The following is a 218,566-nucleotide window of genomic DNA, read 5'->3' on the forward strand; positions in this document are numbered from 1 at the left end:
AGAAAACCAAGGCAACTAAGGTCTCAGGTTACAAGTTCAGGAGAAAAGCAGAAGTTGGAAACGAGGTGGAAGATGCCTTCAGGGAAAGTATTTCAGGTAGAATACGAAAAGCTAGGACGACTATTGAGCGCGAGCTTAGAAGAGAGACGTCAAAAAGAAGATAGAAAAGGTTAAAGCCAAAAACAAAAAATTGGATTCAGTACAAGAACAGGAAAACTAAGGAGGAAACTAATATTTATTAGAATTTCTTATAAACGCCCATGAATTTACTTTCTGGTGATGCAGAAGCTAGATTTGAGAAGATGAGGGTGTTAAAACAACTCTAGACCGGCGCCAACTTAGAAGAATTATTCAGAAGCTAGAAGGGGAATCAGTTTAAAATTACAGCGTTTCATGGCCTTGGTACTAAAAAGACTTGAAATTACTTAAGAACCAAGGTAGCATATTTTTGGAGAGCTAAAAATGTCAAAGTCTTTAAATGCAGTAGCTTAGTGTCTTTTGGAAAATTTAAAGAACTTTCATAACTGAAGTAATTCAAGATCAAGAATAACTTCCAACTTAACATTTCTGCATTGGACTTTGGGCTAAGATGATTTTAAATCCTGAGGACTAGCGTAATTGGCAGCTGACCCAGGTGCTACGCAGAAGTGGATTCAGTGAACCTAGGAAGACAGGAGCAGCAGACAGGATTCCAGGAACCAGTGTTTGGTGAAGCTAGGACTGAGGAGCCAGCAGCAGTTCGTGGTGAAGATAGGAAGGAAGGAAGGAGAAGTCCAGGAGCCAGTGCGGTTTGGTGAAGGAAGCTAGGAAGAAAGAAGGAGCCCTAACGATTTGGAGGTGAAGCTAGGAGAGAGGCTTCCAGGAAGGAGGAGGAGCCAGTGCGATGTGGTGATGAAGCTAGCGAGCGGCTTGGCGGCTGTGGCTCGGTGACCACGAGGAGGCGGCGAGCAGGCGGTGTGGAGGATAGATAGAGGATCCTAGAGCAGCAAGCATCCCAGTGTGCAAGGCCGCAGGGAGAGCGAGCGAGCGAGCGAGTGGTGTGGTAAAAATCCGTGAGGTCGGCTAATGTGTTTTTTGTAACTGGAGTACGGTAACCTTTATTTGTTTTTCCAATGGTAACGGGGGAGTCGTGTATCTAAGCGCCAAGGGATTTGACGGGGTGTAGGCCGATTCCGGGTGTTGTAGGTTTCTCTTTTTCAGGCTTGTTTTCTCATGCATCTTGTCTGAAGCTTTTGAGGGCAGACTTCCAAGGCCCGGAGGAATGGTAGATGGCAAGTTTTTTTTGTTTATAACCAATTTGATTTGAACCAAATGAATTTGATAGAACAACTTTGAGACCAGATCTTGGCAAGTTTTGTAAGAAGTTTTTATTTTTAGCTTGGGGTAATGAAGCATTTCAGTTTGTGAATAGATGACCTATTTTTCTTCCCTCACCCTGTATTAAAGTTATGTAAATGTGGAGTTTGGGTGTGTAACTCTGGGGGGGGAAGTTTTCTTGTGGGGATGGGGGGGGCAAAATATGTTTTGAGTTCTTTTCCCCTTAGGTCTGTCTAGACTCCCAAAGGCAAATGACTCAAGGTAACAGAAAAAAAGAAAATCCAGTATCAGGATAATCAGAACACCACAGGTTTACAGTTTCTAGAAACTAGAGCACGAGCAGCTCTCAGTTTTGAGTTCTGTGGCGGAGCTGTCCATTGGAGAAATGGCTGGTAGTTACTCTTTTTTTCCACCCCTTTGTCAGCTTTTTAATACATAACCCTTTAAATTTGTCATATTTACTTATTTTGGGGTGGTCTTAACAGGGAAGAGGGTGGGGGAGAAAATTTTCTTTCTAAGATTTTCCACAGATGCTATAGTACTATTGACAAACTGGGTTAGAGAAGGATTGTACTGCTATGCTGTTGGCACGAACACCTTCAGGGATTGGAGCTGCTTTTTTCCTTGGAAGAGTATTCCCAGTTGAAGCTGGAGTGGTACAGCACAGTGCAGCTTTGGTTCATATTCAGTCCTCTCAGGAGCACTTCAGAAGAGCTTGACTAGGCCAAATGTTGAAGTTAAGTTTTCAAGTAACGTGACCTTTAAAATCACTTTTATTAAAGGGGAGGGCAAATTTTGGCAATTGGTAGTTGGCAGTGGCCTGTTAATGGTTGGGATTTGGGAGGGTTGGGGTTAGGTAATTGTTTAGTTTATGATTTCAGATAATTCATGCCAGAGAACTTAAATACTTAGGATGGAAAAACTAAAGAAATCTCAACTTCCAAGTTGGCAAGTAACTCCCGATCCTCTAGTTTTTGTTTTCCCCCAATGTTTGAATTGGGCAGCTGGGGAAGTTCATGAAGATCCATTGGATTCACAGTGTAGGGCTTGGGGAAGGCAAGTACAGGACTGGGGGTTGGTCTAGCCCACTGGCTGACTTAGAAACTTTGGGAACTTTGAAAAATGACTTAAAGTTTGTTTGGATATGGTAGTGTGTGGTTCTCTTTTGGAATTTTTTTCAGGTGATTTAATATAACTTAATACTACTGTAGGAGCTTCAGAGCAAAGGAAGTGGCTTAATGATCCTGAAGGGATTTCTTCTGATGGTAGCTTTTATATTCTCAAGTAAGATTCTATTTTCAGTTGTGTATAAGCAAGTTTTTTTCTTAGTGTAGGAAAAGTATTTTTCTTTTGTATGACTGCAAACAAGATGCTAAGGTATGCTTCAAAATTGCTGTAAATTGTGTATTTTAATCATAACTGATACAGAGGGTGGGTCTTTGTGGATGAGGGAGGGGAAACCTTTTTTTTTCTGTAGACTTTTTTCAGATAACTTCTTCTGAGTCATAACCAGCCTGGCAATATGATGGCCTAGATGGAGAGGGAACAGCTCCTTGGTGAATGATAAGTAAAGGCAGAAAAGATTCTATTTCATACCTCCATTGGGGAAAAAGCATAACCTTGAGATCCTTACTACTGATGAACGCATGGTCTGCATATGCAAAAAAAAAAAAAAAAAATTAACCAAATGAAACTACCAATTTAAAGTTAATGGAATCTACCATTTAAAAGTTCTGGCCTATCAAGCTATACCCACACACAAAAATGAATTGATGAGAAATAATATAATGAATTGATGAGAAATGCAACGAAGATCAAGTGTCCATCTCAAAATGCTGCTTTTACAAAAGCAGAATAAAGAAATGAAATGAAAATAATACTACATTAATCGTGGAATAAAAGAAGCTGAAATAATTCAGAGTGGGATCAAGTGGATTGAGAGGAGGAGGCTGTGCTGTTTGCCAATCTTTCGTTTGCCTCAGACAGGTTTCTCTTCATTATCAGAAGAGTTGCTTCATTTCATCTGGGAGCAGAAAACAGCAGGCAGCTGTTAACAGATAAGTTTAACTTGCACCTGCAGTATTGCATGTTAGGGATAAGTGCTTATTTTAAATAAGAGCTGTGGATGTCTTGAGTATTGAACATGGCCGTTTTTCCTGATCCCTTCCCTAGGGGATTCCAGGATTGTGAGGAATTTTCCCATCTAGCCTTTGTAAAGTTAGACAGGACTTGTACCTGTGGGCTTCCATGATGGGATCGCACACCTCACTCAGGCAAGTAATTCCTAAAAGCCTTGAGGGTGGTGCCTTTATATAATAAGGCGGCGTTTTATAAACCTAAGAAAACTTGTTTAGCATTGAATCGCTTAAATCCTACAAAAGGATAGCATAATGTGTTAAGAATCGGATGCTGTTAATCTTGCTAAAATGTGTTGTGATGTACGTTGTGCAGAAAACATAAAATCGTTCAAAATAAAACCATTTTAATATAGAGAATGTATGCTTTTAGAAAGCTGTCTCCTCATTTAAATAAAGTATTGTTTGTTTGTAGTTAGTGTTGGGCAATCTTGGGGGGATTCTTCTCTAATCTTTCAGAAACTTTGTCTTCGAAACACACTTTAATGGACAAGATCAGGAATTGAGCGGAAGAACGAATTTAACTTTAAGGCAGGAAAAACATTTTATCCTTCGTAAAGTGATGAGCATTTAATAATTCCAGGCACATGGCAATAGAGGCCCTCTAAATAAGGAATAAATACCTCTTAGACAGGTGGGAGAGTATGATCAGAATAACAGGTAACTACACCAACACCGTTTCTAGAAAGTCAGGGGTCTATAAATTGACAGTGGTAGAGTAATACAATACTGTCCACATTCCAGAGTTTGCATGTTAACTTTTAAATGCTTATAATCATCTCATCTGGTGTTAGCCAACGTTTATACAACTGGCCTTTCATATAGGTATGGGGGGGGCATGTGGGTTTTTAAAGAATTTTCCTTTGCAGAGGCTTCATTTCATCCTTCATGAAGCTGTTCAGGATTTTGACTTGCATATAAGCGCTTGGCTCTGCCTTCTGTTCTCCTAGTGAGTGTGTGAGACCTTGCAGTGTATCCGCATAATACTCAAGTAAATTTTTTTTCCCCTGTTTTGGAGGGAAGGGAGGAGGGGGTGGGGCTTACTTGTTTTAGCTTTTTTTTTACAGACCACACAGAGAATGCAGTTGTCTTGACCTCAGGTCTGTCTGTTCTGTTGGCAAGTAATGCAGTACTGTTCTGATCTGCTGCTATTAGAATGCATTGTGAAACGACTGGAGTATGATTAAAAGTTGTGTTCCCCCCCAATGCTTGGAGTAGTGATTGTTGAAGGAAAATCCAGCTGAGTGATAAAGGCTGAGTGTTGAGGAAATTTCTGCAGCTTTAAGCATTCGTGTTTGTGATTGAAGTCGAGTACCTTTTGCTGTGCTTCTTTAGGTAAAATGCTTTTTGTTCACTTCTGGTAGGGGGCGGTGGGGAGGGCACTGAAGCCTTTAGTCTTTTCCAGATGCAACCTTAAAATCAGTGACAAGACATAAATTCCAAACAAGCAACAGTCTTCAAGAAATGTAACTGGCAAGTGGAAATGTTTATCAGTTCAGTGGTCTTAGTGCATTGTCTTTGTGTGGGTTTCTCTCTCCCCTCCCTTGGTCTTAATTCTTATACGCAGGAACATTCAAAACAGCAGACGTATGCGAAGGGCCAGAGAAGCCAGACCAGTAAGGAAAAAAAAATAGCTTATTTACTTTAAATAAACATTCCATTTAAAATGTGGGGATTGGGAACCACTAGTTCTTTCAGATGGTATTCTTCAGACATGTAGAAGGAGCTTCCAGTTGAATTCACCAGTGGACAAAATGAGGACAACAGGTGAACAAGCTTTTTTCTATATTTACGTACCAAGTCGGATCCATGATGAGTAAATAATTTAGTGTTAAATAGTTTCAGCTTTATGCTGGAATGAATAGCATGTGAGCAAGCTGTTTGTTGGCCTGGGGGTGGAGGGGTGAGGTGGGCGCTAAGCCTTTTTTTAAGATTTTTCAGGTATCCTTCCCTAAAGGCACCGAAGGCTTAAAGTAGGACAACCATGGAGCCTTCCTGTGGCAAGAGAGACAACAATGCGCTCTTATACTAAGGTCAATAAAAACGGTGTCGGCCTCATAACCCCATCTTCTGTTAGAAACGAGGACTCGCCTCCACGCCCTTGGCAGACATGCACTGAGGCTCTTTTTGGAGAATGGAGCATCTAAAGGAATGCTTTGAGTACCTTGTATACTCTTGGGCCTGTCTGACCTTTGATTGTGCTGCTTTTACAGCAGCTCTTTAATAAAAAGCCCAAACGTCCAGTGACGGTTGAAGGGGAGGGAAAGGGGAAAGCGGGCAACCACTTTTCCCTAGCTTTTCCAGAAGCCTGTTAAAAAGCAAGGTCTCCCCACAAGTGACTTCTCTGCCACATCGCCACTCCCTGCCTTTGGCCTAGCGCAGACCCTTCACCCCTCACCTCGATGCCGCCAGTAGCTTGGATCCTTCAGGCCATGATCCATAATCGGTTTCAAGGTAACAGTGGTGCTGAGCTGTTCCTTCCGGTGGGTTGCACTACTAGAAGAGGCCATTAATTTGCCTGCAAATAGTTAACGTTATTAAAAGCACAACTAAAAGCTCAAAGATACTTTAAATCTATAACCCCATTATCCAGTGATTAAAACACTTAAACCAGTGAATGGAGAATAATGTTTTAAGACTGTCATGTTGGGTGGGAGAATCTACCTTGTAAACTGAAGAAACATCGGCGTTTTAGTCTCGAGGACTGTTGGGTGGGATTGCAAAAATTCTCTGCTAAGACTTTTTCAGGTGAACATAACAGACTTGGCCAAGCTAGCATCTTAGCTGAAGCAGATTCTCCAGTGTTCTTCAGTAGGGTTGTAAAGGTTTTTCTTTTCCTGAGAAAACAAGTTTTGTTTTCTCAGGTTTTGCTTTTTGGCCTTTTCCTAGCTTAAAAAAAAAAAAAGCAAAAGATGCTGGTGGTTGGCACTCCTGGTTTCCAGGACAGGGTTCAAATCCCTGCGGCGTCTTTGCTTGACTCTGACCTCTGTCTTCAGAACTCTTTCCGTTTTCCTTCTCTCTAGTTCTAGGCTTTTGGGGTTGGGGAAGGTGGGAGAGGACTTTGTTAGATTCGTCAGAAACCGAAATCAGTTCGTGTTTATGTGGGATCCTGATGATAACTAACTTGTCTCTAATTTTCAGGTAGTCCCCGTGCATCTAGTACATGAAGAAACCTCACTATTGAAAGCTGAAAATTTCTTACTAATAAAAATAAAAAGGAAAACTTTTCATACGTGTGATTCTTCTATGAACCAAACTTCTGTGCGTGAGCAGCTGAGAGAAGATGGGGCGTTTTGTGGGGGTTTGTCCACCTTGTTACTGGCTCGTGTGAAAGATCAGCATAATCTTCGAGTAGGGGAGTGACTTGGGGGAAGTGGTAGAGAGTCCACCACCTAAAAGGACCCAGTACCGTCCCCACAGAAGCAGCAGCAGCTTCGTCCTGCAGCAGTTGGGGAGCTGGGCCGGGGTGTAGAGAAACAGCTGGGAGCGAGGAAGGAGAGTTCTCCATTGCTTCAGTGAAATAACACTTGCAGGCATAGAGGCGCTTTGTGCGTTTAATAAGAAGTAGCTCTGTGGCCATCTGTTACTCCTGATAACACCCTTAATCAGTTGTTGGTGCCCCAGACAAGTTGGTCACAGAGTCCCCTTGTTTTGTGGAACGGCCTGGATAGGTGGTCTTCAGGTCTTCCCTTTTCAGTTAAAGTGAAAATACTGAAATACCACCTTCCCCAGCCCCCCAGTGAAATACCCTCATGGTGTTAACCTGGCTGCTAAGTCCCTTCCACTCCCAACTGACCTATTGCCTGAAGGGGTGGGAGAGGCTCATTCCACCCAGCCAGGCCTAGGAGAGTGGGGGACCCTGGTCTACAGAAGATGCTACACCCAGCAGAGGCCTCCCATCCTGGTTCACCTGATGGCCACAGATCAGTCCAGTGGAGGGGCCTCAGTGAACTGAATTTTTTTTTTTTTCTACGTTACAACTCTGGAAGATGTTACTCATGTGTTAAAAATGGAAAAGCAGGGGCGCCTGGGTGGCGCAGTCGGTTAAGCGTCCGACTTCAGGCAGGTCACGATCTCGCGGTGCGTGAGTTCGAGCCCCGCGTCAGGCTCTGGGCTGATGGCTCGGAGCCTGATGCCTGTTTCCAATTCTGTGTCTCCCTCTCTCTCTGCCCCTCCCCCGTTCATGCTCTGTCTCTCTCTGTCCCAAAAATAAAAAATAAAAAACGTTGAAAAAAAAAAAAAATGGAAAAGCAGGCTTTGGGTCGCTTTGCCAACCAATGTGGCAGGGCTGGGATTTGACCCCTGGTCAGTCTCCAGGCTGACTCTGTTGCTGTTATTTCAGTGCGTATGTCACTGTCCGCAGCAGACCAACCTCCAAGCCACCCAGCCCGTGCAGGCCCTGGGCACAGGGACTTCCTCTTCCCTTGAAGTGATCTCGTAAGAGGCAGATGGCAGGGAGAAGTGGAACCATGGTCCCCTGGACTTGATTGCCTATTCTGAATGGACGCCGTCTTAGGGTCTTTTGGAGAAAGGTCTTCGTTTTTTCCAGAGTTGGAAGTCTCCCCGGAAAGACTTCATTGCAAAGTAGTAAGAGAGAGAGAGGCCTGTATTCACTAGGGGCTACACGGTTCCTGGTGCCGAGCATGCTTAGGGTTGGCCAGGACTGGAAAGGTAAAGGCCAGACACAGAGTCAGGGACAGGAAGGTACAAAAGTAGGCCTGAAGCCACTGCTACCCTCTGAGTACGAAAGGGGAATGGAGAGCAGGCCAACATAAAGTTCCCCCAAAGATTATGTCCAACTTAAGAGGCTAGGTCTTGATATTATAGACAAACCCTAGGCATTTACACAACCCTCCAGCTGTTCAACGTGCTCTCCTACCATGTTTTTTTTGTTTTGCATTTCATCACCCTGATCCTCCCCGGTGTCTCTAAAACAAACCTGAATTCAAGCGGTAGCTCCACATTTCCTGGCCTCACCAAGCTTCCCCTCAGGCCTCCCAGGCCCAGCCCAGTTGCTACGGATCCAGGCCGCAGATTTCCGACTTCAGTATAGGGATGACGGCTAGGAGAGTGAGGGGACTTGGGGGGATGGGACAGGGCGTGGGGGAGAGCTGTGTGAGTGTCTCTCCGGGTTGTTGATTCGGAAACTCACAAAGTCCAGGAGATGTGGGTCAAGTCCTGGCTCCTGGCTCTGGCAGGTTGGCAAACATGGGGTGTCACTTGCCCTCTCCGGGCCTTTGTTTTCCCACCAGTTAAATGGGGTTAAAGAAAAATGCCCTGTCTGCCTGCCTGCTGTGGTAAGGACTACACAAATTTGACGGAACTGGAAATGAGTGGGCTTTTGCTTCCCTCTAGTGGGTGAATGCGGCATTGCACGCACTGTCCTTGGAATGCCTCATAACCCTATTGAATGTTCAATGAACGTTTTCATTGCTAAGTAGTATTCCATCGCGTGGCTATTTGAGTTATTACCACTTTGTTGAAGTTAGGAACAAAGCTTCTATAAACATTTGCGTACAAGTATTTGTGGATATATGCTTTCCTTTTTCTTGGTATGTTGCATAGGCGTATGCACGGTTTTCATGAAATTTCCAAACTGTTTTCCAAAGTGGTTGTACCATTTTGCATTCCCACCAACAGTGTGTGAGAGGTCTTATTATTCTTCATCCTCATAATCATTTGGTAAGGTCTCATCTTTAAATTTTAGCCATTTTAGTGAATATATAGTGGTTCTTCATTGCTTTTTTTGTTTGTTTTAGTTCCATTATAGTTCACATACAGTGTTATATTCATTTCAGGTGAACAATATAGTGATTCCACAATTCTATACATTACTCAGTGCTTGTCATGGTAAGCATACTCTTTTAACCCCTTTCACGTATTTCATCCATCCCCTACCCCCCTCCCTCTGATAACCATCAGTTTGTTCTCTGTAGTTAAGAATCGGGTTTGTCTCTTTTCTTTGTTTTGTTTCTTAAGTTTCACATATGAATGAAATTTGACTGGCTTATTTCACTTAGCAGTATACTCTTTAGATCTATCCATGTTGCTGCAAATGGCAGGATTTCATTTTATCTTTTTTTCTTCTTTAAGTTTATTTGAGAGAGAAAAGAGAGGGTGTGGGAGGGGCAGAGACAGAGAGGGAGAGAGAGAATCTCAGGCTCTGCACTGTCAGCAAGGAACCTGATGCGGGGCTCAAACTCACCAACCGTGACATCATGACCTGAGCCCAAATCAAGAGTCAGACGCTTAACCTATGGAGCCATCCACGTGTCCCAGGATTCATTTTTTCAATTGTTTTAAATTGGGTTTTATATGGGGCGCCTGGGTGGCTCAGTCGGTTAAGCGGCCGACTTCAGATCAGGTCATAACCTCACAGTCCGTGAGTTCGAGTCCCGCATCGGGCTCTGTGCTGACAGCTCAGAGCCTGGAGCCTGCTTCAGATTCTGTGTCTCCCTCTCTGCCCCTCCTCTGCTCACGCTCTGTCTCTGTCTGTCTCTCCAAAATAAATAAAAGTGTGACAAAAAATAAATTGGGTTTTATAATCGCTAATGATGTTAAGCATCTTTTCATTGTGCTTATTCACCATTTATGCACATTTTTTTGTTAAGTGTTTATTCATTTTTTTTTTTGCCAGTGTAGTTATTGGGATGTTTATCTTTTTATTGTTGCGTTGTAAGACCTTTTACAAGTATGAGATATGAGTCCTTTGTCCATGTATATTTTGAATATATTTCACCCAGTATGTGCCTGGCCTTTTCATTTTTTTGTAACTGTCTTTGAAGAGTGGAAGTTTTAAACCTGGCTGGTTTTTTTTATAATGCTTATTTATTTATTTTGAGAGAGAGATAGAGGGTTAGCAGTGGATGGGCAGAGAGAGGGGGACAGAGAATCCCAAGCAGGCTCCACACTGTTAGCACAGAGCCCGATGCAGGGCTCGAGCTCGGGTACAGTGAGATCGTGACTGAGCCGAGATCAAAAGTCAGACACTTGACCGAGTGAGCCACCCAGGCACCCCACTACATTTTTTTTTCTAACGTTTATTTATTTTTGAGAGAAAGAGCATGAGCCAGAGCCAGGGAGGGGCAGAGAGAGAGGGGGACAGAGGATCTGCGGTGGGTTCTGCACGCTGACAACAGCGAGACCCGTGACCCGAGCTGAAGTCAAACACTCAACTGACTGAGCCGCCCAGGCGCCCCAGAAGTTTTAAATCTTGAATGAACCATTGACGTGCGGAATAACATAAAGGAGTTTAAAAATAACTGTTGAGAGAGAGAAGCCAGTTTTTGAAAAGTACACACAGTCTGGCTCCATTTCTAAACAATTCTCAAAAGATAAAAACTAACCTGAAATAATAGCAGATTAGAAGTCACAAAGGGGCAGGCGCCTGGGTGGCCCAGTCGGTCGCGTGTCTGACTTCAGCTCTGGTCATGATCTTACAGTTCATGAGTCTGAGCCCTCCTGACTCAAGCCCCGCGTAGGGCTCTGCCCTGACAGCTCAGAGCCTGGAGTCTGTTTTGGATTCTCTGTCTCCCTCTCTCTCTCTCTCTCTCTCTGTCCCTCCCCTGCTTGCACTCAATCTCCCCCCCCCCCCATCTCAAAAATAAGCAAACATTAAAAAAAAGGAGTTACAAAGGGACACAAAGAAAGTTTGAAGATGATGAACGTGCTTGTTGCCTTGACCGTAGCGTTGGTTTCGTAGACGCGCACTGATGTCAAAATTCATCAAATTGTACGCCTCAAACGGTTTGATTATTGTCCATCAATAAAGCTGCGCTTCTTGGGGGGGGGGGGCAGGGCCGGCAGCGGAGAAGAGGAAGAAGCTGGAGCGGCCGCTTGGAAGCCGATGGTTAAGGTCCTACAACACCAGAGAGGCTAGGGCGCTGGCCCGGGAAGCAGATGGTGAAACCTGATTCTGGCCACAACGTCAGTGAGGAAAGACCCGAGGTCTGGGGACCAGGGGCGTTGAGGCAGCGAGATACTTAGGCTGGGACCGAGGGAGAGAATGGCTGTGAGGAAGGCCTTTGGTTTCCGGTTTCGGGGGTGGGGTGCAGGGGACAAGGTGCCTTCCGCGAGACAGCCGGAGGGGGGCAGGCAGAAGCGCTTGAGAGGTTCCCGGGCAGGTGACGACAGTGAGGTGAGCGTTGGATTCGCATCCGTAAGGCCCGTGGGATGGCCCAGAGGACGCGTTCGGGGTGATCAGAACGGATGCACTTGGGGTGCTCAGAAATAGGCCGTGGTGAGATCCGCCGGCTCCCAGGGACGACCCAGACGGTGGCCCGGAGGGAAAGGAAGAGGTTCGGCTGCGGACTCTGGAGGTGCGCGGGCGGGGAAGGCCTCCCTGGGGCACGATCGGACCTCACCTTCTGTCCCTCCTCCAGAAGCTTCGACGTGTGACGCCTCCCCCTCGGAGAGTCTCAAACCCCCATTTCAGCTCTGGGCTGGACACGCCCACGTGGGTGCCCCCCTCCCTGCACAAGGGCCTCCTTGCCTCCTCCCGTGTCTCCCTCTGGCGTCTCCAGCCAAGTCCCCGCAGGCCCAACCTGTCCCCTCCCTCTCTCTCTGCCCCTCCCCGGCTCATGCTCTCTCTCTCTCTCTCTCTCAGAATTAAATAAACATTAAAAAAAAACAAACAAACAAATAAATAAAGTTGCCCTGGTCTCCGAGCCTCCTGGAGCCCTGTGTTCTGGTCCCCTGCGCCCTCCCCGCCCCCGCGCCCTGCCTCCTCACTGGCTGTGTGACCTGATGCCAGGCTGTGGTTCACCCCGTTACCCTGTCACGTCCTGCTCATTCACTCCTAACAGAAACACACACACTACCGACAGTCAGTAGCTGGCATCTGAAGCCTGGCAGCCTGCACACACCCATGCACACTCTGCACACGCTCGCCAGCGAACTGTGGCCCCCGGCCGGCGACAGAGCAGGCACAGGCCCCGGGCTCAGGGAGCCCGCGCCGTCAGCTCTGACTCGAGCTCAGGTACAAGCTGAGGTGCCCGGGGGTCAGGAAAAGGGCCTCATGGGCCCGGTGGGAGGTAGGCCTCCTGGAGGAGAAAGCATCTGAGTTAAGCCTCGATGAAATGTTGGGGCTCACGCATGCGAGGACAGGAGGAAAATCACCCCCAGGCAGGAGGCTGGAGGCTGGCTGGCTGTGGGGTCATACCCTCGACTCCAGACGGTCCTCTGGGCTGACCTGCTCCACACCCCCCTCCACTGTGGGTCCTTCCAGCTCCCCACCCTCCCCCACCTCCACCTTCTCCTGATTCCTTTGTCTCTCTTTCCGCTGCTTCCAAACGTGTACTATTTCTAATCTTTTGTTATCCCCTTGCGTTTGGAAGCAGGGCACTTAACAGCTCCGCTAACTGCGAGCTTTGTACCCGCCCCCCCCCCCAGAAGAATTCCAGCCACCCCTGCCTCCTGGCCACCTTGTTTTTCCGTCTCCCCACGGGCATGCTAATCGGCTGTCCCTTATGGGTAGGGATTATTATTTCACCCGACCAACTCCTGTGCCAGTGTCTCTGGCTTTCTCGAATCCTGTTCCGCCCTTCTGGGCCCAAGGCCCTTCTTCCTAAGGCCCTTCTGGAAATTCTTCCAGCAAGGGTTTCTGAGGGGTCAATATTTGGCGTCTATGTGAGATAGATCTATTTGGCTCTCTCTTTTCATTCCTGACTCTCTACCCCCCAACACAGTCTCTGCACTGCCCACGGCCCCCAGTCAGGCCCGACCAGGCTGCCCTCACCAGACACGCCCCAGCCCCTTCTGACTGTACTCTAGATGATTCTTTTATTCCTTCTAGTCCTTTCCCGGAGGGCCTTGCCTGATCTGCCCGCTTCCTGACCCGATCTTGCTCGTCTCAAACCCAGGGGTCCTTCCAAGTCTCCCCACAGGAATCACCTATCGGGAAAGATTCTTGTCTACAGGCAAGCATCATCAGATAAGCCAAAAGCAGAGAAGAGAGCCCGTTGTCGCACACCCGGGTCTGCTCTGGGTACACGTGCGGGTCCTCTGGGTTGGGTGAGACGCCGCACGGTGGACGTGCTGGGCGAAGATTCCGCCGTACTTTGGCTTTACTCTTTGAGGCAGGTGGCATGTCTTATTTATTTTTTTTAAGGTTTATTTATTTATTTTGGGAGCGGGGGAGGGACAGAGAGAGAGGGAGACACAGAATCCGAAGCAGGCTCCAGGCTCCGAGCCGTCAGCACAGAGCCCGAAGTGGGGCTCGAACTCACAGACCGCGAGATCATGACCTGAGCGGAAGTGGGACACGTAACCGACTGAGCCAGCCAGGCGCCCCAGGAGTGTGTCGTTTTAAATTTCCACAAATTTGTTTCCCAAATTTCTTGTTATGATTGATTTCTAATTTTGTTCACCTGTGTTCAGAGAACACACTTTGTGTTATTTCTATGCTTTTAAATTTATGGAGGCTCATTTTTTGCCTTAGCATGTGGTTTATCTTGAACACCACTCCATGTGTATTTGAGAAGAATGTATATTCTGCTTAGATGGGTCTCTTTCATTTTCAAGGACTCTTGTAATTACATTGGGCCCACCTGGATAATCTAGGATACTCAAGGTTAGCTGATTTTTTTTTAATTTTTTTTTTAACGTTTATTTTTGAGACAGAGAGAGACAGAGCGTGAACAGGGGAGGGGCAGAGAGAGAGGGAGACACAGAATCTGAAACAGGCTCCAGGCTCTGAGCCGTCAGCACAGAGCCCGACGCGGGGCTCGAACTCACGGACCGCGAGATCATGACCTGAGCCGAAGTCAGACACTTAACCGGCCGAGCCACCCAGGCGCCCCTCAAGGTTAGCTGATCAATGAACTTAATTCTCTCTGCAGCATTAATTTCCCCTTTTTCATGTAATATTCACAGGGTTTGAGGACTAGGATATGGACATTAGGAGGGGGAGAGGGTGGGGTCATTATGCTGCTTAACACAACAGGTGAGAACCCCCAGCAGCTTCCTTTTTGGGTATCCTGTTTGCGAAACAAAAAACAAAAACCCACGTAACCATTTTGGGGAACGGCAATAGTAAGGACACAAAGTAACTTTTGCCTTGAAGTTAGTCTCTTGTTTTTGCAGACATTGGAGTGTCTTCTTTAATTCCCAGTATTCAGACTTAGGACAAAGTGCAAGTCAAATCCTTTCTAAAATTAAAATTTGATTACTGTCGCACAAGAGCCATTATGCAAAAGCCAGAAGAAGGACTTTCCGAAGCACACATATGTAATACCAACATTTATTATGTATATGTGTGTATGTATACGTGTATACGTATGTACATATATAATTTTCTGTTTATAAAAGCACCTCACGCCCATAAAAACTTCAAAGATCACATCACGGAAATATTATGTTGAGCTGTATAAAATTTCCAATATTTCACTATTTTTTGTTCTTTTTTTTTTTCTGTTCTTATTTATTTTTGAGAGAGAAAGAGAGAGCAGGGGAGGGGCAGAGAGAGGGAGACAGATGATCCGAAGCGGGCTCTGTGCTGAGAGCGGAGAGCCCCTTGTGGGGCTCAAACTCACCAACCGTGAGATCATGGCCTGAGCCAAAGTTGGACGCTTAACCAGCTGAGCTACCCAGACGCCCCACCCTCACTATTTTTTGGACCTACACGATCAGCGATTTCATACTGCTCAACCTAATAATACAGCAAGGAGAATTCCCTGTAATCTCCGTGCCCTGGAGGGAACCGCTGGCATTTGGTGTGTATCTTTCCAGGCTGGAGAGTATGTCTGTGCATGTTCACGGTTGGCGGGGTTATTACCACAATGCCGTAACATGAATAACATCGCAACCTGCTTTCTAAACACTTTGTAGAGCAAAGCAAATCCTAGGGCCGCTGCTGCTGCTTCCCTTCTCTGGTGCCTCCGTTTCCTTATCTGCGAAAATGGAACTAATGGTTCTGTGCCGGGTGTTTATTGCTTCTGGGCTCCAAATTCATCATGTTTGTCGGCTCTGTGGAAACGAGTCTGGGCCCTTTATTTTCCTTTGCCAGATGGAACAATGCTGAGTTTTGCCACTAGAGGGCGCCAGCAGCCGTTTCTTGAGGAAGAGGCTTTACTTCCTGGTGGTGATGCGGCAGGGCTAACTTCTCCAGCTCAGCTCCTGCCACGGGGACAGCTTTTCCAGCAGCCGGCTCCTTCAGCAGAGGCAGCCAGAACAGCTGCTTCCCCTAGCACCCCACTCCCACCCTGGGAGTAGTGGAGGGCCTCTTCCCCAGCACCCTAAAGGATGGCTTTCCAGTAAGTTCCATGGGGCCTGTGCTGTGCTTCAGCAACTTCACTTATCCCATGAGCCACGGGCCCGGCCATTCCCTCTCCAACGAGGTCTGGATCTCAGACCTGGGGCTGGATGGGAGCCCTTCTGGCTAGGGGAGGAAGCGCTCTGTCTCGGCCCTGGGGATGAGGGCTGCTCCTCACATCTGCTAGTCTGGTCGTGTTTAGAGTTCCTTTTGCTTTTTAGAAGAGTTTTTTTTAATGTTTATTTATTTTTGACACAGAGAGAGGCAGAGCACGAGCAGGGGAGGGGCAGAGAGAGAGAGGGAGACACAGAATCCGAAGCAGGCTCCAGGCTCTGAGCTGTCAGCACAGAGCCCGACGCGGGGCTCGAACTCACAGACTGAGAGATCATGACCTGAGCCGAAGTCGGATGCTCAACCGACTGAGCCACCCAGGCGCCCGAGTTCCCTTTACTTCTTACTAGCCGATCCCTTGTTACTCCAATCCCCTGTTCTAGTTAATAATTCTTTCTATTAAACTTTCCCTGTTCAAATTACTTTGTGGTTTCCCTCAGCCTGAACCCGATCGCACATATTGTTATGAGGATTGGAAGGAGGGAGGGGGCTGAGCTCAGTGTGTAACACGCAGGGAGGACTCAGAAAACAGCGGTTACGTCATCATCACCGTCGTCCCTGTCATTGGCATTATCGCGTCTCCACGTCAATACCTACAGAGTAGCCTCTGCCTTATTGGCCATGGCCGTGGTTCCGTAGTACGGATGGAGTGTGGAATCCCTCAACTCCTGATGGACACTGGGATTATTCCACTCTTCCGTTATTACGAACAGCCCTATGATCCACAGAAGAGCTGTCCGCCCCTGAACACTCAGCCTACATATGCTTTGCACTGAAGCAATTACATATAGTGACTCCAATTCTCACAACGCTCTATTCTATTCACTTCCAAAACTTGAGTGGCTTAAAACAACACAACGTTTATTACCTTACAGTTCTGGATGTCAGGAATCCGAAATGAAGGTGTTGGCAGGGCCGTGTCCCTTCTGAGGGCTGCCGGGGAGACTCTGTCTCTCCCAGCTTCTAGAGGCTGCCTGCATTCTGTGGCTCATGGCTACCCACTCCCCCCCCCTTGGCTCCACCCTCTTGTCCCCACCCCCACCCAGGCACACCTCCTACTACTCACTGTGATCCTCCTGCCTCCCACTTAGAAGGACCCCTGTGACAACATCAGGCCCACGCGGATGATCCAGGATAAACGCCCCATCTCAAGATCCTTGACTTGATCCCAACAGTGAAGTCCCTTTTCCCGCATAAGGTAACATAGTCACAGGGTCCAGGGGTTAAGAGGTGGACACCTGTGAGCGGGCTTCATCCAGCCTACCTCACCCATGGAGTAAATACTATTACTCTACCCATTTTACAGATGAAAAAACTGAGGCACAAAGAGAGTAGGTAACTTGCCCAAGGTCACCTAGCTCAGAAGCAGGAGAGCTGGGGTACAGGCAGTCTGGCTCCATAATCCAGGTTTTCTCAACCACACAACTTTGCATAAATCATTGCATACTAGAATGAGGGTTTGTGTCGCATACATTTCTAGAAGCAGAATTACTGGGGCACAGTGTAACGGGTGTTGCCATGTTGTCCTTCACCACAGCCGTGTCACTTAATTCCCCCCAGCAGCTCCTAAAAGCCAGAAGTTCTCCTCGACCCGACTCAAGAAGCTTTGAAGGCAGACTGTCGCTTGAATACACAAACCAAAGGATTTTTTTTTAATTTTTTTTTTCAACGTTTATTTATTTTTGGGACAGAGAGAGACAGAGCATGAACGGGGGAGGGGCAGAGAGAGAGGGAGACACAGAATCGGAAACAGGCTCCAGGCTCTGAGCCATCAGCCCAGAGCCTGACGCGGGGCTCGAACTCACGGACCGCGAGATCGTGACCTGGCTGAAGTCGGACGCTTAACCGACTGCGCCACCCAGGCGCCCCAAAACCAAAGGATTTTTACAACTTCGTATCAACTGAGTAACTGAAAAATGTTTCTCTTTAACGAAAGGAGAGGAATATTACTCTCCCAATAATAAACAAAAAATTACAGTGGGAACAAAGAACCCTCAGCTTCGTGGAGAAAATAAAAATAATTTGTTACCTTAACGTATCGCAGGACCAAAAATACTGTCCTAACATTGACTGTGATTCCAGCTTTATTTCCCTCTGCTCCGCCTTGTCAGAGGCATCGTGTCTCATTGAGGGTTTAATTTGCCTGCTTTGGTGGAGTTTTTGTGTTTCCTCTCCAGTGTCATCTTCCGAAGGTCTCTGGTTAATAAATCACTTCCATCCTTGCGCCTTTCCAATTTCTCCCTTCTTATGTTGTATTCAAGCCACAAGTCTTGTCGACAACTTCCTTTCCCAGGCCTTCCGTTTCCCTTGGTGGCGTGCTATTCATCTGGGGCCAAGTACGTCTCCTAACCACAGTGGCGAACGCTTAGTTACTTTTCTAGTCTCCATTCTCTAGACGAGGAAAAGGCACGGAGTGGTTTGTTCGAGACCCCATAAAATGGGATTTAACCCACGACATCCACCCCGAGGTTCTGCTTGCTTGACCTCTTACTGTAGCTCCTCTGGAGCAGCTGGCCTTCTGGTGGTCTGCAGAACCCATGCCTAGCTGCCCCAGGACGTCTACAGGTCGCCGGACGCCTTGCAGGGCTGCTCGGACTCGTCCTGGCTGGCGAGGGAGGCAGCCAGCAGCCCAGAGCGCAGGCTGTCATTTCCTACTGCGTCGGCTTTCAGAGTTTCAGGGTGCTCATCTGCACGTGAGAACACCAGTCCCCCCTCACAGGGCAGTGATGGGCAACTGGCGTTACCCCCATTTTATAGGTGATGACACGGAGGCTCACGACGTGAGGGCAGGGCGGGCACAAGGTGAGAACTTGGGAAAGGGACACCGTCTCCTTCCTAAGATGCCAGCGTCCCTGTGCTGAGTTGCACTGAAGAAGCAGGGTTCGTTAACAGAGAATTTGTAGGGACCTTCCCTTTTCTTTTCTTCATTTGTAACTAAGCTTTCTGGTGTAGCCCTGCCCAGCCTGTTCCAGACTTGGCCCCTACCTCCCTGCTGTCTTTCCGTGCACTAGGGACACCCAGATCTCCCCCAGCCCAGGGGTCTTCCCTTTCTGCACCTGTTACGTCTCCAGGCGAGGCCCCTTGCATTGCACAGACCAAACATTTGCCAAGAGAATGTGCCGCTGGCTACATGCCACCACGTGAACCCTGTGTTCTTAAAGGCCCTTCACCCACGCCTCCAAAGTGTCACCGCTCCATCATTTCACACCCCACACACACAGCTCAGGCTCTGGCTCACCTCTCCAGTACGATAAAGTTCTAGACTCTCCACTCTGGCATTCGAGACCTCTGCTGGCTCCCCTCCAGTGATAGTAAGCCCCCTACCTCCTAATACTGCAAATTCCATATTTACAATGTTGTCTTGTCTTCCTGTAGAAGGTACACAGGAAGATCTCTAGTTGTTATTTCTGTTCTGCTCTGAGCACCCAACACCCTGTCCAACCCTCCTTCTGCGTGACTGTCCCTCCAGGTACTTGGAGAAGAAAAGGGAGACAATGAGACTCTTCTGAGTGGCACTGGGGAGCTGGGAAAAGGCATTGGCTTTGTAGACCAGAGCGCCAGGTCTGATGGCAGCAGCCCCTCCTGGCCCTCTGGCCTCTTCTGGACTTGCTGGGCTGTTCCTTCTCCACTCTTCTCTCCTCCTGGGGTTACAGCTTCTTCCCTCCCTGCTACAGGGTTCCTGGGCCTCCCCTGGACCTTTGCTTCACTCCACACCCCCCTCCCCCCATCGATTCTCAGGAGCTCTGTCTCCTTGTGCTTCTCCCCTGGTCACTAGGCCATTCCACAAACACTGATGCCTCCCTGTATACTGGAGCCCCCCACTGGCTGGTGGGAGAGAGCCACCTGGCTTGGGGATATGAGAGATATCCTCCTCCATGCCTTTTCTCCATCCCCTGTTCCTTCCCAAGTTCTCATCCCCATAATAACGCTGGGAGGTGGACTCTACTACCACCCACATTTTAGATATAAGGACACAGAGGCTCAGATTTGCGTGATCTGCCAAGGCCGCGCACCTAGTAACCGGCGGCGCCCGGCCACCCAGCGTTTGGCCCCGGCTGCTCTAGAGCTGGTCTCCGCGCAGCTTAGACCCCGCCCGCCCCGCCCCATGCCACGCCCCATGCCACGCCCCCGTGCCCGCCCCACACCACGCCCCGTTTATATGCTCCGCCCACCGCTCAGGCCCCGCCCTCGCCCCGCCCCGCCCGGCTCGGCCGCCAGAGGACCCGGAGCTGAGGCGCCCCGGCCTGCGGCGGCGGCGGCGGCGGGGACGATGTGGTTCTTTGCCCGGGACCCGGTCCGGGACTTCCCGTTCGAGCTCAGCCCGGACCCCCCCGAGGGCGGCCCGCCTGGGCCCTGGGTCCTGCACCGCGGCCGCAAGAAGGTGAGCGCGGCCCCGCTCCGCAGGCCGCGGCCGACCTCGGCCTCGCCTAGTCAGCGCCGCCGGCCCCGCCGCGTCGCGCCCCGCCTGACGTGGCTGCGGAGCCTCCGGGGCAACCGGCCGGGGGAGGGGGACGGGCAGTGCCGACGTGGCGGGCGGAAGGACCGAGGGACGACCGGCGGACGGAACCGGGGTCACGTGGGCCCGGCTGAGTCCCTAAAGGCCGACCTGGGGAGATACCCGGCGGCGGCCCTTTTCTCCCGCCACTTGTCAGCTCGGGGGCCCATCTCCGAACTGGAGTGGTCGCCTGGGCCCGGCCCACATCCCTGAGGTCCCTCTGTCCTACCCCCAGGCCACAGGCAGCCCGGTGTCCATCTTCGTGTACGACGTGAAGCCCGGTGCCGAAGAGCAGACCCAGGTGGCCAAAGCTGCCTTCAAGCGCCTCAAAACTCTCCGGCACCCCAACATTCTGGCCTACATCGATGGGCTGGAGGTACCTGCTGCCCAGGCTGTCCCATCCGTGCCCCTCACTTTCTCCCAGGCTCCCAGCCTTGTCTTCTGCCTTCCTGCCCCTCAACTTCCACCCCTCCTGCCTCTGCACCCCTAGATTTGATTTCCCCTTCTCCACCTCTCTCCCTGTGCCTCTCATCTCCCCTTCCTCTCCGGCCATGTCCCCTTCTTCAGACAGACAAGTGCCTCCATGTAGTGACAGAGGCAGTGACCCCACTGGGAATGTACCTCAAGGAGCGAGCGGAGGCCGGTGGCCTGAAGGATCTGGAGCTCTCCTGGGGGCTACACCAGATCGTGGTGAGGTGGGGGACAGTGGTGATGAGGGCAGGGTGGGGGACTCCAGTTGCTGGAGTGCGATGGCTCCTTCTGCCCCCAGAAAGCCCTCAGCTTCCTGGTCAATGACTGCAGCCTCATTCACAACAACGTCTGCATGGCCGCTGTGTTCGTGGACCGGGCCGGCGAGTGGAAGCTGGGGGGCCTGGACTACATGTACTCTGCCCAGGGCAATGGCGGGGGACCCCCCCGGAAGGGGGTCCCTGAACTTGAGCAGTATGACCCCCCGGAGCTGGCTGATGGCAGTGGCAGAGCGGTCAGAGAGAAATGGTGGGTGACTGGGGGCGGCATGCCCCAACCTGCCCTATTCTGGAAGCTCCAGCAGCCTCGGGACCCCTCAACCAGCTGGCCCTTCCCTGTCCCCTGCTGCCCAGCTGGGGAGGGACCTAGGGTCCTCAGGGAGGTAGGGCAGGAGAAACAAAGACGTATGAGCTGGGGTGGATGTCCTCGCTTTTCTGAGCCTCAGTCTCTTTATCTGTCAAATGGGACTAATGAGCCCTGCTTCTCAGGGCTGATGGGATGATCAGCTTAGTGTCTGGTGCCCAAGGCGGGTTGGAGGTCTGTGCTAGCAGGTGGCAGGGCCTTGAGCGGCTCTGGTCACACTGCCTCAGGTCAGCCGACATGTGGCGCTTGGGCTGCCTCATCTGGGAAGTCTTCAACGGGCCCCTACCTCGGGCAGCCGCCCTGCGCAACCCCGGAAAGGTGAGTGTCCGACCCAATCCCAGCGCCTGTCTGCCAGCCAACCAGCCCTGCCCTGACACTGACCCTTCTCCTGCAGATCCCCAAATCGCTGGTGCCCCATTACTGCGAGCTAGTTGGAGCCAACCCCAAAGTGCGTCCCAACCCAGCCCGCTTCCTGCAGAACTGCCGGGCGCCCGGTGGCTTCATGAACAACCGCTTTGTGGAGACCAACCTCTTTTTGGAGGAGATTCAGGTGAGCCCCCCACCCCGCCCTGGGCTTTGGTCCTGTGTCCTTCATCCCAGTCCTCCCTCCCCACTTTGTGGGCTCCCTTGTAATTAGACCCTGGGGGACAAGCATGGACTAGGGAGCCAGGCTCTCTGGGTCTGAACCCTGGCTCCAGCTCTCATTTACTGTGACTTGTCAGACGCTCTTTCTACCCTAGTCCCTGCTTCAGAGGAACTCGGTGAGGATTCAGTGAGCGGGAAGCGCATAATATAATGTCTGCCACGTAGTAGGTACTTAGTGACTGCCCCTGGCACTCCAGTAACTGCCCCGTGCACACTGGCCTTGGCCCTGATGGATGCCATGCCTGGTGCTGCGCTGTGCTGTGGGCAGCGGGGCCAGGAGGAAGAGTCAGACCCACATCCCTGCCCTCAAGGATCTAGCAGGGAGTAAATGGACCAGGTCCCAACCCTTAGGGACTCTCACTGGGAGAGGGGGACAGAAAATCATAAATGAGGAAATGTGTGCTCCCAGGATAGGGACAAGTACCAGGAAGGAAAATAGTGGGTCAGGGTGCTCAGGGAGAGGTTCTCTCAGGGGTGACATTTGAAATGAGACCTGAAGAGTGGGAAGGTGGGAGCCATGGCGATGGGAATTGGGGAAGAGTGTTCCAGGCAGAGGGAACAGCGAATGGAAAGATGTGAGGAAGGACTCCTTGGCTTCATCTCCTTGAACTTGAGTTTCCATATCTGTGTAATGGGGATAATGATAGTTTCTGCTGGCCTGTAGGTTGTTGTAGGGAATGCGGGGGGGGGGGGGGGGGGGGGCGGGGCTCAGCCCTGGATACCTGCTCTGACCCAGCTGAGTGTGGGGCACACGGAAGGGTGACTGAGAATCTGGAGGGGGAGAGGAGTGAGACACTTGCCTGACCTTGATGGAGCTGGTCGGGCAGGGAGGGCCTTCAGAGCAGGGGAACCTGAGCTTCATCCTGAGGGAAAAGCGCTGGAGGTTCTGGGCTCTGTGCCTCCTGGGCAGGTGGGGGCAGCAGGGACTTTGTCACCTGGAGTCCTCACGTCTCTGACTCTGCCAGGCCACCCTTCTTATAATGTGCTCCATAGGAAATGGGCTGTTTCTGGCCAAGCCCAAGGAGAATGTGGGAGGGCAGGGCCTTGGGGCCCCTCTTCCTGTCATTGGGCTGGCCAGTGGAGAGCGCCCAGCTATGCGACCTTGAATGCGGTTCGGTCTTCTCTGGGCGTTGGCGCCCCATGAACCTGACTGTCAGAGCACCAGGTCTGCCTCCCACGCTCGACTGAGGTACCAAGTGCTAACCAGGTCCTCCTCATTCCCAGCCAGAGGTCAGCTCTTCTGGGCCAGGCATCTGCTTGGGGAATGAGGGCACAGTAGAAAACACAGGAACTTTGGAAGCATATAGAACTAGGGTATCATCCCTAGCCAGTCACTCTCAGCTGGTGACCTCGAGCCTCAACCTCCTTGCATATACATGAGGGAATGACAGCATCTCTTCACAGGGTGCAGCACAGGGTAGGTGACAGCCCACGGAGTCAAACTCTTCCCTGTCTGCTGCTTAGCTGTGTGACTTTTGACAGATTCCTTGACCTCTCTGTGCCTTAGCTTCCTTGTTGGATTAAATGTGGATTAAGTTGGCACCTATCCGGTAAAGTTGTGGGGGGATCATTTAACCTGTGTAAAGGTTTTAGCATGTAACTCTGCCTGGCATAGTCTGTCCTCAGGAGATGTGAGTTACGGGGATTGTGGCCTCAGAGGCAGATTAGGGGGACCATTGAGCTTGACGGCCTGGCCTGTCTGGCTCAGTGGGAGGACCAGGTCTCGGGGTTAACTATACCCGATCCCTGCCTTCCACACAGCTTGCCACGAATACCACCCTGGCCAGGGTCACGTGGATGGACTAAGCCCCCTCCCCTCTCTGAGCCTTAGTTTTCTCATTGGTGTGCTGGGGTTAATGGTACTCACACCTTGGGTTGTTGTTTGTGAGGAGTAGAGGTGATGCCGACAAAGGTCTGATGGCCCAAGTGGCTGCTTTCCCAGCAACGGGTCAGGGGTAGTGACGAGAATGACAGTCACTGACTAGGCGCCCACGGTGCGCCAGGCACTGTGCTGGCAGCTTTCACGTGCATTTTCCGGTTGAATCTGCAGAACAAGTCAGTATAGTTATTATCCCGCTTCACAGCTGGAGGAACTTGCCCAAGGTCACGTGGTTGCTAAATGAGGGAGTTGGGATTTGAACCCAGGCAGTGGGGCTCCAGAGCCCGTATAGTTCAATTCTCTTTCAGGCTGGGGGCGACCCTCTGTCCCGGCCCATAGCTGAGGCTGATCTAGGCTGATCTCCTCCCCGTATCCTGTCCTTGATACCCCCAGATCAAAGAGCCGGCTGAGAAGCAAAAGTTCTTCCAAGAGCTGAGCAAGAGCCTGGACTCTTTCCCCGAGGATTTCTGCCGGCACAAGGTGCTGCCCCAGCTGCTGACCGCCTTCGAGTTTGGCAATGCAGGAGCCGTTGTCCTCACACCCCTGTTCAAGGTGAGCAAGGCCCGTGGGGCCCAGGGACTGGCCGGGTGGGTCTGAATGGCAAAGGAGAGGGCTCTGGGGGAGGGGCAGTCCGGTCAGGGCAGATCCACACACATGAGGGACTTCTTGCTGATGTCCCCTTGGTCCAGCAATCCAGGACCACTTGATCAGCTGTCAGGGAGGCTGGGTGGACTCCTTGTCCTTGAGGAGGCGAAACCCTGGGCCTCTAAAATTCTTTTTCCAAAGAGCCTTTGCTTGAGAGCCCACAGACCTTCTTCCATTTCCCCAACACAGTGCCCTTGGTCTGACGTGTGCACTGTGTTTCCAAGGCCCAGGAGATCACCTGCTCACCACCCCACTTTCCCTCTTCCCTCCTGACCACTGGCACTCAGTTCTCTTGACTTCTAGGGGCTGGATCCTCCCCCCACTCCCTTAGACCCCAGCCCACCCTTACCTGGGCACCTGCTCTTCCCCACTCTGCCCACCCTGGGAGAACACTTTCTCCTGAAGGGGCTTGGCATGGGGCAAGAGGGAAGACAGCAAGCAAATCCTTATGGCTGGGAGCCTCCAGAAATCATAGGCAGAATTCTGTGTGCATGAGTGTGCATGTGGTACATTGGTGCATGATTATAGGGAGGGGCACAGAGCTTTCATTAGTCTCCTAAGAGGGGCCTGGACTCGAAAAGTTAAGGGCAGGGCTGCCTGAGATGGTGTATGGGCAGAGGGGCTGCTGAAGAAGTGCCTGACGCCCTCTACCATCACCCCATTCCCACCCTGGGAGATCAGCAGGGAGTCCAAGGAAGGTAAATGAGCCCAGTAAAGTCACCCTGCTTCTGTGCATGTAGCCGAGCCCCCTCTTCCTGCTCTTTCCCAAAGGTGGGCAAGTTCCTCAACGCTGAGGAGTATCAGCAGAAGATCATCCCTGTTGTGGTCAAGATGTTCTCATCCACTGACCGGGCCATGCGTATCCGCCTCCTACAGCAGGTAGGGGCTGTGGTCAGACCCTATACCCGTCCACCCCACCCAGACCCCACCTTGGCTGCTGGGGAGACCCTTGTCTCACTTCCAGTCCCAGGCTGGTGGCCCGAGCCCCTGCCCTATCACCCCAGAAACCTTTCCCCAAACACGCACAGATGAGGGACTGGTAAGACTAGGCTCTCAGGAAGTTGAGACCATCACAAGGTTCATCGGCACCTTTGGGAAGGCACAGCCTGCCCAGACTGCAGGGCCCCAACTGTCTGCCTCCCCCAGTCTCTTGACTTGATCACTTTAGCTGTTCATAGAGTGGGGATAGTGTCTCCCCTGCCAATCCCTGGGCAGCTGGGAGCATCAGACAGGATCCTTGGGATCAAGGGTGGGGGCCTCTTATGAGCCAGCAAGTACCTAGAGGCTCCCAGGTATCATTCCCTCCCCAGCTGCCAAACACATGAGCCTACCTCAGGCCACTTCCTGGCTGGGGTTTATAACCCCTTTTATAGAAGAGACAGTAGAGGCTCTGAGAAGGGATGTGATGCAGGACCGGAGGCCAGGCCCTCCAGCTGCCAGTCCTTGGTTCTTCCCAGCACCCTCCTGGCCTCTCTTCATCACTCTGCGTGGTCCGAAGGCCAGAGATAGGCCAGATGCGAGGTAGGGGGCTCAGGAGATGCACCTGGCTAGCCGGTGCCTGCCAGGTGGAAAAACAAAGCCACGAGATGAGCTGGTGGCTGTGATCAGGGTTGGGGGTGCTGACTGTGTTCTCCCCCTCACTGGGCCACAGATGGAACAGTTTATCCAATACCTCGATGAGCCAACAGTCAACACCCAGATCTTTCCCCACGTTGTGCACGGTTTCCTGGACACCAACCCTGCCATCCGGGAGCAGACAGTCAAGGTGGGCGTGCCCTGGTTTTTGAAGGCTCAGAGAGGGCTCACTTGAGAGCACAGCGGCCTTGGTTTTGGCCTATGGGTCTGAGCAGGTTAAGGGAGGAGCAGGCACGACCCTGCATGTAGCGGGCTCTGGGAGCAGCTCAGCAGCTGGTGAGGGAAGCAGGTTGGGATCGGCTTATAGTCCTCCGTTCAGCAGACACTGGCTGAGCACCTCTCGTGCCTGGCTGGCCCTGTGCCCCATGCTGGGATGCACTATGTCTCATGGAGCATCTTTTTGAGGTGACGGAGTGGGCTTGGCAGACAGTACACAGAATTAGGAAAGGTACGTTATGTTAGAAAGTGACAGTGTGAAGAGAAGGGTTTGCAGTTTTAAAAACAGCGATCAGGGAAGAATTTGCTAAGGAGGTATCATTTAAGGAAAGGAGGCTTGGGATCAAGGTAGGTGGAGATCTGGAGGAAACGGGTTCCCTGCAGAAGGAACATGTGCAGAGGTCCTGAGGCCAGTGTAGAAGTAGCAGTAAGAGGTTTAGCATGGCTGAAGGGGCGTGGTTGTGAGAGGTGGAGTCTGAGAGGTAATGGTGGCTCAGATCTGAGAGGTGGCAGTGGGGGACAGAAGGGGCCACATTCCGAAGGTGGGGCCGACAGTATGTGCCGATGGATGGCTGCAGAGCCAAGTGTGGCTCCGAGGTTTCTGGCCTGGGCACCTGGAAGGTTAAGTTGCCATTTACTGAGAAACTGGGAGCCTCAGGTTTGCGGGAGGAGGTTGGTCTAGTTAGGCAGGTACAGATGTCTGTTCAGCCGCTGGTTATATATGTGTGAAGTTCAGAGAAGAAGTCTGGGCCGGAGCTGCTCATCTGGGCTTTGTCAGCTAACAAGGGCATTCAAAGCCACGAAAGGGGTAAGGTCACCTAGGGTGAGGTGAAAAGAGAAGAGGCCTGGTGAGCACCTGTGGGGGTCTGAACCGTAAGATCTCGGCCACAGGAGACCGAGAAGGAGCAGCTGATGAGGTCGGAGGAGAGTGAGGAGAGGGCAGGGTCCTGGAGGACCAGAGATGGCAGTTTCAAGGAGGAAGGAGAACTCAGGAGTGTCAGAGCTACTGAGGGGTCACAGCTGGTTTGGACGGAGAATCGGCCACTGGATTTAGCAACACAAAGGTCCCTGGTCACCTCCTGGAGCCAGTTGGTAGAGAGTGGGTGGGGGGGCGGTGTTTCTGTAGAAGCGTGAGTAGAGTGCACGCAAGAGAGAACGGAGGGAGAAGGACGGGAGACAGGGGTGTGCACAAACTTCGGAGGTTTTGCTGTAAAGGGGACAGGGAAGCGTCCCCTTCCACGGCATTCTGGGTAGGGGCCAGGACCAGGCTGGGGGGTAGGTTTGGGAGGTTCCCTCAGCACCCAGTGCCACTATTGGCCCACCCACCCTCCCCGGAAGCCACTTCTGCACGTGGTCTTTTGGCCGGCCGTGGCCCACAGTTTCCACACTCCTGCACCCACAGTCCATGCTGCTCCTGGCCCCAAAGCTGAACGAGGCCAACCTCAATGTGGAGCTGATGAAGCACTTCGCGCGGCTGCAGGCCAAGGATGAGCAGGGCCCCATCCGCTGCAATACCACCGTCTGCCTGGGCAAAATCGGTTCCTACCTCAGTGCCAGTGTGAGTGCCCTACATGGATCCTGGGGGTTCTCTCACTGTCCCCGGGGCCACAGTGTCCTCCAGGGCCAGGCCTCCTTGTGCAGGGGCTGCCATCCTTCCAGAGACCTAGGCCCTGGGTGCTCCCAGCCCAGATGTGAGAGGGTAGATTGAGGCATGTATCAGGTCGCCCAGCCAGTAGGCGGTGGATCTGGGAACTGAACCCAGGCTTGCTTGGCCCCCTTGGCCTGTGTGCACTCCCTCAGCCAGGGTTTGTAAACGCAGATGTCTGCAGCGCCCAGACAGTTAACAGGAATGAATGAATGGTGACGGCGGCCCAGGCCTCGGCCCCAGGCCAGCGGCTCCAGCCCCTGTTGTCCTGAGGCAGCATGAACAGGGTGATCTGGGAGGAGAAGCCCAGATCGAGTTTTCAGGAAAAATTCTCCTCGTTTGTTAGTGATTAGCTCACATTTTTCAGACTCTGGGGGAGCCCGTGGATGGCCTCTGCTCCGGGAAGTAGATAGATCTGGGAGTTCTGGGTCCCAGTACTGATCCTGAACTCAGGAGCCCTCTCTCCTGCCCCACCCCAGACCCGACACAGGGTCCTCACCTCTGCCTTCAGCCGGGCCACCAAAGACCCATTTGCACCTTCGCGGGTGGCGGGTGTCCTGGGCTTTGCTGCCACCCACAACCTCTACTCGATGAATGACTGTGCCCACAAGATCCTGCCTGTGCTCTGTGGCCTCACCGTGGATCCTGAGAAATCCGTGCGAGACCAGGTGAGGCACAGCTGGGCCCGGGCCCTGGAGCGGAGGCTCCAGGGGGGCGTTTGGGCCCTAGCTGGCCCCGCGGACTCATGGGAACCCTGGAGTCCCCAGCTTTGCCCCTTCCTACCCCATAGGCCTTCAAGGCCATTCGAAGCTTCCTGTCCAAACTGGAGTCTGTGTCAGAGGACCCAACCCAGCTAGCGGAAGTAGGTGAGTGGCCCCAGTCGTGTGCCCTATTCTTCCATCACATCCTTGACTGTTACCTGTCAGAGCCCCCTTCCATGTCACTGGAGTCTCTGAAAGCTAGAACGACCTCGGAGAGCAGACCCGACACCACTGCTCCCCACCCCTCCCATCTTAGAGATGGGGGAGCACAGGCCTGGAGAAGAGGGGCCACTACAGGTTGCTCTGTGTCCGTTACTGCGCTCCTGTCACCTTCCCCATGAGAGCCTGAGGTGACTATACTTGTCTCTTTTGACACTGCCCAGAGAAGGATGTCCATGCCGCCTCCAGCCCTGGAATGGGAGGAGCCGCAGCCAGCTGGGCAGGCTGGGCTGTCACAGGGGTCTCCTCGCTCACGTCCAAGCTGATCCGTGCACACCCAGCAGCTGCCCCGGCTGAGACCAACGTCCCCCAGAGACCCACGCCCGAGGGTGAGTGTGCCCCAGAGTGGCCGCATCAGTGACTGAGAGGGCTTGGGGGTGCTGGCACCTAGGAGCTATGACTGTCTGGCTTCTCCGGGGGTGGCAGTGGGGACGTAGGGGACCGGCGGGGTCTAGTCCCTTCACGAGCTGCTCTGTGCACCTTCCCCCTGACCCCAGAAACCTCTGCCCTGTTTTGAGACCTTCCTGGGGCCCAGTATCCGGGACCTCAGTGAGCCTCTGCTCCTCAGGACTTCCTGCCCCGGCCCCCGCCGTCGTCCCTGCCACATCCACAACCTCAGGCCACTGGGAGACGCAAGAGGAGGGCACGGACACAGCGGAGGACAGCAGTGTTGCCGACAGATGGGATGATGAAGACTGGGGCAGCCTGGAGGTGAGTGGCGCTGAGGGGGCCTCCCCAGGCGACTCCCAGGTAACTCCAGGTCAAAGGTTAAGGCTGCCTTCAAGGAGCTCAGGTGGGCTTGGCTGGTCACGCCTGTCCTCACCTGCACAGCATCCCTGCTGAGTAGGTGTCACGAGTGGCCCTTGTGGGTAAGAGTTGGCAGCTGTCCCCACTAAGCCCCAGGGGCCCCTGGGAGCGGGGATGGAAATGGTGGTGGTTTTGGGGGCAGCCCATTTGTCTTCCTCACTCTCTTCTCCCTGTCCTCCAGTAGCTCCAGGGGTCAGTAAGGAGAGGCCACCCCCAGGCCTGTGGGGGATGGGCTGAGGATGGAGTGGGGCTACCCTGATGGGAATGGGGGCAGACCTTGGGGCCCAATTTCCCCATCTGCTGACAACAGTCTCGGGTCTGAGGCTGTGGGGAACGGTGTAGAACATCTAGATCTCATTCCCCAGCCTCAGAGGAGTGATGGCATGTCCACTCTATAGATGGGAAGCAAGGCTTGAGGAGCAAGTGAGATGGAATGCCAAAGAAGAAAGGGTGGAGCCCGTGGCTGGGAAGGGGCAGGCAGGCTTCCTTGCCCTTTGGGTGGGGCTGGAGCGCCTATGGTCGCGCTCTCCTTCCCACACTGCAGCAGGAGGCCGAATCGGTGTTGGCCCAGCAGGAGGACTGGAGTACTGGGGCCGAGCTAGCCGTGCCGGGCAGGTAAGCAGGGTGGGACAGTGGTGTTCCTATGGGGGAGGGGGAGGCCAGCCATTGGGCACCCCCCACCATTGGGCACTACCTCCCCCATCTTCTGCAGACCAGCAACCTGGACCCAAAATCCGAGTCAGACTGGAGCAGCTGGGAAGCCGAGGGCTCGTGGGAGCAGGGCTGGCAGGAGCCAAGTCCCCCGGAGCCACCGCCTGAGGGCACACGGCTGGCCAGCGAGTATAACTGGGGTGGCTCGGAGCCCAGTGACAAAGGTGATCCCTTTGCTGCTGTGTCGTCACGCCGGGAGACCAGCGCTCAGGTACTTGGCACCTTTTCCCATGAGGGTTCAGACCGGGGTGGACCTCAGCCGGGAGTCCATCTCCACTCCAACCACACTTCCCTTTCAGCCGAGACCTGATTCATGGGGCGATGACAACTGGGAGGGTCTGGAGACCGAGAGCCGTGAGTGCTTCCCCTTCTCGTCCGGCAGACAGACTGGGGGCAGGGGCAGGCTGGGAAGCTGAGGCCCCAGTGGTCCTGAAGCCCTCTGCCCACCTCCTCCTCCTCCTCCTCCTCCTCCTCCTGCTCCCAGGGCAAGGGAAGGCCGAGCTGGCCCGGAAGAAGCGCGAGGAGCGTCGGCGGGAGATGGAAGCCAAACGCGCTGAAAAGAAGGCAGCCAAGGGCCCCATGAAGCTGGGAACTCGGAAGCTGGACTGAACTTGCCATATGGGCGCTCGCAGCCGCGGAGAGCAGGCCCCGCGGATGTATTTATTGTACAAACCATGCCAGCCCGGCCAGCCCGGCCAGGCACATCTCACGTGTACATAATCAGAGCCACAATAAATTCTATTTCACACCCCTGTGCTGGGCTCAGTGTAGCCCCTCCCAGGAGGCTTGGGTATGGCGCTGCCCTGCGAAGTCCACGCCCACCACAGACGGGAACATCAATTCGCTTGGACAAGCCGAGAGTGCAGAGGCATGATTTGATTTATCAGTTTCCAGGAAACGCCCTCTGGGAGGAAGGACCTCAGTGCCTGAGAGTCCCAAACTCCGCCTGCGAACTGGGCGGCGCCTGTAAGGGCGCCCTCAGAACTCGGGGCGCAGGAAGGGGTCTAAGACCCCCGGAGAGTTCCTGGGTCCGAGCCCCGAGTGGGAACACAGGTGAGAGACTGAGTTCACCCCGAGGGTCAGGCGGGAACCCCTCGCTGATGGCCGAGGGCCTCGTTAGCGGCGGCGCTGGGGCACACAGGCCCCGTGTGGGCGGCTGCGTGCGAAGCCAGCTTTGCAGACGCAGCGGAAGGACCCGCTTGTGTTCACGCAGCGCTCACTCTTGCACAGCAGCCCACGCTGGTTCAGTTCTCGGCACTCATCGATGTCTGCAGGTGGGGGCGACAGGTGCGAGCTTCGCCAGGGCGCCAGAGCACGCAGCCCCCTTAGCGTGTGGCCCCGTGCCTCCCCCGGGCTGCCAGCCTTGGCCCCGGCCCCTCCACCAACTTCTGGTCTTGGCCTGGGGGCCGGTCCCACCCCCGCGGTCCGGCTCACCGACACAACGCGCACGAGAGGCGTCGAGCTGGAAGCCGCCCGGACACTCGCACACGGCGCCGCCGGGCCTCGGCACGCAGCGGCCACTCACGCAGCGGCACTCGTCCGAGTCCTCCTCCGAGCTGTCCTCTTCTGTGCCGGTGGGGAAAATGCAGACATCAACCTTCACCTCTGCCAGCAGATGGTTGGGGACCCCCCACCCCCACACCCTCTCTGTGCCCTCCCGTTATACTCACCTCGAGGGGGCTTTCCTAGCAGCAGGGGGCTCGCGTCCCAGAAGGAATTGCTCTCACTCTGTGACGTTGGGCACTGGGACCCTGGGAGGAGCGGGGGCGGTCAGCCACGCGAAAGCAGCACCCTGGCTCCTGCCCCAGCACTCCGCAAACCCCTCTGGGGAGGCTCACCAGCGCTGCGTGGCGGGCAAGGGCGGCACTGGGCTCCCCAACCGCGGCCCTGACGACAGCAGCAGTCGTCGAAGGTGAGGGCTGGCCCGGCCAGGGGTCCCGCGCACATGCCATCTTCTCCGCGCTGGGCCCAGCACACGTCCCGTCGCTCCGGGGCACGCTCTACCAGGGGAGACCTGGCTTCAGCTGGGGGGCCCGAAACGGGGACACTAGGTCCCTGCTCCAACCAAGCCTCGCGGGGAGCCGCGACCCCGGGCTCCACCCGGCAGCCCAGGCCCTGGAATTGGCCCAAGACAACTCTTGCCCTCACCGGCTGGGCTCTCGGGGAGCTGGCAATCGCGGCCGGAGGGCCCGGGCACCCAGGGCGGGCGGCACTCGCAGCGGTAGGAGCCCGGCAGGTTGACGCAGCGGCCAGGGCGGCACGCTGCCGGGTCCTGACACTCGTCTACGTCTAGGGGGTAGCGAGGGCGTGGATGGGAGTGGCGGTCACAGCTTGGCCCAGTCCCCGCTCCCCTCCTGTTTTCCCCAGCCGGCAGGCCCGGGCCTCACCCATCTCCTCCGGGCTCAGACACTGCCGCTGCGCCGGGCTGTACTCGGCGGGGGGCGTGCAGGCACAGCGGTAGCCGCCGCGCGTGTTCTCACACACTCCGTTCCGGCAGTTGGACTCGTCCAAGCACTCGTCCACGTCTGCGGGGAGGAAAAGCACGAGTGGAGGGGACCAGCCCGAAGTCGGGTGGTTGTGCGTGTCTCCCGGCTGCTGGCCCACGGCCACTGGGACCATCTGCGCTCACCCACGCACTCCAGTAGGTTCCCGTCGTAGTAGAAGCCTTGCTTGCAATAGCACTCGTAGCCGGCTGCGTATTCACGCACTTGCCCTCCTTGCAGATCTCGGCCCCGAACAGTATGCACTCGTCGATGTCTGCGGAGTGACAAGCCGTGGGCGCCCTGCGGCCTCTACCTCCCGGGCGGCTCAGGCCCGCAGCCAGGGAAGTGTGGGCGGGGCTTACCGCGGGGGCGGAGCAAACTCAGTGGGAGAGGCTTTTCCGGAGGCGGACGAGGGCGTGATAGGGGCGGGGCAGACGATGACGGTGTGGGCGGGGCCTACCCCAGTTAGCACCACCGCCCTCGGGGGCGGGGCGGGGCGGGGCGTGTCCGGTGGGCGGAGCCGTGTCGGGGCTTACCACGGTGGGCCGGGATGCCATAGTTGACAATGTTGTTGTCTTGGGTGTAGCCCTTCCCGTCTGGGCAGAGACTGTGGAACTCAGCTGCGGGGAGAGAGCGGCCGTGGGGAAGAAAGGAGGCGGGGTTGAGCGCGTGCGTGCTTCTGTCGGGGCTCTCCGCCTCATTTCCCACCTATCCAGGGTGGGGCCATTTCTCCCCGTCCGTTTCCAAATGAAGAAACTGAGACTCTGGGAAGGGAAAGGCCTGCCCGGCTCCTGACCTGAGCTGTACACTGGGCAGGGGTAGATCTCGCAGTGGTCTCCCCAGCCAGCCCCCAGCGAGCAGCAGCACTCCTGCTGGGTGACATTGGTGGCCAGTACACTGTCGCAGAACACGGTGTCATCGAAGTTAAGGTAGCACTCCTTCTTGTGGTGGGGCTGCTCCACCTCTGAGGGGAGGGGAGGGCAGCTCAGGGTCCTGCAGACGGTCTTGCTGTCCACGCTGCCCACGGACCTCATGCCCCGGCCGCCCCACACTCCCTCGCTCCCCTCAGCCGCCCGGTCAGAGCCAAGCTCCATCCTCAATGTGAGGTTCAGGGCTCTCCTGTGCGGTCCAGCTCCACTGGACTCTCAGGCAAAAGGGATTTCTTCCCGTTCCCCAGATTCCAGAGGGTGGGACCAGGAAAAGTCTCTGAACCGCAGCTGCAGCTCAGGGGAGTTGTCTAGTCTGAGGAGGAGCCTGGAGGACACTCACCCTCACAGCCGTGCTGGTCCTGGGTGGGCGTGAAGCCCTCGTCACAGACGCAAACATAGGAGCCCTGCAGGTTCTCGCAGGCCCCGTGGGGAAGGCACAGGCCGGGGTCCTGGCTGCATTCATCTATGTCTGTGGGGAGTGAGGGAAGCAGGAAGAGTAGCTCCAAGGAAACCAGCCGCTTCTTGCGGGGGGGGGGGGGGGGCGGGGGGAGATGTGCCTCCAGGGACTCACACAAGTTCAGAACCCGAACTTCCACTTTGATCTCAAAGTGCACACAATAGGGAGTGCGCCCTTGCCTGTCTGTGCATGTGGGTAGATGTGTGCCCATTCACTGTATTCTTCCCAAAACCTGCAGTGGCTGTTACCGGCAACAGAATGGAGCCCTCACTCTCAGCTTGGCATTCGAGGCCTTTGAGTTTGGTCTCCTGGTACCTTTCAATTTCATCATCCTGTATTCTAAACACCGGCACTCCCGAGTCTACGTTCAGGGCACTGTCCCCTAAAATCACAACTAGCTCCTTCCAGATCTCCGTGCTCTGACATACATTGTTCTTCGGGCCGGGAATGCCATCCCATGCTTCTCTCTACTTAGGGAACCTATTTATGCTTTAGGGGACCATATACATGTTCCAAGTTCCAATTCAACTGTCACATCTCCGTTGCAATTAATCACCCCTCCAGACCTCTTTTGGCTCCCAGCACTCTGAACAGTAATAATCAATATACACGTCAGCCTCCCCCAGTGGGAGTCCTGGATCACTGCTCTATTCCCAGTACGTAGTATAGAAGCTGGCAAATAGTAGGTTCTCTGGAAACTCCTGTCCACTAATGCATGGAAAAGTCACCATGCAACTACGTCATTATTACTGTTGCTATTGTGGGTGGAGTGGAAGGGTGAGTGAGCGGGTGGATGGACAGATGGATGGAAAGACAGGTCAACAGGGTGTCTAGGAGATTACTGTCATTCCCTGCCACTCCTCCTGAGGAACTCTCAGCCAATACCCCCATACCTTGGCACTTCCTGCCGCCTACCAGCCGGTGCCCCTGAGGACAAAGACATCGGTAGGAGCCATTGGTGTTGATGCAGTCACCCCCAATGCAGGCGGCAGGGAAGTCACACTCATCAATATCTGTAGGGGATCAAAGAGGTGGAGAATCTCATGAGCTGACCCTACTCAGCCTGAGGCTGCCGAGGCTCCCCCTCCACACTCAATCTGTGGGTCAGGTCTACACTCCACGCCCAATCTTGGATAGGGATGCGGGCTGGACATGGGAGTGCCTGACCTGTTTACAGGTAGCTCCGAACTTGGAGCCTGGGCTTAGAAGTCCCAGGATAGGGAGGAACAAGTTAATCCCCAGCTCTAGGCCCCACTCACCCTCGCATCGGCTCCGGTCTCTTGATAGATGGTAGCCGGAGAGGCACTGACATTGGAAGGAGCCTGGCGTGTTGGTGCAGATGCCATTGTCACACACATCCCCGGCCTCACACTCATCCACATCTGCAGGGCACAAGGCGGGTCAGAGGGCCAGCATGGGGATGGTCTCGGGCGTCTGCCACCCTTTTCCCGCTCGTGCCTATGGCGTGGAGCACCAGAGTGGAGGCCAGGAGCATGCTTCTCTGCAGTCATTTCTGCCAGAAGCTGGCTCTTGGCCACACCTCCAACCCCCCCCCCCCCCCCCCCCCCCCCCCCCCCCCCCCGTCCAAACCAAGCTCCGCCTCCGAGGTGCACCTGACCCCATGCCAGCCTTCACCTTCTCTACTGCCGTCTGCACTCACCTTCCTAGTCTCTCTCCTTCTATCTGGCTCCCCGTCCTAGAAGTACTCAGCATCCATGTGGCCAGCCGGCCCCAGCCTCTGACCTTACACCCTTGAGCAGTTTCCGTGACCTTCACCTCAGTGGCAGCCACTCACTCTCAGGACAGGGGCTGGGATCTGCCCCACCTTGGACCTCTCAGATGCTGCTTCCTTCCCACTGCCTCTGCTATTCTCAAGTCCCCTACCTCGCCTTCTTTCGCAGGGGCCCACGAACATCTCTCCTTCCTAGTCACCGGTCTGGCAGGCCATGCCTGCCTCTGGGTCTCCAGATCCTGGGTGCTGAGAGGGGTGCAGGCAGCTGCCAGACTGTGCACCCTGGGCCACAGCCACTCCCTCTGGCCTCTGGGCCCGCCCCATCCTCAGTGTGGCCTTGGCTACCCTCCCCCACCTCCCAAGCCTGGACCTCTGGAAAGCCCCTAGACAGCTCCCATGCCCTTGGGCAGTCCCAAACCTCTACTGGTCATTACAAGTCTCCCACTGGACTCAGGCTCTTCCCTGTACGTGAGAGAATTGAGAGGAATCTCTTTTAACCTCCTGCAAATCATGATATCCGTTCCCCTCTGGCTCCCATGAGGGCAAGAGATGTCCCTTTCCCTGTCCATGGCCCCTCCCCCAGCTGCCCTTGTCATCCCCTCGCCCATTTTCACGGCATCGCCTCCGCCTACAACCCTACACCCCATTCTGGCAGCCCCAGGTCTCGCTCTGCCTCACTTGCTAGCTGCCACCTCCTAACCCCCTCGTGCCACAGAAACCACCCTAACAAGGTCACCGGGAGCTTTCTCCATCTTACCTCTTAGTTCTTATTTCACAAGAACCCCTCTGTTGCATTTGCTTTATCCTCCTCTGCCCTGGGAGCCTCTCCTCCCCCAGTTTCTCAGCTGGTGCTCCTTGGGCCTCCTTCCAGCCCTCCTCCCCATCTCCCACTCCTAGACCCCTGCCTTCCACTGATGTGGTATTGCCCACAAGGCTCTGTGAGGCTCCCCTCACTGGACCCACCCCCCTTGGCTGAGCAGACGCACCCTAAGGCTCCACGGCCCCCCGACATCCACAGTTCTAGGAGTGTGTGTGTTGGGGGCGGGGGGTGTTTGGCCCAAGGCTTCCAACCTGTATGGCCCACCTTTTGCTGTCATCTCCAGCCCAGAGGCCCGCAGGAACCACCCACTCAACTTGTCCAGCATGAAACTTGGGTGTCTTCCTTCTCAAATAGGCACCACGTCTAGAGACCCTATCCCAGTGAACAGCACCACCCGCAGAGCCACCCAAACCAGACCCCTGGAGGGTTCCTTGTCCCCTCCCCCACCCCCACCCCCACCTGGGCATACAGTTAAGCCCCGGGGAATCTGCTTTAATATTTCTCTAATATCACATCATCTCATGACCATCCTGAGGCAACTTCTCTCATCACATCCACCACTATCTGTGTCCTGAGCCATCAGAAGACCTCCAGCTATTCTCCACACCCAGCATCAGGAAACTTTCTACAGCAAATGGTGAATCTTGTCCCCTTCCCCTTAAAATGCTTCAGGTGCCTTATAGCGCCCTCAGGATGAAGCTTAACCTCCCGGGCAGGGCTTAGAGGGGCCTTCCAGGGGCGGAGGCCCAGGGCCTCGGGTCCTGCCCCTCACCAGCCAGCCTCAGCCCCCACTCTCTGCTTCCACCTTACAGTTCCCTGCACATGCAGCGCTGTTTTTCACCTCTGCGGCCGCTGGTGCTGACTTCCTTTGCTTGGCTAATTTCTGTTGGCTCTTTAAGACAATTCAGGTCTCCCCTCCTCCCAGCCCTGCACCCACATTCCATCCAGGCCCGCGGCCTTGCACTCTCCAGACTTCTTGGTGCATAAGAAACACTAGTGCCAGGGCGCCTGGGTGGCTGTCGGTGAGGTTAAGTGACCGACTGACTCTTGGTTTCCGCTCAGGTCATGATCTTCCGGTCGTAGGATAGACTCCACACTGTGTGTGCAGTCTGCTTAAGATCCTCTCTCTCTTTCTCCCTCTGCCCCGCTCCCCTCTCTCTAAAAAAAGAAAAAGAAACAGTGCAGAGGGACTACTAACGCCCCTCCCCATTCTTTTATAGGTTTTTCTTTTCTTTAAATTTAAGGAACCTGCTTTGCAAAGGCAGCTAGAGCCTTGCCTGCTAAGACCCTTCCTACACAGAAATCCTGGTGGTCTCTCCATGGGTTAGGTTCGCTGAGAAAATGAGTGACTAGATCCGTGAACTGGAGGGTGCGTTATCTATCTCCTGCCCACCGTGGGACAGACTCGGTCCCCAGTTTGCGCGCGGCGTGGGTGCGGGGGGGCGTTGACTGGCAGGGCTGGGGCTCACCCAGGCAACTGCGGCCATCCGGCGCAGGCGCGTAGCCCTGGGCGCACGTGCAGCGGAAGGAGCCTGGGAGGTTCTCGCACCAGCCCGGGGAGCAGGGGCTGCCCTCGGCGCACTCGTTCACGTCTGCGGCAGAGAAGACTCACTTCGGTCGCCACCCCACTGGGCCTGGCACTGTGTCGGGGTGGGGGTCTCCCCCGCCCAGTATGGGGGGCGCCGCCTGCGAGGCGACTCTCACGAACATAAGCCCCGCCCCTGCCCTAACCGGACCCCGAAACTCCCCGGTCGCGGGGGACCCCTCCCGGATGGGCCCCGCCCATTTGCCTTCGAAGCCGCCCGCCCGGCATCTAGGCCCCGCCCTCACCGCGGCAGGCCCCGCCCCCCTGGCTGCGGTAGCCGGGCTGACAGGCAATGCACTTGAAGCTCCCGGGTTTGTTCTCGCATTTGCCATCCGGACAGGAGCTAGGGTCTCGGCACTCGTCGATGTCTGCGTGGGTGAGGCGAGAAGGAGGCAGACCCATTTGGGGACATCGTGACCGACCAGGCCCTCAGTATCCTTGGCAGGACCTCCCTCCGTCACGGATCAACGGGGCCCACTGGGACCTCAGGGCTCCCGCACCCCAACCTCTGAGGGGCCCAGAGCTGGAGTCCAGGCCCCCTGCCCCCACGCCAGGCCGAGGGACAGCGGAGGACCCCCTGTCCGCCCGGATGGGGTCTTCCCCCACCTTCGCACACGGGCGGTCGTGAGGCTTTGAGCCGGTAGCCGGGGTAACAGTTGCACTTGTAGTGACCGGGGAAGTTGAGGCAGAAGCCGCCGTCGCCGCACAGGTGGGGCTTGGCGCACTCGTTCAGGTCTGCGCGGGAGGAAGAGGGCGCGAGGGGGGCGCCAGGGGCGGCAGAGGCGGTTACGCGGCGGTCGGGACGAGGGCCCCCCATCCCCCCAGCCTCCGCGCCGCCCCGGCCCGGCCGCGCTCACCCACGCACGAGCGCCCCCCGGCGCCCACGTGCAGGCGGTAGCCGCGGTTGCAGTGGCAGTTGTAGGAGCCGCCCGTGTTCATGCAGATGCCCCTCCCGGCGCCGCACGGCTCCGCCTCGCACTCGTTCACGTCTGGGGAGGACGCGCGGGCGGCGAGACGTCAGAGGGATATGGGGACCCGAGGCCGCCCCCGGGGCCGCCCGCCCGGCCGCCCGCGCTCACCCACGCAGTAGCGGTGCTGCGGGTGCGACCGGTAGCCCGGATTGCAATGGCAGGAGTAGTCCGAGGGGCCCGGGACGCACTCGCCGTGGCCACAGATGTTCTGGTTCAGTCGGCACTCGTCTGTCTCTGGGGGGGGAGCATGGGGCTGAGCAGGGAGCACTCACTTTCTGCCACGTTCCCCGGGCGGACCTCCATACCCCATTCTTAATAACCCAGATACCTGAGCCTGGTCACACCATGACCTCAGGCCCCTGTGCACTCATACGCCAATCCTAGGATTTCCTATACCTCTATCCCAGATAACCCCAGCATCACGACCCCAGATAGCAACCCCGGGTCCCTGACATCCCTCTCCTCAACTCCAGGATCCCTGATATGTCTATTTCTACTCACTACATTCTGTCTCCCCGTCACCCCAAACCCGATCACGTCCCCTCAGGGCCTCAGTCATCCCAATGCCCCTACCCAAGGGGCTCGAAGACCCTCCCTTCCAGTCACCTCAATATTTAAAATCCCGCAGCATTTGTTACTCCCATATCCTCTAGCCCAGTGACCCCAACACCCTTGCCTTAGGGACCCGGGTCCCCCATTCCAGAATGGTTGATTTCCTTCCCTTCCCAAGGCAGGCAGGAGCTCCTTCCTGGGAATCTGGCTTGCCCCTTTGTGGATATGTAGGCAGTCAGATCCAGAAACCCCCTTCACTTTCTTTGTCAACAGTCTCACTGAACTCCCTCACTCCCCCTCTCCCTTCCCCCCCACCTGCAACCCAGGCCTTGACCCTGAACCCTGCCCCACCCAAACACACCTGGTGAGCTGCCCTTTTTGCCTAGAGTATCTCTCCCTACACCTAACACCCTCTCCTCTGAGAAGCCTCCCCAGATGCCTCTTTCCCCACATTCCCACAACCCCCAGGGCTGTCACTGCATTGTCCTAGCCTGTACAGGCCTCCTGGGCAGCCACCTTCTGCCTGAGCCATCACTCCCTCCTCCCCCAGCCCATCTAGCCTCCTAGATTTCGATGGGGCCGGTGGCTCCCTTGTAGCTTTGGAGTCCACACAGACTTGGGCTTGAACCTGGCTCAGATGTGTGATCTGCGGGCAAGGTACTGAACCTGAGCGTCTGTTTTCTCATCCGGAAGACGAAGCTACCAGTGTTCACTTTCAGAGTATGAGAAGGTTAAGTGGCGTTTAGTACGTAAAACTCTCCGGTCGGTGCCTGGCACGAGGCAATTGCTCAGCCATAGCTAGCAATTATCATGATGCCCCAAACCCTACAGACACTTCCCACAGCCTTTGGGATCAAACCCAAGCCTCTGAACAAGGCTCCACGCGTCGGCCCTCCCTTGGTTCAGAGACACGGGGCTGTGTGGTTTTCCCTCCTCCACCAGCGTTTCCATGTCTCCGTGCCTTTGCCTAAACTTCACTTGGAATGTCCCGTTTTCCCAACCTGCACACCCATTTCTTCCCCACTTCTTCTCATTAATTTCCAACACTCTTTAAAGCCCTGCTAGCCTTCTCTCACTGCCACCCTACATATTATCATAATCCCCAGACTTCTTTTCTTCTCTGGTTTACTGTTTCATGGCATTTATGAGACATCCTGGATTTTTAGTTACTGATCTGTTTTCTGTTTCCTGTGCAAGAACAGGCAATTTTTGTCTTTTGCTTACTACTGTATCCCCAGCACCTAAACCGTGTCTGGCACATAACAGGTACTCAATAAGTATTTGTTGAACGAATGAATGAATAAGCACCGTCAGACTGGGCTGACCACCACAATACCCGGATCCTTCAAGGTTGCACGCCAAGGCTTCCCCAGAGCCCAGCCCAGGGTCAGGCACACAGGAAGCCTGGGTGGAGGGTTAGTGCTCAGGAATGATGGGGGGAGGGGGCGGTAAGGGAGGACTGAAATTAAGCCAGGGACCTGGCCTCTCCAGGACATGGCCTACGTGGGCAGGTCTTACCTGTGACCTGGGTAGGAGCAATCTCCACTGCACTGCGGGAAGGGGGCAGGTCTGGCAGGAACCAACGCACGGTGGGAGGCGAGGGCCTGGAGATCAACTCTGCAGGTGACAGTGTTCGCCGTCAGGGGGTGTGGAGGATGGGAGAGCCGCCCCTCTCCAGGCAGGCCAGTGGCTGGGACTTCACACCCATCTTCACTATCCCCGGATGGCTAAGCTGTCAACCACCCCCCAGTGACAGTCCTTGAGGACTGGTTCCTCCAGCACCGCCCAGCTCACCAGGGTAGGGCCTGGCAGGAGATGTGGTGGCGGTCAGGTGGCTCTGCTGTGCTGACTGTTCCTCCATCACTGGCTGTGAGTGACAGCAGCATGAGCCCTCTGTCTCCTTGGCTTCCCCGCTCCTCCCACCTGGGCTCTCATACTCACTGAGTCCGTGCTCACCCCTAAAAGGGAGGAAGATGGGGCCATTAGCGCAGGGCTGGGAAAAGAGAGTTAAGACTGGGATTGGCAGTTGGTATTTGTGGTTAGGGTCTCTAAGAGTTCAGCAGTCATGTCTCTGGGTCAGGTGTCGAGAGTTAGATCCTGGAGCCAGGGGGCGTTTGCATCACGGGTCAGGGGAGCGGGTGTGGGGAGCGATGGTTGGTCAAGGTCCTTGGGTTATCGAGCAAGACTCAGGAGGTTACAGCTAGGGCCAAATCCTTGGGTCAGGAGACAGAAGGTCAGATCTAGGGACAGCATTCGGACTGGATCAGTGCCCTGGTTTGGAAATCAAAGGGGTTCCAGGGTCAGAGGAATAGATCCGGAGGGCAATGGATGGTCAGATCCTGTCCATCAGGGGGTCAAATCCTGGGGTGACAACCTTGGTTCGGGACGAGAGGGTCGATTCTGGGGGTCAGTGATGAGGTCAAGGATGAGGAGCTAGGGGTTAGACTCTGAGGTCACATCTGTGGGTGGGGAGCCAGGGGATCGAGTCTTAAGGCATTCATCATCTGTCAGGGAACAGAAAGGCTCAGGCCAGACCTCGTTCTTCCTCCGCGTCCTCAGGTGGCGGTGCCCGGCTGGGGCTCTCAGGATGCTGCTGGGGCTTGGGTGGCCCGTCAGGGTGCAGGAAAAGGGAAAAATCACTTTCGCCTTGAATGGTGAGGGTCTGGTGGGAGGTGAGGATGTGGTAGCCCTTCCCAGCTGGACAGATCTCCTTGAAGGCAGCTGCGGCCAGAGGGAGGGGCAGAGAAGTGAGTGTTTCCTAGACGGGCACAGAGACGGCCCCTTCGCCCCACATGCCCCAGGCTCACCAGTGCCATCAGCCGGGCAGCGCTGGCACCTCGCGCCCCAGGCCTTGCCCACGCTGCAGCAGCAGAGCTGGCGGGTGAGGCGCGTGGTCAGCGGGTGCTGGCACTGGTGCTCGGGGCTCACCAGGCGGAAGCACAGGCTCTTCTCCTCTGGCTTGTCCGCTGCGGGGGCCGGTGGCAGGCATGGTCACCTGGGCCTGATCGCCGCCCATGTCCCTCTTCCAAGCTGCTCCAGGCCTTGCCTCTCTGGCCCAGACAACCCTTGATCCTCTGACGTCAGGTGACCCCGAACTCACGTGATCCCCGAACCCGTGTTTCTCTGACCTCATGTGACCCCTGAAATCTCTGTGACCGCTGGCCCCACTGACCCCTGATTCTAGCTGCTGTATGTAGGGCTTTATCCCTCCTACCCACCAAGACCATGATCTCCTACAACCCTCACTCTACATAGTCCCTGACCCCATGTGACCTCTGACCAGATCTCAAGTGACTCCTGACCCCACTTATCGCTGATCCTATCGGCTCTGGGCCTCGATCCTCCTGCAATCAACCCTTGACCACACGGTGACCTCTGTGACCTCTCTGATCCTTGCCGCTTGCTGCTTGGAGGTCCATGCCTGCGACTTCCCATGGACCTGAGCCCCCCCATTCTCACCAATGCACTGCGTTCGGGAGGGGCCCAAGCTATGGCCGGGTGGGCAGACGCAGCGATAGGAGCCGGGGTTGTTGAAGCAGTCACCATGGCGACACATGCCGGGCATCGCGCACTCGTTGATGTCTGTGGTAAGCAGGAACGTGATTCCTCTAGTCTGGGGCCATAGGGTGACAGCAAGCTACTCCGAACACCTCAGGGTCCTGCCCCAGCCCCGCCTGCTCCCTCAGTCACCTCGGGGCCTCCCCCAGTGACAACTGGCTTGCCCCGCCAGCCCACAGAATCTCCTGGCTGGCCGTACCCTGGCAATGGGTGCTGTTGAGTCTCTTGTAGCCCTGAGGGCAGTCGGCGCCCACCTCCCCACGTACAGGTCCTGGTTTCTGCACCCCTGTGTCTGCAGAGAGAGGAGACGGTGGCAGGGGAGGACACTGGGGGTCCTGCAGGGGAGGGGGGAAAGGAGGGCCATGGGGAGGAGCAGAGTGGGATGGGTGAGAGGAATCTGGTGGGCAGGGAGAGGCTCGGGCGGCACCGGCTGGGTCCTCCCCTGCAGGGGAGGAAGAGGCATGCGGAGGTCCACCCTGCAGTGACGGGGATCCCGGAGCCCAGGCACTCACACTGCAGCTGGGGGCACTTATGGCACTTGCTCTGGCCCCAGGCGGTGCCGATGCTCCCACAGCAGTCTTCCTGCTTGGTGAGGCCGGGGAGGGGGTTGCTGCCGCACTAGGGGAAGTTGGGACTGGGGTCACAGGGCGCCCAGCCCCACCCAGCCTCCCTCCCCAGGCCCTTCTCCTCCCTCCTCAGCCCGTGGGCCCCCGTTTTGCGCAGTCCCCGTTTAGTTGGGACAGGACAACCCTGGGAGACCGAAGGTCCGGTCCAGCTGGACTGTGGATTCACTCACAGGCTGCTTGGGCAGTGTGTCCTGGAAGCAGCGGCCCAAGGGCTTCTGGGTGGGTGGCCGGGGGTGCTGGGGCTTGGGGTGCGGCAGCAGGTGCTGCGAGGGGGCTGGGCCCTCGGCGTTCGGCCCCTCGATGCGGTGAACTTGGACCGAGGCATCGGGAGGATGGTGCACGCGCACGTTCACCACGGGGGGCGGGGCCTGCACTGGGGGGGGGGCGGGGCACGGTGGCTTCAGGGCTGCCCCGCACCACCGGTTGCGGGTGCCGTCGCTCATTCCGTTCCCGCCACCCTAGTGTCCGCCCACTTCGGCCACCCCGGGTCTGCCCGTGGTCCGGTACCTTCCGCTGAGATCTGTCCCGGCCCGAGGGGCACCAGGAAGGCTGCATGCTGGGCAGGGGGCCCCTCCCCGGGCCCGGGCGGATCAGCGATCACCTGGACCGCGTAGATGGCATGCTTGCTGGCTACAGACTCGCTTTCTGGAGCCAGGGGCGGAAGCGCGCCTGTGGACAGGGCCCCGGCCCGGCCAAGCCCGGGGCCTGCGCCGCCGGTGACCCCGCCAGCTCCTCCAGCGGGCACCTGGCAGAAGCGACCGGTGAAGTCCGGGGGACACAGGCACTGGTTTCGGGAGGAACACTGGCCGCCGTTCATGCAGGGCAGAGGGCACACCACTGGGGAGGGGAGGTAGATCAGGAACCGGGCCCACCGGCCCTCCCAGCCCCCAGGCCTGCTCCCTCACCCACAGCCTGCCTCTTTCCCCTCCTCCCTACTTCCTTGCCACCCACTGGCCCCGTCCTTGAGAAGCTGGCTTTCGGAACATATAGAAACTGCCCTATAGGTCTTCCAACATCCTACCACCCACGTTGGCTTCTGGAGTCTTAAGTCCTGTACTTAAATCCTAGCTAGGAGGCCACGTGCCAGCTGTGTGGCCCTGAGCCCCGTGCCTCAGTGTCCTCGTCTGTAGGGATGTTTGTTGTGTCTATGAAATGAGGTCACGCCTGTACAAACACTCAGTGCCCTGCACGCTGAGTGTTTAATGAGTAGCAAACGATGAGGACGATCGTGGTGATGGAGCAGATTTTCTCTCCTCTGGATTTCCCTCCAAACGTCTCTGGGAATGTGATCTCCATGTGGCACTTCCTCCTTTTCTAAACTCTCCCCATTCAGACCTCAGCCCTCTCCGGGTTCGCCCTCTCCCTCCCTCCCTTTGCCTTGCCACGCCAGGGCCCACATCTCTAGCTGCTGCCTCTCTGGGACCTCTCTTGGGCACCTCCACCCAGGGGACACTGTCTGAAATCAGCATCCTGCCCCCACCCCTCCCTCTGGACCACCCGCTGGGGAATCCCTGCCGGCCAAGGTCGTTCTACTGAGCCTCAGAGGCCGCATCTCTCCTGCTCCACTCCACCCAGTTCCGGCCTCTCCACAGTCTCATGAGCCCATGTCCCTCCCCCCCATGCCCTCTGCCCCTCTGGTGCCTTGTGTCTTGCCACCCATCCTCCTCCCCGGCTTCCTGCCCCTCTCTCCCTCCTGCCTGTCCACAGCCCAGCACCCCCAGAGAAACGAGCCTCAGGCAAAGCCCTGGCGTATCACATCCCTGCTCACTCCTCGCTTCCTTGCACAAACATTTAAGGCTCTCCATGGCCCAGAACGAACCTTCTTTACGTCCACCCCCCTCTGCTCTTTCCACGTGCACCCCATGCCTCAGGACTCCTCTCTCTCCTCCTACAAATGGGTCACATCTCCTGCCTCCATGGCTTCATTTATGCCACCCTCCCTCAGGGCCCTGTCCCTCCACCTCTACATAGTCAAATAGTATCCTTCCAGCCTCAGTTTCTCCTCCTGGGAGCTTTTCCATGTATCCCCACCACACCTCTGTTCTCTCTCCTGAGTTAGCACCCTCTGTCCTGCTCTGCCTGGCACTTAACTTGGTTATATTTATGTCTGTCTCTCACAACACGAAGAGTGTTTTGGAGGGTAGGGCTGGGTCTGCCTCAGCTCTGGGTCCCAGAGGAGGTTCAGGGGGAATGACTGAAGGGCTGAGTGGCAGGCTGGGACCTATGTCTTTCTGTCACACACACACTCACATCTCACATCCAGCCTTGGGGTCCTGAGCTCACACACCAGACCGAGCCCCTCTCCTGCCTGCCCCATGGCTGCCCTCACTTCCCAGGATGGAAAGCTGGGGGTGATGCTCTTCTGGACACCTGCAGGGCCTCAGAGGGCCAACCCACATCCATGGCCGTCAGGGCCTGGCTGAGAGCATCCCGGCCCAGCCCATCCTGCCAGGACTCTCAGGGCAGAAGGGGTGTGTCCTGGGCTGGGGGAGGCAGGATCCTCTCCTTCCTGCCTCCCAGTGAGTCACCCATAGCGGTGAGGGTGACCTCTCAATGACACCCGCCCACTGTGGCCTGGGCTCTGAGCCTGGGGGATGTGGGCAGCACAGATGGAGACAGCAGCCTGGGCAGGATGGCCAGGGGGTCTGGGAGGCTGGGCCCATATACACTCACATGCACGGTCATCTCCTCTGTCTGTCTCTCTCTCTCTCTGTCACACACACACACACACACACACACACACACGCATTCATTTTGGCACCAACACAAGCTCACAGAAACACTCCCATAGTGACTGGAGACATACACCCAGGACAACACAAAGGAACATGTAATTAATCACAGAGTGTCACTGCAAAGCCCATGCATGCACACGCACACACGCACATCTCATGAGACTCTGAGCCACATCAGTGGAGTTCCTTGGGCCTGTGAGTCGGTATGCTGAGTATAGGAATGTGTAAGAGGGGCCGTTTCGCTGGTGCCATCCTGGGCCCGGCCTAATTACCCTGTCCAGGAGGGTAATTACTGCTGGGACACCTCCCCCAGCCTGGCCCACAGGGCCTTGGGGGAGGAGAGCCGAGCCCCAGGCCTTGCCCTTTGAAGAGAGATGCTGAGGAAGGGGTAGGCTCCAAGTGGAACTGGGGAGTCACGAGGGATTGTTGGGGAGGGGAGACTCTGAGGCAGAGCTCCTGAGATCTTATGGGGGAGGCATAGACGGGGTGCCAGGGAAAAGATGGACTGAGGGCCCCAAACAGCCCCCACCTCCAGGCCTGCACTCCGCCTGTTAGGCCTCAGCACCCCTCCCCTCCAAGACCTTGCCAACATCTAACTTCTTCACCCCCGGCCCTGACCTTGGCTCCTCCCCCCAGAGCATGCAGGTGTCTACCCCTGGCAGGCCCTACTTTAGACGTTTTGAAAAGATTTCTCCTGTTTCTTCCAGCAATTCTGTTTCTCAGGGGAGAATTTGTCCCTTCTCTGAGACCTCCTTGGCCCCGGCTCACATCCCTCAAAAGCCCCTGTGTAATGACCCTGACTCCCTCTCAGAACCCAGAACCTTCCGAGTGGCCTGTATCATGCAGGACCCCAGCATGACTGCACACCTTAGGCCTCAACCCTGCCCCAAAGCTGTGAAGTCCCGGTCCACGCGGCCCTCCAGCTGTGGCCGCAGGACTCCAGCCTCCCAAGCCCCTCGTGTCCCCCCCCCCCCGGCCCCAGGCCCCCAGAGCTCTGCACTCCGCACCCTGCGCCCCCAGTGTCACAGACCCTACCCCACCAGGTATCCCGCATTTGTCCTGCTGTCTGCCTTCCCGCGTCCCCCACCCGGGCCCCCGGGCCCTCACCCACGCGGAAGCCGGAGCCCGTGAGCGTATCGGTGCTGTGGCCGTTCTCTCCGATGAGCGTCATGTTGGAGCCCTGCTGACAACTGTCCCGACACTGGCCCTTGAGACAGGTCCGCTTGCAGATCACCGGCGCAAAGACCACCTTGAAGCGCTCCCGGGCCAGCGCCCCGCCCCCGCCGGCGCCCCGCTCGCCCGCCGGCCCCCCCTCGGCCCCGCCGCCCGGGCCCAGCAGCAGCAGCAGCAGCAGCAGCAGCGCCAGCAGCCCCGCCGCCCCCGCCCCGCGCATCTCAGGGGCCAGGCCGCCAGCAGCCCCGCGGGGCCCGGGCATCCGGGGCCGCAGGACCCGGGGGGCGCGCCCGGGCCGGGGCTATGGTCGCGGCGCCCCCCGGGGGGGGAGGTTGAGGGGGGTGGGGTAGCAAGCCGGGAGCCCCGGGAGACGGGGGGAGAGAGGGCAGCGAGGGAGAGGAACAGAGGAAGCGCGCGGGGAGGGGACGGCAGGCGCGGCCGGGGGCCCGGTGCGAGGCCAAGAGATGGAGGCTGGACCGGGGGGAGCCCAGAAACTTCCAGAGCCCCGGGAAGGAGCCCAGCCACGAGCCGGGGCCGGGGGCCTGCGAAGGCCCCGAAGTGAGGCGGCCGCGCGGAGGCCGAGCGGGTTGAGGCGGAGAGGAGGAGCGAGGGGAGAGGAAGGCCGGGCGGCCGGCCCGCTCCGCGCCTCCCCCGGCCGGGCTGGGCTCCCGCGGCCGCCGGGAAGCAGGGAGCGCGCGGGGCGGACGCAGGGAGAAGTGAGCAGTTGTTTTCCCTGGCTGCGGCGCGGCGGCGGCGGCGAAGGGGGCTGGGACGCTGGCCCCGGGCCAGGGAGACAGTTTTTTTTTTTTTTTTTTTTTTTTTTTTTTTCCAGTTTCTAGCGTCGCCGCTGCCGCCCGGAGGAGCGAGGGCGTGCGGGCGGGCGGAGGCCGGGGTGGGTGGGGGGCGGTCCCCACCCCAGATGCCCGCCCCGCCGGAACCCGCCGCCGCCGCCGCGCTGGGCGCCTGCCAGAGGGCCCTCACCTGGGCCGCCGGCCGGGCCGCCGGATTCCTCCGGGCGGGGCGGCGAGGCCGCGTCAGAGCGGGAAACCGAGGCTGGGGGAGGAATTCGGGGGCCCGGCCGGGTCACGCGGCCGCCGGGGCGGCCAGGTGGGGCTGGAACCCAGGCCTCTCAGCCCTTTCCCAGCCTCCCTTGCGCACGTGGGGGGCTCACCACCCCAGAGTCACTTCTCATTAGTGCCGCTCCACTCGCCTCCGAGGAGGGGGCTCCAGGAGAGGGCACCCTTGGGCCAGGGGCTCCGAGAGCCGGAAGAGGGGCCGAAAGAACGAAGCTGGAGGCCCGGCTTCCCTGCCAACACCCCCCCCCCCAATGGCTTCCTGGTGCCCACCCTGCCCCCACCCCCTTCGCCTTGTCTGGCCGGGCTGGCGGGGCTGGCTCTGGGCCTCAGACACTCTGGAATCGCCAAGGTCTGAGCTCAGGGCCTGGCCCCCTTCCCAGGCTAACAGCCGGGAGGAGGGGGGTGCTGCTTGAGGGCCCAGGGGGCTGGGGAGGGGCACAGCAGGGCCCCAGGGCAGGGGTTGGCAGGGGCTGGGGAGGGGCCTTGGGTTTGGTAAAAAGCTTCAGAGGAGCCAGGCCTGTCCACTGGTCTGGAAAGGAGAAGCCCTGGAGGCCTGCTGTGTCCTGGGGCCCCAACTGTGCGACAGGGCCCGGCCAGGAGACCCCAGGATTCAGTGCCTGACTCACAGAACTCAGCAGGGGGTGGGTGTGACCAGGGTATCCTGAGCAGCTCGCTGCCAAGTCAGAGCAGCACCAAACCCTCTCCTGTTGGGCCCTGGGGGTGGCAGTCTGACCGGGGGAGGGGGTTCAGGGACTTGCCTTTAGGAACACCTGTCCAAGGAACTCATGGTTTTTTACTGCGAGGGTGGATTTATTTGGATAGCTTTGGAGGGACTGAGGGAAACCCTTAAGTGGAGCCCCTGCCTGAAGTGCCCAGTGGGCTCTGACCTGTTCATACAGCCTGGTGTTGCAGGGACGGGATGAGGCCGTGTCCTCAAGGGATCCCTACTGCTGGAATCCCAAAGTGGATATGAGAGACAGCCCCACCCTCCCTCGGGGCTCAGATCACACACTGAGGCAGGGAATAATAGTGAGCGCTTACCACCTGCCAGGTTCAGGGCTGAGCCGTCCCTAGTCATTTTTTCCTCCTACTCATTTGAACCCGACCCTCCTCTGTTGAGAACAGGCTGTGGCTCCCCTTGGAACACAGCACAAACAGACCAGGGTTGGGGTCTTAATCTCTCCAAGCCCCAGTTCTCTCACCTGCGAAATGGGGCTCTGTTCATTCAACCAACCGAGAATCCACCAGGTACCAAGCTCTTGCTAAGGTATAGGACCCATCCCTGCCTCACCTGGAGCCTCTGTAGAGGAGGAGACTGACAGGCGACAAGTCAATTCACACGTGCCTGTGGCTACAATAGAGGCCTGCCGCTGCTGTGGTGGGACCTGGAGGTCCAGGAAGCCCCTCTGGCAAAGGGACTTCTAAGCCGAAAGCTGGAAGAGGAACAGGAGTTCATGGGGGTACATGTGAAGCCAGCCAAGCGGGAGGGAAGCCTGCAGGAGGCCTGAGGGATTGAGGGCGCAGGGATGGACAGAGGGCATGCGGGGCTGGGGGATGGGAGGGGGATAGACAGAGGGCATGGGGGGCTGGGGGATGGGAGGGGGATGGACAGAGGGCATGGGGGGCTGGGGGATGGGAGGGGGATGGACAGAGGGCATGCGGGGCTGGGGGATGGGAGGGGAGAGAGATTCAGTTCTTCTAGGAACTCAAAGAAGGCAAGCAAAACAACAGGGTGCAACGTGGGAGAGGATATGGATGTGGGAGGCCACCCAGAGGAATTTGGTTTTTTTCATTTCAGTGGGACTGTATCAGGGCAAGAGGGGGTGTTGCTGCCATCACCTCAGAAGAGATGCTACATCCTGGGCACAGTGGAGATGTATTTGGGAGGTGGAATCTAGACACTGGGTGAGTGGCCGGTACCCGACAGGCAGGTGGCGCGAATGGCTCAGGGAGCCTGGCCTGAGCCCGAGGGTGGGTGAGGAAGGTGGCGGAGAGGGAGATGCTGGGAAGATTCTGGGGTTCTGTTTGGGCCCTTGCTTGAGTTTGAGATGCTTGTGTCATCCAGATAGAGACATCTCAACCCGGCGGTCTAGAGCTCAGACAGAACGTCTGGCCCGAAGACACAGACTTGGGGTCCGCAGCATACAGGGGCATCGATGGCCATGGGAAAGGATGGGCTCAGCCTGGGAGAGAAGAGGGCCCTGGGTCAACCAGGGAGGTCCCCACTCCCAGGTCAGGGAGAGGAGGCAGAGTCGGAAGTGACTCACAAAGAGCAGCAGGAGGGAGCACGGAGGAAAGATTGAGAGCAGTGTTTGGGAGGAGTGTGTGGCCAGCAGTGTCCCCTGCTGCCGAAAGCAGGAGGGGGTGGTGACCGCCCTTCTTCAGGGGCTGCTGAGGGGACTCAGTGACTTAAGGCAGCGAAAGCAAGCACTCTATCCAGTACCGGGCACATTCTGAGTGCTTAGTAAATGTTATCTGTCATCATCACCAAACTCCTTAAGCTCAGTGGGGAGCCAGCAGGGAACAGAGGACACCTGCATGTGGGTGATTGAGGGGGCTGGATGGGAGGGACCGCTTACAGAGGGCAAGGAGACCACCAGGGGCAACAGAGGGAAGCCCTGGCCGCTGAAGGGACTTGGGGGTGGGGGGGGGACCCACTACCCCACTAACCTAAGCCTGGAGCCACAAGAGCTGGGGCTGGGGCCTGCAGCAGAGACCCTGGGCACCAGAGAGGGGGCTGGGCTGAGGCCATATTATTCTAGTCTCCTCTTGTCCTGCTGGGCCTCCCAGGGGCTGAGCCCCCAAAGCAGCCTGTGGGCAGGGGCCCCTGGGAGGTTTCAGCACATGAGGTTGGTCATGGAGCAAGGAGGACAAAGAGGCAGAGTGGACCAGCAGGGTAGACTTTGACAGTCCAGCTCTTGGGGCCTGCCCCTGTCTAGCCTCATCTCCTGCGTCGCTATTCCCAGCACCCCATCTCCCTAGAATCCACCAGCATGCTTCCCTGCCTCCTGGATAGAGTTCTCCTGTAAGTCCAAGGAGACCATGATCTTTTCGGTCATTCCAGATCGTTTCTGCTGCCCAGCGGGTCTCCCCACTGCCACTTCTGCCCTCGTCCCTCTTCTACCTGGTTCCAGAGCTGCCTTTTTTGTCGTTGTTGTAAGTTTGTTTATCTCGAGAGAGAGAGAGAGAGAGAGAGTGCGAGCCGAGTAGGGACAGAGAGAAAGGGCAGAGAGAGAATCCCAAGCAGGCTCCGCACCATCAGTGCAGAGCCCTACACGGGGCTCGAACCCGCAAACTGTGAGATCATGACCCCAGCTGAAATCAAGAGTCCGATGCCCTGCGTTGGGCTCTGTGCTCTCAGCACGGAGCGTGCTTGTGATTCTCTCTCCCTCCTGCTCACATGTGCGTGTGTGCTTTCTCTCTCTCTCTCTCTCTCTCTCAAAATAAATAAATAAATAAACTTAAAAAAAAAAAAAAACAACCAACAAACCTGATTCCAACCATGCTACTCCCCTGCTTAAAAAGCCTCCAGTGGCTTCCCTTTGCTTGCTGGCCCCCAAGGTCCTCTGTGCCTCAGAGGTGCTGAGTTCTTGAGTCTGCAGGGAATGAGGGTGGGGTCAATCCTTTTTGTCTAGGGTTCTTGCCTCTAGGAAGCATTTCTTTACATCTTTCTCTAAAACAGCCACCTCTGGCCCTCTGGGTCCCATCACCTATTTGTTTCCTGCTGGTATTCATCACAGCCTGAAACATTCTTCTCCTCCTCCTCCTCCTCCTCCTCCTCCTCCTCCTCCTCCTCTTCCTCCTCCCTCTCCTCCTCCTCCTCCTCTTCCTCCTTCTTCTTCTTTTCATGTTTATTTATTTTTGACAGAGAGAGAGAGAGAGAATGCGAGTGGGGGAGGGACAGAGAGAGAGGGAGACATAGAATCTGAAGCAAGCTCCAGGTTCATCAGCACGGAGCCCGACGTGGTGATGCCCGACCGTGAGATCATGACCTGAGCCGAAGTCGGACGCTTAACCGACTGAGCCATCAAGGCGCCCCTATAGCTGTGTTTACTTCTTTATTTTCTGTGTCCCAGCCATCCCAGGAAGGCACACCTTTGTCTCCAGATCCTAGCACAGGGCCTGGCACACAGAAGGTGCTGAAGTTTGTTGACTGGCTAGGTGGAGTGAGCCACAAGAACACCCATCATTTACCACCCACTTTATACCTTTACATTATTACATCCTCCTAGTGACCCCGGGAAGGGGGTACTGAGGCTTTGAAAGATGAAACAGTTAGACTCAGGTCATCAGGTGAGTCAAGTGTGGGAATGGAACTCAAGGCTGCCTGATCGGAAACCTACACAAGTACTCTTGGGAGGGAGGAGTGAGAAGGGTCCCACAAATGTCCTAAAGATAGGTGGGTGGGGCCCTGAGGACAATGACGAGTTCCACTGGGATGGGACAAACATGAGGCAGGGGACCCAGGCCCAGGAAATGTTCAGACCTGCTTAAATTTAGGGGCGGCTCTGTGTGGAGGGAGTTCTTGAGGCCCAGAGAAGGCAAGGGACTTGGCCAAGTTTACACCGCCGGTCAACAGCAGAGCCAGGACTCAAACCCAGGGCTCCCAATGCCTCACTGGGGGAATTGGCGGGACAGGAGAGAGGCAGCCTGCGTAAGGAAGTTATATTTCAGGAGGCAGCGGAGCACAGCGGTGGTTTTCTGGCCTTAGATTTTCCTGGCTGCCTCCTGTACCAACTATGGGAATTGGGAAAACTCTTCAACTTCTCTATGTCTCAATTGCCTCACTGTTAAACAGGGATGCAAATGAGCTGGCATTTAGGAGCCCCTTAGTGGGTGCTGGCCACGTGGTAAGTACTCAGTATATGTTAACTCCTGTCATTGTGACCTGGGTCTGGGAACCATGATGGGCTGCTTGTGGGGAGGTGGGGTACAACCACTAGAAGAGGGGCTCTGTGCCACCTTCAGAGTTCTGAATGTCTTTAGGAAGCTTCTAGGCTCTGAAGACATGACTCTGGGGGGTAGGGGAGTGGGGGGCTACGCATCAGTCCTGAAGGTGAGGGTGGAAAGTTTCAGAGGCCTGGAGAGGACGATTCTGCCCTGAAGCATCTCTCTCCCAAGACACTTTGGCGAGAGTGGCTTTCACTGAGTCCCTCCCATGTGCCACATACTGTGACAAAGGGATGGGATTGGAAAATGAAATGACGCTTTCTTCATGCTTGATCAATCAGACAGCATCTTCGGCCCTGCCACCCCTCTCCACCTTCCAAACACAGGAAAAGCCCACTGAGAATCAGGCTCTAGAGGTACACTGCCTGGATGGAGTCCCAGCCCTGTCACATCCGAGCAGAGTGCTCATGGAGAAATCTCTTAACCTGTCCAGGCCTCAGTTTCCTCATCTGTAAATTAGAGATGATGATAAGACCTAATTCACGCGTCGTCCCGAGCATTAAGCGAGATAGGTCGTGAAAAGCCGTTAGCACAGTGCCCACCCCAAAGAAAACATACACCGCAAGTTGAGTAGTAGTATTTTTGTCACTGTATCATCAAGCCCTTTCCTGTTCCACAGAAATGTCAGGTCAATTAACATTACAGTTAAAAACAAGAAGAAAAGCTGATACCTTTCGGGTGCCTGTTAGTGTGAAGATACAATAACATAAATTATATTTTTCAGAATCACAGCTGTGCATCATAGACCACACTTGGTACCATGTGAACCTGACCTCCAAATGAGGCAGTCAAGGGTGGCTGCTATTGAGTTGTGCGAGCATATCTGCCACCATGGTGTTTGCTGCCACTGAGGAATGGGCCTAACTACTGCCATGTCAGCAGTGCCACAGGTAGGGACAGATGTTGGGCTGGCTTACATGAGGGTGTGATAGATTCATTGGTGAGGGAATAGTCTGAAAGAGTCCAAGCCCACTGCTTCCCAGACAACTGGTCTGCTTTCCATGACTACTATGAATAAGTTTTACCACCAGCTTTTCTAGGATCTTCTTTGTACCCCTGTCAAAGACTGGCAAGGGGCTGAGACTGCCCCCTACTTGCAGAGTAAGAAGTGAGCCCACCATTTTCTTGTGCATGCCAGCAGAAGACATGAGATTCTTGGGCCAGAGACAAAGGACTTCATTACTCAGGGCACAGTAAACAGTGTGATCATGAGCCTATTGACATTAGTCCCCTTGTCCCTAAGTCCCATGGAGGTGGCATCAATGGGCCAGATAGATGTCTGCGCACAGTGGGTTGCACTAGGGAGAGGACTCTAAATTTAGAGAAACCAAATCTTTTCTTGTTTTTAATATATTTTTTTTGTCAAGTTAGCTAATTTACAGCACATACAGTGTACTCTTGGCTTCGGGAGTAGATTCCTGTGATCGATCACTTACATACAACACCCAGTGCTCATCCCGACAAGTGCCCCCCTCAATGCCCATCACCCATTTTCCCTGCCCCCACCCCCATCATCCCTCAGTTTGTTCTCTGTACCTAAGAGTCTCTCTTTTTTATTTATTTATTTATTTATTTATTTATTTATTTACATCCAAGTTAGTTAGCATATGGTGCAACAATGATTTCAGGAGTAGATTCCTTAGTGCCCCTGACCCATTTAGCCCATCCCCCCTCCCACAACCCCTCCAGCAACCTCTATCTGTTCTCTATATTTAAGAGTCTCTTATGGTTCGTCCCCCTCCCTGCTTTTATAGTATTTTTGCTTCCTTTCCCTTATGTTCATCTGCTTTGTATTTTAAATTCCTCATATGAGTGAAGTCATATGATATTTGTCTTTCTCTGACTGACTGATTTTTCCTAGCATAATACCCTCTAGTTCCATCCGCATAGTTGCAAATGGCAAGATTTCATTCTTTTTGATTGCCAAGTAATACTTTAGTGTGTGTGTGTGTGTGTGTGTGTGTGTGTGTGTGTGTGTGTGTGTATACCACGTCTTCTTTATCCATTCATCTGTTGATGGACATTTAGGCTCTTTCCAATGTTATAGCACTGCTATAAACATTGGGGTGCATGTGCCCCTTTGAAACAGCACACCTATATCCCTTGGATAAATACCTAGTGGTGTAATTGCTGGGTCGTAGAGTAGTTCTAGTTTTAATTTTTTGAGGAACCTCCATAACTTTTTTCCAGAGTGGCTGCACCAGCTTGTATTCCCACCAACAATGCAAAAGAGATCCTCTTTCTCCGCATCCTCGCCAACATCTGTTGTTGGCTGAGTTGTTAATGTTAGCCATTCTGATAGGTGCGAGGTGGTATCTCATTGTGGTTTTGATTTGTCTTTCCCTGATGAGTGATACTGATCATTTTTCATGTGTCAGTTGGCCATCTGGAGGTCTTCTTTAGAGAAGTGTCTATTCATGTCTTTTGCCCATTTCTTCACTGGATTCTTTGTTTTTTGGGTGTTGAGTTTGATAAGTTCTTTGTAGATTCTGGATACTAACCCTTTATCTGATATGTCATTTGCAAATACCTTCTCCCATTCCGTCGGTTGCCTTTTAGTTTTGCTGATTGTTTCCTTCTCTGGCAGAAGCTTTTTTTGTTTTGATGAGGTCCCCATAGTTCATTTTTTGCTTTTGTTTCCCTTGCCTCCAGAGACGTGTTGAGTAAGAAGTTGCTGCAGCTGAGGTCAAAGAGGTTTTTGCCTGCTTTCTCCTCGAGGATTTTGATGGCTTCCTGTCTTACATTTAGGTCTTTCATCCATTTTAGGTTTATTTTTGTGTCTGGTGTAAGAAAGTGGTCCAGATTCATTCTTCTGCATGTCGCTGTCCAGTTTTCCCAGCACCACTTGCTGAAGAGACTGTCTTTATTCTATTGAATATTCTTTCCTGCTTTATCAAAGATTAGTTGGTGTACTTAAGAGTCTCTTATAGTTTGCCTCCCTCTCTGTTTGTAACTTTTTTTCCCTTCCCTTCCCCCATGGTCTTCTGTTAAGTTTCTCAAATTCCACATATGAGTGAAAACATATGGTATCTTTCTCTGACTGACTTACCTCACTAGCACAATACCCTCCAGTTCCATCCACATTGCTGCAAATGCCAAGATTTCATTCTTTTTCATTGCTGAGTAGTATTCCAGTGTGTGTGTGTGTGTGTGTGTGTGTGTGTGTGTGTGTACATACACATCTTCTTTATGAACCCACATCTTTTCTTTTTAAAAAAATTTTTTAACGTTATTTATTACTGAGAGACAGACAGACACAGAGCATGAGCAGGGGAGGGGTAGAGAGAGGGGAGACACAGAATCCGAAGTAGGCTCCAGGCTCTGAGCTGTCAGCACAGAGCCCAATGCGGGGCTCAAACTCATGAACTGTGAGATCATAACCTGAGCCGAAGTTGGTCGCCCAACCAACTGAGCCACCCAGGCGCCCCTGAACCCACATCTTTTCTAATGGCCAGCAAGCATGTCTGCCCTTTGCTCTGGAGGAGACATTGTTTCCATCTTCTCTTCCATGGCTGCTCACTGTACCAACATCCTTGAGAGGAGTCCAGGACAAGGGAGATAGTCCCTCTCTTGCAAAATGTGCAGAAACTTAAGAGACTCCCGGAGAACTATTTTGCAATAATAACCAATCCTCATTTCTGAACTTTGATTTTGGCAGATTTTCCCATGAGGGTACCACATCATCAGTAAATCTGATCAACAGAGTCTGGGACCAAATCTGTTCAATTTGTCACACACAGCATTACATAAGGCTTCTCTCAACAGGAATTGAAGCGGCAGAATTGACCTCAACCTCAACCATGCCCCTCAGGCTCCTAGTTCAACAGATTCATTAAGCATCAGATCTCCCTTAAAGAGCGAGGTTGCAGGGTGACCAGTTAAGCACCCAACTCTTGATCTCAGTTCAGGTCTTTTTTTTTTTTTTAATGTTTATTTATTTTTGAAAGAGAGAGACAGAGCGTGAGTGGGGAGGGGCAGAGAGAGAGGGAGACACAGAATCAGAAGCAGGCTCCAGGCTCCGAGCCATCAGCACAGAGCCCGATGTGGGGCTCGAACTCATGAACCGTGAGATCATGATCTGAGCTGAAGTTGGATGCTTAACTGAATGAGCTACCCAAGCGTCCCCCAGTTCAGGTCTTGATCTCAGGGTCTTGAGTTCAAGCCCCACATTGGACTCCGTGCTGGGTGTGAAACCTACTTAAAAAAAAAAAAAGGCGGGGTGGGGGTGGTTGCTTGCTTCTAGGTATCAACCTTTCCACTTGACCAGAAGTGTTAACCTAGGTAGGTATAGCAGAATATATCACAATTGCACGGACTCTGCCCCGGCTGGCAAGGAAGAAGTCCAGGGAAATTCTATCTCCATAGCAACACGAGGTAGTGAATTAAAACTCTCCTAAAAGATTTCTAGGCCGAGGTGGTGCCACTGATCACTTCAACTAAAGTCGGATAAATTAAAAAAAACATTTTTTTCAACGTTTTTATTTTTGAGAAAGTGAGAGACAGAGCATGAGCGGGGGAGGAGAGAGAAAGAGGGAGACACAGAATCCGAAGCCGGCTCCAGGCCCTGAGCCGTCAGCACAGAGCCCAACGCGGGGCTCGAACTCACGGACCGCGAGATCATGCCCTGAGCCGAAGTCGGATGCTTAACCGATTGAGCCACCCAGGCGCCCCAGAAAGTCGGATAAATTTGAAGTCATCCTGTTTTCAAGAAAGAGGCAAGTTAACATTTAACTTCCACACAAGTCGAGCAGTCTCAAGGATGCACATGGTGCTTCTGGGAAGAAACCTACCCCCCCCCCCACCGCCAAGTGGGACCTGCATCAGTTGGGGGCACAACTGACAGCGCCTCCAATGTGGCTTCTCCACGCGCTAGTCGCCTTAGAGTGCCCAGTCCAAGTCAAATAATGGAGTCTAGTCTTTGTTTTCGGAGGGACTGATTGAGGGCCCAACCTCTCTGGGTTGTCCTTGCCACCAGCCAGATGGCATTCATCTACCCCAGGGAATGTCTGAGTGATGACGGCTACAGGCTTGGGGATGAGGAAGACACCTGGAGGTGCTGGTGTTGGCAGGTGTTTTATGTGGGAAGCAGAGGAGCCAGCCGAGGCCACCCTCTGCTGCTCCCGGCCTCTCAGCTTAAGCGGAATGACAATCAAAGCAAGGTCAGAGCTGTCGAGTGGACGATAACAGACCCAGCGGGCAGTTAAGTTTAAGGCACTCGTGACAGTTTGCGTGCATGGGACCAGGATGTTTTCCTTAGTAAGGGAGGCTCCAGGTGCTTTGGAAAGACAAAGATCACTAATGTCTCTCTCTCTCCCTCATGGCTCCTGTGTCTGAAGTGCTCCCTCCGAGCTGCCCAGGCAGTTGTTTCACTTCCATTGTTACAAGATCAATCTGTTCTGTTCCAGTAGCCAGAACGTCACCTTTTTCCAAGCATTCCCTACTGACATCTTTCATCTGGGAGGGTCTGGTGCAAGAAGGACAATGGCATTTAAAAAAAAAAATTTTTTTTTAATGCTTTTATTTTTGAGAAGTGAGAGAGCATGAGCTGGGGAGGAGAGAGAGAGGGAGGCACAGAATCTGAAGCAGGCTCCAACCTCTGAGCTGTCAGCACAGAGTCCGATGTGGGGCTCGAACTCACAGACCATGAGATCATGACCTGAGCCGAAGTCGGATGCTTAACTGACTGAGCCACCCAGGTGCCCCTGACAAGGACATTTTTATAAAACTTAACAGGGACTCATTAGGTCCCCCAGTCTACATTTGGGCCACTTCTGAGGACTCAAAGAGAGAACACTCCAGTTGTTTTCATGACCCAGGACCACATCTGTCCAACAAGAGAACCTAGGTGGTTGAACCACAATTCAGTGTAAATCTCGTAGGTCCCCTTTGAGCTGCCACCGAGGAAATGCAGCAACCAGGCTGGGGCTAGTGTTAGGGGAAACAAAGAATCATGTATTTTTTTGTTTTCTAGAGATTTTACACCAAACATGGGGCTCGAACTCACAACCCTGAGATCAAGAGTCGCCTGCTGTACCAACTGAGCCAGCCAGGTGCCCCAGTGACTTTTTAAAACTGGTCTACCTAAACCCCACCCCTCTCATCCTGATCATTACAAAGGACATAGCCAAGAGGAGATGGTCCCATCCTGGGGACAGCCACATTGAGTGACTGAACTGCTGTACTGAGTTGTGTGGACCGGGGGGGAGGGCCAGAAATGTTTTTGGGCTTATTATTTCTTTAAGTAAACTCTACCCCCAACGTGGGGCTTGAACTCCCCGCCCCAAGATCAGGAGTTGCATGCTTTTTGAGTTTAGTTTTGAGGAAACTACTTCAACACTCAACAGTGCCACCTGCCTGCGGATGATAGCATGAAAGGGCCACCAAATCCCTAGACCATCAGCCCCTTGTTGCGTGGCTTTTGGGATAACAGTTGCCCTGTTCCTACGCTACAGATCATCCAGAAAGTAAAATGCACAGATGAGTCTCAAGAACCACAATGATGTGGCCAAAGCTGCCTGGCTGGACTGGCACAGCACCACCGTACCCTGAAAAAGGCACCGCCGAGAGCCCCAAGAAGGAGTGAAAGGTTCTATGTAGTCAATTCCCCCGGAGAGAACAGGGGCGACACTACCTACGCTGTGGCCTCCCTCGTCGTAGGACACACAGATGAACGTTCGGCAGGAGTCACAAGTTTGGCAGGGAGTGGTGGCCTCTGTACCAGAAGCCTAGAATCTTCTACTTTGTGCCCCCTCTATGGTGGTGGACGTGTTGCGTATGATGAAAGACCCGGGAAGAAATGGAGACAACCTGGGTGATGCAGGACCGATCAACAGCTTGATTCTTGCCAGTCTCCTTAGAGAATGGCCCATAGCATGGGCAGCTACATGAGCGATCTGTATTGAGCAGCCGTGGTTTGTTTCCACAGTTAGCTGAAAGCATTGCCATGCGAAGCCCCCTATTGGGCGGCAGGGTTACTATCACTGGCATTGACCTCACGTGTGGGGACTCCCTGACATAGCAACCACAGCCACATTGCTTTCTGGCTGCAGCTGCCAAGTTCACACCCTTTGGCTAACCTGGGCCTGAGCTGGTCAGTCCAGCAAAAGGTTTGCCAATTTTGTTGATCTTTGCAATGAACTAATATGTAGGTTAGTTGATTTTCTCTAATCTTTACTGTAGCTTTTCTTTTGCTTGCTTTGGGTTTAGCTTATTCTTCTTTCTCTATTTTCTTAAAAAATTTTTTTTTAATGTTTATTTATATTTGAGAGAGAGAGAGAGAGGAAAACGCAAGTTGGGGAGGAACAGAAAGAGGGAGACACAGAATGTGAAGCAGGCTCCAGGCCCAGAGCTGTCAGCACAGAGCCTGACGCGGGGCTCGAACTCAGGAGCCGTGAGATCATGACCTGAGCTCAAGTCGGACGCTTAACCGACTGAGCCACCCTCTTTTTCTATTTTCTTAATGTGGAAGTTTAAGCTATTGATTTTAGATCTTTTTTTTTTCTTTTTAAATTGAAGGTTTTAGGGGTGCCTGGGTGGCTCAGTCGGTTAAGCGTCTGACTTTGGTTCAGGTCATGATCTCACGGCTCCTGAGTTCGAGCCCTGCATCAGGCTCTGTGCTGACAGCTCAGAGCCTGGAGCCTGCTTCGGATTCTGTGTCTCCCTCTCTCTCTGCCCCTCCCCTGCCTGCATCCTCTCTCTTTCTCTCTCTCTCTCTCTCAAAAATAAATAAACATTTAAAAATTAAAAAAAAATAAGATTTTAGAACTATAAATTTCCTTCCAAGCAGTGCTTTGACTATCTCGTAAGTTTTGGTATGTCGTGTTTTTGTTTTCATAAATCTTAAAGTAGTTTCTAATTTCTCATGTTATTTTTTCCATGTGATTTCTTCTATGACTCATTAGTCATTTTAGAGTCTGCTGTTTAATTTCTACGTATTTGTGAATTTCCTAAATTTCCTTCTGTTGTTGAAAACTTCATTACATTGTGGTCTGAGAACTTACTCTGTATGATTTCAACCCTTTTGAATTTACTGAGACTTGTTTTATGGTTTACCACATGGTCTCTTCTGGAGAATGTTCCATATATACTTGAGAAGAATATGCATTCTGCTATTGTTGGGTGGAATATTCTATAGATGTCTGTCAGTACTCGGGCTTGACTTGCACGTCTGTGACTTCTAAAGGAAACTACCTTGGTTGAGGCTCTTTCTGTCTCATTGTGATAATAATATCTTGGTTTTTTTTCCTGGTTTTAATGTAAGGGCTAGGAGCATTTTCTAGGGCAGTGGAGCTGATCACAAAAATTTATCCAGATTTTTTTTGGCCACCTTTAGCAGCACTGTGAACCCCTATTAAGACAACAAGAACCCAAAGAGCAATCCATGTCTCATCTATGGTTTTCTAAGGGAGCTTGTCTGTCTCAAGAGAATCTCCCTGAGTGGGATAAAGCTTCGATATAGCAGCTAGGACTCATTGGCAAAAAAAAAACAAAAACGAAAACAAAAAACTAAGCAAAGCTGAGACCTTTCATCATCTTGGCATGGGTATAAGATGCGCATGATAGGGGCGCCTGGGTGGCTCAGTCGGTTGAGCGTCCGACTTCGGCTCAGGTCATAATCTCACAGGTTGTGGGTTCGAGCCCCGCGTCGGGCTCTGTGCTGACAGCCCGGAGCCTGCTTCGGATTCTGTGTCTCCTTCTCTCTCTGCCCCTCCCCGACTTGTGCTCTGTCTCTCTCTGTCTCTCAAAAATAAATAAAACATTTAAAAACTGTAACAAAAAAAAAAAAGATTCGCATGATAGACTGTGGGAAGGACTGAGCTGTAAGATGGTCCAGCTCTTACTGTCCTTCCTTAACAAGCATCCCATGTCCTTCTCCTCATCTCCCAAGTGAGCCAACAAAATTCTCATGATTCATCTGACTTTGGTCCACAGGGGTAGTAAATTTCCCTCCCTTCATCGTTCAGTGTGTATGTGCCGTCCCAAAGGGGCTGGAAACTTCCGTATGCCCCAAATGGGTCTTAAGGCAGACCCGAGGCTGCCTGCCGGGCTATGGGCAATTATCCCTGCATCCCCCAGTCCCACCCAGAGGAGAGTTAGCAACAACCTGGGCAGCGTCTGGCAGCTGGCTTTGACCCCACTTCCGGGTACTCCACCTGCAACGGCCTCCCTCACTCGTTCTCATGAACAGGAAAGGAAGTCGCAGGCCGTTTATTGATTGGTTGATTGTACGATTTGGTCACCCTGTGGGCTGCTGCTTCCCTTGGCCTTCCCCTCAACATGTGTTCGTCAGCCCGTGAGGTCCTCGTACTTCCTCTTACAGAAAACTGTGCTTCCGTCAGCACCTCATCCTCAGTGCGAGAACAGTCCAGAACTGTGAAAGGGTCTCTTATTATTATTTTTTTTTTGCAATTTATGATATTTATTTTTTTTATTTTATATTTTTTAAAAATTTACATCCAAATTAGTTAGCATGTAGGGCAACAATGATTTCAGGAGTAGATTCCTTAGTGCCCCTGACCCATTTAGCCCATCCCCGCCTCCCACAACCCCTCCAGTAACCCTCAGTTTGTGCACCATATTTATGAGTCTCTTCTGTTTTGGCCCCCTCCCTGTTTTCATATTATTTTTGTTTCCCTTCCCTGATGTTCATCTGTTTTGTCTCTTAAAGTCCTCATATGAGTGAAGTCATATGATATTTGTCTTTGACTAATTTCCCTTAGCATAATACCCTCCAGTTCCATCCACGTAGTTGCAAATGGCAAGATTTCATTCTCTTTGATTGCCAAGTAATACTCCCTCGTATAGATATACCACATCTTTATCCATTCATCCATCGGTGGACATTGGGCTCTTCCCATACTTTGGCTGTTGTCGATCGTGCTGCTATAAACATGGGGGTGCGTGTGTCCCTTCGAAACAGCACACCTGTATGCCATAGGGTCTCTCATTTCACCCTACTTTCAAATAAACAAGGTGACACAATTTCAGGGATACTGGCAGAAGACGTGAGACTTCTGGGCCAGAGATATAAAGGACTTCATTACAGCACGGCACGCGTTATGAGCATGAGAATACTTGTCACTTCCCCTTACCCTCAGGTCTCACCAGTGCGATGCAGGTGGACTCATATGGATGCCCACACACAGGGCCAGTTGTGTCACAGTAGAGGAACCCTGAGCTTGGGCCACCCAGGGATTTCATAACGGGCAGTAAGTATGTCCGCCCTTTGCTCTAGAGGGAGCCGCTATCTCTGTTGTCCAAGGCTGTCGACTCTACAAACATCCTGGGAAAGACAGTTCAGAATAAAGGTAGTGTCTCTGCTCACGAAACCTGCATTCGTGTGAGAGGCTGGGCGACAACTGTCTCCTACCACCTCTCTCCTCACATCTCACTAAATCCCCACGGCCACCCTGCCAACTAGGTGTAACTGATCCAGTTTCACAGATGAGGAGCTGGAAGTCCAGACAAGCGAAGGAAATTACTGCTGGTGACAGAGGCAGTAAGCGGCGGATCCAGGACCAAAGCCAGGCCTAGCTGATGCCCGACCTGTGCCTTGTCTACCCTCCTGCACACCTGGAGGCAGGGACGGGCTCTGAGGAGAGAAAGGTGATGAGAATCCCCTTGGGTAATGGGAGAGCGGGCTCGCAGGGAGAGTGGGAAGAGAGGAAGTGGGCCGGGAGCCAAATTCATAGGACCTTGGAGACCATAGGAAAGACTTTGGATTTTTGTCTAGGTATGATGGGGAGATGCCAGAGGATTTTGAGCAAAAGAGCGATATGACTTGATTTGTGTCTTTTTGTTAATGTGTATTTACTTTTGAGAGGGAGAGGAAGACAAAGTGGGAGCAGGGGAGGGGCAGAGAGGGAGGGAGACACAGAATCCGAAGCAGGCTCCAAGCTCGGAGCTGTCAGCACAGAGCCCGACGTGGGGCTTGAACTCACCAAGTGTGAGATCATGACCTGAGCCAAAGTCGGACGCTTAACCGCCTGAGCCACCCAGGTGCACCCTGATATAGGTCTTAAAAGCATTATTGTTGGGGCACTTGGGTGGCTCAGTCAGTTGAGCATCCAACTTCGGTTCAGGTCACGATCTTACGGTTTGTGGGCTCAATTCCCACGTCAGGCTCTGTGCTGACAGCTCCGAGCCTGGAGCCTGCTTCAGATTCTGTGTCTCTCTCTTTCTCTGCCCCTCCCCCCGCTCATGCTCCCTCTGTGTCTCAAAAATGAATAAATGTTATAAAAAATTTTCAAAGCATTATTGTTTCCTGTTCTGTAGAATGGGGATAACAGTAGTACCTTCCGGATAAGGCTGTCATGAGGAGTAAACTAAAGGGAGGGAACAGGAGGATGAATGTCAGGATCTTAGTTGGCTCCAGGAAGAACAAGCTGTTGAGGGGATCCTGGCCATGCTGATGAGATGAGTTTAGGATGGGGCTGGGAGCTGAAGCGGTATGGACCTGGAGGGTCTGTGCATACAGGTTAGAGTTCAAGAGCTCCTCTAGTCAGCTTGGCTGAACTGACTTCGGGTCAGCCTGCGAGTCAAGAGCACTAATGCCCAGGAGCCTGCTGGTAAGTGGAGAGAGTGAAGAGGGGCACAGAGCTCTCCAAGTAAACAGGAGGCAGCAAGGGTCAGAAAATGGCAGTTTCGGGGAGTCTATGTAGAAAGGAGATGGGGCGATCTCCAGGTAAGATCGCAGAAGCATGTGCTGTGTAGCCAAAGAAGGAAGTTGCCGATTAGATGATGGGGGTCTAAATCCTAGCTCCTTCTCCTCTGCCCTGGGGTACAGCCTTAAGGCACTTCGGGCTGCACATCTGGGGACCGCTGCCTGCCCCGTCTGGCTTCTCTAAATCTAATAAAGGAGAGAATGTATAAAGAAAAAGAACACAGAAGAGAGGGAAAAATCAAGACCAATGTTCGGGGAGCACTAGTACTTTTAACAGAGACCTACCTAAAAAAGAATATTACAGTCATACCTATTAGGTCCCTCAGCCTCACCATCCAGCGGGAACCTCTCCGCAGCAGCTGGACCAGCTCTGGTGCCTGCCCAGCACAGCACTTCTCAGTCAGCCAGCGTTTTGAGGCCTTACACTTTTTTTTTTTAATGTTTATTTATTTTTGAGAGAGAGACTGAGGGGGAGAGGGGAAGGGGCAGAGAGGGAGACACAGAATTTCAAGCAGGCTCCAGACTCTGAGCTGTCAGCACAGAGCCCGACGTGGGGCGGGAACCCACGAACTGTGAGATCATGACCTGAGCTGAAGTCAGTCCCACGCTTAATCGACTGAGCCACCCAGGCGCCCTATTGAGGGCTTAAACTTTAAAAAGAAGAGAAGGAAAGAAAAAAAGGAAGGAAGGAGGGTAGGTTAGGCGCGGACTTTGCATTAGTCAAAAGAAAAAAAGAAAAGAAAAGAAAGAGAAAGAGAAAGAAAAAGAAAAGTTAGGGGCGGTCATTGCATGAGTCGAAAGAAAGAAAGAAAGAAAGAAAGAAAGAAAGAAAGAAAGAAAGAAAAAAGAAAGAAAGAAAGAAAGAAAGAAAGAAAGAAAGAAAGAAAGAAAGAAAGAAAGAAAGAAAAAGAAATAAAGAGTGAGTCAGGGGCGGACTTTGCATCAGTGAAAGAAAGAAAGAGAAAAGAAAGAAGAAAGGAGGAAGGAAGGACGAAAGAAAGAAAGAAAGAAAGAAAAAGAAAGAAAGAAAGAAAGAAAGAAAGAAAGAAAGAAAGAAAGAAAGAAAGAAAGAAAGAAAAGAAAGAAAGAAAGAAAAAGAGTCAGGGGCGGACGTTGCATCAGTCCCAGGCCTTGGGGCTAAGGGGTCGGCAGATCTGGACTCCGGAGCAGCCAGAAAGGGGTGGGAGTGTCTTGAAACAGGCTGAAAGGAATAGAAAGGGAGACCGATCCCCGCCTGGCCTGCCTTCTGAAGTGAGAAGTACTGAGGCCCGAGGAGGCTCGACGCGCGCGCAGGGGGCCGCTAGACGACACTGCCCGGCCTGCCGGTGCGACCGGTGCGGAAAGGGAAGCCCTAGGGCAGGTGGAGGCCAGCGGGGATTTCACCAGCCAAGTGGTCTTCTTCATCTGCCACGGGTAAGACAGGCGACGCCGCACACCCACCACTTTCCGGTCCTGCGACCCGAGCGGCGTTACCCCGGGGACTCCCCTCCTGCGGCCCCGGCAGCCCAAAGTTCGCAGACCCGGTTCCGGATGCGGGGCTCGCCGGCAGGCCAGCGTCGCCGGCAGCAGCCACGCCCCACTCCTGGCATGTTGACGTCCGAGGGGTGCCGTTTCCGCCCTCATCCTAGGAAGGCGTGAAGGGGGCGGAGCCGGGTGGAAAGCGCGCTGCTTGTACGTCACTTCCGGTGAGCCCGGTGGCGACAACGGCAACATGGCCCTGAACGGCGCTGGTGAGGACTTGGGCTGCGGGGGCCTGTGGTTGCGGGATATAGGAGGCAACCCGCTCGGGCAAGACCTCTCTGTCTCTTGTGACTCTCTTCCGCCAGAAGTCGACGATTTCTCCTGGGAGCCCCCAAGCGAAGCGGAGACGAAGGTTCTGCAAGCGCGACGGGAGCGACAGGATCGCATCTCCAGACTCATGGGCGACTACCTGCTGCGTGGTTACCGCATGCTGGGCGAGACGTGCGCGGACTGCGGGGTGAGGAGACTCGGGACGTGGGATCGGGGATGGGGCCGCGGACCAGGCCTCAACGGCCCTTCCTCAACTCTCCTCCCTGGATTCCATGGCCTCGCGTCTCACCCCTGCCCCCGTACTTTCTGCTTCTAGACGATCCTCCTCCAAGACAAACAGCGGAAAATCTACTGCGTGGCTTGTCAGGAGCTCGACTCAGACGTGGATAAAGATAATCCGGGTGAGGGGGTCGAGTGTGCTTGGTGGAGAAGATGCGTGCTAATAGAAGCCCCGGAACAGTAGGTTTGGGAGGTGACAGTGGAGTCTGCGGGTGGGGCGGAGGTAAGGTGCTTTCTCCTTTCGGCTCTAGAGAGGACCATTCGTTCGATGAGCGCACTAAACACCTACTTTGTGCCAGACACTGTGCACACGAGTCTGAGCTCCATCGGGCACGGTCCTGATGGGAGAGATGGATCAAGGGCACAAATAACTTCGACACAAAGAAGAAAATGGATGCGTTACCTAATAGAGGGGTTAGGAAAAACATCTCAGCCATAGAAAGAGCAGAGCAGTAAAGAGTAAGGAGGTGGCTCAGGGCCGAGAGGGGACAGGCGTCCTGACCATTTCACCCACTTTCTCCTTTTTTTAGCTCTGAACGCCCAGGCTGCCCTCTCCCAAGCTCGGGAACACCAGCTTGCCTCTGCCTCGGAGCTCCCCTTGGGCTCCCGGCCAGCCCCTCAGCCCCCAGTACCCCGTCCAGAGCACTGTGAGGGAGCTGCAGCAGGGCTCAAGGCAGCCCAGGGGCCACCCCCTCCTGCTGGGCCTCCAAATGCAGACGTCCTGGCCTGCACACAGGAGGCCCTCCTGCAGAAGCTGACCTGGGCCTCAGCTGAGCTGGGCTCTAGCACCTCCCTGGAGACTAGCATCCAGCTGTGTAGCCTAATCCGAGCTTGTGCTGAGGCTCTGCGCAGCCTGCGGCAGCTTCGACACTAAGAGGCCCCTCCTGAGAAAAACCCTCTAGAAAAACAGCTGTCCTCTCGTGTGGTTTGTTCTTTTCTTGGTTCTGAGTTGCATGCCAGCCCCGGCTCCGTGAGCCTTTTCCCTGCCTTTGGCCTCTTACCCTACTACTGTCTGCTCTTCCTGATGCCCTGAGAGATTCGTTGGGCTTGTCTCTGCTTGGTTTCCCCGCCCAGAATGAGGGAGGAGGGAGAGGACTATGTGATACTTTCTTTCTGAGGAGGAGGCCAAAGCCTCTTCAAAAGCCGAAGGAAGAGGGGTGGTCCTCTCCGCACCCCTGCAGCCTCCTCAGCCATCCAGTGCTCATTGCCCATCCTCCAGTGACATTTGGGGGTTCCAGGCCCCTTTGGCATCTTCTCCTTCCCCGGAGTCTTCTGGTACCATCATCCTGACCCACCTCATGCCCAGCCCTGGTACTCAGACACTTGACAGGACGTCAGGGACCAAGTATGGACTTACCCAAGTCTCCCGACCGCCCCAGCCCCCTCGTTTTGGATCCTTTCCCTTGGGAGTTATAATTGGGCAGAATGATTAAACACATTGTTGTGGGGGGAGCAAAAAAGAACCACGAAGGAACCGCGTGCGCCGCTTTTGGTCACCCCCACCCGTTTTCTGGCTCCTGTTCAGTGGATGCCCCGTTCCGTTTTCTCAGCTTTTCGAGATGTGGTCCCACCACCATAGCCCTTTTAAGGGAGGCCCCGCCCGTGCGAAGGGGGTGGGGCAGGGGCGGAGTCGGAGGAGTCGGGGAAGGAACAAAGCGCGGCCTGCGGGCGGCGGCTGGGCTCGGCCGGCTGGGCCGCGCGGTGCGGGGCCTGCGGGCGGCGGCCCGGGCGCAGCGTTGAAGGGAAGCAGGCCGCAGCGGGGTCCGCGTCGGCCGGGCCATGAATGGGCTGCCCTCGGCCGAGGCGCCGGGTGGCGCTGGCTGCGCCCTAGCCGGGCTCCCTCCGCTGCCGCGCGGCCTCAGCGGTCTCCTCAACGCAAGCGGGGGCTCGTGGCGGGAGCTGGAGCGCGTCTACAGCCAGCGCAGCCGCATCCACGACGAGCTGAGCCGCGCCGCCCGCGTCCCAGATGGGCCCCGCTACGCTTCGGGCGCCACCAGCGCGGGACCCGCCGCCGGTGCCCCCGGTCCGCGTCGTCCGGTCAATCTCGACTCAGCACTAGCAGCGCTGCGCAAGGAGATGGTGAGTAGCTGGGCCCCGGACTTACTGGGCGGGGGGCTGCCACTGAGCGTGAGGGGCCGGGGCGGGGCGGAGGGCAGAGGCACGGAACGGGGAACGCATAGCTTGCGTCTCAAGATCTACAGAAGCTAGTTGGGTCAGAGGGGATATGGTAACAATAATTATAGTTACTGTTTATGGCACTAGTTACCATGTATCTTTAAGAGCTTTACTCGTGTTATTTCATTCCATCCTGCTAGATAAATGTTATCCCTGCTAGATAAATGACAGATGAGGGTCAGTGACTTGCCTAAAGATTCATAGCTTGCAGGTGGCATCTGATGTCCACCAAACTTTGTGCTTAGAAAGGTGCAGGAAGATTGCCTAGGGCAGAGGGTGGCCTGGACCCCAACCCCAGCCCACCCTCAGTCTTTTGCAGGTGGGGCTGCGGCAGCTGGACATGTCCCTGCTGTGCCAGCTGTGGGGCTTGTACGAGTCAATCCAAGACTATAAGCACCTGTGCCAAGACTTGAGCCTGTGCCAGGACCTGTCATCCTCCCTGCATTCAGACAGCTCCTATCCACCTGATGCTGGCCTATCTGATGATGATGAACCTCCTGATGCCAGCCTGCCCCCGGACCCGCCACCCCTCACTGTGCCCCAGACACACAATGCCCGTGACCAGTGGCTGCAGGACGCCTTCCACATCAGCCTCTGAAGAGCTGGGGGTGGGGGGAATATGCACCCGTGCAAAAGGCTCAGAAACTCACCCGTAGTAAGTACTCAGACTTCTAGTGCCTGCTTTCCCCCATACCACCTCACTTGATAGGAAGGCAAGGCTTGGGCCCCTCAGAGGCAAAATTGCCAACCCTCTCTCTCCTGACTCTGGTTAGCTGGCGCTGGGGCAGGCACCTGGCCTACAGCCTTTGCCCGTGGCACTGGACCTCCACTTCTGGCACACGTGTGCACCCCAGCTTGGCCAACCTTCAGTCTGGTGGTGGGGCCCAAAGCATCTGGCACTCCCCTTAGCGTCTCTGGGATTGGGATGAGTGCCTGGTTCCCATCACCTTTTCACCTTTTGCTGCTACTGGCAGCTGCTGGCTCAGGGGCATCCCACCTCTGGTCCCTGGGTTCCACTGCTCTAGACCAGGGCATCCCCATTCCTGCACCCACCCACGGCCAGGAGGGCCAAGGCTCCATGCTGGATATTTAAGTTTAGGGGCCAGACTCCTGGGCACGGAGGTAAATAAATACTCTCTCAGCGTTCTTGTGTTCTGACTGCCTGGCTCTGCGGCTGGAAGATAGCGGTGTTTCTGGCAAGTGCGGCCCCGCGCTTCGCCGGCAGATGGCGCCCAAGACCCCCGAGTGGAAGAAGGGCTGGCCGGTGATGGAATGCGAAACCTCCTTCCACCGACGGGGTTGGGGAGCTGGCCAAGCTGGTCCCGCGGTTCTGCGACGGCTGGCGAGGAACTTCCCCTCTCTGGCCGGACATCTAGGAGTCCAGCCCCTCTCCCCCCCGCCTCGCTTTGGTCCTTCCTGGCCGGCTGGGAAGGAAGGAGAAGGAGCCGCCTATCTTGAGAGAAACTTTCCACCCCGAGTGGGGGCGGAGTTGGGGCGGCACAGGAAATGGGTGGGCCTGAGCCAGCGGGCCTAGGGGCCCCTCGGCAGAAGAGAGGGGAAGACGCCTCCAGGAAGGGCCTGGGAGTTAGTGAGTGCTCTTTGGGTGGAAGGAAACAGCTGCAGAAGCCGAATGGGGTGAAGTTGCGTTGGCCCAGGCCTCCGTAGAGGCCACACAAGCCCTGGAGGGGAGCTGGGGGCAGGGCCCCGGGCTTCCGTGCACAACACCCAGCTTTGATGAGGGGCTACTGGGTGCCACATATTCCCATCCCGCGCCTACAGGCTGCCTAGCCACCCCCCCCCCCCCCCCCCCCCCCCCCCCCCGTCGCACTTGGAACCTTTAGAGTTATATGTAAAGGGCTTTCTCTTACAGAAGAAACCGAGACTGCACTGCTGGGTCTGGGAGCCAAACCCAAACCCAGGTGTCAGGCTCGCTGGAGGAAGCCTGCACAATTGGGTACGGTGGGTGCTCAGACCTCCAGGCACACACATAACACCCCCATAACTTCCTGAGATGAAAAACAGGGGACCTCGAAATTGCACAGCTTAGGTTTGCAGGCTGCTCACCCCCACACCCTGCTGTGCGGTCCCTTGCCTCCTGGACACAAAGGCAGGCACTCCTGGCAGATCAGTTATCCTGTTCAAACCGAGTATTTACTGAGCACCAGCCTGCAGTCCATTCACAAGCCTTGCAGAGGGCAGGCAGGGAGGGAAGGAGACTGACAGTTCTCTAACTCGGCCTGATACCTGCAGGTGTTCATTACCATGCAGGTAGGCGAGAAGGGTTCTAACCTAGGTGCGAACAGGGCGGTTGATGCCTGGGGCAGGCTTCTTAGGGCCGGGAGAGTAAACTCATTTGTGCGTGCACACACACACTTTCCAGTCTGTGATAACGAGTTCCATTTATTTGTTTTAAGTTTATTTATTTTGGGAGAGCCAGCGGCAGTGTGAGCAGGGGAGGGGAGGAAGAGAGAGAGTGAGAGAGAATCCCAAGCAGGCTCCATGCTGCCAGTGCAGAGCCAGAACTCGAACTCACGAACCATGAGATCGGGACTGAGTTGAAACCAAGAGTCGGACTTTGAACCGACTGAGCCACGCAGGTGCCCCAGGTAGCGGATTCCATTTAATAAGACCTCAGAAAATCAGCCAGTCTCCGTACTAAACGCTTCCCAGGATTTCATATTCTCAGTGACTGTGTAAGAGGCAGAACTATAATTATCCCTACTTAACAGAGGTAGAAACTGAGGCTCAGAGTGTTGGTGCTTCGCCCAAGGTCACACACTTGTTGGAAGTCAGCTGCTTGTGTGATGTTGGGGCTATCTTCCCACTCGCCAGCTAAGGAGTCAGGTTCTGAGACTGGCAAGTGGGTGCTGCCCACAGGTAGGGCCACCCAGGTTGACCCCCTGACTCTGCTCCTTCCTACTTAGGCTAAGACTTAGGTGACAGCAGGAGTCCGCCACCCCTGTCGAGGGCAGTTGGCTCTGGCCCAGGTTCTCAGTGTGGACCTGAGCAGGTCTGTTCTTCCCGGGTCTCTGTTTCCACCACCTGTGAAATGGGGCCAACAGTACATACCTCCCAGGGCTGCGGGCAGGAAGGGTGGCGGCCAGGGCAATGCTCGAGAGGGCGGCACCAAGTTGTTGGTTGCTCTCTCCCCTGGCCCCCGCGTCCGCACCGCCTCGGCGCGCTGCGAGCCGGCGCTGCGGACCGGGCGTCCCCCTCGTACCCCTCCCCTCCCCGCCAACCGCGGTAGAGGCGCGAGGCCCCGGAAGCCGGGCCGCCCCGCCCCCCGCTCCCGCCCGGGCCCCGGCCCCCGCCCCCGCCCCCGCCGGAGCCCCGCCCGCCTTCCGACGGGGGTGCGGCTCCAGGAAACGGCGCGCTCGCCGCTCAGCGCTCCAGCGACCCGACGCGCCCCGGACAACCCGCCGACTCAGCCGGACCACCCGGCGGGCCCCAGCGGCCTCCCCGGGGAGATCGGCCCCGGGTCCGAGCCTCGGACATCTCCGACGGACGGGACGGGCGGCTCGGATAGCAGCCCCGGAGGCCATGGGGACCCAGGGCCGGCCAGCGGTCTCGGGCCAGCGGGAGCCCAGAGTCTGAGGATCCGGCGGCGGGGGCGGCGGGGGCCATGACCTCGGTGTGGAAGCGCCTGCAGCGCGTGGGCAAGCGGGCCGCCAAGTTCCAGTTTGTGGCCTGTTACCACGAGCTGGTGGTGGAGTGCACCAAGAAATGGTGAGTGACAGGGAGGCCTGGGGGACTCCGCGGGCTGGCCGGGACCCTGTGGCGGCGCCGTTAAAGCCTGAGAGAACCCTGCCCCCAACCCAGGGGCCCAACAGGCCCCTTGCCCCACCTTGGGCCCTGGCGTCCCAGACAGAGATTCAAAAGTGCCTCTGCAGTTTGTGGGGCCCCTAGACTTGGTGGTGTGGGTAGCTGTTGGGGAGTGGAGGTCAGAATTTGCAGGCCTGGGAATCTGTCTGTCTGTTGCCCACACCTTCCTCGGCTGCGCTCAGGGCTGGGGGAAGGGAGGCCTCCTGTTTTTTTGACCAGAGGGATGGTTCCGGGTGGCATCGGAAAAGGGAGCAAATTTTGAGGTCTGCGGGTGGCCAGGCCGCGGCAGAAACCTCCATCGACGGGTCCAGCTCAGAACAAGGATGTTGCCCCCTCCCCCTCTGCCCACTCGTTGAGCCAGAGGAACACGCACGCACACACGCAGGCCTCAGCCAGAGTGGATGCTGGGAGGCTGGATAAGTCTCCACAATGTCCTTAAAAGGGGAAACTGAGTACTGAGAGGGATGAGGAGGGAGGCAGGGATCGGCTTAAAGGGGCCTGAGGGCCTAGAAGGTTGTGAGTCTGGGAGGAGAGAGGGCCTAGGGAGGGCGAGGTGGCCCGGTCAGGGGGAGATGTGTGAGAGAGCACAGAACCTGGCTCAGACTGCCAAAGGAGCCGGGGGCATCTTGTTCACATGGCTCCCACCCGCAGCTGCCCGGACCCCTGCGTCACACCCTAAATATACGTGCTCACTGGTGTCGGCTTCCCTTGGCTGGATTAGGGCACAGCTGTGGGGGCCTCGCCCGCCAGGCGGGGCTAAATTTAGGCTCCCAAGAGAAAGCTGCTGGGGCAGGAAGGGATCATGGGGTCCAAAGGGAGGGGAGTGAGCAGGAGGCTAGGGTCCCTTGGGCAGCAGCCAGATCCGTGGTTTTGACTGGGCCAGCTGGAGGGCCCTTCACTCCATTTGGCGAGGCCCAGAGAAGACAGGGGCTGACTAGGGTAACACAGCACAGGGCTAGGACTTGAACTCTGGTCTCTGGCTTCTACCTTCTGCCCCAGCATCCAGGATGAGCCCAAGGGGACGCTGGGCATGGTCCCAGAGAGCAGGCCTAGGGTGCGGGCAGTGTCAATGCATCTGAGTCACGGGGGTGGGCAGGGCCTACTGGGCTTCTGAGCTAGGAGCCCAGGCTAGGAAGCTGCCCCTGCCCAGATCTCAGGCTCCCCAGGAGGGCGTGCCTGGCCTGAGTCAGGCTGCCCAGCCAGGCCCCGCCCTCTCTAGGCACCCCTGTCTGCTTCCCCTTTCTGGGAAGGCCCCGTGGTGGTTACTTTTGCTCAGCCATCACCTGCAGTTTGGGGTTGGGGAGAGGAGCTTGGCTGCAGGCTGGCGGGCTCTGCGCTTGGCTTTGTTACTTTGCCTGGCTCCCAACCTCTCCGGGCCTCAGGATTCTCAGGGGTTGACGGGAGAGCCATTTATCCTGGCCCCGCCTACAGAGGGGCAGTGAGGTGGGTGAACCTAAGTGCCCTGGCCTGGGGCCGGGTGCAGGCAAAGAGGGCTCTTGTACTGCCCTCGGCCTGATGGTCCCCTCAACCACCCCCACCCTCGTGGGCAGCACTTGGACCCTCTAACCCAAAAGGACCTTCTCCCCGCACCCACGTGTTATCGCTGTGGGGCTGGGCCCTGCACGGGCAACTCTTGGCCCTTGTTTTGTCTGTCTCTTCACGTCTCTGCCTCTTCTCTGAGTCGGCCCCGGTGTATGCAGTTGGTTTGGATGTCACCTTCTGGAAGTCTTTCTTGATGCCCCTTGTGGGAGTCAGGGGCCCTGCAGAGCTAGAGTCCAGGGCTCTGGGTTTGAGAGGTGGGGGCATGGCTGGCTCTCAGGGCCTCTGACCCCAGCGAAGGGCTGGACGTGGAAGGCCCTGGGTGGTTGTCTGATGACAAACTGACCCTGTGTGTCTCTGATCACCTCCCACCCTCTGCCCCTCGCTCTGATCCCGAGCCCCCACCCCCCCTGCTCCGTCCCCAACCTCGGACCGTTGCACTTGCCATCCCTTCTGGAACCCTCCTTCTCCAGAGCCTCACGAGCTTGTCCCTCCCCCACTCATGCCTTGCTCAGACACCCCAAGTTCAAGGAGACCCCAGTGGCTCTCTCCCATCTCCCTGAAGCCAGCTTGTTCACTTTTTTTCTTTCTTGATTGGCCCTCCACCCCTACCTCTGTTGTCCTCAGCCCCCGAAAGGGTCTCATTTCTTCTGTGCTCTGCTCTGCCCCTAAACCGGGCTGGGCTCACAGTGCGCACTCCCCACATATTTGTGAGTGATGGGGTTTGTTTTCCTCCAAGTCTGTCTCTCCCTGTGTCTCTAAGTCTGTGTGTCTCTTGCAGGGTCCTCGCTGTGTTTATGTGTATCTCCCTGTCTCTGTGTGTGCCTGTCTCTCTATATGTCTCTGTCTCTCTGGCTGCCTGTCTTCATAATCCCTGGCGGCCCACACACATCTGGGCCTTTGCCCTTCTGCCCTGGGCCTCACCCTGCCTCAAGCAGCTCCACCCTGCTCCTGGAGGCTCCAGATAATGGGCTGTCCAGTCCCTCTCCTGGGCGAGGAGGGTGTGGGCAGAAGGAAGACCCCGGAGGAGATGGAGAGGCTGGGCGAGTGGGCCCGACTGAGTAGCCCCCTCTCTCCCCACCCCTAGGCAACCGGATAAGCTGGTGGTGGTATGGACCCGGCGGAACAGACGCATCTGCTCCAAGGTGGGGGAGGTTGTCAGCTGGGGGGTCCAGGTTGGGGGTGAGGCCAACAGTGGGTGTGGGGTAAGTGGGTGAGGACTGATGGGAGAGTGGAGTCGGCTTCGGGTTTGGACCAGAATCCGCAGAAAGGGGGCTCCTGGGTGGCTCAGTTGGTTGAAACTCCGACTTGGGCTCAGGTCACCATCTCGTGCTTCACGAGTTGGGAGCCCGCGTTGGGCTTGCTGCTGTCATCTTGAGGCTGCTTCGGATCCTCTGTCCCCCTCTCTCTGTGCCCCTCCCCTGCTCGTGCTCTCTCTCTCTCTCTCTCTCTCTCTAAAAACTAAATCAATGCTAGGGCACCTGGGTGGCTCAGTCGGTTAAGCATCTAACTTCGGCTCGGGTCATGATCTCGTGGTTCGGGGGTTCGAGCCCAGCATCGGGCTCTGTGCTGACAGCTCAGAGGCTGGAGCCTCCTTCGGATTCTGTGTCCCCCTTCTCTCTCTGCCCTCCCTTGCTTGTGCTCTCTCTCTCAAAACTAAATAAACATTAAAAAAAAAAAAAAACAACAGAATCCACAGAATGGAGAGCAAGATGAGGTCAAGTTTGGGGATAAGGACAGGGGACAAGGGGAGACTCAAGAGTCAGGGGAGGCTTCAGACTGCTCATTGTAGGCCCACAGCTGGCAGCCAGGCATCCAGAACCCATACCGGGGCACCGTGGTGTGGATGGTTCCAGAGAATGTGGACATCTCTGTGACCCTATACAGGGTGAGTCTCTAACCTTCCTGAGTAGGTGGGAGTGGGAGGGGCCGATTACAACCCAGGCAGCCACGAGGGATCCCAGTGTGTTATCCATCCAACTCAGAACGGAGGGGTGAGGCCAAGAAGCCAGATGGGGGTGGGGGTAGCCTGCTCAGGGTGGGTGGCCCAGGAGGTCTCTCTGGAGCGGGTAGCATGCACACATAGCTGCTAGAAGCAGCGTGAGAGACGGCTGGCCCTTCTCCCCGTACCGCCCTCACCCCAGCAGCCCCTGTACTCACCAGTTCCCCCTTTTCCCAGGACCCTCACGTGGACCAGTACGAGGCCAAAGAGTGGACGTTTATTATTGAGAATGTGAGTGGCTGGGCAGGCCGGGGCTTGGGCTCTTGGGGCCTCGGGGGCGGCACTGATGCTCCTCCCCCCGGCCCTTCTCCCCGGCCCACAGGAATCCAAGGGGCAGCGGAAGGTGCTGGCCACCGCAGAGGTGGACCTGGCCCGCCATGCGGGGCCCGTGCCTGCCCCAGTCCCCCTGCGGCTGCGGCTGAAGCCCAAGTCGGTGAAGGTGGTGCACGCGGAGCTGAGCCTCACTCTCTCGGGGGTTCTGCTGCGCGAGGGCCGTGCCACGTGAGTGCCCATCCTCCTCCCTTGGCCTTAGTCTGTAATCTCTGTCCCCAGCCCCGACCCCTGACCTCTGACCCCCCCACCCCCAGGGACGATGATATGCAGAGTCTTGCGAGCCTCATGAGCGTGAAGCCTAGTGACGTGGGCAACCTGGACGACTTCGCTGAGAGTGACGAGGAGGAGGCCAATGGTCCAGGTGCCCCTGAGGCACGGGCTCGTGTCCCCCAGCCAGGTGGGCTCACAGCCTACCATGGACTGAGATCTCCAAGACCTAGGGAGGGTGGGGGATAAGCCCGCCCATAAGCCCCTCGCTGTGTCGGGCCAGGGCCTGCCTTGAGCACGCCCAGTGAGGGGGCTCACTACGGCCCGGGGAAGCCCCAACCTGCCCCGGCAGCCCTGACTGTCCAAACTTGGCTCCTGGTCCTGCGGCGGCCTGGGTTCTTGGCTGAGTCCTGCAGGATGGGTTCCCAGAGCCGCTGGCCCTCTCATCAGCCCTGAGCGGGTACCTGCCCGGAGACGGCAGGGCCAAACGCGCAGAGGGGAGTCTGATCTCCCCAGCCCTCGCCACCCACCCTGGCCCTCCTCACTGGCTTCCTCATCCCTCCCTTTTGCTTGTTAAGGCTTTGTTTCTGTCTGTCCTTGTGGTTCTCTCTCTCTCTTTCTCTGCATCCGAGGGCCTGTCTCTTCTCGCAGGCCGGGGCGGTGCCCTGAGGCTGGGGCGTTTCCCAGGTAGGCCCAGGACTCTGGTTGGGGGGAGGGGGTCAGACCTGCAGGGCCCTCCCCTGGGCTGACCTGCCCCCCCACCATCCCCACCCCAGATCCCCCTCGGGAGCTGAAGACACTTTGTGAGGAGGAGGAGGAGGGCCGGGCCCAGCACCAGCAGGCAGGTGAGGCCCAGGCTCAGGTTGGGACCGGGGAGGGAATGGACCTCCAGCCTCAGGGCCCAGGCCTCAGCACCCCTCCCTTCCTTCCTCCCCAGCTGCCAACCCCTCTAGTGTGGAGGATACCAGCCCGGCCCCTGTGAGTGCCCCTGCGCCCCCAGCCAGGACCTCCCAGGGCCAGGGGTCTGAAAGAGCTACTGTAGCAGGGGGCCAGGTGGGCCTCAAGGCCCCAAGGCCCCCGGGAACCCCACCAGAGAAGAGGTGAGCTTTGGCACGAGCCTGTCCCCCGCCCACTGTTAGAAAGCTGCACACCTACCAGCGTGCCTTTCCAGGGCCCTAAGAACCTGAAGGGCGGGGATGGGGCTAAAAATGCTCTCTCCTGCTCTCTCCTCAGGTCTTCAAGACAGCCAGGCCAGGAGGTGGCCCCCACCCCAGCCCCTCGGCTCCGGAAAGGCTCTGATGCCCCCTGGCCCCTAGTCCCCCAAGGGGAAGATGAGGCTCCCAAAGCCTCAGGGGATCCCCCAGCAGGAGTGCGTTCTTCTGGGCAGACCCAGGCCCAGGAAAGCCCGCAGGAAGGGACAGAGGCTCAGGGAGCCAGGCTGGCCCCAGGCATTGAGGGTGGAGGCTCCAGAGACTCTTTGGGAGGGCAGAAACCTAAGGTTAAGGGGAGGAGCGCTGGGGATAGGCAGGGGGCTGGGGGGACGGACACTGAGCAGGAGTCAGGAGTCAGAGAGGTGAACACTAAGAGGTCAGACGTCAGAGCCAGGGAGGCTGAAGAGAGTTTAGAAGGGAGTCAAGTGGATACTGAGCAGATGTCAAAGGTGAGACATGTGGACACTGAGGGACCAGAGGCTGTAGGGGTGATGTCTGAGGCAAGATTCAAGGGGACTCCCGAGGCTCCTCCAAGGGGCTCTCAGGGGAAGACAGGGGTCAGGACCAGGGATGAGGCTCCCACAGTCCTGAGCCCACCCCCAGCAGACCCTGCAGGGCACACCAGGCGTCTCAGTGACCTCAGTGGGGCCAGGGCTGCTGCAGGCCAGGAGAGAGAGGGTGCAGAGGTGAGAGGCAGAGCCCCTGGTGTTGGGGGGACAGGCCTGGAGCAGGGTCCCTCTGTTGGAGCAGCAAGCACCAGGCCCCAGGTGAGCGAGTACCAGGGAGCCCCACCAGCAACTGACCAGGGGGTGATGTCTAGGGATCTGGGGGTCTGGGAGGCAGAGACTCGGGATTCAAGGGTCCTGGGAACAGAGACGGGGGTGGCAGAGTCAGAGGTACTGGGGACCCAGGAGACCGAAGTGGAGGGATCAGGGTTCCCAGAGATAGAGATGGGGACAGCAGAAGCCACGGCGTTGGGGGCCCAGGAGACACAGATCGTGAGATCAGGGCTCCTAGAGTCAGAGACTGCTGGGATGGCAGAGTCTGAGGAACTGGGAGCCCAGAAAACAGAGGCTGAGGGTTCAGGGTTTCTGGGGACAAAGACTAGAATGGCAGAGACTGAGATATTGGGGACCCAGGAGATAGCTGGTGGTTCAGGGATACTGAGGATAGAAGCTGAGATAGCAGAATGTGAAATATTGGGGGCCCAGGAGACAGAGGTGGGAGGTTCCCGGATGCCAGAGATAGAAGCTGGGACGGCAGAGGCTGAGATACTGGAAACCCAAGAGGCTGAGGTGGGGGGTTCAGGGATAAAGTCTGAGACAGCAGGGACCCGGGAAACAGAGGTAGGGGGCTCAGGGATCCCAGGGTTTGAGACTGAGACAGCAGCAGCTGAGATACCGGGGACCCAGGAGATAGAAGCTGGGGGTTCAGGGGTTCCCAGGATAGAAAATCAGATAGCAGGAGCCCTGGAGACAGAGGTGGGGGGTTCAAGGGTTTCAGGGCCAGGAGTTGGAAGGGCAGAGGCTGAGGGACTGGGGACTCAACAGACAGAAACGACAGTTTTAGAGGCTGAGAAGGACAAGGCTAAGACTTTGGGGGTCCAGGAGGCAGAGACTGGGCTCTGGGAGACTCTCCAATATGAAGCTTTGCAGGATTCCATCACTAAGCGTGGAGTTTTAGGGCCCCAGGGAGCAGAGGCAGAGACCACAGTTTTGAGGGCCCAGGAGGCAGAAGCTGAGGTGCTGGGAGTTTCAGAGGCCAAGTCTGGGGCTTGGGGGGCCCAGGAAGCAGAGACGGAGATTTTAGGGCCTCCAGAGAACGAATCTGGTATTTTTGAGGCCCAGGAAGCAGAGGCCGGGTTCTCAGGGACTGAGCAGGGACAAGAAGCTGAGGGAAACCTCCCGGAGGCCAGCCTGATTGAGGTGCAGGTGGCCAGCGGGGCAGGGGCTGGGGTCCCCAAGCCCTCGGGGGCCTCTTCCCCAGAGGAGCCTGAAGAGGACGGGAGGCTGCCAGGCAGCCAGGTAGGGATGGGGGCCGCCGAGGGCCCAGTCCGCTGCTTTCCACTAACCTGGGGCTGAGCTAACGGCGGCTCTGCATGGACCCACCTGGTCGACTGGGGTGCGGTGGGATAGGGGCTCAGCTTCAAGGAGCCCCCCTCACCCTCTCCTCTCTCAGGATGCCCTGGCTCCCCCATCTGTCTTCCCTGGGCTGCATGGACCCGGACACCCCTAAGCTGATTTTCTGGGCTGACCTTGAGGTGTGGCTGCTGGTGACCTCTGATCTTGCCTGGGGGCCACTGACCTTTTAGGTGACCTTGGTAGATAACCACAGAGCTGGAAACCCTTTGCCTAGTCCCAAGGCTCTGGCCAGTGGTCTCTGGTGACCCCTGCAAACCCAGAGCCAGGGCTATTCTGTGCCCAGGGGTCAGAGGGTATACAGGTCCTCCGTTCACATTCCCTGAGCCCATCCCTGTGTCCCTAGGCACCACGTGCTCTGGTCAGCTCCAGTCAATCCCTGCTGGAGTGGTGCCAGGAAGTCACCGCTGGCTACCGTGGTGTCCGAGTCACCAACTTCACTACATCTTGGCGCAACGGCTTGGCCTTCTGTGCCATCCTGCACCGATTCTACCCAGACAAGATGTGAGCGGCCAGAGGGGGTGGGAATGAATGAGGGAGCCTGCTGGGAGGGCAGTGTGATTTCAGCCTCTGACGGGCCCTCTCTCTGCAGCGACTACGCCTCCCTGGACCCACTCAACATCAAGCAGAACAACAAGCAGGTGAGATGGAGAGGGAGCGATGCCTGGGGGGAAAGGGTCTGGAGCCAGGCCGTAGATCCAACACTTAGGGTCCGTCTGTCCTTAGGAGAGGGACCTACGGGCTGCAGGGCCCCAGCAAGTGGGTTTGGGAAGTTCTGTCACTTTTTTACCCTCTTGGTCTTTAAACTGTTCGTTTTTCTTAGTTTTGTTTTGTTTTAAAGCCTATTTCCCCCAGATGGTTTTTCCAAAACCGCCCTTTGGTGTGCAGTTGCTGGGTGACGCGGGGGCGGGCCCTGTTGCTAGATTTCCCCCAATAGAAGGGTGAAGGCGTTGCTAGGCAAAACCCCGGCGTGCCGGTCGCGGGGATTCCTCCGGCGGTCCTGGGCGGGGCCGCAGCGTCGCTGGGTAACACCCGCCGCCGCCGCCGCTGATCCCCAGCGCACCGTTCCTAGGCCTTCGATGGCTTCGCGGCTCTGGGCGTGTCGCGGCTGCTGGAGCCGGCGGACATGGTGCTGCTGTCGGTGCCCGACAAGCTCATCGTCATGACGTACCTGTGCCAGATCCGCGCCTTCTGCACCGGGCAGGAGTTGCAGCTGGTGCAGCTGGAGGGCGGCGGCGGCGCTGGCACGTACCGCGTGGCCAGCGCCCAGCCGAGCCCGCCCGACGGCCTGGACGCCGGGGGCCTGGCGCAGCGGCTGCGCGAACACCGGGCCGAGGCGCCGGAGGAGCCCAAGGGGCCCAAGGGGCTCAAGGAGCCCGAGAACCGCGCGGACGGGGCGGCTCCCGAGGCGGCCTCCAAGGACCGCGGTGCGGAGGCCGCCCCGGAGGCGCGCTCCGCGGAAGCCCCTGCCGACGGTCCCGGAGCCCGGGCGTCCGTGCCCCCGGCCGAGGGGCTGGTGAACGGGGCGGGGGCGCCGGGCGCCGGGGGCGGCGTGAGGCTGCGGCGGCCGTCGGTCAACGGGGAGGCCGGGCCGGTGCCCCCGCCCCGCGCGCACGGCTCCTTCTCCCACGTGCGCGACGCCGACCTGCTGAAGAAGAGGCGCTCGCGGCTGCGGAACAGCAACTCCTTCTCGGTGGAAGACCCGGACGCGGGGGCCGCCGGGGCCGCGGCTGCGGTGAGTGCCCTCCTGTGGCGCGGGGTCGAGGGTGGCCGGGCAGAGAGGGATGGGTCCTGAGGGTCCCCATGGGCAGAGACGGCGCAGGCGCGGCGGCTTCAGGGCAGCAGGACTCGGCTGGACGCGGCGAGGCGCTTTCTGAGTGCGGGGGCCGTGGTGTCCGGGAAGAGTCCCCCGGCGGCGGAGTGGGCTTCTGTTCAGGGGACACGTGCAGGCCGAGGCCCCCCAGGCCCAGAGCGGCCTCCTGGGCAGGGTCTCCACCTTTGCTGCCAGCTTGGAATCTATGCTAATGGTTCTTAATGCCTGACACCCAGGTAGTGGAATCAGGGTTGTAGCAGGAAGTTCCTAGGAGGCTCCGTGGTTGTCAGCACTCAGCACGCTGCTCTTTAGGGACTGTGAAGTGGGTGGGGGCGTTTCTTTCCCTGCGGTTGGCCCTGGGTCGCTCAGCAGCCACCATTGCCCTGTAGGCCGGGCAGGGCTTCTGTCCTGAGCGGGGCCAGCCAGGGCCTCCCTGTTCCAAGTATCTCTGATTCGGATCTTTAACTCCAGATCCTGGAGACCCATTCTTCTCTGATAATGGGAGGGTGAAGCTGGGAGACCCTGCCTGGTGCCCCCTCCACCCCACTCCCCCAGCCCCTGCATTTCTCAGGTTCGGGTCTCCCAGGGTATCATATGGTCATTGCACTGAAAGGGAGGTGGTCCCGGAGAAGGCAGGGATTTGCTCAAGGACAAGTGCCACTGAAGTGGCTTCCCAGCTGGGGTTCCTTCCACCCCCTGCACCCATCCTGCCCACAACAGCAGGGGCAGCCCTGTCAGGCCACTGCAAGCCTTCAGCTGCCCAGGGATGACGTTCCAAAGAAAGGAGGGAATAAACCGGGAAAGGCTTTCTGGAAGAAGCGGCCACGTGAGCTAGGCTGATAAGATGGGAAGAGATGGTTCTCAAATGGGGGGACCTGCTTAAGTAAAAGTGTGCTCTTAGCAGGAAAGCTCGGGTCTCCTTTAGGGATCTGCCAGTCATCTCCCACGAGGTCCGCAGGTTTGGAGAGCGGGAGCCTTGAGCGGGTCAGAGGCACAGCATTGTGAATGAGAGACAGAGAGGGCACCAGAGGCACCCCTAGGAGATGTGATACGCAAGGGCCAGAGGGACACAGTCACCCCTGGCCTGTCTGTTGTCCTCTGGCCACAGTCTCATTAACATATGTCACTGGCTCCTTAAATCTTAGAGGGGAGGCTCCGTCCTACACCCTTCTCTGCCCAAGTCCCAGCATTTGGTCCTTCTGAGCCAGGCCCTTCCCGAACCCTTGTCCCACAGGAGATCTGTGACCCACGGGGCTGGAGGGGACTCCTCCTTATTGGCTGTTCCCATCCCCCATGCCCTATGCATGCAGTAGGAGGAGGTCAGGCCTGTCCCTGCCCTTGGGAGCTCCCAAAGTCCTGGATGGGATGAAGTCAGGCACCTTGAAGCTGGGGTGGGGCCGAAGCAACGCCTAGAGGAGGGCAGGGTGCCTCTGGTGCGGCCCAGCAAGGCTTCCTGGAGGAGGGGCCATGCGTGAGGATATAGAAAGGGGAATTGGGGTCAGACGGGAGGAAGCATTGGAATTCCCATCGGGGCTGAGTGAGTAAGCTCAGTGGCTGCTGAGGTTGGGGTTTCTCCTCCACTCTTCTGCCTCTGCCTGCTCTGTGGGTGGAGTGCACGCTGCATGCTAGGCCCTGCCCCCATGACCCCTTATTAGGTCCCAACTGACTTCTCACAATGTCCCTTCCGGGGAGGAATGATTACCCCATTTGCAGGTGGGAACATTGAGGTTCAAGGAGAAAGTTGAGAACACCCGTGAAGCCAGAACTATGAAACGGTGCCCTCTGCTAGGCTCAGCACTACTGGCTGGCTGGCTGGCTGCGGGACTCTGGGCGAGCCACTTAACCTTTCTGTCCTCTTTCCCTGAGGAGAAGCAGCAAATGCCTAAGTCCTTCACGGAGTGGCCTTGAGATACTACTTCAGGGTGCCGTCAAGAAAGGGGAACTGTGTTCTTCCCCAGATGCCTTTCTGGAACCCTGCCACCCCCAGTTTCCACAGGGTCCGGATTTCTCTCACATAAAGACAAACAGAAGCCCAGGGAGTATGACTGGCCCAGAGGCAAACAGCCAGTGGGTGGCCCAGCTTGGGAACACATCTTTGGATTAGACGGCCCTGGGTCCTAGGCCAGACCTATATGAGCTTCATCTCTGACCTTTGGTGTCCTGTTCTGTGAAGTGGTGATGTTATGACCCCCGAATCACAGAGCTCTTGGGGGGACTGGTGGAGTCATTATATGTACCGTGTCCAACGCATCAATGTCTAGTCAACAGCCGCTAATTGGTGGGCCCTGAGTGCATTCTCTGGGCCCCATCCTGTCTGCCGGGGCTGCCTCTGGGCAGGGAGACACAGATAACCAGCAGCTATGATGGGGGTGCAAGCAGGGATGGGGGGTGCCTGGGAAGCCATGGAGGGGGGCACTCCCCGGGCCTCAGGAGGGGTGAAGTTCGGGAAGAGAGACAGAAAGCTGTGTGGGAGCCCGAAGGGGCCTCATGGAGGTGGAGCCGAGCCGGGTCATGAAGGTTGCTGATGTCAGGTTTCCCCAGATAGAGGCCAGTCCAGGCTGAGGAAGCTATTTGGGGAAGCGAAAGTCCATTGCTATGGCCAACGGCTGGTGTCTGGGTGGGGTCTGGGGTAGTAGGAGTTGAGGCTGGAGCTGCCAACAGGCCTCGGCAACAAGATTGGGCGCTGAGAGGGGTCTGGGGGCTGGGGGAGTGACACCATCCGGTGAAGGTTTTAGGAAGATCCCTCAGTTGTGACTTGAGGGTAGAGTCAGCAGGCAGGGAACGGGTAGTGGCCACTGACACGGGCCAGAGAGGATGGCATCTGACCGCCATCCGTCCAGGGACGCTTCTCAGAGAAGCACAGGATGGAGTGGACAGTGGGGTAGTTCAACCTTCTCCCCACCCTGTGACCTAGAAGGGTGGCCCGAGCAGGAGCCATCAAAGGGGCCAGGCTATCTGCTGACCTGAGCCCCCGGAGCTGACCCCCCACCCACCCAGCAAGTCGCCAGGGGCAGGGCACATTAAGGGCCAGCCCTGCCTTTGGAGACTGAAATTGGTAGGCCCAGCCCACCTGACCTGTTCTGAGTGTTCTACGAAGAGCACAGCAGTCTGGGCGTGGGAATTGATAAGGTGGGAGGGTGCCCCCTTTTGGCCAGGATATGGAGGTGCTGGCCCAAGATGGCCTGGGTCTGGAGATGAGGTGCATGCATCAAGGGAGCTCAGTGTCACCGTGCGGGCCCCTGGCCACGATGGAGACTCAAGCACCAGGTGATGGGAGTCGGAGGTGGCCTGAGGGAGCTCCAAGCAGGAAGGGGCGAGAGGGAGAAGGAGAGGCCCCAGCCAGGCCCCTCACAGCCTTTCACCCCTGACTCTCACAAAAGCCTTGTAAACCCAGCCCAGGGAACAAGGACTGTGAGGCTCCCAGAGTGGGCGTGGACTGGCCCAGGATCACAGGGCCAGGCAGGGTGAAGGCCATGGCCTTCCCTTGGGGAGGCACTTTCCCTGGAGGGGACGGAGGGTGGAGTTCTGTGCATGCAGGACTGGAGAAGCAGCTGGGGTGGGCAGGGCCTGGAACTGAGGGCCTCTCCTCCCCTGCGTGTGCATGAGGCTCTGGCTGGCCCTAGGGCAGGGCTGTTGGGGAGCCCTGCAAGCCCTCACCGGCCCCTTTCTCCACAGGAAGGCCTGGGCCCTGACCCCAGCCCTGCCCCTGGCCCATCTACAACCACAGCCCCACAGCAGCCCCCTGGTGAGTAGTTGTGAAGGAGTAGTGACCCAGCTCAGTTCAGGCTGTTCACAGATCCTGAGCTGGGGACGCCCTGGGGGCAGCTGTCAGATGGAGGTGCCTTAACCCGGTCTCTGTCTGCAGGTGGGAGTTCCCCACCGGAGGAGCCACCCCCAAGTCCAGGGGAAGAGGCTGGGCTGGTAAGGAGGGCTGAGGAGGGAGGAGCTGGTGGGTGGCGCTTCCCAGGCAGAGCCTGGACTGAGCCCCCCCTGCCCCCCCCTTTTCTGCAGCAACGGTTCCAGGACACAAGTCAGTACGTGTGCGCAGAGCTGCAGGCCCTGGAACAGGAGCAGAGACAGATAGATGGGCGGGCAGCGGAGGTGGAGACACAGCTGAGGAGCCTTATGGAGTCAGGTGGGGCAGACATCTGGAGTCCACTCCCCAACACACGCCACCAGATCTGCCCAGCCCTGCAGCCCTTCCGGATCTGGGGAGGAGTTGGGAGGAGGCAAGGCTGGGGTCTCTGTCCCCATTTACAGCGGGACAAGGGAAGCCTCCGGCTTCTGGGGTGCCGTAAGGAAGCGAGCCCCGATCCCCAGCCACCCTAGTCTTGCCACCTGGGTTGACGGCAGGCCTGGTGACTGTCCTGGCCGGGTTCAGGTGCCAACAGGTTGCAGGAGGAGGTGCTGATCCAGGAGTGGTTCACGTTGGTCAACAAGAAGAACGCTCTCATCCGCAGGCAGGACCAGCTGCAGCTGCTGTGAGTGAGCCCCTCCCACTCCAGGCCCCGCCCCCAGCCCGCCCCGGGCGTGCAGGACAGAGGGGAATCTCGGCCACTTTGGTTAGAACTATTCACTACTTTCTTCTTTCTGCAAAGGTCTTTTTGGAAAATTGCTCAGTCACCTTATTTTCTTCTTCTCAAAAGTCCTGTATGAATTGTACACCTCTTTTATTGGTACTGTTTTTATGAATCCGAAAACTAAGGCCCAGAGAAAAACGTGGTACAGGCAAGTCAGGGCTGAGTGCCTGTTCCTTTGACCCTGTTCCTTTCCAATAAGAAAAACTGAGGCCCACAGAGATCTGAGCTGGTTTCCAAGTGGGGTCAAAAGCAACTCTTGACCATGATTGCTTTGATAGTCCTGCAGGATGAAGGCAAGTTTGCCTCCCTTTTGGATTTTAGATCATTTTTCAGAATAATTTTAGTGTCTCATACTTGCTGCTGATGAATAATGTTCATCCAAATGATCCTGCAAGGTTGTTTCCTAATTAAAAAAAAAAAAAAAAAAAAAGGGAGGGGTGCCTGGGTGGCTCAGTCAGTTAAGTGTCCGACTTTGGCTCAGGTTATGATATCATGGCTCATGAGTTCGAGCCCTACGTTGGACTCTGTGCTAACAGCTCACAGCCTGGAGCCTGCTTCGGATTCTGTGTCTCCCCCTCTCTCTGCCCCTCTCCCACTCATGCTCTGTCTCTCTCAAAAATAAATACATATTTAAAAATTAAAAAATAAAAAGCAGTGGGGATGGGAGGAGAAACTATAAGCATCCAGCATTTGGAGAACAGTTGGAAGGAAGATGATCTGGGGCAGGGACGGGGGTATAGCGCTTTCCTCAGCCCAGCCCTCCACACGAACTGGTAATGAGGTGGGATGGGAGGCCAGGGAGTAGTCAGAGCCCCGGGACCCCTTCCTCTCCTGTTCCCCTTTTCCTGACCCACCCCGCACCCTCCACCCCAGTATCGAGGAGCAAGACCTGGAGCGGAGGTTCGAGCTGCTGAGCCGGGAGCTACGGGCGATGCTAGCTATCGAAGGTGGGAGATGGGGCCCGGAGAGGGTGAGAGCCGGTACAGAGCAGGGACGGGCGCCTCCTGACCCTCGGCCTCCTCCGCCCTCAGACTGGCTGAAAACGGCCGCGCAGCAACGCCGAGAGCAGCTTCTGCTGGAGGAGCTGGTGTCGCTGGTGAACCAGCGGGATGAGCTGGTCCGGGACCTGGACCACAAAGAGCGGATGTGAGTGGGGTGGGGACCGCGCTGGGGCGGGGGCGGGGGGCGTCTAGGGGCGGACTCCCGAGGAGGGCTCGCTCTGGCCAGGGGGGCAGACTAGGGTTGGGGCCCGACTCTGACTTCAAGCCGCTCCCTCCCAGCGCCCTGGAGGAGGACGAGCGCCTGGAACGCGGCCTGGAGCAGCGGCGCCGCAAGCTGAGCCGGCAGCTGAGCCGGCGCGAGCGCTGTTCGCTGAGCTGAGGCCTCAACCACTCGGACCGCAGGCTTTCTCGCTGCCGCGCCGGGTCGTCGCCCCGGACTAGCGCTGCGGAGGACCCGGGCCGCACGGACGCGGCGCGCCGCCCGTAGGGGCCGCCGTCGCCCCCGTGTGGGGGGAAGAAGGGCGGCCTCTGGGGGCCCGACAGACAGGAGCGGCTGGACGGCCGTGCCGTCCGGGCCGTATTTATTTGTCCGTGTGAGTGTGTGTGCGTGTGTTCGCGGGGCCTGGGGGTCCCAGGAGCACCCCTACGGAACCCCTCCCCGATGGCAGGGCCCGGGCCGGCCAGCGGGGGGACAGGGATGGCCGGTGAGCCGCTGCGCCCCCGCCCTCCCCCCTTTCCTGATCTTGGCGAGCAATAAAGTTGGACGAGGCCACACCAGGCCTGCCTTTCTCAGCCCTGGGGCTTTCAATAGACGGAAGGGGGCGGGGCTAGGCCGATAAGGCTGTCTGCGATCCGAAGTGGGGCTGGGCGGGCTTTGAGGTTCCCAGATGCGGCGGAGGACCCCTCCCCCCCTCAGCCTTCGCCTTCAAAGGATGATGGGGTTTAAGGATGGTGGGGTTTGGGTCGTTGATCGCTTTAGGGATCCCATTTTTTAATTTTTTTTTTAATTTTTTAACGTTTATTTATTTCTGAGAGACAGAGAGAGAAAGAGTGCAAGTAGTGGTGGGACAGAGAGAGGGAGACACAGAATCGAAAGCAGGTTCCAGGCTCTGGGCTGTCAGCACAGAGCCCGATAGGGGGCTGAAACTCACAAGCTGTGAGATCATGACCTGAGCCCAGTCGGTCGCCCAACCGACTGAGCCACCCAGGCGCCCCTAGGGGTCCCATTTTGAAAGAAGGGACCAGAACAGGGCTATTGCCTTTTTCCTTTAAAAAACAAAACAAAACAAACCACTATTGCCTGAGGTCCTTACAATCACACCCTCCCCTCCCTTCACTGGGGGCTTTCTCCTCAAACTCGTCCACCTGAACAGAGCTCAACTCCATCACCTCGCACCCATCAGCAAGTTGGGGTCTGTTCTGGGGCTGCGGCCGAGGGTGGCAGGGTGCTCAGGGCCAGTTCATCTTGGCCTAGGATGCCGCTTTGGTCTTCAGCCGTCCGCGGGCCACTGGACCCAAAGAACTTCACCACGGCGCGGACCTGTGGCAGCTCTGAGAAGGTCTCCACAGCCAGCAGCATGGCCAGGAGCCCGAGGAGCAAGTAACCTGGTGAGGAGAGGTTGCTGGCACAGCTCTGGCAGGGCCCGTATGCTCCCTGCCACCTCCCAGCCAGGTGACCCGCCACCCCGGCACCCGGCGCCACTCAGAGGTGCCGTCAGGGTTCTACGACTCCCACACCACAGCCCAGGGCAGGGTTCCTCCACCTGGGCGGCTCGGCCTCCCCAGTGGTTTACGGAGTCGTAGTCCGGGCTCCTCTTCCCTCCTCTCGCCCTCACGCTCCTTGGCAGCTGGACTCACCGAGAAGTGCGAGCTGGCCCAGGTGGTAAAGCACCGGATGCAGGCCACGGCCGTGACCCGGCAGCAGGTCCCCCAGGCCGATGGTGCTGAGGGAGCTGAAGCAGAAGTAGATGGCCTCCAGCAGGCTGCAGTCACCCTGGACGCCCCACAGCACCAGCGCTGGCAGCAGCACGAAGGCGCCAGCCACTAGCAGGCCCAGTCCGGCTGCCCGTAGCAACGCGGCCCTGGCCGGGGCCGGCCGCCAGTAGGCCGCTACCCAGGCCCCTGGGCGGCTGAGCAGAGGCAGCAGGCAGCGGCGCAGTGCGGCCAGGAGCGCTAACGAGGCTGGCAGCCCCAGGGCCGCGTAGAGCACGCAGAAGGCCTTTCCGCCCGCCGACAGCGGGGCCATGCAGCCATAACCTGGAAAGGAGAGAGGCCGTGGGCGATGAGCACTCGAGCGGGATGCCGGCTGTGGTCCCCCCCTTCCCCCAACGAGGCCTCTGGCAGAAGACCGCCCTCTAGTGGCTGAGATCGAGGGACCGGCTCCCGCCTGTGCTCTGGCTGGCTTTGCTCCTCATCCGCTGGGGGTCTTGGACAAGTCCCTTTACCTCTGTGCCCACTCTTTTCTGGGAAATGGAACATTAAAAGAGGCAGTCACCTTAGGCCTCTTGGGGCTGGGACAATTCTGAGAACCCCTATCCTGCCCCAGAGGAAGCTTGGTTTTCTCCGGTTCCTCAGCTCTGCCCTTGACCAATGCGATGCTTCCAAATCCACTGGGAAGAACGTTACGCACTCTTCCCCTGCCCAAAGGTGTCTTGAGACACCCTGCGTGCCAGGCCTTGCACTGGAATCTGAGTCTGCCCAGGCCCTGCCTTTTGGTGGAGACGACAATGCAGGAAAGTCAGTGGAGACACGACATGAACGGCGGCAAAAGAGGCAGCGTGTGTGAGAGAGGGCAGTCAGGACTGGAAAAGCATGTGCAAGGCAGGGAGAGGCGGGAGAGCAGGGTGTGCTGGGAGAACAGGACCAGCTAGTCCAGAGGTGTAAACGCAAATGCCTAGAGGGGCCAGATGTGAGACAAGAGCGTTGGCTTGGCCTGGAGAGGAAGCGTTCTGTCCAAAAGTACAGGCCTTGTTCCTCTCCAGACAATATGCCGCCTTGCAGGGATTCTGGCTCAGAGTGAATATGGCTCTCCTGATTGTCCAAGAGAAGTTGGGAATACAGATTTAGACGACATTTAGACACTCTGCAGATGTCTAATGTTTGTACGGACGACGTCCACTCACAGGACAAAAAAACCTCCAGGGCTGTGGGTCCCATTCCTTTATTTCCCTGCGCCTTCACACATGCTGTTCCCTCTGCCAGGAATTCCGTCCTCCCTCATCTCTGTGCCCTCTTGCCATGGCTAACGTTTCATCAGGACTTCCTCCCCCTGGCCACTCTCTCCGGAGTCGGTGGTCCTGACCTGCACTCCTGGGTTCACTCCATTCTCCTCCGTTAAAGAATCCACCCTACAATACCTGTTCCCCACCTTGCCTCGGGCCACGGGGTCTGGGCATCTCTCCCGGATGTCAGGGGGCGTCGGGGGGTGTGGCTGAGGAGGACACACCCTGCCTGGCCGCTGAACTTGAGGTACCAGTTGGGGTACTGGTGTGGGAAGCCCCAGCTCTGATGTCAGGCCGAGTCAGGCCTGGGATCTGTCTGGCCTTTTGGGGCTGAGGGAAGGGCTACATCGCCAGGGCCCCCCGGAACCCCCGCCTGCCCGGCCGCCTGGCAGCCTTACCCGTGGTGGTGAGGATGCTGGCAGTGAAGAGCAGGGCCGAGGGCAGATCCCAGTTCCCAGCCTCTGAGCCATCGCCCCAGCTGGAGACCCCGCGTACCTGGGCCGCCAGGGCGGTGCCCAGCAGCTCCTCCAGTGCCCCAGGTGGCAGGCAGGCCCCATATTCTGCCTGGAAAGTGGCCAACTCGGTCCTGAGCTTGGCCTGAAGCCGGAGGGCTGGCGGCCCCTCCAGGGCCTGAAACACAGCGGCCCCAATCCCCAGGGCCAGCAGGTGGCCCACAACCAGTAGTGGGAACCGGGCCCAGGGCCTTAGAGCCCCCATGTTGTGCCGCCTGGGGTCGGAGGTGCTGTGGGAGCTGGCGGCTCCACAGGCACCTGGGAGGGGCTGGCAGGGTGCGGCTGGGAGGAGGTGCCCGTGGGAGGCTGAAGACAGACGCCAGGGACTCACTGAGGGAGAGTGTGAATGAGCTGGAAGGGGGTTGGTCTGGGTCCCTCCTCCTAATTTCTGGGGACGAGACATTATTTGCCCAGTTCCCTGAAGCTGGGGAGATGGGGGCGAGGTGGAGTAGGTTGAGGCCCAGAGAGCAAGCGAGACTGGCTCAAAGTCACACAGGGTGGCTTATTCAGGGAGGAGCTCACTCGAGCCCGGCCCGCTCCCTGCATCCCCTCAGCAAGTACTTCTTTTTCCTGAGGACACTGGACAAGAAGACAGACACAGGTCCCTTCCCTCCTGCTGTTCCACAAGAAACCTGTTAGCAAGAGAATGTGACAAGTTTGAATTGTCACACATGCCCTGAAGTTCTGGGGGAAGGCCCTGGAAGAGTGAAGACTGACATTTCAGCTGGGGAACAGAAGCCAGTCAAGGTGGGAGAGAGCTTGGGGTGTGAGAGGAACGGCGTGGGGCGGGGGGGGGGGGGGGGCGGGTAAGGACACAGGGCCGAGAGGACAAGAGTGGCCCAGGTAGACCTATTGGGAGGGGGGTGCGAGGGGGGTACAGCAGGCAGCCTGCAAGGAAGAGGGGACAGGAGTGGGGATTTGGGAAGAGTCGGGGGGGGGGGGGCAGGGCAGTGAGGTGAGAGGAGCCAAGGCCGCCGCCCAGAGGACGCTCTCACACCTCCATTCTGAGTTCTCCCTGAGAACCCTGTGCTGGGCCCTCCTGAGTCCCGCCCCACTGAACACTGGGGACACAGTGAGCCTGGCTGCCAGGGTGTGTGCAGGGGCGGGGAGCCTAAACTACTACTCCGCTGAACCATGGAGGGGCTGAGCGCAAGGGCCCCGCCCCCCCCCCCCCCCCCCCAGAACCCACAGAAGTGTGGACGGAACCATGAGCCAGTAAGAGAAGTGTGGATGGAGCCATGAGCCAGGGTGGTCACTCCTCCTGGTCCAGACCCTGGAATAGAGACAAACCCAGGACAAACCCCAAGATTCTGCCCAGTGGGCTCTGGACGCCCGAGCTCCGCGAGCTGGCTGTGGTGGGCACAGCATGGCCAGGGAAGACGCCCCAGGGGAGGTGATGTTGCAGCTGGGTCCCGAGGCTAAGCAGCAGGAAGAACGAGGCGATTCTTGAAATGGCAGGAAAGGCCTGCCAAGGGTGGGGAGAAGGTGGGCGAGAGCAGCGCGTGTGGGTGCCGAGGAGGCTGAGGCGGACCTGGAATGCCTGACTGAGGCCAGTGCCCTTGGTCCCAGCCTAGCCTCAGGCCAACTGTCCCTTGTGCTGAGGGCACGAAGTCACCAGGTTTGCGTGATGGCTCGGATCCCCCGGTTACTTCCCAAAAAGGTGAGAGGCTGCACCCGGGGAGACAGCTCGGGGAGTTTATTTGGCTTCATAGGATCCTGAGGCCGAGGCCCCAACCCTGGCCGGGGCAGCAGGAGGGCACCCAGAGAGTCCTGGCCCCAGAGGACCCCCAGGGCAGGGGTGGGGGCACCCGGGCACTAAGCCCTGGGGCGGGGGCCACAGTAGCAGGGCTTGGTCAAGAGTGCTGGTGACAGCCGAGGCCAGCCCCTCTCCCCTGTACTTCCCCTCCTTCCTGCACCACCCCTGGGGGCGATTCCCTGAGACAGGCTCTGGTCCTCCCAACCAGCTGGGTACAGTGTTGGGCCCCAACGGGGCAGGTGAGTCGGGGGACCCACAGGTTGCAGGTGTGGGGGGGTGCAGGCTCCCCCCCTCCAGTGTGAAGGCTTCCTGTGCAGTGTAGTGTTCCTGACCCCCAAAGGGGGTGGGGTCCCTGGGGGAAACCAAGGCAGCTACAGAGGCTCGCCCGGCTCCCGTTCCAGTGTATACTGTGGCTCCTGTAGGGCAGCTGGAGCGTGGGGGAGCAGCCCAGCCCACTCAGGGCCCTGCCTCTGGCGCCCACGGGGCCTGGGCACCTATGTCTTTGGTCTGTGCCCTGCAGTCCTGAGGGCCCCCCCGGAAGGGGTTGGCAGGTGGAGAGTCCCAGAAGGGGTCCGAGTCCGGGAACAAGGTCCAGGGTGCCCGGCGGGGCGCAGGCTGTGGCGAGGACAAAGGCGAAGGCCGTGGCCCGGCTGACACGAAGCTCCACGGGTCGATGCGGCTGCGAAGGGGTGAGGGTCGAGGTCGGCTGATGAGGCCCAGGGGCGGTGAGCGTGGGGTGCCTGGCGTGCCAGGAGCAGAGCGTGATATCCCTGGCGGCGGTGAGACAGCACTTCCTAGGAAGGTTGAGGGAGGGGGCACGGGGTCAGGCAGCCACCAAATCCTGGGTATCCACAGGAGGCACCGCCCACCTCTGGAGCTTTCCTATCTGCACAGCGAGCTGCTTGACTCATAACTTCCACGGCCCTTTATACTCTGTGGTGCATCTGTTTAATTACCCAGCGGTTAAGAGCAAGGCCTCTGGCGTAGACGGGCCTGGGCTTGGATCCCAGCTCTGCCACTTAACTGGTGAGAGCCTTGGGTCCCTCATCTCTCTGTGCCTTAAACCTCATCTAAAAAATGGGTATAACAAGAGTATTTTGTTCACAGGCCCGTCATGTAATTAAGTGAGACAGTCTCTCCGTGGCTCAAGGAACAGCGCCTGCCACAAGTAAGCCACCAGTAGGCGTTTGCTGTCATGATCTCACCAGGATTATTTCTATTCTTTCGCAACCTGCCTGGCCATGCCCCCCCCACCCTAGCCCCCTCTCCCGCCACTGGGTGGCTGAACTCAGAACTCAGTTCCTTCCGGGCGTCCCCAGTGCCCTGAGGGCCTGGTCTGGGATCCAGCAGATGGCTGTGGCCCCAGCCTTACTGCCCCACACGTCCCCAGCGGCCTCTCCTCCCCGCTGTCACCCACAGTAGGCCTGCTTCGGGCCACTCACCGCGCCTCTCCTCCTCGCGCCGGGGGCTCTTGGCTGACAGCTGGCCCACGGGGACTCCCAGCTCCAGCAGCAGGGGCGCAGGGGTGGGCGGGCCGGGGGCGTCCGGGCTCAGCGGGGAGGGGGGGGCGTCGGGCCTCTTGGGGGAGAAGCGGATGAGCTGGGAGGGGGGTGGCTCGGCGGCTGACGGTGTAGGCAGCGGCGCGCGGGGCATTGGCGAGGGCTCCCCACGCTCGCGGCCCGGGCCGCCCGGCGACGGCGACGGCGACGGCGGCTGCAGGTCGCGGCCCAGGCCCAGGGAGGCGAGCAGGGCTGTGCCGCGCAGCAGCGCGCGCTGGATCAGCTTGGGCGTCCCGGAGCCGCTACCGCGCTCCGCGGGGCCTGGGCGCCGAGGCTCCTCGGGCTCCGGGCTCGGCCGCGGGGGGTTACCTGGCAGCGGGGGCGGGCACACGTTAGGCCGTCTTCCGGGCGGGGGCCACAGGGGGCCCTCAGCGGCCTAGAACAAGGACTGAGTTCTGCTCCCCACCAACGTCCTCCCTGACTCCTTTACTCCCCGACCCGGTTCCTCCCTGCCCACCGATCTCGCCCATCGCGCGTTCTCCCTCTCCCTCTCCCACTCACACACACACACACACACACACACACACACACACACACACTCTCTGGCCTTTCAGAAGTGGCAGGTGTGGGGAGGGCAGGCACACTCAGGAGCTTGCAGGAGCAAAGCCTGGGAGGCAGCCAGGTGCCTTGGAGCCCAGAGATGGGGGTTGGGGTGAGAAGGGGAGGCGGGGTCCACCAGGAAGCAAGCTGAGGTCGCATCACAGCTGACCTCGTTGGCCTCTGTGGCCAGCCAGGGGCATCTGCATGGCTCCAGGGACAAGGCTGGGATCGATGCCCTGTGCTCTGTGCCCCCCTCCTTCCTGACTGGTCAGCCCTGGCCCTTCTGCCCACCTGCCCCTACTCGATCAGCCACACAGGTCAATTCCAATGCAACGACAGCCCGGAGAGGGCACACATCACTGTCCCTATTCTAGAAATGAGGAAACTGAGGCTCAGAGAGGTCAGTTGTTTGTGCCAGGCCTGAGCTCAATGATTCAGGGGCATTATGTTGTCTGATCCTCGTGCCCCAGGGTCTCCAGGCTCAGAGAAGTTAGGCGCTTGTCTGAGACTGCACAGCCAGTGAGGGCCGGAGATGGCCTCACTCCAGGTGGAGGCTGGTCTCCACCATTTCCCAGCTGGACTCTGCTCTGGATTTCAGAACATCAGTGTCCTACTTGTGGGCCCAAGGTTGGCCTGACTCCATTCTAGACCACCAGGAATAGGCCTGGAGAAGCTGACATTGAGAAGGTGGTGGTGGTAGGGTCCTATGATGGCCTCCCACAAAGCCCAATTCTGTCAGTTCCTCTCTGGCTCTAGAATCTGCCATCGTTCTCCATTACCACTAAAATAAAGTCCAAGCTCCTTGGCTGAGCTTTCAAAGCCTTCCTCTACTCCACCCTCCTCGGGCCAGGCCTGGAGTGGGACATGGGGCTGGGGGCCCAGAGGAGGAAATGCAAGGCTGGGGAAACTGAACTTTTACTACCAGGGCTTGGCTCAGGGTCCCTTTTCTCAGCCACAACCCTTACCCAGTCTCTCTGACTTATCTGCCTCTGCCCAGACCCCTGCCTTCTAAAATGCAAATGGCTGAACTCCCCATCGTTTCCAGGCCCTTCCTAAACTGTCTCTTGCCTCCTTTTCCAGTGTCACCCACTCATTCATTCAACAAACATCTGCTGGGGCTGAGCCGGGCCCACAGACCCAGAGGATGAAGGCCTGGCCCCCACCTATGGCTTCAGGCCTGCAGCTCCATGGCTCTCAACTTTTCCTCCGAGGTTTCCTTTTCCTCAGGTGTGGCAAGCCCTGTGCCTGTGCACACACCGTTCCCTCTGCCCAGCACAACTTTCCCACCTCGGCTTTCTGTGATCCCTTAGTCACCATTCAAGCCCCTGTGAAGCTGTAATACTGTTAATTATAATAAGAAATACGTATTTGGTTTTCATCTCATCCCTGGCACGGAACTCCGGAAACTCTTAGATTTTCCTAAGTGATCACATTGATAGAAGTGAAAGGAGCATTTTTTGTTCTTCCCAACAAGCCCCTTTGAATCACATTTAAGTTCACATTAACGATGGGGCACCTGGCTGGCTCGGGTCGGTTAAGCATCCGACTTTGGCTCAGGTGGTGATCTCACAGTTCGTGGGTTCTAACCCCATGTCAGGCTCTGTCCTGACAGCTCAGTGCCTGGAGCCTGATTGAGACTCTGTGTCTCCCTCTCTCTCTGCCCCTCCCCCGACCTGTTCTTGTCATCTCTCTCTCTGTCTCAAAAATAAATGAACATTAAAAAAATAATTTTAAGTTCACATTCATGAGGTCACTTTTGGAAAGCCTGGTTGCCGGGGGAATGAACCACGTGACGAGAGCTGGAGACTGAGGTCTATCACCAACGGCCAATGATTCAATCAATTGATCGTGTCCACATAATGAAGGCTCTATAAAAAAAAAAAAACCCTAGCCAAAGGGTTCAGAGAGCTTCCATTGGTCAACACGTGGAGGTGCTAGGAGAGTGGTGCACCCAGAGAGGGTCCTAAAGCCCCACTTCCCCCCTTCCCACAGACCTTGCCCTAAGCACCTCTTCCATCTGGTTGTTCTCGATCTGTATCCTTTATGATAAATTGGTGATCTAGTAAGTAAACTGTTTTCCTGAGTTTGGCGAGCTGCTCTAGCAAATTACCAAACCTGAGGAGGAGGTCACGGGAACCTCTGACTTATCGGTGGTTGGTCAGAAGCACACAGGACACCCTGGACTTGTGACTGGCATGTGAAGTGGGGTGGGGGGCAGTCTTGTGGGACTGAGCCCTTCACCTGGAGGGTCCGACGCGAACTCCAGGTAGACTGTGTTAGAACTGAACGGGAACCCCACATTTGGTGCCAGAAGTGAAGTGAGTAGTACCTAGAGGAAAACAAGAGTTCTTTCCCTCTTTTAGAAGCCTTCCCAGAATCTCTCCTAACCTGTGGAGTTACTGCTCACGTTATGCCTTATACAGCCTTTGCCCCACCACTTGTTTGTTTCTGAGTCTGCCCCTCCCCCCCACTAGGCCCTCCCCCAGGGCAGGGCAGGGTTGATTTCTTTCTTTCTTCTTTCTTTCTTTCTTTCTTTCTTTCTTTCTTTCTTTCTTTCTTTCCATTAGAGAGAAGGAGAGAGCTTTCTTTTTTTTATTTGAGAGAGAGAGAGAGAGAGAGAGAGAATCTTAAGCAGGCTCCACACTCCACACTCAGGGCCTGAGGTGGGGCACGATCCCACAACCCTGGGGGATCATGACCTGAGCCGAAATCAAGAGGCAAGTACTCAACTGACTGAGCCACCCAGGAGCCCCAGGGTTGATTTCTAATATGTGTGATGCCTGTCTCACAAAATGCATCAATATATGTTTGATGGGGGCATCCATTCTTATGATCTTTGCAACAGCCCCATAAGGTGATCACTATTATATGACTTTACAGATGATGAAACTGAGAGTTATGATGATATTAAACTGAACAGGGGAAAAACATGTTTAAAACAAACAGGAAGGGGTGCCTGGGTGGCTCAGTCGGTGAAGCAGCCAACTTCGGCTCAGGTCACGATCTCACGGCTTGTGAGTTCGAGCCCCACATCGGGCTCTGCTGACAGCTCAGAGCCTGGAGCCTGCTTCGGATTCTGTGTCTCCCTCTCTCTCTGCCCCTCCCCCACACTCTCTCTCTCTCTCTCAAAAATAAACATTAAAAAAAAGAAAAACTAAAACGAGCAGGAAAAATGAGACAAAGGTAAGGGCGGGTGGAAGTCAGTACAGAATATGAGAGTGTGAAGAAGTTTCCTGTGATCCATGGCCTTGAGAAACTGAGGTTCTGAGAGGTAAGTGCCTTGCTCAAGGTAATTCAGCAGGGATTTGAATTTGCCTCCACCCTTCCTAGCACTAAGAGTTGGCAACTCTGTTGCTTTGAATTAAAGCAGCACAACCATCTTGACCCAGAGATGCAGGTGAAATCGCTTCCATGGGGCCTCACAGAGAGGACGTGCCGTGTGGTAGTTAGCGGCTCCAGAGAGTCACAGAGCAGTCCCGTCAGCATAGGCGGACTGTATCCACCAACAGGCACCTTACGGCAACCCGTTCCCCGGTAGTATGGCGTGTGCCTGGGACAACCTCACAGGGTCCTCTTTGACTCTCAGCCAGGCTTCGGACTGTGTGGGTGGCTGGGAGGTCAAGGTCACGTACTCTCATAGGCCCAAGATGGCCACTGGAGTGTGGGCTCCTGCTAGGGAACCAAGTGTTCAGCCGGCGGCTGGGCTGGGATAGGTGATATCCTTCCAGGTCAGGGGCAAGCTTGAGAAGGATGGGGTTCAGACCCTTGTGTCCCTGCTCCTGGTTGCTCAGAAAGAGCAAGGTCAGAGGGCTCTGCAGAACACGGTAGGGGCCGCTTCAACCTACACACCTGGGCTGACAGGACTTTAAGTTCTCCACTGGCCCTTCTAGCTTGGTACATTCTAGAGCAGGTGAACCAAGCTGCCCCTTGGGCCTTCTAATTCTCAGTTCCGTCTCTACAGTACAGCTGGCTTGGGGCAGCGTAATTTCTGGAGTAGAAAATGGAGCGGCAGATGAGGGTCCGTGGCCCTGTTGCTGGAGTCAGACCTGGGTTCAGATCCCTGTTCTGCTGTGTGCCCTACATCAAACCACATAACCTCTCTGTGCCTCTATGAGATGGTCCTAATCATAATACCCAGCATTGCCTGGCACATACGAAGGACCTAGTAAACGTTACCTGTTGTTACTACTATCAGATGTTACTCAAATAATGGTGGAGGTGATGTGCTGGGTGGGGCGAGAGGGGCTCTGACGGGACCCACAGGCAAAGAAGGATGCGGCTTTCTACCCCTTGCCAATCCCGAGCTGCTTGTCCCTCTGACACAGGAGCCCTGATCTCTGCCCAACCCACTAGCTTCCCAAGCAGTTTGTGGGCGAAAAACCCTTTCTTCAGGCGAAAGCATCTGAGGAAGCCAAAGTCTCTCTGCGTTCAAATCCTTAGCTGAAGGCCCCAGGTAGGTTACTTTACCGCTCGGGGCCACAGCTTTCTCATCTCTAAAACGCCGATAATGACAGCACCTCCCTCACAGGGTTGTTGCGTAAAGGGACTGCCTGACGCGCAGTAACTGCTCGTATCCTCACGGAGGACAGAAAAGCTCAGAACTGCCCCAGGTGCAGTGAGAATGGGCTCTGGATCCCCACCTTCTCAGCTTTCTCATCTTCTTCTCTACCTACAGGCTGCTCAGGAGGGACTCTGAGCACAGTGTGGCAGCCACCCGCCTGGTCCACTCCCCAGGCACAGTTTCCCTCCCCTCTCTGGACCCAGCTTCCCTTGGGTCCCAAATGGGGAGTACCATCACGGTCTTCCTTCCCTCCCTACAGCCTGCTGAGGCACAGCAGCTGCCACCGGGGCAGAAAAGAGGCCTTTTGCGGGCCAGGCCCGACCACGAGGACTGCACTATGGGCCCCCTGAAACCTGGGCTGTACCTGGCTCAGTTGTGGACCTATATAGGTCAGATGGGGGTTCTAGGAACGACCTGCCTTGCTGCTGATTTTTTGTAGCTTCCCCATAGTACCCATAGGAGCGCAGCAGGAGTCTGCTGTTTGCTGGGGAGGGGAGGGGGAGGGAGAAAAGGCCACTCACCATTGAGCATTGGGGGTGTAGAAGGAGATCCCAAGGAGGATGAGTCATCTGAATCCAGGTACCACGTGGCTTCGTCCAAGCGGGACCTTCTCCTGGGGAGCGGAGGGAGGTTGGGCTTCGTGTATCTCAGGACTATTGGGGAGGTAGATGATGCTGGGGCGGGGCCTCTCTGGCACTCACCTCCCATTCTGAGCTTCCCCAGGCTTGGGGGAACTGGGGCCCCAGGCCCAGCAGGCTCGCCGCTCTCCGTTGCTGGAGTCCTCCAGACGTCTAGGGGACTGGCGGCCCCATGCCTGGCCTGGTTCAGCAGGCTCCACTGTGGGTGGAAAACCAAGAGGGTCTGAGCTGAGGTCAAGAGCCCTGATCCTTGTCCTCCAATCATAAGAGTCTGGTTCCAGGGACAACTTCTTAGAAGATGGGGGATCAGGTGGGAACCCATACTATTCCGAGGGTGGGCTTTGGGCCACAGAGAAACTGAACAGAACTGGGATGGGGTAGGTAGGTTTGGGTTGTGGGGTTAGCAGTGGGGTGGGGTATCTCATCTAGTTCTCCAGTTGGCATTTGCTGCTTAGTAGTTTGCATGCTGTGGCAAACTTGCCTGGGTTTGCTGGCTCTGCCCCTGGTTAGCTATGTGACATTAGGCAAGTTACTTTTTCCATTTTTCTCATCTATAAAACTTAGATCAAATAAATGCCACCCAGGGCACGCAGAGATATCGGTCTAAACAGATAGGGGAGGAAGTCTGGGTGTGGGGAGTTAGGAGAAGACAGTGGGATCCAGCTCCCAGGGTAAGGTTTGACAGAAGGGTATGGTGCCGAGGGGAAAAGCATGGGGAGAGGTTTCTTACACTGGATGGCCCGGAACCGGGGGAAGGTGGGCGAGTCCCCAGCCCCAACCTCGAAGACGTTTCTTCTCCGGTCCAGGCCGGGTGAGGCCTGCACGGTGATGCGGTGTTTGAAGTCTGGGGTTGGGGGGAAAGCAGGGTGCAGGGTTGTGGTGAACGAGAGCCAGGATTCCAACCCTCAAGAGCCCTCAGCCAGCTCCCAGGCCACGAAGGCGGTTCAGACACGGTGGTTGCGTGACTGAAGCCGGGGTCACCGCTCTCCTGGGCCTCAGGCTCTCCATAAGGAAAGCGGACAGCCAGGACTCCACCAACCGAAGATTCCCCGGAGGCGACCCGCCGGGCGCCCACGGCCTTCCCAGAACTTTCATGAGCCCCGCCCCTCTCCGGGAGCAGCCACTCCCTGGCCGCCATGCAAATATTTCCGCCAGAGCCCGCCCACATGAGAAAACAACACTCCCGGCCCCACCCCTTCCAGCCTTCAGCTCACAGTCCCACCCACCAGCACCCCAGACCAATCCCAGTGAGGCCAGCACAAGCCCGACCCCACCTCTCCGCTCATAACCAATGACTGGGAGGCGCGCTAGACCCCGCCCCTTACCGAGGGGCATGCTGATGCGCTCGCCGCCGTCTCGCGCGCGGAGCTTGCTGCGCTTGAAGGTGCCGCGGCGGCGGCGCACGTGCGGCCGCTCCCGGTCCACCTGCTGCAGCAGCAGCGTCAGCTCGCGCTCGAACACCTCCAGCTCCCACTGAGCCAGCAGGTGCTCGCGCCGCCGTAGCTGCTCTGCCTGTGACCGCTGCTCACGCGCCGCGCGGGTCAGCTCCTCCTCGCGGCTCAGAAGTTCCTGCGCCCGGGACAAGGAAGGTGGTGGGATCAGCCCAGTAAGGACCCTAGCGTCCGCCCCCACTCTCTGCCCCACGGAGACCGTGGAGGCACTTCCCGGCCTCTCTTTCCAATCCCGTCACCCCGACCCCTCCCACCTTTTCCTTGGCCCGCAGTTCGTCGAAAAGGCCTTGGATCTCACGCTTCCAGCCTTCCTGCATGGAATGGAAGGAGTCCCGCGGCATTTCCCGCAGGACCTGCGCCTCTAGCGCCTCCAGCTGCTGCAGGATGGAGGCAAAGTCGGGCCTGCGGTGGGGGTCCTGCGCCCAGCAGTCTGGGGACACGAGTGGAGGGGGAACAGAATGAGAAAGGGTCTGTGGGTGGGCGTGTCCTGTGCCAAAGGGCTCTGCCCCACACCCTTCAGCCCCATATCCTTACCTGCCATGAGCTGTGCGAAGGGCTCAGGGCAGGTGGATGGGATGGGCAGTGTGAGCTTGTTGACAGCTACTCCGTAGGCTACAGCAAGGCAGTCGATACCACGGTAGGGCACCTCCCCAGTCAGCAACTCCCACAGCAGCACCCCAAAACTGTAAGCAAGACAAAGGGTCTGTGTCCCGTCCTCTACTTACTTATTACTATTTCACCCCAAAGCAACTAGGAACCAGATGATTTGGGTCCCTCCCCCCTGGGCTCTGCCTGTCTGCCCAGCCCTAGATTTTGGCAGCCACCTCTGCCCTCTTCAGCCCCACGGATGGCCTTGTCCTGTCTCTACCCAGACCTCACCTCCAGACATCGCTGCCCTTAGAGAAAGTGGAGGCCTTGATAACCTCAGGGGCCATCCAGGCATAGGTGCCCGCAGCACTCATTTGTGTGGTTTTGTGCCACTCTCGGGCCAGTCCGAAGTCAGTGATCTTCAGGGTCTTGTGGTCCATGTCATCACCTTCAATGGGCTGCAGCAGCAGAACTGGGGAAGAGGGTGGGGGGCAGGACTGTGGGTGCTCCATGCTCAGTTAGTGGGGACAAGGGAGGAGCTAGGAGCAAACCATCATCTCACAGACAGGCTGGCTAGGTACTGGAAGCACAGAGGTGATCTTGCTCTGGAGAACTCACAGCTGGAGGTTGGGGTAGAATCAGACAAAAATGATAATGCTGGGAAACATTAATGGAGGGGCTACTTGAGGCCAGGCATTAACACTCAGCTCTAGCATTCACAAAACCATCTCCGAGGTACCCATCATTATCTCCATTTTACAGAAAAGGAAACGGAGCAGAGAAACCACTTAGTCAAGACCATATGCAAATAAAGAACAGCGTCCAACCTAGTCTGTGCGGTTCTCAAACCAGCGTTCCGACTTTTCCCTAATGCTGCATTGGACAGAAACCCATGTCTTGCCATGGTGCTGAGACAGGAGTGTGAATTAGAACCCCCGTTCGTGTGAGGACCAGGAGGGAACCCCTTGGTGAGAAAGGAAACCCAGCAGGCACTGCAGGCCCCCGGTGCCCATGTCTCTCGTCTTGGCTAGTGCAGCCACTCTCCGTGAGGACAGAAAGACTCCCAACAAAAGATATCTACTGATGCGGCCGGACATGAAGAAAACGGGGAGTCTGAGAAGTGAAGGTCCTTGGCCAGAAAGGAGGAGCTTGGGACAAACACGGGAGTGGATGGTCAGATTTGGCAGGGGTTCCTGGTGTTGACCCCAATGGGGCCACCATAGTCTGTAGACAGAGGAGAAGCAGCAACTTGCAAATCTCTCATCGGGACAAACGTGGCTCAGATGAGAGGTTTTGAGGAACAGAAAGAGGATAAAGTCATAGAATCATCAAGGGTTTGAAGGGGGCCTCTCACTCTGCTAGTTATTGTAGAGAAGTGACATCCAAGCCAATTACCTTTCTGAACATACGTCATTTCAGGGCACACCAACCACTCAGCCCTGCTGTCCAGGGTGAAAGCACCATTACGGGGGCAGCTCAGGGTACTGAGGGCAGAGGGGATGGGCACCTAACCCAGCCTGGCAAAAGGGAGGACTTCTTGGAGGAGGTGGCAGAACCAGGGTATTCACTTTTCCAGGCTTGAAACCATAACCCCGGCTCCTGCTGCTGGCCAAGCTTTCTGGGCCTTGCGGCCGCATCTGGCACTGCCGTCCCCCCCCCCCCCCCCCCCAGCTGTCTTTGATTCTGGGGCCTCTGGCTGCTTGTGCTATTTCCTTAGGGCCTCCCCTCCCCTCAGCCTTTTCGGTGCCAGTGCTCCTCAGAGCCTGGCCTCTCCTCAACCTCTGCCCACTGCCCCCAGGCTGTCTTGGCCTCTCCCAAGTGCCAGCTGCCCCCTCCCTGTTGGACTCTCCCACATTTGAAGCTCTAGGCCAGAAGCCAATTCAGCTGCCCATCACCGCCCCGTCTGATGTCCAAATGCCCTCAACAACCACCTCCTGAATCCCACCGCACACAGCAAATCTCCCTGCAATTTCTCCTAATTCAGAGAACAGTCTTGCAGTCCGTCCTCTCCTCTGAGGCCAGACTGGGGCTGAGTCCCAAACAGTTAATAAAGCTAAGGAGGACAACGAAAGCCACCTCAGAGGGTTGTCATGAGTATTTAACAAGATCACACTTCTTAAATCCTTAGCACAGGGTGTGACATCTGGTACTGAGTGTCAGCTGTCCTCTAAAGATTAGGTCTCTACCATCTCGTGTTGACTCTCCTTGCGGTCCTCTGTCACAACATACTCCCTGCTTTGCAATGGACTCTGGGCTGGCTGCTGGAGGCTCAGAACTGGACCAGTTAGTAAACCGTACACGAGTTCATTCCAAAGCAGCAGAACTGCAAGGGGGGGGGGGCGGGGGGGGGGGGGGAGGGCGGCAGGTGGCTGGAGTGGCACCAAGCAAAGGGGTCTGTGTGCTAGGGCCCGAGGGTCTATGTGCTGGTCTCTCCTGGTGACAGGACCCACCCACCCTCTTGGAGACCAACTGGCCAGGTCTCTAGCTGCTTGTACCTCACAGACTAGTGAAGCACTTTCTCACTAGCATCTCTGGCTGGGAGGCCAGCTTCCCCTTTTCGGTCAGGTAATCTGAGGCCCAGAGAGAGGCAGCCTCTCATCCAAGTCTCAGGACTTCTTTGTCCCTGGTGGCCTTTCTGTCACCCTCCACCCCCAGCTTCACACCTTTGAAGCCTCATCCTCACCTCCGCATCCGCGGCCTTATGTCGAGTGCCTTGCATTTGTCCCAACCCAAGTTGCCCTTCTGGCATCTGATACAAACCTTGGGGATGGGGTGATCAGGGGCCACCTGGAGGAGAGGGAGCTGGAGATCCCAAGCTCTCAGCCCCCTCTTAGGGCTCCCTAGCCTCTGAAAGGGGCCTGGCCCCCAGCTCCCTCCACAGGCTGGCCTCTGGGGGCCTAGGCAGCTCACACCTCTTCCGCTTCCCTTCCCTGGTCCCTACTTCTCCTTTCTGGGAGGCCTGGTCCAGGTTTCCAACTGGGGGGGAGCCCTCTGGGGGAGAATTGGGGGAGGTCAGACCCAGGCCGGGCTGGCTGGTCAGTCCTGTGACTCGTGGGCCTGGAGAATTCCCCCTCCACTCCCCGCCAGGCTTCCTCACAAGGCCCCCATTGTCCAGGAAAATCACGCCATTGTTTCCTGCCTGCGCCCCCCCCCAGCCCAGGGACTCCCCCCACCATCCCGCAGACAGCACCCCAGGCCTAGGACCGGGGTCTTCGAGGTGGGAGGCCAGGCTCAGAGAGGCTGAGGGCACCTCGCCTGCCTTCATCACCACCCAGACTCTGGGAGAGAAACAGGGGAACTGGTGGGGGGGTGTGTGCAATCCCTGGCTCCTTCCTCTCCCATAACCCCCCCCCCTCCCCAACCCTTGGCTCTTTCCTCCCCTGCAGGCAGCTGGGCTGGGGAGGGAGCAGAGGCTGGAGCAGGGGCAGGAAGCCGGCTCAGGGGCAGCAGGAAACGCAGGAAGCAGTGGGGAGGGTGGGGAGCAGGGGCCTGGGCTATTGTTCCATTTTCTCTGGAAAGAAAACTGGAGGAAAAACAGAAGAAGGGAGTCCCCTCCCCCAAGGCCTTCGGGGAATCTCCCTCAGGCTGGGGCAGTGAGTGGGGGGTCCCTGGAAGGCTAGGGCCAAGGAGTGAGGGTGAGCAGAGGGAAGTGCCCCACTGGATGAGGGGAGTAGGTGGGGGTGGCTGGCAGGCCTCCCCAGCCCCTCCAGGCCTGTCAAGGACTTGGATGTTACTGGGTCAGGGCATTCTGCTCTCCATAAGCTACTTGTATATGGTTCAGCTCAGGCCAGGCCGCCCAAGATATCCATGCTTACCTCCCCCAAGAGTTGCCCATGCCTCTCCAATAACCCGTCAGCCCCTCCCGCACCTCCTGTTGCTCTACGGCCTGTACCCTGAGCCCCAGCAGACCCAGCCCCGTGTCCCCACTACTAGGAGGGGTGGTCCTGCCTCTTGGCCTGACAAGGCTGGAGACGGAGTAATCTTACTGCTTGAGGCTCCCTTAGCCCCACCACGCCCACCCCAATTGCTCATTCCAGGCAAGGCCCTCTCAGCGATCCAGCCCTCAAATGCTCACACCCACAGCTGCAGACCTACTGCGTGCCAGGCATCAGATGCCAGGCTTGCCCGGTCCCTTAAGCCATTTCACCTTCCTGGTCACTCCCTTTTTACAGAGTCTGAAATTGAGGATCTGAGTTGAAATAAGGAGCTAAAGGTCATGCAGTCAGGGGCATGGGCGGGACCAGAATTCCAGCCCTGTCCCCAGCCTTGACCCCCAGGGGTGGGAAGGGTGGGGGGCTTTCCTCTCCAAGATCTCTGTTCTGGAGAAGCTTCCCACCACAAGAACAGAGCAGCAACAGCACAAGTGTGAGCTTTAGGGGGAGAGGAAGATGAGCGCCAGTATCCAGCTTCCTTGAAGTGGTGCCCATGGTTAGACAGGATGCTTATGGCTCACCTGAGAGCTCCCAACTTTTTAACTTGGCAGCTGTGAGCTCGGGTTAAGGGCTCCATCTGAGGCTGGGGCGTGAAGGACGATCTGGTGCCTGGGACCCCTGCTTTGGGTTCCGTGTGGACTCATGGCGCCCCGAGTCAGCTGGGACTCCCCTAGGGCAGGAGCTCCTGCCTCTCCTAGATCCCCAGGTGGCTCGGCTGAGAGTTGGCAGGTGTGTGCTTGGCCCACGCCGCCCTCCAACCATGCTCCCCCAAACTCACTGTTGTTGGACTTGAGGTCTCGGTGGATGACGGGCACCAGGGCCTCACAGTGCAGGTAGTGCATCCCGCGGGCGATTTGCACAGCCCAGTTGACCAGAACATGCGGGGGCACACGTCGCCCAGCCAGGGCACGGCTGAGGGGCCCACCGGCCGCATACTCCATCACCAAGCACAGGTTGGGCTCCTCTAGGCACACGGCCTTGAGGGCAATGATGTTGGGGTGTGCCAGCATGGCAAAAAGCCGGGCCTCCTGGCGCACGCTCTCCGCTGTCACACTGATGTCCTCATCGGGGTCCTGGCGAGCTGCCTTCACAGCCACCAGTTCACCTCGCCAGCTGCCGCGGTAGACCTTGCCGAAGCCACCGATGCCGATCACCTCCTCCAGCCGCAGCTCTTGGAAACTGGCCACCTCGCAGGGGGGCGGGCCACCGCCCCGAGACACATAGTTGGATGGAAAGATGCCCACCTGGCCGCCCACCTGGCCCGCCCACCAGCCCTCATCGCCTGAGATGGCTGCATCCCGGGACAGCACCTCCACACGGTCGCCCTTCCTCAGGGCCAGTTCATCCTGCCCATTGGGTTCGTAGTCAAACAGGGCTGTCCAAACAGGGTTGGCATAAGCCGCTGTCTTCGGGGACCCCTCTGGCCAGCCTCCTCCGCCGCCACCCCCACCGCCCCCACTGCCGCTGCCGTTCCACGACCCCAGCGGGCTCTTGAGAAAGAGGTTCTTCAAGGGCTCCATGGCTGGGACCCGATACTGGGGCAAGTGGGGTACCTTCCCTGGGTGCCCCTGGTCCCCACCCCTGCTGGCTGCCAAGGCCCTAGTCCCGGAACCCGGGCATCCGGGCCCTGGCCCTCAGCCCCAGACCCAAACCTCTCTGGGGAGCCAGGAGTATTGCCTCCCGGCCCCCCGCATCTCGGGCTTCTAGAGGGCCACCCAGGGCAGTGTGGTCAGGCTCTGGGGGTGGGACCCCGGGGCCTCCGGCGTCTCACCATGGCCAGCTTGGAGGGGCCCGAAAGTCCCTCAGTCCTGGAGCAGTCCTGGGAGGCTGGCTCCGGCACTCGCCAAGTGTAAGGTGGGGCCAGCAAGGGGCAGCGCCTGGACTCCGGTTGGGTCTTTTTGCGCAGGGGGTGGCTGGAGTGTCCCTAGTTGGGCCGAGCTGCCGCTTCCCAGCCCGGCTCCCTCAGCCCGACGGCTCCAACCCCGTTCCCTTCTTCCTCCTCCCTTTGTACTTTGGCCCCGGGGGCGGGAGGCAGAGGTGGAGGGTGGAGTTTCACTTTTTTCCGCTCTTCTCCCTCCTGCAGGAAACAGCATCAGATGACGCGGGCGGGTAGCCCTGCTCCCCTCCCAGAGGCTGCCGGAGCAGGTCCCGGGAGTTCCCGGGTAGGCGGGCAATGAGGGGATGGGTAGTCCCGACCGCCCATCGCAGGAGGTTCAGGGTCAAGGTTGGTCTTTGCTAAGGACAGGCCATCATCCCCTCTGCATCCGCATCAGCAAAACGGGGTAAAGAACCTGGCTTGGGAGTGGGGCAAAGCCGAGTCTAGTCTTGGCTCCGAAGTTGAAGGACTGTGTGACTCATCTTCTCTTCGCCTCATTCCCTTCATAGCTGAAACAGAGACTAGAAGCTCTGCTTTGTAGAGCTAGTTTGGGATGAGAGTGGGCAAGATTGGAGGACGGGACTGGCTGCACCTCAAGCTCTTGGAACGGGTTGTCTAAGGCTGTCCTCTGCTCCTCACCTGGAAAACAATCCGGTTCTTCATGCCCCTTCCCCAGTGGGCTGAAACCTGAGACTGTCTTCCAGAATTTCGCCCCGCGATTGGATTCAGAATAGCTAAATCGCCCTCACAGCCGCTGGATGGACTCCAATTGCCTTGCGCCTGTCTCTTTAAGAAAAACGACGTTATCCTATTTCTATTACTCATGCCTGTTCTGTAAGGTTACTCTAACCGCTAAATCTGAGCTCTGACCCGGAAGTAGACACCGCTTAGGGCGAGAGTGCCGGTGTGAAGTCCAGCACTAAAAGGGGCGGGCCGAGAGGGGCGTGCTTTGGTGGTGCCGAGCTGTCCCTGTAGCCCTGGGGAGTCCACGCCTCCACCCCGCCCCCTGTAACTCACTGGGAGAGTTTTGTGCCAATTAATTCCGCCGTCACCCAGTGGCCACTCATCAACTAACCCTTCGGTTCCGCCCAGGGGTGTCTACTGTGTTGACAACGCCTAGGTGTGCGCATGCGCTCGAGCGCTACCACTTTTGAGCTCTTTTAGACCTGGACTCTGCGCACGCCCAAAGGGCTCCGCCGCTTCTTAGAGCTCCACTACCTTCCTGCGCGTGCGTCGGGTTTCCTGCCGTCAGGTTTTCCTTTTCCGGGTCTCAACTAGGCCCGTCGCACGCATGCGCCACTGTTGGCTGGCGGCTCGCGGTTCCTTCCGGCCTCCCCCTTGGGCCGGCTCCTGCAGTAGCCGGGCGAGCGCGGAGCCCGAAGAGAGTGACCTGTAACCCCGGAAGTGGACCTCAGGGTCCCGGGGCTCTCCCCGGGCCAGAGCCGAGGGAGCCGTCGTCTGCACCCCCGGAGCACCCACTCCACGCCCATCTCTGGATGCCGCCGACGGGTGCCCGGCCCGTGCCCCGCGCCCGCCTACCGGATCGGCCCCTCGGAACAGTTCTGGGCCGGGGGTGGGGGCCTGGACCCCGCCCCTGATGAGGCTCCACCCCCGCGCCCAGGCCTCGCTCCGCTGACTGCTCCGGCCGGCCCCGCCCCCTGCCCGCCCCCTTGCCCGGGCGACCCCTCTCCCCCGCTGGGGGAGGCCATGGCGTGAGCTCGAGGCCGGGCCCCGGGGCCCTCGGGCGCCAGGCGGGGCATGGGCCGGCGGCCGCCCCCATGAGGGTCCCGGGAGGGGGGCGCGCGCATCAGCGGCGGGGCCATGGGGTCGCAGGTATTGCAGATCCTGCGCCAGGGGGTGTGGGCCTCGCTCACCGGCGGTTGGTTCTTCGACCCGCACCAGAGCACCTTCTCCAACTGCTTCCACCTTTATGTCTGGATCTTCCTGCTCACCTTTCCCTTCTTGCTGTACATGGTGAGATGCTGCCGCCACCTGTGACTCTCGCGGGGAAAGGGAGGGTGGATGTCAGGGAGGGGTGCCAACCTGGTAGGGATTCCGGGCTGTGCCTTGGGCACTTGGGGTGTGGAGAGGATTCACTGCAGCGTTTGGAGTAGGTGGAAGAGTGGCCAAATTATTCTCTTGTGGTTGGGCTGGGTGACCTTGAGCCCCTCACTTAATCTGACTCCAGTTAGAGGACCGAGCTTCTCGACAAGGTCTTGGCACCAGTTATAGCAAGGGATGGGCGATGAAGTCTTGTGAATTTGTGAATTCTGGCTCTGAGTGTGGTGGTAGGCCTACCCCATGGGCCCAGGGCTGTATAAAGAGGAGCCTGACTTGCTGCCATCTCCAGGTCCTGCCCCCCAGCTTGATGGTGGCCGGTGTGTACTGCCTTGTGGTGGCTGTCATCTTCGCTACTATCAAGACTGTGAACTATCGGCTGCATGCTATGTTCGACCAGGGCGAGATCGTGGAGAAGCGCAACTCTACCATGGGGGAGCCGGAAGAAGAGCCTGCACAGGGGGACAGCAGTTTGCCCAGGTGGGTGGGGTAGGGGTTGTGTTGGGAATTGAGTGGTCCCGGTGCCTGGCCTTAAGGTTTGGGGGCTTAGGGGACATTGGCTCCGTGAGCAGTTGAGTGTTAGCTCTGCGGCCAGCCCCAGACTTTCGAGAGGACCCTGGAGAAGAGAGGAGTGTCGGGGATGGTGGAGGAAGTACAATGGGAAGAGGGGAGGTCAGCTGAAAGCTGACGTTTTTCTCCACTGCTAGGGACCCCGGAGTGGAGATGACAGTGTTTCGGAAAGTGAGTTCTACACCGCCGGTACGCTGTAGCTCCCAGCATTCCGTGTTTGGCTTCAATCAGGTCTCGGTGAGTGGTCCCTAGCGTCAGTCTGTCCCACTTCTCTCTTGGGAGCCCGACCCCACTGTGGGTACGTCCTGAACCTCCGTTTTACCCGGCGTGTTCCTTCATTTGTTTGTCTGTGTGCCTAGGAGCTGCTGCCCCGGATGGAGGACTCCGGGCCCCTCAGAGGTAGGTGGCTCCTGCTCAGGGCTGAGTTTGGTGGTGTGGAACGGGATGGCACACCGGTGCCTTGAAGTCCTGCTGACACCTGTGGGGCCATGGTCGCAGACATCAAGGAGCTGGTTCGGGAGCAGGGCAGCAACAACGTGATCGTGACCTCGGCTGATCGAGAGATGCTGAAGTTAAGCTCACAGGAGAAACTGAGTGAGTGGGCATGATAGGGCAGGGACTTGGCAGCGGGGGGAGGACTAGCTGACTTGTCTTTGAGTCACCCCAAGTTTTGTTTCTCCGGGGCTGTCTTTACCCTTCAGGTTGGGGCCTCCTCATTGTCCTGCCCCCGCTGGGCTCTGGGGAAGCAGCAGCCTTAGGACCCTCTTAGCGGCCGGTTCCTTTTACAGCATGCCCTTCCCTCACTTTCTGTCTTCCTTTTCTCTGATAGTTGGAGACCTTCCCCAGACACCCCCGGGGGCTGCCCCAGACCCCTCTCTCCCCAGCACAGACTCTTCAGAACGTTCTCCCCTGGCTGGGGATGGAGCCCCCTGGAGGGGGAGCAGTGTGGCCGATACTCCCATGAGCCCCCTTCTGAAGGGGAGCCTCAGCCAGGAGCTGAGCAAGAGCTTCCTGACCCTGACCCGGCCTGACCGGGCCCTGGTGAGGACCAGCAGTCGACGGGAACAACGCCGGGCAGCAGGCGGCTACCAGCCCCTGGACAGGCGGGGCTCTGGGGAGCCCACACCCCAGAAAGCCGGCTCCTCGGATTCCTGCTTCAGTGGCACTGACAGGGAGACGCTGAGCAGCTTCAAGAGTGAGAAAACCAACTCCACCCACCTGGACAGCCCCCCTGGGGGGCAAGCCCCGGAGGGCAGCGACACAGACCCACCCTCTGAGGCCGAGCTGCCTGCATCGCCAGATGCTGGAGTCCCCTCAGATGACACCCTGCGTTCCTTTGACACGGTCATAGGAGCAGGGACGCCACCGGGCCCAGCCGAGCCGCTCCTGGTCGTGCGGCCCAAGGACTTGGCCTTGTTGCGGCCCAGCAAACGGCGGCCACCCATGCGAAGACACTCCCCACCTGGCCGTGCCCCTCGGCGGCCCCTGCTTGAAGGCGGGGGCTTCTTTGAGGACGAAGACACCAGCGAGGGCAGCGAACTGAGCCCAGCCTCCAGCCTCCGATCTCAGCGCCGCTACAGTACCGACAGCTCTTCTTCTACTTCCTGCTATTCCCCCGAGAGCTCCCGTGGTGCAGCAGGGAGACCCCGGAAGCGACGGGCCCCCCATGGGGCTGAGGAGGGGACGGCTGTGCCCCCCAAGCGGCCCTATGGGACCCAGCGGACGCCTAGTACCGCCAGCGCCAAAACGCATGCCCGAGTGCTGAGCATGGATGGGGCAGGGGGCGATGTCCTCAGGGCCCCCCTGGCTGGCTCCAAGGCTGAGCTGGAGGCCCAGGCGGGGGTGGAGCTGGCTGCTGGGGAGCCCGCTCTGCTGCCTGCTGAGGCCCACAGGGGACCTGCCGCCAACCAGCCCGGCTGGCGGGGGGAGCTGCAAGAGGAAGGTGCTGTGGGGGGAGGTGAGTGCCCGCTCTGCTGGGGGTGGGGTGGGGAGACGAGCTAGCTATGGGCTTGGGTTTGGACAAGGGCCAGGCTGCAGAGGAGCTGGTCAGAGTCAGCTCAGCCTCTGTCTCAGGGAGCAGGTGGAGGTGGACTGAGTGAGTGAGAGGCGTCTGCTGAACCCCTCACCTGAGCAGGGCCGAGAGACCTCAGACACCTGGCTCCAGATCTTGGCAGTTAGTACAGAGCCTCCGCCCGTCGAGGATCCTCAGCATCTGCGTTCGTTGTCCTGGGCCGCCAGTGGGGCAGGGCAAGGTCCTATCTTCATTTCTAAGCGTGGAAACTGAGGCACAGTGTGGTTAGGTGACCTGGCTAGGCCCCAGAGGCAGGACAGAGTTGAATGAGGCCTGACACTTAGCTCCGTGCAGGAGCAGCTGCTGCCTGCTCCCCCGCCCTCCCCGCCCCGTGCTCCCCCCGACGTGTCCAAGCCCGTGTCGCTTATGCTTGGGGCCTCTCTCTGGGCAGCGGCCGAGGAGACCGGCAAGCGGGACCGCACAAGCAGTGTGAGGCGCACTCAGGCGATCCGCAGGCGCCACAATGCGGGAAGCAACCCCACCCCTCCAGCCTCCGTTATGGGCTCGCCGCCCAGGTGAGCCCCTGCTGGCTGGTTGGAGGGGCGGTGGGGGCCCGTGGCTCTAAGTGGCGCTGACCCGTGGGCCGACCCCCCTCTTCAGCAGCCTGCAGGAAGCTCAGCGGGGCCGGGCCGCCTCTCACTCCCGGGCGCTGACGCTGCCCTCCGCCCTGCACTTTGCTTCCTCGCTGCTGCTCACCCGGGCCGGCGCCACCGTTCACGAGGCCTGCACCTTTGATGACACCTCCGAGGGCGCCGTGCACTACTTCTACGACGAGAGCGGTGAGCCCCTCCCCCCGAGTCCAGCGGCCGAGCCCCCGAGCCCGGCTGACCCCACACCCCCTGGCCCTCACGCGGGGGTTTTCGTAGTCCTCGCAGCAGCGCTTGCTCTGTCGGGCACGTACCACGCTCTCAGCCCCGTGGTGACCGACCGCTTTACCTGTGCTGCCTGACCTCAAACTTGCAGCCGCCCTGAGGCACGGGGTAGCCTCGTAATCCTTGCCCTGCTGCTAAGGAGGCTGAGACACAGACTGAGGTCACAGCTGAGCAGGTGGCGGGAGAGAATCCCAAACCCAGGGCGGGCTGACCCGCGGTCTCTCTCCTCTCCAGCTCATGGTCCCTAGGGGCTGGGCTGCCACCCAGGAGGACGTAGCACGCGGTTCTTCCTTGCATGACGGTCCACGTGGGTCAGGCCTGGGTGCTCCTGTCCCTGATCTGCTGCTTTGTGTCCCATACCCTTGCCCCAGGCGTGCGGCGTTCCTACACCTTTGGCCTGGCTGGAGGCGGCTACGAGAACCCTGTGGGGCAACAGGGGGAGCAGGCGGCCAATGGAGCTTGGTGAGTCTCCAAGCTTGGGCTCGCCCGGCCAGCAGCCTGTTGGGCCGCTGTTTCTAGGGATATTCTCTCTTCCCTGGGCTGGGGCAGGGGCAGCTCAGAATCTCTAGGAGAAGAGGGTGGAGAGTGGCAAAGGGCAGGCCTATAGGGGTGCTTATGCTGTAGGAACACGACATCTCTATGCAGGAGGATTCTAGGAACCAGGGCCTGGGAGGGAGGTCTTTCTGCCACCTGTTTCCTGTGTTCTGTATCTGAGCAGCCCCCTTAGGGCCCCAGTTGTGGCCTGACTTTGGCCTCAGTCCCCCCGCTGTCCCAGGGCTCTCCAGTGGCCTAACCTTCATGGCTGCTGTTCCCACAGGGACCGCCACTCACACTCCTCCAGTTTCCACTCGGCTGATGTCCCTGAGGCGGCAGGTGGCCTGAACCTGCTGCAGCCAAGGCCAGTGGTTCTGCAGGGTATGCAGGTGCGCCGCGTGCCCCTGGAGATCCCAGAGGTGAGGAGCCAGCGGTCAGGGAAGGACCTGTGGGAGGGGCAGTGGTGGGGGGGCAGGTCACTGAGCACTTGCCCAGGTACCAGGAGGGACGAGCCGTTCCAAGTAAGGGCTCCCGGGGGCCCTGAGGTGTCCATCCTGACCTTTGATGGCTGACACTGGGCGTGCAGGCTCTCTGGATCTCTGGGGCCCAAGGAGTTGTTTATTTGCTTATTCAACAGGCGTGTCTAGGGTATCTCCTTTATCCCAGAGGGGCCCCTACTAAGTGGGGATGACGAGTGTCGACAGTGATACCTGTGGAAGAGGCGCTTTCTTCCACGTACTTGGCTGTGCTGCTCCCTGTGCTGGGCCCAGGTGCACTGCATAGCACGGGGCACTCTGTTCGAGCTTGTTGCCTTAGCGGGGTTATTCACGGGCTCCCATCTCACTCCCTGGACAGATGGCTGCTCATCTGTCCAACCCCAGTTTGGACAACAGTTTACAGGATCTAATAATGGCAGAAGCATTAAAGATGCTTCAAAGCCAGAGTCAGAGTTTAGAGAACAGTCGTGAAAGGAGCACCCACTCATCTAACACTCAGTGCCCAGAAGCCCCACGTGTCCCTTTCTGGTGCATTTATTCTCCTTACTTGTCACACGGCATAGGCACCACGGTCCTGAGACAGCTGATGGCCACATTCAGAGGCAGGGGCTGTGCATCTTTGGCTCTGCATTGTATCCCTAAGGCCCAGGGCGAGGCCTATAGTTGTGCCCCATGAGTATTTGTTGAACGAAAGATGCAAGAAATCCAAAGAGATTAGGTATTTGCCCGGGGCCTCACAGTACTGGCATTGGCACCCAGGCCTGTCATCAGGGCTGGTTCCCTGTGTGCTCTGGGATAAGATGGTCAGAGTGAGCCTGATGGCTCTGTCCAGGAGGAGGGTAGCATTGCACTGCGTCCCAAATGTGGATTTCACCGAGCCCAGGAAGAGGTGGGAGAGGCTGCCTGAGCGGGGAAGACACAGACGGCACTGGTGACTGTGGCCCGCAGCAGCCCCGGCAGGTCCCCAGCAGCCATTGAGCCATTGAGTCCTAGGAACCTGGAGAGAGGATCAGGCCTTTGTGATGGAGCGTCAGGACAGGCCACAGGGCTGCTCGATGGCGGGGACTCTGTGCTGGAGGAAACGGCTGACCAGTGTGCACTGGGCAGGGGGATGGTGGCAGTGGACCGTGTGGGGGGCGAGGGGCTGATGGCTGCGGCTGTGGGGACCGCAGTTTGACCTGCTGGACCAGGACTCCCTGCACGAATCCCAGGAGCAGACGCTGATGGAGGAGGCACCACCTCGTGCCCAGCACAGCTACAAGTACTGGCTTCTTCCTGGCCGCTGGACGTCTGTGCGCTATGAGCGGCTGGCCCTCCTGGCCCTCCTGGACCGGTGAGTGCCCACCCGCCTCGGCCCCCGGCCCCCGGCCCCCCGGCCTTCTGAACCCTATGAACATATGGAGGCCATCATGGTAGCAGGAAGCCTAACTGTTGCTGGAGGTCACTGAAGGTGTCTCAAGGGCTGGAGTGGGCTTCTGCTAGGTCCTTTTGGAGTGTGAAGGGGTGAAGGGGTGGCCAAGCGGATGGTGCTCTAGTTATTTCTCTATCCCAAAGCTCCACTCAAGACAAACCATTCTTGTCCGGTTTCTTGTTTATATCTGTTTCTATTTTAGATTTTATTGAATAGAGGTCCACGGTCTAAAAAAGCTGGCAAACTCTTTGTCTCAGCTTTCCCATTTCTTAGGGGTAACTGAGGCCCAGGAAGTCCGATAGAGAAGTCAAGTGACTTCTCTTGTCTGCATGGATGACTTGGGCCTAAGAGCCCGTGTCCTGGCTTCCATGGCCTGGATTTCCTCCCGGCACTGCAGCCAGTGTTTGTGGGGCACTGCCTGTGTGCATGGCATGCGTAGGCTAGAGACAGGCAGTCCCCGGGGCGGTGGCACTTGGAGCCTACAGGGTCTAGAAGGGACGAAGATTGGGATTCAGGGTAGCGATGGGGTGGCTTCCTAGAAGAGATGCAAACTGGCCTCCATCCCTGAGAGGTCTAGATTCTGACACTCAGAGGATGAGGGGGTGGCGCGGGCACAGGCACAAACGTGGGCCTTTGTGGCTGGGTCCTGTCCTCTGTGCTCCACCCACTTTTGCCCCCCTAGCCGGTAAGGAGTTGGGTGTCCCCTGACCTTGCTGTCTCTCCAGGACTCGGGGGCTGGTGGAGAACATACTCGGCGTAGGCCTGAGCAGCCTCGTTGCCTTCTTGGGCTACCTGCTGCTGCTTAAGGGCTTCTTCACGGATATCTGGGTCTTCCAGTTCTGCTTGGTCATTGCCTCCTGCCAGTATTCCCTGCTGAAGGTCAGTCCTTACTCCCTGGGCCACCTCCCTCCCGCCCCCCCCCCCCCCCCCGCCCCCCCTCTTTCCACATGCCTCCTTTCCCATAATCCATTTTGAGGGGTGTGAGCTGGAAAGCAGATAAGACGCTTGAGATTCCCTGTAACCAGCCCCTTGCCTTACAAATGAGAGAACCAAGGCTCAGGACAGTTTAGGATCCTGCCCTGGTTACTCCTGACAGCCAGTGGTGGAACCAAGCAGGTCCTGGGCTCTGGCTTCTGTTGCGAATGTAGCTCCTGTCTTTTTCCAGAGTGTCCAGCCTGATGCGGCATCTCCCATGCACGTAAGTAGAGTGCTTTCCCGAGGGTGCTCAAATGTGGGGCTGGCAGGGGCTGAGACCAGGTGTGCAGGGGTCTGGGAGGGGCAGGGCTCCCTCACCACCCGTATGGCCTCAGATCCTCAGTCCTGCTGCCCTCACCCTGCCAGGCTTTCTGTCTTAGATCACGTGCCACGGGTAGGGCACGTGAGCATGTGCGTGTGTGTGCGCACATGTGTGCGGGGTGGTCAGTGGGGGAGGCCTGGCCCCTCACAGTCCCACTCCCCAGGGCCACAACTGGGTGATCGCATATAGCCGGCCTGTCTACTTCTGTATCTGCTGTCTGCTCATCTGGCTGCTGGACGCCCTGGGCTCAGCTCAGCCCTTCCCACCCGTCTCCCTCTACGGCCTCACGCTCTTCTCCGCCTCCTTCTTCTTCTGTGCCCGGGACGTGGCCACTGGTGAGATTGGGCAGCCTTGAGGTGACTCAGGGGAGTGAGGCCCCAACGGTGGGCCAAGGGGTGGCCTGCAGGCTGACCGGCTGGGCCTTTGCTTTCCCTCCCTGGCAGTGTTCACCTTGTGCTTCCCGTTCGTCTTCCTCCTGGGCCTCCTGCCCCAGGTCAACACTTGCCTCATGTACCTGCTGGAGCAGATAGATATGCACGGCTTTGGGGGTACAGGTAGGGGGCCCATAGGTGGCTTGCGTGTCGGGAGGCAGTGTGGGGCCCAGGAGGGGCCTTGGGTTGGGTGTGTGGCTCCAGCCTTTTGCTGAGTCTTCTCCTGTGTCTATACTGCGGGTATCTATAGGTGTGGATCAAGAGCCCGTCACCTCCCCCTGCTTCCTCCCCTCCCCAAACAAGTGGTTTCAACCCAAGAATGCCAGAAGCCCTGAAGGCCTCTCAGGGCTCGAGGAGCAGAGAACAATGGGCTAGTGATGGGTCCCAGGGAGGTTAGCCTGTGAGAATCGAGGGCAGTGGGGTGCGGGTGAGGTGGGGCAGCAGCAGGTAGCTGTCGGGCCTTACCTGCTGTTTCTCACCTGACAGCCGCCACCAGCCCGCTCACTGCCGTCTTTAGCCTCTCCCGCAGCCTGTTGGCTGCTGCCCTGCTCTACGGCTTCTGCCTTGGGGCCATCAAGGTAGGGATGACCTGTGGGGTGGGGGGCATGCTGAGGCCCAGGGGTGTTGTTGGGACAGGACTGTGAATTGGGCTCAGCAGTGGCTTCTCCCGGGGCAGGGGGAGGGGGCAGTGGATACTCCCCTCCCCCCACGCTTACCCTGCCTCCCCTGACCAGCATGGGTTCTCTTCCCAGACTCCTTGGCCGGAGCAGCACGTCCCTGTCCTCTTCTCGGTCTTCTGTGGCCTCCTGGTGGCCCTGTCCTACCACCTGAGCCGTCAGAGCAGTGACCCCACCGTGCTCTGGTGGGTGCCTGCACGTGCCTGTCCGTGCGCATGTGTGTGTCTGCGTGTGTGTCCGTGCATGGCAAGGGTTGCGGGGGCGGGGGTGTTCCGTGCACGTGCCTGGCCCCAACCGACCCTGGTGCCTGCGGCAGGAGTGTGGCCTCTGCAGACCCGGGCCTCTGCCTCTTCTCACCCACCCCAGGTCTCTGATTCGGAGCAAGCTCTTCCCCGAGCTGGAGGAGCGGAGCTTGGAGACGGCTCGGGCCGAGCCCCCAGACCCACTGCCAGACAAGATGCGCCAGTCGGTGGTGAGGGGCTGGAGTGTGGGGTTCTAGTCTTGGGGTGGGGAGCTGACAGGGTGTGGTCAGCCCCCCGGGCGGCGGGCACCCACGCTGGTGTTTCCCGGCCCTGCAGCGTGAGGTCCTGCACTCTGACCTGGTGATGTGTGTGGTGATCGCCGTGCTCACCTTTGCCATCAGCGCCAGCACCGTCTTCATCGCCCTGAAGGTTCGTGTGGCATGGGCCACCCCTGTCCCCTGGGTCTTTGCCGGAGCCGCCTCCACCCGAGGGCCCTGGGCAGCCACGGCCTCGTGTCTTTCTCTGCCCCTGCCCAGCCCGTGCCCAGGCCCCCTTGGCTCCTTGGCCTGCTCCCCTTGGCTGAGCCTCTGGCCTCTCCCTCCTGCAGTCGGTGCTGGGGTTCGTATTGTACGCACTGGCTGGGGCCGTGGGCTTCTTCACGCATTACCTGCTGCCGCAGCTCCGCAAACAGCTGCCCTGGTTCTGCCTGTCGCAGCCTGTGCTGAAGCCGTTGGAGTACAGCCAGTATGAAGTTCGAGGTGAGTGCCTGCCCCCACCCCTCCGCCCCTCCTGCCCTGATTTCCTGGTTGACCTGCAGCCTGCCGGCAGGGGGCAGCCTCCACCCGGGCTGTCCTGACCGCGCTGACCCTGCAGCCCCTTCGAGGGCCCTGCCTGCCTTCTCCTGCCTGCTGTGCCCCAGCTTGGCCCCTGCTTTGCTCTCACCCTGCCTGCCCTGCCCTTTTCCCGCCTCTTTTGCTTTCTCTGAGGAGATGGAGGAAGTAGAATTCCAAGGCTCTAAAGGGATCTGTCGTCCGGGATCACAGATTGGTTTCCAGTAGACCAGGTCTGCCTGGCTGATTTTCATTTGAGCCCTGTGATAAAAACACCTTTAAGTCTCTGTTTAATCGCCTGGTTTTGTTATGCAAAGTTCCACGTGCCGTTTTACTTAAGCGATAAAAGATTTTGCCCATCCCCGCGTGACGATGATCGGCTCAAGCCAGGTGGCAGTGGCCCCTTACGAAGGGCCCTGCAGCTCAAGGTCACAGTGCATAGGGGCCTCACCCAGCCTGCCTTGGCTCCAGTGGGCGTGTTGGATGGCCTCATTCCATTTGTTTTCAGACAACAGAACAGGCAAAGAGCGTGCCCTGGGCCCCTGATGTGCCCTGTCCGGGCCTCATTGCCCTCATTTGAGCTGCCACAAAGCTTCTAGGCACCTGGAGAGCCGTGTCCCCTGGTTTGCCCTTTCTCCAGGTTCCCTCTGGGAGCGCACCTGACTTGGCCCTGCGGGAAGAGGGGAGCACACAGAGTCAACAGTCCTGCCTTCTCTCGCAGGCGCTGCCCAGGTGATGTGGTTTGAGAAGCTGTATGCCGGCCTGCAGTGCGTCGAGAAGTACCTCATCTACCCCGCCGTGGTGCTCAATGCCCTCACGGTGGACGCCCATGCTGTCGTCAGCCACCCGGACAAGTTCTGCCTCTAGTGAGGACTGCCCCGCCCCCACCATCCCACCACTTGCGTTCCCACGTGACACGTGGGATGCTGAAGCCCACAGAGGGAATGAAAACCTGCCTCCGTTGCCCGGCCAACTAAAGCAGGATTCGGGCTTCTGACCCTTTCTGTTGAGACAGTTGCCTCTTGGAAAACAAACGTGTCTCCCAGATGTGTCTAAAAGGGGCGACCCCTTTAGAGAGCAGAGGCTGAGAGTCACCAGCCCAAAAGAGCAGGGCCCAGCCCAGCGGCGCCCAGGCCGGGGCCGGGGAGGGATGGGCAGCCATCTCCTCTGCCTCCTGAGCCCTGCCTGGCACATAATGCCTGCTTCTCGTCTACAGCTGCCGGGCGCTGCTGATGACCGTGGCTGGGCTGAAGCTGTTGCGCTCAGCCTTCTGCTGCCCGCCCCAGCAGTACCTGACCTTGGCCTTCACTGTTCTGCTCTTCCACTTCGACTACCCACGCCTCTCCCAGGGCTTTTTGCTTGACTACTTCCTCATGTCCCTGCTCTGCAGCAAGGTGAGGCGGTCATGTTGCAGTCTCTAGGCTGTGCGGCGGGAACGGGGTGGCGGGGAGAACTCCCCCAGGGGCCTGCGGCCCTCGCAGCTGCTGTTCCACATCAGCCCCACCGTGGGCCTTCGCAGCAGTTTATCCAGGGGCACGGAGGAAACTGGTTTAAAGGGCTAAAGTGACTTGCCTCAGGTCCCCCAGAGAATTGGTAGCCAGCCAGGACTTGAATCCAGGTCTGTCTCACTTGGCTGCCTCTTCTCTGAATCATGGTATTTGGTCACTTTCCTTATAAGCAGTTAAGGCAGTTCAGACTTGGCCTTGTCCTCTAGATACCAGCCTCTGAGCTCTGCCCCTTTGCCAGCCACAGCCCTGGGGAGCAGTTAAGAGCTGAGTTTCAGAAGCCCCTGGGGCCTGGGTATATCCAGACTGCTCTGCCAGGCTGTGGGATCCCCTGATCAGGGGTTGGGGGAGGGGAATCACTGTGAACAAAGAACCATTCCTCGGCACTGTACTGGAAGCCTGTAGTGGTACCTTCCTAGCCCTGGGATCCCAGCAAAGATCCCAGCGTAACCCTGAGCCTTTTTCTTTTACATGGGTATTCTGGTCTGGTTTTCTGGTCTGGCCCAGAGTGGTAGAGATCCAAACTGTATCCCCTTCTGAGGGTGGGGCCTGTGACCGTCTCTTGACTCTCAGTATCATGGTTGAGGCCCAGCCTCATCACTGACCGATGGCCTGAGCAAGTCATTTGCCTGCCCTACCTTTTCTGAACCTCACCTTTCCGATCCGTGAAACGGGACAGCAATAGGAAGCTCCCAGGGTGGTCCTGCAAATAGACGGCTAATGCTCCCGTAGAGGGTTCGCTAACAGTGACGGATACTTTGAGCCAGGTCCAGAGAGAAAGGGCCGGGAGTGATCTTGAGCTTGACTCGCCCGTGGGCAGCCACTGGGGTAGGCTCGAGGCTGTGAATGGGTACTTGATAGACCCCACCTCTGTGAGTGACCCGTGTATCTTTCACCTCTCCCCTCGCCGACCCTGCCAGCTGTGGGACCTGCTGTACAAGCTGCGTTTTGTGCTGACCTACATCGCGCCCTGGCAGATCACCTGGGGCTCGGCTTTCCACGCTTTTGCCCAGCCCTTTGCCGTGCCACGTACCCAGCCTGCCGCCCGCTGCCTGGGTGGGGGTGTGCGAGGAGGGCTGTGGCCTGGATGGGGGGGGGGGGTTGGGGGCACGGGGCAGGTTGATGGGGGTCAAGGAGTGGTGAGGGAGGTCAGGGAGGGTCCTGTATGCCTGCCACCTCCTTGACTGGCGCCCAGACTCGGCCATGCTGTTCGTTCAGGCCCTGCTCTCGGCACTTTTCTCCACACCACTTAACCCCCTGCTGGGCAGTGCCGTCTTCATCATGTCCTACGCGCGGCCCCTCAAGTTCTGGGAGCGCGACTACAAGTGAGTACTGCGGGAGCAGGCGGGTCACCCAGAGGGGACCTGGAAGGGAGAGGAGCTCGGGGCCCAGGTGGGGTGGGGTGCGGGGGGGTGCCACAGCGAGGTTGCAAGCGCTCGGGCACGGTGGGCTTCAGAGGGGTGATCCGATGAGGGCAAAACCTGAGTCAGGCCGAGCCTCGGGCTCACACCCTGGGCTTCCTGGCCATGTGGTCCTAGGTGAGTCCCCTCACGTCCCGAAGCCTCAGTCTCGTGTGCAGTGGGGCTGTCGTGGCATCTGCCCAGAGAACAGGGGTGTGGGCTCAGAGGACGCGACGGTGGCCCGGCGGGAATCATCGTCTGAACCCTGGGCAGCCTCACCCTCTCAGCCACCTGTGTTGTCGTTCTCTCTGAACAGCACTAAACGTGTGGATCATTCCAACACCCGCCTGGTCACCCAGCTAGATCGGAACCCAGGTGTGTACTTGGCCATCTGGGGGCTTTCAGGGCCAGGTGTGTACTTGGCCTCCCTGGGGAGGGAGCCTTGCTTACTTGTCATTTTGCCCATTTGTCTGTCTGTCCTGGGTCTCAGGCGCTGACGACAACAACCTCAACTCCATCTTCTATGAGCACTTGACGCGCTCGCTGCAGCACACGCTGTGTGGGGACCTGGTGCTGGGCCGCTGGGGCAACTACGGCCCCGGCGACTGCTTCGTCCTGGCCTCTGACTACCTCAACGCCCTGGTGCACCTCATCGAGGTTGGCAATGGCCTCGTCACCTTCCAGCTGCGTGGCCTTGAGTTCCGGGGTGAGCCGCGGGGCCTGGGCCTGACGCAGGCTGCTGCGTTGCATAGCGCGTGAGGGCTGGATTCTAGTCCATCCCTGCCCTGGTTTGCAGGGTGACCTTGAGCAAGGCACTCTTCCTCCCTAGGCCTGGGTGTCCCGGCATAAATGGTGAGGCGGCAGGGTCTCCTTTGGCCAAGCTGTGTCCCTGCCCTGACTCTGGGTCCACAGGGACTGAATAGGCTGCACTGGTACAAGCTTGGGCCCGGAGCTCTGGGATCTCCCTTCCACTCCCAACTGCCTGCCCTGTGGTCTTGGGCTTGGCCCAGGTTGGGTGCCACCTATGACCCCTGGTGGGTGAGCTAGCTCTTTGCCTTTGGAAGACGTCCACGTTGGATGTCAGCTTCAGAAAGGGCCCCTGAGGGTGCAGAGGGGCTCTAAGCACAGCTCATGAGCACCATGAACTTGAGCAGGTCGCTTCTCTCTGAGCTTCGGTCTTTGCTGTGGCCCCTGGGAGTCAGGAAGAGATAGCGTTCATTTGTCGATCCGTTCATTTCATAACGTTTACTCACACGGCATCCCCGGGCAGGGAATGACGAAGGCCGGGACGCTGGCTGGGGAGAAGGCAGGCGGGATGTGCTGGTGGCCCCCTGACTGCCCCCCCCCCCCTCCAGGTACCTACTGCCAGCAGCGCGAGGTAGAGGCCATCACGGAGGGCGTGGAGGAGGATGAGGGCTGCTGCTGCTGTGAGCCTGGCCACCTGCCACGGGTCCTGTCCTTCAATGCCGCCTTTGGGCAGCGCTGGCTGGCCTGGGAGGTGACGGCCAGCAAGTACGTCCTGGAGGGCTACAGCATCAGCGACAATAACGCCGCCTCCATGCTGCAGGTGTTTGACCTCCGCAAGATCCTCATCACTTACTACGTCAAGGTATGTCGGGCGGGTGGCTGGGCGGCAGGGGTCCCCACTAGCGAATGCTCACTGACCAGGAGCGTCCTGAGTGTCATCTTCTGGATTGTTGGGAACCTGTTTTTCCCAAGGGAAGCAGAAGCCTTAGGGAGGTTAAGCATCCTTCAAGGTGCCACCCACCACCAGACAGCAGGACTCAGGGGCCACAGTGGCCTGTGTGACTCTAGCATTAGGGTACTGGGGGGCGGGGGTCTCCCTGTCACCCTCCTCTGGAAAATGCACCTTGGGCAGTATCGGGGGAAAGCGGGCAGTATGTGCATGGGTCCCCTCACTGGGCTGCTGGTCCTGGGAAGGGCAGTTGCTGAGGCCAGTCTTCTAGACCACCAGGACCCTGGCCCAGGTCCCACCAGCACAGAGGGGCGATAATGCTACCAATGGTGGCGTTAAGTGATAATCATAGAAGTGGCTGCCAAGCAGTGGTACTTCCCAAGGGACAGGCTCCTAAACTGGCTGAAGCCCACCATACCCTTCAAGAGAGGTCCTGATGTCTCGGCCATGGCAGCTGGCTCGCAGAAGGAGGCGATTAGTCTGAGGCCCCAGAATCAGGAGAAAAGTGGCAGAGCCAGTCTTAGACCCAAGCCTGGGCCTCCCTGTCTCAGTCTGGGTGTGCCAAGCGCCTGCTGGGGGTGGTGGGGTTTGTGAGGCACAGTGTGGGGTCCAGCAGGAGCGCTGGACTGGGTTCTGGGAAGCCTGCGATGTCACCTCCTTTGCTGTGTCTGGTTTATCCGCTTGAGAAGTGGGGATCACTGGAGTTCTGTGAGATGGCAGGAATGATGCAGCTTTGTGACCCCCAGAGTAAGGGAACCGAGGGAGTGGGGTGAGGGTGGTCACTGGCCACAGTCCCTTGTGCCCTCTTAACATCTGCCCTGGGGCTCCTGGCGCGGGGTCTGGAGGGGAGGCCTCCTGGGGCCCAGATAGGCCTGCTCACCTGAGGTCATCTCTGGGGCAGGCGTCTGCATCTCCCAGCTGTCCTCTCACCTCCAGTGACATCCCTTCTGCAGCACACGTCAGAGAAACTGTAATTCTTCTGTGGTTTTTCCTATCCACCCATCCACTTCTAAGAAAGGGCTTGTGAGCCTCACACCTCTCACTGTCACCTAGGAGGAGGCTGTGGTCCAGACCGGGACATTCCCAGCTTCAGGTCATCCAGGGGTCACAGTTCTGTCCACTTCTCCCCCCCCCCCCCCCCCCATTGTCAGAAAAGTGCTTTTACTGAGGTCACCCTGCTGCCTCCCGGAAACCCAGCTCAAGGCCAACAGCAGCCTTCTCATGGCTGTGCACCAGGCACCTAGCCAGGCTTGGGCTGGCAGGCTGAGATGAGCTCCACCCCAGCCAAGTTTAATGTGCCATGGGGAAGCTAACTTGCCACGGATGCAGCTGCCTCCAAAGCTGGGCACGGTCAGAGCTGGGTACACGTGTCTGGAGGACCTGGGGAGTGCTCTGCCAAGGACAGCGTGGGGTGAAGTTCGGAAGGATAAGTCGGGCGTGGTGGCAGGTGTGCGGGGCAGGGTGCCCCACCGGAGCCACCCTGCTGGACATTCCTCGTCCTGTCTGGGTGCCCTCTGTTCATGGCCAGCTGCAGCACCCTCCCCAGCCCCAGACTGGCCACCCTGTCCCCAGGCACAGGACCAGATCGGCTCCATCCCAGGGTGCCCATGGAATCCCTGTAACCTTGCTGGTTACCAACTGCCAGCCACACACTGCCCATCCATCCTGACTGTCTACCTTCCAGAAGCTCTTCTCCATTTGCCCAAACACCTGCTCAGCAACCAGCGTTCACTTAAGGGGTACAGGAGCCGCCGACTTTGGGCACAGGATACTGTGCCTTTGCCTTTTTTTCTGAGTGGAAGCCCTGTGGCTGTCACATCTCACCTGCCTAAAGGGACCCATGACCTACGGGCATGGCCTGCAGGCAGCCCCACTACCTCAGCCTGACCTTCCAAGGTCTCTGAGATTTGGATCCCATAGCATCATGGTGTGGAAGGTTCTGGGGGTTCAGTTTAGAACCCCCTAGCTGCGTCTGCTTTAGACGCAGTTTAGAACCCCCTTGCTGTGTAACCTCAGGCAAGTCTGCTGTCTAAGCCCCAGTCTCTCTTCAAATGAGGGATCTTCTGAAGCAAGCAAACAAGCACTTGCCACAGGGCAGAACCTTCCAGGCGACGCTGTGTAAGGAGGCGGGCTTCCTGGCCTAAGAGAGGGGGGCACACTTGCCCGTGTGGCTTCAGGGAACTCAGAGGGGCCGAGGGTGGATGGCCCAGGGAGCATCTTGGTGCTTTCTCTTCCACGAGTAGGGCATGACCGCAGTCACTGGCCCCAGCTCTGATGCCTGCCCTCTCCTCCTAGAGCATCATCTACTACGTCAGCCGCTCACCGAAGCTGGAGGCGTGGCTGAGCCACGAGGGCATTGCAGCAGCCCTGCGGCCCGTGAGGGCGCCGGGCTACGCTGACTCGGACCCCACCTTCTCACTGAGCGTGGATGAGGACTATGACCTCCGCCTCTCCGGCCTCTCACTGCCTTCCTTCTGCGCGGTGCACCTCGAGTGGATCCAGTACTGCGCCTCCCGGCGCAGCCAGGTCCGGCCACCACGACCCTGGGCTGCCTCCCTCCCTCGCCCCACCAGTTCTCCCTTCCCCGTGCGAGTCCCTCTTGCTCTCAGCCTCCCTTGGCCCGGACCCTGCCCCCCGCCCCGCATTCCCTGTCCTGGTCTGAGCTGGGCTCTGGGGACGGGGTCCTTGTGCCGCAGCCCGTGGACCAGGATTGGAACTCGCCGCTGGTCACGCTGTGTTTTGGCCTGTGCGTGCTGGGCCGGCGGGCCTTGGGGACAGCCTCGCACAGCATGTCTGCCAGGTGAGTGCCACAGGTCCAGCCGCGCCTCCTGTACTCCCCCTGCCCCCTCCACGAACAGCTCTGGGCCAGAAGCCCCCAGGAACCACATCAGTGCTTCCTTCAGGGTGGCCCCTCTCTGTGGGCGAGACACCTCCCAGTTATGATCATGCCTGTTCCTCACCACCCCGTGAAGGACCCAGACGGAGACGGACCTTGTCAGGCTGGGGAAACTGAGGCCCCGCAGGAAGAGCGGTCCCGGCTCCGACCACTGCCTGGAGAGCCAGAGCTCGGGAACCTTCACGCTCGCCTGTGCCTTCTCTTCCACAGCCTGGAGCCCTTCCTGTACGGCCTGCACGCCCTGTTCAAGGGGGACTTCCGCATCACCTCCCCACGCGATGAGTGGGTCTTTGCCGACATGGACCTACTTCATCGCGTGGTGGCGCCTGGAGTTCGCATGGCCCTCAAGCTCCACCAGGTAGGGGACACGCCCCCAGGCAGGGCGGGCCGTGGGGTGAAGCCCCTCTCCAGGGCGGGGCCACTGACACGGCCCTCCTGTCCACCCCGCAGGATCACTTCACGTCCCCAGATGAGTATGAGGAGCCCGCCGCCTTGTACGACGCCATCGCAGCCAACGAGGAGCGGCTGGTCATCTCGCACGAGGGCGACCCAGCCTGGCGCAGCGCCATCCTCAGCAACACGCCCTCGCTGCTGGCGCTGCGTCACGTCCTGGATGACGCCTCCGACGAGTACAAGATCATCATGCTTAACCGGCGCCACCTCAGCTTCCGAGTCATCAAGGTGGGGATGCCCCTTCCCGCCCCGTGCCCGCTCAGCCCCCTTCCTGGCACTGACCCCCTGACCCTTGTGTGTGGCCGCCCACAGGTGAACCGCGAGTGTGTACGTGGCCTGTGGGCCGGGCAGCAGCAGGAGCTGGTGTTCTTGCGCAACCGCAACCCCGAACGCGGTAGCATCCAGAACGCCAAGCAGGCACTCCGCAACATGATCAATTCTTCCTGTGACCAGCCACTGGGCTACCCCATCTATGTGTCCCCCCTCACCACCTCGCTGGCCGGCAGCCACCCCCAGCTGCGGGCACTGTGGGGTGGCCCTGTCAGCCTGAGTGCCATTGCCCGCTGGCTTCTGCACAGCTGGGAGAGGTGAGCCCAGAACACTCCCCCGAGCCTGTGGGGCTGAGGTCCTGGAGTGAGAAGCAGAGGCTCAGCGAGGTGAAGCCACTTCCTCCTAGGGCTCAGAATGAGGAAGTGCTGGAGCCAGGATTGGGCCCCGAGAGCTGACACCGTCCCAGAGCTGACCTGACTTCATCCTGCTCTCCCAGAGTTGAAGGTGGCCTTTAGCCTTAAGAGCCATTGATAACGCCTCTCTTAGAAGACCCTGCAAAGTAGATGGCAAAATCTGTTAGAGACAGGATCCTGGGGCTCAGAGATGTTAGGTGACTTGTCCTGGAGCCGGGGGCTTGTGCCTGCAAGGTCTCTGGCCCTCCCCCTGCCAACCTGTCCCTCCCCACTGCCCCCATCCCAGGCTTCATAAGGGCTGTGGTGCCGGCTGCAATAGTGGCGGGAACGTGGATGACTCGGACTGTGGCGGAGGCGGTGGCTTGGGCTCCCTCAGCAATAACCCCCCCTTGGCACACCCCACACCTGAGAACACAGCAGGTGAGCTGGCGAGGCCGGGCCGAACTGGTGGGTGAGGAGGACGGCCTAGCTGAGATCTCTACCCTCTTATCTGTCTCCCACAGGCAGTGGAGACCAGCCCCTCCCTCCGGGTCCAGGCTGGGGCCCTCGGCCTTCCCTGAGTGGCTCTGGTGATGGGCGCCCCCCTCCTCTGCTGCAGTGGCCACCCCCTCGGCTCCCTGGACCAACCCCTTCTTCTCCCGCCCCCACTGAGGGTCCCCGGCCCTCAAGAACCCCTGGCCCCGGTCTCCTCAGTTCTGAGGGTCCCAGCGGGAAGTGGACCCTGGGGGGTCGGAAGGGGCTGGGGGGATCTGAGGCAGAGCCAGCCTCAGGGAGCCCCAAAGGAGGCACCCCCAAATCTCAGGTAAGGGTCCTGTGGAAGGGTTGGGTCCTGAGCTACTCGGGTCTGCTTTCCCACCAACCTCTCTCCCCTCCCTTAGGTGCCCCTAGACCTCAGCCTCAGCCCGGATATCAGCACCAATGCCTCCTCGCCCGCCAGAGCAGCCCAGGACATTCCTTGCTTGGACGGCAGTGCTCCTGAAAGTGGCACACCCACTGGGATCCTGGGTGACTGGCCTGCCCCTGCTGAGGAGCGTGAGAGCCCAGCTGCCCAGCCCCTGCTGGAGCATCAGTACTGAGTGGCCTGGTACCCTCTGGATCCCAGCCCTAGGATTCAGTAACTTGGATCCCTGGTCTCTGGCCCTCTGCTGGACCACAGAACTGAGTGGCTTTGGCTTCCACATCTGAACCCTGACCTCTGGCTGCCTTAGCCAGCGTACCGGAACTAAGTGGCCCAGACCTCCGGCCTTGATCCCTGATCTCTCATCCCTAGTCGAGGGCCTGGGCTCCCTAAACTGAGGCAGGCAGCCTCCCAGCCAGGCCCTAGAAGTCAAACCCATGGGCTGGTCCCGTTTCGAGCCCGTGGCCAGGACTGTCTTGGCCCCTGGGCCTGCACTGCCTGCAGGGGCAGCCCCTTGGCCTGGACCGGGGGCTGAAATGTGGGAAGGGTGGTTTCTTTTTTCTTTTCTTTTTTTTTTCTTTCTTTCTTTTTTTTTTTTTTTTTTTTTTTTTTTCGTGCTTCAGAGACACCAGAATAACACTATTTTTGATTTTGGTTGGCGTCCTCTTTTTCTGTCTGGGATTGTTTGGGTGGAGGGTAGAGGTGGTGGCCAGGTCAAGGTAGATGAGCACCAAGAGGAGGATAAAGGATGTGGGGCTGGGTTATGATGGAGATAGAGGTAAGGCCCAGGTGGGGTTCACGTAGCCCTAGGTCCCTTCCCCCGCCTAACCTGTTCCTTTTGAAGCCTTGGTCTGAAGTTCATTTTGTTCACTTTCTCATCCCTGTATTTTCAAACACTTCCACTTCATGAGGCTAGTGCCTATAATTATCAGCCTTGACTTTAGCCGAAGCCCATCTCTGAACCTCAATTTATCCAGCTATAAAGAAGAGAGGACACCTGTCCAAAATGTTTTAAGAATAAATGGGAGCGCGTGGAGAGTAGGGTTCAGTGCTTAGTAAGTGCTCATAAATACTCAGTTTCTGGGCACCTGCTGCGTGGGGTGGATGGGTGGGAAGGGAGGGGGTTGCTAAACGCTCTAGGAATACTGCTGTAGCCATCGGAGTTGGTCTGGACGGCAGGTACACTTCAGCGTTTCTCGGCGGAGGCCGGAGGCCCCACAGCGCTCGGACTGCCGCCCGCCTTGCCGACGCCTGGCCAGTCCCCGCCCGCGGTGCTTCCCGCCGGCCCAGGCTGCTCCCAGGCCGGCCCCGCCCGCTCCGTGGCGGCCCCGCCCCCCGGCACGGCCCCGCCCCCAGGCGGAGCCAGCGCCCTAGCGCTAACGGGAGAGGCAGCGGAACCTCAGCGCGGGAGGCGGCCACCAGGCGGGAGCCCTAGAGGTACCGGCGGGAGCGGGGGAGTGGAACCACCGAGGTCGGGCCAGACAGGGGAAGAAAAGGTGGCTTGGCGTGGGCCTGGGTGGTGTGTGTGTGGAAGGGGGGTCCTCGCCGCGTTCGCCGCCTGCACCCTCCCAACCTCCGTCCGGGCTCCAGCTCCAGTCCCGAATCAGTACGTCCAGTCCCCTGCCTCCGGCCGGCGGCCCCCACTCTGCTCTGCGTGATGGCCCGGCCCGTCCAGTGTGCCGGCGACTGGATGCGGCGGCCCCCGACTCCTCTGGGCGGCGCTGGCGACTGCCCCTGCTGCCGGCTGTGTGAGGGGCTCCCCCTGTTCTGGGGCTCCCCTTGTCTCGGGGCGGCCTCCTCCTCAGCCTTTGCGCACCGTCCCCCGGTCTCGGGCCTGGCCTGGGAGGAAACATCTGTCGCCCCCTTGGCAGCAGAAATGGGGTCGTGACCTCCAGATGTGCTGGGAAGCGTCCAGGGCCTCCTCCTGGGGCAGCCAGGCCTTCCGGATCTGTGGGGGCGGGGCCGGCCCCCTCCCCCCAAGTGACACAGGCTGCGAGGAATGTCCCGGGCCTCAATGGACCCTGTGTGAAGCTGCCGGGTGGGGGGGGCAGAGCCCAAGAACACCCCCCAAGGCAAGGCTAGAGCCCAGCACTGGGCCAGAGCGAGAGGCACCCCGTGGGCTGTGCACAGACACGTACACAGAGCTCAGCCCACGCGGAGCAGGGGCTTACAGGCTCCCCTCTCTCCTGTCCCCTCCCACTCCAACACACACTTCACAACCCAGGCCCAAGACCAGGGCCTGCATCATCACCACACATGGTCAGCTTCACACTCTTCAACCTCCTTTCAGGCTCCCAATGGTGTTGGGAAAGGGCAGAAGGTTAACCCCATTTCAGAGATGAGGGAACAGAGACTCAGGGGTGAGGTCAGAGGTTGTCCTAGGAGAAACTAAGGGAGGAGGCACCCCGAGCGTGGTGGCCTACCCTTGCTTTGTCTTAGAGCTTAAGCTGAAGGGTGGACAGAGCCCTGGCCCCCACCCCGGCCACACACAGTGTCACCGGAGGACGCCCAAAGCCCTACCAGCAGTCGCCTGTGTTCCTAGTGGAGGGTCCCGCATCCCTGTCCTGCTTGCCCACACCAACCTGAGTTCACCTGGGGTGGCTTCCCTCACCTTCTCACACTACCCTTGGCACCTGCCCCTGGCCTCGACACGTTTCCGCATTTAGCAGGTCCCTGGGACCTTGGGTATCTCAGTCTTACATCCCGTGAGACCTCGAGCCTCAGCCCAACACCCCCCGCTCACCCCACACCTACACACACAGGGACGGGAGTGGGCAGGTACTGCGCTGTCTAGGCCCTGGAGATTGACAGAGCTAGGTTCAAATCCTTGCTGTAACATGGAATTACTTCAGGCAAGAGCATCCCCTTCTCTGGATCTGTTTGACCATCTGTCACATGGGGTTCAGACCTCCCTGTCAGCATCAGTGAGGCCAGGTAGGCAGCCGTCCCGTGGGTCCCAGTTCCAGCAAAGGGGTTCCGTCAGTGTGACTCCTTCCCCTGCCCCCAGGCATGGCCACAGTAGGCTGCAGAGAGTGAGCCTGGGCCTGTCCTTCGGGCCAGGGGGATGGGTCCCATGACTGAGCTGGTGTGACCCCAGCACCTTCCTCAGGATATGGTGCTGGGCAGGGGGCCGGGCTCAGAGTTGGGGCCACTTCCTGTACTGAAGGAAGTACTCTTGTCATTTCTGTTGCCCTCCCAGTGCCCCCCGGGAACCTCTGTGTCCTTGAGGTATTGAGGCCATAAGGGCCAGGGCATCGAGACCCAGGTTCTGGGTGCTCGGCTCCTCCGGGACCCTGAAGGAAGCGGGAGGGGCAGGGAGGAAGGTCTCTGGGGACAGGACGTCCTCCCTTTGTCAAGTGGGTAAGACCCAGACATCAGTGGCCCCGTGGGTTTCCCGTCCCAGTGAAGACGAATCGTCTGTCTCGCTGGGCCAGGACTTGGTGGGGACCCTCATTCTGGGCCCAGGCCAGAGCCACGGTGTGTGCCATAGGAACTGACCGCCCCAGGGCTGCCCGGACTCCAAGACCCTCAGGGCCAAGGCCCAGACAGCCCGGCCCCTGGCCCTGCCCCTCACTTAGCTGGAGGAGGGGGCTGGAAACCTCAGCCTAGGGCAGACGAGGAAGTGGCCAGGAAAGCGGAAGAGGCTTTGATGGTCGCGGAGGGGGGCCGGAAGCCAACCCGCGTGGTGGAGGGCCAGGCTGGGGGCCCGGGTTCCTGTTTTCTCCCCAGGCCCCACTGAACAGCCCCCTCCTCCCTCAGGGCAGGAACTGGCCTGCCGCCCGGGCACCAACCACCCGTGCCTGCCAATGCGACCCGGCCCCCGGAGAGCCAGGCCCACATCACGCCCATGTGGGCCGGTGGCGTGGGGAGCCCTCGGCGGGGCCCGGCCCCTGCGCCCACCGATGACCTCTTCGCTCGGAAGCTGCGCCAGCCGGCCCGGCCCCCGCTGACGCCGCACACCTTCGAGCCAAGACCAGCCCGGGGCCCGCTCCTGCGCAGCGGCAGCGATGCCGGCGAGGCCCGGCCCCCCACACCGGCCAGCCCTCGCGCCCGGGCCCACAGCCACGAGGAGGCCAGCCGCCCTGCCGCGACCCCTACCCGGCTCTTCACTGACCCCCTGGCACTGCTGGGGCTCCCGGCCGAGGAGCCGGAGCCCGCCTTCCCGCCGGTGCCTGAGCCCCACTGGTTCGCCCACTATGACGTGCAGAGTCTGCTCTTTGACTGGGTTCCGAGGCCGCGGGGGACGGGCGGCCACGCAGAGGCCGGCTCTGGGACTCCGGCCTCCGCTGAGGACCTGTCCGCCAGCTCGGACCTGCTGCTCGAAGCCCCTGGCTTCGTGAGTGAGCTCGGGGGTGAGGGCGAGCTGGGCCTGGGTGGACCGGCGTCCCCACCCGTGCCCCCTGCACTGCCCAACGCGGCCGTGTCCATCCTGGAGGAGCCGCAGAACCGAACTTCGGCCTACAGCCTGGAGCACGCAGACCTGGGCGCTGGCTACTACCGCAAGTACTTCTACGGCAAAGGTAAGGGGAGGGCTGGGCAGCAGGCCCTGTCACCTGACCAGCACACGGTAGGGCTCAGGAGTTGTCATTTCCCTGTCAAGTTTCCGGCCGGCTGCGTGAAGGGTCAGGGTCTGCCTCTGGGGCCAAGGCTGCCCTGCAGGGCCTAGCTTTAACCACCTGAGGCCTTCTAACCACCTTTAACCAGCTTTAACCACCTGAGGCCTTCTGCCTCCATCGATTCATCCTACCCCTCCTACCCCTCCGGGCTGGGGAGAGAATTTCTATCAACACTTCTGTGAGGTGAAGAGTGAGGTGTGAAAACCTCTGCACCTGGGAACCTCGTTCTCGTCAGTTCCCAGAAGGGAGGGCCCCAGACGTCCTGCAGCGGAAGATGGGCGGATGTGGCTGGCGGGGCCGGCAGGATCTAGGCCTGGAAGGGAGCGGGCATTGGCCCCCTGGGTCTGGGGCAGGTGTGAGGTGTGCCGAGCCGCCCAGGGGGCGGGGCAGAGGGCCAAACACGGATAGGGATTTGGCCTGGTAGAACGGGGGCGGGGCTGCGGAGGGAGTGGGCCTTAGTCTAGGGTCCCCCCACTAGGTGAGGGGATGGGGCGTGGGGGGGGGTGGATTTAGTGATGGGCGTGGTCGAGCGGGGGTGGGACCCCCGGGGGGGCGTGGGTCCGGTCATCCACCGACTGGCCCTCCCCCGCACCCCCCTCCAGAACACCAGAACTTCTTCGGACTGGACGAGGTGCTGGGCCCGGTAGCAGTGAGCCTGCGGCGGGAGGAGAAGGAAGGCAGCGGAGGAGGCACTCTGCACAGCTACCGCGTCATCGTGCGGACCACACAGGTGGGCCGAGGTCATGGGACCCGAGCGCGCTTTGCCTCCCCGAAAGCCTGTATGGATTCTGAGCGCCCCCATGTCCCCTCCTCAGCTCCGGACCCTCCGCGGCACCATCTCGGAGGATGCGCTGCCGCCGGGGCCCCCGCGGGGTCTGTCCCCGAGGAAGCTTCTGGAGCACGTGGCGCCGCGGCTGAGCCCCACCTGCCTGCGCTTGGGCTCAGCCTCACCGAAGGTGCCCCGCACGCTGCTCACACTGGACGAGCAAGTGGTGAGTGGCCGGTGTCCCCGCGCAGCCCCTACAGCTAGACCTGGTCTGAACCCAGTCCGCTCAGCTCCCAGCCGCCTAGCCCTGACCCTGATCCTGGGCTGGACGGTGACCCCAAGAGAGCTGGCTTTTCAGAGGGGGCAGCACAGGTCATCCAGAGCCTTGCCTCTCAAAGTATAACCCGTAGACCAGCAGCAGCCACGCCATCTGGGAGCTTGTTAGAAACGCAGACTTTTGGGCCCTGTCTGTCCCACCGCATCAGAGCCTGTACTTTCAGAAGATCGCAAGTTAATTGCCATGTACATTTCAGTTGAGAAACACTGATCTGACCACTTGCTCCCCTTCCTGCAAGTCCCTCTCCTTCCCTGTCACTTTGCCCTGCAAGGTGCTGCTTAGTCTCCTCTCAGTGTGGGGTGCTCACTCCTTCCTGGGACTGCCTGTTCCACTGTGGGACAGATCAAGCCAGTGGAAGTCCTTCCCGACCCTGTGCTGAAAGCTGCCCACTGGCTCCAATTCTCCTCTTCTGTGTCATTCGGTCTGTCAGCCATTCAACAAACATTTTCTCACAACTTGATGCTGGGCCCCGGACTGGACACTTGGGGACGTGTCCAGACCAGGTGCTGTCCTGGAGTAGCTCACAGCCAGTGGGGAGAGAGAGAGAGAGAGAGAGAGACCCACAGTTCATCGTGGAGCAGTGAAAGAGGAATATTGAAGGCTCCGTGGGGCGCCAAGGGTAGTCTTGACAGCCCTTCCTTGGCTTGGGGTTTAGTATCATGGTAGAAATGTAAGGGCTTGACTCAGGAAGAACAGGTGTCTTCTAGACAGAAGAAACAACTTGTGTGAAGGCTTAGTGACTGAGGGCAGGTCACACTGGGGTCCTATAGGCAGTTCTGTGTGGCAGGCGTAGCACTTGGGGGGTAGGGGGTTGGGGAAGGCTTGTATTCGGGAAGGCTTGCATTTGGTCCTGGGGGCACTGGGGAGCCATGGAAGGTATGAAAGGTAGAGCAGCCTTCAGGTGGCAGTATGGAGGCCAGACTGGAGGGGCAGGGAGGCCAGGCCAGAGGCTGCTGTAGTCATCCAAGCCAGACCTGATGGTGATGATGGCAGAGGTGAAGAGGAGATGGCAGTCCAGGGGTAGGTGGGTGGGATGGGAGCGGCACAGTGAGGGGGGTGAGGTGCCAAGTGGGGGGAAGGACACTTGGGCAGCCGGAGAAACGGGTCTGGAGCTCAGAAGAAAGGTCTGAGCTGGAGGCAGAGACTGGAGTCTCTTCCCGTGGAGACGGTTGCGACCGTCACCGAGGGCAGAGACCGTGGGCGGAGAAGAGGCCCAGGCCGGAGACAGTGGGGTCGTTAGGGTTTCAGGTAAAGTGAAGCTCCAGTTGTCCCAGGCGCCCACCATGGAGACAGTGTGCCAGGGTAAGGCACGCCCACGGGCTGAAGGAGCCGCAGGGATTTGGAGCTGGGGTGGAAGCGGGGCTCCAGGAGTCGGGAGTGATGAAATTGAAGTGGGGACTGAGTGTAGACAAGCTTCTCGTGAAGAAAGGAGGCTGGAGCCCGAGGGGCCAGAGCACCTTGAGCTGTGCACGGTTAACCCCGGATGGAAAGGAGCCGGGGGCAGCGTGAGCGGAGGGGGTGCGGGGCTCAAGGCCTCCAGAGGCTGGGCTGGGGATGCCTGGGATTCGAGGGAGGGGAGGCCAGGCTAGCCTTGAGATAAGGAGGATGACAATGTGAACGTTCACAGAGATGGAGCTAGCGCACCGTGGGCCGGGTCCTCTCCACGAATCACCTCGTCTGTGGTCACATGAGAACCACCCCTCTCCTGGTCCCTTCCCACCTGTGACTTCCTCTACCCTCCTGAGCACTGGGTGGGGTGGGGGGAGGGGGCAGGACAGACCAAACCCACTTATAGGCAGAAACACAGAGGTGGCTTAGCGAGGGAGGTGCTCAGGGCCGCTCGCAGAGCCAGCCCAGCCCCCAGCCCGTTGCCCAAGACCCGGTGGGCGCAGGGCCCGAGAGACTGAGGCCCGGGCCCTCTACCTGTGCTGCCCCGCAGCTGAGCTTCCAGCGCAAGGTGGGCATCCTGTACTGCCGCGCCGGCCAGGGCTCGGAGGAGGAGATGTACAACAACCAGGAGGCAGGACCGGCCTTCACGCAGTTCCTCACCCTGCTGGGCGACGTGGTGCGGCTCAAAGGCTTTGAGAGCTACAGGGCCCAGCTGGACACCAAAAGTGAGGCCCTGGGGCTGGGAGTGGGGGCGGACCGGTGCTGAGGGGCAGACGGCCTTGGTGAGAGCCCCCTGGCTTGTCACCGCTCCCCCTGTAGTGTCCTGGGTCTGAGGCCCGGGTTGAAGAGTTCTTCGGGCAGGTTGAGGACGTGGGTCAGGGGCCACACTGGCCAGGCAAGCCACGGGCTGGAAGGAAGGACTAGGATGGTCCCCCAAGGCCCTGATGCCCTACTGCCTGAGCTGGAGCCACGCGGGCTGGCAGGCACCGCTCCCTCCGTCAAACACACATGTTCCCCCAGCCCTGCTTCCTCGGGAATGCCCCTGCCTCCCGGGTTGGAAGGGCCCCAGGGCCGCTGGCGGAGCACCTCTGGCCTCCTTCCACTCTCAGCTGCTCCACGCATGCTGGTGCCTGGGCCAAATCTGTCCTCTCCTGGGACATCCCCCTCCGCCCCCCTCAGAGCAGGCCACTCCTCACTGAGGTCCTCGTTCTATCTCCGCACGCCCACGCCGAGCCTAGGCTGGAGGCTGGAGCCTGTGGGGGAAGGGGCAGGGAGCAGCCACAGGTGAAGCCATGGCTTCGTGACCTGGTGGCATGAGGGGTGGTCCGCCTGCTGGTTGGGGGGCACAGGAGCTCGAGACCGCAAGCAGGGAGGCCAAGTTCGAGCCGATCCCTCTTGCTCTCCCCCCGTGTCCCCGAACCCCTGGCCACAGCGGATTCCACAGGCACACACTCCCTGTATACCACGTACCAGGACCACGAGATCATGTTCCACGTGTCCACGATGCTGCCTTACACCCCCAATAACCAGCAGCAGGTGTGAAGAGCTATGACGGGGCTGGGGGATGGCCACGGGCTTCTGGGGAACCATGGAGGGGGGTCACGGGGGCGGTGGCATTCGAACCTTGACCTGAGATCTCTCGAGGCCCAAACAACCCTCCCCAAAGACAGTCACCCCAGACCTTCCCCAGGGGCAGGTGGGGGAGCCCCTGGTGCCCAGCCTCCGCCCTGCCAGAATTAGGAGGGACTTGGGCAGACGGGTCCGGGTTACATCTCCTGCCATCTAACTCCCAGCTCCTTCGGAAACGCCACATTGGCAACGACATCGTGACCATCGTGTTCCAGGAACCTGGCAGCAAGCCCTTCTGCCCCGCCACCATCCGCTCGCATTTTCAGCACATCTTCCTGGTGGTGCGGGCTCATGCACCCTGCACGCCACACACCTCCTACAGGTGGGTGCCTGGGTGGTCCCAGTTCTGCCACCGCCACGGGCCCTCCCAGTGGCCCCTAACTACCGCCTCCCTCCCCTCAGGGTGGCCGTGAGCCGCACCCAGGACACCCCTGCCTTTGGGCCGTCTCTGCCCCAGGGCGGAGGCCCCTTCCCGGCCAACGCCGACTTCCGCGCCTTCCTGCTGGCCAAGGCGCTCAATGGCGAGCAGGCAGCAGGCCACGCACGCCAGTTCCACGCCATGGCCACGCGCACGCGTCAGCAGTACCTGCAGGACTTGGCCACGAACGAGGTGACCACTACGTCGCTGGACTCGGCCTCGCGTTTTGGCCTGCCCTCCCTGGGCGGGAGGCGAAGGGCGCCCCCTCGGGGCCCGGGCTCCGAGCTGCAGGCGGCGGGGGCGCTGGTGTGGGCCGTGCGCGCGGCGCCCGGAGCGCGGGGCGCCGCGGGGGCCGAGGCCCGTGGTCCCGACGACGCCGAGGTGCCCTGCCTGCTGGGCATCTCCGCTGAGACGCTGGTGCTGGTGGCGCCGCGCGACGGCCGCGTGGTCTTCAACTGCGCCTGTCGCGACGTGCTGGCCTGGACCTTCTCCGAGCAGCGGCTCGACCTGTACCACGGCCGCGGGGAGGCGATCACGCTGCGGTTCGACGGGCCCCCCGGCCACGCCGTAGGCGAGGTGGTGGCGCGTCTGCAGGTGAGGCCCGGGAGTAAGGCAACTCGCCGCCGGGTCCCTCTCCACCTCGGGGGGCGGAGCAGGCTGTGGAACCCCTCGCTCCCGCCGCCTCTCCCGCGAAAGGGGAAATTGGGGGTTGGGGGCAAACCCTGCCCTGGCGCTTGGCAGAGCTGGAACAGGGGCAGGGGGCGGGGCGGGGAGGTCGTCGGGCAGGTGACTTCCGGTCTCTGAGCCTCAGGTCCTCATCTGCCGGGGTGTAGGGGTGCGGGGGTGTGGGGTAGGCGGCCTGGGACCTGGACTGGAGCTGGCGCAGTGCCCGCCCTGCTCACGCCCCGCCCCGCCCCAGCTGGTGAGCCGAGGCTGCGAGACCCTCGAGCTGGCGCTGCCCCGCGAAGGCCAAGGCCGCCTGGGCTTCGAGGTGGACGCCGAGGGATTCATCACGCACGTAGAGCGCTTCACGTTCGCGGAGACAACGGGGCTGAGGCCAGGGGCGCGCCTGCTGCGCGTGTGCGGCCAGCCGCTGCCCAGGCTGGGCCCGGAGGCCGCTGCCCAGCTGCTGCGCTCGGCGCCCAAGGTCTGCGTCACCGTCCTGCCCCCCGACGAGAGCGGCCGGCCCCGCAGGTCAGGGCCTGGATGCGGGGAGGTGGGAGGACCTGGCAGCTGGCCACCGCAGAGCCTGTGCCTCCCGTGTCGCCATTAGCATTCTCCCAAGAATCCCCGTGGGGAGGGCTCCCCTCCAGCGAATCCCACGTTTCTTAATCTCTCTGAGTCGCAGGTGCAGAGTGAAGCCAAGATCCAATAGCAGCCCCATCTTTTAAAAAGTATCATCCACAGACGCATACATGCAACCGGCCGCTTACCGGCTTAAGCCGGGATATGCAAACTTTTCCCCCAAAGGGCCAGACAGTAAATATTTAGGTTTTCTGGGCCACCTGGTCTCTGCTTCAGCTACTCAACTGTGCTGTAGCCAAAAAGCATCCGTAGAGGACACATGAATGAATTTGTTTTCTTTGTTCCACTAAACCTTTATTTGTGGACACTGAGACTTGAATTTTATTGATTCTCATGTGTCATGAAATGTTCTTTTGATTTCTGCCAACTATTTAAAAATGTAAAAACCATTCTTGGCTCACAGGAGTAGGAAAACAGGCACATCTGCTAAAACAGAAAAAAAAAAAAAAGGCGCAGGCTGGATTTGGCTCCCAGGCAGGAGGTTTTAGATCTCTACCCCGGGTGATTTACTTGTGTCGTTACTTAAATCCTCACAGCGGGCTGTCAATTGGTACAGTTTACCCATTTCGCAGACGGAGAAACGGGTGTTCAGAGTGATCTGCCCAGGATACACAGGGGCGGCGCTGGGTCTGGAAAAAATGGCCAGTAGTCAGGCAAACAGTTTTCGTTGTCGTTAGGGTGTCTGGAGAGCTCTCCTCCTGGAAGTGAGCCTCGGGCACAGCCGGGAGTGGGGCTGGAGACGCGGGACACCGGGAACAGGGCGTTCCTGCCTGACGCCGCCCGTTCTCCCGCCAGGAGCTTTTCGGAGCTGTACACGCTGTCTCTGCAGGAGCCCAGCCGGCGGGGGGCCCCAGAGCCCGCGCAGGATGAGGCCCCCGGGGCGGCGACCCTGCAGCCCACCACGCAGCAGTTGCTACAAGCGTGCCTGCTGGAGGGTGGCAGTTCCACGGGGCCTGGGGATCTGGCTGAAGAGAGGACCGAGTTCCTGCACAGTCAGGACTCACCGTCACCCCGCAGGTGCTCCCTCTCGGCCCTCCCTCTTGTCCAGCCCAGTGAAGTTGGACAGCCGCGGTCTGTGAGAGCAGGGGCCCTGGGGTGCAGCTTCTCTCGCTGAACTGTCTCTGCTCTCCCCAGCTCCCTGTCAGACGAGGCCCCGGTCCTTCCTAACACCACCCCGGACCTCCTCCTGGCCGCCACGGCCAAGCCGTCAGCACCCAGTGCTGGCCGGGAGACACCCACCCGGGTGAGCAAAAACAAGACTCGAGCCCAAAGGGCGGTGGTGGGCACAGTGGGGAGGGTGGACGTCACTGCATCCGTACCCATTAACACCCCTCAGGATGGGCCAGGCAGCCCCAGTGGTTGTGAGGACAGGGGCGACCCGGCCCCAGAGCTGAGGGCCTCCTTCCTGCCACGAACCTTGTCTCTGAGGAACTCCATCAGCAAAAGTGAGTCTGGAGCAAGGTGTGGGTCATGGGTGGGGTGGGGCAGAAGAGGGGCTGGCTTGGGCTCTCCCTGGGCTGAGCCCACCTCCCTGTGCCCACAGTCATGTCAGAGGCGGGCAGTGAGACCCTAGAAGACGAGTGGCAGTCCATCTCAGAGATCGCCTCCACCTGCAACACCATCCTGGAGTCACTGTCCCGGGAGGGTGAGGCCACCAGGGCGCCGGGGGTAGGAGCCAGGATGGGGTGGGGATCTTTCTCCCTCTATCCTCCTGCCCAGATGGTCCCTCTGTCCCCACAGGACAGCCCATCCCAGAGAGCGGGGATGCCAAGGGAACTCCGAAGTCTGATGCTGAGTAAGCCTCCCCGTGCGGATCTAGCCCCTTCACTGTACCTGCGTGGCCTCCATACGTGCCCGTCCGCTAGAGTTAAGCGTTGTCCCGGGCAGGGCTCCGCGCTCACACCCACAGAAGTCTGAGAACACAGGGGTTGGGCCCATCTCACTTAAGCGGGCTGGGAGCCAGCCGGAGGTGCTGACACCTACCCTGGTCCCATGAACCTGTCCCCCACGTCCTCAGGCCAGAACCTGGGAACCTGTCGGAGAAGGTCTCTCGCCTGGAGTCCATGCTCAGGAAGCTGCAGGAAGATCTGCAGAAGGTGACGACGGGGCGGAATGGGGGCCGGCGGGGAATTACAGGGCCGCCCTAGGAAAGGAGCCGCTGCTCTGACACCTGCCTCCCACCGGTCCCAGGAGAAGGCAGACAAGGCGGCCCTGGAGGAGGAGGTGCGGAGCCTGCGTCACAACAACCGGAGGCTGCAGGCCGAATCAGAGAGTGCAGCCACGCGCCTGCTCCTGGCCTCCAAGCAGCTGGGCTCACCTACTGCCGACCTGGACTGAGCCGTCTGGGCCAGCCTCAGCCTGGCTGTGGACCTGCTTGGAACTGCTCAGGTCCTTCAGGGTACCTGGGTCACAACGGGCCCGGGGCCCTCCTCAGGAACTCTCCCTGCGCACAGAGGCGCGTCTTAGCACTGCCCCCAGTCCCCAGTCCGTTATTTGGTGGTGAAGTTGCCCCTACCCCCCATCCCTGTTTGTAAATATTCTGTGGAGAAGAGGGGACTTTGGGGAGTAAAGAAGCCACTACTATTTGTGTCTGTGCGGGTGTTCATGACACGACGGGGGGGGGGGTGTTGGGGGCAAATCGGTTTTGACCCCAGAGGCTCCTGCCAAGTTCCCAGGACCAGTTAGAAGGACAGGCCTTGGGGACATTGGCTCAGGCCTAGGTCGGCACTCGCTGGGGGGTTCTCTGAGGCTAGGCCACCCCTTGGTTTCTCTCCCACAAACATTTATTTGTTCTGGTGGGAAGCAGATGGCCACGCCCCACACTTACTCTGCTTTATCTGGGAGCCAGGCCCAGCCAGGCCCTTGCCCTGGAACCAAACCTGAGGGAGTGAGACCTGGGGCAGAGGGACAGAGGTGGGCCTGCAGGCGTGGGGGAGGAGTTTAGGGGTCAAGGAGAGAGGCTGATTATGCTCCGATGGAAAGTCCTTTTCCAGGCCCTGCCCTCCAGTGAAGGCCCCACTTCTCCTCTCTGTAGTCACCGAGCCCCCAAGACTGGAGCTCCCTCGACCCCTGGCAGGTGACTGCAAGACACTGGGAAGGCCAAGGGAGAGGCGTGGCCCGGGTAGGGGGACCAGGGCTCACTCGGTTCGGTTCGTTCCGTTCCCCTCGGGCCTCAGGCTGGGGCCACGGTACGCAGCTACACCGTCTGCTTCCTCCGGTCAGGAGCCTTCTCACCTCCCTCCTCGGGCTCGCCCGGGCCCCGCCTCCGGGGCCGGGGTTCCATTGAACCCGGCCTCCCTGGGCGATGGGGTCGCGGGTTCGCAGGGGTCCTGACCTGGCGACCACACTCGGGTTCCGCCCCGTACGCGGACGCGCAGCTTGGCCTGGTCCCTGAGTGGCCCACCCTGCTTCGGGCCCCGCCCCTGGCTCCGCCCGCTGGGCTAGAGGCTGGAACGCAAGCTTGGCTCTGCAGACGCTTTCCGATACCCCGACATTTTGCCGCTCTCTGGCGTCTTCCTCGCCGGCAGGCAGTCCACCGCCGGAGTCTGCAGCCAGGGCCTACTGTCGTTCCCAGGGTACACGCTAGTTTTTGCAGCAAGCGCCACTGGTAACCCGCATACCTCTACCTTCACCCTCCCGCAGCCGTGCAGAGCACAGAACTTAGATGCCGTCCGATTTAGGACTGGGATTTCCCCGAAGCGCATAACAGGGCCGCCCCTCGCGGAATGCCTCCTGTGCGCGTGCGCACTTGAGAAGGCGGGGTCTTGCGGGCCCGAGCCTTCGCGAACACTGCCTTACTGCGCCTGCGTCGGGTCAAGCCGGAAGTACGTCCAGCTCCAGGCCTCTGGGCTGTGGCCTGGCTTTTGTTTGGGCTCTCGGGGCTGCAGATTTAAGATTTCTTTGGTCCTCGCAGAACAGGATGTCAAAGCATAGACCTTTACCTAGCACCTCCCTTCCCCAACAGATGCAAACTTTCCCTCAACCACCCAAGAGATGAAATCCAAACCTCTCGGTCCAGCGTCCTTCATGTTTTTTATAGCCTGGCCCCATCCAACTTTTCCAACATTGTCTCTTTTACCCGGCCCACCTTCCAACGCTGGCTGGACCCTTTTCCAAGACTGACCCTCCTCTGATCAAAGACCTGAAGCTGATTGCCCCTATGGCCTCTGTGAAGCTCTTCCTGAAACTACTCCATCCCCACAGCCACTGGGCCCTGCTGAGCTCTCACTGTGCTGGGACACCACCCCTATCAGCTGCTTGCTTTCATCCACGGGCATTTCATTCCAAGGACATCCTCGGACTGCAGGCTTCTAGATGACAGTGTAACTATTCATCCAACTCTGTATTGCTAATGTCCAGCCTGACATGACCAGCAAAGAGTGTGCTGTTTGCTGAAAGAAGGGGAATCTCTGGCCAGCTTGGCAACAAATTTATTAGTTCAGAATAGAAAGAGCAAGAGTCCAACTGCTTTGATTTCTTCAGTAAAAACTGAGCCTCTTGATTGGAGAGCTGCCAGCCTGCCCTCCCCCCTACTCTCCAAACAACTAGCCCTACTATTAAGGCACTTGAGGAAAGGGGGAACAGAGAGGTCTCAGACCGAACCTCCCGGGATCCCGGACAGGGCCAGTGCTGTCCCGCCAGTTCCCTTACAGCCATAGCTGAGCAAGGAGAGCTGGCAGAGACCTCTGCAGGGCCAGAAGGCCAGGCCCTCAAATGCTGGTGTTAGTTCAAGGACAACGTGCCAGCACCACAGAGGGGCTGGTAACAGGCACTATTTTGGCACAAGATGTGAATGAATCCATCATGTGAAGACACTTGGTGATAAGGCTTTGTGGCCTCAAAGGCCACAGCTCCAGCCTGTCCCTCTCTCTAGGAGAGTATTAGAAGCTGGAAGGTAGGGATGGGGGCCCCCAGAATTCCCTGTAAAGAGAAGGGAGCGGAACATCAGGATAGGGGAGGAGTTTGAGTCCTCCCTGCTCCCCGCTTTCCAGAGAAGTTAATGCTTCTGCTTAAGCACCTCCAAAAAGAGAGAGAGATAGACACTGCCAGTAAAAGGATAAAATGCAGCCCCCGGAAGACATCACCCAAAGAAGTTGGGGGCAGTTGGAGCACACCCCCCTCCCCGAATCCATAAGTGCTTGCTTTGGGAGGGCTTCAATCCCCTGCGACCCAGTACCCCAGGCAGGGTAAGTGTCACCCCCTTAGGAGCTGATCTGACTCAGAAGGGCTGAGAAGTCCATGTCGGCAATGGAAGAGAAGTCTTCATCCCCTGAGAGGAGGCCGTTGGGAAGCCCAGAGGCCCCCAGGGGAGCGGGAGCTGGGTCAGGGGGCCTCTGGGATCCCGTCACCAGGCGAGTTATTGCCTCAGGGTATTCCATCAGCATGGGCTCAGCTGGGTGGGGGGCCACAGATACACCCTGGTTCAGCAGCTGCTGAAACTCAGAGTTGTCGACGGATGCCAGGTCTGTGAACACTGCTGGGTCGGCGCTGTTGCCAAGCAGGGCCCCCAGGTCTTCATCAGCGTCAAACTGCAGGTGCAGCAGGGCCTCCGTCAGCGTCCCTTCCCCAGCCTGGGTGGTCTTGGGAGCAGGCGGGACCACAGCCTGAGCAAGGCCTGGGGCTAAGATTGGGGCAGGGGCCGGGGCTGGGGCCGGGGCAGGGGCGGGGACAGGGGCAGGGGCCGGGACAGAGGCAGGGGCCGGGGCCAGGATTGGGGCAGGGGCTGGTGCCAAGGCAGGGGTCTGGCTTGGGATCTGCCCGGAAGGGAAGACCATGGGGGAGAACTCCTCGAAGTTGATGGTGCTGAGGGATGGCGTAAAGGGATAGGGCTGGGGAGCTGGGAGAGAGAGACAGAGTCGGGTCAGACAAGGCTGCAGAGACCCACCCTGTCACCTGTGCCCCAGCCCCTGTCAGTAGTGCTTAGGATCAGTCCCTAGGAGGAGGTCCCTCCCTAGAAGGTCATGGCTAGCACCCTCACTCCTTCTTCCTCAGTCTGACCTGTTCGGTTCCATCCCCACGTCCTCCTGTGGAGCCCTCCAGCCCGCAAAGCTCTCCCAGCCTTTTAGAGGAAGGGATGCTGTCAGAGATCAGCTGGTAAAACCCAAGCCACAGACCATGAGCCCAGTGAGCGCCCGGCGAGTCAAAGCCTGAAGCAGGGCACTTGGTCGCTCTTTTGTGAGCTACCTACCAGCATGCACATTCTGCTGGAGGAGATTTTGCTTCCCTAATTCAACTGAGAGCTGAGGGCGAAGACTGCATTTTTGAATGGTCTCCTGCGGCATCCAGTATGGGGGTTAGCTGACATAGTGGTTCTCAGACCACAACGTGCATTAATTCATGAGCTGGTTCCGGGGCCACGCTTCCAGAGCCTCCGGATTGCACAGGTCAGTGATGGGGCCGGGGAATGTGCATCTTCACTACCCCCCCCCAAATGACTCTGATGTGGGTAACTAGACCTTAAGCCCCGTGAGCCCCACAGACAGTAAGCTTCAGACACCCGCTGGTAAAGCTGACCCCCTCCAGCCCAGAGCCACAGGCTGAATAGAGTTGAGCCCACAGTTCTGGTGGGGCAACGGGAAATCCTTACCTGGCTTGGGGACGGCAGCTGAGCTTCGGGAAGGCACAGCAATGCGCCGGGGTGGAGGCCGGGGGTCGGTGGGTCCTGTGGGGCAAGGCTGGGTCAGTTCCTAGCCCCCAGGGTCTCCCCTCCCCTATCCACCACCTTCTAATTCTCTGACTGCCCCTCTCACCATTGAAAGGACTCTTTTTCATGATGCTCTTGAAGGTCTCATATGTCCTTTTGCGTTTCTCCTCAATCCGGTGACGATCATCTAGAAAAGTAATGGGGAGAAGTGGGTCTTGCTCTTCTCAGCTGGATCCCCAGAGCCTTCAAAGGACCCGCAGGAGGAAGATGACGAGACCACCTTTCCGTAAGACCCTTTCTCCAAACATTGCCTGCCAATGAGAAGGGCCTCGTGACACTGACACACAATTCTGAGAGTCCCTTGGTCACTGAATCTGACCGCCCCCCTCAAAGGCCACGTGGGTGCCTCCAAGTAGGGGTCATGCTCTGAGGTGACAGGAGCCCTCGTGAAGCCGTCTCCAGCTTTTTCTCTTACCTGCATTGCCCACGTCCTAGCTCACCTCCAGCCTTGATCCAGGCCTGGCCATGATCTTTGCACTCTGGGGCAGCATAATAGGCTTGCTAAAGACCAACAAGGACTTGTATTCTTATCTCTGAGGGTTTGCTAGTTCAGTCTGGAGCCTCCGGGACTGCCTTTCTAAGTACTGGAGCACATGGATAACTCCAAAGTACTCAACACCATCAGTCCAAAGCCAGCCTCATCATCTCACCTCAAAAACCTGGTTCTTCCTTCTCCAGTGGCCCCTCACCACCTGTCTGCCCTGTCACCCCAACTAGAAACCTTGGAGTCATCCTCAGCATCTTCCTTTCTCTCACTCTCCACCATCCACTAACACGACACACGTTTACCAACACCCACCACGTGCAGGCTCCATTCTAGTCACTGGGGGTATGGCTGTAAGCAGACAAAGGCTCCTGCTCCCCCCAAAGTGGACATCCTCATGACAGGGGGACAGGGACACAACCACATACAAGTGACAGGAGCTCTAAGGAAGAGACACAGGCTGATGTAACAGAACCGGAAGTGAGGTTGGGGAGTCGAGCTTAGAGGTGGCCATGGAAACACCAGTGTGGGCCCATCATGTGGAGATCCAAGCACTCCAAGCAGAGGCAACAGCTGGAGCACAGGTCCCGAGGAGGGACTCAGCTTAGTGTGTGTCGGACAGAAGGGCTTGGGGGCGGAGGGCACCCAAGGGAGACAGCGGTGGAGGAGACTGTCTTCCTCTGCCATTGGCTCTGCAAGGTTCACACCACGTCTTCTCCTGGACCGGACTACGGCATCTCCCACAAGAGCCTCCCTGCCTGGAGTCTCTCCCTCTCGGATCCTCTATACATTCCTGCCGGAGTGAGCTTCCAGATCCACGCGTGTCCCTTCCTTCTTAAACCTTTGGTGGCTCCCCACTGTCTTTAGGATGAAATCTTGGATGAATGCCTTGAGTCTGACACTCGAGGCCCTCCTGCCAGCACCTGTTCAGTGCCCGCCGACAGCTCCCACAAGGCTGCCCCCAAATGCGACGGGCACCCTCCGACGCCCTTGCGCCTCCAGGTGTCTGTCCACCTACCTGGAGAATGTGCTTCTGGGGCCTTCTCCACCTTAAAACACTCCTGCCCCATGCAGCCATCTCCAGCTCTTTGCACGCACCTCCCTCTGTTTCACAGGTCTTTCTGTCACTTAAGAATCTGTCCTGCATGTCTGTCTTTCTCATGAGACTGAGCTTCTGGAGAGCAGGGAACACATCTCATTCGTCTTTGTGTTCACAATACCTGGCACGGGCCCTGACACCACGTGGGTGTCAATAACTATTTGTGGAATGAACCGATGGCTATTTCGGGGGTTGCTTTCCAAACTCTATCACACTGCTCCTGGGACAGAAAACACTCTCAGGCTCGACGACGGGCTTTGGATCGAAGATCATTCTGGCTGTTCCTAATGTGGTCAGATGCCCGAAAGCCTTGACCAAATCATGGCTACGTGGCAGTGACGAGACACATCGCCTGGCAATAGGACCCTAGAGCCAGATGGCCTGAGTTTAAATACTAACTCTGCCACTCACTATCTATGTGACCTCAGGCAACTTAGATGCCATCTTCTACCTCAAAAAGCTCACGAGGGAACAAAATACGCTTGGAATAGGAGCAAACACGTAAGGACTCAGCCAATCTCAGGGATCCTTACTACTAACTGAGGCAAGAAAGAGAATCTGGTTCCTGTATAAATCCCTGCCCCGACTCCAGTTCTTGACCCACTACTACAGCCCCAGACGTCTAGCCCTAGCCTCACGTCTGCCGGCTGGAGACGACAGTCCTGCTGCTTCCCTCCCCAGCTGGGTACCTGTGTCTGGCAAGTACTGAAATTCCATGGGCTCGCTGAGCTCCCGATCTGAAGGCCGCCGCAGCTGCATGGAGACACGCACGGGGGCCTGCAGGCTGGGGTCGGCATAGGGAGGTGTCCGGAACACAATGGCCACTTGTCGGTGTACGTCAGCTTGAGAAAAGGAGCCTCGGGCCTCCCAGCCTGGTCCCGTGAAATACACTTCGATGTCCTCTGCGGGAGATGGGGAGCAACGTGGGTCACCGTGCTCGACTCAGACGGCTCGCTGCCCGCCCCCCCACAATCGCTGAGACTTGTTTCCCAAGATACATCACTCTGCTGCCCCCGAGGCATTAGGGGGAGTGTTTAAAGCCAGTCTCCTGACACTCACCATCTCCGCTCAGCATTGCCCCTCACCTCCTGTTCCAGAGTCCAGCCCTCTTCCTGGTGTGTACCTTTCTGCACCTTGTCACACAGCAGGAAGATCTCATCCCCCCCGAGGCAGCTCCCAGAGTTTCGGTTCACTCGGCAGATCTTGAGCTCGGCGGTGTTGGGGGCACCTGAGGGCGTGGGAATAAGGAGGGAAGCCCTGAACCGTCGCAGGTCTCCGGGGCTGGCCTGCAGGGGATGCAACATCCCTGTCCATCCCAGAGTCGAGGCTGTTCAGAGCTTGCGGACCACACCTCCGCAGCCAAGGCTGCGCCGTTCCCAGGACCCCTCAGCCCAACGTATTCAGCAACTGTTTATCTACTATGTGCCCAGCACTGTTCCATGCACGGAAAACACGACAAAACTTAATCATCTCTGCCCTCGCGGAGCTTATAGTCTGGGGGAACCAATCTGGTCACATACCCTCTTTTTCCATCAGACCCAAGCACCCTTCAAGACCTAGTTTGGTTGGTAACAGACCCTTCCCTCCTGACCTCCACTTCATCCTGGTTTTCTGTCCTTGGGGCTCCAGGGCCCTTTTATTCCCATTCATCCTGCTGATTACTTGATTAAAGGCTGCAACTGATCAACATTGGCCCAAATCATCTGTGAACTTCCTATGAGATTTCATCATTGAATTACTACTCTGGTAACATCTTCTTGTTCCTGGGAGTTCATTTCCTGGAGTCGTTAGTACCGTTCCGGGCACACTATCCTCCCATCATGTAGTGGAAATGCCTGTCTCGCATCGACTCCCTGCCAGCCTAGAAGCGACACCTCACAGGCAGCTCCGGGTCTTCTTTGCCCTGTCCCCCCAGGCGGCACAGAGCTGGACACAGAAGAGGTGACAAATCCACAAGATGCCTGAACCAAGCGAGAGCTCCTCTCGCAGGCCATACCCAGCCAACCCCCTTCCTCCTTCCAGGCCCATCCCCCTCTCCCTTCCACGGCTACCCTGGCCACTCACGGTTGTCAAAGATGGGATGCGAGAGGACAGGTGGCAAGCGGAGGGGCCTGCCTGCCGGGTCCCGCACCGTCACCTGGAAGCAGAGCCGCACCGCATTCAGGTCGTAGTCCCCACGCTGTTCTTCTATGGGAACTGCCACAAAAGCACATGGTCAGGAGACTGGGAGGCATGGCAGGGAATGAGGGGGGGCAGGGAGCTCTGGGCCAGGAGGGTTAGTTGAGGGTGTGTCAAACAGTAGAGTCCTAAAGCAGGAGAGAGACAAGGTTCTAGACCCATCACTGACCTGTATGACCCTCATGGGACCCTGGATGTCATGTCCCCTCACTGGCTCCCAGTTTCCCCAATGGTAAAATGGGAGTGTGTACTGAATGGGCAGCAAGATTCCGTCTGCACTATGACTGTTGGCCAATGAGGGAGAGGTGCAGGGAAGGTGGCTTCAGAGGGGCGACAGAGGGTGGGGGTGCTTCAAGCAGGCCCAGGCTTTCGCCCCCTCACCTTGGAAGGGATTGTTGTTGGTCTGGATACGTTGACTGATGGCCTGCTCCAGGTCCCGCTTCTTTACACACTGGATCCCCAGGTTCTGGAAGCTGAGTCCCCCACCAGGCGTCAGTCCCACCGTCTCTGCCCAGGCTGCCCCCCTCCCCCCACTCACGAGATCACCACTGTGCTCTACCCCCTCGAATGGCTTCCTCCTGTGCTGCAAAGAAACCCCACTCCTTACTGTGGCTGAAAAGCACCTGTGCCCTGCGACCCGGCCCCGGCCACGGTCCCTGCTGGCTCCCTGCCCTCGGCCATGGTGGCTTCTTGTCTGTTCTCCAAACACGCCAAACTCACCCCCCCACTTTGAGCCCTTTGCATGTGTTCACTCTGCTTGGAATGTTCTCTCCACGCTTCTTTGCTCTTTCTCACTATTCAAGCCTCAAGTGAGAGGCCTTTCCTCACCTCCTGGCTCTCCTGCCGCCCTCCCCTCCGCCAGCAGATTATTCTTCCAACCTAACACTGTTTTATTTTCATCTGTGAAGTTATCTCAGGTGTTGAGGTGACTGGGGATCCAGCCCTAGCCCGCAGAGCTCTTATCTACTTGACAGTGGAGATGCACAAACAGGTAACTCCAAGACCAAGGGAATCTGCTTGCAGAGCTGGGAGTGAGGCATTCGGTCTCTTGTCCAGACAGTAACAGCTACACAACTGCCTTGCCTCTTGTCCCCCCACCCCCACGCCCTGCTGGTCAGGAGCTCACCTGTGGATGCAGCGGTCTGGGCAGAGCTCAGCCTCATAGAAGCCATCCCGGCAGTCTTTTCCCACCAGCTCATGGGGGTGAGGCCGATGAGGGGGGTCCTTGGTGACCAATGAGATGCGAACTGTCCCTGGCCCGGTGTAGCCATTGATCTGTTCAAAGTACAGAGAACATCTAGAAACTCAGGAATTCCAGACCCAACTCCCAGACACTGCACCGGGGCCCGGAAGCAAGCCTACCACCGTTCCTTCCCGCAAACCCTCTCTGTGCCCCCCACCCCACCGCTAACAGCCATGCTGACCTTGATGGTGGGGTGGGTCTTGGTGGTATCCGTGCTCCTCTCGCCGGGGATACTGCCTGCGGAGCGACCCTCGCACTTGTAGCGGAAGCGCATGCCCCGCTGCTTGGGCTGCTCGATGATCTCCACATAAGGGCCAGAGGCCTGGGCCGGCTCTGCGGCGGGGACACAGACCAGCCTGGGTCAGCCGGCTGCCCTCCTTGCCCCTAACCCTGGGGAGCTCCTCCCCAGTCACTGGGAAAGGCTGGTCCACTTACCAGTCGGGAAGATGAGGGGAAACAGGTCTGAAAGGGGAGGGAGACGAGGGTCAGCACAAGCCCACTTCCCATCCTTACCAGGGAGGGCCTGCTTCCCCACGGAGAGGAGATGGAGCCAGGCTCCCTCCCTCCGAAGGAGACTTTGTCAAGGCCTGTTCCCTGGGACCTGCGGGTGAAACTAAGGAGAAGGGGTAAAGAAGGCAGAAGCACCTGCTTCGCGAGGGAACCCTGGGTATAGCGTCCTCTCTTTACGGAGGGAAATGGAGTCGGGGCCTTTCCTACTTCCATAAGGAAAACTAAGGGAGGACACTTCCCACACCTCATCCTGAGAGGAAACGGAGTCAGACACAGTCTCTCCCCGACAAGGAAACCAAGTCGGAACTGCCCCCACCGCCCCGGGGTGAAACTGAGTCAAAGCTCACAGCCACCCCTCCCCCCTCCCCCGCTAGAGGATACTGAGTCAAGTCTCCGCCACCTAAAGGGGAAACTGAGTCAGACCCCTCTATGCCCGCCCCGCCCCGCGCCACCATCCGGCCGGCCGCTCCCTGCGCAGCGCCCGTCGGCGCAGGAAGGGGCGGAAGGCGGCGCGGGAGGCTCCCGTCGCCGTCCCGGAGACCCCGACGCGGCCACCCCGCGGGGTCAGAGGGTGCCCTCACCGTCCATGGCCAGGGTCCCGGGGGCGGGGCCGGGGTCGCAGCTGGGGCCGCAGCGCGCGCTACAGCCAAGCCATTCGCCAGAGGCGGAAATGCGCCGCGCGCGCCCGCCGCCGCGTCACTGCCGGGAATCCGGCCGCGCCTGCGCGCTGCGCCGCTCAGCCGCCGTCGCCGCCGCCGCGGCCGCCGCCACCCGCGCGGGGCCAGGCGCGCGCCGCGCTCAAGTCTGAGAGGCCGCGCGCGCCGCCGCCGCCGCCGCCGCCGCCGCCGCTGGAGTCTGGGAACCGGAGCGCGCCGCTCCGGGGACCAAGAGGCTGCTCGTCCCGACGCCACTCCCGAGGCTGGCGGGGCTGCTGGGCTGCCTCCCGGGTCCAGGCCCCGCCTGGAGGGCGGGCCCAGCGATTACTCACAATGTTTTTAGGGGATTTCGGGGGCCCCCTCCCGCTGATCGAAGGAGTTGGGTGATGTCACCCAGGCCGGGTCTGGAGCCCAGCCAGGGCTGCTGGGCTGCGGCTGCCCGCCCTGCGCGGGGAAAGGCCCGGGCCTGCTTCGCCCGCAAAGGCCAGGTGGCTGATCTCCGCAAAGTTTCCTAATCGCCAAAGGTGCCTCTTGGTGGTGTCGCGGCAGAAGCACTTTTTAATTAGCCATTCACCCCAATCTAACAAAGCAGGGGCAAAGGGGAACTTCCGGAAGTCTCCACCTGGCAGTGCTTGGACCGTGGGCTTCACGGAGCCTGCAGAACGCAAGGGGCGACCAGGACACTGCGCCGCATCTGCTCCCGCCGGCGAGGGCGGACCGAGGGCTAGTAGGTTTAAGGTTCATATGCGTTTACGGTTCATTCACATTGTCAGCCCCAGGTCCCAGGCCCCCAGCGCTCCCCCCCCCCCCCCAGGGGCGATGGTAGGGCTGGAGGCGCCCAAGGGTAAATCTTCCGAGGAGCTTTGTCTTTATAGCCTGATGCCTGTGTCTTGGAAGGTCCCAGACCCCTGGGGCCACCTAAACCCGCAAAGTCCTGCACCCCCCTCCTCCGCCCATCTCCCCAGGGCCTACTGTTAGGGTCCAACCATCTGCTGAAGCAATTCCACTAATTAACCCTCCTGTGACCTCTCCGCGGAGGTATAGTCCCCAAGGCCAAGCTCAAGGCCTGTTTGTGGGGTGAGGGAGGAGGCTGGAGTACCCACCCCCCCCAGGCTTTTCCCCCAAACGAAGATGCTCCAAGGCAGGCAGTAGATTCTTCCCCAGATGGAGAAAGACTGAACTCGTTCTAAATTAGGGAATCATGTGGGAATTGGAAAAGATTGGAAATTCTGACTTGCTTTCCCAGGCTCTGAAAAAACAGGAAGAGAAAAGTGAAAACAGTTAACCACCCCTCCCACTCATTTCAGTTTCTCCTGTTTTGGGCCCCGATTTGAAGAGTCAGCTCACTTTTGAGAAGGAGGCATTCAGGTCGACAGAAGTGATTACTTACAATCTTTGGTTAATGACACACAATCAGTGATCCTTGCATGATCCTCTTTTTAAAATTCACATATATTGGGACACCTGGGTGGCTCAGTTGGTTAAACCTCCCACTTTTGATTTCAGCTCAGGTCATGATCTCAGGGGTTCATGGGGTTGAGCCCTGTGTAGGGCTCTGTGCTGACGGTGAGGAGGCTGCTTGGGATTCTCTTTTCCTCTCTCTCTCTACTCCTCCCTTGCTCAAGCTTGTGCTCTCTCTCAAAATAAATAAATAAACTTAAAAAAATTGTTTTTAAAGATAGCCAGTCTTAAAAAAGCTCTTAATGCATGGATTTAAGCATATTTGATGCATTTTGATCTATTAATATTTGATCTATTGTTTTCCTTATTGAAGTTTAAATTGTTCCATCTTTGGCCAGTGGAAAATTTTTCAGTTTTGTTCTTCACTCCTTTTGACACAGTTCCGCAATTCTAGTGTCTAAGATCTGGAATTGGGAAGGTTTCTGAAGAGTCCTCATTCCTCCTAGTGGGAAATGGTATTTAGAGACCACAGCCTGAGTGCTAGGGGTACTTACTGATCCCTTACTGATCCCTTACTGTACTGGGTTAGTCATTGTAGATCTTTTCAATGAACAGTTAGGCTATATATATAATATAAAATGTATTAGGAGTTCATATTGATATCTCCTTTTTAAATTTAGGACTACAGGGTTTTAACTTACCCTCAATCATCTTACATATTTCTCCAGTGTTAGAAAAAAAATCTCATTTCTCTTTTTACAGAAATAGAACAATTCATCCTTAAGTTCATATGCAGTCTCAAGGGACCCTGAATAGCCAAAACAATCTTGAAAAAGAAGAACAAAGTTGGAAGCGCAAGACTTCTTGATTTCAAAACTTACTACAAAAGAATACTAATCAAGCCCATGTGGTAGAGACATAGATTGATGAAATGGAATAGATAGAAAACAAACAAATAGAAAAACAGACTCTGACATACGTGGTTGAATGATTTTTGGTAAGAGTGCTGAGACTATTCAATGAGGAAAGGACGGTCTTTTTACCAAATGGTGAGGGGAAAACTGGATATCCACCTTCAATAAATGACGTCGGACCCTAACCTTACTCTATATACAAAAACGAACTTAAAATAGATTGAAGACTTAAAGAGCCAAACCATAAAGCTCTTAGAAGAAAGCATAGTGGAGGCGGGGGGCTCACCTGGGTGGCTCAGTTGGTTAAACAACCGAGTCTCGATTTTGGTTCAGATCATGATCTCATGGTTTATAGGTTTGAGCCCCGTGTCCGGCTCTGTGCTGACAGCACAGAACTTGTTTGGGATTCTCTCTCTCCCTCTCTCTCTGCTCCAACCCCCCTCCCCAAGTTGTATGCTTCTACTTATATATAGAATTGTCAAATTCATAGAGACAGAAAGTAGAATAATGGTTAGCAGTGGCTGGGGAAAGGAAGGAATGGGGAGTTAGTGTTTAATGGGGACAGAATTTATACTGGGGGTGGTAGAAAGATTCTGGAGATGGATGGTGGTGATGGTTGCAAAACAATATAAGTATACTTAATGCCATGGAACTGTACACTTAAAATAGTTAAAATGGTAAACTTTATACGATGTATATTTTATCACAATAAATAAATAAAGGAATAAATAAATAAATACCTCTGTTCTCAATGACACCGACCAATTACTCATTTGATGTATTTCACATTGTACACAAAACATTCTCAGAATAATAACACCAACTGCCACCAATAATGCGTGGAGTTATTGAAAATACAATATATTTTTGTAGTCTTTGTCCTTAGGTTATATATAATTTGGGGTACATATCCATTATCAGGTTAAGGTAGCTCCCTTCTCGTTCTAGTTTACCAAGAAAGTGTATGATAAGTAGGTGTTGATTTTTTTTTCTTTTTAAAAGTTTTTGTTTACTTATTTTAAAAGAGAGAGAGAGGGGTGCCTGGGTGGCGCAGTCGGTTAAGCATCCGACTTCAGCCAGGTCACGATCTCGCGGTCCGGGAGTTTGAGCCCCACGTCAGGCTCTGGGCTGATGGCTCAGAGCCTGGAGCCTGTTTCCGATTCTGTGTCTCCCTCTCTCTCTGCCCCTCCCCCGTTCATGCTCTGTCTCTCTCTGTCCCAAAAATAAATAAACGTTGAAAAAAAATTTAAAAAAATAAAAATAAAAAAAAAATAAAAGAGAGAGAGAGAGAGAGAGCAGGGGAGGCGCAGAGAGATAGAGAATTCAGAGCAGGCTCCTCGCTGTCAGCACAGAGCCCAATGCCGGGCTTGAACCCAGAGCCACGAGATCATGACCTGAGCCGAAATCAAGAGTCAGATGCTTAACTGACTGAGCCACCCAGGCACCCTGATTTTTTTTTCAAATGTTTTTCCACATTTATAGCGAAGAGCAGATGATTTTTCTCCTTTGTCTGTTAATGTAGAGTATGGTGTGGACTTCCTGATAGAAAACAGTCCTGTGTTCTTGGGAGAAAACTAGCTTGGTCATCAGTGTGTTACATTGTTGACTTGATTCACTGATAAATGAGGAGGGGGTTTTGCAACTATATTTGTACATGAAATTGCTGTCACTTTCCTTCCTTCCCCCCCCCCCCCCGCCCCCGGCTTCGTGTAATTTTGGTATCAAAATTGTACCAGCCTCAGAAAGATTGGAGGAAAAATCTCCCCTTTTCTATTCACTTGAGGAGTCTGTTTAAGTTTGGAATGATTTCTTCCTTGAACAATTGGTGAAACTCACCAGTGAAACTGACTGTGGCTGTTGTTACCTCGGTCGATTTTATTTAATTATTTTAACCTTTTAATTATGAACATTTTCACATACATTCAGTATTAGAGAGACTGGCATAGTTAACCCCCACATACCCATCCTTCAGCTTACATAAGTTATTAACTTTCCTGTTTTTTTTTTTTTTTTTTTTTTGCTCCATTTTAGGGAGTATTTAAAAGCAACCATTACATTAACTCATAAGTACAGAATTATGTATGTCTACATGTAAGGATTTCTTTTTTATTTTTTTATATATTTATTAATTTTTTTTAAAAATGTTGATTTACTTTTGAGAGAAAGAGAGAGACAGAGCATGAGTGGAGGAGGGGCAGAGAGAAGGAGACACAGAATCTAAAGCAGGCTCCAGGCTCTGAGCTGTCAGCACAGAGCCTGATGAGGGGCTCAAACTCATGGACCGCAAGATCATGACCTGAACTGAAATCGGACACTTAACCGACTGAGCCACCCAGCCTGGAGCCTGCTTTGAACTCTGTGTCTCCCTCTCTATCTGCCCCCCACCCTGACCCTGCACCCCACCTCCCCCACCCCCTGCTCGTGCTCTCTGTCTCTCAAAAATAAATAAAAATGTTTTAAAAAATAAAAGGTCTTTGAACAGATTTCCTGCTGTTGAACTCTTAATTTTTGATTATATGCAAATACATTCATTCTACCCTCATTTTTTTTAAAGGTGTTTATTTAGTTTTGAGAGAGAGAGAGAGAGAGAGAGAGTCGGGAGGAGCAGAGAGAGTGGAAGACACAGAATCCGAAGCAGGAGCTCCAGGCTCTGAGCTGTCAGTACAGAGCCCTACACGGGACTCAAATTCACGAACCGTGAGATCATGACCTGAGCCGAAGTCGGACCTTAACCGACTGAGCCCCCCAGGCACCTCTCTACCCTTGTTCTTGAAAGATAATTTTGGTAAGCACACAATTCTAACTTGGTTATTTTCTCTCAGTGCTTGGCAGCTATCACTCCCTTGTCTTGTGGCTTCCTTTGTTGAGAAGGTTGCTGTTATTCTCTTATTTATTCCTTTCAGCTGTGAAAACTTTGTGTCCATTATCTCTAAATATATTACCTTTCCTCTATGCTTTCCATATGTTCTTTCTGGGACTTATTAGTAAAATAACTAGATAGGCCTCAGGGAAAAATATGTGTAACACGTACATCCAAGGAAGTCCTCGTCTCTAGAGTATAAAGAACTTCTACAAATCAATGATGAAAAGAGAAACAATAAAAGTTGGCAAAAGAATTGAACAGAAACGTCACAAAAGAAGATATCCAAATAAATGGTAATAAACACACAGAAAGTATTCATCAAGAGTCATCAAAGAAATGCAAATTAAAGCTACAATAAGATACCACTTCCCACATACTAGGATAAAAAGACTAAAACATAAAATGACAAAGAGGATGTGAAGCAACTTGAACTCTTGCTGGTGAGAACGTAAAATGGTACAACCACTCTGGGGATCTGTTTGGCACGTGTGAAGTTAAATCTACATTCACTCTATGACCGGCAAGTTCACTATTGTGTATTTTCCAAAAATGAATTTTTAAAAATGCTTTCACAAAATGTACAGAGATGTTTCTAGCTTTTTTATAATATGAGAAGACTGTAAACTACCTAAGTGTCCATCAGTAATAATCCTTTGTGAGTGGATTAACAAATTGTGGAATAGTCACACAATGGACTATAGTTATCGTACCTTGCACCTTCTACCATGGAAAAGAAGCACCGTGTCTGCGAGGCAGTTTTTAGATTTAGACAACAGCACATACTACATTTAGGAATTCTGTTCTGATCCATCCATTGAATGGCTTGAAGCCTGCCACATTTAAGTAGAGCCTGGAGCAAGAGAGAGCTCTATGTGTATGCAGGTTAAGGTCCAAGGGCCTCTGCCTATCATGATCTACGAATCGTCAACCCCATCAAGTTCAAAGTGACATATTCACAATTGGGCCTGTACAGATCCAAAGGGCAATGACCTTGTTTCATGACCATGTGGCCTGATCCCCACTGTGTCTGTTGCATCGATGTCTCCCCATCAGCTCATGCCTGTGGCCTCTTAGGGATTCTCTATGACCAGCTAACAAAGACGAGAAGCTCATGCTTGGTTCATTGATGGGTCAGTATGATAAATTGGAGTGAACCAAAAATGGTCTGCTGCTGTTCTACAGACCTACTCAGGGTGGAAAATAGCGAGGGGTAATCCTCCCAGTGGTCAGAGCTTCAAGCAGTAGACCTAGTCATCACCTTGGTGTAGTTTGAGAAATTAATGGCCTGGAATAGCGCTATGTATGGATTCCTGGGCAGTGACAAACTCATTCATCAGAGCCTGGGAGTAGCAAGGTTGAGAGCCCAGAGACAAGGAGACGTGGGGAAGAAGCATGTAAGTGGCCTTATGAGAGTGGAAAGAAAGTGCAGGGATCTTTGTGTCTGGTGTTACTGCCTACCCAGACAGCATCCATCATAGAAACTAAACAATATGGTGGACAAGACGACTTGTCTCATAGATGTAAGTCAGCTTTTGTCTTAGGCGACTCCAGCATTTGCACAATTGGTTCATGAATAGAGTACCACAGTGGCAGGGATGCAGGTTACCTATGGCCCAATGATGTGGGCTCCCTTTCATCACAGCTGATGGCAAGTGAATTACATTGGGTGCTTCTGCAATGGAGTGGCTGTGATATTGTCCATACTAGGATTGGCATGCATTCTGGGTATGAATTTGCCTTCCTTACCTAGGTTTGGGTTAACTCACTGGGCTAGCAACCATGTCCATGGATTGGAAGATTCAGTATTGTTAAGATACCAATTCTCCCCAGATTTATCTATAGAATTAGTGCAATCTCAATCAAAATACTGGCAGAATCTGTTCTAGAAAATGACAAATTGATTCTAAAATTTATATGGAGGGGCACCTGGGTGGCTCAGTCGGTTAAAACATTGACTTCAGGTCAGGTCATGATCTCACAGTTTGTTCAAGCCCCACCTCGGTCTCTGTGCTGACAGCTCGGAGCCTGGAGCCTGCTTCCGATTCTGTGTCTCCCTCTCCCTCTCCCTCTGTCCCTCCCCTGCTTGTGCTCTGTCTCTCTCTGTCTCTCAAAAATAAATAAATGTTAAAAAAATTGTTTTAATTTATATGGAAATGCAAAGGACCTATAATAGCCAAAACATCTTTGAAAAAGAACAAAGTTTGAAGAATTACATTACTTGATTTCAAATTTATTTTAAAACTGTATATTGGGAAAAAACTGTATTTTGGGCTTTGATTAAAGAAGGGTTTATTGAAGTAAAAAAAAAAAAAGCTGTAGTAAACAAGAAAGTGGGATATTAGCGTAAAAACGGACCTATTGATAAATGGAACAAATTAGAGAGAACAGAAAGAGACCTACACATATATACATGATCAATTGATTTTCAACAGGGGTGTCAAGGTAATTCAATGGGGAAAGGTTAATCTTTTCAAGAAGTGGTGATGGAATAATGGGGCGGGGGAGGGGTGGGGAGTAAAGAACCTTAATCCTTACCTCACACCATATATAATAAGTGGTTTCTTGTCTCTGCCGATATTTATTGCTGAGTAAAACGTGATACTTTCATGTCTTTGGTGGCGGTTGTTTGAGAAATCAAACAGTCCTGTAGGCTTAACTTGAGAAAGCCCCCCTCCATGGAGGGTTTGCTCCTGCTTTTGTTTCTGCTATTAATTTCAGTGGAGGTGGGAGTAACAGGACCACTGAGTCCATCTGAGTACTAATTTAGCCTCTCTTGTGGGTTTAGCGCTAACTGGGAGTCTCAAAATCAGTGTTTGATCCTTATTCTTGTTCTGAGAATTTAAAAGTGTTGGCCTAATGTCAATTGTGCTTGCTAGATATTTAAAATATTTTAAAACTGGGGGCACCCGGGGGGCTCAGTCAGTTAAGTGTCCCACTTTAGCTCAGGTCATGATTTCACAGTTCATGGGTTCAAGCCCTGCGTCGGGCCCTGTGCTGACAGCTCAGAGCCTGGAGCCTGCTTGGGATTCTGTGTCTCCCTCGCTCTCTGCCCCTCCCCCGCTCATGCTCTGTCTCTCTCCATCTCTCAAAAATAAATGAACGTTGAAAAAAAATTAAGATATTTTAAAACTACGATTTTATTGTCTTACTGATAAAATTACTCTTTCTACAAATGATTGACACCAGAATTAACACAGTTTAATAAAACAATGTAAATATTGTCTATAAAACCATCTAAATAGTTTTCTTGTTGGAGCTGGTTGTTGTCATTGTTATTTAAGTAGGCTCCATGCCCGACACGGGGCTTGAACTGATGACCCTGAGATCAGTAGTTGCACGCACTGCCGACTGAGCCAGTTAGGCGCTCCTGGAGCTGGTTGTTCTGATGGGGAAGAGCAGAACTAATCTTTGAACCTCTTTAAACTAGTCTTTAAACCCTCCTAAGTTTAAATAAGGGACTTAGAATGAAGTTATCTGTCAGTTTTTCTGATACATATGACAAATATCTACACCAGTTATGGATTTAATATCTGTTTCTATAACTCTCCTAAGAATGGCATCTTCCCTATCTCTTGGTTTGTCCTCCCAGTCATGATTTGGGAATGTGAGAATCAAAACTGTATCAAATGAGAAAAGTGCACCTGGATATGTAAAGAAATCGCTGCCTTTCACCTTTCTGGCTGCCCACCAGTTGGTTTACTTTGCATGCAACTTGTCTTGGTTCACTGGGCCTTGGGAATCAGCCGTGCTGGCCCACTTCCAGCGTCGTGACAATAGCTAACACTGAGCATTGGTTGTGTGCCAGATGTTGAGCTAAATGCTGTACATGGGTGAGTATTTGAATCTCATGCTCACAGCCAGTCTTTGAGGTAGGTGTTGCACCATTCTACCTCCACGTTACATGTGAAGTAACAGGTTCAGAGACACTGGGTAACATTCTTAAGATCACACAGCTTCATGGAGAAGCCAAGATTGAAACCCGTTCTGTCTGCCTTGAGAACCGACTCTTTGTTGCAATTGCCTACATCAATGTGATCCTGGAGCCAAGTCCCAGATGCAGTGTTGAGGGCCCTTCAGATCTTCCTTGAAGCAAGCCATCTTCCCTAGTGTCTCTCCAAGTCTATCTTTGGCCCCAACATGGTCAGCCCTTGCAGCAAGATGCATGAAACAGCTCTGGGTTTTCAAGGTCCTTCATGATGTAGGTCAAATCTGCCTCCCTTTGGCTTCCATTAGATGGTCAGCCCTTTGCCCTCTGGGGCCTTATAGAAGACATAAAGCTAGTCCACACCATAGGGAATCCCCTCAGATCTTGACTCATTCATTCACCAGATATTTACTATGTGTCCACAATGTGCCTGGGACAGAGCAGTAAACAAGACAAAATGGTAGCCCTGGTGGAATTGACATTTTAAAGAGGGAAACATACCATAAGTTTCATGTTGATAGTGACACACACACACACACACACACACACACACACACACCCTTATAGTCTCTCTGGATCATTCCAGATTTCCAGATTTTTTTTTTTTTTAGGTTAGCACAAGTTACTGTTTTTTCGGCCACAATTTTTTTTTTTAATAAAAGAATAAAAATCAGGGGCGCCTGGGTGGCTCAGTTGGTTGGGCATCCAACTCTTGATTTTGGCTTAGGTCATGATCTCAGGACTGTGAGGTTGAGTTCTGCATAGGGCTCCATGCTGAGCCTTGAGCATGGAGCCTGCCCAAGATTCTCTCCCTCTCTCACTGCCCCTCCCCCTCATGAGCTCTCCCTCTCTCTCTCTCTCTCTGGGTGTAAGGCTACTGCCTCCTTTCTCTTCACATACTGTTGCTCTTTCTCTTCCTCCAAAAAGATGACCAGCTCTGGCTTCCACACAAGGAGACCCAAGAAGGGGAAGTTTCCATGATTCTCTAGAATTATACCTGTATGGTTCCTGCTCCTCCTGAGGGAATGCTATGGCCACATCCCTGAATGTCAGCAGTCCCTGGCATTGTTTCTATCTGTGGAAATGTTGGGGTTCGGAGCCAAAGGCCAAGGAAGAATTCTTGAGACATCGTCAGTTACAAAAAGGTGGTTTTATTAAAGCATGGAGACAGGACCCATGGGCAGAAAGAGCTGCCAGATTTCCAGATTCAAGATCCTTTGAAAATGTGGTCTCAGATGAGGTAGTCATACAAAGAGCAAGGCCATGGAGCTGGCTGTGATGACCCCACGCGAGATGCTTTGGCTTGTTTCTGGGGGTTGGATGGGCCATAGGTCCAGGGCAATCCCAAAGCTTTACTCTGTCCAAGTCCCAGCAAAAAAAAGAATGGAAATCCTGCTTCCCCATCTCCATACACCAAACAAGCAGACAGCAAGAAAGGCACAATTCACTGGCCTCCCTACCCTCTCCCAACCCTCTTCCCACTCCTACCCCTGCCCACTATTTCCTTCACCCATCCCCAGATCCTTCCCTAGCCAGAGTGCATAGGCACTTCCAACTCACTCACATTCTGCCTTTCTCTAGCCTAAAGCTCCCTTGCCTATTCTCACTGCCTCCCACCCTGTCCCAGCCACCCTCCCAATCTTCTGGTCTCTTCCGCCTCCCAACTCTGTCTCCAGTTCAGCCTTGGCCCAAGATCAAGTGTCAGAACTGTTCCCTCAGACTTACACCCTTCCTGTTCACCTCCCCAGCCCTACTCCAACAGATATTTGGAATAGGAGAACATTTGAGATAGTATCACAAGTCAAACACACACATTTCCTTTTATTCCATGACTCTCTCTAGTCACTGACTCAGGACACAGTGGAACAAAAGAAATCATGATGCTGGTTTCAATGTCATAACGATAGATGACAACAATAGAGTTGTCAACAATAGAGTCTATCAGCTTACCACCCCCACCAAGGGGGATCATGAGAGGATGAGGAACAGACAAGACAGGGACATCAGAGGTTTCAGAAAAGACCCAAGAAGTTGGGGTGTCCCCCCACTGTATCCGAGCCCCGGCCCAGCCCCCACCTTGGCTAAGGCACAGAAACAAAAAGAGAGCCCAGAGGGATTGGGTTGCTGGCAGCCCCATGCCTGTGTCGTGTTTCTGGGCTGGAGTCAGGGTCAAGGATGTCCTCAAAGATGATGGCCAGTGGGAGCCTGGAAGGTGATTTGAGGGGCCTCACAGAGCCCCTGGGCATTGAGAGGGATGGGGCACAGAAGGGTTCCCCTGCAACCAAGAGTTGTATGGTTTGGGCACCAAGAGCTGGTAGGCCTGGAGAGGCTCCGCCCTGAGAGCAGGGAAGGCCAAGATGCGGAAGGAACCATAGGTACCAGCAGGGTACCTCCCCAATATTAATAGTATTATCAGCACTCCATTAGCCTTTGTGGACTGCTCACAATATGGCCCCTTCATGTGAACGGAGCTCATTTACATCTCAAAGCAACCTTGTGAGATACTATTATCCCCATTTTACAGATGCGTAAATTGAGGCACAGAGGGGTGAAGACACCCCCTCAAGGACACAATACAGTAAAGGACACATTGAAAAATCAATTTTATTAAAATATATTTGCATACAATAAATGCATATATTTTGAGCATGCAGATCGATAAGTGTTGACAAATAGACACATCTATGTGTCCATCACCACAATCAAGACACAGGACATTTCCATTATCCCAAATGCTCCCTTGTGCCTCTTCCCAGTCAATCTCCACACCCATCCCATGCCCTAAGCATTAAGTGATCTGTTTTCTCCTTCTCCTTCTCCTTCTCCTTCTCCTTCTCCTTCTCCTTCTCCCTCTCCTCCTCCCCCCCCCCTTTTTTTTTCAAGAGAGAGAAAACATGAGCAGGGGAGAGGGGCAGAGGGAGAGGGAGAGAATCTCAAGCAGGTTCCACGCTTAGCATGGAGCCTGACACTGGGCCCGATTCCATGAGTCTGGGATCATGACCTGAGCCAAAACCAAGAGTTGGACATTCAATCGACTGAGCCATGCAGGTGCCCCTAAGTGGACTGCTTTCTGATACTATTAATTCAATGAGTCTTTCCTAACACTTCATAATATGGAATCATACAGTGGGATGAGTACTCTTTTGTATCTGGCTTCAAATGCCATCTATTGTAAAGTTTCCATTCAATTTTTTTGCTTTGAGTTTTTAGAGTTCTTTATATGTCTGGATAAAAGTCTTTTGAATTTGCAATACAAGTATTGCAAATAGTTTCTCCCAGTCTGTGGTTTGCCTTTTCATTTTGCTAATGATGTCTTTCTAAGAGTGAATTTTTATTTCATCAATTTTTTCTTTTATGTTTTTAAAATTTTTTTAATGTTTATTTTTGAGAGAGAGAGAGAGAGAGAGACAGAGACAGAGTGTGAGCAGGGGAGGGGCAGAGAGAGAAAAATTCACAGAATCCAAAGCAAGCCCCAGGCTCTGAGCTGTCACACAGAGCCTGCTTAGGATCGTCTCTCTCTCTCTCTCTCTCTCTCTCTGCCCCTCCCCAGCTTACACTCTCCCTCTCAAAATAGATAAAACATTAAAAAAATCTTAAAAATTGTTATTTCATGTTTATTTATTTTTTCTTTTTTAGAAAGAGAGAGAGTGGGGGGCACCTGAGTGGCTTGGTCGGTTAAGCAGCTGACTTTGGTTCAGGTCATTATCTCACAGTTTGTGAGTTCGAGCCCCAGGTCAGGCTCTGTGCTGCCAGCTCAGAGCCTGGAGCCTGCTTTGGATTCTGTGTCTCCCCCTCTCTCTGCTCCTCCCCCCACATGCTCTGTCTCTCTCTGTCTCAGAAATAAACATTAAGAAAAAATTAGAAGGATCAAATGTCTTTCTCTCTCTCTCAAAAATAATAAACAAACATTAAAAGAGAGGGGGGGGGGCAGAGGCAGAGAGAATCCCAAGCAGGATCTGAACTCAATGCAGAGCCCAACATGGGGCTCAATCTCAATAACCAAACCATGAGATCATGACCTGAGCCAAAATCAAGAGCCAGACGCTCAACCTTCTGAACCACCCAGGCGCCCCACTGATCCATTTTTGAATTAGGTTTTGTATGGGTTAAGAAGTAAGGATCAGGGGGTGCCTGGGTGGCTCAGTTGGTTGAGCGACCGACTTCGGCTCTGGTCATGATCTCACGGTTTGAGTTCGAGCCTCGCGTCTGGCTCTCTGCTGACAGCTCAGAGCCTGGAGCCTGTTTCGGATTCTGTGTCTCCTTCTCTCTCTGCCCCTCCCCCCACTCATGCTCTGTCTCTCTCTCAGAAATAAACACTAAAAAAAAATTAGAAGTAAGGATCAAATGTCCTTTTTTTCTCCCCAAATGGATGTCCAGTTGGTCCAGCTCCATTTGCTAAAAAGCCTGTCCTTTTCTTATGGAATTATCCTGACTCCTTTGTTGCAAATCGATTAACTATACGTGTGTGGATCTATTTCTGGACTCTATTCTGTTCCATAGATCTATGTTTTGATATATGTTTCCATTCTTATGCTAATATTATACTGTGTTATAAGTCCTCTGATCTCATTCTTCTTTTTCAAAAATTACATCGGCTATTCTAGGTCCTTTGAATTTCTGCATTTATTTTAGAATCAACTTCTCAATTTCTACCAGTAAAGCCTGCTGAGATTTTGATTGAGATTCTTTTAGGAATCTATAAAATTGAATCTCATTCTCAAAATGAAAAGGCTGCTTAGAAATAGGATACATTTTTTTTTTTATTTTTTAAATTTTTTTTTCAACGTTTATTTATTTTTGGGACAGAGAGAGACAGAGCATGAATGGGGGAGGGGCAGAGAGAGAGGGAGACACAGAATCGGAAACAGGCTCCAGGCTCTGAGCCATCAGCCCAGAGCCCGACGCGGGGCTCGAACCCACAGAGCGCGAGATCGTGACCTGGCTGAAGTCGGACGCTTAACCGACTGCGCCACCCAGGCGCCCCTAAATAGGATACATTTTAATCAAGTTTCTAGAATATGTAATTGTTAACTGTGGCCATGGAGCAACCAAACAATATAATCTGAATAATTATTAAGACTGAACCCTTATTAAAAAGTAAGTGTTGGTGGGGATGTGGAGAAATCAGAACTCTTAGGCACTGCTGGTGGGGATGTCAATTGGCACAGGCATTGTGGGCAACAGTTTGGCGAGTCCTCAGAAAGTTAAACACAGAACTAGCATAGGATCCAGCGGTTCCACGCCCATGTAAATATCCACAAAAACTGAGAGCAGAGACCCAAACAGATAGGTCCACACCAGCGTTTATCACATTACTCACAGTAGCCAAAGGGCGGAAACAACCCAAATGTCCATCAACAGATGAATGGGTAAACAAAATGCGGTCTAAACATACAATGGGATTTTATTCAACCGTAAAAAGGAAGGAAATTCTGACCCATGCTACAACACGGATGAACCTTGAAGACGTGATGCTAAATGCTATAAAGCCCGACACAAAAGGACAAGTATTATTTGGTTCCACCTACATGAGGTACCTAGAATAGGGAAACTCATAGAGACAGAAAGTGAAATAGAAGTTAGCAGGAGTTGGAAAGGGAAATGAGGAATTATTGTTCGTGGCACAGAGATGACATTGGGGATGATGGAAAAGATGCATAGTTCGGATGGTTTTACCACACTGTGAATGCATTTATGCCCCTCAGTTGTACACTTACAAGCGCTTAAAATGAAAAATATTTTGCTACGTATATTTTAGCAAAACAAAGAAGTAAACCTTTACTAATAAATTAATGGCATATATCTAGTGACGTTTAAAAACAGAATAGTGTAGGGGTGCCTGGGCGGCTCAGGCGGTTAAGTGTCTGACTTCAGCTCAGGTCATGATCTCGTTGTTCATGAGTTCGAGCCCCGCATCGGGCTCTGTGCTGACAGCTCAGAGCCTGGAACCTGCTTCGGATTCTGTGTCTCCTTCTCTCTGCCCCTCCCCCGCTCATGCTCGCTCTCTCTCTCTCTCTCTCTCTCTCTCAAAAATAAACAAACATTAAAACAATAAATAAATAAATAAATAAATAAATAAAAACAGAATAGTGTAAGCGTGGGGCAGGACTGGGTAACTCATTTTAATCTGTTTTTAAAATGTGCTCCGTTATCTTTGTTTGTACTTGGGCTCACAAGGGAAACGATGTGTCTCTTGAAAGCACTTGGGAATCCATCTCTCATTTAATCAGCCAACAAATATTTATTTAGCATCTAGTATTGGTCAAGCACTGTTCTAAATGTCGGGATGGTGGTGCGGAGAGGAGAGCCATGAACGAAACAAAGTCCTCGCACTCGGGGAACTTATATTCTACTTGGAAGACACATGTACGAGTATAAGGTATCAAGCGCAGAGGCAATATATCAAGTGGAGATAAATGTGGTGAAAAAAGGGACAATCTGATATCATTTCCTAACGCATTTTGTATCTAGGTTCGTGTGGGATACTTGTCAACATCCTGTTTCCTTACGATAGGTGTGGTTTTCACGTCGGGGTAATGCCGGCTTTATAAAATGAGTGGGGAAATGTCTCTTCTGTTTCTGAAAGAATTTGTGGCGGATTGGTATTACTTCTTCCTCAACTTTGATAGAATTCACCAGTGAACCAACTGGACCTGGCATTCCATGTGTGGGAAAGTTTTAATTTGCGAACTCAGTTTCTTTTTTTAAGTTTATTTATCTTGATAGCGAGAGCAAGCGGGGAGGGGCAGAGAGAGAGGGGGAGAGAGAATCTCAAGCAGCAGACGTGGGGCTCGATCCCAAGAACTGTGGGATCATGACTTGAGCCGAGATCGAGGGTTGGACGCTTCACCAACTAAGCCACCAGGCACCCCCTCCCTTAGATATTCTTGAGTCGTGTTTTGGGACACAGTTAAATTACCTTGAAATGGTTTGATCCTTTTGAGTCTTGCTTTTAAGATTTGAAGAGCTTTTTTTCCCTCACACCAGCCAGTTCTCTGACACCAACTGAATGTCCAACTATTTTTTTCCGTTCTGACACTATCTGTAGTTTGCACAGACCTCACAGGTTAAGGGCTTAGTTTCACAAGATTGCCCTCACTTCGGATGCTGGTTGCCAATGGGATGCTCAAGCTACCCATGTTTCTACCTGGCGTTCTACAAATTTGAGGGGTTCCCATGACCTCCCCTCCTTCAGGTTCAAAAATTCAGGGGGCGCCTGGGTGGCTCAGTCGGTTGAGCGTCCGACTTCGGCTCAGGTCACGATCTCACGGTCCTTGAGTTCGAGCCCCACGTCGGCTCTGGGCTGATGGCTCGGAGCCTGGAGCCTGCTTTGGATTCTGTGTCTCCCTCTCTCTCTGGCCCTCCCCCGTTCATGCTCTGTTTCTCTCTGTCTCAAAAATAAATAAATGTTAAAAAAAAAATTAAAAAAAAATTCAGTAGAATTCACAGAGCTCAGGACAGTGCTTTACTTACAATTACTGGTGTATTTGTAATTGTTACAAATTACAAAGGCTCTAACTCAGGAACAGCCAAATAGAAGAGACGCAAAGGGCAAGGTAGGGGGGTACAGAGCTTACATGCCTTCTCTGGGCACACCACCTTCCTAGCACTGGGTATTGACTGCTCTAGAAGAATTCTGCATCCTGTTGTTTAGGAGTTTTTATGGAGGTCTCATTATGTAGGCATGATTGATTAAATCATTGGCCATTGGTGATGAACTCAACCGTTAGTCCCTCTCTCTTCTCTCGGGGTTGGGAGTGGGGCTAACAGTTCTAACACTCTAATCACATGGTTGGCTCCTCTGGCTACCAGCTTCCATCCTGAAGCTATTCAGGGGTCCACCAAAAGTCACCTCATTAACACAGATTTGAGTATCACTAAAAGGGGCTTATTATGAATATCTAGAAACATTCCTATCATTCAGTAAATTCCAAGGGTTCTAGGAGCTCTGTGCCAGGAACCAGGACAAAGACTAACTATATATGTTTAATTAAACCAAAGATCTATTAGGGGGGAGCAGAGCAGCATTTAGTCTGGGGCTAATCACTCCTCACTACTGAAGCAAGACCCATCTAGGACCCAAAGCCCCATGTATTATGAAGTCTTCATCCTGACTAGTGGGAACAGACACAAATATCAGTTAGGTCAAGTTGGTCGATAGTGTTGTTCAGGTCTTCTATATACTTACCAATATTTTCTGTACCTGTTTTTGTTTGTTTGTTTGTTTTTTATCAGTTCTTGAGAGATGAGTGCTAGGTCTCTCATTGTGGATTTTTGTTTCTCCTTTTGGTTCTGTCAGTTTTAGCTTTATGCATTTAAACTCTTTTGTGGCTCTGTTAAGCATCTGACTCTCGATTTCAGCTCAGGTCATGATCTCACAGTTCATGAGTTTGAGCCCCAAGTCGGGCTCTGTACTGACAGCACAGAGCCTGCTTGGGATTCTCTGTCTCCCTCTCTCTCTGTCCCTCCCCCACTCTCTCTCTCTCTTAAAAATAAATAAACAATAAAAAAGAAACTCTTTTTTGAATGCGTACATTTAGGACTTTCATGTTTTCTTGATGACATAATCCCTTTACAACTATAAAATGTCTCTCTTTCTTGCTGGTAATATTTCTTGTTCCAAAGAGGGCTATAGTATTCAACCAGCAGGTCAAATGACCAGCACTACAGCTACAGGTAAGCCCTGTTTCCCTCCATCTCTACTGTAGATTCATGTCCACATCACAAAAATTACTGAGATTAGATTCCCCACCCCCCAGGTATGACATATCTCAAAACAGAGATTAAGATGAATTATGGAGAAAATAAAGGTTCTCTGCTTTCTCAACAGTGTTGTCATGCTGTGTAGATGGAAGGATGGAAGGATGGATGGATGGATGGATGGATGGATGGATGGATGGAAAGACAGAAGGATGGATGGAAGGATGGATGGATGGATGGATGGATGGAAGGATGGATGGATGGATAGAAGGCTGGATGGATGGATGGAAGGATAGAAGGATGGATGGAAGGATGGATGGATGGAAGGATAGAAGGATGGGTGGATGGATGGATGGATGGAAGGATGGATGGATGGATGGATGGATGGATGGATGGATGGATGGAAGGATAGAAGGATGGGTGGATGGATGGATGGATGGATGGATGGATGAAAGGATAGAAGGATGGGTGGATGGATAGATAGATGGATGGAAGGATGGATGGATGGATAGAAGGATGGATAGAAGGATGGATGGATGGATGGATGGACAGATATGGACAGATGAATGATAGATGGCTGCTCTTTAATGTCACAGACAAAACCCATCTGTTCCTCCTGTGTTGCCTGTTTGTCAGCCTACCCCATAGCAACAACTTCTATCTTGACTTCTAAACTACTCTTAACCAGCAACTCTCTTGCACATCCTCTTCCAGCCAGGCCCTCCGTGCTCTGCCCAGCAAAGTTCCTACTCTCTCTTTGATCCATCTTCTGAGGACACTAGAAGCCCCCTGACTATTGCAATGAAGATAGTTTGCATCCTGATCTCACCCCATCCTGTGGGCAGCTCCCTCTCCAGTCCTCATCATCAACTATTCCAAACCTGAACTTCCTTTTGCCTCTGCACCCATGCACACCCCCCAACAAAGCACCTGGTCTCCCACTCCCCCTGAAAAGAGATCTAGGAAGAGGTTCTCAAACCTCAAAAGACCTCAGCAGTGCTAAGGCCCCATGACATCACAAGACAAACAGTCTTTGATTCAACAAAGTTTATTTTAGCTACTATTCATTGTGTGCTTTCTCTACTGAGCCCTTTACATTCGGTGGTTATTTGTTACAACTACCAGTTGAAAGAGGTGTAATTATTCATACTTCATAGATTAGGAAATTGAGGCTCAGAGAAGTTAAATTACTTATCCAATCAGGTAGCTAATAAGTGGCAAAAGTAGGGATTCTTTCTGCAACATCAATTTTACTCAACATTTTTTAGATAGATAAGATTTGTTTTATTTTATTTTATTTTATTTTAAAGTTTATTTATTTATTTTGAGAGAGAGAGAGAGAGAGAGAGAGAGAGAGAGAGAGAGAGAGGCAGAGAGACAGGGAGAGTGAGAATCCCAAGCAGGTTCCACACCATCAGTACAGAGCCCAACGTGAGGCTTGAACCCACGAACTGTGAGATCATGACCTGAACTGAAATCAAGAGTCCAACGCTTAACTGACTGAGCCACCCAGGCACCTGTAGATAAGATTTACTTTAAGTGAAAAAAAATAGAAGAAGAAATAACAATGTAAAATAAATTCTAGCTATAAAGTAATATTGACAGGATATAATCCAAGTATATCATTCATTGCACTAAGGTATGTTGCTTAACACACACACACACACACACACACACACACACACACACACAGCTATTATTGAGTTAAATCGAATATTCTTTCAACCCAGTGATCCCACTCATGGAAACTGATCCTTTAGACTCTGAGGGATTTATTGTAGCTGTGTTCATGTTGGCATAAAACCAAGAACAGAGCAAAAGACCCCAGAGAGCTGAATTCCTCCTGCGTAATATTACAGGCATTAACGAGTGAAGCAGGCTTGAAGGGGGTCCCACGAGGTGCTGCTGAGTGAGAAAAGCACATTTGATTGGCTCAAAGCACTAAGAGTGACTATGAGACCAAACAAAAATGTCTGCACATACTCACAATCCTATAGCCATAAAAACACACGTGTTATGACCATGTATTCATCATGTGCTCCGGAGAAGCAAAGTCAACAGAATGGTGCCACTGTTGGAGGTGGGCCAGGCCTTGTATTGGTTGTGTATAATCAGAGAATTGACATAGAAACACATGTATATGTGAGAGAGAACACACGTGCTTGTGAGTGCGAGCAGGGGAGGAGCAGAGGGAGAGGGAGAGAGAGAATCTCAAGCAGGCTCCATGCCCGGTGTAGAGCCCAATGCGGAGCCTGATCTCACAACTGTGAGATCATGACCTTTGCTGGAATCAAGAGTTGGACACTGAAACGACTGAACCACCCAGGCACCCTGAGAATAGAAATATTTTTAAGCCAAAAGTATATCTGGGGGGCACCTGGGTGGATCAGTTAGTTGAACGTCCAACTTCGGCTCAGGTCACGATCTCACGGTTCGTGAGTCTGAGCCCCACATCGAGCTTGCTGCTATCAGCATGGAGCCCACTTCAGACCCTCTGTCCTCCTCTCTCTGCCCCTCCGCTGCTCGTGCTCTTTCTCTCAAAATAAACAAACAACTTAAAATTTTTTTAACGTATCAAATATTGTGAAAGATACAAAATAACTTGTGGGTTTGGCAGGATCATACATGGGGAATGGGGAGGACACAGGTGAGAGAAAGAAAGGAGGTGGGAGGGGGAGAGGCCCCCTAGAGGCTGAGACAGACAAGAGCTGGTGTCTCGCACTAAGTCCGGGACACTTTCCTTCCCACCTGGGGCCCTCCCTCCGACCTTTCACTGCTCTTCCTGTTTGCCCCCTCGATGCTTTCTCAGCCCAGATGACTCTTCCTCTGGACCTTACCGCTGGGGTTGCCTGTCATCTGATGACATGTGTGTTTCCCTCCCCACCTTCCCAAACTCAGGCTCTGTGGGGCCGGGGCCGCTTCTGCATCGCCCGTCCCGATTTCCCCAGTGTCAGCGTGGTGCCTGCACAAAGCAGCCTCTCAATGAACATTTGCGGGAGGAATGAATCTGACCCCACAATTGCCTGAGAATGGGGTTAGGTGCTGTACCCGTTTGACGGGTGACCCATGAAGGCTCAGAGCTTTGGGGGACTTAACCAAGCCATAGAACCAAGGATTAGCAGAGACATCATTTGAACACAGACCCTACCTTTCAATCCACTAACCCACCCGCCGCCAGCCCTGCTCCGGGAAACCCAGAGCCAAAATGGGGCAGGAGCCCCTGGAGCACAGACCCCCACCTCAGCAGAGAGACTCGGGGAGTGGTCTGAGGGGCTACAACAGTGACCACTGGGCAGGAGATGCGGGGCTCAATCTCACCAACTTCAAAATCATGACCTGAGTTGAAACCAAGAGACTGGTGCTTAGCCGACTGAGCTACCCAGGAGCCCTGAATTATTTTCCTATAATAGACTTGTATGAAAAGTTTCAGAGCTTTCTATATATATATTATATATATATATTATATATATTATATATATATTATATATATATATTATATATATTATATATATTATATATATATATATTATATATATATATTATATATATACCCCAAGACCATATGTGTCAATGACAAGTAAAAATTATCTCTACCTGATTCAGGAGCGCCTGGGTGGCTCAGTCGGTTGAGCGCCCAACTCTTGATTTCAGCTCAGGTCATGATCTCACGGTTCATGAGTTTAAGCTCTGAACCTGGCTCTGCACTGACAGTGAGGAGCCTGTTTGGGATTCTCTCTCTCTCTCTCTCTCTCTCTCTCTCTCTCTCTCTCTCCCTCCCTCCCTCTCTCTCTCTCTCTCCCTCTCCCTCCCCTGCTCACATGCACACTCTCTCTCAAAATAAATAAATCAACTTAAAAAAAAAATCTCTACCTGATTCAGACATTTGATGATGGAAAAGATAAAAAGAAGGGAAATGAACAAGTTCAAGGTCAATTAAAAGCCAATTACTGAGAAATAAATACAAGTATTTAGTAGTTAATATTTAGAAGTTACCACTTCTTAAAATGAAAACGTAAAACATACAAAGCATTAATTGCCCATCTGATAGTCTTGACAGTTGTTTGTTAACAAATATTCCAGATGTAAAAACGTTTCTTTCATTCGGCATTGACCTTGATCAAATTGTTAAAAGGGCATCTTCAAGCAACTTCAACTCAGGCATGTATCCTTCATACAAGCCCCTTTCCTTTTCATTTTTTCATTTGAGAGAGAGAGAGAGAGAGAGAGAGAGAGAGACAGAGAGAGACAGAGAGAGACAGAGAGAGAGAGAAAGAGAGAGCGTGAACTCACGTGCTCCGGAGCGCGGTAGAGGGGCAGAGAGAGGAGAATCTTAACCAGGTTCCATGCTCAGTGCAATTCCGACACGGGGCTCAATCCCTGAGTTGAAATCAAGAGTCAGACGCTCAACTGACTGATCTGCCCAGGCGTCCTGCCCATTTCCTTTTTTTAATGAGGAAAATCTTTTGTCTGCTGGTCCTGATTTTGGTTTTGCTGTTGAAATCAGTATCGTTAATTTAGATTTCGGATCAGTTTCTGGTTTCCTGCTGGAGCATTTCATAGCACTCACATCTTTTTCATCTCTTTGCGTTTTTCTTCTTAAAGTTTTCGCAAGGAGCCGTAGCCTACAGCTGCTATTTCAATGCCAGAATACGTCAGTGGACATTATTGGGTGGTATTTGAATAATGTGACATTTGGATCTCCTAACAAGATTGAAAGTACTGCGTGGAATCCTAGGTCAAAATGACCAACTTAAGGACTTATTTTACTTCCAGAAGGTGTTATTTCTTAGGGATACCATTCATAAGATTTGTATAAAGAATAGTTTGCCCACAGACCTAGTATCCATACACTGGAATGCGATTTGCCCTTAAAAAGGAATACGATTCTGATACGTGCTACAACATGGATGAATCTTCAAAACGTTACTCTAAGTGAAGCAAACCAGACGCACAAAGACAGATAGCATATGATTCCATCTATACGAGGTGCCAAGAGCAGTTAAATTCTTAGAGAGAGAAAGAATAGTGGTTACCAGAGGCTGGGAAGAGTGGAGAGCGGGGAGTGATCGTATAATAGGTAGAGGGTTAACATTGGGGATGACGGAAAATATTCTGGAGAAGGACAGCGGTGACGGTTGTGCAAAAGTATGAATGTACTTAATGCCACTGAACTGCACACTTAAAAGTGGCTGAAATGTTAAGTCTTAGGTTATGGATATTTTGCCAGAATTTAAAAAAAAAAAAAAGAAAGAATGCCTCCCTGTTAGCAGAGGCAGGGCCACGAAACCACACTTAACAGTATGGAAACGACTATAAGTGAAACTAGTTTCATCATGATGACTTCTCTCCTATGAACTCGTATTTCTGCATTTGCTTTCGACTTGATATCAGCAGCTTCTTTCGAAGCATTAATGTCTCCATGTTGACCACTAAGCTTCAACTGTTGTAGGGGAATTGTAATACTTTTTCCTGATTTTTTTTCAGGGTCAGCACTCACCACACAATTTGTGGGGCCCTTGTTTAAAAGTTATTAAGAATTCTCTCTTTTTTAAGTTTATTTTGAGAGAGAGAGGGAGCACGAGCGGGGAAGCGGCAGAGAGCACAGTCAGCCAGTGACCTAACAAAGATTTTTTTTTTTAATTTATTTATTTTGAGAGAGAAAGAGAGCACGGGTGGGGGGAGGGGAAGGGAGAGAGGGAGAGAGAGAATCCCAAGCAGGCTCTGCCCTGTCAGCACGGAGCCCAATGCGGTGCCTGAACCCCTGAATCGTGAGATCATTGACCCAAGTCAAAGTCAAGAGCTGAATGCTTAACCAAGTGAGCCACCCAGGTGCCTCAACCTAACAAAGATTTTTAAAAAATGTTTATTTTGAGAGGGGGATAAGGGGAGAGAGAGGGAGGGAGACTCGCAAGCAGGCTCCGAGATGTCAGTGCAGAGCCCATCACGGGACCCCATGTCCTGAACCATGAGATCATGACCTGGGCCGAAATCAAGAGCTGGACGCTTAACCAACTGAGCCACCTAGGCGCCCCAGTTATTAAGAATTCTCAAGATGGCAACAACCGAACGCTAAACGAAGTGTGGGACCCTCTTCAGCTCTGGGCCCTGTGTAACTGCACAGGTCACATCCCCATGACATTGACCCTGCTTAGGATCCAGGAAAACACGTTTCCTGAGAGATGCCAAGAAGGAATTCTTGCACGGAAACGCTAGGTGTGAAAGCAGAAGGATGCGGCCCAGTGACTACTGTAGGCTTCCTACTGCTTTAGAGGGAATCCCCTAGAGGGGCGCCTGGGTGGCTCCGTCAGTTAAGCCTCTGACTTCGGCTCAGGTCACAATCTCGTGGTTCGTGAGTTCGAGCCCCGTGTCGGGCTCTGGGCTGACAGCTCAGAGCCTGGAGCCTGCTTCGGATTCTACGTCTCTCCATCTCTCGGCCCCTCCCCTGGTCATGCTCTGTGTCACGCTGTCTCTCAATAATAAATAAACGTTAAAAAAAAATTTTTTTTTAAGGGAATCCCCTAGAGAACAAAGCCGACCCACCGGGTTGGTGGCCTGGAGAGATGGAATAAACCTGGGTGCCTGGTGGCGCCACCTTTGAGCCACTGGGCCAAGCAGTCTTGGGGCTGCTCCACCTCCGAAGAGGTAAGATACTTGGCTTATTGAAGCAGTTTACTCTTGGTTTTCTGTTATTTACGACCGAGAGTATCCAACTAATGCACGTCCTAAAGAAATGTCCTTTCTCCTCCTTGCAGCACCCCCTGGTTTCCCTCCAGAGGCGATCTTCCTCCCCGAATAAATACAAGCTCATAGTTTTTTATAATTTTCTTTCATTTTTATTTAAGCTTTTCTACCTTTTCTTTAAATTTTTTTAAATGTTATTTATTTTTGAGAGAGAGAGAGAGAGAGAGAGAGAGAGAGAGAGAGAGAGTCAGAGCATGAGCTGGGGAGGGGCAGAGAGAGACAGAGAGGGAGACACAGAATCCAAAGCAAGCTCCAGGCTCTGAGCTGTCAGCACAGAGCCTGACGCAGGGCTCGAACCTGGGATTTCTCTCTCCCTCTCTCTCCCCCTCCCCAACTCATGCTGTCTCAGTCTCTCTCAAAATAAATAAACTTAAAATTGTTTTTAAAGAATCAATGTTTTTATTTCTTTTTTCCTTTGTCCATTTGTTTTGTTTCTTAAACTCCACGAGTGAAGTCGTACGGCTATTTGTCTTTCTCTGACTTATTTCACTTAGCATCACACTCTAGCTCTATCCGTGTTGTTGCAAATGGCAAGCTTTCATTCCTTTTCATGGCTAAGTAATATTCCATTGCGTGTTTGCACCCCATCTTCTTTATTCACTCGTTTCTCTCTTCATTCGGGTCTCAGGTCACATGTCATCTCCTGCAGTGGCCGTCCTGGCTGCCTCAACAGCCATTTCTTCCTCTCCCTGCTGGCCACAGGCATTGGCTGAGGCAGAGACACGTGCCCCATAACGGTTCACTCTGAGGGAATTCCACGGCCGGGGAAGACATTTTTCTCCTTGGACATGGCCCGGGACACATGTAGGTCCTAGAGCTGGGGGCAGCTGTCCTGTGATCACGAGAAGAGCCCACCCAAATGTAGGAGGAAGGTAACCACGAGGAGGCTGGAGTGGAAAGCCAGAAACTTCGTTGTTGGTGACATGTTGAGTTCTCAGACGAAGCCATCCTGAAGCCCTGCATGCCTCTGGGGCCACGCGGACCAAGAAAAAAGGCACTGCGTGACTCTGGGGCCTAGCAATCTTGACTGACAGCCCTTTAGAGAGGTCCGCACTGACCGGCACCTCACTCCCCACCGGATCACAGTTTTATCATCGACACTGCACTTACCACTACCCGAGGGGATTATTTTTGTTTTCTTTTGCTAACTGTTCATGTCCAGCCCACTAGAATAGGGGCCCCATCTGTTTTCATTCAAGTTGCTCCTGCGGGCTGCGGCACACAGGTGGTGCTCAATTAATGTTGTTGAATGCCCGACGCCCTGTTCGCCAACTGTTTCTTTTCTCCGTTTTTCTTTGCTGTTGCCGTCCTCACTTCCCGGAATGTCCCCCAAGTCCCTTCTCTTGCTACTTGCTCATCCTCTAAACTGTAGGTCAAACATCAGATGCTCTGAGATCCTTCCCTGGATCTGTCTCCTCTGAGCTTAGGTTTCCTTCCCATCTTACGAGACTAATCACTCTCTGCGGTAAGTGTCAGTCTGCATCTCTGGCTCCCTGGAGAAATCACGTGCTTAATCCATTTGACAGGTTTTAATGGAATGCCTCCTGGAAGCCAGGCACTATTCTAGAAGCTAGGAGCAGAGCGCTGGACAAAACAATACAAATACTGTGTTCATGGATCCTGCATTCTAGTGAGGGAAAGACAGTACTGAGTAAATAAGGAAAATATGTGGCTCAATGGCTGGTGAAAATTCTCTGCAGGACAATGAAGTAAGGAGAGGGGAGATGAGGTGGGGGGGGATGGGCAGGCTTAACTGAGGAGGTCGGAGGTGGCCTCACTGGGAAGGTGACATGTGAGCAAAGGCTTGAATGAGGTGAGGACTAAGCCAAGTGGATAAAAGGAGAGAAAGTGTCGCAGGAAAGAAACAGCAAAGGACCAGAGAAAGGAACTTCCTGTGTCCTGGAAGCACAGGGAGGCCCGTGTGGGTAGAATGTAGTGAGTCGCAGAGGAGAATGGAGAGGGAAGCGGCAGATGGTAATGGGACTGGATTTATACAGGGATTTGGGGTTTTACGCTGAGTAAATGACGAACCACTGGTGGATTCTGATCATCACGGTGACACGGTGTGAGTTGTATTTTTGAACGATCCCTCTCGTTCCTGGGTAGGAGGCTTCCGCAACAGTTCCGGGAGGCGATGGCGATGGCGGTAGCTCGCCCCAGGCTGGCAGTGGTGAAGGCAGAGGGAAGTGGTACAGCCTCAAGTATTTGCTGGCGGACTGAATGTGAGAGAAGTCAAGTCCGATGACTTCAAGGTTCTGGGTCTGACAAGCCGGATGGATAAAATTTTCACGGACAGGGACAAGAAAGAGAGTGGGAGGAGACCGTTAGGAAGGAAGACCAGGAGTTTGTTTTTGGAGACGACCCCTCGACATCCAGGCAGAGATGCTGAACGGGCAGCGAGAGCGGAGTTGGGGAAGAGATCTAAGCTGAAGATACAAGTTTGAGAAACCTCAGCATGTGAGTGTTATGTAAAGCCACGAAGTCCGGGACTGAACCTGGGGCCTGTGAACATTTAACGGTCACGGACAGGAAGAGGAACTAGCAGAGGAGATAAGGGGCAGCCACGGAAGCTGGATGGGAACCAGGAGGGTCTGGTATCCTGGAAACAAGGGCAAGTGTTTCAAGGACTGGAGAATGACCAACCGTGCCAAACACCATTCACGAGAGGACCAAGAAGCAGCCATGGGATTACCACGGGGGTCACGGGTGACTTTGACAAGGCGGCAGGGACTGAAACTCTGCTGTGATCCATCGCTGGCCCTGGATAAACATTTTTTTTAAGTTTATTTATTTTTTTAGAGAGAGAGAGAACGCACATGCAAGTGGGGGAGGAGCAGAGAAAGAAGGGGAGAGAGAGAATCCCAAGCAGGCTCCACACTGTCAGCACAGAGATGGAACCCACGCACCCGTGAGATTATGACCTGAGCCGAAATCAGAAGTCAGATGCTTAACCGACTGAGCCACCCAGACGCCCCAATTTTAAATACATTTTTTATCTATACCTCTCTTTTTCCTCCCAATCCTCAAGACTGTAAGCTCCATGAGGTCGGTTTCTTTCACACATTCGCTAACGTATTACAGGCTCCTAGAGTAGTGCCTGGCAGATGCTACGGGATCACTAAATATCTGTCGATTCTATGAATGATTAATACATTACATTTAAAATCAGAAAACTAATATACAAAAGAATATGCCTACAAATCTGAATCCCCATCTCTAAGGAAGTACGTCCACAAGCGGCCAGGCACTGAGGTCCCTTAGCAGTCCCGCCCACTTGTCCGGCCTCCCAATCCCCCAGACCCACCCCCCCCCCCACCCCCCCCGCCGCCCAGCAGGCTGTGTCCCTGCCGGCGACGCCTCCCGCTGCCACGAGGAGACGCTCGAGCCCGGGCGTCCTGGAAGCACAAACCTAGTCCCACGTGACCCGCGCCGTAACCACGTGATCGGCGTCGCACCCGGTGGGCGTCACGTGACGGACTCAGCTTTCCTCCAATCGTTGTGCGCCTTTCGGGGATTCCACCTAGGACCCAGGCCTTCATTTAAAACACCCCACTCTCCCGCCAGCCAAGCGGGACGCCTGCCTGCTTCCAGGTGGATAGCGGTGTCTCTTAAATGTCTTCTTCTAAAGCGGCTTCAGGAGGCGCGGGCCTACAGCGCGATCAGTCCCGGAAGTGACGTCTCCCAGAGGGGCCGGAAGTGGCAGTGGAGGGAGGGAAGATGGCGGAGGTGGTGAGTCCGGTGCCCGGGGCGGGGCGGAGGGAGCCAGGGGAGGTGGGTAGAACCCGAGGCCCCCCAGTAGCCGACCCTGGCGCCGCGCTGTCTCCCCAGGGGGAGATAATCGAGGGCTGCCGCCTGCCCGTGCTTCGGCGGAACCAGGACAACGAAGATGAGTGGCGTGAGTGACGTCGGGGGGCGGGGCTAAGGAACCTGAGGGCGAGGGGCGGGAGGGAGTCAACCGAACCCTCGGGAGGGGGTGGGGCCTCTATAATCCTGGGGCGGGCGGGGCGCAGATACCCGGGAGGGGCGTGGCTCTCAGCCGCTCGGAGAAGGACAGGGCGGGGCCTGGAGAGGGGGCGGCACTTGGTGACTAAAAAGGGGTTTGGGCGAAGGCTTCCAAGTGCTGGGGATCCAGTCTGGGGGTGGAGATCAGGTCTTAGGAGGGTGGATCCTCATCGCCTGGCTCGTCTAAGGCTCCTGCCTGTGCTGTTCCCACAGCCTTGGCCGAGATCCTGAGTGTGAAGGACATCAGTGGCCGCAAGCTTTTCTACGTTCATTATATTGACTGTGAGTTCTAGGTTGGGGTGAGGTAGGGCTGCAGGGTGGGGTTGGGAGGCAGCCTCTGGCATTCCTTCCTGAGCCATCCCCACTGCTACAGTCAACAAACGCCTGGATGAATGGGTGACCCACGAGCGGCTGGACCTAAAGAAGATCCAGTTCCCCAAGAAAGAGGCCAAGACCCCCACCAAGAACGGACTTCCTGGGTCCCGCCCCGGCTCTCCAGAGAGAGAGGTGGTGAGTAGGTCCCGTGCTTCACCTTTTTTCTCCTGCCTCCTGCTTTTCTCATCTCTTGGCCTCAGGGGCTCCTGGATGGGTAGGAGTCCACACCCTTCCACTCTGGCTTCAGCTTGCAAAGGATGGGGGCCAAATTGCAGATGTAGCTTCCAGAGTCCAGTAGCTATTCCTATGTCCTTGAGAGGGCAGAGGGTGGGGTTTGATCACTCCACGCTGAGGGGCCCCTACTCCCCATCCCCATCCCACAACCATCCCCACCCCAGAGGAAGACCCTGGACCTATCTCTACAGCCGGCCTCCGCCCAGGCCAGCGGGAAGACCTTGCCAATCCCGGTCCAGATCACACTCCGCTTCAACCTGCCCAAGGAGCGGGAGGCCATTCCCGGTGGCGAGCCTGACCAGCCGCTCTCCTCCAGCTCCTGCCTGCAGCCCAACCACCGCTCAACGGTACCCTCAGCAATTCCAGGGACCTTGCTTTCCTCTTAGGTCCCACCTTCTCTACCTTCTGACCCACCTTTCTTGGTTTCTCTCTGCAGAAACGGAAGGTGGAGGTGGTTTCACCAGCAACTCCAGTGCCCAGCGAGACCGCGCCAGCCTCAGTTTTTCCTCAGGTAAGTTCCCCAAACCCTTGTTTTCGTCTTCGCTTCTCCCCTCTGGCGGCCTCTTTAAAGCCCATCTCACGGCCACCTTTTCCGTTCCTACACTTTCACCTGCAGAATGGATCCGCCCGTAGGGCAGTGGCAGCTCAGCCAGGACGGAAGCGAAAATCAAATTGCTTGGGCACTGATGAGGTAGGTCTGGGGAAGAGGAAAGCTGTGTGAAAAGGAGGGGACACAGGCAGGGTGGAGAGTTCAGCGATTGGCTTAAAAATAAGTAAGAGGTTGGGGCGCCTGGGGGGCACAGTCGGTTGAGCGTCTGACTTCTGCTCAGGTCACGGTCTCCCAGTGAGTTCAAGCCCGCCTCGGGCTCTGTGCTGACCGTTCAGAGTCTGGATCCTGCTTTGGATTCTGTGTCTCCTCTCTGTGCCCCTCCCGTGCTCATGCCCTGTCTTTGTCTGTCTCTCAATAATAAATAAATGTTGAAAAAAAATTTTTTTTAATGAATAAATAAGAGGTTGCAGGCAGTGAAGGATCTAGGTAGGGTTATGAGCCAGGCAGAGCTGGTCCAGATCCGTCACCGGGTGATCTTTTTCAAACTACAATTGAAACCTTTCCTAGTTTCCTTTTCTTTTCCTGGAAAGTGCTGAATGTGGCACCACACTACCCCATGGGGTTGTTGTTAGGCTTGAACAAGGAAAGCTACGGAAGGGTCACGCGAGCTGCGTCCTGTAACCTGGTGTTCTCCCCTGGCCCTGGGCAGGACTCCCAGGACAGCTCAGATGGAATACCGTCGGCTCCACGCATGACTGGCAGCTTGGTGTCTGACCGCAGCCACGACGACATCGTTACCCGGATGAAGAACATCGAGTGCATCGAGCTGGGCCGGCACCGCCTGAAGCCGTGGTACTTCTCCCCGTACCCACAGGAGCTTACCACATTGCCCGTCCTCTACCTCTGCGAGTTCTGCCTCAAATACGGCCGTAGCCTGAAGTGTCTGCAGCGTCACTTGGTATGAGGGGTCCCAGGAGGCTGCCTGCCTGCTGCCCTCCCCCCTGCCCCTGCCTCTGATCCTCCTGTCTTCCTCAGACCAAGTGTGACCTGCGACATCCTCCGGGCAATGAGATTTACCGCAAGGGCACCATCTCTTTCTTTGAGATTGATGGACGTAAGAACAAGGTCTGTGGCTCGGGGGCCGTGGGGAGCCGTTGGCCCTGGTGGTGTAGGGGGGAGTTAAATGAGCAGCTTCCTCCTGCTCAGGAACACAGCAGTCTGATCAGCAGATTAGTTTATCCCACTTTTATGGAGTTCCTGCCGTAGGGCGGGTGTGGGGCGGTATGAAGATGACCAGTAACTAGACAAAGGCTCTAAGTGTTCACAGTCTGGAAAAAACAGATTTGCCAGTATCTTCAGATTCCAGGGATAAGTGTCATGAAACAAAGGGCGGGGGGGGGGGGGGGAGGGGGCTCAGGACCCAGAGGAGATGGCCAGCGGAACTTCACAGAGGAGGTCATCTTTGATCCTTGACACAAGGGTAAGGTGGGTAAGGGAGTCACAGGCGGGAGGGTCCTGAAGGGTAGGCCTGGACGTACAGGTGGTGTGAGGGCTCGAGACCATTTGGGCTGAAAGGCAGAGAGCATGAGGCAAGGTTGTTACAAGAAGCAGAGCTCAGGTGGTGAGAATGAGGTCAGTTGGGGGAGGAGTGGGGGTCACTGCAGGTTTGGGCTTCAAACCTGCCTCAGTCTGTGGCTGCGGGAAGGAAGGAGTAATCTGGAGGGACCGTTAGGACTGTGAGGTCATTCCCAGGGCAGAGAGGGCAGTGAGGGAGAAGCATCTTGAAGGGCAGGTGAGAGCTCTGGCTCGGGTGCTGGGGAAGCTTGCGGGAAGACGCTTTAACCGCTGTTCTTCGTGGTTAAATGTGGATTTAGGCATCCAGATGGCAGTGCCCAGCAGGTGGTTAAAAAGCCACGGCTGGTATGCAGGAGAAAAACGTGTCTAGAGGTAGAGCAGCAAGATTAATCATTTTGCTGGGCAACCCCGGAGGCTGTTCCCTTTCAGTTTCAGAACACCTAATCTCCATTGTAGGATAGGAGGTCAGCCTCCGGTAGGTGCGACCGCGGGCCAGAGAGTGTTGTGGTTTTGGACAGGTAGATTCCTAGGACCGTCACCTGGGTAGAGCTGCTCATAAGCCGTGGCAGTCTGCCTTCCTGGAAACACGCTGCAGTTTGTTGACTGTTGTCAACTACAGCAGAGGGCAGTGGAAGCCCCCTGGGCGAGACTTAGGTGGAGGTATGGGGCCCGGGGGTAAGCCCGCCCAGCCCACCAGCAAGGCAGGTGGTCAGGCACCATCGTGGAGCTGGTCTATGGGCTCAGCACTGAGAAGTCGCTCTGCCTGAGTGGCAGGGACAGCCTGACCGATTGAATGGATCAGACCCCAGGGAGGAAGGCTCATCACCTGTCAGCCTCGGGTAAAGAAACTAAGTGACTACGTTTAAGACTGGGTACCCAGGATGGTGACGGGCCTTTTCCTTTGCAGAGTTATTCCCAGAACCTGTGTCTCCTGGCCAAGTGTTTCCTCGACCATAAGACATTGTACTATGACACAGATCCCTTCCTCTTCTACGTCATGACGGAGTATGACTGTAAGGGCTTCCACATCGTGGGCTACTTCTCCAAGGTGAGCGCTCACCTGGATCCTCTCTCGGCCCTGCCCTGAGCTGTGTCCCCCTCCGCACTCACCCACCCCTGCTTTCTAGGAAAAGGAATCCACGGAAGACTACAACGTGGCCTGCATCCTGACCCTGCCTCCCTACCAGCGCCGGGGCTACGGCAAGCTGCTGATCGAGTTCAGTGAGTACCTGTGCCCTCGGCCAGGGGCTGGGGTTGGGTACTGGCGGGCCCGGCACCAGTGCCCCAGTTGTGCCTCCCTCTTAGACGTGCCAGGCTACTGTCAGCCCTGCTGTGCAGCCCCATCACCAGGGGAGCTGGCCAGAAATAAAGATGAGACTCTCCTGAGGTTCTCTTCCATTCTCAGCATGACTGCCCTGCTCGTTTGTTAGGTTCTCAGCCCCTCACTCCTCCTTGGCTAAGGTTCTAAGCACCACCCAACTTTCCCCAAATCGGACTCATAGGCTCCTGCCGAGGGCCACGGGCAGAGGCCAGGTGAGCCACTGTTGTTTCTCTGTCTGCTTCTGTGCCATCATACAAGTTCCTAGGTGAGGACCGGTGCCTCCGTTTCCCTAGTTGTTGCCTGAGCCTTGCAGACAGATGATCAGAATGTCATCAAACATCAAAATGGTGTTAACTCAGCAAATTTTTGTGTGGATTTGGCCTCTGCTTCTTGGATTCAGGAAGATCAGTCTCTTTAAAGCCCAGAAGGGACTCTGTCCCTCGTAATACATGAACTCTTCCCTGTTCCTCCAACTGCAAGGCCCCCTTCTGCTTCCCAGTATCTTATCTCCACTCCATTCAACTCTCTACTCACTGAATCCTTGGGATAACCAAGCTCTGACCTGGGAGATGGGAGGGAGCGTTAGCTGTTTGGTGAAGACACAGAGGCTTGACTTAATCCAGGTCGTGGTCCATTTGAGGAATTTTATTAGTAGAATGATGCTGGATGGTGGCACATCCCCAGGAAGCCCTCAGTCTGGTAGAGCAGGCAGATACTTAAAATGCATCTAAGCTTGGGAGCTCAGACCTCAGTGGAGACAGGTTATGGTCAAGGTCACCAAGATATGCTCAGTTCTCCCCAGCAGGAGCAGACCGGTGCACCAGAAGCACCCATTCCAGGCAGTTCTTGAGGACAGGTGGAAGTTCACTGGGGAGGGGCCAGGAGTTCCCTGCAGCCAAGGAGGTGAGTGTGGCCTCCAGTTGATCTGTCAGGACTCCACATGCACTGGTGGGCCCAGCAAAGTTGAGTAGAAACCTGGGTTCGCCCCTGTTCCCTTCTGTTGCTGCCTTTCTCTAAAGAACCGGCCTCTCTGTCCCTCTCTCCACCAGGCTGCTGGTGGAAGTCACAGGAGATTGGACAAGAGGGTAAGACTGGCAGATAAAGATAGGGAGGAGTGGGGCAGAAAGGGCCGTGGCCCAACATAATTGATGACTAAGGGCGAAGGGCTTTTACAAGTAATGGGGACGCCCCAGACCCTGAGGAAGAAAGAGAATGAAGACTCTGCCAGGAGACCTGAAGCCACACAAGCTTTTGCAGCACCTGAGGGGCTCGCTGGAAACTGTCTGCCGGTGCCCAGTAGTCAGCAGGGTAGAGGAGGACAGAGCAGTCAGAGGGGGGAGGGGAGGAGGGAGTCCCTGGAGAGATCAGGTAACCTGCTGAAGAATGACCTGACCTGGGGGGTGCGTTGGCGCCAGTCTCCTTGCTTTACCTCCCTTCTTTTTTTTTTAATGTTTATTTTTGAGAGAGAGAGAACACGCGTGTGCGCCACGTGCCGTGCACACACTGGGGAGGGGCAGAGAGAGGGAAGGAGGATCCAAAACAGGTTCCATGCTGACAGGAGAGTGCTTGATATGGGGCTCAGACCGGCAAACCGCGAGATCACGACCCAACCCGAAGTCAGACGTTCAACCAACCAAGCCACCCAGGCACCTCTCTCCTTGCTTCGTGTCAGCACCTAGCTAGGCCTAGCCTGGTCCTGGAGCACTGATGGCCCTCAGGTGGCAACTAGGGGGACTGATTTGACTATAAATCCAAGGACCCTCAGGCCTAGACGAGAGGTGGGGTCTGCCTTCCCTCCTCACATACCCTAGCAGAGAGAGTCTGGAATGATGAAAATCAGAGGCACTTTCTTTTCCTGAGCCATTTTCTCTGCATTCCCCGCCCCCCTGCTCTGCCTATAAGCCCTCACTGGCTCCTGAGTATCCCTCCCAGTTGACTGTGGCTTCTACCCTGGGTCCCGCCACAGCAGAGGTCAAGAGTGAATGCTCATTAGTTCTTTATGGGGAAACTGAGACACCACAGACAAGCCCCTTATGCCAGGTCACAGAACGACCACCTGGCAGGGCCAAGATGGGGCCCCGGCAGTCTACTTCCATAACCCACGCTCTGAAACACTGGTTGCACAAAGCTGTGACCGCTTACCCACCCCTTCCTGCTCTGTTGCCGTAGGCTATGAACTCTCCAAAGTGGAAGGGAAAACAGGGACCCCTGAGAAGCCCCTCTCAGACCTTGGCCTCCTATCCTACCGGAGCTACTGGTCCCAGACCATCCTGGAGATCCTGATGGGGCTGAAGTCAGAGAGTGGGGAGAGGCCGCAGATCACCATCAAGTGAGCCTGGCCCTACCTACCCCGGGGGTGCATGGCATGCCCTGTCTTCACTCCTGGGGTTCCTGGGAGGCTTGGGGCAGAGACGAAGGTCCCCAGAGAACCTGATCTTTGCCCTCCCACAGCGAGATCAGTGAAATCACCAGCATCAAGAAGGAGGATGTCATCTCCACTCTACAGTACCTCAACCTCATCAATTACTACAAGGTAGGGGCTGGCAGGGGGAGACAGGTTTGTGTAGGGCTGCAGGGTGCGTGCCCCACGTGGGCTGACCCCACCCCCCATCTCCCCTCCAGGGCCAGTATATCCTCACACTGTCGGAGGACATCGTCGATGGGCATGAACGAGCTATGCTCAAGCGTCTCCTTCGGATCGACTCCAAGTGTCTGCACTTCACTCCCAAGGACTGGAGCAAGAGGGGAAAGTGGTGACCAGGCACTGTCCACAGCAGTGGCAACAAAAGCACGCGGGGCTGACAGCACATCCCACCCCTTCCAGGGTCCCCAGGAGGCATACCAAGGGAGGTGGGGCTGAGGACAGCTCCGTAGAGGACGGGCCTCATAGGGCCTGGGCCGGCTGGGGCCCAGCACCAAGGCGAGCTTGGGGCTCAGGTCAACTCCAAGGTCAGCTGACCGCAGGTCTGGGCCTGCTAGGAACCAGGGACCGGAGGGAGCCAGGCAGCTGTGTACAGTGACATGGGGGGGTGGGTGCACTCTGTACAGAGGACTAGTGGCTGTAAAAATTCCTTTTGTAAAGTAGGAGTTGGGGGGAGGGTGGGTACTGGCTGCAAAATTCTGGCCTCTCTTGCCCTCACTGCTCCTTGGCAATAAATTGTTTCTATAGACCAGAGCCACGAAAGTTTCTTGTGGGAGAAAGGGCAATGCCAGCTCAGGGGCTCCAAGGTGCCCACAAACTCACAGGTGCTGTGAAAAGCTCATTTATTTGGGGTGATGGAATCAGCGGCTCCAAAGTGAAGAGCTGGTTTACTGGGGTGAAGGGACCAGTGGCTTTCAATTTCAGGTTCCGGTTCTCAGTCCTCAGGCACCTGTGCGTGAATCTGCAACAGGAGTCACCTCTACCACTGGATTTTTGACATGTCGTGACTGGGCGGCCCACCTACTCTGGGAGGGACCCAGCTACTGAGAATGACAGCCCCTTCTAGACAGGTCAGAGGTTAGGTGGGGAAGCCACGCTGCCCCTGATCAGTCCAGTCCTCCATTCAGACCCAGGCTCCACCTGCCCCATTGTGCTCCCCTGCCCCGGAGCCCCAAATCCACTGCCGGGGCAACCGGGGATAACCCGGTTATAACCGGGGATAACCTAGGCAATAAGCTTGAAGTCAGGAACGGACGGGGCCTGGAAGAGGGCACATCCATCTACTCACCGCGGCAGCGAGACTGGGCCAGGTTAGGGCCCCGCGCACTTTGGCATCCGGACCGGGGATGGTCTCCAGGCCCCACAGCGTGAAGCCACTGAAACTAGCGGTGGCTCCAATGAACCGGTCCTGGGGAGGGAGCTCGGCTAAACATTGGGGCCACCGCTCCCGCCCGCATCCCCCCTCCAGCCCTAACCCCCCCCCCCACCGACCCGCCCCCGTGCTCACAAAGTCCCGCTCCAGCGCCTCTGGGGGTTCCACCAGCTCCAGCTGCTCTTGCTCGTTGTCATTCGACGAACCCTCCGAGAAGCCCTTCCCCACCAACCCCTCTCCCTTTTCTTCCATCACGTAGCCCACGAGCCCGGGCGGCACCACCACCTCCTCGCCGCGTAGTTTGCGGCCCCGAAACGACACTTCCAGTCCTGTAGGAGACAGGCGCGGGGCCTCAGTGAGGGCCCGATTCAGGCCTAGTGGGGCAGCCTCCCTGGGGCCCTCCCGCCATCTCCAGTGGACCACGATCCCCAGGAGCCCTCGAGCCGCTCCTCGCCGAGAAGAGAGTGGCGCGGGCGCGGGGGCTGCCGGGAGCTGTAGTCCGGTCGTGAGTGCTCACCGTCGGGACCCTGGCGGATGGCTGGGGTGAAGAAGCGCCCCACGGGGGCAGGCCGGCTAACCAGAACCTCGCAGGGCAGAAGGTGCAACGTGGCGGGAGGTGCGTCGCGCAGCGTGCCGGGGCGCAAGTGGATTCGGCATTTCTCGACGGCCGCTTCATCGCTGCTCTCCATCGTCTGCCGCGATTCTGCCACTCGCTGGCTAAGGCCAAAGCTGGCGCGTAAAGCACGCGGAGCCTGTCGGGAGGCCGGAGACGGTCAGCGCAGAGCCTCCTGGGAGGCGTAGTCCTTCCTTGAGGCTCCTCTGCAGCCCCGTGTCTCTGTGTTAAAGTCCCAGCCATTTTTTCTTGAAAATGTGTTTCAGTGGTACGTTATTGTTGCAAAAAATTAAAACTATTTCGAAAAGTATTCTTTTCATGTCATTGGTAAGAAGAGTTGTTTGTTTTACTGGGGACATCAGCCTTCCTCAAATGTGTTGAAGATGTTTTATCTGAGTTTGTGGTTTGTTTTCCCAACTGTGACATGTTTTTTGTTTTGTTTTGTTTTTTTTGTAAATTTATCAACCTTTTCCTCTTATGTCTTTTTTGTGTTCGCAATATTTGTTTTTTTAGTTTCCTAACTCTTCCGTAATGTTTATTTGTTCAGATGCCCAACTTAGATATGTTTTGACAAGTTATTTCATACCACAAGTATGTACAAAACGTAATTAAGGTTAAAACTGCAGTTAATTTATAGATTTGAGAAAGCGAAACACACCTCCAGACACCCAGGTGTTGGCGGTGGTATTCTGTTACACATGAACAATTTCACAGAACATCAACATTAAACAAAGTTATTCTGTGATGTGAGGGATCAAGGTAAAAACAAGATCACTCTATAATCATGTGAACACCAGAAAAGACAGGAACATTGTCCAAACCACAAAAATGATGAAACATCCTTCCATCTTGGGTAATGTAAGTGACCTTTACCAATTACAGTTTTAGCCTTTGTCTAGGTAAGATTTGTTAACATATCCCATCTTCGAAATACTACTTCCCGACAACTCCAATACAAAGAAGAACTCTCACCTTCTTAAACCCTTCCCAAGTCACCTAGCACAAGCCCAAATCCTATAAATCCTTCCTAAACACCCTTTTACTGAGATGCCCAATAGCACAAAGGTAATAAACCCATTTGTGCAACTATAGATGTGCTCTTGGTGTCTTTGGCTGGAGGGTATTGGTAAATTAGAGAGTCTTTCTTTAGTTTTCTATCAATAATAAGATACATAATACCATTTATTCATGTCTCCTTTCACATCTGTGCAATTGTGAAGTTTGTTGATATATTCACTTTTTTTAAGTTTATTTATTTATTTGGAGAGAGAACAAAGCAGATGAGGGGCAGAGAGAAGGAAAGACAGAATCCCAAGCAGGCTCCATGCCATCAATGCAGAGCCCCATGTGGGGCTTGAACTCACAAACCATGAGATCATGACCTGAGCAGAGATCAAGGGTCGGATGCTCAACAGACTGTGCCACTCAGGCACCCCAGTTTTTACATATTTTATTATTTTATTATTAGGTAGTTTTTGTTTCTGTTATTAAGTAGATTTTCCATTTTATTTTTTATTACTTTAAAAATATTTTTTAAATTTATTTATTTTGAGGGAGACAGTGCAAGTGGGGGAGGGGCAGAGAGCTAGAGAGAGAGAGAGAGAGAGAGAGGGGGAGAGAGAGAGAGAATCCCAAGCAGGCTCCACACGGTCAGCACAGAGCCCAATGCAGGGCTTGAACCCACAAATTGAGAGATTATGACCTGAGCCAAAACCAAGAGTCAGATCCTCAACTGACTGAGCCACCCAGGTGCCCCTAAGATTTGATTTGATTTGATCTGATTTGATTTGATTTTTACTTTATTTTATTTTTAATTTTTAAAAATGTTTATTCATTTTTGAGAGAGAGAGAGACAGAGCATGAGTGGGAGAGAAGCAGAGATAGAAAGAGACACAGAATCCGAAGCAGGCTCCAGGCTCCGAGCTGTCAGCACAGAGCCTGACACGGTACTTGAACCCACAAACCATGAGATCATGACCTGAGCTGAAGTCGGACACTCAACCAACTTTTTATTTAAAAAATTTTTTTAAACGTTCATTTATTTTTTGAGAGACAGAGACAGAGCATGATCTGGGGAGGGGACGGGGGGGGGGGGGGGGGGAGTCGCAGATTCCGAAGCAGGCTCCAGGCTCTGAGCTGTCAGCACAGAACCCGACGCGGGGCTCAAACTCATGAACCACGAGATCACGACCTGAGCTGAAGTCGGACGCTTAACCACTGAGCCACCCAGGCGCCCCTCAACTTTTTATTTTAAAAATGGAAATGATTATTTTAAAATTTTAATGTAAATATTTAAATTACATATTTAAAAATTTAAATATTTCCCTTATTATTTTAAAAATGGAAACAAAAGGAAAGTATCAAGCAGTTTTTTTGCCTTTCTTATACTCACTCTACCAATGAGCAACCAGATAGTTGATTAAGGGCAGCGGGGATGGTCTTTCTAGAAGTATTCTAGATGGTAAAAGAAAAATGGTGGACTTAGAATATTGGCTTCGTAACTCGTACTGAATGAACGGATTACGTGGTGATCTCTATGGCTGCTAATCTCACAAAAAGGAGACATGAGGTATTATGCACCCCTTTGGAACAGTCTCGCCTCCTCCCCTCACAGAATCTGATGAAACTTCTAGATCTCATTAGTAATTGGCAGGAAATATAGGACAGAAGACCATAACACTAGGAATGCAGTCACTAGAATCCAGATGACGGGAAAGTTGCAGAATCAAAAATATAAAAATAAAATCCAACATCTACTCCTGAGTTAAAAAAGAGTTAGTAGGGTAGCTTTAATGAGACATATATAACAGATCAAAAGGCAGTTTCATGATTATTGGTGAAATAGACAAGCATTCCCACGAAAACTTCAGGAAAAAGGAGAGGGTGTCCACTGAAACCAGCAGCATATGAGATTGTTCTGAAAGTGCTAGAAAAGAAAGCAAATTGCATGCAGCAATGAGGAGGCAAAGTTACCATTGTTTGGAAGTGGAAGGACTAATTCGGGGAAACCCAAGAAAATAAAATGAAAATTCTTAGAAATAACAAAAGACTTTAGTATATATCTGCCTTAAAAAACAAATGTGTGAGAATCAATAGCTCTCCTGAAAACGGTGCTTGGAGACCAAATCCTACTCATTGCTTGTTTTATGCAAATAAAGTTTTACTGGAAGACAGCCATGCTTATTTATCTGCATATTGTTTATGGCTGTTTTATGCTACAGTGACAGAGTTGGGTACTTGGCGACAGAGACCATATGTGTGATTGGCCAACCTCTGCTTTAGGTAAATCATAGTTAAAAGTTAAATGGAAGGGAGCCTGGCTGGCTCAGTAGTGGAAGCTGCAACTCGTGATCTCGGGGTTGTGGGTCCAAGCCCCACGATGGCTATAGAGATTACTTAAAAAAATAGAGTCTTAGAGGTACCTGGGTGGCTCAGTCGGTCCAGCATCTGACTCGTGATCCCAGGGTCGTGGGATGGAGCTCCACGTTGAGCTCTGAGCTGAGCATGGAGTTTGCTCAAGATTCTCTCTCTCTCTCTCTCTCTCTCTCAGAGTCTCCCTCTGCCCCTCTCCCCCACTCCCCCACTCTCTCTCTCCAATAAATTTTAAAAAATAATAAAAATAAATAAATAAAATAATAAGTTGTTTTCCTGGCATGCTCTGACTGGACCTTTTTAAAGTATCATTATTAAAAAATAGATTTTTAATATTTTGATCTGTTTCAGCTAATTGTGATTATTATTCTTATTGATCCTCACATTGTCATGTCAATTGCCAATGTAAATGTCTTCAAGTTAGCGCCTGAGCTTTTTTTTTTTTATGTTTTTAAATGTTTATTTTCGAGAGAGAGACAGAGTGTGTGGGGGGGAGGGGCAGAGAGAGAGAGAGACAGACAGACAGACAGAATCAGAAGCAGGAAGAGAGAGACAGAGTGGGGGGGGGAGGGGCAGAGAGAGAGAGAGACAGACAGACAGACAGAATCAGAAGCACATTCCAGGCTCTGAACTGTCAGCACAGAGCCCGATGCAGGGCTTAAACCCATGAACTTCGAGATCATGACCTGAGTTGAAGCCGGACGCTTAACCGACTGAGCCACCCAGGTGCCCCATGTACATTGTTTATTCTTTTAAATCATTAGCATAAATTTATGTATATTGAATTCAAGTTCCTGATATTTTGTTGAAAATTTTTACACCTGTGTTCATGAGAGATACTGGTCTATAGTTTTCTTTTCTTGGAATGTCTTTATCTGGTTTTGGAATAATGCTGAGCTCATAGAATAAGTTAGAAAGTATTACCTCTGCTTCTATTTTCTGGAAGAGATCGTAGAAAATTTTCAGTTTTTTTAAATGGGTTTTCACCACTAGAATTCACTAGCAGAATCATCTGGGCCTGGTTCTTTCTTTCTTTCTTTCTTTCTTTCTTTCTTTCTTTCTTTTTTTTTTTTGGAAGGTTGTTAATTATTTTGTGTTGTTTATTTTAAAATAGGGGTGTCTGGGTGGCTCAGTTGGTTAAGCGTCTGACTTCGGTCTAGGTCACAATCTCGCCGTTCCTGAGTTTGAGCCCTGAGTCGGGCTCTGTGCTGACAGCTCAGAGCCTGAAGCCTGTTTCAGATTCTGTGTCTCCCTCTCTGTCTCTCTGCCCCTCCACTGCTCATGCTCTGTCTCTCTCTCTCTCTCAAAAATAAATAAATGTTTAAAAAATTTTTTTAACAAATTTTTCTTTTTCAGATTTATTGAAGTATTGCTAAATTGTGAGATATTTAAATTGTACATTATGATGATTTGATACATGTATACACTGTGAAGGATTCCTCTCATCTAGTTAATTAAGACATCCATCACTGACAGCACAGAGCCTGCTTGGGATTCTCTCTCTCCCTCCCTGCTCCTTCCCCTCACATTCTCTCTCTCTCTCTCTCTCTCTCTCTCTCAAAATAAGCTTTTGGAAAAGTTTTGTTACTTTGTATCATTCAAGGAATTGGTCTATTTCATTTATCAGATTGTCCACATTGAGTTGTTCCTAATATTTCTTTATTAGTCTTTTCTTTATTTTTCTAGTTTATTTTACTTTAAATGTTTATTTACTTTGAGAGAGAGAGAGAGTGAGCAGAGGAGGGACAGAGAGAGAGAGAGAGGGAGACAGAGAATCCCAAGCAGGCTCCGCACTGTTAATGCAGAGTACTGAGCCTGACTCAGGACTCAAACTCCCAAACTGTGAGATCATGCCCTAGGCCGAAATCAAGAGTCAGAGGCTGAACTGACTGAGCCATGCAGGCGCCCCCTTTATTATCCTTTTAATGGCCATGGGATCAGTAGTGATGACCCCTTTTTCTTTCTGGTATTAGTGATTTGTGTCTTTACTCTTTTTTTCTTAGTTTGGCTAGAAGCTTAACAATTTTTACTGATCTTTTCACAGAATCAACTTTTGGTTTCGTTGATTTTCTCTGTTGATTTCCTGCTTTCAATTTCATTGATTTCCGCTCAAATTTGTGTTATTTCTTTTCCTTTGCTTGCTTTAGGCTTATGTCACTCTTCTTTCTCTAGTCTTCTAAAGCAGAAGCTTAGATTACTGATTCTTACATCTTCTTTTCGAATCGTGCATTCAATGCCAAAAACCTCAAAGTATAATTTTCACTGCATCCCACAGATTTTGACAAGTTACATTTTATTTTCATTTAGTTCAAGATATTTTAAATTTTCTCTTGAGACTTCTTTGACCCATGTGTTATTTAGAAGGGGGCTGGTTGGGGCGCCTGGGTGGCTCAGTCGGTTGAGCGTCCGACTTCAGCTCAGGTCACGATCTCGCGGTCCGTGAGTTCGAGCCCCGCGTCGGGCTCTGGGCTGATGGCTCAGAGCCTGGAGCCTGCTTCCAATTCTGTGTCTCCCTCTCTCTCTGCCCCTCCCCCGTTCATGCTCTGTCTCTCTCTGTCCCAAAAATAAATAAACGTTGAAAAAAAAAATTTAAGGGGCGCCTGGGTGGCGCAGTCGGTTAAGCGTCCGACTTCAGCCAGGTCACGATCTCGCGGTCCGTGAGTTCGAGCCCCGCGTCGGGCTCTGGGCTGATGGCTCAGAGCCTGGAGCCTGCTTCCGATTCTGTGTCTCCCTCTCTCTCTGCCCCTTCCCCGTTCATGCTCTGTCTCTCTCTGTCTCAAAAATAAATAAACATTTAAAAAAAAAAATAGAAGGGGGCTGGTTACTTTCCAAATATTTGGGACTTTTCCGGCTATCTTTCTGTCATTGATTTTTAGTTTAATTCTACTGGTCCAAGAACAGATTTCTTTCTTTCTTTTTTTTTTTTTTTTTTAATTTGTTAAGGTGTGTTTCATGGCTCCAGATGTGGTCTTTTTTGGTGAATGCTCCACCTGCACTTGAGAAGAATACGTATTCTGCTGTTGGATGCAGTACTCTGTAATCTATAACTATTCTATAATCTATAGAAGTATTCTATAAGTCCAATGGATTAGTGGTACTGTTCAGTTCAACTGCATCATCACTGATCTTCTGCCTGCTTGAGCTGGCTGTTCCTGATGAAAGGGTATGGAAGTCTCCCACATGTAGTGCCTTTATCTATTTTTTCCTTTCGGTTCTGTCAAGTTTTTTGCCTTATATGTTTTGATGCTGTTGCTAGGCGTATCGCATACCCATTAAAGATTGTTAAGTCTTCTTGGAAAATTGACCCTTTTATCATTCTATAACGCCCTTCTTTACCCCTGATAATTTTCCTTGTTCTGAAGCCTGCTTTGTCTGAAATTAACATAGCTGGTCCAGCTTTGTTTGGAGCAGCGTCCGCATGGTTTATCTGTCTTTATCCTTTTCTCTGGTGTCTTTATAGAGTGGATCTCTTACAGACAACATAGGCTTGGGTCTTTTTTTTTTTTTTTAAGTTTATTTATTTTGAGAGAGACAGCGCTAGAGGGGGAGGGACAGAGAGGGAGGGAGAGAGAGACAGAATCCCAAGCGGGCTCTGTGCTGCCAGGTGCAGAACACAATGTAGGGCACGAATCCGTGAACCGTGAGATCATGACCTGAGCTGGAACCAAGAGTCTCCGGTGCTCAACTAACTGAGCCACCTAGGTGCCCGCCCGGGGCTTTTTTTTTTTTTTTTTTTTTAATTCATGCTGACACTTTCTGTCTTTCACTTGGTGTACTCAAAAAGATAGTGATTATTGATATAGTTGGATCAATTTGAACCATGTTTCAACTGTTTTGTTTGTTGCACTTTCTTTGTTTCTTTTTAAAAAAAGATCTTCCCGAGGCGCCTGGGTGACAGTCGGTTGAGCGCCCTACTTCGGCTCAGGTCATGAGCTCACGGTCCGTGAGTTCGAGCCCTGCGTTGGGCTCTGTGCTGACAGCTCGGAGCCTGGAGCCTGCTTCGGATTCTGTGTCTCCCTCTCTCTGCCCCTTCCCCGCTCATGCTCTGTCTCTCTCTGTCTCTCAAAGATGAATAAACATTAAAACAATTTTTTTAAAAATATCTTCCCCTCTTTTTCTGCCTTCTCTGCCTTTAACTAGCATTTTGTATGACTCCATTTTCTCTCCTCTCTTAGTGTATCAATTATACTTAAAAACATTTGGGGGGCATCTGGGTGGCTTAGTTGGTTGAACATCTGACTTCAGCTCAGGTCATGATCTCACAAGACTCCTGAGTTCAAGCCCTTAGCATGGAGCCGGATTCGGATCCTCCTCTGTCCCCTTTTCTTTCTGCCCCTCCCCCACTAGTGCTCGCGCGCGCTCTCTCTCTCTCAAAAATAGATTAACCTTTAAAAAAATTGTTAGTAGTCGCCTTAGAGTTTGCAATATATGTTTATAAGTTAACCAATTCACCTTTCAAATAACGCTGTACCATTTCAGGGGAAGTGCAGATACCTTGTAACAAAGTATTCCCAGTTTCTGCTTACAAAGTTGCCTGCAGCCCATTGACAAAATACTTGAGGCTGGCCGAGTAAAACGTTTCTCCAAGAACTTGTTTTACTGTCTTAATGCTAGTGCTTTGCTAGAGGGAAAAGCAACCTTAGCTTGACAATAACTAGGCCTCCAGTACCCTGGGAGTCTTTTTTTTTTTTTTTTCTTAATTAAAAAAAATTTTTTTTTAATTTACATCCAAATTAGTACATAGTGAAGAAATGATTTCAGGAGTAGATTCCTTAATGCCCCTGACCCATTGAGCCCCTCCCCCCTCCCACAACCCCTCCAGTAACCCTCAGTTTGTTCTCCATATTTATGAGTCTCTTAGGCTTTGTCCCCCTCCCTGTTTTTGTATTATTTTTGCTTCCCTTCCCTTATGTTCATCGGTTTTGTCTCTTAAAGTTCTCTTATGAGTGAAGTCCTAGGATTTTTGTCTTTCTCTGACTAATTTCACTTAGCATAATACCCTCCAGTTCCATCCACGTGGTTGGAAATGGCAAGATGTCATTCTTTTTGATTGCCGAGTAATACTCCAGTGTGTGTGTGTGTGTGTTTGTGTGTGTGTGTATCTTATTATCCATTCATCCGTTGATGGATATTTGGGCTCTTTCCATACTTTGGCCATTGTTGGTAGGGCTGCTATACACATGGGGGTGCCTGCGTCCCTTCCAGACAGCACCCCTGTGTCCCGTGGATAAATGCCTCGTAGTGCCATTGCTGGGTCGTGGGGTAGTTCTATTTTTCGTTTTTTGAGGAACCTCCATACTGTTTTGCAGAGTGGCTGCACCAGCTTGCATTCCCAAGCCCTCTAATTTCTTGAAGTTAAATGCTCATGGCCCTCAGGGTTCTCTTCAGCTTTGCAGTCAGGTCTCCTGCTCACTGTGTCTTTGCCCTTACGGGTAATTCTCCATGACCAACCAGCGGAGGAATAAGTTCAAGCTTGGCTTACGGGTAGTCGTGTATCCTAAGCTGGTACTAACCGGACATGGCAGGCTGTATCATTACAGCCCATTGGCAGGAGTCCAGAAGGAGAAGTGGACATCCGGTTGGCCAGCAGTGTGGCTCTACCGTTTGGATTGGCCTGATGTTTTTCTCCCAAGTGGGCTGAAAATATGTATTTTTGGCAAAAATACCACGGAATTGCTATTGTGCACTTCTCCATCAGCGTATCACTGCCCTTTTTAAGCGTTTGTTTTGAAGTACTCCCTACACCCAGCGTGGGGCTCGAACCCACAACCGTGAGATGACGAGTCGTGCGCTCCACCGACCGAGCCAGCCAGGTGCCCCAGATGCGCTTATTACTGCTGTGTTCAATCACTCGGGGACGGTGGTGTCTCTCACGGTTCTCCCCTTTAGAGTCACTGTGTTTTATTTTATAATTCATAAGGGTCTTATAGGGAGCTATTTTGAGGCTATGCAAATACTCTGTCCCTCCTCACGCTTCTCCCACCATTTAAGAACTGACGGGTGGGGCGCCTGGGTGGCTCCGTTGGTTGAGCGTCGGCCTTCAGCTCATGTCAGCTCATGTCGGCTCGTGATCGTGTCACGATCTCCAGGCTGGTCGGTGAGTTCCAGCCCCACCTCGAGCTCTCTGCTGTCGGCAAAGACAGAGCCTACTTCGGATCCTCTCGCTCCTTTGCTCTCCGCCCCTCCCCACCCTCCTCTCTCTCAAAAATAAACATAAAAAAAAAAAAAAAAGAACTCACTGCCGATTACCTGAAACTATTACTACTCCCGGTGTGCCCAGTGGTGATTTCCTATTTCTGACATTCCTTCTACATTTATTAATTGGAATTCTAGAGCTGTCCCTTCCCCCTCACGTGTTTATTCAATTATTTACTTATATCAACGTGGGCTCACGGAGATTTACTCATCCTATAGGTTTGAATCCCTTATTATCATGATTTACTGGCTTACTTAACTCATTCCAGATTTGGCCATTGAGAGCTCCTTCAAATTCACTGCCTTTATACATTGAACAAGTTACTGTCATTAAAAAATGTCTTGTTGGGGCGCCTGGGTGGCTCAGTCGGTTGAGCACCCGACTTCAGCTCAGGTCACGATCTCGCGGTCTGTGAGTTCGAGCCCCGCGTCGGGCTCTGGGCTGATGGCTCAGAGCCTGGAGCCTGCTTCCGATTCTGTGTCTCCCTCTCTCTCTGCCCCTCCCCCGTTCATGCTCTGTCTCTCTCTGTCTCAAAAATAAATAAATGTTAAAAAAAATAAAAAAAATGTCTTATTGACAGTTCACATACTGTAAAATTCACCCCTTTAAAGTATAAAATTTAGTCATTTTAGTATATTCCCACCATTACGAAACCACCACAATGATCAGACTCCAGAGTATTTCCATCCCGCCAAAGGGAAATGCTATTTCCATTTGCATACACTTCTTTTTTTTTTTTCAACGTTTTTTATTTATTTTTGGGACAGAGTGAGACAGACCATGAACGGAGGAGGGGCAGAGAGAGAGGGAGACACAGAATCGGAAACAGGCTCCAGGCTCCGAGCCGTCAGCCCAGAGCCTGACGCGGGGCTCGAACTCACGGACCGCGAGATCCTGACCTGGCCGAAGTCGGACCCTCAACCGACTGAGCCACCCAGGTGCGTCAGTCCCAATTTTTTTTTTAATTTTTTTTAACGTTTATTTATTTTTGGGACAGAGAGAGACAGAGCATGAACGGGGGAGGGGCAGAGAGAGAGGGAGACACAGAATCGGAAACAGGCTCCAGGCTCTGAGCCATCAGCCCAGAGCCTGACGCGGGGCTCGAACTCACGGACCACGAGATCGTGACCTGGCTGAAGTCGGACGCTTAACCGACTGCGCCACCCAGGCGCCCCCATTTGCAGACACTTCTTGTTGCCTACTTCCTCCAGTCTCTGGCAACCATTAATTTGCTTTCCGTCTTTGGGGATTTGCCTATTCTGGAAATTTCATAACAACGATCTCACACAGTACGTGGCTTTTTGGTTCTGGCTTCTCTCACTTAGCGTCACGTGTTCGAGGTTCATCCGTGTTGTAGCATGTGTCAGGACTCCGTTTCTTTTTATGGTTGACTAATATTCCACTGTACAGATATACCCTACTTGGTTTACCCATTTATTTAGCGATGGCCGTTGGGTCGTTCCTGCTTCTTGACCATTATGAACAATGCTATGGTGAACATTCACGTGCCCGTTTCGTGTTAACATATGTTTTCATCTCTCTTGCGTGTGTACTCGAGTGGGTATTAGTTAGAGCTGCCGTCACCAAAGACCACAGACTTGTGGATTACACAACAGAAATCCATTTTCTCACAGCTCTGGAAGCTAGCAATCCAAGATCAAGGTGCCATCAAGGTTGGTTTCTGGTGACCCTTCCTTTCCTGGCTTGTGGATGGTCGCCTTCTCACTGTATCTTCACAAGTTCTCTCTCGGTGCTTTGAACTGGACTTGTATTTCCCTGATGACTTATTAGGCTGAGCATCTTTTCATGTGCTTCTCGGCCACTTACCTATCTCCTTAAGGGAAATATCTATTCTAGCCCTTTGCACATTTTTTGATTGGGTTGTGTGTCTCTTTGTTGTTGAATTGTAATTGTTCTTGATACGTCTGGATACTATACCCTTTCAGATATATGACTTGCAAATATTTGCAATTTTCAATATTTCAGATATATGACTTGCAACCCATTCTTTGGGTTGTCTTCTCACTTTCCTGAAAGTGCCCCTCGATGCACAAAGTTTAGATTTTTTTTAAGTTTATTTATTTTTGAGAGAGAGCATGAGTGGGGGAGGGGCAGAGAGAGAGGGAGACAGAATCCGAAGCAGGCTTCAGGCTCCGAGCTGTCAGCACAGAGCCCGACACAGGGCTCGAACTCACAAACCATGAGATCATGACCTGAGCCGAAGTCAGACGCTTAACTGACTGGGTCACCCAGGCGCCCCTTAGAATTTTTGATGAAGTCCAGTTTGTCTATGTTGCTGCATATGCTTTTTGGTGTCATATCTAAGAAACCATTGCCAAGTCTAAGGTCATGAAAATTTACCCTTATCTTTTCTTCTGTTTTATAGCTTTAGCTCCTACATTTAGGTCCTTGATCCATTGTCAGTTACTTTTTGCCTTTGAAGTTACATATGAATTTTAGGATCGGCTTTTCTGTTTCTGCAAAAGCCATTCAGATTGTGATATAAGGACCGCACCGAAGCTGTGGATCATTTGGCGGGAGTATCGCCATCTTAACAATATTCAACCTTTCAATCCATAAACATAGATGCCTTCCCATTATTTGTGTCTTGTTTAATTTCTTTCAGAAATATTTTGTAGTTTTTAGTGTATAACTCCTGCATTTCCTTGATCGAATTTATTCTGAAGTATTTTATCCTTTTTGGTGCTATTATAAATGGAATTTTTTCTTAATTTCCTTTTTGATGAAAATTTTTTTTAGTGTTTATATATTTTTGAGAAAGAGACAGAGGGTGAGCAGGCGAGGGGCAGAGAGAGAGGGAGACACGGAATCTGAAGCAGGCTCCGGGCTCTGAGCTGTCATCACAGAGCCCGATGTGGAGCTCAGACTCACGAACCATGAGATCATGGCCTGAGCTGAAGTTGGACGCTTAACCTGTAGAGCCATCCACGTGTCCCCTTAATTTCCTTCTTGGATTGTTCCTTGCTAGTGTATAGAGTTCAATAGGCATTCTTGAGATCTACTATATTGATTATGTTGTTTATGTCTTCAATGTCATTCCTTATTTTTGGTCCTTTTTTTCCTCTGTCTTATTTTGAGTGTGATATATTAAAATCTCCTGTAATTAGTGTATTTCTATCTATATTTATTTGCATCACCTGTAGTTTTTGTATCTCGAAAGTGTTTACTGGAGCACCTGGCTGGCTCAGTTGGAAGAGCCTGCGACTCTTGATCTCGGGGTCAGGAGTTCAAGCCCCACATTGGGTGTAGAGGTTACTAATAGAAAAAGTTTGTTATGCTATGTGGCGCATAAATACCGTGACATGGTTGTAAATTGTGGCTTTTAATATTTAAAATTGCCCCTTTTGTCAGGTTTAATGCTTTGCAGCTTGAATCCTACTTTGTTTTAGATCAAGAGCATTACCTCTGATTTTTTGTTTCCATTTGCCTGGTATACCTTTGTCCCTTATCTTTAGTTTCTCTGAATCATGTTGCTCGAGGTGCTTTTCTTGTAGATAACATCGTTGGGTCTTGCTATTTCAGCCACATTAAAAATTAAAGAAAATAGGTGAGTTAAACCTTACATTTACACTTATCAATATAATTGGTGTGTTTGGTAATAACTCTCTGTCATAATATTTTATAATTATGCTTATTTGTTCTATTTGATATTTGAGTTGTATTTTTTTGATCTTTAATTTATAAGATAAATTGGTATTTAGGAAGGCTTATATTTTTGTTCTAGTGTTTACCATTGCATTTATACCTTAAAAAAAAAACAAACCTCAATTTCAAAACTCTGGCTTATCCATTTTTACTGGTACCTTTAACTCCTACTTATTGTCTGTTCTTTGAGTCAAAGTCCAATCTGGAGAGAAATCACACAGTAATTGGAACAGGGGGAGTTTGATATAAAGAATTATTAATTATAACAAGGGACCGAAGTACCAAGGCATTGGCCAATAATAACTCCAATGAATATAGAAATAGCAGATGTTTTGGTGCCTGGGTGTCTCAGTCAGTTAAGCGTCCAACTTCGGCTCAGGTCAGGATCTCATAGTTCGCGAGTTCGAGCCCTGCAGCCGGCTCTGTGCTGACAACGTGGAGCCTGCTTCGGATCCTCTGTCCCCTCCTCTCTCTGCCCTTCCCCCGCTGGCACTCTTTAGCTCTAAAATAAATAAACATTAAAAAAAAAGGAAAAGAAATAGCAGATATAAGGAGCAGCCCTCCCACCCCCCATTTACAGCAAGGCTGTGCCCAGGAGATACCTCTCTTCCCACGCATAGGTCTGAGATCCAGATCAGGTTGGACAGAGCATGACTGTGGCTCACAGGGTGTTAGCGAAGTGAACTGTGGTGCAGGTGGAACTTGCTGGAAAACCATTCTGTAGGGTGCCACGGAAAGCTGTCGATGGGCAGGTGTCTCAGTGGAGATACTTTGCGCCAAAACAGTCCAAGGGGAGGTGCTGGGAAGCTGCTAACGGCTGGCTGTTGGGCGCTAGAGGAGGCTGGTGCCGGCAGAGCCATGGGTGCCCTGGATGCTTGATGCCCGAGGAGCCACGGGTCCTGGAGAAGCTTCACGAGACGGTCTAGTGAGACCCTTCAGAAGGTGGAAAGAAAACTTCCTTCTGCCCTGGCTCCTCTGCGCCCTCTGCTGGCAAGTTTAAGAGTGAGCCAGCCGGCAAAGACCCGGATTTAAATGGCCCCAGCGTTATTTTCACAGAGCAGTCCGTTAAGAGTGAATTTGGAGCGGAGAGGCACCCATACAGCCATCAGTGAGTTTCATCTTATTTTCCTTTCTCCCTCTCCCTTCTTCTCCCACGCTTTGAATTACACTAATTATCACAATATGTAACATGTTTACTTTTTTCCCCTTGCCACCTCTGTTTTAGCCTTAAGTCATACGTGTATATATATTTGCATCATCTCTAGGGTGGGTAAAGTGCATTCTCTACCAGATTGGCTCACGGGTGCAGACTTTCTGAAGTAGTTGCTGAAAAACAGAAAACTGTTTCCTATGCCCTTGATACTTGAAGGACAACTTGTTTGAATATAAAATCCTTGGTTCATGCTTTAAAAAATAGAAGGTTAAAAAAAAAAATGCTAGGGGCGCCTGAGTGGCTCAGTCGGTTAAGCGTCCGACTTCGGCTCAGGTCATGATCTCGCAGTCCGTGAGTTCGAGCCCCGCGTCGGGCTCTGTGTTGACAGCTCAGAGCCTGGAGCCTGTTTCAGATTCTGTGTCTCCCTCTCTCTGACCCTCCCCTGTTCATGCTCTTTCTCTCTCTGTCTCAAAAATAAATAAACGTTAAAAAAAAAAAAAGCTGTTCCATTATTGTATCGCTTTGTTTATTGCCTTTTATTTTTTTTAAGTCTATTTATTTATTTTGAGAGGGGTGAGGGGCAGAAAGAGGGAGAGAGAGAATCCCAAGCAGGCTCCACTCTGTCAGCACAGAGCCTGACTTGAGGCTCAATCTCACAAACCGTGAGATCATACATAATTTGGACCCAAATCAAGAGTTGGACGCTTACCCGCATGAGTCACCCAGGCGCCCCTGTATTTTGGCTTTTAAAAATCTGATGCCATTCTGATTCTTTTGTCTTTGTAAGTTATTTGATCTTTCTTCCTGAAGATCTTAAGAATTCTTTTTTTTTTTTTTAAGATTTTTTTTGGGGGTGGGGGGAAGGGCAGGGAGAGAGAGGGAGAGAGAAAATCCTAAGCAGACTCTGCACAGTCAGCATGGAGCCTGATGTGGGGCTCGAACTCTCGAGCCGTGAGATCATGACCTGAACCGAAATCAAGAGTTGGACGCCCCAAGAATTCTTTTTTTTTTAATTTTTTTTAATGTTTATTTATTTTTGACAGAGAGACAGAGCATGAGTGGGGGAGGGGCAGAGAGAGAGGGAGACACAGAATCTGAAACAGGCTCCAGGCTCCGAGCTGTCAGCACAGAGCCTGACGCGGGGCTTGAACTCACGGACCGCGAGATCATGACCTGAGCCGAAGTTGGACGCTCAACCGACTGAGCCACCCAGGCACCCCAAGAATTCTTTTTTTTAATGTTTATTTATTTTATTTTTGAGACAGAGAGAGACAGAGCATGAACGGGGGAGGGTCAGAGAGAGAGAGGGAGACACAGAATCTGAAACAGGCTCCAGGCTCCGAGCTGTCAGCACAGAGCCCGACGCGGGGCTTGAAATCACAGACCGGGAGATCATGACCTGAGTCCAAGTCGGATGCTCAACCGACTGAGCCACCCAGGCACCCCAAGAATTCTTTATAAAGAGTATTTTCAGGGGCACCAGGGTGGCTCAGTCAGTTAAGCATCTGACGCTTGGTTTCTGCTCAGGCTATGATCTCATGGTTGGTGAGTTCCAGCCCCGAGTGGGGCTCCGAGCTGGCAGTTCAGGGCCTGCTTGGGATTCTCTCTCTCCCTCTCTCTCTGCCCCTTCCTCGACCTCTTTCTCTCTTAAAATAAATAAATAAACATAAAAAAAATTTTTTTTTTCTCATTCTAGGTGGCTTTGCATATCTTCTAACACTTGTTTGGGGTGTATTGCGTTCTGGTTAGAGTGCTGCTCTGTGGCTGTTTCTTCAGGGGTGGATGTAAATTGTTCTCGGTTTGACAGGTGATGAAATTCATTTTGCGATATTCTGCAGTGACTCTGTAAGAATCCGTTCATCTTTTCTTGCTCATTTCTGTGCTGTTGGGTGTTTTCTCCCTAATCGAATGCTCCTTCTTTTGCCAACGTGGCAAAGTCCAGATGCTTTCATGGATTTGTTTGGAGAGGGGGTCCTTTGGTTTTGTTCTTTCGTCTTGCAGAACCATGAAATCTCTCCGTTTTCTTCCCCTTTGACAGCCAAAGGGTACCTCTCCCTTCCTTGTGGCCCTTTGCTCTCCAGGAACCTGTGGTTTTCAGAGACGGGCCGGTTACATCACTGTGTACTTTGAAATCCCTCCCTTAGCGTCAAACCTCTGACCTACTCCAGACAGGGTTTCACATCTTTCAGACGTCAGGTGGACGCAGTGTTTCTGTGAGGTCTTCCATCAAGTGTGGGCCACTACCAGCTCCCTGCTTCTAGCTTTTCTCAGCCGGTCGGCTCAGAGCCCGTGTGGGCAGGGTGAGGGTGGGACAGGGACACCGGAGATGGTGTGCTGTCACTGTTTTTTGTTTTTACTTACAGGTACTTTTAAGTCTGAGCATTCGACCTTCAGCCTCTACTGGGGGCTTGGTTTTGCGTAATTATATCTTTCTCTTCTCTTCGTTCCATATTGGGGTTTTTTTTGGGGGGGGCAGAGATGGGAACTAGGCTGCTACTGTCATTGTCTTTAGCTACCCGGAAGTCTCTCTCTCAAAATAATTCGCTTCTCATCCCTCCAGCTTTGGCCCTTGCCAGTTTAGAGTCCTTAGTACCCAAGAGAATGCTAGCAGTTCTTTTGAACTGGAAGGGAAGACTGCTACCTTGTCTTTTTGCCCTCTTCATGCCTGGGTACCAACAGCTCTAAAAGGAGGGCTGAGGGGTGCCTGGGTGGCTCGGTCGGTTAAGTGTCCAGCTCTTGGTTTTGGATCAGGTCGTGATCTCATGGGTCATGAGTTCGAGCCCCGCATCGGGCTCTGTGCTGACAGTGTGGAGCCCGCTTGGGATTCTCTCTCTCCCTCTCTCTCTTCCCCGCCCTTGCTCGGGCTCTCTCTCTCTCTCTCTCTCTCTTTCAAAATAGATGTTTTTTTAATAATAAAAAATAAAAGGATGATTGATCCTGATGATCAAGGAAGAAATTGTTGCTGCCATACAATGGAGGGGGGAGTCCCCAGGACTCACCAGGACTGCCAGGCCCAGTGATCACCTTCACTAAAAAAACTAAAGACACCCAGTACAGGCAGACTTACCAAGGACTTAGACCTCTTGGGGAAGAAGGTCACCTCACTAGGTAAAGATCCTTGAAGACGAACAAAGAAACAAACAGCCCATGCAATGGATCATAGAAGAAATAAGTTATAAATGCCAATCTAGGGGGTTGAGAGATCAAATACAGGATGCTCAGTTATACCTGAATTTCAGAGAAACAACTTTTGCTTGTTTTAGTATCAGTATGTCCTAAAAAAAAATTATTTGTTGTTTCTTTGAAGTTAACTGGGCACCCTGTACAGTATTTTTATTTGCTAACGCTGGAAGCCCTAATGATGGCCTTGTAACTCATTACACACTTCCTTCCTTGCAAGTAAAATCTAGCTTAGCCAGTATCTTTCCCTTGTCTTATGTAAAGTGTGTGATTGATGATTGTCTTCATAACCCAGTGCACCTGTTACAGTGTATCGAGATGGGATCATGACTCAACTACCAAGCGTCTCCACACCAATCTACACTTCCACAGTTGCCATGCTGGGGGGAGAGAGGGCCGGGAGGCTGAGCGCTAGCGGTTAGTGCTTTGCCCCCGAACTGACATTCTATGTTTCATTAGCCAGAGCTGGTCTCATGTCCAGGCCTAAGTTCAGGGAGGTGGGGAAGGGGACTAATGTACCTACAAGTGGAGAACCAGCAACGTTGCTAATGTCCAGACAGGTGGCCAGTGGCTGATGGAACTTGGGGTCTTCCCTTTTGGGAAGAAGTCGTGGTTGGAAGAGGGGTAGTTGCGGGAGCATGTCGTTGTTGCTATGACCTTTAAGAAGTTTAAGTATGAGCAGAAGTATGTGGAGACTGAGCGTGCAAAGGGGTGGACTGTGGTGGATGCCATGGACTCATGTCCATCCCTACCTTCCCAGGCGTACTGAGAGGATGTGAAACTGAAAACTTTCCTCAGACACCTCTTAGTCAAATTAAGCACACGCATGCCTTATGACTCAGCAATTCTCTTCCTAGCATGTGTCCCAAGGAAATTGCCACAGACACATGAAGGGACATATTGTGACGCTCGCTGTGGCATATCTGTGGTGGGGACAGGGGAGCTGGAGGTCATCTGGTGCCCAGCACTGGAGAAGTGGGTGGACAAAATGGGACGGATGCATGGATGGGTGGACAGATGGGACAGAAGGATGGCTGGTGAGCCAGTGATCTTAATCTTAGGCTGAGGATTATCAGTACTGAGTGCATCTGAAGTCAAAAAGAAAATGAGTACATTTCCCAGGCTCCCTTGTGCTAGAGGTCTGTGTGAGAAACAGATGTCCTCTAAATGACGTGGGCAGAGGAAACAAGACGGAGGCCACTCAGCGGCTGCGGAGGCTCGGCCTGTCTGTAGCAGGGCTAGCGCTCTGGCTTTGTGGGTGCCAAGAAGCACCTGGGCTCTGGCAGCCCACCCACATTCCAGGATCGAGGCCCAGCTTCTGGGTGCTCAGAGGAGCTGGACTGCAGGCAGGGCAGGGGGTCCTGGAACTCAGCAGTGCAGCTCACAGGCAGCTCCTGGGGGCCCCCTTCTCTAGCCTTCCCAGCCACTTTGGAAGTAGCCGGGTGTCTTAAATCCCTTTCCTGGATTCTTTCCTGGAACCAAACCCTTCCTGATTTGGCAATGGCGTGCCCAGATCACTCAGCAAGTTACCGCCGTGGCCCCAACTTGGGACAGACCTCCCGACCTGACCTGTGACAGCCCGCTTGTCCCGGGCCCTGCTTTCCTTTCCCAGCCCACCACAGTTAGGAGGGGCAGGAATGACCCATGAGGAACCTGTGGGCTGGAAGCGCAGGAGGCAGGGGCCACACGAGAGGCCCTTCCGGAGCAGAACAGTTAGGCCCAAGCCTCTGGTCATCCTCTGCCCAGCACTGCTGATTGATCACCGCTGATGGACCACAACCCCCCACTGCCACCCCAGGGGCTGGCCCAGGGCAGAGAGGCCTGGGGACTCCGCCGCCCTGTGATCCGTGCAGGTCTCTGTCCTCACGGTGCGGTGATGGCAGCCTGCTCCAAGATGACGAAACACCATTACTAACCAGCTGGGTGACCACAGGAAAATCACTCAACCCCTCTGGCCTACAGATTTCCTCATCTGTGGGGCCCCCCTGAGCTGTTGCAAGGATGAAACGAGGCAGTGTAGGTGGAAAATACCAGCTTGGTGCCCAGCGGCAGGGTCGGCGCCAATACACTTGAACTCAAAGTTGTCTTGCATATTTGGAGAACAAAGGGACTAGTTTTTCTTAGCTAGAAGATTCTTAGGTCCACAGGTCGGGTTGCAGTGAAGGAGAGTCAGCTTAGTTTTAGCCCACGTTATGGGCTTTCTGTCTTAGCTCCCCAAATATACTGACAGGCCCTTTCTAGAGCTGGCTCCAATCGACACAGCACGGGGAGCCCCCCTCCCGGGAAGGAGCTGCTAAGCCCTCTCTGCGACTGGCCTCCGGTCCGGTCCGTTGCGCTAGCTAGCCTGAGCTCCCTGGGGCAGGCACCCGGCAAAGCTCTGGAATTAGAAAGGACCAGTCCCAGGTGAGGAGGCCTAAATCCAGCTCCCTCGTTTCTAAATTGCCGCAAGGCTCTGGGCCACCGCCGGCCCCACTCTGGGAAGCAGAGACAAGGCTACTTTTTCTCCTACTTGCTGGGCAGGGATTCTGGAGAAGCCCAGCATACCGGGGCAGAAAGATACGTTGGGCCCCTGCAGTAGGGGTGGGGGTTCCTAGTCTGGAGGTTTCCCTGGAGCCTCTCGCCCCCGCCCCAGTGTGCGTGCCCCCAAGTGGGGTTCAAAAGAAAACAAACCAGTAAAGTCACTGGTGAAATGTAGGTTATTTTAAAGAAAGGACCCACAGGACTGGGTCCTGGCCCTCAGTGCCCTTCTTGGACAAGACCCTGCTCCCACCCGGCCTGGCCTCCAGGCTCAGACAGCAGCTGACAGCCCACGGAGGTAGTCCCCAGCCAGGGGCAGCACAGCCCAGTCATCGGTCCGCAGGGCCACGGGCACCCCGTCCTCCTGGGCCGCCTCCAGTCGCAGCAGCAGCCTCGAGTCCGGGGGCAGACGGATGGCTACGTGGTAGCTGGTGGGGGGCTGGGCCACCACCACGAAGGGCTCCAGATGGCGGGACACCAAGGCCTCCAGCCCCTGTGGCCCAAGAGGGCACCAGAGGCGACTCTCGGCGCCCTTCGGCAGGCAGGAGTCCCAGAGCTCCTCGAAGAAGCCCAGCTTGTCCCCCTCGGGGGCCTGGGGGAAAGGCAGAAAAAGGTCAGCGAAGTTCACGGGCAGCGGTGGCAGGTGGGCATGGCACGTGAGGCCGGTGGGCGTGGTGTAGAGGGCACGCACGTCCAGCCTCGTGGGGGCCGGGCGTCGGGGCTGCAGAGGCAGGAGCAGAGGACGGCAAGGGCGGCCGGGGCACAGGCAGGGCACGTGGACGGCCCCCAAGGGCGCGTACACTTGTCCTTCCACGCGGAAGCGCAGCTCCAGCGAGTACGCCGGCTCCAGCACCTCCACGTGGAGCTGCAGCACCGGGCCCGGGCCCGCCGCTCTGTGGGGCCCCACGCTCAGCCGGATCGGGGCCGGGGCCTCCTGCACCATCAGCACCGCAGCAAAGCCCTGGTTCTCGGCCACCAGGGAGGAGGCCAACGCGGGTGCGGCAGGCGAGGGGCCCAGGGCCACCCCCAGCTTGGGCCCCGCAAGGTGGGCCAGGAGGATGTAGTAGAGGCGGGCATGGTCCCGCCCGTCAGGGTCCTCCCACTGCCTGGCCAGCGCCTGCAGCAAGTCGGCCAGGCCACCCCCAACACCCGCCCGCAGCAAGGCCCGGCAGACCCGGAGCAGGGCCTGCTGGAGGCCCCAGTCCGTGCAGTGCGCAGCTGCGGCTCCCAGGAAGCCGAGGGTGGCACTCTGAGCCTTCCCGTCTGCCACTTCCGCCAGGATCTGCAGGTGCCAACGAAGGGCCTCATCTCTGCCCGGCCTGGACACCACCTCCTGCCGCAACGCCACTCTCAGGGGCTCCCCCAGCTCCGGGCCCACGCGATCCAAGAGGTCCACAAAATGCGGAGCCAGCACCGGCCGGGCTCGGTACAGCCGGGCCAGTCCGTGGGTCAAGGGTGTCAGCACCGTAGGCTGCGTGGCTAGGCACTGAACAACCAGGTAGGAGGCCTGGAAGCAGAGGGTGGCCGAGGCCCGGGGGCCCCCATCCAGGGCTGCCCTCTGCCGCAAGCCAGCCAGCAGCTCCTCCAGGTAATGCCGGGGGCTCCCATCCTGGCCTTTCTCTTCCTTTTCTTCATCTTCCACGCAGAGCAGGCACAGCAGATGCAGGCGGGCCAGGAGGGCCATCGGGTCGTGCAGGAGACTGGGCAGGAGGCCGCGGCATAGCCGGGGGCCCAGCAGCAGCGGCGCGGCCTCCTCACCTGTGGGGCCCAGGGGCCAGTTCTCGGGGAAGCTCAGAAGGCAGTGCAGGTGGAAGAGGTGGGCAGGCAGGGGCAGCGCCGGGTGCTGGGCAGCCACGGTGAGCCGGCGGAGCAGCAAGGCCTCATCCTGGGCCGTGAACAGGGCTTCTCCAAAGGCTGCCTTAAGCGCCAGAACAGCGTGCAGCAGCGTGAGCTGCGCTGTGCCCAGCAGCCGCACCAACTGCGGCTTGAAGAGCACTGGCGTCTGTCCCCGGAGACCCCGCAAGGCCCAGCCCAGCAGCCACAGAAGCTGGGCCTGAGCCACAGGAGTGAGCAGGTAGGAAGCGTCCAGAAGCTGGGCCACAGCAGCCCGCAGCTCCCGGGCCTCCTCAGGAGTGGGTTCCAGCACTGCAAGGCCACACTCCTCCTCCGCTGCTGGCCAGCTGGGTGCCTGCGGTTGAAGGCGGGCATCCCCCTCCTCGGCTAGCGCCCAGTTCCAGGGCTCACCCCCAGAGGGAGTATCCCCAGCCATGAGCAGGCCCTGCAGGCCGGCCCTGGCCCTGGCCCTGGCCTGTATCACCAAGGTGTTGCGCAGAGCGAGCGCCAGCAGCAGGCTGAGCGGCTGAACCGGGCCTTCCTGCCCCAGCAGACCCCGCAGCAGCCCCAGGCAGCCCCCCAGCAGCCCAGGCTTGCAGCTCTCGAGCTCCCGCAGGCACTCACACGCCGTGGCCTGCAGGGGGCGCTGCTCCGAGGCGGGGCCAAAGCCTCGCCCCAGATCTCGGCCGGAGGCCAAGCCGAGAAGAAGGGGCAGGAGCCGGCGGGAGGCTTCCGAAGCGGGGCCCAGCGCATCTCCTGCCACCAGGGCCGTGGTGGCCGCCAGCAGCAGGGGCCGCCGCAGGGCCGAGGGCCGTGGGGGTAGAAGGACCAGGGTGTCCAACAGGGAGGTGGCGGCTGCCTCGGCTGCAGTGGCGTCCGGCCACAGCTGGGCTGGATACTCCAGGCTCAGGGCCAGCAAAGAAATCTGGAGATGGGGGATTTGGGTGGGAATCACGAAAATGAGGTTCAGGGCGCGGTGGGCTGAAGTGACCAGATGGGTCAGCGCAGGGAGCGCACGCAGGGCCTACCTTGGTCTGTTCGCTCAGCTTCTCACTTCTCAGTTCGCTCAGCAGGTCACGACCCAGGTCCTCACCCTCGGGACCTGCCATGAAGGCGGACGGGCTGGCCCGGAAGGCGCCCAGGCGCTGCGCCCAGGTTTCCCGGCTCAGGGGTCCCATGGTCCGGCACGCAGGTCCCTGCAAAGAAGCTAGGGAGCATCAGGCTCGCGGCCGCCAGAGGGCGCTCGGGCACCTGCTTGCACCCCAAAAGGGTACGGCCACCCCAGGGCCGCCTCGCAAATCCCAGCTGCCCTCTGCCACGCGCAGACGCCAGCGGAGACCCCGCGCCTGGATCCCGGGATGAAACCGAGAAGTTTCGGGGGTGACGCCGGGGCAGGGAGCCGAGGGTCCCCGCGGGGCAGGGCCGCCGGCGCGGGGTGCGTGCCGAGAGCTCATTAGGCCGCCCGCCCGCGGCCGGCACCGAAACCACAGCGCCGCCCCGGCCCCCGGCGCCCGCGGTAACGGGCCGGCAGCTCTCACCGTAGCTGACTCAGCCGCCGCGGGCACTGGGGCCGGCCGGCTCCTTCCGGGCGGCGGCGCGCGGCGGGGCGGGGCGGGGCGCGCGGCGCGTGGGCGGCGTAGGCGGGGCCGTAACGGGGCCACCGCCTTCCCCTCCCGCCCAGCCAGCAGGTGCCGACTCGCCGGTTTCGCTGGGGCTGAGTAACTGTCCCGCTGCGCGCAGGCCCCCCTTCCCCGAAACCGCCGCAGGCCCGGGCAGAGGCGGTGGAATTGGGTGGGCCCGGGCTCCCGGATGCCGGGGTCCGGTCCGCGCGCGGGCGGCGATCCCAGGGCCTTCGGGTGGACGGCGCCCACCGGGCCGGCGAGGATGGCAACCGGCGCGCCCCCCGCCGGCGTCTCGGCGCACCGCACCCTGCGGGGGGCGTCGGGTGCGAGTCTTTGGACTCCCAGGGTGCCCGCTGGGCGGGCGGGGGGGGGGGGCGGGGGTGTGTGCAAGGTGCGGTCCCAGGGCGCCCGCAGGAAGTGCTCCTCACAGTCCCGGCTGAACCGGTCGGTCGGGCGCCTCAGGGCTTGGCTTGGCTTCTCCGACGCCGGCCGGGTCCCCCACCCGCTCGGCTTGGGGGCGCGGAGCCGGCGCCGGGGTCACGGCGGGCGGAAGCCGCTGACCTTTGCCTTAGGCCACACCACCGTCGGCAAGGATTGCGGCAGCAGCCGAGCCAGCGTAAAGCTGGCAGGGCAAGGCCATACGCTTCCACGAAGCCGGAAAACAACGGGATGCAGACGTGCCGAGTGGCAGGGCCCGGCGGGTCAGCGGGCTCACGGCATGTCTAGCACGGACTCAGAAACCGAGACCTCACCACTGAAGACCTGGGGGCAAGCAGTGCGCGAACTCAGCACTCTTGATTTTCAAGGGGCTGGATCAGAGCTGTTTGGCGGCACTGAAGGGGCTCGCCTGGGGCTCATCAAGCAGCATCTCCTGGGCCCCTGACCCACACTGCAGATGCCCCGCTGACTGCGGGCTTCCAGGGCCCAGAACTTCGGGCGTTCAGGCCCCACCAGCTACAGTAACGCCTTTGGCTCTAATTAGCCGGCTTTGAAGATGAAACAGACCTGAGCCCCCACCTTAGCGCTGCCAATTAGTTTCTCTCCTTTCTCCGGTCTTCGCAGGCCCCTCCCTACCCCATCTTGCTGCCCTCCAGATGGGAGGTGATAGGGAGTGGTTGGGTAGAGAGAGCTGGAAAAGAGGCTGTCTGGGTGCCCACGGTGCCAGGGATGCCAGGGGGATGGAGACAGGGAGCCACCCCCAGGGACAGGTCCAGCTGGAAAGCCCGGTCCCAACTCCTCTGGGCCCTGGCTCCACAGTTGACTCACAGGCGGCAGCCCCAAACCACTTCCCTCTAGGTGCCTCAGTTTCCCCATCTATAAAATGGGAGTGATGACTCCCGCCCAAGAGACTGTGGGGTGGGGCAGCCTGGCTAATTAAACCTAAGATGAAAGAGGCCAAGATGAGAGCAGCCCTGAGAGGGAAGTCAGCTTGGGGGTAACAAGGAGCCTGTCTGGTTTCCCTGTCTGAGGCCCAGAGGGTGCTGATAACTACATACCCCTAGCCCTCACCCCTCACAGGGAGGGAGGAGTGATTATTAAGCCTCTTTTACAGTTGAGGAGACAGGCTTCAAAGGGTCAGGAAATCCACCACTGACTTTGGCCCTCATTCAGCCTCGGACAGTCACCAGCCTTTCTGAGCCTTGGCTCCTTTGGGGCCAGGGGTCTGGAGGGAGGGAACCCACGTGTGGTTCCCGATGTTGTGGTGGCCACATCCACATGTACTCCCAAGCTCACAGCAACCCTGGGCTACCTGGGGGTGGGTGCCATTCACAGATGAGGAAAGGAAGGCCCAGAGAAGTACAGTCACCAGCCCAAAGTCACAGAGCTCCTAAGAGGTGGAGCCTGGACCTCAGCAGACAGCCCCTCCATGCCCCTGACTCGGCCTCCTTCCACAACCAGCTGCCCTCAGCCCTCTTGGGTGTCCAGGCCCCGGGATGGGCCTTCTCCTTACCTGCTGGTGCAGATGTCCCTGCCCCGTTCCCCTGTGGCACAGGCCAGCCAGAGAGTTAAGCTCGGCCCACCAGCACTGAGAGCACAAACCTTCCCTGAGTCTGCAGTCTGCAGGCCTGCCCTGGAAAGTGGCCTCCCAGCCAAGAGGTGTGGGCCGCAGCCAGGTTCCCTGCTCAGAACTCCCTACTCGATGTTCACACCTCACTCCTTCTCTTCCTGCTGAGTTTCCATCCTCCCCAGAGGCGTAGCCCAGCTCTGGGGAAGACACTAGACCCAAGGCTTAGAAAGGGAAAGTCAGTTTTCCGAGGGGTCCTGAGCCTCAGTTTTCTCATCTGTAAAATGGGGACATGACCAACCCATTTTCCCGACGCTGGGTATACAGGGATGCTTTAAAAAGAACACATCAGGGGTGCCTGGGTGGCTCAGTCAGTTGAGCGTCCAAGCGTCCGACTTCGGCTCAGGTCATGATCTCTCAGTCCGTGAGTTCGAGCCCCAGGTTGGGCTCTGGGCTGGCAGCTCGGAGCCTGGAGCCTGCTTCTGATTCTGTGTCTCCCTCTCTCTTTGCCCCTCCCCTGCTCATGCTCTGTCTCTCTCACTCTCAAAAATGAATAAATGTTAAAAAAAAAAAAAAGAACACATCAATAGGCAAATCCGTAGAGAGAAAGCAGAGTAATAGATGCCAAGGGCTAGTGGAAGGAAGGAAGGGGAAGGACTGCTAATGTGTACGGGGTTTCTTTTGGGGTGATGAGAATGTTCTGGAAGACTGGTGATGGCTGCACAACTCTGTGAAGACACCAAACCCCCTGAATTATATACTTTAAAAGGGTGAACTTATGGTATATGAATTATATCTTAAAACCATTAAAAAATTTTTTAACGTTTACTTATTATTGAGAGACAGAGAGAGACAGAGCATGAACATAGGAGGGGCACACTGCAGAGAGAGGGGGAGACACAGGATCCGAAGCAGGCTCCAGGCTCCGAACTGTCAGCAGAGCCTGACACGGGGCTTGAACCCACAAACTGCGAAATCATGACCTGAGCCAAAGTTGGACACCCAACCGACTGAGCCACCCAGATGCCCCTTAAAACAAGTCTTTTAATGCTTATTTTTGAGATAGAGACCGAGTACGAGCGGGAGAAGGGCAGAGAGAGAGGGAGACACAGAATCTGAAGCAGGCTCTGGGCTCCGAGCTGTCAGCCCAGAGCCCGACGCGGGGCTCGAACCCACGAACTGCAAGATTATGACCTGAGCTGAAGTCGGATGCTTAACTGACTGAGCCACCCAGGCACCCCTAAATTATATCTAAATAAAGCTAGCAAAATAGTGTTAAAAGAAAGAGGTCCCTCGTGTACGGAACTTACATTGTGGGGGCCAGGCGGGGGAGGGCCAACGGACAAACCTGACAAACCAAAATTTCACGGATTAAAAGATGCCTCCAGGGAAACAGAACAGGGTAATGGGCCAGAGATGACTGGGGCACAAGGATTTAGCTAGGGTGGCCAGAAAGGCCTCTCAGAAGCGGGGACGCTTGGCCGAAACCTGAATGACAAGAGGTAACCAGTCATCAGGTGGGGAAAAGGCTTCCGGGTGGAAGGCGCAGCGGAGGAGAGGCCTCAGCGGGACCAGGCCTCAGCAGGCTGGGTGGGTGGCGGGCCACGCGGGCACACAGAGCCCACGGGAAGGGAGACGCGTGTGTCAGGAGGTCAGCACCCGATCAAGGTGCACCGGCCTCCGAGACGTTCTTCCAATTGCCACGGGAGCCACGGGAGGGCTTGAGCTGAGGGGAGACAGCTAGCTGGGGGCGGGAGCTGTCCCGTGGCCAGGTGAAATGTGACAGGGCTTTGGACCAGGGTGGTAGCTGTGGAGACGGAGGCGTGGGCAGATGCGGGACGATCTGGGAGCGGAGGGGACTTGCCGGTGGGTGGATGTGTAGGGTGAGGAAAGGCGGGGGGCAGATGACTCTGGGCTTGGGTGCTGAGGACTTGGGAGCTGACAGTTCCAGTCTTCACGATGGGAAGTAAGGATGGAGTGAAGCCTGGTGGCCACAGTGGTGAGCCTCACCTGGCTGCCTGGTCTCCTCCAGCAGGAAGCTTTGGCTTCTCCCTGCACTGCTCCAGAGGTTCCAGATGGCCCAGGAAGCCTCCTCCTCTGCCCACTGTCACCCCGCCAGCCCCACCTGCTGAGCCTTTTGCCCACGATGACCGTGGGAGGGCTGCAGGCCCACGGGCAGGACCTCAGCAGACATGGAGGAGTTGGTGTCCTCACAGCACTTACACCTTGTCAAGGGCTTTATGGC

General features: G+C 55.4%; 13 protein-coding genes and 4 long non-coding RNA genes across 41 annotated transcripts in view; 11 read left to right on the top strand and 6 right to left on the bottom strand.

Annotated features, from left to right (window-relative positions):
• The window catches only part of LOC123380649, a 7,771-nt gene extending 1,091 nt beyond the window's left edge, over positions 1-6,680 (top strand). The window contains exon 2 of the long non-coding RNA XR_006586704.1: positions 1-6,680. This exon is cut by the window's left edge and continues 116 nt beyond it. This is a non-coding gene — a long non-coding RNA (uncharacterized LOC123380649).
• Positions 6,681-20,003: 13,323 nt separating this feature from the next.
• On the top strand, positions 20,004-31,329 carry SCYL1 (SCY1 like pseudokinase 1). The gene is given in 19 exon segments (XM_045039552.1): positions 20,004-20,194; positions 20,544-20,684; positions 20,876-20,998; positions 21,078-21,304; positions 21,646-21,736; positions 21,813-21,968; positions 24,336-24,494; positions 25,359-25,466; positions 26,239-26,352; positions 27,841-27,996; positions 28,563-28,751; positions 28,874-28,949; positions 29,228-29,392; positions 29,632-29,774; positions 30,415-30,460; positions 30,463-30,502; positions 30,588-30,792; positions 30,881-30,935; positions 31,066-31,329. Coding segments are annotated over 19 exon segments (2,430 nt in total). The 5' UTR covers positions 20,004-20,083; the 3' UTR covers positions 31,191-31,329.
• On the bottom strand, positions 31,201-48,479 carry LTBP3 (latent transforming growth factor beta binding protein 3). Its single transcript, XM_023240055.2, is given in 29 exon segments — positions 31,201-31,849; positions 32,016-32,147; positions 32,252-32,332; positions 32,420-32,581; positions 32,730-32,870; positions 32,969-33,106; positions 33,211-33,270; positions 33,273-33,338; positions 33,601-33,684; positions 33,861-34,028; positions 34,334-34,462; positions 35,344-35,463; positions 35,710-35,832; positions 38,472-38,594; positions 38,833-38,955; positions 39,194-39,322; positions 39,445-39,576; positions 39,667-39,792; positions 41,629-41,727; positions 41,905-41,977; positions 42,052-42,068; positions 42,646-42,831; positions 42,918-43,076; positions 43,570-43,692; positions 43,868-43,960; positions 44,181-44,286; positions 44,465-44,667; positions 44,802-45,131; positions 48,137-48,479. Coding segments are annotated over 29 exon segments (3,906 nt in total). The 5' UTR covers positions 48,465-48,479; the 3' UTR covers positions 31,201-31,697.
• Positions 48,480-48,497: 18 nt separating this feature from the next.
• Positions 48,498-61,518, top strand: LOC109492204. 4 transcript variants are annotated; one of them, XR_002146012.3, is made up of 4 exons: positions 48,498-50,738; positions 51,077-51,183; positions 54,953-55,118; positions 60,200-61,518. It is a non-coding gene; the product is annotated as an uncharacterized LOC109492204 (long non-coding RNA). The 4 variants fall into 4 exon arrangements; XR_002146013.3 differs by lacking the exon at positions 60,200-61,518 and adding an exon at positions 58,722-58,782; XR_006586705.1 differs by lacking the exon at positions 60,200-61,518 and adding an exon at positions 57,887-58,206.
• A 5,942-nt stretch (positions 61,519-67,460) lies between these two features.
• Positions 67,461-68,869, top strand: ZNRD2 (zinc ribbon domain containing 2). Its single transcript, XM_003993597.4, has 4 exons — positions 67,461-67,620; positions 67,717-67,868; positions 67,998-68,082; positions 68,491-68,869. The coding sequence occupies exons 1-4, from the start codon at positions 67,602-67,604 to the stop codon at positions 68,832-68,834; spliced, it is 600 nt and encodes a 199-aa protein (XP_003993646.1). The 5' UTR covers positions 67,461-67,601; the 3' UTR covers positions 68,835-68,869.
• A 147-nt stretch (positions 68,870-69,016) lies between these two features.
• Positions 69,017-71,281, top strand: FAM89B (family with sequence similarity 89 member B). The gene is made up of 2 exons (XM_023240059.2): positions 69,017-70,039; positions 70,455-71,281. Exons 1-2 carry the CDS (start codon positions 69,740-69,742, stop codon positions 70,731-70,733), a joined length of 579 nt encoding a protein of 192 aa, XP_023095827.1. The 5' UTR covers positions 69,017-69,739; the 3' UTR covers positions 70,734-71,281.
• Positions 71,282-73,473: 2,192 nt separating this feature from the next.
• Positions 73,474-89,573, top strand: EHBP1L1 (EH domain binding protein 1 like 1). 8 transcript variants are annotated; one of them, XM_023240060.2, is made up of 20 exons: positions 73,474-73,861; positions 76,584-76,641; positions 77,289-77,384; positions 77,676-77,729; positions 77,821-77,999; positions 78,086-78,228; positions 78,690-78,725; positions 78,815-78,883; positions 78,976-79,138; positions 79,272-81,273; positions 81,734-81,891; positions 81,980-82,028; positions 82,460-83,122; positions 86,876-86,945; positions 87,066-87,121; positions 87,212-87,335; positions 87,582-87,681; positions 88,654-88,727; positions 88,812-88,926; positions 89,061-89,573. In XM_023240060.2, exons 1-20 carry the CDS (start codon positions 73,758-73,760, stop codon positions 89,158-89,160), a joined length of 4,413 nt encoding a protein of 1,470 aa, XP_023095828.2. In that variant the 5' UTR covers positions 73,474-73,757; the 3' UTR covers positions 89,161-89,573. The 8 variants fall into 8 exon arrangements, with proteins under 8 accessions (XP_023095828.2, XP_023095830.2, XP_023095829.2 ...); XM_023240062.2 differs by having other exon boundaries at positions 79,272-80,016; XM_023240063.2 differs by having other exon boundaries at positions 73,475-73,861; positions 79,272-79,407.
• A 461-nt stretch (positions 89,574-90,034) lies between these two features.
• Positions 90,035-93,069, bottom strand: KCNK7 (potassium two pore domain channel subfamily K member 7). Its single transcript, XM_003993719.4, has 3 exons — positions 92,401-93,069; positions 90,639-91,037; positions 90,035-90,386 (listed from the first exon to the last, which is right to left on the bottom strand). Exons 1-3 carry the CDS (start codon positions 92,915-92,917, stop codon positions 90,181-90,183), a joined length of 1,122 nt encoding a protein of 373 aa, XP_003993768.2. The 5' UTR covers positions 92,918-93,069; the 3' UTR covers positions 90,035-90,180.
• Positions 93,070-94,195: 1,126 nt separating this feature from the next.
• On the bottom strand, positions 94,196-110,629 carry MAP3K11 (mitogen-activated protein kinase kinase kinase 11). 4 transcript variants are annotated; one of them, XM_045039558.1, is made up of 12 exons: positions 110,491-110,629; positions 110,055-110,201; positions 108,318-109,958; positions 103,899-104,079; positions 103,554-103,702; positions 103,274-103,449; positions 102,894-103,137; positions 102,299-102,412; positions 101,632-101,767; positions 101,452-101,543; positions 95,713-96,138; positions 94,196-95,064 (listed from the first exon to the last, which is right to left on the bottom strand). In XM_045039558.1, the coding sequence occupies exons 3-12, from the start codon at positions 109,057-109,059 to the stop codon at positions 94,727-94,729; spliced, it is 2,598 nt and encodes an 865-aa protein (XP_044895493.1). In that variant the 5' UTR covers positions 109,060-109,958; positions 110,055-110,201; positions 110,491-110,629; the 3' UTR covers positions 94,196-94,726. The 4 variants fall into 4 exon arrangements, with proteins under 4 accessions (XP_044895493.1, XP_044895495.1, XP_044895494.1 ...); XM_045039560.1 differs by having other exon boundaries at positions 110,433-110,572; XM_045039559.1 differs by lacking the exon at positions 110,491-110,629 and having other exon boundaries at positions 108,318-109,616; positions 109,831-109,958; positions 110,055-110,197.
• On the top strand, positions 103,046-105,583 carry LOC123380651. Its single transcript, XR_006586707.1, has 2 exons — positions 103,046-103,174; positions 104,370-105,583. It is a non-coding gene; the product is annotated as an uncharacterized LOC123380651 (long non-coding RNA).
• Positions 110,630-111,085: 456 nt separating the features above from the next.
• Positions 111,086-131,090, top strand: PCNX3 (pecanex 3). 5 transcript variants are annotated; one of them, XM_006937525.3, is made up of 35 exons: positions 111,086-111,389; positions 111,766-111,953; positions 112,181-112,280; positions 112,403-112,442; positions 112,542-112,637; positions 112,873-114,000; positions 114,506-114,629; positions 114,715-114,893; positions 115,358-115,448; positions 115,804-115,939; positions 117,190-117,350; positions 118,154-118,307; positions 118,594-118,626; positions 118,889-119,060; positions 119,169-119,279; positions 119,643-119,734; positions 119,909-120,018; positions 120,200-120,305; positions 120,412-120,504; positions 120,683-120,833; positions 121,627-121,771; positions 122,122-122,299; positions 123,331-123,439; positions 123,606-123,735; positions 124,127-124,185; positions 124,301-124,516; positions 125,166-125,419; positions 127,802-128,032; positions 128,203-128,306; positions 128,613-128,760; positions 128,853-129,083; positions 129,168-129,442; positions 129,825-129,958; positions 130,042-130,340; positions 130,417-131,090. In XM_006937525.3, exons 1-35 carry the CDS (start codon positions 111,237-111,239, stop codon positions 130,612-130,614), a joined length of 6,129 nt encoding a protein of 2,042 aa, XP_006937587.1. In that variant the 5' UTR covers positions 111,086-111,236; the 3' UTR covers positions 130,615-131,090. The 5 variants fall into 5 exon arrangements, with proteins under 5 accessions (XP_006937587.1, XP_006937589.1, XP_003993687.1 ...); XM_006937527.3 differs by having other exon boundaries at positions 117,208-117,350; XM_003993638.4 differs by having other exon boundaries at positions 117,229-117,350.
• A 669-nt stretch (positions 131,091-131,759) lies between these two features.
• SIPA1 (signal-induced proliferation-associated 1) lies at positions 131,760-143,479 on the top strand. 4 transcript variants are annotated; one of them, XM_006937530.4, is made up of 16 exons: positions 131,761-131,873; positions 134,196-134,956; positions 135,655-135,782; positions 135,868-136,044; positions 138,095-138,269; positions 138,977-139,080; positions 139,338-139,495; positions 139,576-140,185; positions 140,511-140,785; positions 141,692-141,913; positions 142,031-142,139; positions 142,233-142,341; positions 142,440-142,541; positions 142,616-142,691; positions 142,914-142,992; positions 143,087-143,479. In XM_006937530.4, exons 2-16 carry the CDS (start codon positions 134,284-134,286, stop codon positions 143,231-143,233), a joined length of 3,144 nt encoding a protein of 1,047 aa, XP_006937592.1. In that variant the 5' UTR covers positions 131,761-131,873; positions 134,196-134,283; the 3' UTR covers positions 143,234-143,479. The 4 variants fall into 4 exon arrangements, with proteins under 4 accessions (XP_006937591.1, XP_006937592.1, XP_003993688.1 ...); XM_003993639.4 differs by having other exon boundaries at positions 142,637-142,691; XM_006937529.3 differs by having other exon boundaries at positions 131,760-131,873; positions 142,031-142,341; positions 142,637-142,691.
• A 1,830-nt stretch (positions 143,480-145,309) lies between these two features.
• RELA (RELA proto-oncogene, NF-kB subunit) lies at positions 145,310-153,834 on the bottom strand. The gene is made up of 11 exons (XM_023240068.2): positions 153,695-153,834; positions 153,039-153,065; positions 152,785-152,936; positions 152,487-152,635; positions 151,742-151,833; positions 151,247-151,378; positions 150,306-150,410; positions 149,872-150,084; positions 147,646-147,726; positions 147,483-147,557; positions 145,310-146,732 (listed from the first exon to the last, which is right to left on the bottom strand). The coding sequence occupies exons 1-11, from the start codon at positions 153,699-153,701 to the stop codon at positions 146,098-146,100; spliced, it is 1,668 nt and encodes a 555-aa protein (XP_023095836.1). The 5' UTR covers positions 153,702-153,834; the 3' UTR covers positions 145,310-146,097.
• A 24-nt stretch (positions 153,835-153,858) lies between these two features.
• Positions 153,859-156,821, top strand: LOC123380650. The gene is made up of 2 exons (XR_006586706.1): positions 153,859-154,496; positions 155,933-156,821. It is a non-coding gene; the product is annotated as an uncharacterized LOC123380650 (long non-coding RNA).
• A 24,974-nt stretch (positions 156,822-181,795) lies between these two features.
• Positions 181,796-189,545, top strand: KAT5 (lysine acetyltransferase 5). 5 transcript variants are annotated; one of them, XM_003993641.6, is made up of 14 exons: positions 181,904-182,042; positions 182,142-182,208; positions 182,529-182,597; positions 182,689-182,825; positions 183,116-183,271; positions 183,361-183,435; positions 183,541-183,615; positions 184,184-184,432; positions 184,510-184,599; positions 185,957-186,097; positions 186,177-186,270; positions 188,540-188,699; positions 188,822-188,903; positions 188,993-189,545. In XM_003993641.6, exons 1-14 carry the CDS (start codon positions 182,031-182,033, stop codon positions 189,125-189,127), a joined length of 1,542 nt encoding a protein of 513 aa, XP_003993690.1. In that variant the 5' UTR covers positions 181,904-182,030; the 3' UTR covers positions 189,128-189,545. The 5 variants fall into 5 exon arrangements, with proteins under 5 accessions (XP_003993691.1, XP_003993690.1, XP_044895496.1 ...); XM_003993642.5 differs by lacking the exon at positions 183,116-183,271 and having other exon boundaries at positions 181,796-182,042; XM_006937531.5 differs by having other exon boundaries at positions 182,031-182,208.
• Positions 189,546-189,617: 72 nt separating this feature from the next.
• RNASEH2C (ribonuclease H2 subunit C) lies at positions 189,618-190,931 on the bottom strand. The gene is made up of 4 exons (XM_003993643.5): positions 190,682-190,931; positions 190,300-190,493; positions 190,081-190,200; positions 189,618-189,753 (listed from the first exon to the last, which is right to left on the bottom strand). The coding sequence occupies exons 1-4, from the start codon at positions 190,851-190,853 to the stop codon at positions 189,727-189,729; spliced, it is 513 nt and encodes a 170-aa protein (XP_003993692.1). The 5' UTR covers positions 190,854-190,931; the 3' UTR covers positions 189,618-189,726.
• A 20,091-nt stretch (positions 190,932-211,022) lies between these two features.
• Positions 211,023-214,316, bottom strand: AP5B1 (adaptor related protein complex 5 subunit beta 1). The gene is made up of 3 exons (XM_023240069.2): positions 214,233-214,316; positions 213,723-213,890; positions 211,023-213,619 (listed from the first exon to the last, which is right to left on the bottom strand). Exons 2-3 carry the CDS (start codon positions 213,870-213,872, stop codon positions 211,133-211,135), a joined length of 2,637 nt encoding a protein of 878 aa, XP_023095837.1. The 5' UTR covers positions 213,873-213,890; positions 214,233-214,316; the 3' UTR covers positions 211,023-211,132.
• Between the last annotated feature and the right edge of the window lie 4,250 nt (positions 214,317-218,566).

Source organism: Felis catus, chromosome D1, assembly GCF_018350175.1.
Source record: "Felis catus isolate Fca126 chromosome D1, F.catus_Fca126_mat1.0, whole genome shotgun sequence".
In the NCBI taxonomy this organism is placed as follows: domain Eukaryota; kingdom Metazoa; phylum Chordata; class Mammalia; order Carnivora; family Felidae; genus Felis; species Felis catus.

Bases quoted from the DNA above. Each gene is read 5' to 3' on its own strand.
- ZNRD2 (XM_003993597.4), top strand. The intron at 67,869-67,997 runs GTGAGGAGACTC...TTCTGCTTCTAG, and splicing joins AGACGTGCGCGGACTGCGGG to ACGATCCTCCTCCAAGACAA. The intron at 68,083-68,490 runs GTGAGGGGGTCG...TCCTTTTTTTAG, and splicing joins CGTGGATAAAGATAATCCGG to CTCTGAACGCCCAGGCTGCC.
- FAM89B (XM_023240059.2), top strand. From the start codon at position 69,740: ATGAATGGGCTGCCCTCGGCCGAGGCGCCGGGTGGCGCTGGCTGCGCC. The intron at 70,040-70,454 runs GTGAGTAGCTGG...AGTCTTTTGCAG, and splicing joins CAGCGCTGCGCAAGGAGATG to GTGGGGCTGCGGCAGCTGGA.
- EHBP1L1 (XM_023240060.2), top strand. From the start codon at position 73,758: ATGACCTCGGTGTGGAAGCGCCTGCAGCGCGTGGGCAAGCGGGCCGCC. The intron at 73,862-76,583 runs GTGAGTGACAGG...CCCCACCCCTAG, and splicing joins GTGGAGTGCACCAAGAAATG to GCAACCGGATAAGCTGGTGG. The intron at 87,122-87,211 runs GTAAGGAGGGCT...CCTTTTCTGCAG, and splicing joins CAGGGGAAGAGGCTGGGCTG to CAACGGTTCCAGGACACAAG.
- KCNK7 (XM_003993719.4), bottom strand. From the start codon at position 92,917: ATGTCTCGTCCCCAGAAATTAGGAGGAGGGACCCAGACCAACCCCCTT. The intron at 91,038-92,400 runs GTAAGGCTGCCA...TCTCCTTTCCAG, and splicing joins CAGCATCCTCACCACCACGG to GTTATGGCTGCATGGCCCCG. The intron at 90,387-90,638 runs GTGAGTCCAGCT...TCTCCTCACCAG, and splicing joins GGGCCAGCTCGCACTTCTCG to GTTACTTGCTCCTCGGGCTC.
- MAP3K11 (XM_045039558.1), bottom strand. From the start codon at position 109,059: ATGGAGCCCTTGAAGAACCTCTTTCTCAAGAGCCCGCTGGGGTCGTGG. The intron at 103,450-103,553 runs GTAAGGATATGG...TCGTGTCCCCAG, and splicing joins CTTCGCACAGCTCATGGCAG to ACTGCTGGGCGCAGGACCCC. The intron at 101,544-101,631 runs GTGAGTGCCAGA...TCCGCTCCCCAG, and splicing joins GGGGAAGCTCAGAATGGGAG to GAGAAGGTCCCGCTTGGACG.
- PCNX3 (XM_006937525.3), top strand. From the start codon at position 111,237: ATGGGGTCGCAGGTATTGCAGATCCTGCGCCAGGGGGTGTGGGCCTCG. The intron at 114,894-115,357 runs GTGAGCCCCTCC...CCCTTGCCCCAG, and splicing joins CTACTTCTACGACGAGAGCG to GCGTGCGGCGTTCCTACACC. The intron at 117,351-118,153 runs GTGAGTGCCCAC...CTGTCTCTCCAG, and splicing joins CTCCTGGCCCTCCTGGACCG to GACTCGGGGGCTGGTGGAGA.
- SIPA1 (XM_006937528.3), top strand. From the start codon at position 134,284: ATGTGGGCCGGTGGCGTGGGGAGCCCTCGGCGGGGCCCGGCCCCTGCG. The intron at 142,542-142,615 runs GTGAGGCCACCA...CCTCCTGCCCAG, and splicing joins GGAGTCACTGTCCCGGGAGG to ATGGTCCCTCTGTCCCCACA. The intron at 142,993-143,086 runs GTGACGACGGGG...CACCGGTCCCAG, and splicing joins TGCAGGAAGATCTGCAGAAG to GAGAAGGCAGACAAGGCGGC.
- RELA (XM_023240068.2), bottom strand. The intron at 152,636-152,784 runs GTCAGCATGGCT...TACTTTGAACAG, and splicing joins AGACCCACCCCACCATCAAG to ATCAATGGCTACACCGGGCC. The intron at 146,733-147,482 runs GTAAGGATTTCC...TCTCTCTCCCAG, and splicing joins AGCTGCCGTCCCCAAGCCAG to CTCCCCAGCCCTATCCCTTT.
- KAT5 (XM_006937531.5), top strand. From the start codon at position 182,031: ATGGCGGAGGTGGTGAGTCCGGTGCCCGGGGCGGGGCGGAGGGAGCCA. The intron at 182,209-182,528 runs GTGAGTGACGTC...CTGTTCCCACAG, and splicing joins GGACAACGAAGATGAGTGGC to CCTTGGCCGAGATCCTGAGT. The intron at 182,598-182,688 runs GTGAGTTCTAGG...CCACTGCTACAG, and splicing joins CTACGTTCATTATATTGACT to TCAACAAACGCCTGGATGAA.
- RNASEH2C (XM_003993643.5), bottom strand. From the start codon at position 190,853: ATGGAGAGCAGCGATGAAGCGGCCGTCGAGAAATGCCGAATCCACTTG. The intron at 190,494-190,681 runs GTGAGCACTCAC...TGTCTCCTACAG, and splicing joins CATCCGCCAGGGTCCCGACG to GACTGGAAGTGTCGTTTCGG. The intron at 189,754-190,080 runs GTGAGTAGATGG...CTCCTGTTGCAG, and splicing joins GGCCCAGTCTCGCTGCCGCG to ATTCACGCACAGGTGCCTGA.
- AP5B1 (XM_023240069.2), bottom strand. From the start codon at position 213,872: ATGGGACCCCTGAGCCGGGAAACCTGGGCGCAGCGCCTGGGCGCCTTC. The intron at 213,620-213,722 runs GTAGGCCCTGCG...CCCCATCTCCAG, and splicing joins AGCTGAGCGAACAGACCAAG to ATTTCTTTGCTGGCCCTGAG.